The 288,358-nt window shown below is 40.0% G+C and overlaps 2 protein-coding genes and 2 long non-coding RNA genes across 12 annotated transcripts in view; 1 reads left to right on the top strand and 3 right to left on the bottom strand.

The window, feature by feature from the left end:
• Positions 1 to 89,053: 89,053 nt before the first annotated feature.
• Positions 89,054 to 112,723, bottom strand: LOC118921496 (uncharacterized). 2 transcript variants are annotated; one of them, XR_008996575.1, is made up of 4 exons: positions 112,458 to 112,723; positions 106,604 to 109,451; positions 96,648 to 96,711; positions 89,054 to 95,467 (listed from the first exon to the last, which is right to left on the bottom strand). It is a non-coding gene; the product is annotated as an uncharacterized LOC118921496 (long non-coding RNA). The 2 variants fall into 2 exon arrangements; XR_008996574.1 differs by lacking the exon at positions 106,604 to 109,451.
• Positions 112,724 to 133,196: 20,473 nt separating this feature from the next.
• On the top strand, positions 133,197 to 277,642 carry ABCA1 (ATP binding cassette subfamily A member 1). Of its 5 annotated transcripts, none has more exons than XM_057498894.1 (50): positions 133,198 to 133,217; positions 153,506 to 153,668; positions 164,445 to 164,538; positions 168,259 to 168,400; positions 169,054 to 169,172; positions 196,702 to 196,823; positions 199,056 to 199,232; positions 210,059 to 210,151; positions 217,344 to 217,584; positions 219,274 to 219,413; positions 219,726 to 219,842; positions 223,697 to 223,894; positions 224,600 to 224,805; positions 225,398 to 225,574; positions 227,122 to 227,344; positions 228,331 to 228,552; positions 229,590 to 229,794; positions 230,762 to 230,875; positions 232,735 to 232,906; positions 233,910 to 234,041; positions 234,923 to 235,065; positions 235,286 to 235,423; positions 236,285 to 236,505; positions 237,714 to 237,786; positions 238,728 to 238,930; positions 240,043 to 240,091; positions 240,303 to 240,416; positions 241,472 to 241,620; positions 243,270 to 243,394; positions 244,619 to 244,717; positions 247,170 to 247,359; positions 248,357 to 248,451; positions 249,637 to 249,669; positions 250,721 to 250,826; positions 251,664 to 251,738; positions 252,254 to 252,423; positions 252,936 to 253,113; positions 255,075 to 255,190; positions 255,284 to 255,428; positions 256,894 to 257,017; positions 258,102 to 258,231; positions 258,487 to 258,607; positions 259,407 to 259,469; positions 268,107 to 268,213; positions 270,301 to 270,442; positions 270,836 to 270,970; positions 271,976 to 272,079; positions 272,677 to 272,769; positions 273,421 to 273,664; positions 274,278 to 277,642. In XM_057498894.1, the coding sequence occupies exons 2-50, from the start codon at positions 153,603 to 153,605 to the stop codon at positions 274,416 to 274,418; spliced, it is 6,786 nt and encodes a 2,261-aa protein (XP_057354877.1). In that variant the 5' UTR covers positions 133,198 to 133,217; positions 153,506 to 153,602; the 3' UTR covers positions 274,419 to 277,642. The 5 variants fall into 5 exon arrangements, with proteins under 5 accessions (XP_057354879.1, XP_057354877.1, XP_057354876.1 ...); XM_057498893.1 differs by having other exon boundaries at positions 240,303 to 240,431; XM_036903282.2 differs by lacking the exon at positions 133,198 to 133,217 and adding an exon at positions 133,228 to 133,421 and having other exon boundaries at positions 240,303 to 240,431.
• LOC130683021 (uncharacterized) lies at positions 201,071 to 209,182 on the bottom strand. The gene is made up of 2 exons (XR_008996573.1): positions 209,094 to 209,182; positions 201,071 to 208,257 (listed from the first exon to the last, which is right to left on the bottom strand). It is a non-coding gene; the product is annotated as an uncharacterized LOC130683021 (long non-coding RNA).
• A 3,156-nt stretch (positions 277,643 to 280,798) lies between the features above and the next one.
• The window catches only part of LOC118921493 (protein NipSnap homolog 3A-like), an 11,174-nt gene continuing 3,614 nt past the window's right edge, over positions 280,799 to 288,358 (bottom strand). For 2 of the 4 annotated variants that reach the window (XM_036903276.2, XM_036903277.2), the window contains 5 exons: positions 288,338 to 288,358; positions 286,464 to 286,622; positions 284,802 to 284,951; positions 281,661 to 281,747; positions 280,799 to 281,569 (listed from right to left, as the gene is read on the bottom strand). The exon at positions 288,338 to 288,358 is cut by the window's right edge and continues 190 nt beyond it. In XM_036903276.2, coding sequence (XP_036759171.1) covers positions 281,493 to 281,569; positions 281,661 to 281,747; positions 284,802 to 284,951; positions 286,464 to 286,622; positions 288,338 to 288,358 — 494 coding nt within the window. In that variant the 3' untranslated portion in view covers positions 280,799 to 281,492. The remainder of the gene's footprint in view (positions 281,570 to 281,660; positions 281,748 to 284,801; positions 284,952 to 286,463; positions 286,623 to 288,337) is intronic. The other 2 variants (XM_057498898.1, XM_036903278.2) reach the window with 1 other exon arrangement.

Raw genomic sequence — 288,358 nt, 5'->3', positions numbered from 1 at the left:
TTACCTACTGAAGAACATCTTGGATGTTTTGAGGTTTTGGCAGTTTTGAATGTAGCTGCTATAAACATCCATGTGCAGATTTTTGTGTGGACCTATATTTTCAACTCCTTTGGGTAAATAGCCAAGGAGCATAATTGCTGGATCATATGGTAAGAGTAGGTTTAGTTTTGTAAGAAATTGCCAAACTGTCTTCTAAAGTGGCTGTACTATTTTTCATTCCTGCTGGCAATGAGTAAGAGTTCCTGTTGCTCCACAACCTCACTAGAATTTGGTGTTAGTGTTCCAGATTCTGGCCATTGCAATAGGTGTGCAGGGGTGTCACATTGTTTTAATTCGCATTTCCCTGAAGACATTTGATATGGAGCATTTTTTCATATGCATATTTGCCATCTGTATGTCTTCTTTGATGAGGTGTATGTTAAGGTCTTTGTCCCACTTTTAAGTCAGGTTAGTTGTTTTCTTAGTGTTGAATTTTAAGAGTTCTTTGCATATTTTGCATAAATCTGTTAGACGTGTCTTATGAAAATATTTTCTCCCATTCCATAGCTTGTCTTCTTATCATCTTGATGTTGCCTTTTTCGGAGCAGAAGGTTTTAACTTTAATGATATCCAGCTTATCAATTATTTCTTTCATGGATTGTACTTTTAGTGTTGTATCTAAAAAGTTGTCCCATGCTTGAGGTAATTAAATTTTCTCCTAGGTAATTCTCCTAGATAATTAAATGTTATCTCCTAGGATTTTTATAGTTTTGTGTTGTTTTACATTTAGATCTGTGATCCATTTCAAGTTAATTTTTGTGAAGGGTATAAGGTAAAGTCTGTGTCTAGATTTATCTTTTGCCTGTGAAAGTCTAGTTGTTCCAGCAGTATTTGCTGAAAAGCCTATCTCTTCTCCATTGTATTGCATTTGCTTCTCTGTTAAAGATCAGTTAACTGTTATTTATGGGGTTCTATTCTGTGTCTGTTCTGTTCCATTGATTTATTTGTCCATTTCCTTGCCAATACCACATTGTCTTAGTGACTGTAGTGTTATATTATGCCTTGAGGTTGTATATTGTCTGTCCTCCAACTTAGTACTTCAGTATTGTGTTGGCTATTCTGGATCTTTTGCTTTTCCATACAAATGTTGGAATCAGTTTGTCACCATCCATAAAATTACTTGCTAATATTTCGATTGGAATTGAATTGAATTTGTAGATCAGACTGTGAAGAACTGACGTTGTGACAATGTTGAGTCTGTGTTGTTCATATTTGATTTTGTTCTTCAAAGTTTTGCAGTTTTTCTCATGTAGATCTTGTATGTATTTTGTTAGATTTATACCTAAGTATTGAAAATTTTAGGGTACTAATGAACTGGTATTGTGTTTTTTATTTCAAATTCCACTTGTTCATTGCCAGTATATAGGAACATGATTGACTTATATATATTAACTTTGAATCCTATAACCTTGCTATAATCATTTATTAGTTTCAGGACTTTTTTGTTGATTCAGGTTTTCTACATAGACAATCATGTCATATGCAAACAAGGACAGTTTTGTCCTCCACTTCAATCTGTGTACTTTTTATTTCATTTTCTTATCTTATTGCACTGGCTAGAACTGCTAATATGTGTTGAAGTGGAGAGAGACATCCTTGCCTTGTACCTGACCTTAAAGAGAAAGCTTCAGGTTTCTTACCATTAAATATGATGTTAGCTGTGGGTTTTCTGTATCAAATCAGAGAAGTTCTTCAATTACTAGTTTACTGAAAATTTTTATCATGAATGGATGCTGCATTTTGTCAAATACTTTTTCTGCATCTACTGATAAGATCTTGTGATTTTTCCTTTTTAGCCTGTTGATATGATGGATTACATTAACTGATTTTCAAATGTTAAAGCAGCCTTGCCTGCCTAGGATAAATACTTGTTGGTCATGGTATATAATTCTTTTTATACCTTGTTGTATTCAATTTGCTAATATTTTGTTGAGGATTTTACATCTATGCTCATGAGAGATTTTGGTTTGTAGTTTTCTTTGTCTGGTTTTGATATTAGAGTAATGTGGCCTAGAATGAGTAAGGAAGTATTCCTTCTCTTACCATTCTCTGAAAAAGATGTAGAATATCAGAATAATTTCATCCTAAAATGTTTGATAGAATTAATTAGTGAACTCAAATAGGCCTGGTGATTTTTTAAATTAAAGTATCATTGATATACACTCTTATGACAGTTTCACATGAAAAAATTCAGGTTACTACATTCACCCATATTATCAAGTCCTCCCCCGACTCCATTTCAGTCACTGTCCATCAGTGTAGTAAGATGCCACAGAGTCCCTATTTGTCTTCTCTGAGCTACACTGTCTTCCCCATGACCCCCCACACACCATGTGCACCAATCATGAAACCCTCAATCCCCTTCCTCCTCACTCCCCACCTACCCTTCCCACATGCTCTCCCCCACCCCTCCACTTTGGAAACCACTAGTCCCTTCTTGGAGTCTGTGAGTCTGCTGCTATTTTGTTCCTTCAGTTTTGCTTCATTGTTATACTCCACAAATGAGGGAAATCATTTGGTATTTGTCTTTCTCTGCTTGACTTATTTCACTGAGCATAATACCCTCTAGGTATATCCATGTTGTTGCAAATGGGAGGATTTATTTGTTTCTTTCTCATGGCTGAATAATATTCCATTGTGTATATGTACCACATCTTCTTATCCATTCATCTACTGATGGACGCTTAGGTTGCTTCCATTTTTTGGCTATTGTAAATAGTGCTGTGATAAACATAGGGGTGCATATGTCTTTTTGAATCTGAGAAGTTGTTTTCTTTGGGCAAATTCCTAGGAGTGGATTTCCTGGGTCAAATGGTATTTCTATTTTTAGTTTTTTGAGGAACCTCCAAACTGCTTTCTGCAATGGTTGAACTAGTTTATATTTCCAGCAGCAGTGTAGGAGGGTTCCCCTTTCTCTAAATCCTCGCCAGCATTTGTTGTTCCTAGTCTTTTCTATGTTGGCCATCCTAACTGGTGTGAGGTGATATCTCATTATGTTTTTTTAATTTGAATTTCCCTGATAATTAGCGATGGGGAGCATCTTTTCATGTGCCTGTTGGCCATCTGAATTTCTTCTTTGGAGAAGTGTCTGTTCATATCCTCCACCCATTTTTTAATAGGATTATTTGCTTTCTGGGTGTTGAGGCATGTGAGTTCTTTATATATTTTGGATGTTAACCCCTTGTCAGATATGTCATTTACAAGTATTTTCTCCCATACTGTAAAATGCCTTTTTGTTCTGCTGATGGTGTCCTTTGCTCTAAAGAAGATTTTTAGCATGATGTAGTCCCATTTGTTCATTTTTGTTTTGTTTATCTTGTTTGAGGATATGCATTCAGGAAAAAGTTGCATGTTTATATTCAAGAGATTTTTGACTATATTTTTCTTCTAAGAGTTTTATGGTTTCATGACTTACATTCAGGTCTTTGATCCATTTTGAGTTTACTTTTGTGTATGGGGTTAGATAATAATCCAGTTTCATTCTCTTGCATGTAGCTGTCCAGTTTTGCTAACACCAATTGTTTAAGAGGCTGTCTTTACCCTGCTGTATATCCATGGCTCCTTTATCCTATATTAATTGACCATATATGCTTAGGTTTATATCTGGGCTCTCTATTCTGTTCCATTGGTCTATGGGTCTGTTTTTGTGCCAGTACCAAATTGTCTTGATTATGTGGCTTTGTAGTACAGCTTGACGTTGGGGAGCATAATACCCCTGCTTTTTTCTTCCTTCTTAGGATTACTTTGGCTATTTGGGGTATTTTGTGGTTCCATATGAATTTTAGAACTATTTTCTCTAGTTTATTGAAGAATGCTGTTCGTATTTTGATAGGGATTGCATTGAATCTGTAGATTGCTTTAGGCAGGATGGCCATTTTCACAATATAAATTCTTCCTATCCATGAGCGCAAGATGTTTCCATTTTTTGGTGTCTAAGACTTTAATTTCTCTCATGCGTGTCTTGTAGTTTTCAGAGTATAGGTGTTCCACTTCCTTGGTTAGGTTTATTCCTAGGTATTTTATTATTTTTGATGCAATTGTGAATGGAATTTTTTTCCTCATTTCTTACTGCTAGTTCATTGTTAGTGTATAGGAATGCAACAGATTTCTGCATATTAATTTTGCATCCTGCAACTTTGCTAAATTCAGATGTTAGATCTAGTAGTTTTGGAGTGGATTCTTTAGGGTTTTTAAAATGTATAATATCATGTCATCTGCAAACAGGGACAGTTTAACTTCTTCCTTCCCAATCTGGATGCTTTTTATTTCTTTGTGTTGTCTGATAGCTGTGGCTAGAACCTCCAGAACTATGTTGAATAAAAGTGGGGAGAGTGAGCATCTTTGTCTTGTTCCCTATCTTAAAGGAAAAGCATTCAGCTTTTTGCTGTTAAGTATAATGTTGGCTGTGGGTTTGTCATATATGGCTTTTATTATGTTGAGGTACTTGCTCTCTATACCCATTTTGTTGAGAGTTTTTATCATGAATGGTTGTTGAATTTAGTTGACTGCTTTTTCAGCATCTATGGAGATGATCATGTGGTTTTTGTCCTTCTTTTTGTTAAATGTGGTGGATGATGTTGATGGATTTTCAAATGTTGTAACATCCTTGCATCACTGAAATAAATCCTACTTGATCATTATGGTTGATGTTTTTGATGTATTTTTGAATTCAGTTTGCAAACATTTTGTTGAGTATTTTTGCATGTGTGTTCGTCATGGATATTGGTCTGTAATTTTCTCATTTTGTGTGGTATCTTTTTCTGGTTTTGGTATTAGAGTGATGCTGGCCTCGTAGAATGAGTTTGGGAGTATTCCCTCCTGTTATACTTTTTGGAAAACTTTAAGGAGGATGGGTATCAGGTCTTCACTAAATGTTTGTTAGAATTCAGTAGTGAAGCCATCTGGTCCAGAGATTTTGTTCTTAGGTAGTTTTTTGATTACCAGTTCTATTTCCTTGCTGGTAATTGGTTTATTCAGATTTTCTGTTTCTTCCTGAGTTAACCTTGGAAGGTTGTATTTTTCTTGCAAGTTGTTCATTTCTTCTAGGTTATCCAGTGTTAGCATATTATTTTTCATAGTGTTTCTCATAATTTTTTGTATTTCTATGCTATCCATAGTAATTTTTCCTTTCTCATTTCTGATTCTGTTTCTGTGTCTCGACTCTCTTTTTTTCTTGATAAGTCTGGCTAGGGGATTATCTATTTTGTTTATTTTCTCAAGATACCAGTTCCTGCTTTCATTTATTCTTTCTATTGTATTATTCTTCTCAATTTTATTTCTTCCTTTTCTAATTTTTATTATGTCCCTCCTTCTACTGACTTTGGACCTCATTTGTTCTTCTTTTTCTAGTTTCCTTAATTGCAAGTTTAGACTGTTCATTTTGGATTGTTCTTTCTTGAGGTGGGCCTGTATTGCAATATAATTTCTTCTTAGGACAGCTTTTGCTGTGTCCCACAGATTTTGCAGTGTTGAATTATTGTTGTCGTTTATCTCCATATATTGCTCGATCTCTGTTTTTATTTGATCATTGATCCTTTGATTATTTAGGAGCATGTATTTGTGGGTTTTTCATTTTCTTTGTGTAATTTATTTCTAGTTTCATACCTTTGTGGTCCAAGAAGCTGGTTGGAACAATTTCAGTCTTTTTGAATTTACTGAGGCTCTTTTTGTGGCCTAGTGTATGGTCTATTCTTGACAGTGTTCCATGTACACTTGAGAAGAATATGTATTCTGCTGCTTTTGGATGTAGATTTCTGTAGATGTCTGTTAGGTCCATGTGTTCTAATACATTGTTCTGTGTCTTTGTCTCCTTACTTATTTTCTTTCTGGTTGTTCAGTCCTTTGGAGTGAGTAGTCTGTTGAAGTCCCCTAGAATGAATGCATTGCATTCTATTTCCCCCTTTAATTCTGTTAGTGTTCGTTTCACATATGTAGGTGATCCTTTGTTGGGTGCATAGATATTTGTAATAGTTATATCTTCATGTTGGACCTACCCCTTTATCATTATGTAATGTCCTTCTTGGTCTCTTGTTACTTTATTTGTTTTGAAGTATATTTTGTGTTATACAAGTACTGCAACTCCTGCTTTTTTCTCCCTATTAGTTGCATGAAGTATGTTTTCCATCTGTTTACTTTTAGTCTGTGTATGTTTTTGGCTTTGAAGTTAGTCTCCTGTAGGCACCATATAGATGGGTCTTGCTTTATTTATCCATTGAGTGACTCTATGTCTGTTGATTGGTGCATTCAGACCATTTACATTTAGGGTGATTATAGATAGTATGTTTCCTATTGCCATTGCAGGCTTTAGATTTGTGGTTACTAAAGGTTCAAGGTTAACTTCCTTACTATCTAACAGCCTAACTTAACTTACTTAATGTGCTATTACAAACAGAATCTATAGGTTCTTTTTTTCTCCTGCTTCATTCTTTATATATTAGGTATCATATTCTGTACTCTTTGTCTATCCCTTGATTGACTTTGGGGGTAGTTAATTTTATTTTGCGTCTTATTAGTAATTATTCTACTTTCCTTGCTATGGTTTTATTTCCCCTGGTGACAGCTATTTAGTCTTAGGAATACTTCTATCTATAGCAGTCCCTGCAAATGCACTGTAGAGGTGGTTTGTGGGAGGTAAACTCTCTCACCTTTAGCTTATCTAAACATTGTTTGATCCCTCCTTCAAATTTAAGTGATAATCATGTCAGGTAGAGTATTCCTAGTTTGAGGCCCTTCTGCTTAATTCTATTAAATATGTCATGCCACTCCCTTCTGGCCTGTAAGGTTTCTGCTGAGAAGTCTGATGGTAGGCTGATGGGTTTTCCTTTGTATGGCATCTTTTTTCTCTCTCTAGCTGCTTTTAAAACTCTGTCCTTAACCATGATCTTTGTTTAAATATTATATGTCTTTGTGTTATCTTCCTTGGGTCCCTTGTGTTGGTAGATCTGTGTACCTCCATGGCTTGAGAGACTATCTCCTTCCCCAGATTGGGGAAGTTTTCAGTGGTTACTTCCTCAAAGACACTTTCTATCCATTTTTATCTCTCTTCTTCTGGTACTCCTATAGTGAAAATATTGTTCCATTAGGACTGGGCACATGGTTCTCTCAATATTCTTTCATTCTTAGAGATCCTTTTTTCTGTCTGTGTCTCAGCTTCTTTGTATTCCTCTTCTCTAATTTCTATTCCATTTACTGTCTCTTTTACTACATCTAATCCATTTTTAAATCCTTCCATTGCATGTTTCATTTCATATATGGAATTTCTTAATGATTGAATCTCTGTTGTAAATTCATCCTTGATTTCTTTAATATTTTTCTTTACCTCCAGTAGCATATTTATTATTTTTATTTTAAACTGTCTTTCAGGAATATTGGTGAGTTCTGTTTCATTTGGCCCTTTTTCTGGTGTTTGTGAGATTTTTGTTTGAACCGGGTTCCTTTGACATTTAATATTTGTATGTGGCGCCCTCTAGTGCCGAGAAGCTGTAGTCACTGGAGCTGCTCAGCCCCTGGAGTAATGTCAGAGGTCTCAAGGGAGCAGCGCTGGAGCTTGTGGGCAGGAAAGAGCTGTTTTGTGCTTCCCGGCTACAGTGCCTGTCTCCACTGTCAGAACCAGTGGGCCGAGCTCACAGGTTTAAGTATCTGTGGTTTGTGTCTGTAGCTACCATAGGCAGGGCCTCCCTTTGGCTGCCCTGATGGCAGGGCAGGGACTGCCAGTTTGCAAGCCAGTGCCAGCAGTCCAGGAGGAAGGCACCGCAGGCTGCATGTCATAATGGGGGGCTTTGAAGCTGAGTAGCCAGCCAGGGGGATGGAGCGCCTGCATCTCCTGAAAGTTCCCAACCTACTGGGCAGAGCGTGCCCAGACCACCTTGTCCACCTATCCCTTCTCCTGTGCAGCAAGGTCCATGCAATCCATGCCCCTTCAGTAGCCCTGTCACTGCTAGGAAGCCTCTCAGACCACCTTCCTTTCCTTTGTCCCAGAGCAGCTAGATGTTGATTCCTGTTCTCCATAAACAGCTGGAATCTCATTCTCTCCACATATTCCACCTGTCTTAGCTTTTCAACCCCACTAATCTCCAGAGTACCATGCAATATAAGTTTGTGCTCCCAAAGGAGATCTCCAAGGCTGGGTGTTCAGCAGTACTAGGCTTCCACCCCCTCCCTGCTCCGTTTCTCTTCCTCTCACAGGTGAGATGGGTTAGGGGAAGGGCTTGGGTCCTGTTGGATCAAGGCTTTGGTGCATTACCCTGTTTTTGTGATCTGCTCTGTTCTCCAGTTGTAAGCAGTCTGGTGCAGCCTTCTTTCCTGTTGCTCTTTCAGCATTATATGCATTAATTATATTTTCATCTTATATGTGCTTTGGGAGGAGTTCTCTGTCTCACCTGTCATGCCGCCATCTTGAATCTCCTCTTTAGGTTTTTTTATGTACAATATAATGTCATCTGCAAACAGTGACAGTTTAACTTCTTCCTTACCAATCTAGATGCCTTTTATTTTTTTGTGTTGTCTGATTTCCATGACTAGGCCCTCCAGGACTATGTTGAATAGAAGTGGGGAGAGTGGGCATCCTTGTCTTGTTCCCAATCTTAAAGGAAAAGCTTTCAGCTTATCACTCTTAAGTATACTGTTGGCTGTGGGTTTGTCATGTATGGCCTTTACTATGTTGAGGTACTTGCCCTCTATAACCATATTATTGAGAGTTTTTCTCATGAATGGATGTTGAATTTTGTCGAGTGCTTTTTCTTCATCTATGGAGATGATCATGTGGTTTTTGTCCTTTTTGTTGATGTGGTGGATGATGTTGGTGGATTTTCAAATGTTGTACTGTCCTTGCATCCCTGGAATAAATCCTATCTGATCATGATGGATGATCTTTTTGATGTATTTTTGAATTCTGTTTGCAAATGTTTTGTTGAGTATTTTTGCATCTATGTTCATCAGGATATTGGTCTGTAATTTCCTTTTTTTGTGTGGTATCTTTTTCTGGTTTTGGTATTAGAGTGATGCTGGCCTCCTTGAATGAGTTTGGAAGTGTTCCCTCCTCATCTACATTTTGGAAAATTTTAAGGAGGGATGGATACTAGGTCTTCACTAAATGTCTGATAAAATTCAGCTGTGAAGCCATCTGTTCTAGGAGTTTTTGTTTTAAGTTAGTTTTTGATTACCAGTTCAATTTCATTGCTGGTAATTGGTCCATTCAGATTTTCTGTTTCTTCCTGTGTCAGCCTTGGAAGGTTGTATTTTTCCAGCAAGTTGTCCATTTCTTCTAGGTTATCCAGTTTGTTAGCATATAGTTTTTTGTAGTATTCTCTATAATTGTTTTCATTTCTGTGGTGTCCATAGTGATTTTTCCTTTCTCATTTCTGATTCTCTTTATTGTGTAGACTCCATTTTTTTCTTGATAAGTCATGGTAGGGGCTTATCTATTTGGTTTATTTTCTAAAATCTGATGAGCTGGGTGGGGGGAAGGACTTGGGTCCCTCTGGATCACAGTTTTGGTACGTTACCCTTTTTCTTGAGGTCTTCTGGTTTCCCATGTGAAGACAGTCTTCTGCAGCCCTCTTTCCTGTTGTTCTTTCAGGATTTGATGTATTTGTTATAATTTCATATTATATGTGATTTTGGGAGGAGTTTTATGTGTCACCTCTCACGCCACGATCTTTAATCCCCCTATTTTTTGTTTTTCAAGGTTATTAATAACACATTTAATTTCTTATTAAACATAGTCTATTCTGATAGTCTATTTCTTCTTGTTTGAGTTTTAGCAGATAATATCTTTTAAATAATTGGTACATTACATCTGGGTTATCAAATTTGTGGGCATAGAGTTGTTCATAGTACTCCTTTATTACCTATCCTTTTAAAGTGTATAAGTTTGGTAGTGATGCCACCTTTTTAATTTCTGATATTAGTAAATTATGTACTTTCTTTTTTTTTTAAGTTCACCATACTAGAGGCTTATTGATTTTCTTGATCCTTTCAAAGAACCAGCTTTGTTGTTGTTGTTGTTATCACTAATCTACAATTACATGAAGAACATTATGTTTACTAGGGTCCCCCCTTCACTACGTCCCCCCCGATAACCCCATTAGAATCACTGTCCATCAGCATAGTATGATGTAGTAGAATCACTACTTGTCCTCTCTGTGTTGCACAGCCCTCCCCATTCCTCTCCCCAACATTATACATGCTAATCATAATACCCCCTTTCTTCTTCCCCACCCTTATCCCTCCCTTCCCTCCCTTCTCTCCCATTCTCCCCAGTCCCTTTCCCTTTGGTAACTGTTAGTCCATTCGGGGTTCTGTGATTCTGCTGCTGTTTTGTTCCTTCAGTTTTTCTTTGTTCTTATACTCCACATATGAGTGAAATCATTTAGTATTTGTCTTTCTCTGCCTGGCTTATTTCACTGAGCATAATACCCTCTACCTCCGTCCATGTTGTTGCAAATGGTAGGATTTGTTTTCTTCTTATGGCTGAATAATATGCCATTGTGTATATGTACCACATCTTCTTTATCCATTCATCTACTGATAGACACTTAGGTTGCTTCCATTTCTTGGCTATTGTAAATAGTGCTGTGATAAGCATAGGGGTGCATCTGTCTTTTTCAAACTGGGGTGCTGCATTCTTAGGGTAAATTCCTAGAAGTGGAATTCCTGAATCAAATGGTATGTCTATTTTGAGCATTTTGAGGAACCTCCATACTGCAACCCACAATGGTTGAACTAATTTACATTCCCACCAGCAGTGTAGGAGGGTTCACCTTTCTCCACAGCCTCACCAACAGTTGTTGTTGTTTGTCTTTTGGATGGTAGCCATCCTTACTGGTGTGAGGTGGTATCTCATTGTGGTTTTAATTTGCATTTCTCTGATAACTAGTGATGTGGAGCATCTTTTCATGTGTCTGTTGGCCATCTGAATTTCTTCTTTGGAGAACTGTCTGCTCATCTCCTCTGCCCATTTTTAAATTGGATATTTGTTTTTTATTTGTTGAGGTGCATGAGCTCTTTATATATTTTGGATGTCAAGCCTTTATCAGATCTGTCATTTATTAATATATTCTCCCATACTGTAGGATGCCTTTTTGTTCTATTGATGGTGTCCTTTGCTGTAGAGAAGCCTTTTCAGCTTGATGTAGTCCTTCTTGTTCAGTTTTGCTTTTGTTTCCCTTGCCAGGGGAGATATGTTCATGAAGAAGTCACTCATGTTTATGTCCATGAGATTTTTGCCTATGTTTTTTTCTAAGAGTTTTATGGTTTCATGACTTACATTCAGGTCTTTGATCCATTTAGAATTTACTTTTGTGAATGGGGTTAGACAGTAATGCAGTCTCATTCTCTTACATGTAGCTGTCCAGTTCTGCCAGCACCATCTGTTGAAGAGACTGTCATTTCACCATTGTATGTCCATGGCTCCTTTATCTTATATTAATTGACCATATATGTTTGGCTTAATGTCTGGAGTCTCTATTCTTGTTCTTGTGCCAGTAGCAAATTGTCTTGATTACTGTGGCTTTGTAGTAGAGCTTGAAGTTGGGGAGCGAGATTCCCCCCCCCCCCACTTCATTCTTCCTTCTCAGGATTGCTTTGGCTATTCAGGGTCTTTGGTGGTTCCATATGAATTTTTGAACTATTTGTTCCAGTTCATTGAAGAATGCTGTTGGTAAATTGATAGGGATCACATCAAATCTGTATATTGCTTTGGGCAGGATGGCCATTTTGATGATATTAATTCTTCCTAGCCAAGAGTATGGGATGAGTTTCCACTTGTTAGTGTCCTCTTTAATTTCTCTTAAGAGTGTCTTTTAGGTTTCAGGGTATAGGTCTTTCACTTCTTTTGTTAGGTTAATTCCTAGGTATTTTATTCTTTTTGATGCAATTGTGATTGGAATTGTTTTCCTGATTTTTCTTTCTATTGGTTCACTGTTAGTGTATAGGAAAGCCACAGATTTCTGTGTGTTAATTTTGTATCCTGCAACTTTGCTGTATTCCGATATCAGTTCTAGTAGTTTTGGAGTGGAGTCTTTAGGGTTTGTTATGTACAATATCATGTCATCTGCAAAAAGTGACAGTTTAACTTGCTCTTTTCCAATCTGGATTACTTGTATTTCTTTGTTTTGTCTAATTGCCGTGGCTAGGACCTCCTGTACTATGTTAAATAACAGTGGGGACAGTGGGTATCCCTGTCTTGTTCCCCATCTCAGATGAAAAGCTTTCAGCTTCTCACTGTTCAGTATGATGTTAGCTGTGGGTTTATTATATATGGCCTTTATTATGTTGAGATACTTGCCCTCTATACCCATTTTCCTGAGAGTTTTTATCATGAATGGATGTTGAATTTAGTTGACTGCTTTTTCAGCATCTATGCAGATGATCATGTGGTTTTTGTCCTTCTTTTTGTTGATGTAGTGGATGTTGTTGATGGATTTTCAAATGTTGTACCATCCTTGCATCCCTGGGATAAATCCCCGGGATTGGTGTATGACTTGGTTGTGGTGTGTGATCCTTTTGATATATTTTTGAATTTGGTTTGCTAATATTTTGTTGAGTAGTTTTGCATCTACGTTCATCAGGGATATTGGTCTATAATATTCTTTTTTGGTGGGGTCTTTGCCTGGTTTTTGTATTATGGTGATGTTGGCTTCATAGAATGAGTTTAGGAGTATTCCATCCTCTTCTATTTTTTGGAAATCTTTAAGGAGGATGGGTATTATGTCTTCTCTGTATGTCTCATAAAATTCTGGCCCAGGTATTTTGTTCTTGGGTAGTTTTTTGATTACTGCTTCAATTTCTTTGCTCATAATGGTTTTGCTTAAATTTTGTGTTTTTTCCTTGGTCATTCTTGGAAGGTTGTATTTTTCTAGGAAGTTGTCCATTTTTTCTAGGTTTTCCAGCTTGTTAGCATATAGGTTTTCATAGTAGTCTTTAATAATTCTTTGTAATTTTGTGGAGTCTGTCGTGATTTTTCCTTTCTTGTTTTTGATTCTGTTGATGTGTGTTGATTCTCTTTTTCTCTTAATAAGTCTGGTTAGAGGCTTATCCATTTTGTTTATTTTCTCAAAGAACCAGCTCTTGGTTTCATTGATTTTTTTCTATTGTTTTATTCTTCTCAATTTTGTTTATTTCTTCTCTGATCTTTATTATGTCCCTCCTTCTGCTGACTTTAGGCCCATTTGTTCTTCTTTTTCCAATTTCGATAATTGTGTCATTAAACTATTCATTTGTGATTGTTCTTCCTTCTTTAAGTGTGCCTGGATTGCTATATACTTTCCTCTTAAGTCTGCTTTTGCTGCATCCCACAGAAGTAGGGGCTTTGTGTTGTTGTTGTCATTTGTTTCCATATATTCCTTGATCTCTATTTTAATTTGTTCATTGATACATTGATTATTTATGAGCATGTTGTTAAGCCTCCATGTGTTTGTGAGCCTTTTTGCTCTCTTTGTACAATTCATTTCCAGTTTTATACCTTTGTGGTCTGAAAAGTTGGTTGGTAGGATTTCAATCTTTTTGAATTTACTGAGGCTCTTTTTGTGGCCTAGTATGTGGTCTATTCTGGAGAATGTTCCATGTGCACTTGAGAAGAATGTATATCCTGTTGCTTTTGGATGTAGAGTTCTATAGATGTCTATTAGGTCCATCTGTTCTACTGTGTTGTTCAGTGCCTCTGTGTCCTTACTTATTTTCTGTCCGGTGGATCTATCCTTTGGAGTGAGTGGAGTGTTGAAGTCCCCTAAAATGAATGCATTGCATTCTGTTTCCTCCTTTAGTTCTTTTAGTATTTGTTTCACATATGCTGGTGCTCCTGTGTTGGGTGCATATATATTTATAATGGTTATATCCTCTTGTTGGACTGAGCCCTTTATCATTATGTAATGTCCTTCTTTATCTCTTGTTACTTTCTTTGTTTTGAAGTCTTTTTTGTCTGATACTGGTTCTGCAACACTTGCTTTTTTCTCCCTGTTGTTTCCATGAAATATGTTTTTCCATCCCTTGACTTTTAGTATGTGCATGTCTTTGGGTTTGAGGTGAGTTTCTTGTAAGCAGCATATAGATGGGTCATACTTTTTTATCCATTCTATTTCTCTGTGTCTTTTGATTGGTGCATTCAGTCCATTTACATTTAGGGTGATTATTGAAAGATATGTACTTATTGCCATTGCAGGCTTTAGATTCTTGGTTACCAAAGGTCCAAGGTTAGCTTCTTTACTATCTTACTGTCTAACTTAACTCACTTATTGAGCTGTTATAAATGCTGTCTGGTGATTCTTTATTTCCCTCCCTTCTTATTCCTCCTCCTCCATTCTTTATATGTTTCTTGTTTTATTCTGTGCTCTTTTGTGTTTCCTTTAACTGCTTTTGTGTGTAGTTGATTTTATTTTTTGCCTTTAGTTAGTATTTGGTTGGTCTACTTTCTTTGCTCTGATTTTATTTTCTCTATGATATCTATTTAGTCTTAGGAGTGCTCCCATCTAGAGCAGTCCCTCTAAAATACCCTGTAGAGGTGGTTTGTGGGAGGCAAATTCCCTCAACCTTTGCTTGTCTGGAAATTGTTTAATCCTTCCTTCATATTTAAGTGATAATCGTGCTGGATACAGTATTCTTGGTTCAAGGCCCTTCTGTTTCATTCCATTAAATATATCATGCCATTATCTTCTGGCCTGTAAGGTTTCTGTTGAGAAGTCTGAATATAGACTGATGGGTTTTCCTTTGTAGGTGACCTTTTCCCTCTCTCTAGCTGCCTTTAAAACTCTGTCCTTGTCCTTGATCTTTGCCATTTTAATAATTAAGTGGCTTGGTTTTGTCTTCCTTGGGTCCCTTCTGTTGGGAGTTCTTTGTACTTCTGTGGTCTGATCGATGATCTCTGACCACAGTTTTGGGAAGTTTTCAGCCATTATTTCTTCAAAGACACTTTCTATCCCTTTTTCTCACTCTTCTTCTTGTGGTATCCCTATAATGTGGATATTGTTCCTCTTGGATTGGTCACATAATTCTCTTAATATTGTTTCATTCCTTGAGATCCTTTTATCTCTCTCTGTGTCAGCTTCTATGCGTTCCTTTTCTCTGGTTTCTTTTCCATCAATGGCCTCTTGCATTTTATCCATTCTGCTTATAAATCCTTCCAGAGATTGTTTCATTTCTGTAATCTCCCTCCGGACGTCATCCCTTAGCTCTTGCATATTTCTCTGCAGCTCCTTCAGCATTGTTATGACCTTTATTTTGAAATCTTCTTAAGGAAGATTGGTTAGGTCTATCTCCTTCTCAGGGATTGACTCTGTGATTTTGGTCTATATCAAATTATTTTGCCTTTTCATGGTGATAGAGGTAGTTGTGTGGGGCTGACGCTGTGTTTCGACTGGGAGAACGTTCTTTCTTGCTGGTTTGTGGCCTTCCTCTCCTGGGAGAACAGCGACTTCTAGCAGCTTGTGCTGCGCATCTGTGCCTAGATGGCGCCTCTGATTCTTGCCTGGCTGCTGTGGAGTTAAGCTCCTCAGTTTCTGTGGAGTTAAGTTCCTCAGTTGCTATGGGCATGGTTGGCCTCAATCTGCTGCTCCAATATGGCAGAGCCACGTCGGAGGGGAGACAGGCAGGAGGCTGTTTATCACCGTGAGGGGCCTCCGAGCTGCGCTGCTGCCCAGGGGGTTAGGGCTCCCGTTGTTCCCTGGGATTCCCAGTTGCTGGGCTAAGTGTCCTGGGGCATTTCCATCCAGCCATGGGGTCCCTGTCCCTTTAAGACTTTCAAAAAGCACTCGCCTTTCTTTGTCCCAGGGGTGTCGGCCGCGGGGACCCACTCGCAGGTTTTACTGTCCTGTTTCCCTAGTTTCCAGCACCCCACGCATGCACTGTGTGTCTGCGCTCCAGTGTGGATGGCTAGGGCTAGGTATTTAGCAATTCTGGGTTCCCTCTCCCTCCCCGCTCTGACTCCTCTCCTCCTGCTGGGAGCTGGGGTGAGGGGCCTTGGGTCCCGCCGGGCTGTGGCTTGTATCTTACCCCCTTGGCGAGGCACTGGGTTCTAACTGGTGTGGATGTAGTCTGGCTATTGTCCTGTGTCTTCTGGTCTCTCTTTTAGGAATAGTTGTATTTGTTGTATTTTCAAAAATATATATGGTTTTGGGAGGAGATTTCCACTGCCCTACTCATGCTGCCATCTTGGCTCTGCCTTCAGAACCAGCTGTTTATGGCACTGATTTTCTCTGTTGATTTCCTATTTTTGGTTTCATGGATTTCTGTCCTTTTTATTATTATTTCTTCTGTTTGCTTTGGATTTAATTTGCTTTTATTTTTTAAGTTTCTAAGGTGGAAGCTTATAATTATTTATTTTAGGACCTTCTTATTTTGTTATATATGTACTCAATGCTATAAATTTCTCTGTAAGCACTGCTTTCACTGCATCTCAAATTTTGATGAATTGTGTTTTCATTTTATTTCATTGAAAATATTTAAAATTTCTCTTGAGATTTATTATTTGATCCATGTATGGCTTAAAAGTGTCATTTAATTTCCATTGATTTTTGTGATTTTTCCTTTTACTAATTTCTAGTTTAATTCCATTGTGATCTGAGAGCAAACCTTGTATGATTTCTATCTTTAAAATTTATTAAGATGTGTTTTACATATATGTCTTTTCTTGCTGAATGTTCCATATGAGCTTGAGGAAGAATGTGTATTCCACTGTTTTGGATGAAGTAGTCTATAGGTATCAGTTATATCCAGTCCATTGATGGTGTTGTTGAACTCAACTATGTTCTTACTTACTTTCTTCCTGCTAGTTATTTCTTGTTCTGGGTTGTTAGTCTCCAACTGTGATAGTAAATTCATCTATTTCTATTTGCAATTCTATTAGTTTTTGCCTCACATAATTTGATGTGAACAAACTGAATCACCTAGAAGTAAAATATAAGACAACTCTAGCAACAAGTCCAGGAGGGGAGAACGGAAATATATTCTTTTAAATGAAATAAAATAATACCACTTGAAGGTAGACTGATAAATTACAGATATATACTAGAGACCTTAAAATAACCAATAAAATAATAGAACAAAGTTGTTACTAATAAGCCAACAAAAGAGATACAAGGGAATCATAAACAAAAAAATCAGTGAATCCAAATGAAGGCAGAAAAGGGGAAAAGTGAACAAATAACCAAAGAGAATAATTGAAAACAAAGCAGAATGGTAAATTTTAACCAGATCCTACCATTAATCACATTAAATGTAAATGGTCTAATCAATGAATTGAAAGACTGAAATGGTCAGATTTGACTTTAAAGATCAAATCCCAACTATACGTTATATAAAAGAAACCCACTTTAGATATGGAGACAGAAATATATTAAAAGTAAAAGCATGGAAAAAGATATGCCATTTAACATATCAATGAAAGCTGGAATTGCTAAATTAATATCAAACAAAGTAGATTCTAGAGCAAAGAATGTTATAGGAGTAGAGGGTCCCTTAGTAATAAAGGAGCCACTTCATTAAGAGGATATAGGAATCCTAAAAGTGTATGCACCTAACAACAAAGCTGCTCTGGGTACCCCTGAGAAACCTCAATCTTAGGAGATGTCCTAAAAGAATCTTACCCTGAGACCCCTGGTCTCCCAGAAGATCTCTAATTAAGAAAAGCAGGGAGCATAGTTGTTCCTGACCTATAACTGATATAATTTCAACTCCTCTGTACCATTCTGTTTTTTTTTACTTCCAGTATAGTATTCAATTACAATTAAATACTTTATTATAAAATAGGCTTTGTGTTAGATGATTCTGACCAACTGTAAGCTAATGTGTGTTTTGAGCATGTTTAAAGTGGGCTAGGCTAAGCTATGATATTCAGCAGGTTGTGTATTAAATGCATTTGTGACTTATGATATTTTAACTTATGATAGGTTTATTGGGATGTTAACCCATCATAAGTCAAGGAAGATCTGTATCAGGATCCCATTAGGGTCATGTTATCTGCATTCCTCTCAGGCTCCTTCTGTCTAAGTGATAAACTTCTGTTCTTCAGAAAAAAACCTGACAAGGTCTTGCTAATAGATATCAGCTTTCCAAAGACACTAGCTTGGTGTTAATTAAAATACTTCAGTTTTACCCCACTGCCTTTAGGGTAAAGATAAAATTTCTAAATTTGGTTTACAAGGCCTTTCACTAACTTCCATTAATAGGGAAATGTGAGGAAATTAATAAATATTTATTGAATAAGTATGTGAAAGCATCTAAATAGAGAAGAGAAATAGAGACTAGTCTTTGCTTATCTAGTTCATCTCTTATCTTGTCTGTCTCTGCTTCACATGCTATCTTCCAGCCATACTCAACCCTTCTGATTTCTTAAAGTCTCTGTATTTCCTTGACTTTGTTCTCACACATGCCACTTTCTCTTTTTGGAACATTTTTTCTTGCTTTCTTACACACATGCACGCACACACAAACACACTCTTGCTTAAATAACTTCTACTTAATCTTCAGGACTCAGTTTAAAGGCACTTCCTCTAAGAAGCTTTTTCTACCTCTTTAGAGTGGTGATCCTCCTATGAGCTTCTGTAATTCCTTGAATTTCCTATTTATAACAATTATCATTTTGTATTGCAGTTATTTAATTGTCTTCTTCACTGTTAGATTGACGCACAGGGGCTCACTCTCATGCACATTCTCTCTCTACATATATATTTTTGTATGTGTGTATGTGTATCTTTCTTTATTTAGTTAATAAATTAATGAAGTGTCTAAACACAGAATAGAAACAAAGGCTGTCCCACTCCTTTGGACAGGATGTCCCAGCTGGGCAGAGAGAAAGAAGGAGGAACTGAACTCTAATCTGAGACCTGACTTGGGAGTCACTGGAGAGAGGTATTCTGTGTGTATATTAGGTGGTTCCTTTCCAATGTCTCAGCCACTTTATGGAATATGAAGAGAGGGGCTGTCACACTAGGAAGGGCTACCTGTCTTTAAGGGAACTAATACCATGTCCCTTTAATGTCTGGTTGTCTAAGAATTGGCTGGAAATGTTGGGCTTCCTGTCTCCTTACTCTGCAAAAATCCTTGAGGGTCTAAAAGTAGAACAGCATCTGTGAGGGTGATGGGACACTGAATAAACTCTAGCAATTTTATAGTGGCATGGATCAGGAAAGTCAATGACCATTGAAGTGGATTTATGAAGAATAAGTGTTTTCTAGTAAAGTAATGGGCAAAGGAAATTTCTAGAAATGAAATTATTTGTGTTCATTACTTTTCCTTTTTAATTAGAAGACATTCCATTGTAAATAATTTCCAAAAGACTAAGAAGGGAATTTTTTAGAAAAAGAGATTAAGAAGGTAATAGTGGCTTGGAATATCAAGTTTGCTGTACCAGATATAATTCTTATACCATTTTTAGAGAAAGTGGGACTACCCTGACCCTGGCATTTTTCTTTGGCCATCCTAGTCTCCTGTCCTTGCCCTGTCCTTCTTCAAGGCCACAGAAATTCCAGTAGTGGCATGCTTTCCCTTGATCTTATTCTTGAAGTTCCCAGAGGCCAGTCTATCTCCCTGGCCATTGTTCAAGAATTATAACCGTATTTTAAGCAAAAGTATGTATTCCTGAAAATTTATACATAAATAAGAATATTTTTGAAAAGCAATCAGAAAAAAGCTATTTTTCTGCAAAGTAAAAATTAGTTGTAAAGAATTATGCCCCGATTTATCTGTCTTACAATTATAGCTTTTCATGTGTCTGGCTTTTTTAATGCTAAAAATGTAATTCCAAAATTTCCCCCTTAACACAGGATAGATTCCCACTCAAAAAGATCTCCAACAGTCCCATAACTCAACATACTTTCTTGAACATCCGTACCATAGCCCTGTGAGATAAAAAGTGAACTAAGGCTCAGAGGGATAAAGTGACAAGCCTATGATTTTGAAGTGCCATAACAGAGGTTTCTGTGATTCTTTTAACTGTAGAGGCGTTTAAATGAATTTATTTCTTGTTTGACATGGGGGACCTGCTGTCTGTGGGTACATAAAAGTTAGTAGCAGGTCTTGGCTGTCACATTTCTTCCTGTATTTTCTGGAAGAAATTATTTTGTTCACATGGTTAAAGAAAGTGTGATGTAGTGGCAAGTGCATTTAACTTGAATCCAGAACTCTGAAGTCCAGTGTGAGCCTTTACTGTGATTTTGGGTAAGTCACTTAAAAATTATAAGAAATGGAAGGAGAAATGTCGTAAAATGTACACTAGTTACATGCCCAGCAGTGAATTATCCATTATCTCATTTAATTATTTTCTATGAGACAGGTCTTCTCATTCTTACTTGACTTTAATTATAAGAAGTAATTAATGGTCATGGGCAAAAGTTTTTTTGAAACAGTACAGAAGTGACAATTTGACCTTTCTACCCCAAGCCTATTATAGCCACAATGATTAGTTTTTTGGATACCCTTCCAGAAATGTTCTGTGCTTAAAGTATTTTGGAGGAGCGTATCAGGGAGAGAGGAATGATAGAAGCTTTAAAATTGCTAAAGAGGGGGTAGACAAACTTGTATAAGGAACCAGAGGCCTTTTGGCAGTGAAAGATTCAGAATCCTTCTTATCTAAGAGCCAAAACTATTGAACACTGTTGAGTTGCATCTGATTATCTGATTGGCAAGAAATGACATGGAGACTCCTAGGGTAAAGTTCCCATCAGGAGAGAAAAAGATGGACTGTTGGACTGAGGGTGGTAAGTAATGATAGTTTCAGGTCTGTGTGCTAGGTATCTTCTGTTTGTCCTTTTCCACCCTGATCTCAGTCTCAGGATGCTAACCTGTATAGATGAATAAAATACATCAATGGATTTACTTGCTGTCTAGCTTCTGCTTCATTTTGTTCAGCGAAAAGCTCCAGCAGGAAATAAGAGGAAAGGGATGGGAAGAAGATCTTCATATTTATTCCTCTGGCTCAATCTCTGAAGTGTTATCTAGGTCTGGGTTCATCTCTAGACTGAGGACACAGTTCCTCTCAAGGTGGCCTTCTTTCCATGACTCTGCCCCAGTTCCATTAACTGCTCCTTCCTTTCAACCCTATGGGTATAGGAATAGTAACATGCCACTGGGGTTACTAGTCTTGGGTTTGTCTACTATTCCTTGTGGGTCCTCTATACCCACCCCTTGTAAATAGTCCTTTATTAAGACCCCAGATTTTTCTAATTTGAAAGCACCATATATTTCCTGTTGTGACTCTGTTTGATAAAGTCATTTTGGCAATGGATTCCAGAACCTGTTCCAACCCAGCCATCCTGGTGGCAGGCATATGTCCTGGGGAAGTGGCTGGAGGAATGATATGAAGGATTTATAACATTGGAAGCAATTTTGTTATTGGGTAACCTTATCCAAGTATAATGCAGAGATGAGTTATTCTCCCTTGCCTTTTGAGGAATAGTGTCTTCTAGGCAGGAATTTCTATCAGTGATCCTAGAAGCAACTGGGAGCAGAAGCTTGGCCCCAGCTGTGTGGCTTCATATGTGGCAGGCAACAATAGTATGTGCAGTCCTGTATTGCTACATATCAAATTCCCTCAAAACAGAGTAGCTTAAATCAATAGCTATTTTATTACCTCTCATTGTTCTAGGCTCAGTAGGAAAGTTTTCTCTTGGGGGCTGTCATGCAGTAGCAGTCATATGGTGGTTGGAGTTAGGGTACTTGAGGGCTTGAGTATGTTGCCTGTCTGGTAAACTGTTGAGATTGGATAGGAGCAAATCTGGAGCTGTCTACCAGGAGTGTGATTTTCTTCCACAGGGTATATTCATATGGGTAGATTAGATTTCTGCACAGTGGGGCTGCCAGAATAGTATAATTCTACATGAGGCTGGCTTCTACTAGAATGTGTTTTCCAAGGGAGCCAGATGGAAACTGTGTGTCTTGTAACTTAGCCTTGGAAGACTTGCAGCATCACTTTGGCCACATCTGGTGGTAAAAAGTTAGTTCCAGACCTGCCCGGATTTAGGGGAAGAGAATAAATCTACCCAACAGTGGATCACTGAAGGACTGTCTTTGGGAACTAACTACCATTAGCTGCAGGGGTGGTTATTCTGGCACCAGCGGTGGCAGCAGCAAGGGTTGGAGGCATCTCTTTGGGATGCTGAGATTTCTGTAGCCTTGAGAACAAACAGAACTGGCTGTTCATTTCATTCACATATCTGCAGGCTGGCGTCCCTGTGGAAAATCAGGAAAGGAAGTGAACTGGGAGTCTTGCAAAATGTGGGCTTAAATATTCTTCTTTAGGGCATATGACATTAGGGAGATATAAAAACCCCAGTTTCTTACAAATGAAGAAACTGAAGCTCAGAGAGATTAAATAAGTGGTGGTATTAAAATTCAGATCTTGGTCCTGCTGCTGCCCAAAACTCTTAGCACTAAGCCAGTTATATAGAACTCAGAATGTCTACAGGGGCCAGATAGGTTTGATAAATGCATCAGGCTTGAATAAGACAACTGGCAAGAAGCCCCTTATATTGTAACCAATCTGAATACCTGCCTAAAGAAACTGCCTTTTACCATACTTTGAAACAAAACTGTACTGACTCATCAGGCAAGACTCAGCCCACGGGCAGCAGTAAAAGTGGTATAAATAGTCCCCTATGGACAGTTGAGATGTGTGCCTTTTTTCCCTATTGATGGAGCTAGAATTTGCAGACTGTTGTTTTTTTTTTGTCACCTTCCTATGGAATGACACATAAAGATGTAAGTACTCTGCTTAAAGCTCTTCCCTGCCCAAGGGCTATCAATTTACTACTTCAGTACTAAATTCTAGTACTCTTTCCCAAATATATTCATTTAATCTTCACACAGCCTTGAAAGGCAAGTATTACTATCTCCATTTCACTGATAAAGAACTGATTGCAGAGAGGTTGCACAACTTAAGAAGGATCACTTGGTGTTAAAGTCAGAATTCAAAGGCAGGTCTGTGTGATCCAACATCCCTGATTTTCCTTTTACTCCAATGCTGTCTTCATAGTTTAACCTTTCTTCTTTATTTGCAAAATAAGGGTAATAGTACCTACTTTGCCTACCTAAAAGGGTGCTTGTGAAAATTAAGTAAAAACGTATTAAAATGTGTGTCAGTGTTATCATTTGTAAAGTGCTAAATGTAAGCATGTTCTTGTGTTATTTTAATTTACTTAGTAAAAATGTATTGAGAATTTACTATTTCCTCGTGCTGGAATACTGCACAAAACAGATGAAAAATCCTGCATGCATGGAGCTTATATTTTGTTGAAGCACCCAGACAATAAACTAATTAAATAAATAAATGATATGTAACATTTTATGAAGTTCATAAATGCTAAAGTGAAAATTAAAGCAAGAAGGGAGATAAGGAGGGGTATGAAGTATAGGTAAACTCAAATAAGTTGGTCAGGGAAGGACTCTCTCCCAGGAGTCTTCACACCCTCTTGGCCAGGAAGTGGCAAAGTGCAGCCCACTGGTCAAATTTGCCTTTGTATAGCCTATCTTCATAAGACACACAAAGTAAGAAATTTTTTTTTAATTTTTAAAAGATTTTTAAAATAACAAAGAAGAGTAAGTAACACAGACCATATGGAGCCTGAAAAGCTTAAAATATTTACTACCTGGACCTTTACAGTAAAAGTTTACAGACTTGGTCCACTTTTTATCCATTGCTGTGGCAACTAGCTTTGCACTGTTGCATCCTGACAGCATCTGGCCTCAGCTGAACTGAGCATTCTTTCTTTCTGCCTCCCATCCCTCCCCATTCCCCATGGAAATCTGCCTGGCACTCAGAGTTGTGCATCCTTAACACCCAATGGAGCAACTCTTGACAATGGGGAATGGGAGCTAATGGATAAATCCCATACCTCCCCCATTTCTCTTTCTGGCAATGCCTCTCTTCTGTGTCACATTCTGTATGCCTCCTCAGAAAATCCTTATGAGGTAGGGCAGAGACATGGGACAGGTATCATGATTAATATTTCCTGCCTCTGATTAAAAATGCTGAGATACAAATAGTACAGTAAGAACAGGAGGAACTCCATCTTAAGGCTAAGATTCCATTAAAAAATAAACGCAATTAGGAGTTAAAATTCCTAACATATTTTATCGTAATCAGCCAATAACCTACCCTATATTAAGGTGGGGTAAGCAGTCCTAAATGACATGTCCCCCCTGCTTGAGAGTAATCACTATCTTAGGAACAGGATCAAGAAATTCTAGAAGACAGATTGTAGATGATGACACAATGTCTCTCACAGGAGATAGGCATCATGAGACCACATGTCAAACCTACTACCCCCACCCTGCCCTTTGCCCATTATTGAAAGCTTTAAAAGAATCCTAAGCCCTTAAGTGTTTTTCCTTTCTTAGGTTGCCTGTACTCGCCTTTCTTTGAGTTTACTTTTTGCCTTAAACAAAGACTTCTCGCAGCTCAACTTACTGCATTTTGTCTTTGTGCTCTTCCAGTTGTAAGCATCTTTATTACTTTGTTATTTTGTTCTATTTTCCAGACTTCAGCACAAGTTTTTACTCTGTCTCTGTTCTCCAGGTAAGTAGGGAGAGGCTACTGAGATCCCTGATTTGGGCTTATAAATTCTTGTTGCCTAGGTAACCTGGACAGGACTGCAGCTGTATGATCATGCTCTTTGGTTGCTGTCCTGAAAATATCCTTTCTTTGCCTTTGGGAAGTTCTCAGAACATAATCTTACTCCATCCAGTGCTCTGTGGCTCCCCAAAATCCTGGGGTGTTAGAGGCTTAGTTCTCACACAGTGCAGATTCAAGCAGACACTGGATGCCCGGTGACCCTGACTTTAGGAGTTGGCAAGGGATCTGCCCTATGCCGAGCAGTTTAGTGAACTTCCCTTTCATCCCTCTGCTCTTCTGTGCTCTCTGCTGCCTGCACGACAGCTGCCATTCCCTGCTACTCTAGCTTTAATGAATTCCTTCCTTACCTATACTTGTTTGACCTATTACAGAATTCTTTATCCTTCAGAGTCAAGAACCCTCCCCCATCCAGGTTTCACCTAGCATGCCGGGAGAAACCACCCCAGACACAGCTACCTGACAACTCTGTGGCATAAAGCTCTGGTTACTCGAAGTGGTGACCAGCTTGATAACATTTGGCTTATCCTTTCTCTGTCTTTCCCTTTAGTTCATTGCTTTTGTTCCCTGACAGCTCTTGTCTCAGGCTATGCCTTTGAGGGGAGATTCAGACTGAGACAATTGGTTATCAAAGTGGCCTTAGAAAGCTGGCTCTCAAGCCATGCCTCTGGAACTGGACTTTGGTTTATCATCTGTGTGAAATGAGGAACCACTGAAACATTTTGAGCAGAGGAATAACCTGACCTAACCAATATTTTTAAAGGCTCACTCTAGCTATTGTATTGAAAATAGACTATAAAGAAAATGTTGGCCCTGAAAATGATAGTGGCAGTAAAGGTGCTGAGGAATGGTTGCATTTTGAATATAAATTGAGTCAATTAGATTTGCTGATGGATTAGATATGAATTATTAGAGAAAGAGAGGTATCAGAATAAATATATGTTTGGCCTGAGAAACTGGAAAGTTTGAGTTGCTACTAACTGGGAGAGGAAATACTATGGGAGGAACAGGTTTAGAGAATCAATGTGAAGAGTCATTATTTTTTTCATTTATTCATTTTTCAATTTGTCAAATATTAAACAAGTAGTTACTCTATACCAGGTATTGTGCTTGGCTCTGGGAATTAAATGGTGAATAAGAAAAAATACAGCTCAGTTCTCCTGCGCACTCAAAGTCTAGTAAATTGCATATTTGTGATTCAGTATTGTGATAAATACTATGGTGATTAGAGGAAGGGCCCTAAGATCCGAATGTAGGAAGAGGAGGAGGATAGACAGAGGAGGGAAAGGAGGAAGAAGAGAAAGAAAATATTTCCAGTTATTAAGAATCTATGCACCTAGCTCTGTATGAGCTGCTTTTTCCCATTTAGTTTCATGTAGTCCTCTCTATATACCTCTGCGATGCAGGTGCTGGAGGGAGTAATGGTGCAGTTTAATGGGTTAAGGTGGATTGCCTCAAATTCCTTAAGAAGCATGTCTTCATTCTGTAATATGAAGAAAATATTTAGGTTTGTGTCAAAAACCTAGTGCAAATCCCTGTGATATAGGCAAGGTGAGGTCTTTGAAGTCTTTTTTCTTTTTCCTAAATTTAAACCCAAGTCTTAGGATATTACCACTCTGTGACCAGCTACTTCACTGGAAAACAATGGAATGGATGCAGAGTGGCTATGCCTTCTTCCTTAGGGTAGAAAGGCCCTGTTTCTCTGGTCAGTCTTACCCTAAGAAAGAAGGAACAGGAGAGGAGAGCCATCAGTCTACATGAGCTTTGAAGCTATGTTAGTCACTGTCTACAATTCAGATTAGTGTTTGGTTTTCTTGGGGTGGGGTTAGTAAGTGGGCAAAAGAGTGGGAAATCTGTTCATCTCCAGATTGTAGAATTACCTCCCTTTTATGGATAAGAACTTTAGTAACTGGTCTAAGCTCAGCTAAGTAGCCGAGCTACTGTGGCAGGTTGGAGGCTGCTTTTAAAGGTCTAGAGGGCACAAGAATTCTCAGGGGACCTGAGAAAGTCAGGACAAATGAAATTTATGGGCCACGTGGCTGAACATTCCATGAAAATATTGGGCTTGTCAGATTTCAGCTCTTTCTGAGAAGAGCTTAGGTCAAGAAAACAAACTGAGATTGGCTAATTGTTACCCAGAATTTGACCCTGCTGAAATGTCTCTGTGGGTAAAATTGCAATATTTCCAGAATCTCTTGCCTGGCTTTAGGGTATCTCCCTGTCAATAGGTGTTTCCAAACGGGTAGAGAGAAGTAGTCCATCTCCATATCAATAGGTAATTACAGGGGTGAGGTGGGCATATCTGGAATGGAGAGGTTGGTGGGCCCCTTCTCCTGCAGCTGGGTCGCAAGAGACATGGGAGAGAGAGCAGAAGTGAACTACTGCTTGTAAATATTAAATGGGTTTCTCCTACTTTATTTCTCCCTTTCACTGATTTTGGTTTCAAAGGTATTTTGCCCTGGGATTTCCCCCAGAGTTATAGTCTCCCATGTGATTCTCCCTGGGTTTCAACCTGCCATGATTTATTAAAAATATAATTTTTAAAATATGAAAATAACTTAGTTTTTCTGATTATAAAAACAGTGCATTCTTTTTTTTTTTTTTTAGATAATTATTTTTTATTGAAGGGTAGTTGACACACAGTATTACATTACATTAGTTTCAAGCATACAACACAGTGATAAAACATTTATATACATAATTCTAGGTTCCAGCTATCACCCTACCAAGCTGTTACAATATCTTGACTATATTCCTTATGCTATACATTACATCCCGGTTACTTATTTATTTTACCATTGGAAGTCTGTCCTTTTTTTTTTTTTTTTTTTTTTTGTGAGGGCATCTCTCATATTTATTGATCAAATGGTTGTTAACGACAATAAAATTCTGTACAGGGGAGTCAATGCTCAATGCACAATCATTAATCCACCCCAAGCCTAATTTTTGTCAGTCTCCAATCTTCTGAAGCATAACAAACAAGTTCTTACATGGAGAACAAATTCTTACATAATGAATAAGTTACACAGAGAACAGTCCAAGGGCAGTCATCACAGAAACTGTTGGTTTTGCTCATGCATTATGAACTATAAACAGTCAGTTCAAATATGAATACTCATTTGGTTTTTATACTTGATTTATATGTGGATACCACATTTCTCTCTTTATTATTATTATTTTTAATGAAATGCTGAAGTGGTAGGTAGATACAAGATAAAGGTAGAAAACATAGTTTAGTGTTGTAAGAGAGCAAATGTAGATGATCAGGTGTGTGCCTGTAGACTATGTGTTAATCCAAGCTAGACAAGGGCAATGAAACATCCACGGATGCAGAAGATTTCTCTCAGAACGGGGGGGGTGGGTGAGGTTCTAAGCCTCACCTCTGTTGATCCCCAATTTCTCACCTGATGACCCCCCTGCGACTGTGCCTGTCTTAGGTTGTTCCTCCCTTGAGGAATCTTACCCGTCTCTGGCTAACCAGTCATCTTCCGGGGCCATACAGGGAAATGTAAAGTTGGTAAGTGAGAGAGAAGCCTTATTGAAAAAAAAAAACAGTGCATTCTTATTATAACAAGTCATAAAGTATAAAATTATATAGAGAAGAATTTCAAAATTATGTCTGAATAGGACAATTCAGAGATATCACAATGAATTTGTTGGTACACATCCTTCCAGATTTCTAAATGATATCTATGTTTGCAAATGTGACATGATGTCCTTTTCCCTCCCTTTCTAGTAAGTTCCAAGTTTTGGGTAATTGAGGAAGGTCTTGGGCAGTGGAACTCCAGGAAGAGAATGAATCAGATGCACCATGAAAGCCTGTTTTCCTTTGTTTCCTTCAACTGTAAGGCCTGGGGTAGCTTATTGGGGTTTCCTGGGAGTCTAGATGAAAGCTGTAAGTGTTCTGATAAGTTGGAAAACAAAGGAATAAGGAAGAAGAAATACTAACTCTCAAATCTCTAGTCCTGTAGACTCAGTTTGGTTTAAAAAATAGAACTTGGCATCCACACCAAAGTTCTGATCATTCTTCTGGCCTTCATGTGTGCTCTCAATGCACTAAAGCAGGAGTCAGCAAATATTTTCTGTAAAGAACCAGATAGTAAATATTTTAGGCTCTTTGGATAATACTGTCTCTCTACTGAACTCTGCCATTGTGGCTCAAAAGCAGCAATAGATAATATGTAAATGATGGGCATGACTCTTTTCTGATAAAATTTTATTTACAAGAACAGATGGGTGGCTAGATTTGGTTATGAGGCCATAGCTTGCCAACATGTACACTAGCTAAAGGTAGAATGTTTGGGAAGAAACTATAGGATCTTCTCCCCATTTCCCAAGAACACTAGGCTTACACACAGACAGACACACACAGTCTCTCTCTCTCTCCCTCATACATTTGAAATGATACTATAGATTCAGTTTTTTAAATTGTGGTAAAATATATGTAACAAAAGTTATCATTTTAACCATTTTAAGTGTACAGTTCAGTGATACTAAGTACATTAAAAATTGTTATGCAACCATCAACACTATCCATCTCTAGAACCTTTTTCATACTGCAAAACTGAAACTGTGGATGCGGTAAATAAAAATAACTCCTTCTCACCCCCAGTCCTTGGCAACTGCCATTCTACTTTCTGCTTTTATGGTTTTGACTATCCTCTGTGGGATTATACATTATTTGTCCTTTTGTGACTAGCTTGTTTCACTTAGCATAATGTCTTCAAGATTCTTTCATGTTGTAGCATGTGTCACACTATAAACTAAAATTTATAATTTTTAAATTTTATAGTATTTCCTGCATATTTCTCCATGTCTTTCAAAACCTTTGGCAAATACCATCTTTAAGACTGCATAATATTCCACTGAATTACACAGACTGAAGGGGGTTTCATTAAAGACCACAGCTTTCTCTATTTGTGAGGGGAGCTAGCTGCTTCGCTAAACATAGCTGACTGGATTAGGGACTAGTGCACTGGCAAAGGCTATCCAACTATGTATAGACTGCCCAATAGAGATGCTCCCTATAGAATGGCACCAAAATGAGCCAATAAAATCCACTTAGGAAAGTATAATTGCAGGGCAAACAAAATGAGAACAGGTCACACTGTGACTTGTGGTGACAGGGAGGCTCCTAGTTAACTCCATCACAGTAAATAATTTGAACTTGTCTTCTTTTTACCCTGATGAACTTGGCAAGCAGAACTAATAAATCCATCAGTGGATGATTCATATTTATAAACATTCCCATTTGCTGGACATTTAGGTTATTCCCAATGTTTTCCTTTTATAAAAAATGCTTTAATAAGCATCTTTGTATATAATCCTTTTCTGCATATCTAATCACTTTCTTAGGATAGCTGAATGATTGTATCTTCAACAGTAAATTTATTGTGACTGTGGATTGTTTGGCTGTTTGGCCCCCCAAAATTGACTATTCAAGATGACTTCACTACTGAAAACTTTGATTGACTAGTTTTAAAGAGAACTGGAGAGACCCCAGGGCAGGGGTCAAGCTTGGAGGTGGAGGCCAGAAAATCAGGCAGGGCAATAGGGCAATACTGACTAGGAAGAAGGGCCCTGGGTATAAGTCCAGGCTGACGAACTAAGCCAGTTCATTGTGGATGTCATTGAGAGTGAGGGAGAAGTGGGCATGGAGTCCTCTAGCTTAATGTATCCTCAGTCTGTTGGATCTTCAGGAACCTCAAAGGAAGAAAGCAATCACACAGTAGTGCCACATATACTCTGATACTGGCTGTAGTAGAATTATTCAGCCATATTCAGTTCTGTCCACTTGCTGGGCATATAGAAGGATGTATTTTCTCATCCTTTGCAGGTAGTCAGGATCATGTGGTTAGTTTTAGCTAATGTACTGCAAACAGAAGTGTCATTGAGTCATTTCCAGGAAAAGATGGTAAGAAATTCAGGGTTGACCCTTTAGCCTTCTTTCCAATGTCTTAGTATCCATGAAGACTATGTGTTGTAATGGTGACATTAAAAGACAGAACTTCTTTCAGCCTGAGTCCTTGAATGACTACATAGAGCACTGCTTTCCACTAATCTATGTTGGAGAGATATTGTGAGGAAAAATAAATTTTCTTATTTTAAGTTGCTGAGTTTTTAGCACTGTGTTGATTATTCTATCTTGACTAATACACTGTCCCTGTGAAGTGTCAGGTAGCAGAACTGGAACTTAACTCTAAGTCTCCCTAACCTCAAAGCCTGTATTATTATTCCTAAGTCATGTAGTCTCTGGCTGGTGGGATTTTGGGAGGCCAGTGGTTTTTGAGGTTAGGGCACCAGATCTTGGATCTGGGAGTATGACTAAATCCTAAATTCACAGGATTGATGGGGAGAACATAGGCAACAGATAATGCCTCTTGCTTCTAGAAGTGGGAACTGATTTGGGAGACTGACCCTACAGGTAGAGACATCAGTAGATTCAGTGTCAGGTGGTTGTATAAGGCAAATAGAAGAAAAATGAGATGGATGTGAGAGTTGGTGATAGTCCTGTTACCACTGAAAGTAAAGTCCTGTCATCTTCAGGATGACAATACAGATCTCATTTAAATTTTTTTCAAATTTCCCTACTGGCTTATATTGATAGTATGTGGCAGGCAAGGCATCAGAAAGTCACAGGGAACTTAGTGTCAAAGAGTTCTTCATCTGGTGCAGAATAGTGATAGTTCATTGAGAAGTAGCATTCTGCTGCATTGAGGCAACTTGTTTGTATGTCTTGCAGTTTCAGCATCAGATCAGCCCTCCCAGGCCTAGATTTCAAGTGGGCCTCAGGTGATAGATCCTATACTCTCCAGTCTTTGGGACATTTCTCAACTCTGTTTGGATTCATCAGGCCCAATTCATTGACAGCGTTTAGTCTCTGTCGGGCTACTAGAGACTAGAAGAGGGAAGAATATCATTGAGGAGATCCACATACCTTCTATTCTGTATTGGAGCTTGGGATCAAAACTGGAACTCCGAGAATCACTATTAAATATCAAGGTTCCCAACGGGAAGGAAGAAACAGAAAAAGTCACTTTCTTGAAAGCTCCATTTTGGGCATGCTACCTACCTTAAGATGTTGTAGCAAAGATTAAGTGACACACATTTAGCATAGTGCCTTGGCAGGCCAGGGGAGCTAAATAAACATTCTTTTTCCTCCTGTTTCATTTCCAAACTAGCTTATTCTTTGTTCAGATCTTTTGAGGAAATTGGATTAAACAAGCCTGTCTCATTTCTGAGCAATGCCCCATTGAGAGGTCAACAAGTACAGAATCACCAAGCTGCTGACTGACATGAGTTCCTAGGACATACAACTCAGTAAAGCACTATTAGCTTGTCTGTAGGGCTTTCTCTCAGTCTCTGAACTGGGTTCTTTTGGTTGCAGCGCATAGAGACTCAGGCTAGTCCAAGAAACTTCTGTATGGCAAAGGGGAGAAATCTCATGGAAATCCAAGAATAGCAGGCAAAATAGGGCCAGAGTGCAGGGCACTGAAGCTGGAGGGTGGATCAGCACCTTTAAGGATCTCAGTAGCAGACTTTAAAGATACTCTTATTTATTTTTTTGGCATCATTAATGTACAATTATATGAGCAACATTATGGTTACTAGATTCCCCTCATTATCAAGTACCCACCACATACCCCATTACAGACAGTGTCCATCAGCATAGTAAGATGCTATAGAATCACTACTTGTCTTCTCTGTGTTATACTGCCTTCCCTGTGTTCCCCCCAACCACTATATTGTATGTGCTAATCATAATGAAATGAAAACTTTTAACAATTGGCCCTCATGAGCAGATACATGGAAGCCTTAGAATTTTATTGCTCCTGGGTTTTTCTCAGTGCATGCCTATTCCTTGACAAGGGCCAGCTCATGCTATGAGTACTTGGGTATCAATTTTAAAGACAACTCCATTGCTTCCTTATCATCTCACTGCTCACATCTCTCCATGGCTGCCATTTTGTGCCTCTGCCACATATCTTCTTTACCTTCTGTGGTTAGTGGGGTTTTATAAAGTCTCAGAAAAGTGTCCTTCTCCAGGTCAGAGCCACCTGCATCTGGCACATGCTTTTATTCTTTAGTGGAAGTCAAGGTCTCACATCCCCATATTCTCCACCCCACAGTATTCATACTTTATTGTGTGCCACCTTGGTCCTCTAGGCTGTAAGATTTCAGCTGTTCAGTGAGCGTTTGTGGAGTGTATATGGTGGGTTAACTTCCCTCCTGTTTGTGTTACTGTGTGCCAGGCCCTATGCTCTGACACCCATTCTCTTATCTGGTCCTTCGAGTAACACACTAGATGGGTCTTAGTATTTCAATATTATAGATGAGGAAGCTGTGGCCTAGAGAGGGGAAGTAACTTGCCCACCGTCCAGAAGTCATGTCTTCAGTGAAACATTGCCTTTGAGATACAAGAGCAGGCAAACATCTGTTGTTTCTTGCTGGCTGCTGCTGGCTGTGGGCTGGTTTCACTTAATTTAGGAAGGACTCAGAGCTCTTTTCTGGTAAGTTGTAGCACAGAATCTCAGCAGAAGGACATTTGGGCAGAAGGGCATAGCTGAAGATGGGGTCAGGTCTGCTTCCTGGAAATGTCCATGACTTCTTATTCCTTTGCATGCATGTGTTCCTGCTGGAGTCTGGCTCCTAGCTGCTGAAGGGGGAAAGCCATCAAGAGGCAAGCCAGCCCTTCCCAGTGCAGGCACTGATAGCAGCTGTGTGCAGAGCAGCCCAGGTGCCTTCCAGCTGAGAAACAGACGTTTTGGCAGCTTTCTTGAAGGGAAGTCAGTGTTAGCTACAGAACATTGTTGAGGACTGGGTAGGAGGAGGTGAAATTTGTAGGATCATGGAGATCCATTTCCCAGAAGACCTGGATCCAAGTCAAAGTGCTCCTACTTATTAGCTTTGTAACTCTGGGCAAGTGATTAAACCTCTGAGCAGTTTCCTCCTCTATAGAATGGGGAAGAGGGTGAATTATGATAGCCACTGCCATTTACTGGGGCCCCCTATGTGTTAGGTAGTACACTCAACATGGAGTCAACATTATCCGCAAGGTAATCCCTGTAAAAGCCTGAGCCCAGTGCCATAAACATGGCCAATGTGCAACAAATGCCAACTGCTATTATTTTATTAACCCTGTAACAATCCTATGATTAGTAATAGCAGAAATAATAATAGTTGCTAACAATTACTGAGCACTTTCAATGTAGTCAAGTGTTTGCTTTAACTTATTTAATTTATTAACTGAATTAACTTTTTTACTTTTCTCATTAGGTTGGTCCTATTTTTAATCCCATTTGACAAATGAGAAAATTTAAGTACAATTAAGTTAAATACATTGCCAAGGACACATAACTGGAAAGTGACCTGGCACTTTTAATTTCTTCATTTTAGATGATAACTGAGGTACAGAGATGCAGATTGGCATGCCCAGGGTCAGAGTCAACAGAACCCTCCTCTGGGTTTTTAGTCAGGTGAAATGACATAACGTAAGGCCAACATAATGGAATGAAAACTGTTTTGTGAATTGTTGTTCCGTTTGCTTCAGGTAGGTGTAAGAAAGCTTTGCATATTCTGTTTTTTCTAGTCTAGACACATCAGCTGGCTTAAAACTGGGTGCCTTCAGGAAGTCCCGCTTGAACCTCACTTGTTATCTAGGTGGCTTCTTACAGCCAGTTTGGTGTGTAGACCCTAGACTTACCATCCCATTTGGACATCCCAGGAGCCAGCCACTGCTTTTCTAGCTTTGGAGCTACCAGCTGGAGGCCTCCCAGAGGGAGCTGACTGGCAGCTGGCCACCATCATGTGCAGCTGGGTTACTAGCGGTCACCCTGTGGGTTTCCTCTGGCCACACTGATCATCTCCAGTGCTTGAGCCCTCACTGGCACCCAGGATGGCAGGCAGCTAGGTGGGGTAGTGGTGGGGGGTTGAGGCCCCTAGTGGAGTGGAGATAGCTTACTGCCGCCTGGGCAGAAAGGTTGAGAGAGGACCTTTCTGTCTGTCCCACTGTGAGTGTCTTTCACCAAACCAGGGAACAAGAAGACTTGTTCCTTAATCCTCTCTGCATGGAAATCCCCAAGGTTAGCAGGGGAGCTTCTGCCAGGATATTAGGTATAGGTAAGGCTACTCCCTGCAATGGAGTCTTCACTTCCTTCTGCTGGAGGTTTGAGTTGTTCTGTTATGAAAGGGCACAGAAATCCCTGCAGAGTATCAGGATGGAGATTTGGGATTCATGCTGTCATCCCTTGAATTGTACCATGGTGTGGGGACAAGTTTCACTGTTGAAGCATTTGAAGGGGGTCCCACCAGAGTGTTCCCTTGCTCCCCCAATTTTGTCCTCAACCTTTATTTGTCCTCCTCTCACAACCCCCTTTTTAAGACCAAGGTGTATCTCCTCCTTCCAAACACTATTTCTCCCCACCTGACAGTCCCAATTTTGTGCCTAGTGTCTTGCAGAGTCTGCACTGCAGGCTGCAGCTGGATGTGAAGAGAGGTTTTTCTCTGTCCAGGCTCCTGCAAATTCCAAAGGGAGTAGCATGGGTGGATGACAGGCTAGGCTTCCTAGGGGTGTATGGAGGAACATGAGACCCGGACTTCAGTTTGATTTCTCTGTGTCAGTAATGACTAAGCCCACTTTCCTCCTGATTAATCTTCAGGCAAATTATTTTCTATACAATAATTATTTTCTTATGAAGATCAGAAATTTCATGTCCAGCATAGCATGAAATTCTTCCAGTTAAAGTGAACTTGACCCTACATATTATGCATTATTAACCTTGACATTATTGTACTAATGGTATATTCTCTTCCTCCTGGGCCTATTTTCACTACAAAGGGATTCTTGAGTTGAATAAGATGGATTGAAACTTCCACAAAAATCATCTTTATGACCCCTAGATCTTCCCTGAGAGGAGATGGTGGTGTGTGGAGTTCACATAGCCACAAATAGTAGTTCACTTCATTCCCCTTACAGGATTTTACACTTTATAGAATCTCTTCCACATGCATTATGTGAAGTCCTTAAAACACATGTCTGAAGTATTTTCCATCCTCACCAAATTGTAGATAGAAAATTGAAATCTCAGAGAGAGTAACTGAATTGCCTGGGGTCACACAGCCATTTAGTAGCTCATATTTCCTCACAGGGCCTTTTGTGCCCTCTTCCTCCTGCTCAGGTGCTCCAGCCTACCTCTTTGTGGGGAGACCACAAGTCACCAGCTGCCAGTCAGCAGTGAGGAGAGGGAGCGCTGAAAAGATGCCCAGCTGCAGCTGGCACAGAGCTCAGGGGGTGGCATTTTCTCCTGCAGCTGACAGGGATAGGGGAGGAGCAAATGTCCTGCAGCCTGGGAGCCCATCAAGTCACCATAGGCAGCAGGGTGTGTGTGTGTGTGGGTGGACTGGAGGGAACTGATCCCTCAACTGATACCTGAATCGTATTAGCAGTGCAAGCAAATCTTGCTGTGGAAGTGAGAAGCTGCGGAAGTGAGAAGATGCACTTTTATGTCTTAATAACTTAGCTGCTGGGCAGTGGCCAGGTGGCAGGGGAAGCTGGGCACTCTTCTTCCAGACGCCTGTGGCTCCCTCCCTCACATCATTCAGGCCTCTGCTCATATGTACCCTCCATAGAAAGGCCTTCCCTGACCAGCATAACTACCAAAGTAGCCCAATCGCTCTTCTTTAGTTCCTCATTGTAACAAAATCTTTGAAATTCTCTCTGTGAATTCAGTACATATGTTAAGTTCAATGAATTTAGAGAAAGTCTCAGTCATGAATGCTAGCCCTTTATCCACTCACTCACTCAACAAATACTTATTGAGGGCCTACTATGTACCAGGCACTATTCTAAGCACTTGGGATACATCTTTGAACAAAACAGGCAAAAATCACTGATCTTATGAGTCCTGAGCATTAAGGCAAACACAGTCCTAATTCTAATTGTCCTAACCCTGCAAAACCCAGGAGAAGTTTTTTCTCTCAGAAGCACATTACAGGGCTTCTTAGGTACGTGCTTCCTATAATGGTCACATCTCCAGCTGCTGATGCAGTGAGGTACTAAAAATATCAGTCAACATAATAGCTTTTCTAAAATGTTAAGGTTATGGATTATATGTTTGCATAAAAAGATTAGTTTGAAAGAAGTCAAATTTCAAAAGCCTCTATCTTAAAACTGGAATATTCTGAAAGGTTATATTTTATTTATCTATGGATCTATCAATTACCTATCTCTAATGGGCCGTTTAATTCAAGTAACATCAAACCTAGCAAATTAAATGCATTTATTACAATTAATCTGCTCCCCTCCAAAAAAAAAAAAAAACTAAAACAAACATAGAATACTCTATTAATAGAAGTCAGGTCAAATCGAAGTTGCTCCTTATTTGGTTATGTACTCCAACCATCACCCATTCATCCAGGTAGTGAGTGCTAAAATCAGACCTGTGCTATAAGATGCTTATGATCTGGAGAAGGAACATCCATGGAATCAAGCCAGAAGCACATTGCAAGATGAATGTTATAAAAGACTTACATATGCAAAATGCTACAGTTACATAAAGAGTTCCTGGTCATTAGTGAAAAGGAGGATTTCATGGGTAGAGATGAGTCAGAACACCAGTCAAAGGAAACAAAAAGAAAGCCATGTGAACAAGAAACATCATAATGAATTCTGGAAAGTTCCTGTGACTAGGGTATGTGTTCTCTACACTAGGTTTATGTAGGGATGTGGCAGGAGATGTGGTTGGAAAGATGAGCAGGTTCAGGTAGTGAGGGATTTTCCACTATCCTATGAGAAATGGGAACCATTAAACTCTTTAAGTAGGGGAGTGACATGGTCAGACTTGTGTTTCACAAACATCATTCTTGGAGCAATGTGAGGAACCAGACTAGAAGTAGGGAAACCAATTAGGGGATTGTTTTCAGCAATCCAGGTGTGAACTGATAAGGCCTAAAGCAAGGCAGTGGGGCTGGAGAGAGGGATCAAACAAACGAGAATTCAAGAGTAAAACTGGTAGATCAGGTGGCAGTGAGATTTCTTGCTCAGGTACCGGAGTAAATAGTGGAGCTCCCAAATTGCATCTCTCTTCCCCCTACTTCCTGACAACATCAGGGTGATGCTTAAACTTATTCTTTAAAAATCTGTTCATCCTTAAATTAAGAACTGTGTTTGGAGAATTCTCCACCTTTTAGGGCCATGCCAACTCAAGGGAAATTTGCCTTCCCAGCCTTCTTTGCAGCCAAGATCCAGACACAGGAATCCAACTCTACTAATCAGAGATACCAGAATTTTGGGGGAGCCAAATAACACAAAGAAGGGGTGACATAAGATCCAGCTTGGTGAGGGTAGTGATAGGTGGATGTGGTTCCTGGTGGGGTTTGGAGGCAGAGGTGTTAGAGATGACCTCCACACCCTGCCTGTGTTGATGAGATGAGCTGGGTATCTCTGCCCAGTGTGTAGCAGTTACGGCTCCCTGGGGCAGCTCTGTTGTGTGATTTGAGGGTTATCCCTTAGCCTTTCCAGACATTCTATGAGTTTCCTAATAACTGTTAATGAACCTCTTTTCTGCTTAAACTAGGTCAGATGGTTTTGTTTACAGTTAAAATCCCTGAGTGATACACCACTTTTTCCTGGTAGTTTGGCTGCAAGAAACAGAAATCTCCTCCTTCCATTTAAAATAGGTTACTAGTTACCGCAAAGTAAAGGTTACGTAATGGCAGCACAATCATTATTACAAATACATAGTAAGCCTTTACTTTGTGCCAGGCACTCACCTAAGTGCTTTAGATAGATACTTCATTTGTTTCTTTTTTTTTGATTTGCAAAAGGCTGGCTTTTTTTTTTTTTAACATAATTATTTTTTATTGAAGGGTAGTTGACGCACAGTATTACATTACATTAGTTTCGAGTGTACAACACAGTGATAAAACATTTATATACATAATTCTAGGTTCCAGCTATCACCCTACCAAGCTGTTACAATATCTTGACTATATTCCTTATGCTATACATTACATCCCGGTTACTTATTTATTTTACCATTGGAAGTCTGTCCTTTTTTTTTTTTTTTTTTTGTCAGGGCATCTCTCATATTTATTGATCAAATGATTGTTAATGACAATAAAATTCTGTATAGGGGAGTCAATGCTCAATGCATAATCATTAATCCACCCCAAGCCTAATTTTCGTCAGTCTCCAATCTTCTGAGGCATAACAAACCAGTTCTTACATGGAGAACAAATTCTTACATAATGAATAAGTTACATAGAGAACAGTACAAGGGCAGTCATCACAGAAACTTTCGGTTTTGCTCATGCATTATGAACTCTAAACAGTCAGTTCAAATATGAATACTCATTTGGTTTTTATACTTGATTTATATGTGGATACCACATTTCTCTCTTTATTATTATTATTTTTAATAAAATGCTGGAGTGGTAGGTAGATACAAGATAAAGGTAGAAAACATAGTTTAGTGTTGTAAGAGAGCAAATGTAGATGATCAGGTGTGTGCCTGTAGACTATGTGTTAATCCAAGCTAGACAAGGGCAATAAAACATCCACGTATGCAGAAGATTTCTCTCATAACGGGGGGGTGAGGTTCTAAGCCTCACCTCTGTTGATCCCCAATTTCTCACCTGATGACCTCCCTGAGACTGTGCCTGTCTTAGGTTGTTCCTCCCTTGAGGAATCTTACCCGTCTCTGGCTAACCAGTCATCTTCCGGGGCCATACAGGGAAATGTAAAGTTGGTAAGTGAGAGAGAAGCCTTATTGTTTGAAATGGTTAGCTTTTTATTTCTTTGCATATTTATGCCCTGTGGCTTCTATGCCCAGCATTTGTCTTGAGGTATCTTTACCACTTGGAAGAATTATGATACTCGGTAAATTTGATATGAGGCACGAATTCTATTTAAGGGTTGTAATTAGGAAGGAAGAAGAAAAGCTATAGAAGTAGCAGGCGGAAGAAAACATGGGAAGATTGATTATTCCTTTGACATATCTTCTTGTAGAGTAACTTCAGCATGTATAGGTTTTAAGCTACTACTTAAATTGTGCACACACATTAACATAATAGGAGTATAGTTACATAACCAAAGCATATCTTTAATTACCAGCCATCTCCAGTGAAACCAAGAAAACCAGTTAGGCACCTTAGGCATTTGTGAAAACTTATCTACGATATGGTGGATATTGTCCAACTGAACTTGAACAGTCTGAGAGAAATCAGACAAATTAAAACAACCCATTCCTGGGGAATGTTCACATCCCTTATGTTCTTTTAACAGTAAATAGTCTGTAGTTGTAAGATTTTGGAGCACTACAATTTGCACTTCTCCTAATTCTTGGTTGAGTTCCAACAGTATAGATCCAGTCAAAGTTGTTGTTTTACTGTATGCACAGGCCAGCTTAGATATCTCCTTCATTCCCATGGCAAGTCCAGGAGCTGGTGGGATGAGTGCATCTACAGCTGTAGCAGTGCGTGGATCTTTGTTGGGGTTTTTTGATGATCATTTTCTGTCATGAGTCTTCCCGAGAGTGCTGATGTTGGAAGTTCTCTTTCATATCGTATCTTAGTTCATTTTCGGGGTAGCCCAATTAGGCTTTGATCTTCTGTATAAATGCAAACAGACCCTTTGCCTACACTTTCATATGCGCTTTATACCCTTGTGTAGAACTCATTGGAGGTTACCACACAGGAACTGCCCTTTTTTTTGTTTTGTTTTGTTTTGTTTTTGGTATCACTAATCTATACTTACATGATGAATATTATGTTTACTAGGCTCTCCCCTATACCAGGTCTCCCCTATAAACCCCTTTACAGTCACTGTCCATCAGCATAGCAAAATGTTGTAGAATCACTACTTGCCTTCTCTGTGTTGTACAGCCCTCCCTTTTCTCCGACCCCCCCATGCATGTTAATCTTAATACCCCCCTACTTCTCCCCCCCCTTATCCCTCCCTACCCACCCATCCTCCCCAGTCCCTTTCCCTTTGGTACCTGTTAGTCCATTCTTGAGTTCTGTGATTCTGCTGCTGTTTTGTTCCTTCAGTTTTTCCTTTGTTCTTATATTCCACAGATAAATGAAATTATTTGGTATTTCTCTTTCTCCACTTGGCTTGTTTCACTGAGCATAATACCCTCCAGCTCCATCCATGTTGCTGCAAATGATTGGATTTGCCCTTTTCTTATGGCTGAGTAGTATTCCATTGTGTATATGTACCACATCTTCTTTATCCATTCATCTATCGATGGACATTTAGGTTGCTTCCAATTCTTGGCTATTGTAAATAGTGCTGCGATAAACATAGGGGTGCACTGATCTTTCTCATACTTCATTGCTGCATTCTTAGGGTAAATTCCTAGGAGTGCAATTCCGGGGTCAAATGATAAGTCTGTTTTGAGCATTTTGATGTACCTCCATACTGCTTTCCACAATGGTTGAACTAACTTACATTCCCACCAGCAGTGTAGGAGGGTTCCCCTTTCTCCACAGCCTCGCCAACATTTGTTGTTGTTTGTCTTTTGGATGGCAGCCATCCTTACTGGTGTGAGGTGATACCTCATTGTGGTTTTAATTTGCATTTCTCTGATAATTAGCGATGTGGAGCATCTTTTCATGTGTCTGTTGGCCATCTGTATTTCTTTTTTGGAGAACTGTCTGTTCAGTTCCTCTGCCCATTTTTTAATTGGGTTATTTGTGTTTTGTTTGTTGAGGCGTGTGAGCTCTTTATATATTCTGGACGTCAAGCCTTTATCGGATGTGTCATTTTCAAATATATTCTCCCATACTGTAGGGATCCTTTTTGTTCTATTGATGGTGTGTTTTGCTGTACAGAAGCTTTTCAGCTTAATATAGTCCCACTACTCATTTTTGCTGTTGTTTTCCTTGCCCGGGGAGATATGTTCAAGAAGAGGTCACTCATGTTTATGTCTAAGAGGTTTTTGCCTATGTTTTCTTCCAAGAGTTTAATGGTTTCGTGACTTACATTTAAGTCTTTGATCCATTTTGAGTTTACTTTTGTATATGGGGTTAGACAATGGTCCAGTTTCATTCTCCTACATGTAGCTGTCCAGTTTTGCCAGCACCACCTGTTGAACAGACTGTCATTTCGCCATTGTATGTCCATGGCTCCTTTATCAAATATTAATTGACCATATATGTCTGGGTTAGTGTCTGGATTCTCTAGTCTGTTCCATTGGTCTGTGGCTCTGCTCTTGTGCCAGTACCAAATTGTCTTGATTACTATGGTAGTAGTATGATAGTAGAGCTTGACGTTGGGGAGTGAGATCCCCCCTACTTTATTCTTCTTTCTCAGGATTGCTTTGGCTATTCGGGGTCTTTGGTGTTTCCATATGAATTTTTGAATTATTTGTTCCAGTTCATTGAAGAATGTTGCTGGTAGTTTCATAGGGATTGCATCAAATCTGTATATTGCTTTGGGCAGGATGGCCATTTTGACTATATTAATTCTTCCTAGCCACAAGCATGGGATGAGTTTCCATCTGTTAGTGTCCCCTTTAATTTCTCTTAAGAGTGACTTGTAATTTTCAGAGTATAAGTCTTTCACTTCTTTGGTTAGGTTTATTCCTAGGTATTTTATTTTTTTTGATGCAATTGTGAATGGAGTTGTTTTCCTGATTTCTCTTTCTGTTGGTTCATTGTTAGTATATAGGAAAGCCACAGATTTCTGTGTGTTGATTTTGTATCCTGCAACTTTGCTGTATTCCGATATCAGTTCTAGTAGTTTTGGGGTGGAGTCTTTAGGGTTTTTTATGTACAGTATCATGTCATCTGCAAATAGTGACAGTTTAACTTCTTCTTTACCAATCTGGATTCCTTGTATTTCTTTGTTTTGTCTGATTGCCGTGGCTAAGACCTCCAGTACTATGTTAAATAACAGTGGAGAGAGTGGGCATCCCTGTCTAGTTCCCGATCTCAGAGGAAATGCTTTCAGCTTCTCGCTGTTCAATATAATGTTGGCTGTGGGTTTATCATAGATGGCCTTTATTATGTTGAGGTACTTGCCCTCTATTCCCATTTTGCTGAGAGTTTTTATCATGAATGGATGTTGAACTTTGTCAAATGCTTTTTCAGCAGCTATGGAGATGATCATGTGGTTTTTGTCTTTCTTTTTGTTGATGTGGTGGATGATGTTGATGGACTTTCGAATGTTGTACCATCCTTGCATCCCTTGGATGAATCCCACTTGGTCATGGTGTATGATCCTTTTGATGTATTTTTGAATTCGGTTTGCTAATATTTTGTTGAGTATTTTTGCATCTACGTTCATCAGGGATATTGGTCTGTAGTTTTCTTTTTTGGTGGGGTCTTTGCCTGGTTTTGGTATTAGGGTGATGTTAGCTTCATAGAATGAGTTTGGGAGTATCCCCTCTTCCTCTATTTTTTGGAAAACTTTAAGGAGAATGGGTATTATGTCTTCCCTGTATGTCTGGTAAAATTCCGAGGTAAATCCATCTGGCCTGGGGGTTTTGTTCTTTGGTAGTTTTTTGATTACCGCTTCAATTTCGTTGCTGGTAATTGGTCTGTTTAGATTTTCTGTTTCTTCCTGGGTCAATCTTGGAAGGTTGTATTTTTCCAGGAAGTTGTCCATTTCTCCTAGGTTTCCCAGCTTGTTAGCATATAGGTTTTCATAGTATTCTCTAATAATTCTTTGTATTTCCCTGGGGTCCGTCGTGATTTTTCCTTTCTCGTTTCTGATACTGTTGATTTGTGTTGACTCTCTTTTCTTCTTAATAAGTCTGGCTAGAGGCTTATCTATTTTGTTTATTTTCTCAAAGGACCAGCTCTTGGTTTCATTGATTTTTGCTATTGTTTTATTCTTCTCAATTTTATTTATTTCTTCTCTGATCTTTATTATGTCCCTCCTTCTGCTGACCTTAGGCCTCATCTGTTCTTCTTTTTCCAATTTCGATAATTGTGACATTAGACCATTCATTTGGGATTGCTCTTCCTTTTTTAAATATGCTTGGATTGCTATATACTTTCCTCTTAAGACTGCTTTTGCTGTGTCCCACAGAAGTTGGGGCTTAGTGTTGTTGTTGTCATTTGTTTCCATATATTGCTGGATCTCCATTTTGATTTGGTCATTGATCCATTGATTATTTAGGAGCGTGTTGTTAAGCCTCCATGTGTTTGTGAGCCTCTTTGCTTTCTTTGTACAGTTTATTTCTAGTTTTATGCCTTTGTGGTCTGAAAAGTTGGTTGGTAGGATTTCAATCTTTTGGAATTTTCTGAGGCTCTTTTTGTGGCCTAGTATGTGGTCTATTCTGGAGAATGTTCCATGTGCACTTGAGAAGAATGTATATCCCGCTGCTTTTGGATGTAGAGTTCTATAGATGTCTATTAGGTCCATCTGCTCTACTGTGTTGTTCAGTGCTTCCGTGTCCTTACTTATTTTCTGCCCAGTGGATCTATCCTTTGGGGTGAGTGGTGTGTTGAAGTCTCCTAGAATGAATGCATTGCAGTCTATATCCCCCTTTAGTTCTGTTAGTATTTGTTTCACATATGCTGGTGCTCCTGTGTTGGGTGCATATATATTTAGAATGGTTATATCCTCTTGTTTGGCTGAGACCTTTATCATTATGTAGTGTCCTTCTTTATCTCTTGTTACTTTCTTTGTTTTGAAGTCTATTTTGTCTGATATTAGTACTCCAAGCCCTGCTTTCTTCTCACTGTTGTTTGCTTGAAATATGTTTTTCCATCCCTTGGCTTTTAGTCTGTACATGTCTTTGGGTTTGAGGTGAGTTTCTTGTAAGCAGCATATAGATGGGTCTTGCTTTTTTATCCATTCTGTTACTCTGTGTCTTTTGATTGGTGCATTCAACCCATTAACATTTAGGGTGACTATTGAAAGATATGTACTTATTGCCATTGCAGGCTTTAAATTCGTGGTTACCAAAGGTTCAAGGTTAGCCTCTTCAGTATCTTACTGCCTAACTTAGCTCGCTTATTGAGCTGTTATATACACTGTCTGGAGATTCTTTTCTTCTCTCCCTTCTTGTTCCTCCTCCTCGATTCTTCATTTGTTGGGTGTTTTGTGCTGTGCTCTTTCTAGGAGTGCTCTCATCTAGAGCAGTCCCTGTAAGATGTTCTGTAGAGGTGGTTTGTGGAAAGGAAATTCCCTCAGCTTTTGTTTGTCTGCGAATTGTTTAATCCCACCGTCATATTTGAATGATAGTCATGCTGGATACAGTATCCTTGGTTCAAGGCCCTTCTGTTTCATTGTATTAAATATATCATGCCATTCTCTTCTGGCCTGTAAGGTTTCTGTTGAGAAATCTGATGTTAGACTGATGGGTTTCCCTTTATAGGTGACCTTTTTCTCTCTAGCTGCCTTTAACACTCTTTCCTTGTCCTTGATCTTTGCTATTTTAATTATTATGTGTCTTGGTGTTGTCCTTCTTGGATCCTTTCTGTTGGGGGTTCTGTGTATTTCCGTGGTCTGTTCGATTATTTCCTCCCCCAGTTTGGGGAAGTTTTCAGCACTTATTTCTTCTAAGATACTTTCCATCTCTTTTCCTCTCTCTTCTTCTTCTGGGACCCCTATAATATGGATATTGTTCCTTTTGGATTGGTCACACAGTTCTCTTAATATTGTTTCATTCCTGGAGATCCTTTTGTCTCTCTCTATGTCAGCTTCTATGCATTCCTGTTCTCTGATTTCAATTCCATCAATGGCCTCTTGCATTCTATCCATTCTGCTTATAAACCCTTCCAGAGTTTGTTTCATTTCTGCGATCTCCTTTCTGGCATCTGTGATCTCCCTCTGGACTTCATCCCATTTCTCTTGCGTATTTCTCTGCATCTCTGTCAGCATGTTTATGATTCTCATTTTGAATTCTTTTTCAGGAAGACTGGTTAGGTCTGTCTCCTTCTCTGGTGTTGTCTCTGTGATCTTTGTCTGCCTGTAGCTTTGCCTTTTCATGGTGATAGGAATAGTTTGCAGAGCTGGGACGAGTGGCGGCTGGAAGGACTTCCTTTCTTGTTGGTTTGTGGCCCTCCTCTCCTGGGAGAACAGCGACCTCTAGTGGCTTGTGCTGCGCAGCTGGTCGCAGACAGGGTTTATGCTTCCTGCCTGTCTGCTATGGAGTTAATCTCCGCTGTTGCTGTGGGCGTGGCCTGGCTCGGGCAGCTACTACAAAGTGGTGGAGTCGCGTTGGAGCAGGAGCGGCTGGGAGGCTATTTATCTCCATAAGGGGCCTCCCTGCTCCCTGCAGCCCAGGGGTTAGGGTGCCCAGAGATCCCGGATTCCCTACCTCTGGATTAAGTGTCCCGCCCTGCCCCTTTAAGACTTCCAAAAAGCACCCGCCAAATCAAAACAACGACCACCAAAAAAAAAAAGAAAAAAATTTTTAAGTTAAAAAAAAAAATTTTTTTTAATTAAAAAAAAAAGGTGGTCGCTCGTTTTTCTTTATTCTCCGGTGCCAGCCTCAGGCCTCTGCTCACCGGTCTTGCTGCCCTGTTTCCCTAGTATTGGGGTCCCTATCCCTTTAAGACTTCAAAAAAGCGCTCGCCAAAACAAAACAACAGCAAAAAAGCAAAAAAAAAAATGGTCGCGCGCTTTTCTTATGTCCTCCAGTGCCCGGCCTCCAGTGCCCGCTCACTGTTCTTGCTGCCCTGTTTTCCTAGTATCGAGGGCCCTGCACTCTGGCCCGGGTGACTGGGGCTGGGTGTTAGGCAGCCCTGGGCTCCGTCTCCCTCCCGCTCTGCCTATTCTTCTCTGGCCGGGAGTTTGGGGGACGGGCGCTCGGCTCCCGCGGGGCCGGGGCTTGTATCTTACCCCCTTCGCGAGTTGCTGGGTTCTCTCAGGTGCAGATGTGGTCTGGATATTGTCCTGTGTCCTCTGGTCTTTATTCTAGGAAGGGTTGTCTTTGTTATATTTTCATAGATATATGTTGTTTTGGGAGGAGATTTCTGCTGCTCTACTCACGCCGCCATCTTCCGCCCCTCTGCTTCTCGTACAAATTATCCGAATTTACCAACGAGGAAACAGAAGCTGAAATATCCCAAGATCACACAGCTAGTAAGGATCTGAGTAGTTGTGTGAACCCTGATAGCCTGACTCCAAATCTGATACTCTTAATAACCACCCTCAGCTGTCTTGGTATTAGAGAAGCTCCTTGTTTGTACAGCCTTATAGTTCATCAAATCCAAATTGAATCCCATACCTGATTTCCTCTATTGTACCCTCAACAAATGGAGAAGTCTCCCTAGGGAGAGTTGGGGGAAAACATCTGAACTGAAATTGTAAAGATTAAATGGATCAAGAAGACATCCTTGAAATCACTCCATTATCAGGTGGCAGGTACCAGGAACCAGGTACCAGTCTGTACTGATTAGGTTGTGGTTGGCTATAAACGACAGAAACTCCAATCAGCAGTGACTTAAATCTTACAGATACTTGTATGTCATGTATTAAGAAGACAGGAGGTAAGCAGTTCCAAGACTGGTTTAGTAGCTCCACATTGTCACAGGCCCAGTCTTTTGCATCTTTCTTTTCTGCATCCACAGAGAATTGGATTTTCGGCCTCAGGCTGACAAAATGGCTGCCCTAGATAGCTGCAGGCATTGTGTCCTCTCAAGGCTGCTTTCAAATTGTGAGGTTGGCTCTGACAGCAAAAAATGGCTTCCTTTCAATGAAGGCACTCAATTTTTTTTATTGAAGTATTTTTGATATATAATCTTACATTGGTTTCAAATATACAACACAGTGGTTCAACAGTTACCCGTATTATTAAACCCTTACCCCCACTAACTAATGCAGTTACAGCTGTCAACATGGGAAGATGTTACAGAATCATTGGGTATATAAGCATGCTGTACTACTATCCCAGTGACCAAGTTATAGGCACTCACTTTTAAATGCCTCACCAGCCCTGTGTTATGGGTCTTCCCCTAAACCATCCACTGACAAGGAGTGAGATTTCCATGCTTGGCTTAGATGATTCATCACCTGGAGAAGGATGAGTCCTACCTCTCCTGAATACTTTTCTGTCTGCCTACTACCTGAACAGAATCTGGGTTCTGCATCAAGGGAAGGGGCGTGTACAAGCGGTTGCTGGGTAGGCAACAGACAGGGTCTGCCATAGTGGAGTGTGCACAGGACATCAGGCTTCTGGTCTGGGCTGATTTGTTTACTTCCTCAAGAAATAATTTTTAAATTAGTGTTGAGTGCCCTGTGGTCTTTGGATCTGCTCGTTGCTTGCTGTGTGGTTTTTGTAAGTCATTTGACCTCTCTGTGTTTCAGTTTATTTCTAAAATGAAATGGCCAAAGTAGATGAATTTGAGGTCTTTCTTCATATTACACTCATTTCTCTCTTCTTTCTTTTATAAGACTTTACATTCAGAGGTATAATTTGCTGTTAAAGACATTTAGGGGATAGGTAGTTTTCCCAGTAGACAATTTATTTCCTCTTACCAACTTTTCAAGGTGGGACTTCTACACTCATGGTATGAGTGGTGATATATGAAGCCACAGAATAAGCACAGTATGTCTTCCAGGATTTTACCCAAAAATGAGAGGTAAAGCATTTGAAAATTTTGTTTTCTGTTATGTAATTATGGGCATATTATCGACTATGGTGCAAAATTCTCAAACTTGGACAATGGCCACGTCTCTTCTGAGCATATGTGTTTATTTTTCTCTGTAGCTGGAGATCTTTAGATAGAAAACTTTGTAGTAGTGACTAATTAATAATTTGTGAGTTTGAAAAGTGACTTAGATTATTTGCAATCAGTTGGGTCTGGTATCTAGATTAAATTTCTCAGCCTTAGCACAGTGACATTTTGGGCCAGGTAATCCCTTGTTGGGGGGCTGTCTGTACATTGTGAGTCACTTAGCAGCATTTATGGCCTCTCTCCATTAGATGCCAGGAACAGTCTCTTAGGTGTGGCCACCAAAAATGTCTCCAAATGTTGCAAAATATCCTTGGTGGGAGGGCAGGTGGGAGCAGGGCAGAATCACTCCAGTTGAGAATCAGTGATGTAGATGGATTAATATTTGAATTTTTATCCTGTTCTTTATTTTCGATTAATGGTTTTGTGACCTTGGACAAGGTATATAATACTTGTAAACTTCAGTTTCCTTACCTGCCAAATAGGGTTAGATCATAAGATTATTGTCTGTGTTAAGTGAGGTCATAGGTGTTGAGTCTAGCACAATGCCTAGTCTATAATAGGCATTCCATAAATTGTAGTTCTCTTCTCTTCAGTTTTCTGGGGCTATAGAACTTCCCAATTGGAAGAGATCTTAGAAGTCATCTTACCAGAATTCTTTATTTTATAAATTAAGAGACAAAAGTTCATAGAGAAAAATCTGTCTTCTTAACCCTAAAGCTATCTTTTTACTCAAGTAATGCAAAAGAGACAATTGAAAAAGAGTGGAATTATACAGAAGTGGGTGGGTTCAAAGGCTCTCTCCTGTCAAGGTTGATTTGCAAGATCCTTAACCCTGTAGATTTCCTCATGATGTATTATCTCTGAGAGAATTCCTGAAAGCACTAAATCCCTTGTGTGACTCAGACTGAGTTCAAATGTTTGGCTTTAGGGACTATCATTTCTCTCTTTAGAAAGCACTTGTCCTGTGCACTTTGAATGTTGGGGAATGTTAAACATTGAAAAAAAATGTATGGACTATGAGAGTTAATGCTCTGAGCCAGCCAAATTAAAAAAAATTTACAGTCACCAAGAACATATAACAGCTGTTCAAGAGACAGAACAAAAGAAAGAACCAGAAAGATTTATGGGTAGCTTCAATTTTTCTGTTTCTTCTCTGTCAAGGATAAGATTACTCTGACTAAAAAGACTGCGAAAAACTGATACAAGGGACTAAAGCCCCTTAGAGGAGAGAAATGAAGTAAGAGCTGTCCTAAAAGAGTCCATGTCTCCTGCACTAAACAAATCACTGTACAAGCTATTGGGAGATATGCTGGTCTGACCATAGAACCACTATTGATAATCTGAAGGATTTACAGAAAATAGGATAATAGTGGATGAAGGATGGGCAAATTTCCCAATATTTAGGAAATACAATTAATATTCCCCCTCTTCCACCAACTATGAATTCATGAGTTTGGCACTAATCCTATGCAAAATTCCATAAAAGATTATTCTACTAATGACTTATGAGTGCTTACAAATTAAGCAGCAATCCCTCTAAGCCAGTAGCGTTTCAGTAAAACAAGTCATGCCAGGATAATCTAATTTCCTTTTTTGATTAAGGCTGTTAGAATGGCTGAGCAGGGATGTGGAGTGAACACAGAATATCCAGATGACAGCAAGTCATGTTTCTTGTGACATTGGTGAAGGCAAGATGTGGAAAGATATGGTGGCTGCATAAATATATTCTGTGGATACCAATTAATGTGGGTAGTGATAAGGAAGCAGATCCCCAGGGGCTGCTGCTGCAGGACATTGGCCCTGGACCTGGGCCTGTCTACACTTTATTAGCATATTAACCAGGTCAAACAGTGAATGTGCCATACCCTTGGCTCTTTGGGGGTATCTGCCTGGTCCATAGTCCTTAATGAGGGGATAGATATAGGTAGCCATGATTTGTGCCAAGTGACACCAAGTTCCATGGTATACCCTATTGGACACATTGCCTTAGGGATGTATGTTCCATGGAATTGAAGGTCCTTGTAGACCTGACTACCTCTTTAGTTTCATTTTTGCTGCCCCATTTCCCATGTGCCCAGTGTTAAGCCATACCAATTGATAAGTAGCCTGCATATACTATGTTGTTTTACACCCCCTTTATTTTGTACATTTTCCTATATCTTACTTGAGTGTTCTTCTTTCTTTGCTGCCTACTTCATCTGCCTAACAAGCTCCTACTCATATTCAAGACTCAGCTATATCTTTCTGTCCTCTGTAAAGCCTTTCTTTTCCTTCCTACCTTTTCTGGCACCTTTCCTAATATATTCTTTCCCATCTGAATTTTAGTACTTGTATCAACCACTGTTTTAGTAATAATGACACTGTATTAAAACCTCCTTATTTGTCTCTCTCTCCTGCCCTCTGCTCTCCACCCCCACCAACTTTTCCCCATAAGACACTTTTACCTCATTGAAGACAGGGACTGGATCCTACCCAGGGCCTGGTATATAACAGAGGCACTCAGTAAAGGAATTAATGAATAAAAAATGAATGAATGAATACATGGCTTATATAAAACCCATTATTCTGGCTCTTTGTTATTGAGTCAGCCTGCTGAGAATCACAATTATAATTCTGTGAAGCCTAGCTCCTTAGATCCAGCTTTCCAAAAGATTTTTAAAAAACACACATTGAACAGAATCTCTTTCCTCCTAGTCACCTGCTGCCTCAATAAGGGCTTATGAATGCACTGAAGCAGCAACAGAATCCTTTATGATAGTACACACAAACCACACTGCCACGGGCTTAGGGCCTCCCAGGGCTGTTACGGCCTGGATTCACTGGAAAGCACACACCAATGTCCAATTTTTCAAGGCTACCCTCCTGTGGCACCCAAGAGGGCACATCCATGCCACCTAGAAGGCAGGAGGCATTTTTAGAACTGTTGTTTTTGCTTTTGAAAATGGAGTTGAGCCTTACTCATCTTACCTCTTTTCTTCTAATTAACTCAAAAACTAAGTACCACCTTACTGAAATGTAACCGGATCAGGCAAGCATGAAGAAGAATAATTCAGCTTTTTTGGTATCTTAGGAAGAGTCTAATTATTATGGGATGATTTGGGCCTTGAAAAGGATGCCCTGTGGTATAATGAAAGAATTAAAATTCAAATAGGGGCACCGAATGCAAGTCGGCAGTCATTCATTTCTGTGTCAATTATTCAGTTTGTAAATAGCTAGACCAGGCAGCGTTTGTTGCAGGTTGGCTGAATTGCCTGACTGGAGAATTGCCTGGTGTGCTACCAATGTCCCCGAGTCCATTCTGGTCCCCATGTGTTAGGAATTGGCATTTTAGCATCCTCCAAAATGCAAGAGATGATTCTCTATTGGTGATCCTTCACACTCAGAGCTAGGACTGGCCTCATATGCAAATTCTTGCCAAGCCATGGGAACAAAAACCTGGGGTTCTGGAGCAGACAAACCAGGATATCAGTTTTCAATGAGATCATAAAGTCTGAAGGAAACTCAGTCCTGATTAATCACCCTTAAAGGGGCATCTGAATTTATTAAGTGCCAATGTCCAATTTTTATAAAGTGTATTTATAAAGACTTTTCTGTTCTGATCACAAAGCAAGTGGAAAACAGACGCTTATAACCCTTATTATATCACACTCTGGCCTGTTTGTGAAACTTTCATCTGAAGCTCTCATAGTACTTAATGGCTAGGGCTTGTCAATAATAATAATATCATATGTTTAGGCAGAACTTTTCACTGTGTCCTCACAATGCCCTGGCTAGGAAGCTTTAGAGCTGTTGTATCCTGCTTTGTAGTTGAGAAACGAGGACTAGAGCACTGGCTATTAGATAAATAGAGACTTAACCTGTTTGTGGCTATTTCTTCATATAGGAGAAGTGTCATGGGCAAAGGTCCCTACGCATATCAGGACAGAGCTTGCCTTTTATCTGCTATGGCCCAAGCTCTTCACTTTTAGAAACAAGAGGATATTGGATCACACCCATTGCTGTTCTCTATTTGTCACTTGAGATTTAGGGGCCTGAAAGACATATACAGGCTCTAGAAAAGGCAAGGCTGGGGTCAGGGAAAGAAGAAAATTTCTTGAGTACCTTCTTTTAGGACCCTCAGAATAACAGAAGAGAATATGAAGGAATCAGGGCTTTCTGGGGCCCACTTTCAGGAAGAGCAGGGCAAAGACAAAGTTAGATCCCTGACTCACACTCTGATGGCTAATTTTATGTGTCAACTGGGCAGGGCCACAGTACCCAGATATTTGGTCAACCACCAGTCTAAATGTGTCTGTGAAGGTGCTTTTTGATGACATTAACATTTAAATCAATAGACTTGGAGTAAAGCAGATTACCCTCCATACTATGGGTGGATCTCATATAATTCATTGATGGCCTTAAGAGAAAAAGACTGAAGTCCCCTGAGGAAGAGGAAATTTGGCCAGCATATAGCCTTGGGACTGAAGCTGCAACATCAATTCTTCCTTGGATCTCTGGGTGCCAGCCTGCTCTGCAGATTTTGGACTGGCTAGCCTCTACAACCACATGAGCCAAATCCTTAAAGTAAATCAATCACTTTCTCTCTCTGTATATAAATATATTTACATGTGTTTATACTATATATACATAAACATATATAAGCATATATTTGTAATATATACATATATATGTTTATATACACATAAATATATAAAAATATCTGTACATATATATTTATGCACACATGTGTATATATATATATTTATTTATTTATTTATCCTACTGGTTCTATTTTTCTGGAGAACCCTGACTAACAAACATAACATATGCTAGAATAAATTCAGATGGATTAAATATTTAAATGTAAACAAATAAAAAATAAAAGCATTAGAAGGAAATATGGAAATATTGGTAAATATTTTGGCAGAGTAGGAGGGAATGAAGGCCTTTTTAAAGAATGAACACCAAACACCATAGGCAGAGACCAAGAAGGGAAGATGGATAGATTTTATTAGGAAAAGTCTATTATAACTGCCCAAAAGTACCATAAGCATATAAAAAGGCAAATTACAAAGTGGGGAAAATTCACAACACATCTTTCAGACTAGGAGTTAGTATATTGAGTACACAAAGAACTGTTAACAATGGAATAAAATAAGCTGACTGTCCTGAGAGAAAAATGAGTAAGAACAAGCAGGTCACAAAGAAGAACAAGTGACTAATAAACATGTGGAAATGTACTCAATATCAAAGAAATGTAAACACAACTAAAATGTAATATTCTTCTATCAGGTGAACAAAACCTTAAAAAGGATGTTCATATGATATTATAGGAATGATGCAGCTCAAGGGGACAGGTATAAATTATGTACACCTTGTCTTACCCTTCCTGAGACTTCCATACCTAAGATTAACATCAGACAGATGTGCAGACATTGATGAAGTATGCTAACCCCTACCATATTTGTAACAGCATACAATTGAAGACAACCTAAGTGTCCAAAATATGGTGTTAGTTAAATAAGTTATGGTAAATCCATATAGTTAAAATGGACTTGTGTTTTCAGGTGAAAGGCTTCTATAAACTGACACCCCATGTGAAGAAAGCCAGCTTGCCCTACAGTCGTACTGACCATTTAACAAGACTTTTATACGTGCAAACACAGCTTCTATTAGCTTTTTAGTTCCCCATCATTAGCCATGTAATGGATAGTCAAGTGTCACCAAATATTTAAGGAAAACGTCCAACATTAAAAAGAGAGACCAAACCAAGTAGAGGGGAAGAAAGACAACACACGGAGAATTACCTACAAATTTAGAATTAAAATTTTCCAAGAGAGGAGAAGATATTGTATCCCTTAAACAAGAGCAGAATGCTATGTTTTTAAAAAAGAGGTACAATCTGAGAACAAAACAGAACACACAGAAATAAAAATAAAATGGTAGCTGAAAGTTTGGAGACTTCGCATGATTACCCACACATTCAGTGATACTCTAGAAGAACTGAGTCTTCAGGGACTATTATAGCAAAAAGATATACAGCAGGGTCAGCAAGAGAGACACATCAGGCAGAGTCTGAAGGAGTCTAGTGCAGGCTTCCGAAGTTTTCCCTCTGGGTAGTGTGGGGTTGTCACACAGAACATCTTTGACCTTCAATAGTGAAATTTAGGAACTTATGCAGATAAGCCCCTCTTAAAACTCAAGAGTCCAGGGTGTTTATTACTAGTCACTCAAGCACTCTTTGCCTGAGCAACCAGCACAATTACCAAAGTTCTAGACTCTCAGAAGGAAAGCAGGTGTTCATCCTAAATCACATTGTTTGCACAATCTAAGCAGGCCGGTAGAACAGAATTCAGTACCCTAGGCATGCAAAACAACCTTGTCACTTAATAGTGTGGGGTACATACCCAGAGGCCAAGTTCCCAGGAGCCTCCTCAAAACCTCCTAGACATAGAACAGAAAGCTTGCTATGTTAACTCTTTCCTGCAGACTGAAATTGAAAATTCAGTAGAAAATATGAAAGACAAAATTTGAAAAGTTCTTTTGAGAATAGGATGGAAAAGAAGAAAAAGAAGTGGAAAAACAGAAAAATGATAAAATTGGGTAACTGGTCCAGGAAGTCTGACATCTAGGATAAGCAGACCAAAAAAAATGGATGGAAGGAAAGTATGAAAGATGTAAAGTAGAAAAAATGTCCACAGTTGAAAAATGAGAGTTTTCAGTATGATAGAGTCCATTAACAACAAAACCTGGTAGAGGTCCATGAAGAAGAGATTGTGAGTGAATACTAACTACCTACCTTTGTGTCTGGCAACTCCAGCTATTATTCCAAGCCAGCGTTACTCCTCACTGGCCCTTTAACAATTCATTAACATTTTAGCTTATTATCTTTTATACCTGCTTATATGGCAATAACCATTACTTTTTTCCATTTTCTGCCAAAAGAAAATAGCTTATGTATCCTATTTCTCTTTGGAGTAGTTTGTTTGGAATTCATTACTCAGTTGTTTTATGACTCAAGTATTTGATATATCCCAGAATGTTATATATTAAGATTTTCTGGCTTTTTAAAGTGGGTAGGAAATCCTTTTTTTGCAGCTTTCTTCATCAGAGGAGAAAGTGGAAATTGCATATAGATTTAGAATCAATCCCTACTGCTATGCTTGGTGGTGTTTCCAAGTCCTGAGGCTTTTCTGGGAAAAAGAAAAATTAGGAAAATCAGTTCATAGGTTATCAATATCTGCTTTGGTAAATCCCCTTTGGTAACTGCAACTTCCCCCTTTTGTTAAATTACTAAGGGAAAAGCTTTTCTATTTGCTTTTTACCTTCCAAAAATTCAGTGTTCTCTTTAATCCTTATTCTTTCCCATTGTCTTTATTCTTGTGTGTTTAAAAAAAAAAGCTTTTAATTTATTTAATATCAATTTGTTTGGGTTTGGGAAGGGAGTGAAGATAAATACACACTTTCATTCTGTTATATTAGACTGTTGAATGCAACTTTATGTAGAGACTGGGCCATGAGGGAATTTAGCTTTATGCAGATTATATAGGAATTGTTAATTTTTTTAAATAAAAAATGATTTTCAAACATTGGTATCTTAATTTTTAATAACAGTGATGCATCTCCCTACCAACTTCTATACCTGAGTATACTGGGACACTACTATTGTGAATTACTGGGATAGTCAAACAGCTCAGGAATTTTTGCTGAACTTTCTATGTGACTCTCTTTTAAACTTGAATTATTGAGGAAGTTTTCTCAGCTCTTCATTTGGCTCATAATCTATTTTCTGACTAACCACTGATTTGTAAGTTGTTCATGGTGAGTGATTGGCCTCTTTTTGTTAAACACCATTTGGGACTAGTGATACTCAACTGACAAAGTCTTGAAGGCCAAAGGCCTCAGGGTTCTTTTGTCCCAAAAGGAGTGTGTCTGTTAGGGTGTTACGTGCACATATTTTTTTCTCTTAGGGAATTACAATTTCTCTCCCTTACCTTGGAATTCAAGTGGTTTTTAAAGCTTATTATTAAAAAGAAGTTATTCAATTATTTTTTATTTAAGACATCTTTTAGCAGTATGGGGATCAAGCCAGTCTTAACAAGTCAGTCATATTTTATAATTTTATTCACTAAGATTTACTAAGATGCAGTGGATTTCTATGAGTGTTACAAAGTAGAATATGAAGTAGTTTTTATAGGTATAAAATACACATAATGTAAATTAAAATGAATTATTTTTTAATATGAAAATATTTCCTTCTTCTCTCTGGGCCTCTATTTCCTTAATTATAAAATGAAGTTCTGGGACTAAATAGTTTCTGAGGTTCCATTTTTTTTCTTAGCAGCTTTGACACATAATTCGCATATTATATAATTCACCCCCTTAAAGGGTGCAATCCAATGGCTTTTGATATATTGCATTGTTAATTTTTTTAGTTGTGGTCAAACATATTATATAAAATTTGTCATCTTAACCATATTTAACCATTTAAGTATACAGTTCAGTGGCATTAATTGCATTCACAATTGTATCACAACTATTTCTAAAACTTTTTTGTTATCCCCAACAGAAATTCTATAACCATTAAGCAATCTATTTAGCTTTAACATACTAGCATTACTCTATTCTTAGGTAAAACTCTTCAAAGACCCTCAAACTCAAACTGGAAAAAGACTAATTTTAATTCTCATTCCCAGTGTTATTAGGTCCGTTATGTGCTACTACACATTTACACTCTCTAAGTGTTGTTCTGAGCCCCATTATGGACAGATTCATGACTCTAAAGAAAGAGCAAAAGGGAAGAATGAAATGTGGGGTTTTAGGTGGATCTTATAATTATGAGTCCCAAGAGAGTCTTAATACTCCCATCAGCAGCTTTCAGTAAACTTTCAAATTAAACCAGATGGTTTTCAAAAAACATCCACTGCCAATTGGTGAATTGTGGAGCTTTGGGTGCTGTATACAGGCATTCTTTTCAGGAAGTGACTGGAAAGCTGTTACCTCTCCCACTGCTGGGAGTCAATTCTCATATCTCTGAATGTTCCTTCAGGGTTTGTGAATTGTTCACAGCATAGGAACCCGGCTGATGTTTAGGAACTTCCTGGTCCTGAGGCTCTCAGCTATCCTTACATATTAGAATACCTTCTTTGAACTGTTGCTGGATTAATATCTCCATGAAATCAGAGAGAAATAAAACTAGAAAGGTTGCATTTGTTTTCATATTATATTGAGCACATAAATTAAACTTGCAGTCTTTGAGTTGCTATTTCTTTCCTTCCTTGTGTTTTCTAAAGTCCTCTGGGGCCACTGCTCTATTGTTATCTAGAACTTTCACAGGTGGGTAGAAGCTTAGAGAAGTGAGTTTCAGCTGCCCTAAAATAACATTAGGTGCCTTCTCAATAAATTTTCTACCACTGGGTGTTCAAGCAAAAGCTGGATCATTATGTATCAGAGATGGTGGAGGATTGTTCATGGACACCAGAGAGGATCGAGAAGGATGATTAATAGGTTTCCTTCAGTTTCTGAAATTCTGTGACATTGTGGGCAGCCTTGCACCATGGACTTAATCATACAGACCTGGATTCGAATTCTCACTCCTTAACTAGCTATGTAGCTTTAAACAAAGTATTTAACCTATTCTATTATTCAGGAGATGTTTAGATGCCCTTTCTTTAAGATTCTTAAAAGATTTTTTTTTCTTTCTTCTAATCAAGAGACTCTTTTAAGATGAATTTTTTTTCATTAAAAAAATTTTTTTATTTTGGTATCATTAATCTACAATTACATGAGCAACATTATGGTTACTAGACTCCCCCCATCATCAAGTCCCCACCACATACCCCATTACAGTCACTGTCCATCAGACTAGTAAGATGCTGTAGAATCACTACTTGTCTTCTCTGTGTTGTACAACCCTCCCCGTGCTCCCCCCACCCCCACATTATGTGTGCTAATTGTAATGTCCCTTTTTCCCCCTTGTCCCTCCCTTCCCACTCATCCTCTTTAGTTCCTTTCCCTTTGGTAACTGTTAGTCCATTCTTGGGTTCTGTGAGTCTGTTGCTGTTTTGTTCCTTCAGTTTTTTCTTTGTTCTTATACTCCACAGATGAGTGAAATCATTTGATACTTGTCTTTCTCTGCCTGGCTTATTTCACTGAGCTTTCAAGATGATTTTTATGGGATGATAGTTGCTTAGAAACACTGGAATGCTAAAAGGCAGTCTGTCTTAGTGGGCAAAAGTACTGAATTGGATGCTTAGCCTTTGATTTGAGTTTTAAGATATTAACCTTATCCTGTCTTGATATGCAACCTTGGGCCACTCTGTGGCTAGGCTTGTCCAACAAAATTAGAGATAACCCCCTATGCCTTCTCTGTATAGGGATGGTGTTTTGCCAATGGGTTTCAGCCCCAGGCAAGTTCACTATGGATTCAATGTGACCAAAGAAATGACAGTAGAATGTTCTTGGGATGAAAGGGTTATACTCAACTTTATTTCCACAGTGGCAGGTCAATCATTAAAATCCCATTCACTCAGAGCAAGTCTGTATGCAGCAAGCCAGTCTCTGCCTCTGGGCCTGTCTGCCTGCACAGTTGACCCGCACAGCCATCCTCTGGGCCTCTGTCCTCGGTGCTGCCACCACTCCAGCATCTGCTCTGCTCTCCTGCAGCCATGTTACTGTATTGCCCATGGCACTGGGCGGAGCCCTTTATATAGAGTCAGTAATGATGCATTGCCCACACCTGTGTAGTGAGCCAGCCAACCAGGGCCAGGTGAGAATCCTGGCCACAGGAACCTTCATTTTATCCACAGATGATTTGAGGTGCACTGGAATAAATTTATTAAAGCAATTTGATTTTTGCTGGAATAAAATGGGCTCTGCTAAATGTAAGGTCATATTATTTTTATGAGCTGGAGAATTACATGGGAAACTATAATTGGCAAGGTCAAATATGTCTTACTTTTTATATCAATGTTGAGATGTCTGAGAATGCTTGAAGTGAGAGGCTAATTTTTGATTTACCAGGGAAATCTGTTACCCTTTTATTGTTGTTGCCATTAAACATCAGTTTTCCTGCCTTTGTATAAGAATTTTTAGAGTATCTGTTTTCCTTTTCTGGACAAGTTATGATTTCTAGTCCTGTGAAACTGGATTTCATAATTCTTTTTCTTTTTTTTTAGATAATTATTTTTTATTGAAGGGTAGTTGACACACAGTATTACATTACATTAGTTTCAAGTGTACAACACAGTAATTCAACATTTATATACATGATAATTCTAGGTACCAGCTATCACCATACCAAGTTGTTACAATATTTTTACTATATTCCTTATGCTATACATTACATCCTGGTTACTTATTTATTTTACCATTGGAAGTCTGTCCTTTTTTTTTTTTTTTAAATTAAATTTAATTTAATTAAATTTTTTGTGTGTGTGAGGGCATCTCTCATATTTATTGATCAAATGGTTGTTAACAACAATAAAATTCTGTATAGGGGAGTCAATGCTCAATGCACAATCATTAATCCACCCCAAGCCTAATTTTCGTCAGTCTCCAATCTTCTGAGGCATAACAAACCAGTTCTTACATGGAGAACAAATTCTTACATAATGAATAAGTTACATAGTGAACAGTACAAGGGCAGTCATCACAGAAACTTTCGGTTTTGCTCATGCATTATGAACTATAAACAGTCAGTTCAAATATGAATACTCATTTGGTTTTTATACTTGATTTATATGTGGATACCACATTTCTCTCTTTATTATTATTACTTTAATAAAATGCTGGAGTGGTAGGTAGATACAAGATAAAGGTAGAAAACATAGTTTAGTGTTGTAAGAGAGCAAATGTAGATGATCAGGTGTGTGCCTGTAGACTATGTGTTAATCCAAGCTAGACAAGGGCAATAAAACATCCACGTATGCAGAAGATTTCTCTCATAACGGGGGGGTGAGGTTCTAAGCCTCACCTCTGTTGATCCCCAATTTCTCACCTGATGACCCCCCTGTGACTGTGCCTGTCTTAGGTTGTTCCTCCCTTGAGGAATCTTACCCGTCTCTGGCTAACCAGTCATCTTCCGGGGCCATACAGGGAAATGTAAAGTTGGTAAGTGAGAGAGAAGCCTTATTGTTTGAAATGGTTAGCTTTTTATTTCTTTGCATATTTATGCCCTGTAGCTTCTATGCCCAGCATTTGTCTTGAGGTATCTTTACCACTTGGAAGAATTATGATACTCGGTAAATTTGATATGAGGCACGAATTCTATTTAAGGGTTGTAATTAGGAAGGAAGAAGAAAAGCTATAGAAGTAGCAGGCGGAAGAAAACATGGGAAGATTGATTATTCCTTTGACATATCTTCTTGTAGAGTAACTTCAGCATGTATAGGTTTTAAGCTACTAATTAAATTGCACACATACATTAACATAACAGGAGTATAGTTACATAACCAAAGCATATCTTTAATTACCAGCCATCTCCAGTGAAACCAAGAAAACCAGTTAGGCACCTTAGGCATTTGTGAAAACTTATCTACGATATGGTGGATATTGTCCAACTGAACTTGAACAGTCTGAGAGAAATCAGACAAATTAAAACAACCCATTCCTGGGGAATGTTCACATCCCTTATGTTCTTTTAACAGTAAATAGTCTGTAGTTGTAAGATTTTGGAGCGCTACAATTTGCACTTCTCCTAATTCTTGGTTGAGTTCCAACAGTATAGATCCAGTCAAATTTGTTGTTTTACTGTATGCACAGGCCAGCTTAGATATCTCCTTCATTCCCATGGCAAGTCCAGGAGCTGGTGGGATGAGTGCATCTACAGCTGTAGCAGTGCGTGGATCTTTGTTGGGGTTTTTTGATGATCATCTTCTGGCATGAGTCTTCCCGAGAGTGCTGATGTTGGAAGTTCTCTTTCATATCGTATCTTAGTTCATTTTCGGGGTAGCCCAATTAGGCTTTGATCTTCTGTATAAACGCAAACAGACCCTTTGCCTACACTTTTATATGCCCTTTATACACTTGTGTAGAACTCATTGGAGGTTACCACACAGGAACTGCCCTTTTTTGTGTTTTGTTTTGTTTTGTTTTTGGTATCACTAATCTATACTTACATGACGAATATTATGTTTACTAGGCTCTCCCCTATACCAGGTCTCCCCTATAAACCCCTTTACAGTCACTGTCCATCAGCAGAGCAAAATGTTGTAGAATCACTACTTGCCTTCTCTGTGTTGTACAGCCCTCCCTTTTCTCCGACCCCCCCATGCATGCTAATCTTAATACCCCCCTACTTCTCCCCCCACTTATCCCTCCCTACACACCCATCCTCCCCAGTCCCTTTCCCTTTGGTACCTGTTAGTCCATTCTTGAGTTCTGTGATTCTGCTGCTGTTTTGTTCCTTCAGTTTTTCCTTTGTTCTTATATTCCACAGATAAGTGAAATCATTTGGTATTTCTCTTTCTCCACTTGGCTTGTTTCACTGAGCATAATACCCTCCAGCTCCATCCATGTTGCTGCAAATGATTGGATTTGCCCTTTTCTTATGGCTGAGTAGTATTCCATTGTGTATATGTACCACATCTTCTTTATCCATTCATCTATTGATGGACATTTAGGTTGCTTCCAATTCTTGGCTGTTGTGAATAGTGCTGCGATAAACATAGGGGTGCATCTGTCTTTCTCAAACTTGATTGCTGTGTTCTTAGGGTAAATTCCTAGGAGTGCAATTCCTGGGTCAAATAGTAAGTCTGTTTTGAGCATTTTGATGTACCTCCATACTGCTTTCCACAATGGTTGAACTAACTTACATTCCCACCAGCAGTGTAGGAGGGTTCCCCTTTCTCCACAGCCTCGCCAACATTTGTTGTTGTTTGTCTTTTGGATGGCAGCCACCCTTACTGGTGTGAGGTGATACCTCATTGTAGTTTTAATTTGCATTTCTCTGATAATTAGCGATGTGGAGCATCTTTTCACGTGTCTGTTGGCCATCTGTATTTCTTTTTTGGAGAACTGTCTGTTCAGTTCCTCTGCCCATTTTTTAATTGGGTTATTTGTTTTTTGTTTGTTGAGGCATGTGGGCTCTTTATATATTCTGGACGTCTAGCGTTTATCGGATGTGTCATTTTCAAATATATTCTCCCATACTGTAAGGATCCTTTTTGTTCTATTGATGGTGTCTTTTGCTGTACAGAAGCTTTTCAGCTTAATTACTCATTTTTGCTGTTGTTTTCCTTGCCCGGGGAGATATGTTCAAGAAGAGGTCACTCATGTTTATGTCTAAGAGGATTTTGCCTATGGTTTCTTCCAAGAGTTTAATGGTTTCATGGCTTACATTCAGGTCTTTGATCCATTTTGAGTTTACTTTTGTATATGGGGTTAGACAATGGTCCAGTTTCATTCTCCTACATGTAGCTGTCCAGTTTTCCAGCACCACCTGTTGAAGAGACTGTCATTTCGCCATTGTATGTCCATGGCTCCTTTATCAAATATTAATTGACTGTATATGTCTGGGTTAATGTCTGGTTTCTCTAGTCTGTTCCATTGGTCTGTGGCTCTGCTCTTGTGCCAGTACCAAATTGTCTTGATTACTATGGCTTTATAGTAGAGCTTGACGTTGGGGAGTGAGATCCCCCCTAATTTATTGTTCTTTCTCAGGATTGCTTTGGCTATTCGGGGTCTTTGGTGTTTCCATATGAATTTTTGAATTATTTGTTCCAGTTCATTGAAGAATGTTGCTGGTAGTTTCATAGGGATTGCATCAAATCTGTATATTGCTTTGGGCAGGATGGCCATTTTGACGATATTAATTCTTCCTAGCCACGAGCATGGGATGAGTTTCCATCTGTTAGTGCCCCCTTTAATTTCTCTTAAGAGTGACTTGTCGTTTTCAGAGTGTAAGTCTTCCACTTCTTTGGTTAGGTTTATTCCTAGGCATTTTATTTTTTTTGATGCAATTGTGAATGGAGTTGTTTTCCTGATTTCTCTTTCTGTTGGTTCATTGTTAGTATATAGGAAAGCCACAGATTTCTGTGTGTTGATTTTGTATCCTGCAACTTTGCTGTATTCTGATATCAGTTCTAGTAGTTTTGGGGTGGAGTCTTTAGGGTTTTTTATGTACAGTATCATGTCATCTGCAAATAGTGACAGTTTAACTTCTTCTTTACCAATCTGGATTCCTTGTATTTCTTTGTTTTGTCTGATTGCCGTGGCTAGGACCTCCAGTACTATGTTAAATAACAGTGGAGAGAGTGGGCATCCCTGTCTAGTTCCCGATCTCAGAGGAAATGCTTTCAGCTTCTCGCTGTTCAATATAATGTTGGCTGTGGGTTTATCATAGATGGCCTTTATTATGTTGAGGTACTTGCCCTCTATTCCCATTTTGCTGAGAGTTTTTATCATGAATGGATGTTGAACTTTGTCAAATGCTTTTTCAGCATCTATGGAGATGATCATGTGGTTTTTGTCTTTCTTTTTGTTGATGTGGTGGATGATGTTGATGGACTTTCGAATGTTGTACCATCCTTGCATCCCTGGGATGAATCCCACTTGGGCATGGTGTATGATCCTTTTGATGTATTTTTGAATTCGGTTTGCTAATATTTTGTTGAGTATTTTTGCATCTACATTCATCAGGGATATTGGTCTGTAGTTTTCTTTTTTGGTGGGGTCTTTGCCTGGTTTTGGTATTAGGGTGATTTTAGCTTCATAGAATGAGTTTGCGAGTATCGCCTCCTCCTCTATTTTTTGGAAAACTTTAAGGAGAATGGGTATTATGTCTTCCGTGTATTATGTCTTCCCTGTATGTCTGATAAAATTCCGAGGTAAATCCATCTGGCCCGGGGGTTTTGTTCTTTGGTAGTTTTTTGATTACCACTTCAATTTCGTTGCTGGTAATTGGTCTGTTTAGATTTTCTGTTTCTTCCTGGGTCAATCTTGGAAGGTTGTATTTTTCTAGGAAGTTGTCCATTTCTCCTAGGTTTCCCAGCTTGTTAGCATATAGGTTTTCATAGTATTCTCTAATAAGTCTTTGTATTTCTGTGGGGTCCGTCGTGATTTTTCCTTTCTCGTTTCTGATACTGTTGATTTGTGTTGACTCTCTTTTCTTCTTAATAAGTCTGGCTAGAGGCTTATCTATTTTGTTTATTTTCTCAAAGGACCAGCTCTTGGTTTCATTGATTTTTGCTATTGTTTTATTCTTCTCAATTTTATTTATTTCTTCTCTGATCTTTATTATGTCCCTCCTTCTGCTGACCTTAGGCCTCATCTGTTCTTCTTTTTCCAATTTCGATAATTGTGACATTAGACCATTCATTTGGGATTGCTCTTCCTTTTTTAAATATGCTTGGATTGCTATATACTTTCCTCTTAAGACTGCTTTTGCTGTGTCCCACAGAAGTTGGGGCTTAGTGTTGTTGTTGTCATTTGTTTCCATATATTGCTGGATCTCCATTTTGATTTGGTCATTGATCCATTGATTATTTAGGAGCATGTTGTTAAGCCTCCATGTGTTTGTGCGCCTCTTTGCTTGCTTTGTACAATTTATTTCTAGTTTTATGCCTTTGTGGTCTGAAAAGTTGGTTGGTAGGATTTCAATCTTTTGGAATTTCCTGAGGCTCTTTTTGTGGCCTAGTATGTGGTCTATTCTGGAGAATGTTCCATGTGCACTTGAGAAGAATGTATATCCTGTTGCTTTTGGATGTAGAGTTCTATAGATGTGTATTAGGTCCATCTGCTCTACTGTGTTGTTCAGTGCTTCCATGTCCTTACTTATTTTCTGCCCAGTGGATCTATCCTTTGGGGTGAGTGGTGTGTTGAAGTCTCCTAGAATGAATGCATTGCAGTCTATATCCCCCTTTAGTTCTGTTAGTATTTGTTTCACATATGCTGGTGCTCCTGTGTTGGGTGCATATATATTTAGAATGGTTATATCCTCTTGTTGGACTGAGCCCTTTATCATTATGTAGTGTCCTTCTTTATCTCTTGTTACTTTCTTTGTTTTGAAGTCTATTTTGTCTGATATTAGTACTGCAACCCCTGCTTTCTTCTCACTGTTGTTTGCTTGAAATATGTTTTTCCATCCCTTGACTTTTAGTCTGTACATGTCTTTGGGTTTGAGGTGAGTTTCTTGTAAGCAGCATATAGATGGGTCTTGCTTTTTTATCCATTCTGTTACTCTGTTTCTTTTGATTGGTGCATTCAACCCATTAACATTTAGGGTGACTATTGAAAGATATGTACTTATTGCCATTGCAGGCTTTAAATTCGTGGTTACCAAAGGTTCAAGGTTAGCCTCTTTAGTATCTTACTGCCTAACTTAGCTCGCTTATTGAGCTGTTATATACACTGTCTGGAGATTCTTTTCTTCTCTCCCTTCTTGTTCCTCCTCCTCGATTCTTCATATGTTGGGTGTTTTGTGCTGTGCTCTTCCTAGGAGTGCTCCCATCTAGAGCAGTCCCTGTAAGATGTTCTGTAGAGGTGGTTTGTGGAAAGCAAATTCCCTCAGCTTTTGTTTGTCTGTGAATTGTTTAATCCCACCGTCATATTTGAATAATAGTCATGCTGGATACAGTATCCTTGGTTCAAGGCCCTTCTGTTTCATTGTATTAAATATATCATGCCATTCTCTTCTGGCCTGTAGGGTTTCTGTTGAGAAATCTGATGTTAGCCTGATGGGTTTCCCTTTATAGGTGACCTTTTTCTCTCTAGCTGCCTTTAACACTCTTTCCTTGTCCTTGATCTTTGCCATTTTAAATATTATGTGTCTTGGTGTTGTCCTTCTTGGATCCTTTCTGTTGGGGGTTCTGTGTATTTCCGTGGTCTGTTCGATTATTTCCTCCCCCAGTTTGGGGAAGTTTTCAGCACTTATTTCTTCTAAGATACTTTCCATCTCTTTTCCTCTCTCTTCTTCTTCTGGGACCCCTATAATATGGATATTGTTCCTTTTGGATTGGTCACACAGTTCTCTTAATATTGTTTCATTCCTGGAGATCCTTTTGTCTCTCTCTATGTCAGCTTCTATGCATTCCTGTTCTCTGATTTCAATTCCATCAATGGCCTCTTGCATTCTATCCATTCTGCTTATAAACCCTTCCAGAGTTTGTTTCATTTCTGCGATCTCCTTTCTGGCATCTGTGATCTCCCTCTGGACTTCATCCCATTTCTCTTGCGTATTTCTCTGCATCTCTGTCAGCATGTTTATGATTCTCATTTTGAATTCTTTTTCAGGAAGACTGGTTAGGTCTGTCTCCTTCTCTGGTGTTGTCTCTGTGATCTTTGTCTGCCTGTAGCTTTGCCTTTTCATGGTGATAGGAATAGTTTGCAGAGCTGGGACGAGTGATGGCTGGAAGGACTTCCTTTCTTTTTGGTTTGTAGCCCTCCTCTCCTGGGAGAACAGCGACCTCTAGTGGCTTGTGCTGCGCAGCTGCGCGCAGACAGGGTTTCTGCTTCCTGCCCGGCTGCTATGGAGTTTATCTCCGCTGTTGCTGTGGGCGTGGCCTACCTCGGGCAGCTGCTCCAAAATGGTGGAGTCGCGTTGGAGCAGGAGCTGCTGGGAGACTATTTATCTCCGTAAGGGGCCTCCCTGCTCCCTGCAGCCCAGGGATTAGGGTGCCCAGAGATCCCCAGATTCCCTACCTCTGGATTAAGTGTCCCGCCCTGCCCCCTTAAGACTTCCAAATAGCACCCACCCAAACAAAACAATGACCACCAAAAAAAGAAAAAAATTTTTAAATTTAAAAAAAAAAAAATTTTTTTTAATTAAAAAAAAAAAGGTAGTCGCTGGCTTTTCTTTATTCTCCGGTGCCAGCCTCACGCCTCTGCTCACTGGTCTTGCTACCCTGTTTCCCTAGTATTGGCGGCCCTATCCCTTTAAGACTTCCAAAAAGCGCTCGCCAAAACAAAACAGCAAAAAAGCAAAAAAAAAGTGGTCGCGCGCTTTTCTTATGTCCTCCGACACCCGGCCTCCAGTGCCCGCTCACCGTTCTTGCTGCCCTGTTTTCCTAGTATCCAGGGCCCTGCAGTCTGGCCCGGATGGCTGGGGCTGGGTGTTCGGCAGTCCTGGGCTCCGTCTCTCTCCCGCTCTGCCTATTCTTCTCCCTCTGGGAGTTGGGGGGAGGGGCGCTCGGCTCCCGCGGGGCCGGGGCTTGTATCTTACCCCCTTCACGAGGCGCTGGGTTCTCTCAGGTGCGGATGTGGTCTGGATATTGTCCTGTGTCCTCTGGTCTTTATTCTAGGAAGGGTCGTCTTTGTTATATTTTCATAGATATATGTTGTTTTGGGAGGAGATTTCTGCTGCTCTACTCACGCCGCCATCTTCCGCCCCTCCTTCATAATTCTTTTTCTTATGGTACCCCTTGTGTGTTTCTTAAGTGGAAAATTGTGGGAATGCTAAGGATGGAGAGGATTGATGGAGAGGATGAATGCAAGCTTCTATCATATCTTGACTTTGTAATGACTGGATTATGATTAAGAAGAGGGACTTTTAGAAACCTTGCTGAATCAACTAGTCTGTTTCCCCTGAATTACACATGGGAAATTTGAGCTTGTCATCATCCAAGGAGAACTGAGCTGGTACCCAGATGAGGGGAGGAGGAAGAGCACAGGTAGGTAGTAAAAAAAGAGGAGAGCTTGGAAAGTCTGTAAAGAGAGGCTCAAATTTCCATCCACATGCAGGAGATCTGACCTTTCTACCCCATTCCTTGAGCATCTCTGTCTTGCCAATGGATTTCAGCCCCGGGCAAGTTCGCTATGGATTCAGTGGGACCAAAGGAATCGACAGCAAAACGTTCTTGGGGTGAAAGGGTTTATTACCCAGCTTGTTCTCTGGTGGTAGGTTGAGCACTAGCGTCTCTGCCTGCACCCAGAGCACTGGGCCAAGCTCTCAATATAGCACAACAATAGCTTATTGCCCACAGGTGTGGAAGTTGCAGCCCAGCAACAGGCCAGTTACATCATCAGGTGGTTTAAGTTCAGTGAGGATCCTGGCCATAGGAACCCCAACTTCCCTATACTCCACCCTTCCAGGATTCTCTCCTTACAATCTACACACTTTCAATCTTCCTCAATGATCCCTGTGCGAGAAAGCTGGAGCACTGTAACCAGATTCCACAATAGCAACAGAGGATAACAACTTAGAGATAATAAAAATTAAGATACAGCAAGATTTTGATACAAAAATTATAATAATCCTCAAGCCAGAGGAAGTTCCCAATCCACAAAGACTTTAGGGGCGATAAGACACATGTTTTAATGCCACCAACATAGGCAAATCTTGTACATCAGGTAGGATGCATGCAAGAGAGTGGTCCTGTGATAGGACTGTGGCAGGAAGGGGGTCCCTTCCAGGTCTAGTATACCATACTTTTACTCCTTTCCCTGTGGGTGTTACTGAAGGGTCTATATATAGTGCTACTGGAGGTGCATGCACTGGCCATAATGATAAAACAAAACTCCCTGGTAAGATGCTCCTACCTTCTAGCCATTCAGGACATACTACTGTGACCTTTGGTGGCTACTCTGCTGTTATTCCAGGAATACACAGGAGGCCAGCTTCCAGGCCTTGTCCCCAAGGTGCCAGGAGAGCTAGCCATCGTTTGTCCATGTGTTGAAAGGTCCAAGGCCACGTCCACTCAATGGAGTCTCTGGGGTTCAGTGCAATTGGTGCTGGCAGCAAGATGTTATTCTGGTGGCCAAACCTCAGCTTCAGTGATTCTTCCTTGGTTTGTACTTGCAGTTGTATGGGGGAAGCAGGCATATATGTTAACATGTCTACAGGGCTCAAAGCTCCCTTTTGGGGTCTCTCATTCAAATGCCATAGTACGGTCCATAAGTGGACTGACCATCCCTGCAGACTATTGGTATCTGACTTTAGTCTGGATTTTAACAAGCCATTGTGCCTCTCTATCATGTCTGCTGCAATAGGATTGTATGGCACATGAAACTTCCACTTGATTCCCAGCTGTCATACCCATTCTTGCAGTGTATGTCCAGTAAAATGGGTGCCCTGATCACTCTCAATCACCTGTGGTCGGCCATAGTTAGCAAAGAGACGCTCCAGGCCTCTTGCAACAATGCCACTTCCCTCCTCAAGGAATCTACTGAAGTCTGCAGCTTGTGTTCTTGTGCCGCCATTCCTTGGGTCTCCTCTGTAGACCTTTCTAAGACTGTGAGAAGCAGCCAACCCACAGTCCCCGCTGCCTCACGAGCACTCTGCTTCTCAAAGGATCTGTTTACTATATCAAAAGTCACCACTACTATATCAAAAGTCACTTCTACTTGCCTCCAGTCCTGGGGTGGGGCCCAGTTCTCTAGGAGGCAAGCCACCTCAGACCACATACCCACTGGGGGACGATCCACTGTCTCCCCATTCACAGGGGCAGCCCGCTGAAGTACCCCTCCCATAAGGGCAGCCTGTCTTTTCCCTTGGTCAGCAGTGAATCCTGCTGACTTTTGCCAATTGTCTTGCCAATGGGTTTCAGCCCCGGGCAAGTTCGCTATGGATTCAGTGTGACCAAAGGAATGACAGCAAAATGTTCTTGGGGTGAAAGGGTTTATTACCCAGAGAGTTCTCCGGTGGTAAGTCGAGCACTAGCGTCTCTGCCTGTGCCCAGAGCACTGGGCTGAGCTCTCTATATAGTGCAACAATAGCCTATTGCCCACACGTGTGGAAGTGGCAGCCCAGCAACAGGCCAATTACATCATCAGGTGGTTTAAGTTCAGTGAGGATCCTGGCCATAGGAACCCCAACTTCCCCACAATCGCCTTATTGTATAATTCCCAGTCCATACGTCTCTCTAGAACCCCAGCCCCAGATACCCAACTGCCACTGGGTTGTCTCACAGTTACCATACTTACGATGTCCCAAACTGGGCTTAAGTCCTTTCTCTACTCTAAGCTGTTCTTCTCTTACATTTTACTCTTAATTCGATCAACTATCTGAATATATGAACTAAAAAATTTTCAGCTCTGCTCAACAATTGCTTCTCTTTCACCCTGCACCATTCATTCAGTGGGCATTTACTTACCATTTACTATGTACCACTGTTAGATACTGTGCCATAACAGGAGAGACAAAGATGATTGAGATATGGTCCTAAACATAGCAGCTCAGTTCAGCAAAAGAAGCAAATAGACAACCATAAAACAGTCAGGTAGAAATCCTTTTTGTTCCATCTCTTAAATGATTCTTGAATCCATTTTTCCCTCTCCATTCCCATTGTCAGTAGTTAAGTTCAGACCTTTAATTTGGCCTGAATTACTGGCATAGGTCTTTCTGCGTCTATTCTGGAAATATCCTGCTTCCAGAATAACTGTTTTAAAGACACAATCTGCTTCAACACTCACGCCTTTACAGTTTTACCTCCCAGCATTCTACATATCACTCTTCACTACCTCACACCCAATTTCCGTCACTAGAGCTTTTGTGCCCTTGAGAATACAATTTCTTTCATAGAATTGCTTTCTCTATGTAGTGAATTCTTATTTATCCTCAAAGAGGCAGTGTAATGTCCCTTCCTCCATGAAGCTTTTCTCAAATACTCAGGCAGGATTTAATGCTACCAGAGAACTCTTCATACCTCCATTTATATCGTCTATCATGCCACATTTTTGGGGGCTTGTTTGTTTCTTTTTTATTGTTCCCTCATTGGCCTGTAACTTCATTAAAGGAATGTATCTTACTTCTATTTCAACCCACAGTAGTCAAATTAGTGACTGGAATAGAATAAGTGCTCAGAAATGTTAAGATGAATGGCTCTTCATTTAATGAAGCTTGGGTGTGAACCAACCATGAATTTACACTAAGATTTAGAATGAGGAAATGCTGACTTTTCAGGCACTGGACTCTGGAGTTGGCTTATGACAGTGATAGGGCCACCATTACTTTGAGCTTCTATCTGCTCTTCCACAATTGGAACCCATAGTAGAGTCCATTTTTCATGAAGGAAAGGAAATTGCATACCAGACAATAAGGCTGGTGCCTCATATATGCCATTTAATATAATCCCACAAGCCCTTTGCGGGAGACATTCTTATTCTCATTCTACAGGAAACAAGCTCATGGAGTTAAGGTACTGTCCTAAGATCTTATAGCAATTAAGAGTTGAACTGGATTTTGAACCCAAGCTTGGTTGACACTGAAGCTGTGTTCTTTGCACCACTCCATACTACTGCAAGTTACAAGTCATGGTTTGAGTACCTGGTTATTGTTACTGCATTGGGGGTAATAAGATTATCATATAATGTTACTGGTGAGAATTGGTTACTTATTTGGTGAATTACTATCCTGTAGAGTTATCAACATGGAAGATTTAAGATTTTTGAATTTGGGTCTCTAAAGTACATAGTCATTTGAGCTCATGCTCCAGATTGCAAACATGAATTTTGGATTATAAAGTATTAGGGTGGCAGAGTAATACCTCATGTGCCACATTTATAGACCCCAGTTGGGTTCTTCCACCATAGATAGAGCATCAGTGATTTTTTTCATGAGGTTAAGTAATGTGGGTAAACCATCATAATTAATTAAGAAATGATGGTTAACAATGAGGATTGTTAATAGCAAATGAAGTATTAAACTCTTAGGATGTTAGAATTAGCAGAACCTTATGGATTATCTAGTCTAACCCTTTCATTTTACAAAATGAGACTGAGAGGCAGGGATCTACTCAAGGTCAAGTAGTTACTTAATGCTCAAGCCAGGATGAGAGAAACCAGGCCTTGATTCTTAGAATAATGCTCATTTTACCCAAGCTCGCTTTGGAAATCTAAAGGTAGTTCACAGGTATTCTGGCCATATCAGTTCAAAATTGTGCTTTCTGTTTTCTTAAATTAAATTCACTTGTTTATTGTCAAGGCCCTCATTTCTTTATGCCTTGGTGATTTCATCTATAACTGTAAAAAACTAATAGTTGTTATATCCTAATCTATGTAAGGACACAATTCCATTGTTGAATGCACCAGACTTATTTACCGACCCTCCTGTTGACATTTAAATTGTATTCAACTTTTAACATTGTAAACAATGCATATGGTGAACTTTAAAAGATTAGAAATTTAAAGCTTTTAGCTTACAATTGATTAATCAATCGGACATTCATCAAGCAACCTTTTTGTGTCTGATGTAGTGTTTTTTTTTTTACAACACCACCCATTAGAAGAACAAGCTCTGTCTCAGTCACAAGATGAAAATGGGATTTCTCTATTAACTGCCCAGCCCATAATAAGCTTCATCATGAGTGCTATAATTTCAGGAGAGCCTGCTCTGTGACGCTGGCATGCCACATATTTTACAAGCATTTATCCATAGATAGGTTAACTAGGATTCTCATTGTACAGATGAAGAGACTGAATCATGAGAGGTTAAGTAAACTATGCAAGAACACATAATGAATAAAGGGTAGAATTGGGTTCATTCATTCAGCAAATTTTGTTTTATTTGTTTTTTTATACCCATGGAGGAACTACTAAATGCCAGATTTTTATTCTAGAGTCACAATACTCTAGAATAATACAATGGTAGTAAACCAGATACGGGGCTTATACTCTGGATGTCAGGCAGTAAACAAGTAAAACAAAGGTAAAAATGCACAATAACAAATCGTGACAAGTGCTATGAAGGAAACCATTGTGTACCATGATAGAGAATGTTGGGGACAGGGACAGAAGGAGAGTGGCTTAGATTGGGTAGTCAGAAAGGCCTTTCAAAGGAGCTGACATTTAGCTGAAATCATGAAAAGAAAAGGCAAAAGAGTTCTTCCAGCAGAGGCCACAGCAGGTTTAAAGATTCTATTGTGGGAAAAAGCTTATTAGACTCAAGGAAGCAGGACTCCAGAGTAGCTGCAGGGAACCTGGTGAGGTCAGGAATCAGGGTGGCCCCTGGTGAGGGTGGAAAGAAGACAACTCTGATCCTATGGGATTTCCGAGACCATGGACAGGACTATGTATTATATTTGCCATAGAATGGGAGTGTCATTAAAGGTTTAAGCAGGGGGTGAAATGGTCGTATTTATATTTTTAAATAATCATTTTGTCTTTTCTGTGAAGAAAAGGTAAGAAAGAGGAAAGAGTGGAAGTGTTAAGACAAGTAAGGAGGACATGACAATAATCCAAGTGAGAGATGGTCAACCATGGCTCTGGCTAAGGTGGTTGTGTAGAGGAGGGAGAGGTAAAGATCTGCCTGTTTCTTGGTGGTATAAATGACAGGACTGTGTGACCCAAGGTTTGTCCTTTCCATTGAAACTGTACCTCACTGGCTGGGAATGGGGAGATCTTATGGAAGATTCTTATTTCTGGAATCTTCTAAAATTCTTTATGCATTTTGCAAATGCACAGCTCAGTGAATGTGACTTCTGCTGTTTGTGGTTTACAGTGGCTTACAGTGTTGTAAGGGATGACTTTCTGTGAGACAAAAACTGATAATGGTCTGTTAATTTTAAGTTATAAAGAACTGGGTGACAAAAGGAGTGGAGAAGGAAACCCTAAATGCTTTCAATGAATTATTGGATTTATAGAGTCTAAAGTGACATTTCTTTTGTTCTTTTCTATTTGAAAAATGTTTCTTTTATTATTTTTCCCTTTTCTCAAAAACAATGGATATTTATTACCAGAAAATAAAAAGAAGAGCACAAATGCATAATTCCACTCACCCAGAGATATTCACTATAATGCTTTAGTGTACATGAAGTTCACTTTTAAACAATCAGTTTGTTTTATTTTACTATCATTACAAATCAGTCATGCTAATAATAGTTTAGAGAGTATAGAAAATTAGAAATAAGAAAGTAGCTCATCATACAAGGGCAGCTGTTGGTCACAGTATGTTTTCAAGTCCTTTCTAGTGCATATTTTATATAATTGATATACCACCTATTAATTTTTCCACTTAGTGGAAATTTTTCTGTTAGTACAAGTTCTTTGTAATTATTCCAGTTAATCACTACATAAAACTTCAATCTATATTTCCTACAGTGTGTCTTGTATTTACCTAGGAATTTAGCCAATTTCATTTTTTTCATTATTATATATAAATCCTTAATGAAAATCTTTTCTCTAAAGCTCTTTCTTTATGGATTATTCCCATTTCTTTTAGAGTTAATTCCCAGAAGGGGACTTACTGGGTCAGAGGGAAGGCATAATGTTAAGAAATTTAATATTGTATTTGCAAGTGTCCCCATGGAATATGTTGGGCATCCTGAGATTTGGATTATGTTATGAGTGGCTGCCTTGTTGGCAATTGCCCTGAACAGGTGGGTAGGTAGTGTCACAGGAGATGACACACAGGTTTAATATTCTTATTTAGCATCATATTCTCAGTTGCAATAAGGGAGAGGGAGGAATGTCTTCCTAATTAGGTGTAGCCTAATCACCTAGGGGACATTTTGCAATTTAAATTCTCTTTCCTCTCCTCAGCATCCTTGCATCCCTACCACTGCAGCCTGGGGCATGCTTTCTCTCTCTCTAAAAAAAAAAATCTCACCATCTTCTCCCTTTCAAATCACTGATACAATAACCATTTTACAGATAGAAGTGTGTTATTTCTTTCAGATGTGTTGGGCAAGGGAAATTTTTGAGAAGCAGTCAATGGTTTAGGTGGTGGCAAATAGTGTTTAGGGCTCAGGGTCTGAAGCAAAATAGGAGATTGCATCTGTCAATTTAGAGAAAGACTGCTTGGTGTATCCCTGTGGCTGCCCTTAGTGGTCCACAGCTTTGTTCTAGGCCCCACTTTAGACACCTGGGAGACTAGCTGCCAGACTTAAAGTGTGGGGCGCTTAAGTCTGCCATGGAACCACAGTGATCTTTTCATTCAACTCTGAGACCAGTTTTCAGGCCCAGGGCTGCTCCCTTTTAATTCCCATACCCCCAGCCTGGTGGACTCAGCCTGGCTGCTTTTTCCTTATCAAAGATACTGATCCTCATCTACCTCCTCTTCCTCACCCAGCCTGACTATTGGTGACAAACTTCTTAGTTTTCCCCCTTCTGCATTGTTTGGGTGAGGCTTAGCTCATCCCAGCCCCAAGTCTGCCAATCAGACTATTGCATTTCTTTGACCACAGTGATTGGTTCAGATGATCCAAACTGAAGCTTTTTTCTTGGAGCTATCAGGAAAGACAGAAGAGTCGTCCTTTGAGGTGCAGTCTGTATGGATGATGTAAGTGGCAGCTGCCAGAAGCTGTTGGGAAGCTTTATGCTGTAGGAGACAATGAGGCCAAAGGCAAAGACAAGTGGAGCTGAGAAGTGGAAGGAGTGATGGGAGCACAAGGATATTGTCTGAGCTCCTGTTTTTAGTTGTAGAAGCTGCAGGCTTCTTTTTAATCTTCCCGAATTTTATATATTTTGGGTCAAATGCAATTCTCCCAAGAAGGACCCATGGCCAAATAAATATCAGCATTGTTTTACTTACTTGAAAAAAATTTTTTTTAGTTGAGTTATAATTAACATTATGTAGTTTCAGGTGTACAACATAATTCAGTATTTACATATATCTTTTGAAATAATCAAATAATCAAGTCTAGTTAGCATCCATAATAGTTACAAAATTTTTTCTTGTCATGAGGACTTTTAAGATGTACTCTTCAGTAACTTATAGGTATATAATACAGTATTATTAACTATAGTCACTGTGTTATGCTATACATCCCCATTACTTATTTATTTTATAACTGAAAGTTTGTATCTTTTGACACCCCTTCACCCATTTTGCTCCCCCTCCCTCCACCCCTTTGCCTCTGGCAACCAGCAGTCTGTTCACAATATCTATAAACTTGTTTTTATTTTTTGGATTCCACGTGTAAGTGAGATCATACAATATTTCTTTTTCTGTCTGGCCTATTTCACTTAACATACTAAGTATATATATTATATATATACATGTTATATATATAACATTTATATCACATTTTCTTTGTTCATTCATCCATTGATGGACACTTAGGTTGTTTCTGTAATCTCTAAATAGCTTTATGGTTTAAATATCCTGAAATTTTCATTCTGGTTAGTTGGTGCTGTCTATGAAGAAACCCCTGTCAAGGACAAGGTGTTTTTTGTTTTTTGTTTACTCATCCATTGATGGACACTTAGGTTGTTTCCATATCCTGAATGTTGTAAATAATGCTGCAGTGAAAATGAGGGTGTATATATCTTTTCAAGTTAGTGTTTTCATTTTAATCTAATAAATACCCAGAAGTGGAATAACTGGATCACATGGTAGGTCTATTTGTAATTTTTGAGGAACCTCCATACTGGTTTCCCATAGTGGCTGCACCAATTTACATTCTCACCAGCAGTGCACAAGGTTCCCTTTTCTCTTCTTCCTTAACAACACTTGTTATTTCTTATCTTTTTGATATTTGCCATTCTAACAGGTGTGAAGTGATATCTCATTGTGGTTTTGATTTGCATTTCCCTGTTGATTAGTGATATTGAGCATCTTTTGATGTACCTGTTGTGCCATCTGCATGTCTACATTATTTTACTTCTTGATCAGTAGAGAATGTTATTCACACTTATAACTCCTTGCAGGCATGGACATAGGAAAATTGTAAGGGATCAACAAATATTTGGACATTAAGTTTTAAATAAATGAATGAAAAAGTTAGTAGCAATAGTATCCTTAACCAATTCAGTTTCAGAGCCACTTTTTAAAATATGATATCATTAACCAAGAATGGGCAGGGAAGGTTGATCCATGACATTTAATAAGATTGCCCAGCTGTTAAGAGTTCTAGACAGGGCCAGGTTCAGGGAAATTGAAATACAAAGTTCCATCTAGTGCTCAAATGGTTCATAGTTGCTGCTACTGTGTATCAAAGCAGTATCTCCAGGTACCTGGCATTGCCCTCATTGGTAGGACTGAACCTTAGGGCATTCCTATTTATACCACCAGCACACAGTTTCTGTCCCCCCTTAGGTTGTCCCCCCAGTTGTTCTTGACAGGGGTTTCTTCTAAGTGGCACCAACCAACCAGAATGAAAATCCCAGGACATTTAAACCATAAAGCACTTCAGAGATTACAGCTGGGAAAAGGATATGGACATTTAACTTTCTATTTATACTGATGAGGGTACTAAGGCCCAGAAAGGTGAATTAATTTGCCGAAGGTCACACAGTTTGGGCAAGAACTGGGTGTGAACCTCCATTCCATGGTTAACTGTGTGAGGCTTCTTCCATCCTACTAGTGATTCTGAGACCGAGATGCAAGCTTGTACATTCTTAAGGAGCAGCTGTACTACAGACTCATTTAGATGTATGGATAGGAGACAGACTTTCTCACAAAGATCATCATTTAATGTCAGTATGTAGCAAGGTTTGGAACCACTGCAATATCCTGTGTTTTGCTCTTGAACTTTCCAGACCCTTTGTGACAACAACCTAAAGTGTGAGGCTGAATTCTAGTCTGAGTAGTGCCCTGATCTGGGAACAGGTGGGTTTTTCCATGCTTTATACTTAGACAGAGAGACACATGGAAACATTTTATTACTTATAAGCAATCTCTTATCCAGTATCTCAAGTGCCCTCCCAGCAATATTGTATTATACCTGTACTTCCCCAAAGAAACAAACACTCAGAGAGGGAAAATCACTTGTTTGAGGTTATCCTGGCAATAGATAGTGTCTGGAACCCAGCCCTTTCACTCCAAATCATTTGTTGTTCCACACTTTTATTTTTTTAAGGTTTATCCTTTAAAAAAGGAAGTAAATCATGCACAGTAAAAATTCAAAAGGTACAATGAGTGAAAAATAAAGTCCCCTCATACCCTTCCCCAGTCTGCTATCTGCTCAGTAATCTCCTCAGAGATACCACTGTTACCTGTTACTGGTGTGTGCTTTCAGAAATTTTCTGTGCATTTTGAAATGCATACATACGTATTTCCCCATTCCTACCCCTTTAAATGATAGCTTGATTTTTTTTTAAGCAATATATTTTGGGAGATTTTTCCACCTTGATATAAACAGAGCTGCCTCATTCCTATTAAATGTTCCATAGAATCCATTGTCTAGATGTCATATATTTTCAGCCAGTTTCAGTTTGACCGACATATATGTTGTTTATAAGCTTTTGATATTACAAACAATGTTGCAATAAATATCCTTATACATATATCATTTAAACATGTGGGAGTATGTCTGTAAGGTACATTACTAGAAATAAACTTGCCAGTAAAAGCATACATACATTTAAAATTTTGATAGATCTTGTCAGATTACCCTATACAGAGGTTGACTGTTTTGTACTGCCTGTAGCAATGTATGAAGGTGCACAATTTTCCACATTTTTGACTACATGATTTAATCTTTTAATCTTTGCCCATCTGATGGGTGAAAAAATAGTAATTCATTGGAATTTTAATTTGCACAAAGGAGCTTTTAAACTTAAAAACCTTTAGGGGATTGAGCTATAGGGCGAAAATGCAAAGTTTAAGACACGAGCTATCTCTTACTCTCATTTTTGGGAAGCAGTCAATATAGACCTTTTCCTTAAGCTTTAGAATGATCTCTGAAATTTGGATTCTTGCAACCCTAACAGGTTCCCTGGTGTTAATTCTAAAGGGAATTGTAATTATTGTTATGTATCTGATCCTCTATAGCTGCTTTCACATATGTAATCTCATTCATATGAAGTACTCCTAACAGCTTTATGTGGTAGATGTGTATGACCCTCAGGTTTCAGATGAAGAAACGGTCCAAATACTTACCCAAGGTCACAAAGCTTAGTAAGAGACAGAGCATTTACAACCTGTACAACTTGCCTTAGAGCCTATACCTTTCTCCATTATACCATGCTAATTCTAGACTAAGACATAATACACGTAACCCTATTAAAACCTCTGAAGTATGTGCAGCTAATTCTATCTATAGTCACATTTAAAGAAGAAACAAAATTCTTCTAAAATTTATTAAAAATAAATTTTATACTTTATTCAAGTCTGTTATGGAATATTGTAGGGGATCCAATTTCCAATCCTTAACTGCACTTCTGAAAAATTTCCTCCTATCCCCAATTCTCTTTTACCCTGAATCTGCTCTTGAGTCTCTCATATGCTGACTCCTAGTATACGTCCCTTATCCCTGGCTCCATTTTCTCCTCCTCCTCCTCCTAGTTGTGATTAAAAAAAAAAAATACTCACACATAATATGAGATCTACCCTTTTATGAAATTTTAAATGTATAGTGCATTATTCTTAACTATAAGCATAATGTTGCACAATAGATCTGTAGAACTTTTTCATAATTTATAACTCAAACTTCATACACATTAAACCATAACTCCCCATTTCCCCCTTCCCTTTCCCATGGCAATCACTATTCTACTCTTTTCTATGAGTATGACTACTTCAGATAATTCATAAATGGACTCACGCAAAGTTTGTCCTTCTGTGACTGGTTTATTTAACTTAGTTTAATGTCCTTGAGGCCTATATTCTTCTATGTCCCCTCTTCCCACTATACCCAAGGTCTTACGTAATTCAATTTGTTATATTAAGTTCTTTCTCTCCTTCTTAGTTGAATATCTGTACCTATTGTACATATTCTGCATCTAAAACCACAGGAACAAGCCTAGCCAAGAGGGAGGGAGAAACTAAATGGAAAAGAACACAGACTCTTTTATCCAAAGAGAAAATTATAAACACTTATGCCTTTATTGAATAGCTTTTTGTTAGAGCCACTAACAAAAAGTCTTAGAAGAGAATTAGAATTTTAACTTGGAAGAGATGAGATGTAAGAGTCAAGTTGAAATAGAGGAGGTACAATTGGAATATGTTGGGTCCTAGAACTGCAATATCCAATATTGTAGCTGTTAGCCACATGGAGCTGTTGAGCATTTGAAATGCAGCTAGTTCAAATTGACATGTGCTGTAACTATAAAATATACATTGGATTTTGAATGAAGATTTAGAATGAAAATATTTCATTAATAATTTTTAATACTGATTACATTGAATTGGTAATATTTTGAATATATTAGGTTAAATAAAATATATTATTAAAATTAATTTTAACTCTTTACTTTTTAAAATATGAGACAGGAAAAATTAAAATTGTGGTGGTTCACATAATATTACTATTGGGCAGAGATGTTCTAGAAGGCTTAGTAATCAAAAGGCAAGATGAGGGTAAGGTGCTAGGGTTACAAAACGGATGAGGGAATAGATGGAGGAAGGACAAATTGAGGCAAGCAAGAGGGCCCTGAGGTGACACTTCTCCAATTTCTCCATTGTCTTAAGGCTTTCCTGACTGTGTTACATGTGCAATATGCATGTAAACACACATGTGCATATTTTATTATAATTAATTCCATATTTTGGCTTTTTTGGGTGATTTCACTTTCTTTTTTCCTTTGGCTTCTTTATGATTTGATGGAGGGGATACCTTCTTGCTAATAATATAAAAGGACTTGATCAAAGGACTTAATGTTTCAGAGCTTCAGTTTCCTTAAATGAAAATGGGAATAAAAATCTTGTTATATATTTAATTAGGTTTTTGTGAGGGTCAAATGTAAATTGGAAAGTGTTTGACAATAAAAAGTGGTTTTTCTGCATTGTTGTTTGATAGAGCCAAGAGTCCTCATCCAGTCCATCAAATCTGAGAATATTATATGCATCAAGGGAGGCTTGAAGAGGATCTTAATACTTGGAAAGAGTAGTTTAGGAAATGACACTGTTCTCCTTACTCTCAACTATGTATTTCTGATAAATTGGAGATGGTGAGGGGTAGAGAGGTGGACTAACTAAAGATGAGATACAGGGTGCATGATGGGCTGCTGAGGGGCAGCCTACTGCATGGGGGCATGAAGGATGGTTCTGAGTACATCATGTGGTAGACAGAATAATGGTCTTCCAAAGATGTCCACTTACAATCCTTAGCACCTACAAATATGTTACCTTACATGGCAAAAGAGACTTTGCAGATATGACTAAGTTAAGGATATTGATATGGGAAGACTATTGGGTGTGGGGGAGGGAGGCCAGTGTAATCACAAGAATCCTTATAAGAGGGGGACATGAAGGTCTAAGTCAAGTAGGAGACGTGACCATGGCAGCAGAGGTTGGAGTGATGTGCTTTGAAAATGGAGGAAGGAGCCATGAGCCAAGGAATAAGGGCAGCCTCCAGGAGAAAGAAAAAGCAAAGAAATATTCTTCCCTAGAGCCTCTGAAAGGGAACACAACCCTGTGGACACCTTGATTTTAGCTCCTAAGACCCATTTCAATCTCTGACTTTGAAAGCTGTAAGATACTGAGTTTGTGTTGTTTTAAGCCATTTAGTTTGTGGTTGGTTTTACAGCAACAATAGGAGAGGAATGCACTGAACAACCCATTCTGAACTGTGATTACAGCTTGTTGAGGAAAAGAATTGTGAGAATAAAATGGAAAAATTCCTTCAGTAAGCTGTATAATACTTTAGAAGTCACCTATGGGACAACCTATAACTGAGCTTATCACAGGAGCTGTCACATTTCACAAAATCATTGTTAGAGTGTATTGCCAGGGACTGGCACTGAGGAAACGGGGGAGATGATGGTGATGGGAATAGGCTCAATGCCCCATCTTGTTTCTGGGAACATAGAACAGATGCAGATTAAGATAGCAGGAGGACATCTCAGAGGAGGGCCTCTGCATGTTCATTCTCAGCTGAAGATTCCTGACTCAGGTGCTATATATACTAACAAATGCTTAGAATGGCACTGTGGATACTCACTCCCCACTCTGGGAATTTCCAGAAACACTTGAGAGGTAGGGAGCTTTCTAATACATTGGCAATCCTACTTGATTAGAAATGGCTTTGGAGCTGGTGAATATCATGTATGAATGGTAATGTGATCACATTTGAACTCATAGGTTGATGTACTTGAACTATTTGCTTTATACTACTACAGTGGATGGGCTTTTTATGTAGACTTATAACACTGGCACCTGAGGAGGATCAAATTTAGGACCACAGAATCTGCAATTCTGAAATCTTCAAGGTCCTGAAAATTAAAAAAAAAATTTAATTTGGCAGTGAGGTTAGACATGAAGTGATGTGAAACTATTTACTGTCTTTATTTCTCTTTCTTTTTGTGAATATGTGTACACTTGACTGCTAAAATAGTGATGTGTTTGATTATGGGGTGCTGTTCCAGACCTCAGCAGGTAGGGTATTATGTAAAATATAGTATATACCTGGTATTTCCTTTCTAAAATCTTAATCTAAATCGAAAATCATTTAATCCCAAGATAAGGGATTTATGGAGCTGCAAAGGGAACCAGCCATACTGGGCATGTTGGATTGAATAGTGTCCCCAGAATCCATGTCTACCTGAAACCTCAGAATGTGACTTCATTTGAAAATAAGGTCTTTGCAGATGTAATTAGTTAAATTAAAATGAGGTCATACTGGATTTGGGTTGGCCCTAAATCCAATGAATTGGTGTCCTTATAAATGAAGACACACAGAGAGGAAGGCCATGTGAAATGAAGTCAGAGATTGGCGTGATGCAGCTATAAGCCAAGGAATGTCAAGGAATTGTCAGCAACTATCAGATACTAGGAAGTAAGCATGGGGCAATTTCTCCCTCAGAGCCTCCAGAAGAAACAAACCCTGAAGACATCTTGATTTTGGACTTCTGAGCTCTTGAACTGTGAAAGAATAAATATATAAATAAGTATAGTGTTTTAACCCACCTAATTTGTGGTAATTTGAAATAGTAATCCTAGGAAATTAATACACTGGATCAGACCAATTTAGTTGTAGGACTAACTGTTGGAGTATCTTCGAATCTTAAAAGTTTGATTAATTCATTCAACAGCATATCTCTTTCACTATAGGAACAGCAGTATAACTATAGTTTACATAGTGATATTACATTGTCTTTTTAACATTGTCGATAGGATATTGATTGTAGCACTGCTCCTAATAGAAAACATTGAAAATTAATGATCTACTTATAAGGAATGGCAAAATCAATGATAATATATTCATACTATAGAATAGTAACCACCTTAAAAAATTCATACTTTTGAAAAAACCTTTAATGACATGAGAAATTGCTCATATCGGGTTGAAAATAGTATACAAGAGTTGTCAGAACCCATCACATTGTACATGCAAGATTTCTGCATTAAACTGTTTATGTCACACTGAATATATCTCAAAAAAACAAAAAAAATGATAAACAAATATCAAACTCTAGTCAATACATTTGCTTTTTGTAGTGGTATGAGTTAACAATCTGAAACTAACTTTTTGTGTATTTGGGGCTTAAGCAACTGAGTAGGTATAATGAAGATATTGGAGGCTAGTTTTTTCAGTGTTAAAGAAGGGAGTTACAAATGTGAATAGGTGGAAGTTGAGAGTAGTCTCTGAAGTGTTGTAGTGGAACTGGAGGTATTAGTTTGAATTCATGTTTTTAAATGTATGTATTTAACATATGTATAGATATAGAAAAATTATAACTAGATATATAAATAATTACATATAGATATTTTCTAGCTTTGTCTGCTGAGTGAGCCTAGAAGAAATGACTAAGTTGTAACAATAAGCACACCTAGAATCCAAAAATTGGTTTCTAAGTACCAGTTTCCAATAAAAGGAACTAAGAATCCTTGGAGAATTAGCTGATTCCAGGACTGGTTCAGACAAGCACAAGATGAATTTGAATTATCTTGTACAAAAAAGTAAGCAATTTCTTAAGGAACATTTCAAAAGGACATGGAAGCCAACTTGAAGAGCTCCCACTGGCCAAATATGGGACAACTTGTACAACAAAATAAATAATGCTAGTAATGGATTATAACCCAGTAAATAAAATTAAAATCTATGATAAATGAGTAAACACGTGAAAAATGAGAAAGGAGGAGTATTCTTTTAGTGGGATGCCAACTAACAAATATGGGATGAGGACATAGAAAGTCATTAATGAATGCTAAAATGAGTGAGTGAAGGTTTAGTGAGGAATGGAATATTTATATCATCTCAAAGTATTTCCTCATAAAACACTTAACTAATTTTAAAAGGAAAAATAGTCACAAAACAAAATGATCAAAGTTAGCAAACCAATATCATTCGTCTCCTGGTGAGATTCACTGAGAAGGATACAGTATTATTTAGTGGTATTCCTGCCAAAAGGGCAAAACCTGAATCTGATTAGACAAATCCAAATCAAAGGACATTGTACAAACTAAGTGGCTATACTCTTCAAAAATGTCAAAGTCAAGAAACACACAAAAAAGTTGAAAAACGTTTCAAATTAAAGTAGATTAAAAGTTGTGACAATTAAATGCAGCTAAGATTTGATCTTAGGCCAAGTAAAAACAATCTATAAAGGACATTTATGGGACAGCTGATGAAATTTGAATATAGATTGTGGACTATGAATTGTATCAATGTTAAATTTCCTGTTCTTGATAGTTGTATGATGGCTATATAAGAGAATCCATGTCTCCATTCTTAGATATCTCTGACTTAATAGCGAATGGTTCATACCAGATAATATGCATAATATAAATACACATATATGGATAGAATGATAAAATAGATAAGGCAAAATGCTTTTGTGAATCTGGAAAAGAGCGTACGAGGGTTCTTTGTACTATTGCAACTTTTCTGTAGAAACATTTGAAATTATATTAAAATAAAAGGTTATAAAAATAGGGAACAAAGTCCTGTACAGTATGATCATGTTTGAAAGAGTAAAACGTTAAAAATGTATCTATTTACCTTATTTATATACATAGGAAAAAACTGAGAAGAAATACAACAAAGTATTACCAGTGGTCATGTCTCCCATTTACGTTAGGTATTATTATAAAATTTCTTTTTTCAAAATGTTCTGTCTTTTGACCACACTCAGAATAAAGCCCCATGACTTTAAATGCCCACTGACCTCTTCAAAGAGAGGTCTTTACGTCTAAATAGTCACCCTCCTCTTCCCCATCACTTCCTGTCCCCTTTTTCCGTGTTAGTAGTGTTAGCTCTTTTAATGGCAAAATGTTGGAAACAAACATCCAGTCTCAAGAAGGGATTACATATAGAATGATACACCAAATTCTGAACTATTAGGTAGTCTACACTCTGGAAAATCTGTACTGTGTGTTATTTCTCAAAAAGAGCTTGGCTGTCCTACTTCCTGGTTGTGATCAAGCCATTAGAACAAATTCCTTTCTTCTAGCTTTCTTGCCTTTGCTTTTGGGAAATTGGAGATAGGCGATAGAACCTAGAATTCAATTACCATTGCTTCTTTGCTTACTAGCTGTACAACTTTAAACAATTTTAAAGTTGTTGAAACTCTAAGCTGTAGTTTTTCCATCCATAAAGTGGAGAAAATACTAAATGCCTTGAGAGGTTACTGTGAGAATTGAGGAGAGTGATGCGTGTAAGGCCTCAAGCAAAGCACATGCTTTGCTGAATAGGTCAAATGTTGATTCTCTTACAAACTCGTATTTTCCTCTTTTTTTGTGATGCCACACGGTCCCCAGGCAGAACTAGCTGCTTAATCCTCTGTGCTCCAGTGGCTTTTTTCCTGTTTTTCCAAAAACAGCGTTTGCCAGGGTGGGTTGAGATTTTTCTAAGTTTCTCTTTCCTGGCTAGGCTCATAGTTTTTCCATGAGCACAAATCGTCACTTTTATATCTGAATCCCCAGTGCCTGGCACAGAGTCTGGGGAACAACAGAGCTCAACAAGTACTTACAGAAAGTGGGGAATCCCAGTTCCAATGACAATTTGCTTATGAAATCTTCTGATCCTTTAATTAGAAATAATTTTTCTCTCTGGTGGGAACTGAGTGCTCTCTGATCGTGTTCCGCCTTGAGTATTTATTTGTGAACTTTTTTTTTTTAATTTACTCTCCCACCCCCTCATGCAGTGCCCCAGTCACAGGATGGCTGGAACTGCATCTTACTCATCTCTGAAACCCCAGCAGTGTCTGACCCATGCATTCTATCATTTGTTTAAGATACAATTCTTTTTGAGCAAGAAACAAGAGATATGACTCATACATTTAATGTCCAATACAGTTTTTGCCTCTTTTGTGTAGGCTTGCTCAGCAAACCACTTCCCCCATTGCACAATGAGTTGGAGGGTAGGGCTGCTCCCAGTGTTAAAATCAGTCAGGGTTACTAGAAGGCATTCATCTACCTCTGAATAAAAAAACATTAATTCAAAATTTGGTTCCAAATCCAGGCCTGTCTTACTGAGAATGTCAGGATAAGAGTCTGAATCATTGTACATATGCAAAATATGATGTAGAGTCTGAGCAGGACAAGGATTATTAGAACTGATGTGAAGATGAAGTCAGAATGCAATGACAGGATTATAGTTCCTGTCACAGAGTTTTAAAAAAAGTTGTCTGACTTTAGCAGCAATCACATTGCACTACTACATATGGCATTTACGATTAATTGCATTGGTTGGCATTACATTATACTGAACTTACATTATGGATGGAGGGCAGCTGAACAGAGATTTTTTGCTGGGTCCAGTAGCACCTTGGTGTTTTCATCCATTGAACAAATGTTTACTGAGATTCTATTACATGCCAGCTCTATGCTAGAAATGGCTGATAGGTAAATAAGACAGACCCTGCCCTCTCTTTTCTCTTTTTTGCTATTAAATAATCAAGTTGACTGTATTTATCCTGATCAGAAAACTTGTAGAATTACTATGGGGAATGAAGAGAATGTTTATAAAGGAGTTCAGATGTTTTGATAGGAACTATGTAAGAACTCTATGTGATTATTCTTCAGTACAATATTAATGTGTTAAAAATCAACCATGAAATTGCATTTCAAAGACCCTTTTGCTTTTGACTTTGAGATTTCTTAGTAGTCAAATCCACTGACTCTTAATTTGATCATTGTTTTTAAAATTAAACTTGTTTGGACCGTTTAACAAAGAAATAGTATTTTGATTACTGTTGGAGTATAAATGCTCCACTCTAAGTAGTATTTCATAGAGTTATTTTTCTTTAATGTCCATGTTTCCTCAACCTCACAGACATTTGAACTAGAAAGGAACTTGAGTATCATTTAATCCAAATGCTGGTCATTTCCATTCTTTTCATAACATTTGAAATGCTTCTTTTCTGAAGACCTGAAGTTCTAGAAAATTTTGGCATACCAAACTGTACTTAATTATGAATTACTAATATTGAATTTTCTGATTTTCATAAGAACATTACTGCCAATTAGAGTTTCCAATTAGTGTGAGATAATTAGATTTAGCAGTAGGCAGGGAGGCTCTGGATTCTGGAATCAAATTACCTGGGTTTGAATCTTCCCTGAACCACTAACTATGCATCACTGAGCAAGTTCCTTAATTCTCTGTCTCAATTTCCTCATCTGTAAATGAATGATAACAATAGTACATAACTCACAGAACTGTGAGGATTCCTGCATTATCACAGCCCAAACAAAGAAAAGGGGCCTCTTCATTATCCTGTGAAACCTTAAGGGTTTCTATATAAATTAGGTTTCTGAATAAAATATTAGAAATATTTTAGCTTGTGAATGCTCACTACTGCCTTTCAAGACTTCACTGAGGTTCTAGAATCCCATGATGGAAGTGCTGTTTGAGAATAAACTTTCTTTTAAAGATGAGGAAATTGAAATCAGAGAAATGAGTTGCCTGAGGATTCCTATCTAGTCAGAGCCAGGACCAGCACTAGAGCCTGGACCTTCCAGACTGTAGGACTGTGCATTTATCAGGCTAATTAGAAGCCTGTTCATAAAAGTCACAGATGCACCACCCAGATCATGTGATATGAAACAGGCATAGGATGGGGACAGTAGAAGCATATAGGATGGGAACATTAGAAGCACTTACTATCATGGGTTCTATGCACACTGAAAGCAACGAAATATTGAAATTTCATTTCCTTTGGAATAACAGAAGGTCCTTGACAGCTGAAAGGAATTCTCCAGAATTTGGAGATTCCAAATTGTTAAATGTAACTGTAGCATATAACTTCCTCCAGAAAAATGCATTAAAGAATGAATGAGAAATTAAAGTAATCCCATAAGACCCTTGATAAAATCTAATAAAATATTAAAGTAACTGTTAAGGCTTTTAAAATAAATTCTACCTCAGAAATAAACTTGACACTGTATTATGACATCATTATAAAACAAAGCAAATCATAAGCTTTCCTGAATGTGCAAAAATTCAGGGATGATGGTGGGTGCCAATGACCACTGCCTTCCTGGTAATGCACTGATGGATGGAGCAGTAGTCAGAAGTTGCCACACTACAGGATACAGTCAGCAAGGCCCTGCTTAGAGTTCCTACACTGAGTGCAGACTAGACTTACTGGGTGCTAAGTGACCTTCTTAACCAGTTCTGACAGTTCTCCAGTCCTGTCTCTACCAATTACCAATTACTACCTGTCATGAACCTCTGTGAGGCTCCTGAGGAGTGGAAAATTGAGAATGACAAGCCTAAGAATGCCAAGAGTCTATCATGCTCAGTGCTGGTGAGGGCTCATTCAATAATCATATATTACTGCTGGGAGGACTCTAAGTGGTTACATACTTTGAGGAGGACAATTTACTATTTCATTATTATAAGTTTAAAAAATTTCCATTTCCTTTGATGAGTAAATCCACATCTAGATATCTATTTTAAGGGAACAAGTAGAGACACTTGAACAAAGAGGTATTCACAGCATTATACAATAGCAAAATGTAGGAAATAATCTCAATGGCCATCAATAGAGAACTGATAAAAAATTACTTTATGTTTATACACTGCAAAACTAAACAGCCTCTACCAATGATAAGGATAAAATTTGATATGGGAAAATATTTAGGATATAATACTGAGTCAAAAAATCAGATTACAAACCTATATATATGCATGTTATGGTCCCATTTATAAGAAAAAAAATTATGTCTTCAAATACAAGGAAGACAGAAAGGAAATACACCAAAATATATAGAATGGTATATATTAGAGGTGAGATTATAAGTGATTTTTATTTTTGTGTGTATTTCATGGTTTCTAAACTAAGTATGTAGTACATTTTAAATCAACTGGTTTTATTCAATAGTAATGCATGTGTTTATAAAACTAAATGTGGAATGAAAAGAAATCCAGGTCTAGTTCCTCTACATAGAAACACTATTAATAGTTTTTTTTGCATCATTCTAGAGATTCTATAGTGTAGGAATTGTGTGTATGGTATTTGGGCGTGTATTCACATTCATTTCTTCACAAATAGAAGAAAACTAAAAACACTGCTTTATACTTCACTTTTTCATTTAGCAGTACTTCTGCAGATCATTCCATATTAATAAATATACAGCTACCTCATTCTTTTTTAATTAATGGCTACATAGTATTCCCTAGTGTGGATGGACATAATTGTTTAGTCAGTCCTCTGTTGATGAACATTTAATCTGTTTCCTATCTTTTGCTGTTACAAACAATGCTACTATAAACAGCCTTGTCTATGTCTTTAAGCAGAGGTGTGGGTTTATCTGTACAGTGAATTCTTTGATATAGAATCATTGAGTCAAAGGCTTACACAACAGAAAAAAATACATATTAGAATTTTGAACATTTATTTAATGATCATAGAACATGATCCAGAAACACAGTTTAAAAAAAAACCCCTAAATATCTTAATTTTTAATGATTATTTTGCTTCATTTATTATCATGATGTGTCTGCACATTATAAAATAAACAGCATTTATTGTTGTTTATTGAAGGGGCAATGTCTATCTTACCCATTTTAAGTATCTTTAGTGTAGGGAAAATGGAAGTTCCATGGCCAGGATTTTCACCTGACCCTGGTCTGCTTTCCCACTGTGCATGTGCAATGAGTACAAGTGCATGCTTGCACACATGTGGGCAATGAGTTGTTATTGACTCTATATAAAGAGCTCTGCCCAGTGCTCTGGGGCTGTGAGGTGGTGGAGAGGCCCGGAGGCAATAGACAAGCTTGCTGTACGCAGACTTGCCCTGAGGCGGATGGGATTCTAGTGCTTGACCTGCCACCACAAGAATAAAACTGGGGATAAATCCTTTTACCCTCAATGTTCTGCTGTCATTTTTCAGTCTCTCCAAATCCAGAGTGAACTTACCCAGGGTTGAAACCCTCAGGCGAGACATTTAATATCTGAAACAGTGTCTGATGCTGTGGATTAAATGAAAGTTCCTGTGACCAGGATTCTCACCTGGCCCTGGTTGGCTGGCTAATTACACACATGTGGGGAATATGTTGCTATTGACTCTATAAATAAAGAGCTCTGCCCAGTGCTCTGGGTGACATGGTGGCACGGCTGTGGGAGAGCAGAGCAGAGGCTGGAGGCCCAGGGGATGGAGGCCCATAGGCAGAGACCAGCTTGCTGCATGCAGACTCGCTCTGAGTGGACGAGATTTTAGTGATTGACCTGCCACTGTGGAAATAAAGTTGGGTATAACCCGTTCAACCTAAGAATGTTCTACTGTCATTTCTTTGGTCACACTGAATCCTTAGTGAAGTTGCCTGGGACTGAAACCCATTGGCAAGACAGATGCATACTATGTAATTCAATAAATATTGATGGGATGGATGAATGAGAGAAACTTAAATGGAGTTTTCATTACTGGCCACTCATAAAAACAGCACATTATTGTCTTAAGTGTCCTAGAAACAACCTGAGATAGGGATTTGGGTATGAGTGATTTTTTTGTGGGAGTGCTCACCAAAGAAACTTGTAAGGAAATGAGGAAACAGAATGGGAAGGGCAAGCAGTCGGTAAAGATGTTACTTCAGGTAAAGTGTAGCCTCGGCCTGACCCAAGGGGAACTGTGGAGCGTAAGTCACACTGCAGAGTTGGTCCCATCCTGAGGTGAGGTGGAGATATTTTAGTCCCTTATCAATCAGTTTTTGGCTGCAGTCTGAGGGTGAGGGAAACATAACCTCCTGAGAGAGTGAACTCCCCATTCTGCAGAGGGCAATTTCTGTGAGCCATTAACATGAACACTCACAGAAGCTGGGTGATAGACGGGTACCAACAGGGTACCAGTCATGTCTACTATACCATCTCAGCCATTTCCTAGTTCATTCATGTAAAAAAAAGTTCATTCATAAATATACTTGTTATTCTTCCTAGCTACTGACTCTAAAAGTCCTTATTATCTAATATACATTTATATGCAGAAAGGCATGCAAATTCATTGTTTCTCCAACTAATAAAAGCACAGTATTTTAATAAAATATGCTTGCTCCCTTAAAAAAGTATTCAACACACAGCAAAATTTATAAAATAAATAGAGCACAAAAAAGTTAAATTTAGTAACTTTTGTCGAAGAACTAGATGATGAATTCATTGTTCTCAAGTACATATTTTCCTGAATTTGGCTTTATTATTGGATTGTAATTGGCATTTGTGCCTGAATTTTGACAAGCGTCAGTGTTTTACAGGTCGTCTTTTGCTGAGGTTTCTAAAATATTGGCTTCAAAATTCTTCCTGCTTTGGGGGCAGGTGGCATAACTCTAAATACATACTAGAGGTGGTTGATAATTAAAAAGGAACCCAAGGATCAACTAATCCAAATCTCTAAATTTACAGGGGCAGAACCAGAGGCTCAGAGAGGGAAATGACTTAGCTAAGGCTCCAAGGTAGAAACAGGATTAGGACCCAGTCACCTGGCTCCTCTTCTGTGCTCTCAGAATTACTAACTGCTGGTTCCCCCAAGGTTCATGAAATGATTTAGGAAGGTTTAGTATGAATTTAAGCTTCTTGTTTCTTTTTTACAGTTTTTCCCAGACAACACTGGGAGAAAAAAAAAACTTTGGGAATTAAAATGTTCTGTGTAGCCATTACAGTGTATTCAAGTGTGAAGGACAAAGAGCAGAATGGGTTAGACTTGGATGCTGTGTGGGAAATTCCTTGACACTTGAGCATTTTTGGATTATTCGGGAAATGTCTCAGAGACTTGGCTTTCCTCTCTATTATTTCTTTAGAATTGCCATGAGGCTAGGGAAAGAAACAAGGCTCACGCTAATTATTTACAACTTTCCAGAGTGACCAGAGTTTGTCCTCTGTAGGTAGATTTTAAGATCACAGCCCTTTGCATCTTCACCCCAAGGAGGCTGGACTCTGACATCTCATTCTCCATCTTCATTCATCCTATTCATTCATTCCTCTATTAAGTCACTTACTATTTAACCATGTGTAAGGCATGGAGTTTTTCTTTTCTATACTTTTATTGAAATATTTCTGAGATAAATAGGGAAGAAAGTGAGAAACCTAGGGACAGTTTTCCCAGCCAGCTCCAAGTACCTGCCCCACTGGGGTGTTAGATCCAAATGCCTAGAGCAGTGAATGATGTTGAGTTCCACCCATGCCTTTTATTGGGTGTATTATGCGGGGAAATCACTTACCCCCTTATAGGCCTCAGTTGCAAAATGGGTATCACACCACTTACTGCCTTGGGCTGTAGAGAATAATATGGATAGATTCAAGTTAAAGTATCTAGCAAAGAGACCAGTGTGGCTGAAGTTTTTAGCACACAAGACTCTCAACAGGATGATGGTGTAATCCTTAAGCAGCTTTCTTCCTTTCAACACCACCAGGCAGGCAATCACAGAAGTATCTTGACAGCATCGGGCAGCACATGATCTCACCCGGTCACCTCAGGGAGGCTGCAAGGCAGGGTTATGTTAGGGCAAATTCAGTCCAATTGCCGTCTTTGTCTTAATCAGCCTGAGCAGTAACACAGTCTTGGGGCACAAGGCAGTGACATTCCAATTCCCTGACTGGACATTCAAGGGGAGGGATTCGTGGAAAGAGATGAGGGTGGGAGGGGGTTGATTGGCTGCTCTGAAGCTTTTTCTGCTTTGCTTGCATTTCCCTTTTGGTAGTTGCCTGTTTCCAAGGCCTCTTTAGGAGAAGAGCAGAGCTGCTTTTGTTTTGTGATTCTGAGGAACATCGGGGGCACCCACGGGTGGGAGAACTGTGATTTGATCCTATGCCCCTCACAGGAAACCCTGTGGCTTCCACGAGCATGGAGGTGGGCAAACTCCCAGATGTCTAAGACTTAGCCTGGAATTTTCAGGAGAAGCGGGCATTTCTGCCCTCTGAAGCTCCCATCCTGTTTCCTAGCTGTGTGCACAGCAGAGTAGGTGCTAAGTGTGTTTGCTGAATGAGTGCAAGAGCCTTCATCTGGGAAAAGCCACAAGAAAGTAGTCACTTCATCCATTGCCAGACACAACTGCAGCTTCCCTCTGGGGTAGCCTGGGATTGAAAATGTGTTCATTCAGTTATAAACTCACCCATCGAAAACCCACTGAAGCAAACCATGAGCAGTGGACTCTGTTCCTGCCTTCAAAGAGATAGCTAAACATCCAAATATCTCCCAGAATGGGTGCTCACTTTTTATTCTGTAATGAAACCTGCAATCAAAGGAAACTTCCAGTGATGAGAACTCCCTTGTTTTCCTCGTGGCCTGAGACCCTCATCCAGTAGTGCTTGAAACTCTCATGTTCTTCATAGGTCTGCTTGATAGGGGGTGGGAATCTGATCTTGATCTTTGAGCTTTTTATTCCTCCATAATGTACAGAATCTCAACTTTGCTAATTTCTGTGTGATCTCAGAACAATTTCTTGAGTCTGTTTCTCCCCGCACCTACAAAATAGTACATATCTGTACGTTTCAGGTAAGGATCCAATGAATAATGTAAAGGGTGTCATGTAAAGTGTGCTACACCTGTCAGTTATTAGCACTAGGGCAAAACTAACCAAACAAAAGCAACCTCGAATCAGGGAAATTTGCGGAAATTGCCTTTTATTGATTGGCTGTCCTTGGGCAAGTTACATGAATTTATCGCGCCTGTTTCCTCTTAAAAGCATTGCGGCAATTATAATAATGCAGCGACAGGTCCAGCACCTTGTCAGGCACACAAATGAGGTTCAGTAAGTTTCCCTCCCCTGCACCACCCCAGGACCTCATTTCCTCTGGGAGGGTTGAGTGCCAAGATTTGTCCGTCTGCTTGATATTCCCAACCCCCACCCCATCGCCTCCTGTTCCGTTCCCAGCCACACCCACAGTTCGATGAAGTGCAGGCTAGGAGAAACTTGGGAAAGAAGGAACTATTGGGCCCGCCGCGCCCGTCTGGCTGTGCTCGGGCGTCTAGGCCCTCGCCCGGGGTAGCGCCTGCTAGTTACCTTTCACCTAGTTTGCCCGGCTCGCCGCTCGGGGTAACTCTAGGGCAGACGCGGGGCTCTGTGCGCCTGCGCGAAGCTCGCTTCCATCCCCAACCCCCACTCTCAGGCTGTAGTGGAGCGTCCAGAGCGTTTGTTTTTTGGTGGATTCCGTTCTCTTCTGAATTGACGGGTGTGGGTTTTGCGGATGTGCCCAGTTCTGGGTCTGGCGGGGCCCCGTGGCCTCCTGAGCCATCACACCCCACGTATATTCCTGCCTTGGTCCTCTCTTATCATTTCCTCGTACCCATCTGTTGTCCCACTCCCCTTTCTCCCCCAGCTGGCCCCTATCTAGTTCTGCCATCTCCCCACATTTCTTCCCCCAAAAGGCTGTTAAGAAAGGAATCCCGGGCTCCCCAACGGAGCACACGCCCGCGGAAAAGCCACGTGGGCGCAAAGTTAATGTTCCCATTTCTGCTGGGGAGGGGTGCTAACTACCAGGTTTGAAGTATACAAGCCGCACGTTCTGTTTTTTACTCTTCTCTAAAGGCTGCGTAGAAGATAGCCGAGGCTGCAGCGCGCCTCGGGGTTACTGCCGGGCACCGGGCGGGGCCTGCGCCGCCGCGGAGCTCGGGGAGGGAAAGCCTTCCACGCCCTCAGAAACCACAATCGTTGAAACGCTTTTAATCGTCTGGCGAAATTTTGAGTTCCAACCACACAACCCCCAGCGATGGTTTTCAGTGGTCCTACTTATCTCATCTGTCCCAGGGGTCCTCCCTTTCCTGACAACATTCCACCAGTTTAGGGGCGGGGAACACGGTCTAGGATGAGGACTAAAACCAGATGTGTACAAAATAACACTTCTTCCTGTGGCCTGTGCCCCTCTCTTTCTTACCTTTTGTTCCTCCAGTCTACTAATAACCCCAAATGAGTGAAGGCAGCCCTCGGTTTGTACAGGCTTTGCCACCGACTGGAGAGATTTGGGGTAAGTCCTTTTCCCGCTCCAGGATCAGTCTCTTCTCCTGTAAGATGCAGGGGTTAGTCCAGATGACACTCCAGGCTTTTCAGCATTAAAGTTTGGTGACGAATCCTAAGATTTTTCAATTCCGTAAAATCATGTCTCCTCCATTTCTGACAGGGCCAGCAGGGAATGCTGTTAAAAGGAAATTACCATCAAGGTTACAAGATTGTTCCTTGATTGGGCATTTTGAGGTTTTCTAGGTTTCTTTGAAAGAATTTGTAGCTGTCTCAAGATACAACATTTAAGGTTAAGTAAGTAGGACATTCCCTAATGTACTGATAGACTGGAGGGTGCCGACCCCAAATTATATTTCTTTGACTCTGCCATTGCTCCCAGCCCAGTATATAATGCAGTCATTTGGTACAGATTCATTCTTAATGATAAAAGAAAATTTGTGACTAGAGAGTATAGGGCTCCTTTGCTTTCATTTTAATATGAATATATTTTTTAAAACTTAGGAGCATATAAATACATCACAAGAAAAAAATGTGAAGGCTGAACATAGAGAAACCACTTGAAACAGTGTGAATCTGGTAAATCTTAAATGAGTATATATGTTTTAACAGAGATTAGTAAAAAGTCCTGTACTTAATTTAAAAAGAATCTTTTTTTTTATTTTATGAGGGGAATGGAAATAAGGTACCAATAAATATGGAGCTTCTTTACATTTCTACCTTACATAATCCTTATGATAATACTGTGAGTTAAGTGAGTAGAAAATTATGGTTTTCATTTTGCACAGGAAGAAAGTGCAGCTCAGAGAGGTTGAACATCTGGAGACACAGCTAGCATGTGATAAAACTAAATCCAGGGATTCTACGGCCAGGCTTTCTGCCTTAGGTGAGTATCTTCCAATAACAGGTTTGTGTGCATGTGTTTGTGTGTGCGTGTGCAAGCTTATAGGGTGTGGGGGAGATGGAGAAGTGGAGAGATCTGGAGATGGGAGACAGGACAGGCATTTATAGTACTTATTGTTATAGCTAATATTTATTGAACTTTACAATGTTCCAGATACTGGGTTAGCACCCTGTATACATTAATTCCCTATTATAATGTAAATCTTCCCTTTCCTCAAAGATTGCTACTTATGTGAATACCTTGATAAGTTTTGTGTAGATATTAATTTGACCTGAACATTTGTGGAACAATATGTGCAGAACAACAAAACAGTCCTCAAACAGAGTAATTCTGAAGAAGCTGGTGTTTAGCAACTGAGCTAATCAAGAAATGTACTCTTGGGAATTCAAAGAACTCTTGGGGACATTATTGGGTTTTTTCATAATCCATGGAAAGGGAGATCCAAACCACTTACTCTCTGCATCTGAAGGGTCAGAATAACTCCATCTGACATCTGAATCTCAGATGTAATAAAGAACCTAGTGTAGAACAAATACTTTTAAAGGGAAGAAATTTAAAAAATTCAGTTTATCTAATTCTTACATAGTTTTCTGTGCACTAGGAACTGTTCTAAGCAGTTTAAATATATAGCAAGTTTAATCTTCATTACCACTTCCTATGTACTAATAATACTCTTATTTAAAGATGCATACACTGAATCACAGAGAAGGTAAACAATATGCCCAAGGTTCCAGTTAGCAAGTGCTGCAGCCTGATTCAAATACAGGCAAATCTGTAGACTAGCTAGGAATACTGTGGTCTATCTGTTACTGGCATTACTTTGTACTGTCAAACTGAGGCAAGGCTATTCCCTATCCTGTGTGTAATCACAATTCTGGCTCATTGACCACTGATGATAGAACAGCTTCTCCTAGACCAGGATTATCAGAGGAGGAGGAAATGGAGAAGTAGCTTCAAGTCTGGAGGCTTTCTGCCCATGGATGAAGCAGCACATCTGGTGTGATTAAGGAAGACTCCCTCTCCCCTGCCTGTTTGTTCCCCATGTTGGAAATTCTCTCAGGGAGAGAGTAATTTTCAAAAAGTCATTTTCCTAACTGTTGGCTGAGATGTCCTGAAGGAGACAGAAATAAGAGAGACTTTTGAAGAATGGGATACTTAGGACAGCTGGAGGGAAGCCCAGGAGTATTAGGGGACATATGAGAGGGTATTGTAGGAGATGCAAGCTGCAGAGGAAAGCAAGGTGCCAAGGACACAGGGTCCTTGGAAGCCCAGGGAAGCTGTAGCTTAGTTGATGGTAGGACTGTATCTCTCTGTCCCACTCCTAGCATCCACCTTTATTCCAGGTGCCCCAGGTGACCCCAAGTGATCCCAAGTAGGTTCTTAAGTCCCTTGAGAGAAGTCAAGAGCCATGAAATTGCCCTGGAGGGAAAAATATGATTAAATCCTGGGGTATGCTTAGCAGAGGTGGGTCTCCAAAGAAGCCTTTTGTGGTAACTGTGGCTGTAGACTGACATTTATTGGAAGAGACAAAAAAAATGTAGTATGGTAAAACAGACCTTGGTGTGGATTCTGTTGTTCATTACCTTCTCTAAACCTCAGTTTTCCCAAGTATAAAATGAGAATAGTGATACTTACCTCACAGGATTATTTATATGATAAAATGAGATAATGCAAGTGAGCATGCTTTGAAACTAAATATACTACAGAAATGTTATTTGTATTGCTAAGCAGTGATGCCATAATCATGACATTGTTCATAACCAGTCAACTCAATTTCCATCTATATTTTGGTAATATAGATCTCACCTCACACAAAAGAGAAATCAGTAGCCCCAGATTAAAACAGAAAAGAAGAACATTTCAGTTTGTTATTAGTTTTTATCAGCTGGTTCACTGTCATATATTCCATAATTTGTTACACTGAATCTTTCCACTGTGCTACAAGCCAAAAGAGAGAAGAGGTGAGCCAGCTGGCCACTGGGGGAAGTGCTCTCTCATCTTTTAAATATCTTCTTCGGCCATCTAAGTGTTTACCTGTGATTGTATGCTTTTTTCATTTGCTCCCCCTTTTCTTCCTCTGGCAAGTCTTTCTGTCCTTCAGTCAAATTACAAGTAATCTCCCAGATATAGACAACCTTCTCTCGAGTCCTCCACCCATCCCATCAACTCTCCTTTAAGTATTGATGCATTTTCTCTCACACATTTTGCCCCCCACTGACCCTGGCCACCAGTTCCCAAATAAGGATATTAAATAGCCATTCCTGCTCTGTAACAAGAAATCAATGTACTAAAGGAGAATATAGATTTTTCAGGGTGGAACAAACAGGTTCTAGGAAGCAGAACATCTGTCATCTTCATATGCTGTGCCAAAGCTTCTCATAAATGAGACATTAAGAGTTTGTTGGCATTTTCCCTTGACTTCTTTCACTTCATGAACATTTAAGGTAAAGAGCTATGACTATTTTGTATCCATTTGCTAGATTCAGAGTTACCAAATACATTTGTGAGATATACAGGAATTTAAAAAATACACAACTTGGAAGCATCACTCATGAATGCAGCATCATTAGAAGGCAAAATTAATTATGATCAGTGTGTAAAGTCTGTGGGCCTGAGGAAGAAGGATTATCCTTTTTAAAGTTGATACAAGTAAAGTGTGTAAACTGATAAACAATCAAAGTAGTTAATGTAGGTTATTTTATTCTTTAGTGAGCACCTGAGTGTACTACTACCTTAATTTCCACCTTACTCCACTCTTTCATCCATAACCAGATTCAATAATAGCTATAATTACTGAACACTTATCTTCTTCCGAGCATTGGGTTTATCATCTTATATACCTTATCTCACTTAAACCTCATATATATTACCCAATAAAGTATTTCAATCTTGAAAATGAGGAAGTGGAAGTAAGGGGAGGATGTTAAGAATTTGCCCAACATTACTATGTTAATAGGTAGCAGAGCTGGCAAGTAGACACAGCTTGTCTGGCTCCAAAGTCCATGCTTTGTAGCATTATTTAGAATTCCTTCCCTTATTGCTGACATAATATCTTCAAATTTCCCCTCCATATCTGGTTACTGTACTCCTCACTCCAATAAGCTACTTTTATAATATTACTGTACTCTAAAACAAAATAAATAATAATAATAATAATAGTAATATCAGTTACATTAGTGGGTCTACTCTATGTATGTCACAGGGCTAGACTCTCAAACAATTAAATTCAGGTCTCATGAACCCCATACTCCATCAAAAAGCTATTAGAATGACTAGATTCAGCAAAGTTGCAGGATACAAAGTTAATACACAGAAATCTGTTGCCTTCCTATATACTAACAATAAACTAGCAGAAAGAGAAATTGGGAAAACAATTCCATTTATAATTGCATCAAAAAGAATAAAATACCTAGAATAAACCTAACCAAGGAGGTGAAAGACAACACAAATAAGTGGAAATCTATCCTATGTTCATGGATAGGAAGAATTAATATTTTGAAAGTGGCCATCCTGCTCAAAGCAATTTACAGATTCAATGCAATCCCTATCAAAATACCAGTGGCATTTTTCAATGAATGAGGGCAAATAATCCTAAAATTCATATGGAACCACAAAAGACCCCAAATAGCCAAAGTAATCCAGAGAAAGAACAACAAACCTGGAAATATGCTCCCAACTTCAAGCTATACTACAAAGCTACAGTAATCAATACAGTATGGTACTGGCACAAGAAAAATCCATTGATCAATGGAACAGAATAGAGAGCCCAGATGTAAACCCACACATATATGGTCAATTAATATATGACAAAGGAGCCATGAGTGGGAAAATATAGCCTCTTCAATAACTAGTGTTGGGAAAACTGGACCACTACATGTAAGAGAATGAAACTGGATTATTGTCTAACTCTATACACAAAAGTAAACTCAGAATGGATTGAAGTTCTGAATGTAAGTCATGAAACCATGAAACTCTTAGAATAAAACAGGCAAAAATCTCTTGAACATAATCATGAGCAATTCTTTCCAGGACACATTTACTCAGGCAAGAGAAAAAAATAAAAAATGAACAAGTGGGACTATATGAAATTAAAAAGCTTCTGTACAGCAAAAGATGCCAGCAGAACAAAAAAGTCAGCCTACAATATGGGAGAATATATTTGTAAATGATTCATCCAATAAGAGGTTAACATCCAAAATATAATAAGAACTCATATGCCTCAACAACCAAAAAACAAATAACCCAATTAAAAAATGGGCAGAGGATCTGAACAGACATTTTTCCAAAGAAGAAGTACTGATGGCCAATAGGCACATGAAAAGATGCTCCCCATCACTAATCATTAGAGAAATGGAAATAAAAACCATAATGAGATATCACCTCTCACCAGTCAGAAGTCCACTATCCAAAAGACAAGAAATAACAAGTGTTGGCAAGTAGGTGGAGAAGTAACCCTCCTACACTGTTGATGGAAATGTAAATTGGCGCAGCCACTGTGGAAAGCAGTATGGAGGTTCCTCAAAGAACTAAAAACAGAAATACCATATGATTCAGTAATTCCACTTCTAGAAATTTACCCAAAGAAAATGGAATCCCTGATTCAGAAAGATATATGCACCACTATGTTTATTATAACATTATTTACAATAGCCAAGTGATGGAAGTGACCAAAGTGTCCATCAGTAGATGTATGGATAAAGAAGATGTGGTACATATACACAATGGATTATTACTCAGCCTTAAAAAAATTCTGCCATTTGCAACAACATAGATGGATCTGTAGGGTAGTATGCTCAGTGATACAATCCAGGCAGAGAAAGACAAATACCATATGATTTCACTTATTTGTGGAATATAAAAAACAAAATGAACAAAATCACAGTAGATGCATAGACACTAAGAAGTGCCTGGTGGTTACCATGGGGAAGGGACTGGGGTAGGTAGAGCGGAGTGTGAGGAGGATAAAGGGGCACAAAAATTCTCAGTCATAATATAAGTTGGTCACGGGGATGGTAGTACACATGGAGAATATAGTCAATAATTCTGTAACATCTTCCTATGTTGACAGATAGTAACTGCACTAATGGGGATGAGGACTTAATATGGTAACTGTTGAATCACTGTGTTGTATACTTGTAACAAATATGACTGTATATTAATGATGCTTTAGTAAAAAAATTTTTTTAAAAGAGGAAGGAATATACCCCTTTTCCCCCCTTCTTCCTTCCTGCCTTCCTATTCATTGCAGTGTAGTCCTGGTGGCCAAAGCTCAACAGATATCTTAGGCCAAGAGGCAGGCTGGCATGCCTAGCACTGCACATCAACAGCACATATGAAACCTAAGTTCCTGACACCATGCAGAGCTGCACCTGCACTGTCCTGACTACCACCAGTCTTATTCCATATGAATGGAAATGCAAGGCTTGCTTGTGTTAGCCACTGATATTTGGGTTCTCTATTCTCACAGTTTAATCTTCATAGGATTAGTGTTCACCACTAAACTCCCCTTTTTGCCTGTGTCAAGCAGCAGTAGCTCATGTTCTCCATCTTAGCCTCTGAGATATAGGATAGTTTCAGCCAGAGGTCTACTCGATTTCCATTTTCCACTAAACCCATTTCCTCCAAAACCCTATGTCAGTGCTCCTCTAGGAATCACCTCGTGGCCTTGTTTGAAATGCAGTTTGCTGAGAGTTTCTAGTAGCAGGCCTGGGAGGAGGCCCAGGTGTCTGCATTTTAGGATGTATCTTCAGTGATTGTGATATAAATGGTTTGTGGACCAAATACTGAGAAACACTGCTCAAGTTTTGTTGCGTCTTATTTTGCTAATTTATAACATTATGAAACCAATCTTACAGAAAAATAAAATGAGTAATATAACAAATCTTAGTATCTATATTGTAGCTTTCTCAAATTTTACTTATTTTAACTGCTGTAAAGTATTCCACACTATATGAATAAATCAAAGTTTACCTGTTCTTCTGTTGATGGACATCTATGTTTTTTCCAAGTTTTGGCCATTAACAAAAAATTCTGAAACAAACATTCTTGAATATAGGTTCTTGTGCATACTTGGGGAAATTTAAAATATACTCTATATAAAAGTTTACTACCTTTATCACAATTATACAGGTCTTCATAAATTATACCACCTTCATCACAACTATTACACACATGGTTCTACCTTGAAATATTACAACAGCCCTGAGAAGCTGTATGAAGGGATGATAACCTTTGCAAAGCCTTTCTAGCAGCAGCTCTTCTTCCTCCAATTGTTCTTGTCACAAATTTGCATGTTCTTTCTCTGTACCATATATTCATGGGTCTCTATAGTGCACATTGATAACATCTGGTTATGGTGGATATTGCTAGTTCCCAACTGATATCCCCTTTTCCTTTTTTTATTATAACCAAAACATCAGTTTTGTTAGGGATATGCCCAGTTTTAAAAAACAATCACACTACTCTCTATCTCCCATGTAGCTAGGCAGGGACATGGGAGGGTTAGGGGTAGGGCACTCTGGCCAGTGAGACTACATGGAAATCTGCTGGGGAGTCTGTTGGGCAGTTACTGAAAAGTCCTATTTTATTGAAACTTGTGCTGTCCCCTTGCTCCTCCTTTTCCTCTTGTATGAAACAGGGTGAGGCTGGAGGTAGAGCCCCACCTTGAACCATGAGACTGAGGCCATGTGTGGAATCTGGTGAAGTAAAAAGACAGGAGGAACCTGAGTATTTGATGGCACTGGGGAGCCTGCATACAACCCCAAGTGCCCACCTCCAAGGCTTCTGGTTACACAGGAGAAAGAAACCTGTGTTTGATAAAGTGTTTGTAATCTCGTTTGTGTTCTGTGCAGACAGATACAGTCCCTAACTGATACTAAGATTTCACTTCACTTATTGGTGTTTGCTCTTTCTTTCAGTCCTTTATGGACTGATCTCTCTTTTTAGAGAGATTAGAACAGATTCTTGGGGTGGTCTGCATATAAATGGTGATAGGAGAATGGGAATGGTGATAGGGAACTTGAGGCCATGCCAAATCCATTTGAATAATCCAAATTGAATTATTCAGATTCAGTGCCATAGGGACTAATTTTTACCTTAATCTGTTAGAAAATGGCTTTGGCCAAGAATGTAAATTAGTAATCATATGTGAAATACTGATTTAAACACTGCCTTCATAAGCTTAGACTTCTGTGTACTTAAGTTTTTAATAGTAACATAAACCTAACATTTAAAGAAAGACTGTATATAATATTCACTTATTTCCTCCAAAATTAGTGGTCATTTCTAGGGTTGGAAATTAAAATGATATGGAAAGAGGTGTTGATAGTTCTGCTGAAATGTATCCAAACTGTACCATTTTGAATATAATGCATTAGTGTTCACTGACATTTCATTTGGCTCCTATAAGCAAGCACCTTCCTGATAAATGCACACTTTATGCTTGGCTTCAGTAATGCTGAGCTACCTCACAGGAGGGCTTTGCAGAAATACTAATGAGCATGAATCTCATGCACTTTGCAAATATAAAAGTGCTATCAAAATACATAGAACATTAATATGACATCATCTAGGCTGAAACATGCCATCAGTGCAACTCTAAAGGAGGCATCAAAATATTACACAGTAGTCATCTAGCTATGCTCAATGGACACCTGGACACCAAAGCTAAAAATCTGGATTGTGTTTTGGAAGCACCTTGAGATGATAGATAATTTAGTTTTTAATTTTTAATTGCTATTTTTTAGTGATGTTTGGTATAACTTTACCTCTGACTTAAACAATAATTCACTTGAGAGTGTCAGGTTCATATTTATAGTGCAGTCATTCATACAGAATGAGTTACACTAATAAATGAATCAATAGTTTAATAGTAATAGGTTATAGATGAGCTACTACTAATGAAAATTCAAAAAACATTTAAAATTCATCTTAAAAAACAAAGTACAGCCTGAACTCCCTCCAAATAAGGCATTCTTTGCTTTCCCAGCAACACAGTTCATTCATTAATTCAACAAATATTTAGATGACTACTATAGGACAGGCATGGGAGAGGTTTTTTGGGGATTAAAGAGCAACATATAAGAAACAACATATATGGCAACATACACAACCATATATATATCTAAAGACATCCTGTATACTCTTGGTTGCTATTAAAGAGAACCAAAACAGAAGGGCCTCAGAGAAATAGAAGAGGCAGTCTAGAATAAGGAGAAGATGGAAATAATGCCATAGTCTATTCTAATAAGGGTTTTGAGATGGAAGGTGAGAATTTGGGGATTGCTCCCTGTAACAGTGGGCAAATCACTGCAGGGCCTTAGGAAGAGAAGTGAGGCCAGGGAGGGATACAACTGTAATGCCCAATGGGATGGAGGATTTAAGATAATGAATCAGAGATGAACTTCCACCATGTATGGTTTGAGAACATGTTTTCTCAGTGACCACCTGCTCTGATCAAGAGGACTTTAAACTGACTATGGAGGGGAAGGAGAAAGATGCCTACATAAACCTGTTAAACAAGTTACCATGGAGTAGTTATAGCACTGAGAGAAGAAGAAGGTTTGGGAGTTGCCCAGTGAGTCACATGAGAAAATAATTGAGAAGAGAATTGGAAATGATACTTAGAGCTTCAGATATCCATATGCTAGTGGGCTATGCATAGGTAATATACAATGTGCCTTGAAATGATAACAGAGGACAGTAAATACAGTCTCTTAAGGTACATTGAGCTGTGGTAGTACAGGAATCAAGCTGCTGGATGCCAATCCCTATTGCATCAGATAAAAGGACTTCTACAATACTGAATGTAAATCACCTAGCATGGTGCCTAGCACAGGGTAGTTATTATTTGGAGTAGAAAAAATAGCAATAAAGCCCTTGTAAAATCTTGATTTTTTCTTCACCCCTACTCCCATCTCAGTAAATGCACCATAATTTATCCAGTTTTGCAAGCCTAGAAACATAGCATTCTCCTACCTTTTCAAAGCAAACACCAAATCTTACTGCTTTCACCTCATAAATGGTAGTGGTGCCCATCCACTTCTCTGTTATACAACCATCACCTCTGGGTCTATTCCAGTAGTTTCCTAGCAAGTGTCCCCAATTCTGCTCTTACTTCACTTCCATCCATTCCCCATCATGCAGTCAGGGCCTTTTAAAACAAAATCCATTCATGTCTCCTCCTATGTAAAATCCATCCCATTTCCCATCACAGGGTAAAGACAAAGATAATACTTTAACACAGCTTACAGCACCCATGTGTACTGACCTACCTGCCTCTAGCCTCATCTCTCTCTCTTTGTCCACCAACTTTCAGCTCCTAAAGTATGTCAGGTTCTTCCTTGCCTTAAGACCTTTGAAAACATTATCTAAAATGCTTTCCTCTGTCACTTTGCCTAGTTCATTCCTGATGATCCTTCAGATCTCAGTTTACCTGCTGGTTTCCTCTGGGAAATCCTGACCTCCCACACTAAGGCAGTTCTCTTAGTACACATACCTGTAGTATGTTCTGCTTTTCCTCATCACAGCTTGTAAATAGGCTTTTTGTAAGATTATTTATTTAATGGCTCTCTCTCCCACTGAACTATAAACATAAGGGCAGGGACTGTGTCTGTTTTTCTATATAGCCTTGAGACTTAGCAAAATGCCAAACAAATGGTGAAATTACACACTATATGCTTGATAGATAAATAAAACATCTATCATCTATATCTGATTTAAAGACTAGATTAAAAAAAACATTATGGTACAGTGTACTGATGGTGGGAGAGGTTGTTGGAGGGGTCAGGGAGGATATGAGAACTCTGTACCTTCAATTAAGTTTGCTGTGAACCTAAACTGCTCTAAAAAAATGAAGTCTAGTAAAATTTTTTAAAACCTATTGTAGAATATTTCAAACATATTCAAAATTAGAATAGTATAATGGATTCCCATGGGCCTGCCATAATAGATTTTTAGTATCATTTGAGTGTTTGGCATGACTAGTGAAATCATTTTTAAAATTGACTTCATATTTCACTACTGACATAAGAATAAAAAGATTTATACTTAATATAACCTGTATAAATGATAAATGATAATTCCTTTTTTAAAGGGCATAATATAAGCCTTCACATTTTGTACTTTTCAGTCCCTAAAGGATACTAGTTTACTTTCAGAGCTATCTGGTTTCACTGGAACAGGAGGGGTACATAGTATTGGCCACTTCAGTATGTTGTTTGGGCGTCAGAGTGCAGTGGTCCCCTTGAGCATCTGAAATCAACATGAAAACCCTAATTCATTTCAATAATCACTCACCCTTACACTTCAGCACTTTTAGACAAAAGCAAAAACAATTAGCCACTGTGAGCTATACAAGAAAAAAGTCTTGAAAACAGAATGACTAAGATGTTTCCCCAAAGAAATACTTACTGTTCCTTGAACGTGTAGGAATTCCCATCCTGCTTCCCATTTCCCAGGCTCATCCATTTGCTGTATGTCGGTCCAGATGATGCCTCTGGCTTGATGTAGGAAAATCTACTTACCCTTTATATCTCAATTCAAGTGACCCCTCCCCCAGGAAGCCATTGCTGACCTTCTTACTCGCACCCCAATATAGATGGCTTTCTCTATTTCAGGGTTAATCCTTTGCTAACTTTTGACCCTGTACTTAATATACTTTTACTATCTGTCTTATCTGTTGTTTGTAAGCCATGTGTGACTGAAACCATTGAACTGTTTAAAGAAGCATTATAATGTAGAAATTAAGCAACATATAAGCTTCAGAGTTATGAGACCTGGGTTCAAATAATGATCCTAGGACTTACTGGCTGTGAGGCCCTAGGCAACTTCCTGAATCTGAGTCCCAGTTTTGTCACATTTTAAGTGAAGATACTGCTACCCAAATCATAGAGTTGTCATGAGTGTTATGGGAAATTATGGACATAAAGCACTCAGAAGAATGAGTGCCTAGCACATCATTAGTGCTCAATAAAGATATGTTAAAAGAAAGAAAGGAAAATAGAGGAAGGCAGAGGAGGGAATGCTCTATAGAAAGTGAACATATGAAAAATCACCACAACTGTTAACAGATTCTAATTTTGAGGATTGCTCTTCTCTATTTACCTATGGCCAAATTAGAGAGACTTTCACATTTGAAGTACATATATTGCAGTCTGTCTTTTTTGGAGAAGAACATGCTTTCCAGTTCTTTTTACACTGTTTCCCTGAGGGGGAATGCACGACCTGCTTTTCCATTTTTCTTTATTAGCTGATAGGATTTTCACTTTCAACTGTTCTTTGTATCTTTGGGCTCACTCATTCTTGATGGATTTCATATCCTTTATTAATCTGAAAGTTGTATTTACTGGGCATTTATTAGTACAGAGCATTACAGCTAACACAAATATGAAATAACATGGTATTTTCAATTTTGCTTCCTATTTGGCAAGATTAATCATGTAGAAGGCAAAGGGGTAGGGTCGGAGACTCAGTATATGTATCTCATTTACTTGGGCATCTCGTTGCTGGAACAGGGGATCTGAGTGACAGGCACTCTTATCTTTCTCAGAAAACTCCACTTTAAGCACCTGCTGTATGCCTGGCACTGCAGTAGACATTGCAGGGACACTGAGGGAAGTAAGGTTCACCTCTTGCCCTTAAGGAGCTGACCACTGAGTAGGGGGATTAGACACTGAGAAAATTATAAACTGAAGAAAATGCCACAGGAGAAATCCAAGAAAAAGTGCTCAAGGTTTCAAAAAAGGAAAAGGATGTATCAGGTTGGGGATATTACAAAAGGCTTTATTTATTCATTCAATAAAAAATATATATTGGGTGCCTATTATATGCAAGGCATTAAACTAGCTAATAAGAATAAGAGATAAATGAGTCAATATTCCTAGCCGCAAAGACTTAACAATAAAGTAGGAGGAACAGATATGTAAACTGTTATCATTCACCTATTCATTCATTTATTCAACATTTATTGAGTGCCTGTTAAGTTCAGAGTTCAATAATTAAATAAACATGGCCCTTGAGGTAAAAGAACCCATAGTATAGTTCAGGAGATAGGGGTATGAAGAAAAAATTTCAATCAGTATGTTAGGTGCCATGATAGGTATGTTAAAAAATTATGAAGTCACAAGGTGGAGGGTGAAAGGACAGTTAATTCTGGGGTCAGGGAAGGTTTCTGAGTGAAACAAAATGGAAGGGGTATTAGAGGATGAAAGACTGCCAGGTGGTTGTTGAGAGGTGGGAGGAAGAGTGTTTGAGGCAGGTTGTACTACACATCTAGAATAAGAAGCAGGAGTATAGAGATGTGTTGCAGATGTGAAGACAGATAGTGGGGGGCTTTTAAACCTTGAAGCTGAAAGAATGGAATGTGAGGGTGCAGTGACTTCTCAGAGGACCCAGTGAATAACGAAGCCCAGGAGGGCAAGGAGGGAATGTCAGGGGAAGGATCACCATGGGCAGGTGTCCTGTAGTCTGAAATGATGTGTAGGAACTTGTTAGGAAACCAAAAAAAGCATTCAGTTAGGAGAAAAGATGTTCCCTTTTCTTGGATTATGACAGGTGTAAATAATGGAGGAAAGGAATTCCAGAAAGAGAAGCAGCTTGAGCCAAAGGCAGAAAGCTCACACACGTATATAATTGAAGAGTAGTGAAAATCTATGGAAGCAGCTTTTCTTGTGTTTCTAAGCTCAGTTCCCTCTAGGTATCTAGCCCGACTCTGACCCTCATACAAATTAACGAAACAGGGATGTCCTCGATCTACTTCTTTCTCTTTACCAAGGGTGGGTCTTGAGTATTCAATGTATTTTTGAAGTTAGGAGACAAAACCTGTTTTTAAGGCCTCCAGATCAACAGTGACTGCTACATTGCTTAAGGGCCCTGTGACAAAAAGGACCCTGAGGCTTCAATGCCAAAGTGACCCCTGAGCCCAGCTCCTTCTTCCAGACTGACTCATACCAAGGTCTTCTGTCCTTCGCTGGGGGTTGGGGAGGCCAAAAAAGAATATGCCTGTTCTCTACTTTAGAGTTTGAAACCAACTGAGTAATAACACCAGGAGGCAGACCACTGATTAAAATATCAGCTTTATTTACTCATAAAGCTGACCTGAACAGTGTGGCTTGACCTGTGGCCAAATGAGTTTCCTGAAATGCCCCTATGATTTGCTTATTCTTCAAAGCTGCAAGCTTCTCACAATGCAGGGCAAAGCCTGCTTGTCCAGGCTCACCACAAGGCAGACCAGAATGCAAGTGTCCTGTGGAGAAGCTAGCTGTAAAAGGATAGACAGAGAAAAGGCAGGGGCAGGTTCACCAGTCAGGTAAGTTATCCCTTCTCTTGGGGTGGGGAGAAACTCAGAGTTCCTCCATACTTTTCCTTTTTGGGGGAGTGACGTGGAAATTCCCTTATTGTTATAGAATGTGAAAAGCAGAGAATAACTATTAATCTCCCTTGTACCACACACACTCGTTTCACCTTCCTTACCCTTGTAGGATTTTTATTTTCTATCACCTGACTAAATACTTAGTCATTTACTTCTAAGTGGTAAATCCATCTCAGGTCTGCAAATTCCTTAAGGTTGGAGAGCATTATTTTTTTTTGTTTTTAAATCTCTTCCATCTCAGACTAGGAAGAATGAAGGGTAGGAAGGATAGAGGAAGAGTGGGAGGGAAGAATAGACCTATGGTTGGTAGTGATTCCAGTGACTGGCTCCTCAGCTTTGCTCTGCCTCCAGTCTGCCCCCTCAGCTGGAGTCAGTGTCTTTCACTACAGGATTTGGGACCAAACCTGAGGGTTGTGGCTCCTTTCCTCATTGCAAGTCACCCTGTTTCTAGAAGGGGTCTCCTGCTACCCTGAGATACAGTCTGTGCCAAATAATTGTCTTGCTTGAATTCTGTTTACTCCTGTTGACCCTCCTGGAGATTGAATAATCTACCAGAATCTTCACTCTTAGGACAGAATCCTTGTTTTGGCCTCTTATGTTGTCTATCTGGGCTGATGCCTCAGCTTCCTCTTCTCTTTTTCCAGGCTTCCCCTCCTGGAGGAGCCCTTCCCTGACCATTTATGCTATTCTCAGCAGATTTTTGAGCTTCTGCCTTCTTCTGGTTTGGTCTGATGCTACTAGATCCCTGGTTCTGACATCAAGAGGCTGATTTCTTTGAACAAGCACATTAGCACTACCACACATCCTAAGCATGGCTGTCATTTGAAAAAGAGTCACCTGGAAATGTTGCATTACCTGATGAGTCCAGGGATGCTATTGTTCAGGAACTTTTCTGAAGTTCCTCAGTTGTAATTTCATGGAGTAACAGAGCAAGAAAGGACCCTAGACTTCCCCTCACCCCCACCCCTGGTTCTGCCTTCCATTTTGTCTGTGGAAACACTGAGACTTTGGAACTTAGGACACCACAGAGAACATGCATCAAATTACAGGAGAGGCTGAAACCTGCCCTCTGCTTCCCTACTACTGTCCTTCAGAAACTCTTCAGTGACTCTCCTTCAGAGCCAGCTTAAAAGCTACATAAGAAGTGATCTCATAACTCTAGAGCAGTGGTGGTTATCTTTTCTGAATCATGGAGTCCTTGGGGAATCTGATAAAAGCTGAAGATATGCTCCCTCAGGAATACACATACACTCAAAACTTCCACACACTCCAGGGTGAGAATCATAGCCCTATGTAAACAAATACCTTCTTTCAAATTTCAACAGGAACTATAATGCTGTATGACTGCCTTCCCCACCCTCTAGACCTGCATCCAAAATGACTTCTGGCTTTTCCCAAATATCAAATCTCTGAAGGAACGAGATGTTCCAGGGCTGAGGAGGCAAAAAAGAATGTGCTGTAAGCTCAAAGGCATTTCCAAAAAGAGCATTCCAAAGATGTTTGAAGAAAGCCAGGATTCCTGGAAAGTGCAGCTTCTCCATATGACCACCTGGAGGAGGGTAGCATCTGTTCCAGTCCTGGTCTGCTCTTGAACAATCACTCCCTTTACCTCTCAGGCAAAGCTCATATGGAGGCCTTGGTGTGAGAACTTCCTGCTAATTCAGGGAGGGAGAATTCCAAAGCTTAGCACATAACTCTTGCCCCATGAAGGCTTTAGGGACCTCTCCAGGAAGTTATGTGCTGCTTCTATTCTGCCCCAAGGCTTGTATAAACCTACATCTTATTTTTATCTGTACCTCTTCCAGTAGAATATGAGTACAGACCTGAAGAGTGGACACTGGATTCATGCATTTCATCATTTGACATTTACTAAGAGGCCATCGTGTGTTAGCACTGCAGATACAGGAGTGAACAAAATAATGCTTCAGACTTTAAAGAAAGGCAGTCGAGCAAGAAATCACATGACAAAGTGTGCTCAGGGAAATACAGGATGCTTTACAGTCCAACCTCACCCTTTGGGGAAAGGCACCTTTTAAAAAGCTAAGATGTGATGTATATCTATCTATGGCCCAGCACAAAGTATGTGCCCAATCTTAAACATTTCCCTAGGCAAAATCCTCTGTGGTTGTTGGATGGCTCACTCACTGAGGACAATTACTCACTAACTTAAGAGTGGCTGTGGTGAACCAGGGCCTGACTATTCAGAAAGCCAGCTGCATCAGGCCTAGCTGCTTTTCTCCTTTAACTCTTTCAGAGACATCTGTGAAGTAGTAGAAAAAAGTAGATTTAGAACTCCTGCAGACTGTGGTCATGGGGCTTTGTCACTGACTACATTCACGAACTCTTTCACTGCCCTTTACTGTCGCCACCTCCCAAAGCACAGGAAGCTATGAAAGCCCTTCGTGAATCTCAGGTCATTATCTATCTATCTGTCTATCTATATCTATCATTTATGTATCTGTGTATCTATGAATCTATCATCTATCTATCTATCCATAAATGTAACGCATGGCCTAGCTGGTCCCAGTTTTGCGGGAGAGGAGGGCGCAGTAATCATAAATTTAAGAGAACTGACGAGGGCATCGCTTTGTAGGGCCTGTACATCAAGCCTTTTGCTGCCTCACATGACATGGATTTGGCAGGGAGGGGGCAGTCTGAATTCCTAAAAGGCCTTGACTGAGAAGCTCTAGCTGATTTCACAACAGCAGGGAAAGACTTGCCACGGAAAGACAGGGGAGGGAGAAGGAGGGGTGCGGACTGCAATTCTGCAAATCAGTAAGGGGTAAGAGGTGGGAGAGTCCCGAAGGGCAGATGAGCCAGGGCGAGAAGAATCCCTGATTATCGGCAGCTCCCTCCAACTTGCCGCTAACAAACTCCACCCCAAAACCCTATTACCTCAAACTTGAGTGGCGCACTACGCGCTTACCCCCAGCGCGTCCTGAGACGTGCGGATGCAGCAGGGGCCGCCCAGCCACCCGCTCAAGCGCGCTGCTCGCGCCGTTGCCAAACTCTAGAAGCTTCTGAGCGGCGTCCCGTCCTCTCCCTACTGTAACTCCGTATGCTCGGGGCTCAGTCCACAGCAACTTCAGAGTCCGTAGACGGCTGGGGGAATTGTGGGGGCGGGAAGAAACCAGTCTAGAAGCAGTAGGGTCTAGAACTACAACCCCTAGCAGATCCCGCGCCCGCCCCGCCTTCTGTGGTTGGGAGGGCTGAGGGGGCCCCCCGCGGCTTAAAGCGGCGAGATTCCCAGGCGGCTGCGACTGCTAGGCTCGGAGCCGCTGCTTTCTGTTCAGTTGGGCGGGGTGGGGGCACGGTAGTGTCCTTCCGTTTTTGCCTGTTGGTACGTAAACTAGCAAACAGCACAAGACAAATAGCCAAGCGCGTTTAGAGGCTTCTCTCGAATTCAGCAGCTCTTCTGCTTCACAGATTATGAACTGTGATTTAGCGAATGAGAACCTGAAAAATAGCTTGTGTGTTAAATTTCTGTAAGATGAATTCTTGTCCCTACCGTGTAAGAGTAACTTTATTTTCTTTTACAATATTTCAGGTAGCAGTCAGTGGCTGATGTTTAGTCTTACTTATTTTCTCTAAAGACTCAACACAATGAATAAGAGGAAAGTCTGTTTTAAAAAATCATGCAGTAAATTATACTGAAAAAGTGAAAGCTTATTTGCTGATTTAGTCAATTTTCTATTTTAATTTTCTGAGTTTTAAGTTTTGTAATGAGGTGTCTTTAAAATGTAACACACTTGAAATCCTGTTTTAAGGTGCAGATTTTAAAATTTATTTATAATCATAACCTAATCTTTTAATAGGATGTAGGAGGGGTGAACATGCTATTTTTAGCTTCTTGCTGTAGGGAGGCAAAAAATGACAGTTCTTTGATAACATGAAGAATAGCTGTCAGAATAGTGCTATTGGGGGCCTAGGTCCTCATGACTACCATGGGTTTCTTGAATGGAATAGTTACTGTGTTAAGACTGATTAAAAATTTTATTCGCTTAAGGCATTAAAAGTTCGCTACTCTATTCCTACCTCAAGTCCTAACCCTGATTTCTTAGAGCCACTAACAAACCACTTCCACATGCTAACAAAGAACTCCTTTTGTTTTTGCAAACAAGTACATTTTAAAGGCCTCAAAAGGAATCAATTCAGAACTTAAATGCCAAATAGTTTTAGAGTTAGTTTTTTTTCTTTGTTTTTGGGCATCTTCAACTTCAGCTTGCTGAGCTTTATGACTGTACATGCGTTCAGTCTGTTTAGTGTGACATTTGTGGATTTCATGAAATTGGCCAACTTTGCCAAAAATTAACAAGATGTATAATTTTTAAAACTTTTTCTTTGTATGGGGGAGCCCAGCAATAGGCATATTGAAAAATGGAAATAATAGTTGATGTAGAGTGATGTTTGAGATGACTAGAGCAGCTATTGTGCTCTAAACAAACCCTCTATACATTCTGAAACATTAAACAGGGGAGAAAGCAATACTTGTGATATTTGGTAATATTTAAATTTTCCCCAAATGTTCAAGTGTTCTCTTTATAGTCACAAACAGAACAAGTTTTCTATCAACTCTTCTATTAAACATTCAGTTTATCAAGTCTTAGCAGAATAAGACAAGAAAGTATAAGATATAAAATGTTAGTGTTTACAAGAAAATTTCAAGAGAACTTACAAATGATTAACACTTTAAAGAGAAGGCAGCTGGAAATAAATGCAGTATGTAGTGATCAAATTTACTCCTATCAGTACCAACAAAGGACAAACATCAATCTGATAAAAGATACCACTTACAGGTGCAACAAAAAACATCAGGAACCTAGAATAAATCTAAAAAAAAGATATGCAGGATTTTAATGGAGGGAATATAAAAGTTTTTAAAAAACATTAAGAAAGCATTTAAGAACTGGATGGGTACATTATGTTCATGGATGAAAGGACTCTATTTTTGTAAGGCTATCAATTCTCCTCAAATCATTTAATGCAACCTGAGTCAAATTCTCAGTTTTTAGTGTATGTACGTATACATACATAAAATAAATATTTAGCATATATGGAGATCATATGTGTGACTTGAAAAGGTTATTCTAAAATTTATGTGGAACATCAATGGTTCATGAATAACATATTTTTTAAAGAATAAGGTGGGGCTCCTACTAGGTATCAAGAGTTTGCCTTACTAGATGTTAAGACATCTTATAAAACTCTAGTAACGACATGTGATATTGTTGCTGGAATAGGCAAGCAGAGAACAGAACAGGACCTGTGCATATGGAGGACTTCTTTGATAGATCACTGGGAGAAGGTGGACTGTTCAATAAATGGTGTTTGGAATAATTGGTTAACCACATTAAAAAAAAAAGATCTCAATCTCTCAACATACAAAAAAATAGAATAAATAAATTCTAGGTAAATTAGAGACTTAAATTTAAAGAGCAAAACTTTAAAACTTTTAGATGTTTTCTATATAACTTTATAAACTTGGTAGAGAAAAGGATTTTTTAAACAAGCCACAAAAAGTTCAAGCCATGAATGAAAAGATAGGTAAATCTGAGTGCATTAGAAACAAGCAAGCAAGCAAACAAAGCTTCTGTGCACTAGAAAACACAAGTGAAAAGGCAAGGCACACACGGGGAAGGCATTTACAACTCAGACAAAAAATTAGTACTCAGGACATGTAATGACTACAAATCAATAAAACAGACAAATGATACAATATAATAATGAGCAAAGATATGACTTGGCAGTATCCAGGAAAGGAAAACTGAATGGTTAATAGATAGTGAAGATGCTAAACCTCCTGGAAATCAGGGAAATACTAATTAAAACAACAAGACATCATATCACATTTATCCAATTGGAAAAATTAGTAACACCAATAGTATGCAGTGCTGATTAAGATGTTAAACAACAGAAACCTCACCTAGTGCTGATGTTAGTGTAGCTTGGTTTAATTTAGCAATCTCATTAAAGTCAAGATTACAAAGCAAGTCCACTATGAGCATATATTCTAGAGAAACTCTTCTATGTATGCGTAAAGTGATACATTGGAAAATATTCATAGGAGCAATGATGATGATGATGATATCTAAAAATAGAAAACAGTGAAAATGTCCCTCAAGAGAAGAGTGGATAAATGAGTCAGTTCATTCAATAGAATACTATAAAGCAGTGAAAATGAGTGTATTAATTAGAACTGCTTCATCAACATGTATAAATCTCATAAGCATAATTTCTGCTAGAAGAATAAGTTACATGATGTGTACAATGCCAGTATGATACCATTTACATAAGGTTTGGAACATACAAAATAATACTAGTTATTGATTATGGACACTGTAGAAAGAAAGTATATAGCGAGTATGAAAAATATAGAAAATGGTATATCTGGCTATTCATCCATAGAAAACCACATGTTTAAAACCAACTGAGAAGGTAAAAAGCCAATTGCCACATATAGAGAAAGTATAAAACATATATAGAAGTTAACACCAAATTTAAGGGGAAGGAAGGAAATAAAATTGGAGGAAACTTCAAGTGTGTCTGTAACATTTTCCTTCTTCATTTCTTGAAAGTGTCTGTTAAAAGGAAAAGATGGCCATGGACATACAATGGGGAAATGACAGCCTCTTTAACAGCTGCTGTTGGCAAAACTGGACAGCTACATGTAAGAGAATGAAACTGGATCACTGTCTAACCCCATACACAAAAGTAAATTCGAAATGGATCAAAGACCTGAATGTAAGTCATGAAACCATAAAGCTCTTAGAAAAATACATAGGCAAAAATCTCTTGGACATAAACATGAGTGACTGCTTCATGAACATATCTCTCCAGGCAAGGGAAACAAAAACAAAAATGAACAAGTGGGACTATATCAAGCTGAAAAGCTTCTTTACAGCAAAGGATACCATCAATAGAACAAAAAGACATCCTACAGTATGGGAGAATATATTCATAAATGACAGATCCGATAAAGGGTTGACATCTGAAATATATAAAGAGCTCATGCACCTCAACAAACAAAAAGCAAATAATCCAATTAAAAAATGGGCAGAGGAGCTGAACAGTTTTCCAAAGAGATTCCGATGGCCAGCAGACACATGAAAAGATGCTCCACATCGCTAGTCATCAGAGAAATGCAAATTAAAACCACAATGAGATATCACCTCACACCAGTAAGGATCGCTACCATCCAAAAGACAAACAACAACAAATGTTGGTGAGGTTGCAGAGAAAGGGGAACCCTTCTACACTGCTGGTGGGAATGCAAATTAGTTCAACCATTGTGAAAAGCAGTATGGAGGTTCCTCAAAAAGCTCAAAATAGAAATACCATTTGACCCAGGAATTCCACTCCTAGGAATCTACCCTAAGAAGGCAGGAGCCCAGTTTGAAAAAGACAGATACACCCCTATGTTTATCACAGCACTATTTACAATAGCCAAGAAATGGAAGGAACCTAAGTGTCCATCAGTAGATGAATGGATAAAGAAGATATGGTACATATACACAATGGAATATTATTCAGCCATAAGAAGAAAACAAATCCTACCATTTGCAACAACATGGATGAAGCTAGAGGGGATTATGCTCAGTGAAATAAGCCAGGTGGAGAAAGACAAGTACCAAATGATTTCACTCACGTGTAAAGTATAAGAACAAAGAAAAAACTGAAGGAACAAAACAGCAGCAGAATCACAGAACCCAAGAATGGACTAACAGTTACCAAAGGCAAAGGGACTGGGAAGAATGGGTGGGAAGGGAGGGATAAGGGGTGGGGGAAGGAAGTGGGCATTACGATTAGCATGTATAATGTGTGTGGGGGGGGCATGGGGAGGGCTGTGCAACACAGAGAGGACAAGTAGTGATTCTACAGCATCTAACTATGCTGATGGACAGTGACTGTAATGGGGGTTGTGGGGTGGACTTGGTGAAGGGGGGATCCTAGTAAACATAATGTTCCTCATGTAATTGTAGATTAATGATGCCAAAAAAAAAAAATATATATATATATATATATATATATATATATACACTAAAGATTGTCATGATAGGAGAACTTCTACAGACCCTCTGTTTGAGACACCTACTCTATCACAAGAGCTTTTACAGGGTATATAGGCAGAGCCAAAAGCTGCAGAGAATAACTCAGTATGGACATACTTCTCTATGTTGCTGAATCTAATCACAAACAACCATATATTGCTTTCTCAAGAGCCTGATTATTAAAACTCATTAAGTGCATCTAAGAACATAACTATGAATTTTGTATATAATTAAATGATGAATAAAGTCATTAAAACTTCAGTAAAATTTATTAAAATATTTTGGCTTGTTGAGGTGCAAACAGCAGAGGAGGACGAGGAAGGGAGAATATTTGACTGGGAAGAGCTGTGGGCTGCGCTCGTGGTTACCTTCTGTGTGTCCAGTATGTAGCACAGGCGTCTCAAAGACATTGAAACATGCCAAAGAAAGGTGACATTTTTTCCCCTACATGTTCTGTGCCCTAGGGTAATATTAGAGATATTTCTAGTAAGAAGAAAAAATAACTTTTGGTCGTAGTGCTAGAAAGGGGAATGGAGCCAAAAGAAATGGAATGTAGGTCACGTGAATCCCAGTCTATGGTCTTCCACCTACATGCATAGCAACTTAAAATTTTACTTTATTAATTTTTGTATATAGCAGAATTCACCCTTTTTAGTGTACAGTGCTACAAGTTTTAAAAAATTGCATAGTTATGCAACCATCACCAAATTAAGACGCAAAACAGTCCTATTGTCCCCAAAAGTATCCTGTGCTGCCCTTTTGTAGTCAGCCCTCCCCCCCAACCTTTAACTCCTGGAAACCAGTAATCTAGCTTCTCTTCCTTTAGTCTTGCATTTTCCAGATTATTTACATGAGTTATACAGGTAATACAGCAATATTTTAATTAGGAGATTTAAAACAAAAACAAGCAAGTAAACAAAAACAACAAAAACAGAGCCCATTCCCTAAATATTCAGTTAAATAAAATTTACTGTGCCAAGACTTCTCACATCTTCCTGATGCTTCTCAAAATATTTTTCCTGATTGAAGCAACTTCTGTTTCTCTTTCTCTTGGTCCTCACTCTCAGTTGCTTAAGAATTTTGGGGGTAGCTTTGCAATTGTTTCCTGTTTGGCCATGATAGTGAATTTGTACAGAGGAGACTTGCTTTGTAATATTCTGTGTGGGAGAGTGGCAATATTGTGTTTTTCTAGAAATTTTATAAGTAAATTCTGATCTAAAGAGGAGAACTCCTTCCATGGAGTTCAATTAGGATTTTCCTGAAAGAACAAATGAGAAGGATGTGGGAAGCAGAGCTACACACATAAAAATTTGAAAAGCTCTGAGGGCTCTCATTTTTGAAGGTCAATTTCCTACATAAAGGAACATAAAATTCCTGAAACATACAATTGCAAGGCACGCAAAGGAAAACCAACCCTTGTGGGTTTGTTTGGGTGCAAACACGAACTCTGTGAGGCAAGCAGACCAGTTCTAGGTACAGTATGGGTTGGTGGCCATATTCTCCACCACCCTTTCTACTCTTGCTTTTCATGATCCACACACATTACCTATACAAACGAAAAGCACAAGAATTGGATTTTACTTTGAATTTCCCTTAGGTATTACTGTTTTTTTAGAAATGGACTTGGGGATGTGGGCTTGTTTTGTTCCATTCCATTAAATATGGAATGGATAATACTTCCTAGTTGGGGTAAGGATGGGGCAAAATAGAGGCAGCTTGCTGCCTTCTTCTTCAGTGGCAGTGTTTATAGAGCATCCATACTGGATTAGGATAGTTGCTGTTTGGCTGTTATCTTAGTATAGCTACCTTCTTTCTATTACGTCACTTTGTTTTCCCCACCAACTGTTAAATCATTTGTGTAAAACCACTGTGTATTCCTGCTGGTTTGGGCTCTGCCTTTGTGCTTCTCACTAGTATTAGACATAGAAGAAGTGCAGGGCACCAGGGGGAAACACTATATGAACACAATGATGACAATAGTAGTGTGGTGACCCATGGGGCAACATATACATAAGATCCCTGTGTTTTCTCAACTGTCAGTTTGTGATAAAATCCAAACCCGGGAAAGATATTAATTATATTTTTATTTGTGAATGCCTTATATTCAAAGTCTTACACAAATCTGTTATATTTTATTAATAAAAACAAAACAGAATTCAGCTCTGCATGTAATAAATCTAACTTTTAATATAGGAAAAAGTAAATTTGTGAAACTGGTAGGTTTGATCCCTGGCATCAGATGGTGAAACAGATGGTTTGTAAGAACATAGCAAAGAAAACAGCATGAGTTTACTAAGAGCAAGTGACGCTAAACCTTGTTTCTGTTTATGATAGGGTTAATACTGATGGAAAAGAGAAATTCCTTAAAATCAGTGTATCTTGATTTTAATAAGGTTAAAGTGTTTTCATGAGGACAAAATAGAGAAAACTGACTTGATTGGTAACATGGCAGATTTGTTGCTAGTTAAATAAGTGGCAAATAGGCCAACCTGAAGGGTGATATATAGTGACATGTCATTGGACTCTTTAATTGTTCCCATTTTATTAGTAACTTGAAAGAAACTTGTACACACTTTACACAGCATTTTGAGAGACACAGAATAAATAAATATCAAATTCATTATTTTTAAGAAGAAAAAAAGCAAACTAAAACAACACCCTAAACTAATAAATGATTTTTAATGAAGACAAATGTAAATTGTTAAGCCTATGTCCTGAAAAATGCACTAGTATGGAGGACAATTGACCTCTTATTAGTTCATTAGAAGAAGACATGGATATTTTAGTCAATTTCAAATGTTATGTCAGTCAGCTCTATGAAATGGTTGTTGAATAATAGAGGAATGGTATCTATATCAGATAGAAATGCCTGTCACACTGTACTTTATAGTGGTCACACCCAAAAATAGGACTGTTTCTAGAACCATGTGTCTGATTTTAGGAAAGACACCAACTGGAGGAGATCCAGGGTATCTAACCGAGCTGATAAGGGTCTGAAGATCTTGTCACAGGAAGAATAGGAAGAAAGCAAAAACATGCAGTGACTGTCCACTCTGAGCATAAGAGAGAAGGAGAAAAGGCTGGAAGAAAAAGGAGGAAGAAATAAGAACAGGTCAGCTTTCTAGGGATTTCAATAATAAGTCAATGTGTAGGAAGTAGCCCCAGAATGCAAGTTGTCTAGAACAGGGAAAGAATCAAGGAGGGCATTCAACAGTTGTTGCTATCTTACCCTGAGTAAGGGTAAGGGGTGTGTGTATGCCTGTGTGCATGTGCATGTGTGTGTGCTTGCATGTGTATTCACACATGTATGTATGTGTATGCAGATGTCCAGGCTAGTAGGTTGTTAGGAGGTGATCAGAGTGTATGCCTTAGTCAGTTTGAGCCACTATAATGTAACACCACAGACTGGGTGGCTTATAAACAGCAGAAGTGTATTTCTCACAGTTCTGGAGGCTGGAGGTTTGTGAGCAGGGTGCCAGTATGGTTGGGTTCTGGGGAGGGCCCTCTTCTGAGTTGCAGACTACTGTCTTCTTTTTGTGTCCTCACATGGTGGAGAGAAGATGAGAGAACTCTGGAGCCTCTTTCATAAGGCACCAGCCCCCTTCATGAGGCTCCACCCTCGTGACCTAATGACTTCCCAAAGGCCCCACCTGCTAATACATCACACTGGGGTTAGGATTTCAACATAAGAATTTTGGGGTGACACAGATCATTCCATAACAGTGTACACGTCTGCTCCCCCTACACCCACAGTGGTTTCCCCCAGGAGAATCTTATTTGTCTTCAGACACATCTGTTCCTCATTCCATGTTTACTCTTTTCATTTACTTAGTGCCAGGCCTTGTGGTAGGAATTGGAGATACAAGGTTGAATAAATCCAGTTTCTACACAAAATGAGCTCACAGTCTGGAGGAGGAAAATGGACATTGTGCCCGCCAGTCACCCACTGAGAACCTGAAAAGTGAAGGTAGGAGTTTAGAGCCCCTCAGTTATCAGTGAAGTGACTGTAATCTGCATTGGTTTTCAGAGGTGGAGGGGATGTGGGACATCTGCTTAGGGTGCAGTTTTCAAACAGTGTATGGTGGAATGCTAGGGCTTTTGCACAGCTTTCTCAGGGGTTGCTGTGTGTGAGGGGGTGATTGAATCAGAAAATGTCTGGGTTCTTCCCTACTCACACTACAAGCAGAGCTGCTTCATTTCTTCCTGTTTCATTTGTTCATTATCCATACATGAATTAACTTAATGAACGGTACTATGGCTGCTGCTAAGTGTTTAACCACACTCTGAGCCCACGCAGGAGGATACAGTATATTGTGATTTGCTTAAAGTAATTAAATAAATGTTCTTACTGTGTACTTATATGTGCTTACAAAGACTATGAAATCTGTTCGTGCAGTGATTCATTGAAATACCAAATAAGCAAAGATCCTATGTGCTTCTAAAATTGTCCTAAGACTTTCCCTCATTTTAACTTTTTCATAAGACTTCAGACCCCCTGAAGGCAAGAACTTTGCCCTACTCTTTTTTGTTTCTCAGGTGGGTAACACTGCCTGACACATATGGACATTCCAAATGTTTGCTGAATATATGAAGAAGGAATTAAAATAATGTATTAATTGGATACAGAGAAGATCTTCTGACCAACAATTATGGAAAACAAGATTGTGAAATCTTATTCAATTCTCAATAACCTAATAAGCTGAATATCTATCTATCTATCTATCTATCTATCTATCTATCTATCTATCTATCTATCTATCATCTATCTATAAAATACTGCATTAGTGGTTAACTATAGCAATCAAATTACATATAGATTGGTGTTGGAGAAGAGCTGAACATTTGGCTCTTAAGCAATGTCATCTCTTCTATCTGAGGATACCCAGTCTCCTGTCCCTTCTTAGTGATGAATCCTGGCATCTAAGTCATAAATAATGACAGAATTCTGCCAAAGATATTTCTCAGAAGGCTGTGCAACTTCTTTTTCTGTGATGCACTGACTCACTAAACAGCTACCCTTGTGAATTCCAGTTAGCAACATTTCTTGTTCTTTCTGGTCAGACTTTCAGGCAAATGTAAAATCTTGAGAATTCCTCTTTTTGAGTGTGGGCTGGCAGCACTCAGACACTCTCAGATGCATTCAGTAACCAACTGATCCATGACTGTCTGGCTTGGACTTGGCCAGACTGAAACCTGGAAGTCATCACTCTCTTCAGGGAAGGTGTTTGTGGGGTGTGAGATAGGCACATAACTAGATAGTGCATGGGGAGGGTGCTTTTTTCAGTTTTACCTGAAGTGTTAACCCATAAAGCTGCTACCAGTACACATACACACATGCATGTACTCACTCATACACACACACACTCTGACATATTTACAGGAAGAGTCTTTAGTAAAGAATGGAAATCAAGATTTTATGTATGGACCAAGAAGGGGACAGGTGATGTTCTTGGAAGGGAGCTGACAGGCAATAGCTATAAATTATCCCAAGAAAGCAAATAAAGGCCCCAAATAGCTATGAGAATGGTTAAGGATCCTGCTTTTGATGAGCAATTCATAACTCTTAATTTTTTATAGTCTTCTAGGGTTCCCTATTTTTATATAGAGTAAATGGAGTATTTTGTAAATTGTTCCTTAGACTCATGTCTGTACATTCAGAGACCAGAACTTTACAGGAGGATGTAATTTTTCTCATTCTGGACCAACTGAGTTCTATAGCTAAAGACACTGAGACAAACATTTAGTCAGGTATAGACTGGGCATATATTGTTTCCTCTCTACTGAACATGAAGTGGTACAGGAGGCAGAAAACCATTACCAGCTATGGAACTTAAGTTAATAGTACCTGTTTTCCTAAAAACAAACTCCAAATCTCGAAGATGGTCTCCATCTTTTCAGTGAGGCTCATTCTTCTTCTGAACTTGCTTTTCAAAAGCTGGAATCATACTTTTTTCTTTCATGCACATTCAGTATACAGAGAAAACTTATTATATGCTAGGTTTTGCAGGTACATTAGTTAACTAGGCATTGTCCTTATCTTCAGGAGTGTGCTGGGAAAATGGACAAATGTTCCTAGAAAGTATTTCTTCCTAAAAAGCCACTCAATGCTGAAAACAAAACTAATAATTATTTTTCTCACAAATTTCTAATTTTGGCATGGCTCAGAGTACCAGCTTATCTTTGTTCTATTTCTTCTGGGGAAGCTCAAAGGCTGGGAGCTGGAATCACCTGAGGACTTGCTCACTAACCTGTCTAGAGGTTGATGCTGACAATAAGGCTGACCTATTAGCTGGGGCTGTGGCCACAACACATAAATGTGGCTTGTCTCTTCTTCACTGCTTGTGGTTGACTGGCTTCCAAGAATGAGTATCCCCCCAAAACCAGCAAAAACTGCATGGCCTTTTCTGACCTTGCTTCAGAAGGCAAACAGTATCACTTTCGATGCATTCGATTTTCCAGGCAGTCACAAAAGCCCACTCATGTTCAAACAGAGGGGAATTAGACACCACCCCTTCACTGGACAAGTTTCAATATGCAGACATTTTTTAAAACTACCACAAGAAAACAATTACCATGCAATGGGAAGAGTGCTAAGTGGAAAGGGTAAGCATTGGGGCCTGGCTAGAACCTGGCCTGGGTAACACCCAACTCAATGCTGGGGGGCAGGAAAGGCTTCCAAAAGAATTTGTATATAATCTAATTCCTGAGGAGTGAGGTGGGATTAGTCAGGAAAATGGCACCAACATCGTGGAAAGAAAGGTACATGTAGAGAAAAGTAAGAAAGAACCAAACAGGTACAGAAGTATAAGTAATTTGGTAGAGCCAGATGTAGAGTAGCTCCCCAGTAGCTCATAGTTAATACCGTACTTAGTAATATACTCTTTACTTATGTTTCTCCTTTCCTTTTCTCACTTTCCCTACTTTCTCACTGGTACATCTTGGGATGGCCTTTTAAATATGGCTCCTATGCCTGTTTCCTTTTCAGCTTGTACTCCTTAGGGAAGTTAAACTAAGGCAGGTGTTCCTTAGAAATTATGTTTCTTCTCCCAGTCCCACCCACAAGTGATTTATTGAAGCTTCTGATTAGTTTCTAATATGATTCCAATAACTGTAAAGGCTTATCTTCTCTGAGGCAGTGCTGGGACTTAGATGCTTCTGGTGCTCAGGGTTAGACAACTACTTCCTTCCAAAGGCCTCTTTGTACAAGTTCAAATACATGCATGTGGGCGCTTTTTGTCTCTTTGGGTGACTGAGGAAGGAGGTGTTGGACGTTGCTGCTTCTGTTGTTGGTGGTGGAGAGACATTTGGGAAGGCAAGGACTGTCTGGATGATCGCCTTAGACTTTGCCTCACTTTGGCCTCATTTCTCAGGGCCTGGTTGTGAGCCCTTGTGAGAACGGTGTCAGGGAAAGTAACAGAGCCTGTGTTCCTGAAAGACTAAGAAGGCTTGGGGCACTTGCAGTTAGTTGTGCTTTAGGACCAAGATAATCAAAGGTAGCACACAATGAGTTGCCACCTTGGCCCTCACCCTGGGGCCCCCAGACCACAGTGCTTCCTGACTCAGAGACAGAAGTGTGCAGAGCATGGTGGAACATCAGGGAAGACCCAAGAAATGATAGCTGGACTAACAGAGAGTCTACAGCCCACCAGCTCCTCATGGGAGACAGGACCCTGGGTAGGGAAGCCTTTGGGAGAGGATAAATTCCTGAATGAACAGGAAGGGGCACAGAGCTGACAAAGTTTAGGAGATTTTGTTCATGTGACCTATTTTGTACCCACAGGCAGGTGAAAACTGGGCTATTCAGCTGTGTGATACTTGCTATAAGGTTCCTAGTATCCACTTGATTTAATCAACATGTTGAGCAAAAGTCCTAGGATTCAATTATCCTGGGCTCTAGCTCTGTCACTAACAATAACCTTGGGCAAGTCACTTGACTTCTCTGTGCCTCAGTTTCCTTCATCTTGTAATGACCTCATTGGGCAAGATGAAAGCTGAAGTTCTTTTTAATATTAAGATAACCAGAGTTCTTTCTCTAGAAAATGTTACCGGACACGTGGAGGCCTAGAGATGTCCCATTGTGTGGCTCCTGCCTTGGAGTTCAGAAGTGGCCCATGGGCCTAGGATCTTCTTTCTCTTACAATGCTCTTGAGTAGAATGCCGGGTTACAGTCAGAAACTGTAACTGAAGAGGTATGTCAGCCACAGCTTTTGTGGGAAAATCCACTGGGGCTGTATCTTAAATGTTGAAGAGACGACTCTTAAATTGATGCTTTATTGTCCTTGAGCCGCCAATCTTTGTTGAGTGCATTGTAGATCATAAATGTGAGCATGAAACAGTTTGCCAAACTGGCAACTAACTGCACCCATTTGTGGTTAGTTTGGAATGAACCTGAAAGTACCTCTTGGAGCGTTCTGCTTAGTCCCAGCTGGACTCTGATTTTTTCCCATGCTTTATAGCTTTCACCTTTTTAATATCTTTACTCTCCACAGAGTTGGCGGATTGTTGTTTCAGAAAGTTAAATGGAATGCCTTCAGTGGAGGTGTGATATCATGGTGTCTCTGCTTTTGAGAGTGGAAAGTCCATCTCCACAGTGCCATAATCGGGGAGTCTTATTACTAATTAAAGAAAATATAAACCAAAACATTAAGTTGGATCAGACATAATTTAAAAACCGATGAGAATGTTGATAAAAGGAAGGGAAAGTAGACATACTGATACTAATATACAGCTATTAGAAGCCTAAATTAAAAAATACTGGCAATACTAAGTGATGACAAGGATGTGGAGCAGTTGGAACTCTCACTAATTACTGGTGAGAATGGAACAGACACCTGGAAAAGAATTTGGAAGTTTCTTGTAAAATTAAACATATATCTGCCATTTAACCTAGCAATCTCACTCCTGGGTATTTATGCTAGAGAAATGAAGACTTACATTCATAACTGCCAAAAACCTGGGCGTGTGTGTGTGTGTGTGTGTAGAGAATATCCTTCAATGGATGAATGAATGAAAAAAGGAAAATGAGCATGTATTACTTATATATTTTAAAAAATTATTTTGATTTTTACAAAACCCATTCAGAGTTTGAGGGTTTGAGTTTTAGACTATGATAAAATTTCCCCAAGCATAACTCCAGGGGAAAATTCCGGGGCAAAATACCTTTGAAACTGAAATTAGTCAAAGGGAGAAATAAAGTTTAAGAAACCCATTTATTTCTTAGAAGCAGTCGTCCCGCTGTCTCTCTCTTGACCGGACTGCAGAAGAGAGAGCTCCACCCAACTTCTCCAGTCCAGATAAACCCTCTCTGTCCTCAGTAATTCCCTATTGATGTGGAGATGGCTACCTCTCTCCACCCCTTTGAAACACCTATTGATATGCAGATCTTCACCCCTTTGAAACACCTATTGATATGCAGATGAACTAAAGCCAGGCGAAAGATTCTGGAAATACTGCAATTTTACCCACACCAAGTCAAAACAGATACATTCAAATATCGTATACTCCACAAAAGTATCCTGAGCAAATATACTATAAAAAAGAGCACTTAGCTGCATATTTTTAGGACTGCTGATACCAGCAATATTATTTCTACTGTTTAACTTTTCACCTCCCCAGTATATGTGGGTTACTAACACTCTTCTTCATTTTTGAGGAGTTGTCTTTGTTACTTAAAATGTAATTCTGAAGGAACATAACCTCAAGGTGTTTGTATGGTTAAAGATCAAGTAATGCACCTTGTTTAGTATAAAGGGTGATTCTGTGCATATGGTGATTGGGAGGATAAAATGGAAAGGTTATCTGTTACTAAATTTAGAAATTATGTTCTGATAGATTGATGGTTGATTTAAATATAACTTCTTGTCAAGCTTCTGTTTTTAGAATCAAATTACTATGACTCTACAGTTTCCTTGAAATCGCACAGTCTCATATTTCTGTTTGCCTTCACATGGTTTTCAGGAAAGGAAGAGTGTGTGAAACTGCAAATTTAGTTTTCATTATATTATATTTTATATGACACACTGGGCATTTCATAAAAACATGAGGTGACAAATTATCTGCAGAAGTAATTGTCATTATCTCATTGAATCTTAGGTCATTCAAAACTCTCCCCCACACACTGAAGATCCATCTGGGAATGCTTTTGTCTCTCTAGCTGCCCACATGTTTTTCTGATCCATCTCTTCTCCTATTTATTGACCACCCCCAGTGGAGTGCTGACTTTTTTATTTTGCTTCTTTTGTCTATCCCGAGTTTAATTCAAATAAACAAAGTGGCTTGGATCTATCTCAGGCTCTTGTGGGTGTGGATGTGTTCTTTGGTCTCATATTTAGTTGCCAAGAATGTTGTTTCTGACCTTTGGCTCTTTCCTGCTGATTTCACTAGGCCTTTGATACTAGTAAAGGGTGAGATGTGTGAGGAAGTGGTGTTGCTTTTGTTAGAGGCAGTAATGCCTTTTATTGCTTTGTAACTCAAGTTGTGTTCAGCTACAATCATTAAAGTGTGCCTTAAAAAAATCAAATCTAAACTAGTAAAGTCAAAACTCAAAGTTACCATCTTCAAGGAAAGATGCCATCCTTATCAAAGCAGAGATGAGCATTCAGCTATACAGCAAAAAGACTCTCAGCTAGGTTTAATTTCATCAAGATTGAGGCAGTTCACAGGCAGTGAAACTTTCCTTTTTCCTTTTTTTTCCTTTCTTTTCTCTCTCCCTTTTGCCTCTTGCTTCTAGAATAATAGCCCAACAATCAGTTATTTAATCCAATACATTTCCTTCAATATGTACTCTTACACAGAAGGAAAGGGGTGGAGGTGAGAAGGATTTCCAAGCAATGGGAAACTACATGAGCAGAAACACAGGAAGTCTGTGAAATGGGGGGTGGGTAGAGGTAAGATAGGGATGGTAGGATTGAGAAGGAAGCAAAGTGTACAGTTAGGCTTCAAAGGCCTTCAGATGTTTGCAAAGGTCTTTGTAGGTTTTGTTAAGGAATTTTTGAGGGTATTTTTTCTTTGTAAGCAATGAGAACCATAGGAAGTTTTGAGGCAGGTAGGGGTGGAGGGGAAGATACTGTTTAGATAGTCTTTGGGTTTTATGTTGGTTTACTTAGCTTTATTCCCCCCAAGTAAAACTCATTCTGTTGTGGAAGGGAAGATAAATAGGAAGGGGAAGAAACTAAAGTCAGAAATAGCAGTTTGGAGGGTTATTGCAATACAGAAACCCAAACCTTTGGCTTGGACTCAGGCATGGAGACAGATTTAAGAGATATTTAGGAGGTTCAGGTGACCTGACTTTGGTGCTTTCTAGAATGAAAAGAGAAAGAAAGGGACAGAGAGATGGAAAGTTCAGTATGACTATGATTTCCTATACTCAGTGTGTGGATGATGGTGCCATTAAATGAAATAAAAAATAAAATGCAGGCAGGAGAGAGATTTAAAAAGGAGGGAGAATTAAAGAGAATATTTAAAAAAATTGGTTTTGGGTTTATTTGCAGAATGCCCTGTTCAGTGTTGTACTGGTAAATGTTAACTGGCTTTCCAAAAATGAAAAGAAAGGAAAACCCTGATTGTTTTACATTTCCACTGGTGTAAATGTTTGCACCACCGTCTGATTTTAAGCTGGTCCTGTGGAAGACATGTATTGCAGAGTTGGGTAGAGATACACACAGTCAGCTCTGAGTGGGAGTGAGCCAATTCTAGCACACCACTGGCCCTGCTGGATACTCCTCAGTGCATTAGGGTGGAAAGTCGGGAGCTCAGCATAGAGGTAAGAGCTGGTGATACAGGATTTAGGTGAAGCCAGGGGAGTGGAGCCTTTAGAAATAAAAAGAGGAAACCACTATAGGAGACCTATATATAAGAAAAGAGCAATTAAGAGCAGTTAAAGAGGCAGGAGAGTCAGAAGAGAAACATTCATGAAATAGAAGCGAAGAACTAGTTTCAGGAAGAAAGTTGTAGTCAATAGTGTCAAATACCAGCAATCAGGTGGCCTAAGGACTTAAAAGAGGTCATCAGCCTTACCAATTAAGCAGTCTTTCTGTGCTTGAAATATTTTTCTATTTTTCTACATTAAAAATATTTGATAATGATAAGAAAGAAAGTACATTTTCCCCCCTCTCTCTTTTTAAGTAGGTCATTAATGAGTTTAGACAGAACAAATTCAGAGTGGTAGGGACAAGAGTTTGCCTAAAATGGATGGGAGAGTGAATGAAAGGGAGGGAATAGAGATGAAATCTTATCAGCAGTTTGGATTTTAAGGGAAGGAGGGCTTGTAGGAGGCAGGTTGGAAGGATGGCTTTTAAAAAGAATTGTAACTCACTGATCAACAAGTAACTCAGGAGAACATATCTGTCTATGATCCAGGCTAACTTGCTGATCCCAGTGACAGGCAGAACAAACATCTTAAATCCATAAGCGGTAATGGTTTTGAATCTTGCTTACATGTCAATAGGAGTCACATTAATACAGAAGGGGATTACACTGGTCCATTTTAATTGAATATGGAGGTATTGAGAACCTATGTGATAACATGGTTTATTCTACATATAATGGTGCTTCCTTGTACCTTTTTCATTGGAACATGGATTACTTGATGCTTTTTTCTGTGTCTAACCATGTATTGGAATTAAACTGACTCAAATATGAACTATAAGTCCATCCTTATATGACAAAAGGATTATTTTTGTTTTAATTTTGAGGCCCCTCTCATTATCCAGGAATTCTATTAAAAAAATCTAGCTAACAGGTCTTCTTAACTGACAAACACAGAAAAGTTATTTTTAGAATACTTTTTTTGTTTGTCACTGACCTAAGCAAGGCCTTTTAGGTAATTCCTAACTTGAAAGTGAATTACAAAATTGAGCTTTTCTGTAGCTCCATGACCTCTAGCAGGGTCTCAAAGGCCACAGCTGCCTGAAGGGCAATTCTGTAATTAGAAGATGCCAGCGTCATCTCAGAATAGAACCTCAAGCCGCCCAGGCTAGATTTCTAGAATCAGCTTCCCCAGAGCAACAGCAACAAAGAAGGGTCTTCTTATTTATTTGGAAAGGGTCACTTAGTTGGGTACTTGGAGTTTTTGTGTTAATGTTTGCGGGACTCAAAAGACTTGGAGAGAAGCTCACTGAAGCATACTCTGAAACAGATCGACATATGACATTCAAGGAAGAGAATATCCATTTACAAACTTCCTCAAGGGACACATTCTCTTAGGCCCTAACTTTTGGAATTCAGTATTTCTGTAATATGAACCTGTCATATTTGCAAAGCATAGGCTTGGTGTCAGCAGACTTACTCCCTTGTGTCACCAGGCCAAATCACTTTGCCTCTTTGGGGGCTTGGGCTCTTTGGTAAAACCAACGAGACTGATAACCATGTTTCAAACATTTCATTGTGTTCATGTATTCATTGTAGGGGGGTGAGCAGATTCTCTACACCATAGGTTGTTCTTAGTTAAAAATGATTAAGTTTGGCATTGGGACCATAGACTTATATATTTAGAATCAATGGCTGTCCTATCTAGGGCTTTCATTTTCTGCTTAGGCTCATTTCCTTTTTCCATCATCCTTGTTGTCTTACTTGTACAGGATTTACTGCCACTTATTCCCCAGTAGAACAACCTAAGGGGTTACCTTAATAGGGCTGCTCTTTGGAATCATAGCCTTCAAAATTACAAAAAAATTGATTGGTAGTGCAATTTTAAGCACAGTGTTGGATGGTTTTGGGGTGAGGTGGGGAAATGGAGAGTCAGGAAGACCTCATCACTCCCAAATATCACACTTAGAATGGCAACACCTCCTCTAGGAGCTATCCTTTATATCTAGAAGGTCAGAGATTACTTTTAACTTTTTGCTAGTCCTGGAATTTTAAAAGTTTAGCATGGGAAAAATTTTATAGGCCACGGCTGGTACCTGAAAATGACATTAAGAGTCATCTAACACTCTCTTTGTTTATAATGCCATTCTTCCAAAGTGCTCAGATGAACAAAATTCACCTTCAGAAACCCCTGTGAGGAAGGGAGATCATACAGATTCTCTTCATTTTACAGATGAAAAAATGGAGGCATAAAGTTTCAGATCATGTGGTTTGGTCAAGTTTGACCCCAGAACCCAGTCTCTTGGCCAGGGCTGTTGTTTGACCCAGATAAGAGTGACTTCTGTCCCTGGCCCTGAGCTGCAGAAAGCTGGCTCCGGCCCTCCTCAGGCTTCAGCACTTCCTACAGGTGAGTTTACAGGGCCAAGGAGCCATACCACCAGAGTTATGAGTACATGGAGCCCGAGAATTCCTTGTCCTCAGGCCCCTAAGTGCTCTTCCAGGGCCTGTATGGAACTCCTCACCAGATTTGTCCTGGTGTTGTCAGAACCACTGGTATACACCTGGGCTCAAGTTGTGGTCTTTACTGTAGGGTGGAGGGGGCTTGGTCCCTGAGGGTCTGCATGCACATGGTGGAAGTTTTTCTGGAATATGATGGAGCTGGGGGTAAAAGAGAAGGGGCTTGGGGGCCAGCTCTCCTTTTCCACCACATTCTTGACAAAACTCAGGTAAAATAAACTGTGAGCTCAGAGTCTGAATGTGAATCTGCCCTTCTGGGTTGCCTCACAGGTATCTTTATCAAGGTAGTAGACATTTATTTTAAAATTTGTTGACTTGATATACGACTTAATATTTAGACTTAAGCATGTGGGCCTCTGTTTGTACTGTCACCTCTGTTCCCCAAATGTTATGTGGGCCATCCTGCTCCTGACTGTCAAAGCCAAAGTCAGAGGAAGAAGTTGGGAACTAGAATGGTTATATAATTTTACACAACTGCTCCTTTTTAGCTCACTTTGCAAATCTGTAGAAGCCAAATACGAGCTTTCTGTATATATCACTGGTACATTGATATAATGAAAATAAAAAGGAAGCTGGTTCACATTGTTCCATCATTTTCAGCCACCTTCCCTGCCTCAGTTTGCAAAGAGAAGGAACAAGAGCTTTTCATTTGCCCTCCCAGGACCTGGGAGACCCAGGATGGGAATCCCAAAGGCAGTAAGTGGCCTACTGAATACCTAAGTCAGGGTTTGTGGAGGAAACAAAACACCCAATTATCCAGAGGACTGTCCACCTTACCCCACATCCTAGGCATTTGAAAGGAAAGAAGACCTAAACGGTTGGCGTCCTGAGGGGTTTCAGCCTCGAATTTTTCTCTCCCTCATTCTTTCTGGGTGACTAAACAAAGGAAAAAAAAATTGCTGAAAACACGAGTTCAGAGGAAGCGATTCTCACTAGTGCTGTTAGCTGCCCGGAACGTGGACGAGTCTCCCGCGCAGCCCCCCGCGTTTCCCGGCCGCTCTAGGCTGGCAGGACAGGGTGGGACAGAGGGCGCCGATCCAGGGCCCGAAGATACCCGCAACACCCCCACCCCCCTCCCTCCCTCCCGCAAGGCTGCCTGGAGCTGCCGGACGTCGCCCGTTTAAGGGGCGGGGCGCGGCTCCACGTGCTTTCTGCTGAGTGACTGAACTACATAAACAGAGGCCGGGAAGGGGGGCGGGGAAGGAGGGAGAGAGCAGGCTTTGACCGATAGTAACCCCTGCGCTCAGCCGAATCTATAAAAGGAACTAGTCCCGGCAAAAACCCGGTAATTCTGAGGGGGAGAGAGAGTGGTACAGGGACCTACACCTCTCTCCGGGCGCAGGTGGGCAGAGCAGGGAGGGGGGCGCCTCAGGACCAGCGCCCTTATAGCCAATTTCTGGGGGCGGTTAGCTCCTTTTTTCCCCCCCTTTTTCCGAAGGGTTCTTCAAGGGGTGCGGGAAAGAGACGCAAACACAAAAGTGGAAAACAGGTAGGTTCTCCAGTGACCTGGGGGTTGTTCTTTTGTTTCGCGGCCGAGGAGGCTTTGGGAAGCGCTCGATTTCCGGGGTTTTTATCCCACCCCCCACAGCCTCACCTCTGGCAATTCTAAGTGTGGGGAGGACGTCCTAAGACTAGCTTTGGCGAACAGAAGGCGCAGCGCTGCTGCTGTCGCTGCTCGCCCGGCGGTGGACCGCGGGGAGCATCCCTGGGCGCAGAGACTCGTTCGCAGTTCCTCGGGGGCAGTGGGATCAGGGGCTCCTGGTTGTGCCGGGGACGATGCTGCCGCATTGGGGAAAGTGGCGGTTCTGCACCGAGAGCTTCCCTTTGTTCGGAATTGCCTGAGCCGGCTGGAAACCTTTCTGTCTGCTGGTCGGTGGGCGCCCACCAGGACAAATGCCAGCACTGTGTTCCCACTCCGTTCGTAAGAAGCTGGTCTGAGTTGGATTCAGACCTGGGGATCGACTCCGTGCGCCCCCAGTCTGGAGCAAGGCGTTCTTGATTCTAAAGAACTGGACCTGGGAGGTGTCCCAAGTGAGGGCCGTAGCGCTATTGTTAACCTGAGGCCTGGGGGCTTTGTTTGATCTGGGGGATCCTGCCTGCGGTCTCTGCGCTCACCCGAAGCGGTATCCTTGGTGCAGCTTGGGGACGAGTTTTTTCTTTCAGAAACAGAAGACTTAGGACAGAGAGTCTGCGGAAACCTGGAACTGAGGTGCCCATTCCCCAGTTCCCCCATCTTTCTGCCCTTTGCTGCCTGTTTCTGGCGGACAGCTTCAGGCCAGGCACGGATGGGGAAGCTGGGGCGAGACGTGCTGGGGAATGACCGGGAGTAACCCCGGCGGGCGGCGCAGAACTCCGAGCTCAGCAGCTGGGCAGGGCTCCGCGGTGGGGGCAGGGCGGGCTGTGCGTGGGCCGCCGGTGACCCTGCGGGACTGGCCCGCAGCGCCTCCTGGCCGGGTGGCCTGGGAATCGGCCCGTGGCCGGAGTGGGCCTGGGTTTTACAAGGCGTTGTCGCTTTCGGGTACCGACCAAGATCCGGTGAAGACGGGTGGTTGCAGACTGGGAGGAAGATCGCGGGAAAGCCTGGCTGGTTTTTTTTTTTTTTTTCAGAATGATTTCCGACTAACAGACCGTTGCTAAATGGGAAGGTTCTTGGAGCATGGGCCAGTGCCAGGGTTGTGTGTAGATGTAGGTACCTGTCTTTCAGCACTAACACAAAGAAGAAAATGAACGAGATTTTAAAAGTGGTGGGGAGGTGGGGATGCGGGTAAGGAGAGAGAGGGAGAGAAAAAACAACCATCTGGCCCTGGAGGTAGTTGACCCTTCTTTTGCAGCATTGATGTCGTCAACTTTTAAGTGACACCTTACAAGTGGGTGGTATATGCATTCACATAATAGAGGACAAATTCGATTTTTAGAAAATTTTCCTTGGTGATGAAAATCAGCAAGTTACTTTCTAAGGTCAGATCCCTCTCACTCCCCAAAGAACACCTCATAAAATTTTATGAGTTCAAAATCAAGAGTTTTACTGGTTCTTTTAACAGTAGTTTGGGACCCAGACCTAAGTTTTGACCTTCTTTCCAGACAAAATTTAAATCCCAACTAAAAAAGTATTAATTTCTAATTTTCTCTTTCATTTCAGCCCATTTTTCTCATACCAACCACAGACATAATGGAGGCTTTCTGTTATTCATGTCATTCTCCCGAGATTCTTCTCCCAAATCAAAGAAACTGTGAAAGCATGGAGTAGAACCTCTTCAGATAGTATAGTAATTTTCAAGAATGTTTCCATTGCTAGGCCGGCCTCTTCCCAAAGTACTCCTATCAAGCATTGAAATACTTCACAATAGGGAGATTTTGGAAAATACTGGATTCACAGAGCAAATTGGTATCTACTTGAGTAAAAGCACTACACTCAGAGAGACCTGAGGAGCAGTAGGATCATAGTCCATGTAAGGGACAAGAACTGCTACTGTGGTCAGAGTAATGCATGAGCCCCTTTGCAAGGACAGGACTGTGTTCCTCAATGACATATCTGATTGTAAAGGGGACACCAGTAATATGTGTGTCTCCCTTTCAGATAAGTATTTGAAATCTCGACCTTTGTAGGTATTTTGATTTACATCTAGGTAGAGGCCAATAATGGACCCTGGATGCATTTTGACTTAGAGTATATTTACAGTTCATATGAGAATGGTTAGTCTAGGACTGGAAAAGGGCGATTAGGGCCTGGTTTTGCCTAATCTCTGTTCTGGTAAGTCTCAATGCTTATGTTACTAAAAATGAATGAAACCTAATGAAACTGAGGGACATGGCTTGTTGTTATCTACTGTATTTACCTTACATGGAGAGAAGTTGGAGTATTTTTTGATTAAATTTTTTCTTTGAGGGAATCTTCATTCCCATAAACCAAGTTGCTTATGCTATGTTTATAATGACTGCAAACTGTTAATGCTTCACTACTTCAATTTTTACCTCCTAAAATAATTAAATGGATGTTGCCTTAGACTTTAATTATGAACGTTTTGGATGTCTAGAAAATACCAATAGATATGATTTGGCATTTCTAAAATGCTTTCAAATTCAAATACATTTTTACTTACTATCTGGATAGTAAAATACTTCAAGCATAATGCTCCTTCTGGTCAGTTACTCTAGCATCAAATTTTAAAAGATCTTTCTGAAAGTTTGTTTTATTTGGGAGAGGTCCTACACTAAAACCCTCTTCATATCTGCATGTGGAAATAATTATAAATGCCATGTTACTGCAATATTTATTTGGTAGACTATTAAATATCATTATGTACCAAGTACTATTCCAGATGCTTCTCAAATAACTAATCTTTACAACAAACTCATTTATTATGCCTGTTTTTCAGGTTAAAAAACTTAGAGATTAACTTGCCCCTGGCCACAGACCTTGCAAGTGGCAGAGCTAAGATTTGAACTCAACCATTAAGCCCTAGAGTTCTTTAACTCCCAGTGAAGTGGTACAATTTCAGTACTATGATCAGAGGACTTTCCAAGGATGCTCACTGTGTTCTGGTACATTCATCTGCTATAGTCCTTTGATCAGAGTGTCTACAGCCTGTATCATATTTCCCTTGTTTCTGTGAGTGGGCCACCTGAGTTCTCTTCAGCTTGTTGGGACATTGATTGCATAGGGATGCAACACCATGGAAAAGAACAGACAATGAAATTTACTCAACTCTAATTCTTTATTTGGTTTAAAATGAAAGATTTACTGTTGTTTCTGTCAAATATCTGTGAGAAATCTGTGATCTCAAAATGTTTTTCTGTGCAATACATGGAAAATGGAATGACAGAGTATTTGACTGTAAAAGTATAAGGAACAAAAGCAGATGGGAAGAGAACTATTAGTTTAGCTGGCAACCTAACTTTGGTGATTTTTGTTTTATTGGTTATAATACAATATGATTTCTGCTTGTTCTATCCCTAATTACATTGCGAATCTTTTGAAATAAGCTATTTCTCCATTACTTCCATTACTGTCTAGAAATCATGCTTAGTCTTTTCTTAAGGCATCTTTCTTTGAAAGTAAATACAGTTTCAAAGTCTGTTTATAAAAGTGAAATACAAGGGGAAACTTTTTCTTATTAACTTGGTGTGGCAAATTAGAAAAAACTCATAGAAAACATTTCTACTTGGTAAAAAGTTATGTTGTTGATTTACTGTATTCTGAATGTTGTTTTAAGCATCTTACATGTAATAATTCAGTACATTCTCCTAAGAACCACGTGAGGTGGGTACTATTATTATCTTCATCTTTACAGATGGAGAAACTGAGGTATTACCTAGTCTGATTATGGAGTTTGTAAGTAATGGAGCTGAGGCTGCATCCCAGGCAGTTTGGTTTCTATGGATTTACCATTGTCAGGGTAAGGACTTGTCAAATGACAAATGAAATACTAGCAAAAGGCAAAGAATGATTCTCCCTTTTCATTTGAATTTTCATCTGAAAATATTTCCTTGGATAGGTAACCAGCATTGATGTTGTTAGAGAGGTACATTTTAGAAATACTTGAAGCCAGAGAATGAAAATTTCACATGTAAAATCACTTTCAAATAGAGCTTTTAGTTATTCTACATTCTGCTGAGGTGAGATGATAAACCATATTAAGCAAAGAGCATTTTACTCTATCAGCAAATGGAAGTGTATCAGACTTTGTTCCTAGAACAAAATAATGGTTAAAATCCTTTTTATTTCTATTTTGAAAACTTTTAAGACCTGATTTAAATGTCATTCTTCTCATGAACTCTCCCAGATTCACTCCTCCTTGCCAACACTGCCTTAATTATTTCCCCCCCTTTTTTTGCTCCCATAGGAATGGATTATGGCACTATTTATGTATGTAACTGTGATTTTTGTTTTGGTTAACATTTATTAGTCTTCCTTTTGAGTGTGTGCTTCTCCAGATGGATGGATGTCTTCAGTACATTCTCCCTAGTCCTTAATTCAACCCCCTTGGTGTGGAAGGGATTCAGTAAGTGGGGACTTGAACAAGTCATAAACAAAGAGAATGGGAAACTAGTGTTTCTTACCTATATTCAAATAGATGATTTAAAATGACGGGATAACCGCAGGAAAAAGCATTCGAAATAGATTTATATGAGAAATTAATAACTATATTTCAGGTTAGGTTTATGAAAGACAGAGATTTTAGTATGTACTTGTTATTTAATAAGGCCAGTTTATTTTTTGTAGCACAAAAAATCCTGGTGCCAGTCAGTTTCATTTCCCTTTCTGAGGCAGCTGTGATTTGAGAAAACAGTATATATAGCTTGTGACATTTCACATTGAATACTTTGAACATTATTTTTTTTAAATAAGAGAATGAGATAATTCACTAAATAATTCAGAACTTAAGTACTTTCTAAAAACAAAATAATCTTTTATGCATGGGATTTATTCTTTTATTCATTCTTTTAGTGTGTATTGTGCATTTGTTTAAAACTGTGCAACATTTTCTATGCCAAACTCAACTTCCAAGAAGCATTTGAAAGTCAAAGTATTTTATCTGGCTAGTCTTGAAGTCAAAATGTTTTATGATAACTGGTGTTTGGTATGGGAAATTTCCTAGGAAGAATATATAGACATATATATATAGCACCAATCCATGGTTATCACTTATTGGGAGAGGATGATTTTTTTACTATCTTGAGAATATGATTGTGTTTTTTTACATACAGCAGTAGTATACACTGCAGTAGTACAACTCCTTTCGGGTTCCTGGACCTGATTCGTGTGTGTGTGTGTGTGTGTGTGTGTGTGTGTGTGTGTGTGTGTTTCTCTCCCACATACAAAACACCAACCAATTCCCAAACACCAGCAGGGTCAGGAGGGTGTCCGAGAGTGTGTGCATGTGTGTGTGCGTGTGTGTGTGTGTGTGTTTCTCTCCCATATACAAAACACCAAACAATTCTCAAACACCAGCAGGGTCAGGAGGGTATCCAAGAACTCAAGTCAACTCTGATACCATCTGCCAGGAGACAACACCAGATTCCCCAGGTTAAGGGCTCCATCCTATAAGACTGCCCTTTGTAAGCACCAGGCAGTTATCTGTGCTTCTCACCAGTCAGCTACAGATTGGAGGTTCCACTGACCTCCCCATTATCAATTAATTTACTAGAGTGGCTCACAGAACTCAGGGAAAACACATTTACCAGTTAAGTAAAGGATTCCATAAAGGACACAGTTAACAGCCAGATGAAGAGATACAGGGCAAGGTCCCAAATAAGGGAGCTTCTGTCCTTACGGAGCTTGGGGCCCGGCTCAGTGGCACGTGGAAGCATTCTCTGTTAGAGAAGCAGGATTCAAGACAGTAGTGTGCTCTTTTGTGAGGGCTTCATTGCATAGTCTTGATTGACTAAATTACAGGTCATTGACTGGTTTAATCTCCAGCCTCTGCCCTTGTATGGGGGTACAAAAGTCTCTAAGCAACATGATAAGACAACCCATTTCAAGGCCCTGCAGTGTTTTCAGGAGCTGTGGATGAAGACCAGATATATCTGGGAAATAAATATATTTGGTCTTCTGAATGACCAAATATGTATTTCTTATGATTCATTATATTGAAATGATGAAAATTATAGATTCTCTCTTCAGAAAAAATATGCAAAGGCATGTACATTCCAGATTTTACATATGATAAAATATATATTTCACATATAATTCCAGAAACCCTACTAAGGAGTTTTATGACCTTGGGCAAGTCGCTTTTGAGATTAAGGTTCCTGTTTTATAAAATGAAAGAAGCTGAAGTGTATGACTTTTAAAGAGCCCTTCAAGCTTTTATGTCTACTAAGTCTATATGTAGGGGAAAAGATGATCCTTTAATTGGAGCTGCCCAGAGGTTATGTCCTGAGAACATCAGATTAGTGTAACAGATCATGTGGATTTTGAGGTAGAGAGGAAACACCTAAGGAATGCATATGAGTATTCCTGATGAGAGTGATGGAAGAAAGGAAGATGATGGGTAGAGAGGAAGACAGACCAGAGAAAGTTCTTGAAATTTCCAGAAATTAAAATTCTCACCATTAAGTGGACAAAGACTTGTGTCACAGAACCAAAAGGGGATTTGCATCTGAAATACAAAAGAAGGAAGAGTTGGTTCATCTCAGTAAATTTCAGTAGAGCAAACATGATTCAGTGAGACACAGTGAGTCATTGTTCTCATCTTCAACACATGATGTGGAGGATCTCTGAAGTAAAATATTCACTTGGACTCTCCATCTTGGACATCTCCATTTTGTGTCTAGGTTTTGCTTTTTGTTACAGTTCTGTTAATCCAATTTGTGATGAAAAGAAAAGCTAACCAACCCCCAAGACTTAACTCATCTTCCAAGAAAGGAGTACCAATGCCTATCCTAGGATGAGAATTGGACTAGCCATAAAGGATATTTCTAAATACCTCGGAAAACTCTCATTGGGGGTAGGTGGGCAAAAAACAAAACTTTTTAAAGCACTGCCCTGAATTTGTTTCCAAGATCATAATAGATTAGAACTAGAAGGAAGAGGTGAGAAAAAAAGGAGAAAGAGGTTTCTGTATTGGGGTGGGGTATGGGAGGAGGAGAGGAGCTGCTAAGAAGTTGTTGGGGTTTTGTAGCTTTATTTACATTTGCTTTGCAAAATTCCTGTAGGATGCCTGGTTGAGAATAATTGTTTTTGCCAAGAGTCAAACTAAGCTTGTTTTCTTGCAGAAGCAAGTCCCTATGGGCATGGCCCCTTGAAATCGATGGGTCTGGTATTTAGATGATCCAAGTTTGACATAGAGGCAACATAGACGGAAACAGGACTTCTTGGAAAGGAGGTGAAGACACAGACTTGCACAGACTAATGAGTTTAGATTTACCTTTAGACCTTTCTCCACTCCCAGAGGCCTGTTCCTTGGGAAGGAGGTGGCAGTTATCTTAGCTGAGGGGAGGTGTGATGTGGAAGAGGGAGGAAAGAGGAAGATACATATTATATGTAAATTAAATACATTAATTTATTTTGTATAAAAATACCATTAAACTGAAATTCATTTGTTCAGCATATATTCTTCAAAAACCATGCAAAGGACTAGGTGCCGAACAAATGTCAAAGACTTAAGAATCTGCCACTATAGTGATATTTAGCTTGACATTCAAGGCTCTTTAAAACAAGACTGACCTATTTTGACAGCTTTGTCATAGATTATAAGGTGCATACTCAAAGGAACTACATCTGCCTTTCTTACCAGTGATTAGCGCATAGCATGGCTCAATAACTATTTGTTAACTGAATCTAATCTCCCTCTGCAGTTTTTGCTCGCTTCTCTGGATTCTACTTTAACTATCCTTTTCCTATTTTTTGGCTCCTCATCATTACGGAGTCTCACATCTATCCTCTATGGTTGTTTTTATTTGTTCTGTACCCTCTACTCATCTTCCTCACCGACTGAAATTTTACCCATTGACCATGGATAGAGTATGGTGTGGGCTAAGCTTTGCCCCTACGTAACCTCATGTAATCTTTATTGTAACACTGAAATAGGAAGTATAAGCCATGTAAGTTGTTTAAATTGACTCAAATTCTCATGGTTATCAATGTATTTAAAAAAGTATATTGGTTCTCTAAATTGAAAACCAGTATCAGTTTTCTCACATAGAAGGTGATTTAAAAAATAATTAAAATGATTTTTTAATTAAAACAGTCTACAAGAGAGACTTGCTTTCCAAAGGCATTAGAGGATTGAGACTTGGTCTCACTTTGTTAAAAAGGGAAATTAGAATGTGTTAAAGAGGTCTTGAAGAGAAGAGCAAACAAAAACTTTCTGCTTGATGTAATAAAATTTTAATAAAGGCTAAAGAAGTGCTGAAAAGAACGGATTTTCTCATTATGTGATTTACTGTTTAATACTATGCCTGCCCATCTCCTAAAGGCCTCTAAGCGGAAATTAAGTACTGCTTAAATTCATCTTGTATAACTCTTCTGTATTTGGGAATTATTGAGGTTGCCCCATTTTTCAGATGGTGCACTTGATACAGAGTGGTTAAGTAACTGGTTCACACATTTCACTGATGTCAGAGCTGGGGATTCAAACTCAAGTCTGATACCCAAGGTCCAGGCAGTTTTCTTAGACTCAGAAGGTCTGCTTCAGCCTCTTCATAAAGATTTGTTCTCTGTTCTGTGGCTTAAAGTGGTAGAATGGCTTGCCTAAATTCACTGTTATTAACTGGAAATTAAAATTGTGACCTCTTATCTCTTTAATCCAGGCTTCTCACTACTATACCAGACTTGAGGGTAATATTTACAATGTCCTTTTAGAGAAAAAAGAAAGTGTGTCTGTAGAAGTCTATCCTTTTCAGCTTAAAATGGACAGGGAATCCATGAATATCAGACTGACCTGATTTATTTATTCTGTCTGTTGGTTCAATTTGAATCTTAAGTTTTTTTTCCACTGGATTTTTTTTTTCTCTTAAAAATAAAAATTACTCTTTGGTTGTAAGTTAGAATTGGAAGGAAATCTCTGTAAAGAGTCTTGAATATTGAGTCTTTCTTAGGGACTCTTTGGCTAAGATTAATTGTGATTCTTCGAGACAGGACTTTTTTTTTTACATTAATGATTGTGTTAATTGCAGTAAGAACTTTGAATTCAAGAAAAAGAAAGACTTTGGTCAAGTAATATGTATTCAGTTGTCCTGCTGCAGGATTTGCAAATTGAGTGGAATTAATGCCCTTTTCCAGCTTCCAACTCTAGTCACATTTCACAGGATCATAGCGTGGCTTTCTCCTCTGCTGAGCAAATGGAGGGGCTGACTGACACTTGGTTCAAATGGCCTCCATTAAAGGGAGTGGACATGCCTCTGGAGGCTGCAGGGACTAGCAAGACACTCTTTTGTTTGGTGGAGCTCCGTTTGGGGACTGTGGTATCAATACTGAGCACATTACATTAGATTAGATTGTGTGAGTGTTTAAATGTCACTATAAAACCACAGTTGAAGAAAGGAGGCTAGCAGGAGTTTGACCAAATTGTTTAGTTTCATCTTTCCCTGGGCACGTTTTAAATCTGACACATAAAATGTTTGATTTGTGACATTCTTAATGACAGTAGCACTTTCTAGAAGAACTACTAAAAATAATTATAATATTGGAGTAATACAGACCTATTTCCTCTGGGAGGATCCTCCTAGACCTCAAATAATAGAGTTCACATTGCTGGTATTTTTTTAAAAAAGGCTAACATCCTTCAGTTTTTGTTTTTCACAATTACAAGTGTGTGGATTTAAACTTGTGATCTTATTCCTCTTCTCAATTTAGCGAGGCAGCCAGCAAAATGGTTTGTTTGGTTATTGTAGAGGAGTTCAGTTATAAAGTTGGGAGGGCAGAGCTTAGACCCTGTGCCTCTGTGTCTGACCTGGAACCTTGAATAAATTCTCACTTACCTGATTATCTGGGCCTTGCCAGGCCACAAAAACAGAGGTGTATTGGACACCTGACATATGCCTGCATTGCCTCAAGAGTTGCTGGTGAAAGAAGATGTCCAGACTGGGTAGTTGCCTTTGGTTACATACTCTGTGAGTTAGAACTGGACAAGTGCCTGGGATTAGGTAACTAGTTTTGGCAAAAGTAAAGGAATACAGTCTTGAGGGGGAAAAATTGTATCCAGGTGCTGATATGCTTCATGGAGAGAGTTTTTGACTTGAGCCTGTGAGGTTAGAGTTCAAGGCTGCTTACCAGTGTTGACAATTTTGTATTTGGGATCGAGCCCCTAGAGGAGGCATTCTTGTTAGCTGGCATGTTTACAGGTGTTCTAGAGCCTCAGTCTGGCAAATTACAGATTCTCCTTTGCTCTCATGAAGTCAATGAAAATGAATGTCCTACCCAACAAATTAGAGCAGCTTTGAGGAAAACCAAATTAAAAGCATTCCTACTTGAACTTGTATTTCTTTGAACAGAGCTGGAAATTCTGTCATGGTTTTGCACTATGCAAACCTTTACTTTCAATGAAGTTTCTGATTTGTTACTGTAGTGAACCTGCTTTAACTATTTTTTCTCTTCCCTGAGGTCTGACTTCAGAGGCCTTCATTCTACAAATGCTTATGGAGTACTAAGTCATCTTGGGCACTGGGTTCAGTGTGGCAGAGAATAAGAAGGTGTTGAGACAGAGTAGCTTGCTGTACAAGGCTTACAATTTAGTAGGGACACCCTGAAAATTTGGTTAACTGGAGAAGCTTGTTGGGAGAGCTGATAAGAGGGAGGAATTGGGTCCACATTGCATTCAGGTAATTGACATAGAGAACTGGAGGACGTAGGGTGGAGAGAGAAACAGAACCAGGTGCTGAAGACTTGGAGGAAAGCGATAGTATGCCTGTAAGGAAAATAAGAGCTGGCTGCCAGGAGCATGGAGAGAATAGTGAGTGGTGAGGGCCCCCAAAAAGGGGATTTTATGGTAAAACAATGGCAGAAGTGGCACCAGTATACTAGACTAACCCTTTCATATCTACCACTGAGTTGGGCACTAGAAAGATGTTCTGCAAAGGTCTTTGGGGGAAATAGCATCTTCTGTGGATGAAGAAGAGAGAAGAGAGATTCCTTTAATAAACTGCCCACTCTGTGCCCCACCCTTGATGAATACTTTACCCTGTGAAGTCAGCATCACTAATCTTTATAATAGCTACCATTTACTGGATATTTCTTTGTTCCAGGAACTGGCTTAATGTTTTGTATACATTAGTAGCTCTATTTTATGGACAGGATAGAGGGGCTCAGAGTCCCTAGGGTTGCAGAGCTGGGAAGTACCAGCATGAGGATTCAGACCTAGCTTTCTCTGACTCTAAAACCTCCTTTCTTTCTACTGGGCCAGTTAACTCAATGAGAGTTAAGAATGTTTGAGGGAGTTTGCTGCATAGTGGCATAGGCCCAGAGGGAGAGGAAGGCATGAAGGGATCTGGGTTTGTCTGTCCCCGAGTCCTCTGAGCACTTTTATAAAAATAAACCCTGTAGCTGGGAGGAGGATGACCATCTAAAGATGTTGACCCTTCCAAGATGTAAGTCAAACAAACAGTTTTTTGCTGATACGGTCCCTAAGCCTTTTATCCTAAAATTCTTTTGGAAAACCCTCTTACAACAACAGGGAACATTATCCAATCTAGTCTTTCTGCTTATCAAGGGGGCCGAATAAAGGATTGCTCATGGAGACTTGCTTGGTTGTGTTTCTATAGCTCAGGATGTCGATGACTTTAACAGTTCCTTCCCTGTGTGTCTCTCTTATTTTGGCATTATGATTGTGTTTGAAAATTTTGATTTCTTTTCCTATGACATATGTTGACAGGTTGAATTTTTTTTTTAGGGGAAAGGTTCTTTTTTCCTGTGCGCTACATACCCCCAACCAAGGAAAAAGCAAATAGTTGTATTGTTTGCTAAAGTCTTCTTTTGAAGGTTACTCTGTTTGCTTAGTGGATATCAGCAGGGGAAGAAGGGCTGTCTCAAACATTTTGTTAGAATTTCTCCATAATCCTACAGCGATGAAATAACTTCAGTATAGGACAGATTTGCTTTCTGAAACCTTGGCTCTTGACAGTTTTAGAAGTCATGAGACTTTTTTAGCCGGTAACAGCTAGAATGTCGAGAGTGATAAATAGGATCTTCGGTTGTCCAAATACCAGTGACATGATGGGGGTAGATTTAAACCTTTTGAGTCTCCTTTAAAATAGAATTGTTGACAGCATGAAGAATTATGCTTCTCAAAGGCTAGTTACAGATTTGTACAGTATTCATAGATCTCCTTTCATTATTTATGTATTTATTTCATATCATTCATTTTGAAAATTAGCTATTAGCAAATACTTTTTTCCAAGAAACTGAACCTGTATTCCAGAGTGAAAGAAGAATGTGGATTTATCTCTAAACTTAATTGTTTCTAATAAACAAGTAATATGATGCATTTGGTACTTCTAAAAATAGTTCTCAAGTAACTTATAGATTATTAGACTTGATAAAATTCACTGGATCTGTATTTTTAAAATGGGTAATGTGATAGCTGAGCCTCTTCTAGAATGATAGCAATCTTTTAGAATGATAGATGGCTTCCTTTTATCCTTGACTTTTACTTTAGAGGATTTCTTATACCCTTTTTTCTTCTCAAATTTGAGTATTAAAATGTTATGGTTTAAGAATGAACAAAATAGGAGTAAACTCACAGGCACTGAAAAGTGAATGGTGGTTAACCCTGGGGGAGGAGCTGGGGTGGGTGGTGGGAAGGGTGAGAGGGATAAAGGAGCACAAAAATTCTCAATCGTAACAGAAGTTGGTCATGGGGATAGTAATACAACATGGAGAATGTAGTCAGTGATTCTGTAACATCTTCCTATGTTGACAGATAGTAACTGCACTATTTAGGGTAAGGATTTAAAATACTGATACCTGTTGAGCCACTGTGTTGTACATTTGAAAGCAATATAACATTGTATGTCAGTGATACTTCAATAAAAAATAAATTTAAAGAAAGTTGTGGTTTACGTAGAAACACAGTTTAAAGGGTGGCTGAGTGACAGCCCATGGCCTTTCTGGAGACTTTCAAGGGCCTAATAGCAACTAAGGGCATTTTCCCTGAATTTGTGGGTCTTCAGGATGGTTAGGGAGTGTGAGGGGGTGGAATTTAAAGTTTAGCAAGGATGGCCTTAAAAGTGGATAACTCAGTGGCGTCTGGAGGCCGGAATAGTTAAGACATAAGTTGTCAAATTAACTTCAGGCTTAGTAAAGTTTCCCTAGCTTAACTTGGGAGACATCATGGAATTACTCGAAATCCCTTCCTTCTACCACAGTAGCCACGTCCTGCCTTCAATCATGGGTGCAGTGAGCCTTTCCAGCCTGGTTTTTTGACTTCTCAGTAATCCTATTAGCCTCTTCCCTGAATTTGGCTACTGATTCAGACATATGCTTAGAGAGGCAATTAAAGAATAGACCTTTTCCAAAGCAGTCTTGCTCTCTTGGGCTTATCGGTTTCATATCCTAATTTTCAGGACTCTCCACATCTCTCTGGAGATGAGATGCATAAACATCTGTGATTTTTGCTTTTGCATCGACACATCATGAATAGGCAATCATTTGAGCTTTAGCGCCAACACATTTTCAATTCATATGTGATATAGTTAAATCCTGCCTTAAATGTACCTCCTGTTTTGTAGGTTATATCAGTACACTGTAGGTTATATCAATACACTGGCTAGCACACACACACACACACACACACACACACACACACACAAATTTAATCAAAATTTAGAGAAATAGTGTCGTAAAACCACTGTTTTTGAAGGATGGAAATTAGTTGCTGACTGTACAATTTGGGCATAGGAACTATTCAGATAGAATTTGTAAGGAAAATATGTTTGGAAGAACAAATAAAATGTAGGAGAAATATTGTAGTGGGAAAGGACATACAACAATTGTTGAAAAAGCTGTTTTTTGATAAACCTGGGAGTCAGCTCTTACTGAGGGGTAAATCTGGGCAAGTTACTTGCTTTTGGGGAGCCTCATCTTCTGTACAAGATTGGGGCAGGGATGGGTGGAAGTAGGTTTCCAAAACCCGCTCAACTCTTATTATCTGTTGGTAACAATAATCAGCAGGCTTAGGACTTTGTGAAAGGTTGTCCTCTTCTGCCTGGAGGGGCCAGCTCCTGTGCCTCAGTGAGCAGTGTCAGTTGTGTGGTTCCTACTAGGAGACTCCTCTTCTGGAGCATGCGCTGGCCAAGGAGTTGACCTCACCCTTAGATGGAAGCTCAGCTCTAAAGCTATGAGGCATGGCCTCACATGCTCAGTGTTCTTGCAGGAGGTTAAAAGACCAACTGACCTTTTGTTACTGCGCAAACTAAGAATTTTTGGTAGCATTGCAAACATTTTTTTTCCCCCGTATTACATTTCCATAGACAGATTTAATGCTTCAGAAGGGTAGAAAGCAGTCACGGGAAGTAGTTCCTGTTTTTCTTTTGACTTCAGCAAGTAGGAAAAAACCCTTTTATCTTGTTTTTTTAACATAACTTCCTTCTTCCTTACTCCTCCTTTCTTCTTTATATTTCTCCTTTCTCTTTAAAACTTACAGGTGACGTTTAAAAAGGCCAAAGGTTTGGGTGAGGAAGGGGAGTGTCTGTTCCAGTGTCTGGAACAGTGCATGGCACATAATGGCCACTCAATAAGTATTTGTTTTGGCTAATGGGAGCCTTGCAGAGTTAAGGCTGCCACTGTTTGTTGAATGAATAGTGTGGTAGGAACTAAATGGGGTCATCTATTTACCTTTTCACATCAAGCTTCCTGTGAACTGTATTTTTTCCTTTTATCAGCGTCAAGGAGTCTGTCCAGCATTTCAGGTTTGGTTTAGGGAAAAGTTAAAGGAATTCATAATCACAAGTGTCACTTGGTGACCCTTTTACAAGTAGCATATGGCTCACTCTCTCATTTCACTGTCCTGAAAGTGCTTCTTCAGAAAGGAGTTACCTACCCTGCCGTTACTTTCTGTTTCCTTATTCTGCTTCATTTTTCTTCATTATTCCTATCACCCACTGCCTTAAGCCCATGGTTATTTGTCTATTTTTCACCTCCTTGCTAGAATAGAAATTCCATGAGAGCAGGAACTTTGCCTCTTTTGTTCACAGCTGTGTCTGTTCCAGTGTCTGGAACAGTGCATGGCACATAATGGCCACTCAATAAGTATTTGTTGTGGCTAATGGGAGCCTTGCAGAGTTAAGGCTGCCACTGTTTGTTGAATGAATAGGCGGTGCATATTTTGTCCACTGTTCAACTTCCTAGGGAATCCACAACAACCAAGCTTCACACTGTGTTTCTTAGGTCTTCCAGGGATTGACTTGATTTATGGAATGTGTTAATTATTATAATAGATGGCAACTTTTTTGAGGGACAGTCAGGTTATTGATACATAATTTACATACAGTTAAATTTACCTTTTTTTTAAGTGTACATTTTGATGAGTTTCAATAAGTGCATATAGTTATATCATCATTACCACAATTTGATTTGTAATATTTCCATCACTCAGTGCTTTTGCAGTCTCTCCTCCCCCACACCCATATCCACTGGCAACTGCTAATCTAATTTCTGTCCCCATAGTTTCTTGTTTCCCAAAAGAAGGGAAATGGAGTCTTATAATATGTAGTCTTTATGTCTGGTTTATTTCTGTTAGCATAAGGCTTTGCAACCATGCTGTTGCATATAGCAGTAGTTTTTTTCTTTTTTATTGCTAAGGAGTGTTTTCCACTTTTTTTTTATTCATTAGTTGATGGACATGTAGGTTGTTTACAGTTTGGGCTATTCTGAATAAGATTTCTATAAATATTTACACATAGGTCTTTGTGTGAGCATATTCTCTCATTTCTTTTGGGTAAATACCTAAGATGGGATGGCTGGGATGTGTTATAAGTCTGTGTGTAACTTTACAAGAAATTGCGAAACTGTTTTACAAAGTGGCTTTTCCATTCTACATTCCTACAAGCACTGTGTAAGAGTTTTAGTTGCCCCACATACTTGCTAACACTTTTACATTAAAAAAATTTTAGTAGTTCTAGTAGAGTGTAGTGGCATCTCATTGTGGTTTTAATTTGCATTTCTCTGCAACTAGGTGATGTTGGGCATCTCTGCTTATTTGAGAAGGTCATGTTTCAGCAGTCTGTTGTATTCTCTAGATATTAGTATCTTAGAGTATCAGTGGCTTTTGAAGGGAAAATTTCTTACAAAAATTGCTCAGAGCCTTGAGCACTCACTTCCATTCAGTCTAAACTGTATAAAAGAAGGATCAGAGTGTGGAAACTATGTTAAATTTTGGCACAGGGTGATCTATCTGGTAACCAATGGTGAGACACAGAGAGAGTGCACCTAGGACTTGAGCATGAAGAGTGGCAGAAAGCAGATTTCATGGCTCTGCTGGCCTTGGGAGGGCCTGCTTGGTTCTTAGCTAAACTGGGTGTTTGTAGGAAGCAGGCTTAGATTCAATTACGTTTTCCCGGATGCCCCTGGAGTCACCTGGGAAGCTCAACAGTCTTTTGTGGCCATTATGAGTGTGTGTGGAAGCCTGTTAAACATAGAGCTCTTTCTCTGGGGACAGTTTACCTAAATGAGTTAATCAAGCTTGAGAAATCAGTTACCACAGGCCCAGGAATGCCAGCACCCTTATATTTTGAAATCCTATTTCTCACATCCATCTCTTAATTAATTAAGCAAACATTCCCTGAGTGCTTACTACATGCCAGGTGCCCTTTTGCATACTAGAGAAGTTTTAGTGATGAAGAAAACAGGAATGGTCCCTGGAGACTTGGAAGGTGGGAGAAATGCTGCAAGGGAAAGCAGATGCTGCCCTGGGAGCACCTAGGAGGGTGTCAATCAGGACAGGATCCTGAGCATGTGACAGCTAAATGGAGACTTCAGGTTGGGGAAGAGCCGGCCAGGCTGACAGTGCTGTGAACAAGTACTTCCAGCCAGGGAGCATACCAGGCAGGTCCTGTAAGCAGGCCAGGACCATGGTTTAGGAGGTGGGGAAGGGTGAGAGAAGGGGCTGGAGTCTTCAGGGAGCCAACTAACTCATGGCGAGCCCTGGACTTTATCTTCAGGATGGTGGGGAGCTGACAAAAGGCTTTAATATGGGGAAGTGGCATATTTAGGTATTCGGTTTAGTCGAATAATTTTGGTTGCTTTCGGGTAAATGGATAGGAGTGGGGCAAAACTGGAGGAAGGGAGACCAGTGAAGTTGTCGTGGTAGTCACCCTGGACTGGGGTAAGAGTGGCTTATTGACGTGCAGTGATTGTGAAGTAGGACCCTTTCCAGCTAGTAACTGGAAATGTGCATTAGAGCAGAAGCTACTAGCTTTGAAACATTGAGAAATCTAGTACATAGTCCTGCCTTCTTTTTGGTTTTGGTTTGTTTGTTCGCTTCCTTGAAAAACTGATGTAGAAATGTCCCTTTGGCTACAGTTACCTGAGCAGAGGATTTTGGGCATTGCTCCCAGCAGTGGTCACTGAAGGTGTTAAGTGGGGGAGGGTCTGACATGGGAGGAGGGAATTATGAAGGAAGCCATGGCCATGGCAAGGTGGGTGGGGGAATTGGGGCAAGAAGACTGCCTCTTTGTACCAAGCAAAGCCAGAGCAGAACAACCTTATATTGCTGCTCTTTGCCACTTGCTAACTTTCTGTGCATGTCTCCTGGAGGGCCCCTGGGAGCAGAACCCATGTCTGGAGACCAAGAAACTCTACTTTAGGAAAATACTCTCCATAAAAACTACTGGCTTTCTTGTTTGATGAACATTCTACTGAGGTGTCTTTTCCTCTGAGATTCTCCACTAAGGTTTAGGGGATGCTATGCTATGGTTTGGCCCTGGTTGGGGGTCTCTGATGCCAGGCTATTCAGATTTCACCATTCCTACTTTGCCCCTCCTACTTTTCTAGAAACCCATCTTCTGACCTACCTTCCCACAACCCCTAGATTTGCTAAAAAAGTGAAATAGAAAAGAATGTTTGGACAGGATATAACTATTTCTCTGTTAGAAGGTACTGATAGTACAGAGAATGGTAAGTGGGGAGAAGGGAACACATTTATTTGACACTTATAATGTGCCATATACTGTGTCAGGAACTTTATATTAACTCATTTAATCCTTCAATCATCATGCAAGGTAGGTTTTGTCATCCCTGTTTTATAATGAGGAAATTGATACTTAGAGGGCATAAAGGCTTGGCCAAGGGCACATAGAAGCTGGGGCTAATTCTTATCTGGATTCTTTCTACTTAGGTTAATTTTCCTTTTAAAATTACAAACTTGTGTTTCAGCGTCCTCATTTTAGCTTGGGGACCTGAAAAAATTCATGTAGATTCTAAATTAACTCAAGTGATTCCCGGAGAACAGCTTTTGTATGAGAAAAACCTAGCTAATTATTTATTTCAGTGTTTCTGGAATGCAAGCCCTGTCCTAGGTCACTTACAAAGCAATTTGGGATTATAAGTACGTGTCTCACAATTGCATTCTTAGTGCTTAGAGGCCAGTTGACATCTTTAAACAACAAATTGCAAACTGTCACAGTGCTGGCTTACCACTTCTCCATTTTGGGGTGGAAACTTTTGGGAGTCTGTGTCCTTCTAGAGGTTTGCTGAGCAAATGATAAAGAAAGAAATAGGTCCTAAAGCTTGAATGTTTTAGAGGAATTTGTGATTTGGGGATTGTCAATGAATATATTGAAGTACATAATAGTAGGGTCATTCCTTCTCAGACACTGCAAACTCCCTCTACTTTCTTGTCTTCTCCAGAAGTTTTTAATCCAAGTTTTTGTCAGATGGGCATCAAAAGGGTAAAATCCTCCTAGAGGTTGCCTTTTGCACTGAGATCTGATTTGGATTCTTAGTCCAGTATTTTAGCATTTTTAGTCCAGTATCCACAAACGGTCACTATATTCTTAGCCTTTTTTGCTGTTTGTGCCTCAAGCCTATGTCACATCCCCACTAGAGGCCACAGTGATTAACTGAGCCATTTTAGAAATAAAGCTGGTTCCCAGTTTCTGTTAAGAGTTCATGACAACAGAGTGTGCCCAGGGCCTAGCTTTTTGACCTGTGTATCCCTCACTTCTTTCACATTTCATTGTCTGCCCCTTTCCCAATTTTAATTTTAGTGTGGCTCTTGGGATTATTCCAGCATTAAACAAATACAGTTGTTGAGTGGGCAGCTGGGACACACAAGATGTTGTATCCCCTGGGTTTTTTATGAAAAGCTGCCCTTCCCCCAGCATGGTAAAACAGTCCTCCACAGAGGCACCTAACTAGGAGTAGTGGCACCCTGCATGCAGGTGGAGCAAGACCAGAAGCGTGCATATGTCTGGACTGTGGGAGCTTGTCAGTTTAACAGGCAATGCTCTTGGCCTGTCTCAGCTGACTTGTTTCTCCATGGGGTATTTTCTTTCCACAGACACACAGCACTAGGATTGTCTTCATTGCTTGGGAGCCAGGTGTCACTGGGTTTCTTTGGTGTTTACTCACAGTCATCTGAGACATGCTGTGGCTTTCCCGACTGGGAAACTGCTTTATTGATGGTGCCATTTATCATTTGAAGGACTCAACTTTGTGGCTCAGATGAAAATGTAGTCTGCAGCAGATTTAAGAAATAACATAAATTACTCCAGATTGAAGGCAAAATGTATAAATGCTGCTGACATTTTATGTGAGGGAGGCATTTTCTTAGAGGCAGGTGTCTGGGTTCCCAATATGCCATTTCCAGCTTCAGTGTTTTGGCCACCTTTGATTGCTCACTTAAGTCTGTGTTCCTAAGTACATTTTTCATTCCCAAATGATCACACTATTGGAGCTAAAATGATTAGGATTATAATGACTAGCTCCCAGGTTATTGCTAGAAAACCTCCGGAATCTCTTGTTTCCTGGAGAACCCCAAGGCCAGAAGCTGGGGCCTCATGACCTGCAGGGGAGCAGTCATGACACAGATCTGAGTGTTGAGGTCTCAGGTGAGGGGGCTGGAGCAACAGCCCTCACTGGCATATGGCTTTGCAGCAATAACTCACAGAACTCTCCCCTCCTGCTTTATCTTTCAGTTAATGACCAGCCACAGCGTCCCTGCTGTGAGCTCCAGCCTCTGCCTCTCGGGCTCCGAGCCACACTCGGGCTGCTGTGGGTGCCAGCTGGAGTAACATGGCTTATTGGCCTCAGCTGAGGTTGCTGTTATGGAAGAACATTACTTTCAGAAGAAGACAAACAGTAAGCTTGGGTTTTTCCGGGGGATTCTCCCATGCTTTTCTTCATGGTTTTGAGTTATAGATTGGAGGAGGAAGGACAAGGAGTCATCTTGGTTTTCTGAAAGTGATTGAATGAATCTGGCCCTGGTGGACTCCAACTGTGTGGTCCTGATACAGCCCTATGGTTCACTGTGGAGAGCAGATTTGCAACCAGGCAGAAATGTTGGCTTTGGTTTGCGTTAGTGCATGGCCATCAGTTCTGACCTGGAATCTGGCACAGAATTGCCCCCAACTATCTCCCTCTTTCATCTTAACTGCAGCCCTGGGGGCCACCTTGGTTCTTTCTGCAATAGCACCTAACCAGCCCCAGTATTTCTGGGAGGTGGGCATGAAGTAAGATCATGGCCTAGCTGTTAGAGATCAGAGTCTAGAGCTTTCAGTGTGGACTGTGTCCTTTTATCTGTGACTGCAAGCCAAGAGGAATATAAAACTTGTTTTATTTCTGTGAAGGGTTCTAAGTCAGTAATTTCCCAGATGGGACAACAATTCTCTAAGTAATGCTGAGAAGATCTTTTTTTTTTTTTTTTGGTTTTGTTAGGATTTTCCCTTTCTTTTTTTTTTTGAGAGGGCATATTATATTTATTGATCAAATGGTTGTTAACAACAATAAAATTCTGTATAGGGGAGTCAATGCACAATCATTAATCAACCCCAAGCCTAATTCTCAACAGTCTCCAATCTTCTAAAGTATAACGAACAAGTTCTTACATGGTGAACAAAGAGAAGATCATCTTTAATGCACAGGTAAATGGTATTGTTCCACAGAGGAAGGTGAAGGCTATAAGGCATGGTGAAATCCCTGAAGTTCAGATGTCAGCTCTGCTTTTCTATCTCTGAACACTCATATAAATCCCATCTAGTCTTTTGGGTTTAGCTTCACCTCTCTGCATTTAGCTTCTAAATCCCTGTTTCCTCCCCTGCCTTTTTCCCTGAATTCTAAACCGGCATTCTCACTTGGCTTTCTTGATGAAGCTTGACATGGCTGTAATCAAAATGATCATCTTTCTTAGACTCAAAGAGCTATAAGGGACCTTGGAGAGAATTCAATTCAGTGTTTTTCAAACTAAAATAATGCATGGACCTTCTTTGAAAGAAAAAAATGTCAAGGTCCCCTAGTGTTCATTAACTTTCTTTTTTATTATAATGCTACTTTAATATGTAAATATGTGAAACTAGATATAAACCCCTTATACTAAAATTTAGGCTATTATACAACCATGTGACCCATACATACTTACAAATTAAATGCAAACAACATGACAAAACCACTACAATTGAAATTAACACTGTTAATAAAATACGACAGCTGACATTGTTTAGCTGAAATAAAATTATAAGTAGTAATACAAATAAGGTAGTGAATGCTGTGGTACCGATCCTTTTGAGTTTGGACAGTCTATATTATTATGTGTTAATGGTTCAAATCGCCAACCATTTTCCCAGTAACCTTCATTTGATGTCATTTGGCTTTCATTTGGTCTGATCCCATCTCATTCATAAATTACATCTGTATCTGTTCCTTTATCTTTAGCTTGCTACAGTTATATTGGTGACAGCATAATCACAGCCACAAATATAAACTTAGGCTTTGAAGTCTTGTGCCAGAACTTGGTTGTAAAGTAGGCATTCAGAAAACCCAGATATGTTTATTCGAATTTGTTTAGATGACCACTAAATGAAAAATCACAATGCTTAAAATCCTCACAGAGAACTCATATATAATTCCTCATGAATATATGTGTCTATATCTATCTATCTATCTATCTATCTATCTATCTATCTATCTATCTATCTATCTATCTATCATCTATCATCTATCTATCTATCTATCTATCTATCTATCTATCTATCTATCTATCTATCTATCTATCTATCTATCTATCTAATCTATCTATCCTAGTTTGAGAAACACTGATATTTTAGCTCCTCACATTATAAGTGGTACGTGAATCTCTATGTTATTAGTGAGAGAGTAGGAACTAGATTCTATAACTTGGTAACACTAGTACTAAAATATAACATAATATTATATAATATAATAAAAACAAACACTTAGAATGTGCGAGGCACTAAAGTGGGTTATTAACTGGATCAATCCTTTTAAGACCCCATGAAATACTATTATTTCCTTATAGTTGTGAAAGTTATAGATAGTTTATGAGTTATTTGTCTGAGTGTCACATCGCTAGTCAGGAGAATGTGTAGATTCAAATGTAGATAATCTAACTCTAGAGCTTGTACTCTAAACCACTATGTCAGATGTTTTTTAGTAGTATCATGATTTTTTCTGTCCTCAGTCTCAAAATCTTGAAGTTTCTGACCTCTTCCTTGCCTTTGCCCCTGTTTCCATAGCTGTTCCCAGGTCCTGGTGTTTCCAAGTCCAGCAGTTCATCTCCTGTCCGCATTTCTTAACTTCTGTGTGGTCCAGGTCCTCTGCCTCTTCTCATCCTGGTAGTAGTGGTCCGCATGATGGGAAACTGTTTCTGTCATGGTGTGTTTATTAGCCAGTGAGTAGTAGACAGAATTTTATCATCTTAGCACTGAAAGGGGGTATCAAGGGTAGTCCAGTATAAATGTCTCAATTTACAGATGAGAACACTGGGGCACAAAGCAGGGAAGAGATTTCCTCAGTATCAACCAAGAAATCAGGGGCACGGGTGCTGGAACAAACTGTGGAGTTGGACCATCCAGCCTGGGCCAGTTACCACTGGTTTTGAGCTCCTTGCTTCTTGCTTAAAATTGCTTATGGGTTTAAGGAATTAAGATTAGAGAGATAGGCAGGTTTAGTCAAAGGCAATTCTTAGCTTTGTGGCAGAGTTCTTGTTGGAGGAGGAAGTAGAGACAGCGTCTTGACACACAAGGGCTTTTCTAGATGATACATCACTGCCTGATAGCTTGTCCTCCTTACTTCCCCTCCTGATTTCTAAAGGAAATGTATTTTGCTGAACTAGAAGGAAAAGTGGTTTATTTCAGGTTACAGATGCTTAGCTTGTCAGAGCCGGAAAGATCTGGCTTGCCTCTTCTGTTGTTGATGAAACTGGGGTTTGGGGGAGGGGGCAGAGATCCCGAATGGGCCAGTGGTGGAAGTAGCACCAGAACCAATTTCCTCGGGGCCCTGTAGTCACACACCCTTTTTTAGCAGGATTTGCTTTATTTGTACTAAAGGTTTAATGCCCATGGATCTTAGTGCTTACTTATAGCTACTCCCCGATGCACCTGGCTTAGATGTGGAGATTGTATTGTTTAGACAATGGAACCTTGTTGTTAAGGGTTTTAGTGTCACTTTGTTAGTTCATATAGTCAGAACCAACTGAGCCCATTAGGCAGGGGAAGAAGTTAGCAGGTCCATGATGGTTCTTCTCATAACATATGGAAAATCATTGTTTCCTTTCTGAGATTCTGTAGTGTACATACTTGGCTCCAGAGCCTGGCATCTGGGATATGCTTAATAAATATTTGATGAACGAGGGGTAAATGCATTAAATGGGCCATTAGTTTGCAGGTCTCAAGGAGGCTTCCCTGCTATAGGGGCCCTGTGTGCTGCTTCCAGGAAGAATAGAAAGACTGTATAAAAGCGGTAGCTGAACAGCACACCCCGGTTGAAAGGCAGCCATTTCCCTTTCACTCTGTGTCCTTGTTTGCTAGTGAATCATGGGGACCTCTCTCTTGTGTCCCCATTGTACAGACTCATGGGGACCATCAGCTGGGGTAGCTTTCTGCTCTTCCTGTTGAGCAAAGAATACATTGAAATTTAGTTGTGAAAGCTGGGTGCAAAGCTCAGTTTGGGTCCAAAGTAACAGTTAACTTGTGTGGGTGGCAGGCATTCAGCATAAACAGAGCTTGGAACAGAAGTGCGAGGGGCTTTAGAGTTCTCAGGATCTTCAGCTGGTTTTAGGCTGAGCCAGAGGCCAAGGTCCCCAGGGAACAGACGGGACAAAATGTGGCCATGGGGCCTCTCTTTTTTGCTTTTGCTACTGATTTTCTCAATTAGATCTGACTTGCCATGTGGGTGGGCAAACAGATAATTCTAACTTTTGCTTAAGTTAGAGCATCAATACTTGGATATTGTTTAATGACATTATTTGATCAAACAAATAAAAATTAAAGTTCCTATTTAAGAGACATTAGAGAATTTTATAGGGTAGATGGAAACTCTCCACATCTCCTCCCTGCTTCCAATTTCGCTTGACACATTTCTTCTTTGTTCTTAGTCCTGCCTGGCAGTCATGGTTCAAATCCAGATAATAATTCTAATTCTGATTACAGGTTGGCCACAATGTGCCTCAATGGCTTAGGGGAAACTCATTTTTCCTGAGTTTGTTTCCCCTTCTATGGAATGAAGAAAGAAAAAATAGCCACTTATTGTTTCATTAGGATAAACATTGAGCATCCACTACATGTGGGATGGTGTACATTGTCCTGGGTGTACACTGGCTGGATGTACAGTGGTGAAACAGAATGATCCCTGCCCTCATAGAGCTTATAGTTCAGTGAGGGAAGCAGATATAAAACACATTATCACATAAGTGAAATATGTTTTATATTACATTGTGCATATTATATTCATTACAACTGTGATGATTGTAATGAATTAAAAAAACAAATAAACTGAAGCACTGTGTTAGATGCTACCAGTCTGTGGATAGGGACTTAACTTAGACTGGAACATAGGACATTTAATCTGAGAGTCCTGAAGTTCAAGCAGTATTCAGCCAGGGGAAGATCAGTAGCTCAGCATCAGGGGCAGTGTATTCCAGGCTGAGAGACAGAGGATGAAACAGCCATGGGGCTGAATGCAGTTCCTGAATCAAGGAACAAAAGAGCCAGTGGCATTGGTGGAGTGAATGAAGACTGGCTGAGGATGAGTTGGGAATCGGCAAGGCCGGATCTTGCAGGGCCTTGGAGCTGGGGAAAGGCATTGAATTTTATGTGCAGCAGGAGTCACTGTGTTAGATGGGTCATCTATGATAGTCACGTTGTGTGGTCCTTGGTACTGAGGGCACTTGAATGGAGACAGCCCAAGGAGACAGTTGTAATCATTACATACATATATGCCATTTTATGCTGTGTTTTCTCTCATTGAATATTCTTTGGAGTATATGTTCTTTATTTCCAAAAAGCTTCCTACTTGTTAATAATGATTCTTGATGTGTAGGCTGCATTTTGTAGTTTTGAAAGTACTTTTATATCCCTTACCTTCTTGATTTTCACAGCAATTCTGAGAGGTATGCATTACAATTTCTGTTTCACAGGTGAAGAAGGTACTGCAAGTTAGTAAAAGGAGGGGCTGGATCTTTTCATCCCAAATCTACCATGGAATGATGCCATTGACTTTCCTTGTAGTTTTTATTTTATAGATTCATACCCGATTGCCAACATTTAGATATTTCCAGTGTTTGCTGTTATAAATAAACTAGTATAAAATTTTATACATGTAGCCTTTTCTTCCTTTTGTATTAGTTCCTTAGGCCAAAATCTCAGGATTAGGATCACTGGGGTCAAAGGGAAATGGCCCATGAGCTGTATGGTCAAATGTCCTTCCAAAGGATCAAACCTACTTAAAAAGCCACTGTCAGTGTAGAGGCTTTACAGTTCTCAGAGGGTGGGCCTGGTTTTAAAAACTGTTTTACCCTGTAACATTTCTCTGATTATATCTTTAAGATTTCACTCTAATTTGCTCACACCTAATTGAGTGTATGGCATTAGGGATGGACCTAAACTCATTCATATAATGTCACCCAAGAAGCTTTTATCAAAAAGTGATTCCTTTTCTGGTTATGTTTGAGACATTTATTAGAATCTTATCTGGGTAGGGGGCTGTTTTGGGGTTATTTATTTGGTCATTTGATAAGTATTTTTTATTTTGATGCCAATATAGCTCCGAATGCGCTATTACTTTGATGAACATTCTGGAATCTTGGAGGAGCCCATTGTCTCACACTTTCTTTTTTGCTTCTCAGAATATTCTTTGATATTTTCATCTATTTATTTTCCCTTATTGAATCTTACTACCTTATTAAGTTCTAAAAAGTATCTTGTCACTATTTGAATGCCTTATGGACACTTGGTAATATCTGGAGACATTTTTTGGTTGTCATAATCCTGGGCAGGGGTCGTTAATGCTGCTGGTAACTAGTGGGTACAGGCCAGGAATATAGATGGTAAACCTCCTATAATTCATAGGAGAATCCCTCACAACAATTATCTGGCCCCAAATGTCAATATTGAGACACCCTGCTTTAGAGAAACCGTGCTCTGGAAATGCTTGCTTATGCTTTCCCCATGTTAAAAGGAATATAAGCTGAGGAATAGTGAGATGGAAAGTGCAGAGTGATGCTTTGGTAGTTCCTAAAGCATTTTTCTTACATATCAGAATTATTATTTTAAACCCAACATCAAGGAAAAGCTTCTGAGTTTCTGACTTTGGTGAGTAGCATCAAAGGAGGTGAGTGGGTAGGTGTCAAAGTAAAGTTTAGAAGAGTTTTCTATTGGAGTTTATAGCAGTGAAGCATCAGTCTTACTTCCTAGCCATGTATTTATGTATGTATAATACATAAATTATGTATTATACTATACATGTATAATAGGCCCTATGTAGGGCCTATTTGAAGGAAAAGTGCTAAACTTAGAGATGGGAGAGAAATCTGAATTTGATGAGTGGAACCAGAATAGCATTCCTGGCAGAAATCAAATTAGGTTTCTATTGGGAGGCTATTAGGAAAAAAAAGAGAGGAATATCCCCCTAAGTTTGGAAGGCTAATTCTGTGTTCAATAACAGAAATAATTTTAGGGGTACAGAATAAAAAAGCACAGATGAAATTTTTTCTCTCATGAGTTCTCTGGGTGGTGTGAACTTCATTTTTCATGCATGTTAATATCTCAGCTCAGTAAGGGCTTTGAACGATTAACAATTTCAATACTCTGGTAATAGGGCAGGGGTGTAAGAAGGTTGTGATGCATTGTAGCTAAGAGCAGCGACCCTTGAGTCAGACTGGCTTTGAATTCTGGCTCTGCCATTTACCATGCTTGTATCACTGGGCAATTGATTAATAACTCTTTGAGCCTCAGTTTCCTCATCTATAGAATAGGTATTATAGCAGTACTAACAGGGTTATTTGAAGATTAAATGAGTTAATATATGTAAAGCACTTAAAACACTGATACACAGTCACAGTAAGACCTATTTTAGTGTTAGCTATTATTATTATTGCCAGTCTTTTTCTTACCTCTTCCCCAATCTGTTTATACCCATTGGCTTCAGTTGCTGAAAATGATTTGTAAGATTTTCTTTGTGCCCTTTGCTATCAGTGACTTGGGGAAGATCTATTAATTTTTTTCAGTCAACCAGTGTATTTTGAGCATCTGCATTCCTGCAGGGTCCTAGATGTAGCGGCTGCAGAAATGACCAGGAACATAGGGCTTGATTTGTTCTATCAGATCAGTGCTCATGGAGGCTAGTGAGTGCTAGAGTCCTTAAAGTGGCCATCTTAAAAGGTTATGTGTCCTAACCATGGCTCTGTGAGTGGCAGCATGATGGGTCCAAAGTACATAAGGTTCAGTAGATCTGGTTCATATACTGGTACATTCTACAGGTTATGGTTCATAAGCTGTCCAAACCTTAGTTTCTTCACTTTTGAAGTGGTAATAATACAACCTGCTTCAGAATTATTGTATAAATTAAATATTAGAGATGAGATATATAAATACCCCTGACACACAGTAGGTGCTCACTATTGGCTGTAACTATTATAAATCTTATATAGCTATAGGCTGTGAGTTTGTTTTACCTGTGTGGAACCTGTTGTTTTTTTTTTTTTTTGACCATGCCACCTAGTGGGGTTATTTCCCATCTGGGCCATGTGCTATGTTACAGAATTGCACGTGGCTTCCAGAGTTGGGCAGGAGCTGCTCATCTCAGCTCACCGCTGGGATCTCAGTGACTTACCCTTCCTTGAGCCCTGTCACATTTAAAATGGAGACAGTAATGGTCCCTACATGACAGGCTTGTTTAGGGGATTAGATGAAATAATCCATATAGAATGTGCCTATTACATATTAGACTCTAAATAAATAAATGGTAGCTAATCTTTATCTTAAAAGTAGCTTCAGAGCTTCAAGGTTGATATTTATCTTACTCATACTCTTCATTTGAATTTTTTTTTCTGAGTTCAGAATTCTTTTCTGAATTCTTCAGTTATGCCATTTTAAAAGTTTTTTTCCTGTCAGTTATTTGTAAGTCATTTTATTTAGTTGTAAGTTAGAATGTATACAATTTTGTGTTCTGCTTTTTTCACTTAATGTTATATGTAACACTGTGTTTCATAAATGTTGTAGTGACTGCATAATCTATTGTCCAGTAGATGTACCATAATTTATTCATTTCCCTGTTGCTGTGCAACTAACTTATTCCCAATGTTTTATGGTTACAGTGTTTCAGTGAATGGATAACTTCACGTATGTAGCTTTTTGATACTTTAAATTTAGTTCTGTAGGATGAATTCTTAGGAATATTACTTGGTCAAAGGCATAAGCATATCTTTTGAATACATATGGCCAAATTGATTTTTTAAAGGGCTCAACTGATTTGTGTTTTCCATCTTCATTATTTTGTAAATTTCAGTTCATTCTCTTACTCAACAAACGTTTTTTTAAGCCCTTATCATATGGCAGCCCTAGTGAGAAGAAACTGCAACTAGGGGAAAAGTACCTATACAAGTAGGGCCCCTTCTGTGCCCAGTGCTGATAAAGGCACAGAATACCTAGGGGATTCCAAAGAGGGACTTCCGACTCAGTTGGTAGAAGAGGCTGAATGTCATCTGAAAACTTGGAGATTTCAGTTTGTTGCCTCTTTGGGATCATTTACAGAAATATTTAGCTCCATCTTTGGTCTTGGAGATCCCATTGACAGCGTGCTTTCTTCCAAAGAGGGGCCTGTTTGTCTTTCTTTTTCCTGTTGTGCTCTTGATGGAGACCTATTCTTCATAGTTCTATGGTAACAGTGTTTTTTTTGTCCCATTAAAAAAGTAATACATGCTTGTCGTGGAAAATTTAGGAAGCACAGGGAAGTATTTAAAGAAAAAAATCACGCATGTTTTTATCCCAGTATATCCACTGTTACAATGTTTGTATTTCTTTTCAAAAAGAAGATTTTGATTTCCATATCAAACGTCTTTGTAAAAGTGGATTATTTACTATATCAGAAATCGAACAACAAACAAGAATTTAAAAGCCAAAAACAGTCTGAAGCACCAGCAATAGCAGAAAGGTTTAATTAATTATGATCAATTCACAATGTGGAATATCAAATGGCCATCAAAATCCATATTTTAAGATAATCTTTCATGTCATGGAAAACACTTCCAGTATGATGGTTAATGAAAAACACAGAAACAGAAATTATATATGCTGTATAATCTCAGTTTTATAGAGAAAAAAATATTTATGCATACAAAAAAAGACAAATATTAAGAGAACCATTGTTAACTCAATTTACTGGCCTATCTCTGGGAAGTAGGATTAAGGGTGTTATATTTACCTTTTTTCTATTTTTCTGTATTTTTTATTAATTCCAAAATTTCCACAATAGCAATATATGGACTTGAGACCCAAGAAGAAAATTCTATTTAAAGAAAAGGGGGGGCATTTCATGCCATTGTTCTCTTGGCTTTTTGGCTCTGAAGCCACAGTTGTAATTACTCTCAACCACATGGCCTCATGGCTCTTCTAGATTCTTGGTGTTCATCTTAATTAGAATGTTTGAGTACAAAAATTAAAAGAATGAAAAGGGTAGAGACTTTGGGTAGTGTAACTTGTCTGAACACCATGATTCAGTTATGTCTAATGATTTGCATCCTGTCCCTGTGCTTATTTATCCCACGGTAACTCACTGAAGCAGGATTTTCCTTTAGAGAAACCTCATTGCTTTAACCAGTGGACCATGCTTACTTGTAAGATTAATGATCTTCTAACCCATTGGAGAAGATGGTGACCAGACCCTGATGCAGGAAAGAACTGTGTGTGCACTCTTTCGAGCTCTTCCCAGTCCTGGGTACACACAGGTTGATCTGGAACTGTGTGTGGATTCCTATTGTCCTTTGGAGCTGTCTTCTCACCCTCAGCCCCTTGGAGGGAAACTTTGTGTTCATATAAAGGAGCAGCCAGTCTTTTTTTCGCAGCAGGATGTCCTGGGCCTCTCTTTTCAACAGATGGATGTACCTGGCACAGGCTCAGGCTGGGAATGCAGAGATGACTAGCATATGATGCTTGCCTTTAGGGTGCTAATTTGCAGTGAGGAAGCTAGTGATAGAAACAGATGGTTTCAGGGGCTCCAGAAAAATGCTCTGAAAGGTGTAGGCTTAGGTTTCTGTGGGAGCACAGAAGGGGGTCTAACTCAGCCTGAGATTTTGTCAATTATATACTTGGTTAAGTCTTGAAGAATAAGTAGTAGTGAGCCAGATGAAACAGGATGGGAAGCATCTTCCCTTTCTTAAGGAAAATACAGAGGTATGGAATAGTATGTTATAAGGTGAGAACTGCAAACAATTTAGTGGTTAAAACTTAGAGAGTGGATGATACCAAAATAAAAAAACCCCCCCAAAAAAATTAGGGAGTGGTGGGAGAGGCTGGACAAATTGATCAATTGTTTAATTTTTCTGTGGATTTCCCAGATCCTAGTTGCATTAGACAGCCATGTTATTTTTTTTTAAATTCACAGTGCTCTGTCTTATTTCCTCCTCAGTTTCAGCTGTTGCTGGAGGTGGCCTGGCCATTATTTATCTTCCTGATCTTGATCTCAGTTCGGCTGAACTACCCACCCTATGAACAACATGAATGTGAGTATCTGAGCATCCTGCCTGAGACTTAACCACTGACAAACCAAATCCAGGCAGTGGACATGGGCTAAATTTGACCTTTCCCAAGACGCTGTCTTTAGGAAACACTGCAAATAGTTTGGAACAGAAATGCTTTCAATATTTTGATAAGGCATGAACTCAGGAAATTATTTTCAGTCCTAGTGAATGGTGATAATAGTAATTATAATAATAGCCAACATCTGTTTCATACATTTTATATCATGAAAGTAAAATAACCTTACTGATAGTTCATAAAGTGGTGGAAAAAAAGCCCACAGGCAGTGCCTTAATCACTATCAGCTGGTCCCTGCCAGTCTTTTTCACATGCATTATTTCCTTATTACACAGTTGCAAATCATGGAGCATATGATTTTAAGCAGCATTTCTATGGAACTCAGATTGACTAATAATATTTTGAGTCTTATAAAAACTTTGTATAGTAGACTTTATTATTGTTATCATTTGCTTTAATTTCTTGATAAGTAAATTGGGGCACAGAGAGTGCAGGAACTTGCTCAGGTCCCACATCTCATAAGTGACAGAGATGAAATAAAGCTTAGGTCATCTGACTTCCACTTGTGTTTTGATGATGGCCTAATAGTGAATGTTAAAAATACAGTAGTGGCTAAGAACATAAGCCCCAGGTGTCAGGTTACCTGGGTTTGAATCCTGTCTTCAACACTAACTAGCTATATCACCTTGGGCAGGTGACTTATCTTTGACATTTACTAGATATATCATTTTGGGCAGGTGACTTTGATACCTGAGTTTCTGCATCACTGTCAAAGGGGAATAGTAATCCCTACTCTGTAGGGTTGTTGTGAGTGTTATTGCACAATCAGTCTTTCCTGGCTGGCTTGCTGGATGGATTGACACTGCAGAAATATTCTAGTTGAAAGGATCAACATTTGTGTGGGAGGTTTAGCCAGGACCTCTGTTCCATTGCCCCAGTGACTTTTCCTACCATAACCAGCTCCACTCACACCCCACAGCCCCACAGGCTTGCAGAATGCTGTTCCTTAGGGAAGAGATGGGACTAGAGTCACCTTTTAATTGTGTCCTTGTCTGGTCCCGTCTCTCTGTCTGCACATAGCAGGTATTTATTTACCTGCTAGTTTACTAGTACACATTATATATATTCAGGTTCTAAAAAGCCCCATAAAACCTCAAGAACATTCTGACAGACATGATATTATGATTTTACAAAAAGAAAAATAGTATAAAGTAAAAATATACTTAGTCTGTGGGCCTATGAGGTAATTCTGCTTTCTTTTTTCAGAGCCCCAAAGATTGACAGACAAGTGCACATTTTATTTTATTTAAGCAGTATCCTAAGCTCCACTGAAGTACACATTTTAGGGAAAACTCAGCTTTTTCATCTTCTAGGCTATTCTCTCTCTGGAACGATCACAAGAAGGCAAGGTGGTATAGTGGAAATAGCACAGACCTTAGCATGAGACAGTTTGGGGTTTGGATTGTGGCTCTGCCACTTCCGAACATGTGATCTTGGGCAAGTTGTTGAATTTTAACCCAGATCCCTCCGAATCTAGAACACAGACTCTCAGAAATGTTGTGAAATTCCTAACCTATAGAGGCAGATAAGACTTGCTCTGCGTTTGTACACTTCCTACAATTTACCTCTTGTTCTTACCACTTTCTAGGGACACAGCTTAGAAGGGCAGAGAGCTAAGGTAAAGCTTGCAGAGGTTTCTTTTCTCTGAATGAATGATTGGTGTATAATTTTCTCCCACTTTGCTGTATAATCTTTCTCAATTTGGCCCAGAGCCATCAAGGTCCTAATCACCTCTCTGGGTCCTGGGAGCCCATTACTTCATTTGATTATCATCCTGTTTACTCAGTGCCAAATCCTCCTCCTGCTGTTGTTTGAAAATCATGTGGGACACAACATACAGGAAGAGTTTTTGCTTTACCCACCGAGGGATAGCCTGCTGTCTGTACCAATACCACCCTATCTTTGGTGCCAGTGTCTCTACTGGGCAGTTAAAGGAGAGAATCCCCTGCTCCTTCAAGTATTTAGGTGGGTTACATAAATCTCCCCTGAATGAGGAGTAGCTCACTTAGGCAAGGGACCTTGTTTGGTTTTCCTTGAACTGTTAACAGGGAGATAAGGAGGTTAATTGAGTAAATGGTCAACAGGCCAGAGTCCCTGCAGAGGGTGGCCACAGTGGTCAGATCTTGTTACATCCTTGCTCTGGATGTTGCCTGTGGTTGGAATAAGGATATAAGAAAAAGACAGAAGGAGCCCAGTATTGAAATGTAAAATGTAGCAAATCCTGGCTATGGGTTAACTTCTGGGGAGACTCTGTTAGCACATTTGCATGAAAAGAGTAAGATGTATTAAACAGGGTTGATGCTTTGGATGATGGTGGTGGCCATGAGATAGAATGTTTCCAGCTGGATAATAGCAGAGTAAGGACTACTGTAGACTCACCAACAAAGTGACTTGATAATCTTCACAGGCCCATTCATTGAGCCAGGTACTCTGCTACATTATTTGCCTGTGAAGTGGAGTGTATTTTTATCACCATTTTACAGATGAAGAAACTGAGGGTTAGGGTTCAGGGTTAGGGTTCGGTGACCTGGCCAGAGTTGCTGCTTAGCAAGTTGGAAGGACTGGATATGAATCCCATTTGGCCTGACCCGAAATCCTATGAAGCTACATGGCTGTTCACCACCTACCACTACGGGTCTTAATATGGTTAAGTCTTCTGTGATCACAGATAACCCTGAGAATATGATGAAAGCTGCAGCCATGGCCTTTTCTGTCCAGAGGAATACACACATGCTTGGTTCTTAGGTAAAGAGCCCCTGATTCCAGGGCACATTTATTTTGCTTCTCATAAGCTGAGTGTCACACACAAGGCTGTGCCTCTGATGCCTAAAACCAGCCCAAATACACCAAGTCATCTGTTTGTAGGAAGCTCCTCCATAAGGAAGGGGAAGGGTAGTGAGGAGATGACCAGTTAAATGGGCTCATTGTTTTGATAAGAGACAGAGCAGCAACAATGAGCAACTGTAGCTTCACAGATGACAGCCGGCCCCAAGTCAGCACATTTATGCGGTGCCTTTAAGGAGCTTGTGGGCTGTCAGAGGAGGGGAAACTCACATACTTGGCCAACAGAGGACAGTACCAGAGGGGCTTCAGGAGAGCTAGGGTATTATGGGGCCATGGGTATAAGGGAAGGAGCGTGGACTGGGCTCTCAGACATGCGGGTCCTGCCCACTGACTCCTTGAGTGTTCTACATCAGCCACTCTATCTTGCCGTAGTTTCCTCCTTAGCGTAAAGGACTTGGATTGGGTCATCCCAAGGCCCCTTTATGTCTCTGAAAGGTGAGGCAGGTGGTGGGAGGTGCACTAGCAATGACGGAGGACTTGCCGTGCACCAGGTGCTTTCTGTCTGTGGTCTGATCTACCCCTTTTACCACTTTCCCAAGGGTGCTGTCATGAATCACACTCTACGGAGATGCCACATAGGTTAAGAATTGCTCTCTAATGCCAAGTTTCCAGGTCAGCGTTGGATTACTCCAGAGATGGCAGGTCCTGGGATGCAGGGAAGGGGACAGACAGATTGAGATGGGGAAATGAATCAAAAGCAATAAAGGTTCCTATCAAGTCTCAAAATTGATTCGAAGAATTAATGTTTCTTCTTGTGTTTTTCTTCTCCTGGATCTCAACAGGCCATTTCCCAAACAAAGCCATGCCCTCTGCAGGAACACTTCCTTGGATTCAGGGGATTATCTGTAATGCCAATAACCCCTGTTTCCGTTATCCAACTCCTGGTGAGGCTCCTGGGGTTATTGGAAACTTTAACAAATCCATGTAAGTATCAGATCATGTTTTCTTTCCCAGACTGTTAATATTTTTCTTCCCTTCTCAACTGCTGGAGAATTTTGAATGGTTGGATTTGAGTGAAGTTGTTTTTGTAAGGGTCTGTGTGATAAAGTCCACAGAATGAGGGCAGGGAGAATTGTCACTGGGATTGAAGACTCTGGGACCTTACTTTGGTACATTTTAGGAGTAATGCTGTGTAGCTACAAGTCATGTAGATGGGGACTGTTCCCCCAAAACTGGCTGTTAAGTCAGGAGACATAGCACATCAGCTCTATCTGTTAATTAGCCAACATTTTCAGCAAGCATTTACTGTGTATCTGAAACTGTGGGTCCAAGATCTGGGCAAAGAGGGTACAAAGATGTGTATGTATGTATGGAGGGCCTTCCTGGAGAGGAGGCATATGGGCTGGGCATTGAATGGTGGCAAGACACATGGGGAAGAGTATTTGGGGCAGGGATGATGGGTAGGTAGTTGGGAGCACTAGGTAGCAGTGAAACTGCGTGTGGGAGCAGTAGGAGTGGGCCAGGGGTAGCCCATGAAGGATGTGGCAGCCAGGCTGGGGCTTGTGTTCCTGGAAAATGCTTTGTTCAAGCTGGAAAGGCAGCTGGCCTAACTGGGGCTTTTCTTGCACTTCCTGCAGTGTGTCTCGCCTGTTCTCAGATGCTCAGCGGCTTCTTTTATATAGCCAGAAAGACACCAGCATGAAGGACATACACAAAGTTCTGAGAACCCTGCGGCAGATTGAAAGTTCCAGCTCAAGTAAGCAAAAGCCTTCTGTGTATTGGTTCATAATTGGAAATTGACCTGCACCCGGGAGAGACAGCAGCCCAGGCAGCTGAGAGCTTGTTTCTTTTAGTTTTTCCTGTAGGGTTGTTCTCCTCAGTGGCTGGGCTTTGAGGCCTCTCTACAGGAGGCATTTGAGCAGAAACTAGGAAGACAGTGAGTACACTGGCTTCCTCTGGGGAGACATGAGAAAAATCCCCAGAGAGCAATGTCACAGCCCAAAGTTAGGACAATTAGGGGTGCAGTTGCTGCCAATTTCATTTTTTTGCATTTGGCCATGTGGGTTATAGTGAATGGGCAAATTCTTATACAAGGGATACTTCTGTGCATGCAAGAGCTTTTAAAGTTGCAACTTGATGTGGATAAGTGAAAGTTAACCATTTATTTTTAAAAGGAAAATGCAATGCATCTTCCCCCTAGTCATTTGATTTAGTCTGATAGGCATTTGAACTCTGACCTTAAAAAGTGAAATCTTTATCTCTGTTGTGGTAAGTCCCAGGCAGTTTATTGCATGCCATTGAGGAAGTGTCTGTGGACCAGGCAGTCTGATGACTGAGACATTGGCTGCAGAAGTCATGGGGCAGCCTCCCAAGTAGTGGCCTACCAAGAGGGCAGTGGGCAATGGGAGCAGTCCCTGGGTGTCAAGCAATGATGGTGGGCATGGTCTGTAGAGAACTTGAAAGCAATAATGGTCTTCTTATCATCACCATGCACTCGTGGTTCTACACAATATCAGTGATAAGTAACTCTTGATCACAGGCCAACCGCTGCCACAGCTCCAGGAAAATACTTTTTATTCAGTTTGGTGTTTGGGGAGGCTTTTGCTGAAAGGCCTCTCAGTTTGTGATCCACTTGACAAAAGAAGAAATGGTATAAAGTGCTGGGGTTTAAACCAGACTTGGATTGGAGCTTTTTCTGGGGAAGACAGTACTTTGCTTTCCCTGGGCAGAGAAAGAGGCAGTGGGCAATGTGGGGCCTGATGACAAAGGGGGCAACACTGTGTGTGGGGGCACAGGAGGTGTCACTTCTCATCAGAAAGCACCGTGTGACTGCTTAGGCTCCTGGCTCAATTTTGAGGAGCTCTCAGCCAGACCACTCCCAGTGTGTGTCCAGGTCATCTGGATGCTGTTTCCTTGCCCCGTAGGCACCTGGTCATGCACACGTTTCTGTCCATCGCAGGACACAGAGATGCAGCAACCACCAATCAAAGCATCCATCCTTCCTGATCTACTGGAGGCCCCTGCCCGTTAGAACAGAGGCAGAGCCAGGGTTATTCTACAGAGGTAAAGAATAATAGGATATATTACTTTGTAGGTTTCTGACTTTGTGGAAAGTCATTTAGTCCCTTTTGGGCCACTCTTCTCATCTGTAAAATAGGAGCAATAGGAGAATCTATCCCATAGGATTGTTTTGAGGAATAAATGGGATAAAACATTTAATTGCTTAAAAAAACAGCATTTTGCACATAGGAAGCAGTTAGTGAATATGAACTAGGATTATTTTGGAGTGGTGACATCTTGGCCAAACCATTTAACCTCTCTGAGCCTTAAATTCCTCAGCTATTAAATAATAGGTAACTTGCAGTGTAAAACGTAAAACCTAACAGTTTCTGGCACACAGTAGATGTTCAATAAACTTGAGCCAATGTTATTTTCGTGTGTCAGTGAATCACAGCTGGAGAAGTGGATTGGTTGATGGGGGTAAGTTGTTAAACAGTTTCGTTTCTGATCTTAGTGGGAGCTTTCTTAGACACAGAACTGATTTTCTTCTTAGAGCACCTGGAGACATGACAAGTGGGGATGAAAAGACAAACCTACTTTTCAAAAAACTTTCTCTGTACAGCTCTGAAGAGAGATCTCCTCTGACATTGATTGTATCATATCAGTGCTCATTACACTTCTCTCCATTCACCCAATGTGTTCCTTTTTCTGCCCTGCAGTTACTTCTTAAATCAATTTCACCTTTCTTTGCCTGTATTGTAGTACTAAGCCAGGTCTCAGTCTAAAGGGAAATGCATAGAAATGATGCTTCTTCCAGGTAAAATCAGTAGCTTTTTGCTGAATTTGAATAGCACTTCAGATTTCTGAGAGAATCCAAGGCTGGAGCATGTCAGTATAGAACCTGACTCAGAGACCTGTGTTTATCTGCACTGATGCCCCTACTCACAGCATGATGGGCTTAGCCCTCTTGTACTGTCCCTCTCAGGATTGGAAGGCTTTTTGGTCGGAGTCCTGCCCTCATCAAGTTCTCTACCACACACTGATTCCTGAGGTGGGGACCTACCTCTCTCAGGGTCACTCATTTCAGATACTGACAGTTCTAATGATGAGGAAGTATTCACTACCCTGCTATACCTTCTAGAGAATGAGGCTACTTCTGTTTCCCTTGAAATATTTAAAGATAGCTCTTGTGTTTTCCCCCTCATCTCCTGAAGTCTTTGATTTTTGTAGGCTAAATGTCCTTCCTTCTGGAATGTTTATTTTCCCTGACTTCTGCCTCTCTCTCTTCTGGCTGTGTTTCAGTGTGACTATGCCTTTCTTGAAGTTTCTCAGAAATTACAACAGTATTCTAGCACAGAACAGAAAGGGACTTTTGCCTCCCTTGTTCTGAGCACTGTATTTCTGTTGATGACATCTGAGATTGCATTAGGCTCTTTGGCATTCAGTCACACTGTTGCATCGTGATCATGTGCAGCCAACCAAAATTGCAGTCTTATAAATACACAGTATTGCAAGTTACTTAGTCTTTACTTCGTAATTGTGCTATCAACTTTTTGAACCTAAAGGGAAAATATCTCTTTTCTGTTTTACATGTTTAGTTTCCCTAGGTCATCTCATCCTACCAAAACCATTTTAGATTCTTACTGTGCCATGTAGTATATCTGTTGCTTCTTGTCATTTCCTGTCATGCAAGAACATGACAAATAGCTCTCTTTGTTCTCATCAGAGTTGTTGACAATAAGGCTTGAAGTTTGGATCAGTCCACTGGAGACCAGTAGCCCCTCTGGACACTAGCACCCAAGTTCTCAAAAATCCACTGATGTCATTTGTGCTAGGCCACCAGGCCCTGTTTCTGTGATCTAGTTGGAGAACTTACTTTGTTCTTCATCTTGTGTCTGTTAGATCCATTAGACTATCCAAAGATAATTTGTGCATATGGCAATCTCTCCTCAAATACCCTCTTCTAGTCCCATGATTTCCTGGGCTAGGGCATTGACTTATTTCCAGTTACTGGACAAGACTGTAGAGGCCATTTAGTTCATTCATAGGTAAATGGGTTGATCGGTTCAATCATTCAGCCAGTATTTATTGAACATCTAGTATGTGCCAGCCACTGTTCTAGCTGCTGGGAAGAAGAGGTATATAAAACAGATATGCCCTGTGTCCATATGGAACTTCTATTCTAGAAAGGAATCTGATCCATAGAGGGTGGGGGGAGTGACTTTCCCAAGTTTGCACAGCCACCAGAGGGATATTCTAGGAATGGAACACAGCTAAATGTCTGCTGCTCTGCATGCAGTTCTCTTTCTACAGTGCTGTCTGGTGCTGTTCTAAATAATCTTTCTACTGCGAAGGCCTCTAGTTTTAAGCATTAAATCTTTGAAAAATCTGATTATTCTTGAAACCACCCTAATGAGAAACTCCTGTAGGAAGTCTTGTAGAGGGGCCTTATCCCATGTGCTCATCACTAGAACTTTTTTGACATTTTATTATTTTTTCCTAAACCTCCAACCACATAAGTTGAGTGGTGCTTAAATTGCTGTTTGGGAATCAGTGTGAGGAGCATTTGTTCTTAAGTTCCTATCATGATTGCAACCCAGTGGAAATACAAATATTGCACAAGTTCTCAGAAATTTTTGAAAGAAATGACAGGTCTAGGTTCTGTCTCTGTTAGATGCAGACTGACAAGGCTGAGTGTTTCTCTGAGTAAGTTTTGTGTGGCATCTGAGATGATTTCAGCCAGTACACAGATGAGAACTCTTAATTTTTAACCCATATCAAATTGCAGTTTCATCAGTTTTGTTGCCTAAGAGGATATTAATTAGAAAAACATTTAAGAATACATTGTTTCACATGGATACGGTAAAACTAGTGAGAGTGGTTTGTAACTGCTAGAAGATTGAAAAACACTTGTATAATAAAGAGTTCAAGGTTTGTATTAAGATTCCTTTTGGGAACAGGCTCTATCCCTCATAATGTGTGAATCTTGGGCACAGTTAGATGCTTTCTGACCCTCAGTTTACCTGGGAAATGGAGATTAGCTGCCCTGAGGGTTGTTGAGCAGCAAATTAGATGACATTTGTAGATGACTGATGGTGGGGGCATAGCACATAGCTGATACAATAATCTGAGTTGGTTTACCTCCCCTTCTGTTTCTGGTTGACTGTTTGGCTTTGCCAGTTTGTTCCAATGTCTCTGGGCCTCAACTTTCCTTGCCTCAAAAGTGGAACATTGGCATGACAGCCTGAAAATATTTCATTTTGAAAACTTGGTCAGTACTTGGATGGGGAATCTCTTGGGACTAACCAGTGATATGGGCTGTCTTCTGGACTGTAGCCAATCAGTGAATATTTGTGGAATGAAGGTGAGAGAGAATACCTACCTTTTCTCCTTCACAGAGTATTTCAAGAGTCAAATGAAAGCACTTTGAAAAGTATAAAATCCCAGCACATGTAATTTTCGAGTTGATACCCTTGTGTGAACCCTAGTCAACAGGGCTCTAATTAATAATAATGACAAAAGTTCTTAAAATAGTCTTGGCTCTCTTTCTTCTACAAGGTTTACCTTCCAGAACTACTGGGAGGGCTGTCTTGAACCCAGAGGCCAGAAGTGGATTTACTGAGAAGCTAAGGAAGTTTTGCTTTCATAGCCCTCTTCCAAAGCCCTGGTAGGAATTTTAGTTACCAAAAATTGCAAGAGTATTATATTTTAAAATACTGTTTTTTCGTAAGGAGAGTTCCCCAGGTTATGTCAGCTTCAGGCCTCCCCAAACCTGCATCTGCCCTGCCAGACAGGAAGAACTGCTCCTTCCTTAGCTGCCTCCTGCGCCCACCCTCATTTTCTTCATCCCTCCAGCCCACCTCCCACTCTTTGGTGAACCTGGCATTTTAAGATGGGATGACCAGCAGACCAGCCAGGCCAAGGCCTCCCTGCTTGGCTAGTGCTGTCTGGGTGAGGGCTGGGCTGGAGAAGGAGGATGTCCCTTTGCTTTTTCTTTGTCTTTTCTGCTTATTTTCTCTTAAGCTACCGAAACACATTGCTTAGTGATACCTAACAGGTTCATTAGTCTGCTTCCTGCTGAACATTCTGCCAAGACATCCACTTTGCCCCAGAGTTTTGGTTCTTGCCCAGATCCTGGAATCTTGACTGTAGACTCTCCTTCATTTCTAGGTGGCCCTGTGGGTCCAGGTCCTTGTTGAGTGTGGTCAGGGCTTCCTAGTTGGCTTCCTAGTTGGGTCTGAGGCTTCTTGGCTTCCTGGAATGGGCCATGTTTATATCCCCTATAAAAAGCTCCCCAACTCTGCCCCCATCCCCATTTCCAGAGTTAACTAGGCTCTTGCCTGCTGCTGCAACTCATGGCTCCTCCTTCTGCCTCACCATTGCTTTTGCTGGCCCAGGGACACTCCCTAGGCAAATGGATGTTGTCTCTGTCAGCTGCAGCCTGGCCCAGCAGACAGGGCTGTGGGTCTGTGGAGTCACTGGATGCCAGATCCCCAGTCTTCTTTGTATATGGGATTCATCAACTTCCATCCTCAGCCAAGATCTTAGCTTTCCAGGTGTTAGGCCTTGTACCAAATTACAGCCACACTGATACTTTTTAACAGAAGCCCAATAGGTGCTTTGTGGGAATTCAGAAGATACTTTCCTGGATCTGCTGAATTAGACTAGGCCTGGTGGGTGGGACAGTTGAGGCATGACTTTCAAACTATTATGTAGGGCTGCCAAATTAGACATTTCTGCAGATGCCATGTGTGCCGTGGTCCATGAGAACTGTGCTCCTTGACGTTAGGTAGTGTACATCCTACATGGCCCTTAGCCATGGCCTGGAGTACTTTATCTCAGCTATCCGCATTGAGTACTAGGGTTACAACAGACCTCCCACAGCCTCTAATTCAGGGTCTTCTGAAGTACTTCCTCTCCAGGACGTAGAACCCTCTGAAGCTTACGAACACCTTGCCAGGAAAGAACAAGGAAGAACTTTAGGCATTTTGTCACTCAGCTGGAGATGTCCTTTTGGGGGGCATCCCACATTGTTGAGGTCAAAGGCTGGAAAGGGCAAGGGCTGGAGGAGAGATCCTGGGCTATACCACATGCATCCTGACATCCTGACTTAGGTCTTAAGCTTTGCCATCCCTTAAGCTAGATTTTTGTGTGTCAGTGGCATGGCTGCCTTTATCTGCATATTCATGGTACATATCTCTTCTTTTTATTTTTTGGCTTTTGTGATGTGGCTCTGTAGGAGTTTCGTGAAGTCAGTCCTGTGGGTTAGGCCAAATTTTACTTAGGGAAAAGGATCATAATTTTTTGACTGTTGGATTTACTTGTAATACTAAGAGCCAACGTATGGACTTTCGATTATGTTTTGATCTTTGAAAATCAAAAAGACATGATCTCCAGAGGGCTGGGCAGGCTTTGGTGACATGGCGACATAGTTGGCTGTGGCAGAGTTAAGGGAAGGGAATGTAAAATTTCATCTTGAAAACATCCACTGAGCAGTACAATTTCATGTTAAGACAACGGATTTGGCAGCCACACTTCTTTGGTTCAAATCCTGGCTCTGCTGCCTACCAGCTCTGTGACCAAGGATAATTCCATAACATCTCTGTTTTAGTTTCCTCAGAATGGAAATATTAGTAAAACCTCTCTCAGCAATATTGTGGAGAATAAATGAATTAATAAGGGTAAAACAATTAGTACAGTACCTGTTATATAGGAAGCTTGTACTTTAGTAACTACATTTTTTTTTTTTTTTTTTTAATAATTATTTTTTATTGAAGGGTAGTTGACACACAGTATTACATTACATGAGTTTCAAGTGTACAACACAGTGGTAGAACATTTATATACATAATTCTAGGTTCCAGCTATCACCCTACCAGGCTGTTACAATATCTTGACTATATTCCTTATGCTATACATTACATCCCAGTTACTAATTTATTTTACCATTGGAAGTCTGTCCTTTTTTTTTTTTTTTTTTTTTTTTGTGAGGGCATCTCTCATATTTATTGATCAAATGGTTGTTAACGACAATAAAATTCTGTATAGGGGAGTCAATGCTCAATGCACAATCATTATTCCACCCCAAGCCTAATTTTTGTCAGTCTCCAATCTTCTGAGGCATAGCAAACAAGTTTTTACATGTAGAACAAATTCTTACATAATGAATAAGTTACATAGTGAACAGTACAAGGGCAGTCATCACAGAAACTTTCGGTTTTGCTCATGCATTATGAACTATAAACAGTCAGTTCAAATATGAATACTCATTTGGTTTTTATACTTGATTTATATGTGGATACCACATTTCTCTCTTTATTATTATTATTTTTAATAAAATGCTGAAGTGGTAGGTAGATACAAGATAAAGGTAGAAAACATAGTTTAGTGTTGCAAGAGAGCACATGTAGATGATCAGGTGTGTGCCTGTAGACTATGTGTTAATCCAAGCTAGATCAGGGCAATAAAACATCCACGTATGCAGAAGATTTCTCTCAGAACGGGGGGGTGAGGTTCTAAGCCTCACCTCTGTTGATCCCCAATTTCTCACCTGATGGCCCCCCTGCGACTGTGCCTGTCTTAGGTTGTTCCTCCCTTGAGGAATCTTACCCGTCTCTGGCTAACCAGTCATCTTCCGGGGCCATACAGGGAAATGTGAAGTTGGTAAGTGAGAGAGAAGCCTTATTGTTTGAAAAAGTTAGCTTTTTACTTCTTTGCATATTTATGCCCTGTGGCTTCTATGCCCAGCATTTGTCTTGAGGTATCTTTACCACTTGGAAGAATTATGATACTCGGTAAATTTGATATGAGGCACGAATTCTATTTAAGGGTTGTAATTAGGAAGGAAGAAGAAAAGCTATAGAAGTAGCAGGCGGAAGAAAACATGGGAAGATTGATTATTTCTTTGATATATCTTCTTGTAGAGTAACTTCAGCATGTATAGGTTTTAAGCTACTACTTAAATTGCACACACACATTAACATAATAGGAGTATAGTTACATAACCAAAGCATATCTGTAATTACCAGCCATCTGCAGTGAAACCAAGAAAACCAGTTAGGCACCTTAGGCATTTGTGAAAACTTATCTATGATATGGTGGATATTGTCCAAATGAACTTGAACAGTCTGAGAGAAATCAGACAAATTAAAACAACCCATTCCTGGGGACTGTTCACATGCCATATGTTCTTTTAACAATAAATAGTTTGTAGTTGTAAGACTTTGGAGCGCTACAATTTGCACTTCTCCAAATTCTTGGTTGAGTTCCAACAGTATAGATCCAGTCCAATTTTGTTGTTTTACTGTATGCACAGGCCAGCTTAGATATCTCCTTCCTCATTCCCATGGCAGGTCCAGGAACTGGTGGGATGAGTGCATCTACAGCTGTAGCAGTGCGTGGATCTTTGTTGGGGTTTTTTGATGATCATCTTCTGGCATGAGTCTTCCAGAGGGTGCAGATGTTGGAAGTTCTTTTTCATATCGTATCTTAGTTCATTTTCGGGGTAGCCCAATTAGGCTTTGATCCTCTGTATAAACACAAACAGACCCTTTGCCTACACTTTTATATGCCCTTTATACCCTTGTGTAGAACTCGTTGGAGGTTACCACACAGGAACTGCCATTTTTTTTTTTTTTTTTTTTTTTTTGCTATCACTAATCTACACTTACATGACGAATATTATGTTTACTAGGCTCTCCCCTATACCAGGTCTCCCCTATAAACCCCTTTACAGTCACTGTCCATCAGCATAGCAAAATGTTGTAGAATCACTACTTGCCTTCTCTGTGTTGTACAGCCCTCCCTTTTCTCCTACCCCCCCATGCATGTTAATCTTAATACCCCCCTACTTCTCCCCCCCTTATCCCTCCCTACCCACCCATCCTCCCCAGTCCCTTTCCCTTTGGTACCTGTTAGTCCATTCTTGAGTTCTGTGATTCTGCTGCTGTTTTGTTCCTTCAGTTTTTCCTTTGTTCTTATATTCCACAGATAAGTGAAATCATTTGGTATTTCTCTTTCTCCGCTTGGCTTGTTTCACTGAGCATAATACCCTCCAGCTCCATCCATGTTGCTGCAAATGATTGGATTTGCCCTTTTCTTATAGCTGAGTAGTATTCCATTGTGTATATGTACCACATCTTCTTTATCCATTCATCTATTGATGGACATTTAGGTTGCTTCCAATTCTTGGCTATTGTAAATAGTGCTGCAATAAACATAGGGGTGCATCTGTCTTTCTCAAACTTGATTGCTGCATTCTTAGGGTAAATTCCTAGGAGTGGAATTCCTGGGTCAAATGGTAAGTCTGTTTTGAGCATTTTGATGTACCTCCATACTGCTTTCCACAATGGTTGAACTAACTTACATTCCCACCAGCAGTGTAGGAGGGTTCCCCTTTCTCCACAGCCTCGCCAACATTTGTTGTTGTTTGTCTTTTGGATGGCAGCCATCCTTACTGGTGTGAGGTGATACCTCATTGTAGTTTTAATTTGCATTTCTCTGATAATTAGCGATGTGGAGCATCTTTTCATGTGTCTGTTGGCCATCTGTATTTCTTTTTTGGAGAACTGTCTGTTCAGTTCCTCTGCCCATTTTTTAATTGGGTTATTTGTTTTTTGTTTGTTGAGGCGTGAGAGCTCCTTATATATTCTGGACGTCAAGCCTTTATCGGATGTGTCATTTTCAAATATATTCTCCCATACTGTAGGGATCCTTCTTGTTCTATTGATGGTGTCTTTTGCTGTACAGAAGCTTTTCAGCTTAATTTAGTCCCACTTACTCATTTTTGCTGTTGTTTTCCTTGCCCAGGGAGATATGTTCAAGAAGAGGTCACTCATGTTTATGTCTAAGAGGTTTTTGCCTATGTTTTCTTCCAAGAGTTTAATGGTTTCGTGACTTACATTTAAGTCTTTGATCCATTTTGAGTTTACTTTTGTATATGGGGTTAGACAATGGTCCAGTTTCATTCTCCTACATGTAGCTGTCCAGTTTTGCCAGCACCACCTGTTGAAGAGACTGTCATTTCGCCATTGTATGTCCATGGCTCCTTTATCAAATATTAATTGACCATATATGTCTGGGTTAATGTCTGGATTCTCTAGTCTGTTCCATTGGTCTGTGGCTCTGCTCTTGTGCCAGTACCAAATTGTCTTGATTACTATGGCTTTATAGTAGAGCTTGAAGTTGGGGAGTGAGATCCCCCCTACTTTATTCTTCTTTCTCAGGATTGCTTTGGCTATTCGGGGTCTTTGGTGTTTCCATATGAATTTTTGAATTATTTGTTCCAGTTCATTGAAGAATGTTGCTGGTAGTTTCATAGGGATTGCATCAAATCTGTATATTGCTTTGGGCAGGATGGCCATTTTGACGATATTAATTCTTCCTAGCCACGAGCATGGGATGAGTTTCCATCTGTTAGTGTCCCCTTTAATTTCTCTTAAGAGTGACTTGTAGTTTTCAGAGTATAAGTCTTTCACTTCTTTGGTTAGGTTTATTCCTAGGTATTTTATTTTTTTTGATGCAATTGTGAATGGAGTTGTTTTCCTGATTTCTCTCTCTGTTGGTTCATTGTTAGTATATAGGAAAGCCACAGATTTCTGTGTGTTGATTTTGTATCCTGCAACTTTGCTGTATTCCGATATCAGTTCTAGTAGTTTTGGGGTGGAGTCTTTAGGGTTTTTTATGTACAGTATCATGTCATCTGCAAATAGTGACAGTTTAACTTCTTCTTTACCAATCTGGATTCCTTGTATTTCTTTATTTTGTCTGATTGCCGTGGCTAGGACCTCCAGTACTATGTTAAATAACAGTGGAGAGAGTGGGCATCCCTGTCTAGTTCCCGATCTCAGAGGAAATGCTTTCAGCTTCTCGCTGTTCAATATAATGTTGGCTGTGGGTTTATCATAGATGGCCTTTATTATGTTGAGGTACTTGCCCTCTCTTCCCATTTTGCTGAGAGTTTTTAACATGAATGGATGTTGAACTTTGTCAAATGCTTTTTCAGCATCTATGGAGATGATCATGTGGTTTTTGTCTTTCTTTTTGTTGATGTGGTGGATGATGTTGATGGACTTTCGAATGTTGTACCATCCTTGCATCCCTGGAATGAATCCCACTTGGTCATGGTGTATGATCCTTTTGATGTATTTTTGAATTCGGTTTGCTAATATTTTGTTGAGTATTTTTGCATCTACGTTCATCAGGGATATTGGTCTGTAGTTTTCTTTTTTGGTGGGGTCTTTGCCTGGTTTTGGTATTAGGGTGATGTTAGCTTCATAGAATGAGTTTGGGAGTATCTCCTCCTCCTCTATTTTTTGGAAAACTTTAAGGAGAATGGGTATTATGTCTTCCCTGTATGTCTGATAAAATTCCGAGGTAAATCCATCTGGCCCGGGGGTTTTGTTCTTTGGTAGTTTTTTGATTACCTCTTCAATTTCGTTGCTGGTAATTGGTCTGTTTAGATTTTCTGTTTCTTCCTGGGTCAATCTTGGAAGGTTATATTTTTCTAGGAAGTTGTCCATTTCTCCTAGGTTTCCCAGCTTGTTAGCATATAGGTTTTCATAGTATTCTCCAATAATTCTTTGCATTTCCGTGGGGTCCGTCGTGATTTTTCCTTTCTCGTTTCTGATACTGTTGATTTGTGTTGACTCTCTTTTCTTCTTAATAAGTCTGGCTAGAGGCTTATCTATTTTGTTTATTTTGTTTATAAACCAGCTCTTGGTTTCATTGATTTTTGCTATTGTTTTATTCTTCTCAATTTTATTTATTTCTTCTCTGATCTTTATTATGTCCCTCCTTCTGCTGACCTTAGGCCTCATCTGTTCTTCTTTTTCCAATTTCGATAATTGTGACATTAGACCATTCATTTGGGATTGCTCTTCCTTTTTTAAATATGCTTGGATTGCTATACACTTTCCTCTTAAGACTGCTTTTGCTGTGTCCCACAGAAGTTGGGGCTTAGTGTTGTTGTTGTCATTTGTTTCCATATATTGCTGGATCTCCATTTTGATTTGGTCATTGATCCATTGATTATTTAGGAGCATGTTGTTAAGCCTCCATGTGTTTGTGCGCCTCTTTGCTTGCTTTGTACAATTTATTTCTAGTTTTATGCCTTTGTGGTCTGAAAAGTTGGTTGGTAGGATTTCAATCTTTTGGAATTTACTGAGGCTCTTTTTGTGTCCTAGTATGTGGTCTATTCTGGAGAATGTTCCATGTGCACTTGAGAAGAACGTGTATCCTGTTGCTTTTGGATGTAGAGTTCTGTAGATGTCTATTAGGTCCATCTGTTCTAGTGTGTTGTTCAGTGCCTCTGTGTCCTTACTTATTTTCTGTCTGGTGGATCTGTCCTTTGGAGTGAGTGGTGTGTTGAAGTCTCCTAGAATGAATGCATTGCATTCTATTTCCTCCTTTAGTTCTGTTAATATTTGTTTCAGGTATGTTGGTGCTCCTGTATTGGGTGCATATATATTTATAATGGTTATATCCTCTTGATGGACTGAGCCCTTTATCATTATGTAATGTCCTTCTTTGTCTTTTTTTACTTTCTTTATTTTGAAGTCTGTTTTGTCTGATACCAGAATTGCAACACCTGCTTTCTTCTCTCTGTTGTTTGCTTGAAATATCTTTTTCCATCCCTTGACTTTAAGTCTGTGCGCGTCTTTGGGTTTGAGGTGAGTCTCTTGTAAGCAGCATATGGATGGATCTTGCTTTTTTATCCATTCTATTACTCTGTGTCTTTTGATTGGTGCATTCAGTCCATTTACATTTAGGGTGATTATTGAAAGGTATGAATTTATTGCCATTGCAGGCTTTAAGTTTGTGGTTACCAAAGGTTTAGGGTTAGCTTCTTTACTGTTTTACTGTCTAACTTAACTCGCTTGTTGAGCTATTATAAACACAATCTGATGATTCTTTATTTCTCTCCCTTCTTATTCCTCCTCCTCCCTTCTTCATATGTTGGGTGTTTTGTTGTGTGCTCTTTTTAGGAGTGCTCCCATCTAGAGCAGTCCCTGTAGGATGCCCTGTAGAGGTGGTTTGTGGGAGGCAAATTCCCTCAACTTTTGCTTGTCTGGGAATTGTTTAATCCCTCCTTCATATTTAAATGATATTCGTGCTGGATACAGTAGTCTTGGTTCGAGGCCCTTCTGTTTCATTGCATTAAGTATATCATGCCATTCTCTTCTGGCCTGTAGGGTTTCTGTTGAGAAGTCTGATGATAGCCTGATGGGTTTTCCTTTGTAGGTAACCTTTTTTTTCTCTCTGGCTGCTTGTAATACTTTGTCCTTGTCTTTGATCTTTGCCATTTTAATTATTATGTGTCTTGGTGTTGCCCTCCTTGGATCCCTTGTCATGGGAGTTCTGTGTACCTCTGTGGTCTGAGAGGCCATTTCTTCCCCTAGTTTGGGGAAATTTTCAGCAATTATTTCTTCAAAGACATTTTCTATCCCCTTTTCTCTCTCTACTTCTTCTGGAATGCCTATGATTCTTAAATTATTTCTTTTATATTGATCACTCAGCTCTCTTAAAATTCTTTCATTCCTGGAGATCCTTTTATCTCTCTCTGCATCAGCTTCTCTGCGTTCCTGCTCTCTGTTTTCTAGTCCATTAATGGTCTCTTGCATCTCGTCCATTCTGTTTTGAAGTCCTTCCAGAGCTTGTTTTATTTCTGAATTCTCCTTCCTTAGTTCTTGCATATTTCTCTGCAAGTCCATCAGCATGGTTATGACTTTTGTTTTGAATTCTTTTTCAGGTAGACTGGCTAAATCTATCTCCCCAGATTCCTTCTCAGGGGAAGATGTAGCAGATGCCGAAGCTGTCTGGGTTAGTCTTGTCTGAATCATATTTTTTTGCCTTTTCATGTTGACAGGTGCTATTGACTGTCAGCTGGGAGGGCCAAAATTTTCACTTACTACTGGCCTTTCTTTACTGGGGCAACTGCGACCCCTAGTGGCTTGTGTTGGGTAATTGCGTGTAGAGTGGGTCTTTGTGTCTTGCCTGGCCGGAAGGGAGAAATTTCCCTTTCTGTGGGCGGAATTTGTCTCAGGCTGCTTCTCTGCTTTCGCAGCGCCCGGTGGGGTGATGGATGGGGGGGCTGCTTGACTGTTTGCCTCCGTGAGGGGTCTCAGAGCTGTTGCCCAGGGGGTTAGTGCACCCGGTTTTCCCTGTAATTTCCAGCTGCTGTACTGTGACCTGGGTTGTTTCCGTCAAGCTGTTAAGTCCCTGTCCCTTTAAGACTTTCAAAAAAGCCCCCGCTTTTCTTTGTCACAGGGGCATCAGCTTCAGCACCCGCTCTGAGGTCTACCCCCTGTTCTCCCAGTATCCAGGGCCCCCTGGGCATATACTGTGTCTGCGCTCTGGCCCGGATGGCTGGGGCTGGGTGTTCGGCAGTCCTGGTCTCCGTCTCCCTCCCGCTCTGCCTATTGTTCTCCCGCCGGGAGCTGGGGGGAGGGGCGCTCGCGTCCCGCAGGGCCGGGGCTTGTATCTTACCCCTTTCACCAGTCGCTGGGTTCTCGCTGGTGTAGCTGCAGTCTGGCCACTGTCCTGCGTCTTCTGGTCTCTCTTTTAGGGCTAGTTGTGTTTGTTGTATTTTCAAAAGTATATATGTTTTTGGGAGGAGATTCCCACTGTCCTACTCACGCCGCCATGTTGGCTCCGCCCCAAGGTTAGCCTCTTTAGTATCTTACTGCCTAACTTAGCTCGCTTATTGAGCTGTTATATACACTGTCTGGAGATTCTTTTCTTCTCTCCCTTCTTGTTCCTCCTCCTCGATTCTTCATATGTTGGGTGTTTTGTGCTGTGCTCTTTCTAGGAGTGCTCCCATCTAGAGCAGTCCCTGTAAGATGTTCTGTAGAGGTGGTTTGTGGGAAGCAAATTCCCTCAGCTTTTGTTTGTCTGGGAATTGTTTAATCCCACCATCATATTTGAATGATAGTCGTGCTGGATACAGTATCCTTGGTTCAAGGCCCTTCTGTTTCATTGTATTAAATATATCATGCCATTCTCTTCTGGCCTGTAGGGTTTCTGTTGAGAAATCTGACGTTAGCCTGATGGGTTTCCCTTTATAGGTGACCTTTTTCTCTCTAGCTGCCTTTAACACTCTTTCCTTGTCCTTGATCTTTGCCATTTTAATTATTATGTGTCTTGGTGTTGCCCTTCTTGGATCCTTTCTGTTGGGGGTTCTGTGTATTTCCGTGGTCTGTTTGATTACTTCCTCCCCCAGTGTGGGGAAGTTTTCAGCAATTATTTCTTCTAAGATACTTTCCATCTCTTTGCCTCTCTCTTCTTCTTCTGGGACCCCTATAATACGGATATTGCTCCTTTTAGATTGGTCACACAGTTCTCTTAATATTGTTTCATTCCTGGAGATCCTTTTGTCTCTCTCTATGTCAGCTTCTATGCGTTCCTGTTCTCTGATTTCAATTCCATCAATGGCCTCTTGCATTCTATCCATTCTGCTTATAAACCCTTCCAGAGTTTGTTTCATTTCTGCGATCTCCTTTCTGGCATCTGTGATCTCTTTCCGGACTTCATCCCATTTTTCTTGCGTATTTCTCTGCATCTCTGTCAGCATGTTTATGATTCTTATTTTGAATTCTTTGTCAGGAAGACTGGTTAGGTCTGTCTCCTTCTCTGGTGTTGTCTCTGTGATCTTTGTCTGCCTGTAGCTTTGCCTTTTCATGGTGATAGGAATAGTCTGCAGAACTGGGACGAGTGTCGGCTGGAAGGACTTCCTTTCTTGTTGGTTTGTGGCCCTCCTCTCCTGGGAGAACAGCGGCCTCTAGTGGCTTGTCCTGCGCAGCTGCGCGCAGACAGGGTTTCTGCTTCCTGCCCGGCTGCTATGGAGTTAATCTCCGCTGTTGCTGTGGGCGTGGCCTGGCTCAGGCAGCTGCTCCAAAGTGGTGGAGTCGCATTGGAGCAGGAGCTGCTGGGAGGCTATTTATCTCCATAAGGGGCCTCCCTGCTCCCTGCAGCCCAGGGGTTAGGGTGCCCAGAGATCCCGGATTCCCTACCTCTGGATTAAGTGGCCCGCCCTGCCCCTTTAAGACTTCCAAAAAGCACCCGCCAAAACAAAACAACGACCACAAAAAAAAACAAAAAAAATTTTTTTAATTAAAAAAAAAAAATTTTTTTTAATTAAAAAAAAAAAAGGTGATCGTTCGTTTTTCTTTATTCTCCGGTGCCAGCCTCAGGCCTCTGCTCACCGGTCTTTCTGCCCTGTTTCCCTAATATTGGGGTCCCTGTCCCTTTAAGACTTCCATAAAGCGCTCGCCAAAACAAAGCAGCAAAAAAGCAAAAAAAAAAAAAAAATGGTCGCGCGCTTTTCTTATGCCCTCTGTCGCCCAGCCTCCAGTGCCTGCTCACTGTTCTTGCTGCCCTGTTTTCCCAGTATCGAGGGCCCTGCACTCTGGCCCGGATGGCTGGGGCTGGGTGTTCGGCAGCCCTGGGCTCCGTCTCCCTCCCGCTCTGCCTGCTCTTCTCCTGCCGGGAGCTGGGGGGAGGGGCGCTCGGCTCCCGCGGGGCCGGGGCTTGTATCTTACCCCCTTCGCGAGGCGCTGGGTTCTCTCAGGTGTGGATGTGGTCTGGATATTGTCCTGTGTCCTCTGGTCTTTATTCTAGGAAGGGTTGTCTTTGTTATATTTTCATAGATATGTTGTTTTGGGAGGAGATTTCCGCTGCTCTACTCACGCCGCCATCTTCCGCCCCCCTAGTAACTACATTTTTACAACTATCAGATGAGTTGAGGGGGCTTGGTTCATTTTTATGCACATGTAGGGTTTGAAGTTCAGAGAGGCTAAGTAACCTGCCTAAGGAAGCACAACTGACAAGGGGCAAGAAAAGGTTTATCAGTCTTTTGTACTCTGTTTTTATTACATCCTAAAGAGAGCAGTGTAGGATAGCCAGAAACTTCCCTAAGGTCACAGGATCCTGGGCATGGATGTGCTGGGATTGGAATGGAGACAGAGGACCTCAGACAGAAATGCCAAACTTCCTCTGCTTCCCGGCTCCATGGATAACAGGCATGGGGGGAACATTCCCCAAGATCTGTCTATAAAGAACATCCTGTGACTCATAGCTACTTCTTCCTTGGCTGAGCCCCTTCATTTCATTTGGGCAACCACTGAAGTTGAAGTTGTAGCCCCAAACATTGTTTTCTGTCCTTGTGAGCCTGCCATGTGTCTTCTTGTTGGGAGATCTGATGACATATGTGTCAACATTATGTCATCAAACTGAAAATTTCTTGAAATCTTTGTATGATTGTAATTCATGTTCTGTATGCACTTCTTGAAAGTTCTGATTTAGGGCCTTAGGGTTTCATATTTTGAAACCTTTGCACCTAATACCAGAAAGTTTTCCCAGACCTGTCACAGCCAGGCTGTAGCCCAGAGCCCAGAGCCTAGGCTGTTGATTTTTATCCAGAGTAGGGGCCTGGTCCCAGCTAGGTGAATGCAGTGTTGCACTGCTGTGTTGAAATATTGTTTGAACTAAATTGAACCAAAGGTCAACTTTACCCAGACAAGAATAGAAAACATAATTACAGGACAGTGTGTACCCCACAATATCAGACTGCCTTTAAAAAGTTTGAATTGTTAACACCAAGAACAGTGTTTTTTGTCTCTTACTTTTCCAGTATTAGATTTATTTACCCTGTGGGTGGCAAAGAGCAATTTGGGAGGCTAGTTTGTTTCCACTTGAAAGCTTCCCACTTCTGGCCCTGTTATTGTTGTTGCACTGAGGCAAAAAAAGGCAATCTTAGAGTGACACTTTGTCCAACAGACTAAGTTGCACCAGGTAATGATGCTATTTTACATTTTAATATATTGTTACATTTAAGGCTTACAAAGGCTCTAGTAGGCTGGTATTATCATCCCCATTTTATTGCTGAGGAAACTGAGTCTTGAAAGGGTTATGTCTGTTGCCCAAGGTCACAGAATAAAGCTGTGAATTGAATCTGGGTCTGTGTATGCCCCAGTTCCCAACATTATTCCCCCATACCATGCTGCCATGTTGCCCTATTCCAGTACCTGGAAGCATGGGTGGCATCATCAGTTTTTGAGGCCGAAAATGATGATGAAGCACTTTTAAAGAATAAAGCCATTCACTTAATTCCCAGTCTGGTAGAGAACATTGTAGCCAAAGCTGTCTGGGTTCAGATTTACCACTTGCTAGTTCTGTGACCTTGAGTAGGAGATTTACCTTTCTGGGTCTATTTGAAAAATGGTAGTAATAGGTTTTTCAAAAGCTTGTTTTAGGAATTGTAGAAAATTATACATATAATATTTCTGATGCTTGAGAAATGGTAATCATCTTCCTCTGACTACAGATCACCACCATGTCCCTTATTAAAACATTTTATTAATTTTAAAATAAAGAAAAAACTAAGCTGTTTATACATTATATATATTAACAATTTTTCTTTAGTCCAGCCCTGGAAAGAATTCCTTCTCAGCCCCTGACTTGGATGCCCATCTTCCTTTCCTTTCCTGTGCTCCCTAGACCTCTCAACGTCACTCTGGCTAATTTTAATCCCACATCAAATGGTGTTAGGAGTGTCTGGTCTCATTTTCAGTTGGAGACCAGCTCATCAGTGAAAACTGAATGCCTCAAACTCCTTTCTTCCCAGCTCTTTTTCTGTCTGCTCTTTTTGTTTGATCTCTCCTTTATCTGGACTTTGTGTTTCTTCATACTTTTGATCTTTTACCTTCTCTCCATCCTGTGCATTTTCTGGGCATCCTTTCTCACCTTCCCACCTCTCTGGCCCTTACAGAGTCCATGCAGAGTTCACCCAGCTATCTACTCGCTTTTTCTAATGTTGGCCCTTTGTCTCTTCCTTTCTTTCTCCAGAACTCATTTGGGCCAGTGTTACCTCCTCAGTGTTACCTTTCATTCCCTTCTGGGCTTCAAAACCCAGAACCCAACTGTGCCTGTCACCCCCATTGCATCAAGAGTGCTTCTGGCTAGTCTGGCCAGGTCACCCTTCCCCTCTGGGGCCACGGTCTCCACTGGTCCTTTGGGACATAGCTACCATTCAGCTTCTTATCAGCTGACACCAGTCCTCATTCCAGGGTCTGCCAACAAGCTCTCCCACCTTGCCAACTCTTCAGTAAGACATGGGTATGCTATTGTCTTAGCAGATGTCTCTTTCCATCCCTTGATTTCAATGATGACTGATTCTGCAGTGGCAGAGAGGGCTGGAGCCCTACAACTCTGCTTACCTGACCCTCTGTCCATCTCCTCTTGGAAGGCAAAGGCACAGATCATGTCTTTATACAGCATCTCTTCTATTATAGACTCCTGACTTCTAAGAGCACCAAGAGTATTATTCCTTTGAACCATAGCACTAGTATTTTGGGTTCATTTAGAAGTTTGTTGAATTGATGCAAGTTCACATTACATGTAAAATGCTTCAAGGAATGTATAATTTCTAAAGTGGTAGTACTCCTATTAATCTCAAATGAGGACCCTGGCTTCCCTCATAATCACCTCAAAGGGTTCAGGAAGCATAACCCTAAATATTTGGCTATTCTTGGAAACCCATCACATAATTGTTATCCATAACTATATCAACATTTGTTTTGAACTTGTTTAGTTTTCAGCTTGTATTTTTTCTTGCAGTTATGTGTAAGTCAGTATTTAGTATTTTATGGACTTAACTTCATTAGTGCTTACCTAACCCATATGCTTAGTAGGGTAGATCTCCATTTATAGAAAACTGGAGGCTCAGAGAGCTTAAATGACATCTCTAAGGCCACGTAACTGGAAAACTCTGGACTGACATTTGAACCAGGTAAGCCAGACTCCAGCACCTGAGATAATTTAGGTATGTCTTGGGTATCCCTCTGCAAGCCCTCTGAGGCTGGGAACTCCAGGCCCTGATGCACAGCAGGGAGATTCTGAAGCTGTATGGACCCTTGGCTCCCAGTCTCCTCTTAACTTTCTAAGGAATCATCCCAGGGAGCAGCCAGAGTACCCTGCCTTATTGCCTTCTCCAGATCCCTGAACCTCCAAAGAAGCTCTGGTCCTGCCAGAGAGGGTCAAGCCATCTCAGTGAAGCAGGCACAAACTATTGTTTGAAGAAGAAAGTAGGGCCCTAGCACCAGGATAACAAACCAAAACAACAAACACCTAGGAAACAACTGTGTGTGTTTCTTACCCACCCTTTTATAGGAGAGAAATGGTCCATGGCTTTGTTTATATGGCCAGACAAGCTTAGGCTAAGTAGAGCTATGAGTAAGAATTTGTACCAGAGCACCCCCCACCCCCGCTCAGGAGGCCATTTTCCATTTGACTGGTTGAGGGCAGGGACCCCTCCTGGTATCCTTTTAAGAAGAATATTTGGGCCTTGGATGCTGAGGCTATCTCTTTCTCCACTTCTTCTTTTAATTTGCCTGCTCCACCCACTTCTCAAGCGGCTGAGTGCTGTGGTTCTTTTTCATGTTGAACAAAAGAGACGACAGCAATCTTGAAACCCAAGCTGGGGACCTGAGGGCACTGACCGAGAGTAACCCCCACTGGCACCGGCCAAGGGCTTCCTTCCTCCGCCTTCCGGCCCCTTTCTGTCTGTGTCCTCCTCCTCCTTTGCTGTGCTCTAGCAGAAGCCCAAGGACCACTAAGTGGCTCTGAAAGCACCCCTCCCCATCCCCCCCACCCCCACCAGTGCAGGGCCTCTCTCTGCTACACCCTCTACCTGCTGTGGAAGTGTTTCCTAAGCTTGGCCAGAGAGGCCTGGCCCAGAGGATTGGTGAGAAACTGAGGATTCTGTCCTGTTCTTCCTCAGCCCACAAAAAAGCATTTCACTTGTTTTGTTCTTTAGACTCCAAGCTCCTGATATATTTTTTCTCCCTTTCCTGTGCCCCACCTCCCTGCATCCAAAGCAAAGCTCTCGGGAAATGGTCATTTGCTCCTTCAGGCAAAACCAAGGAGGCTGAATGCACGGGATGACGTATTTTGGACCACATTGGAGAGACTGCAGCAGGAAAGCTGTCTTGACTTTTTACTGGGTAGTGACTTTCAGTCTTCTCTGCAGGCTGCAGGGACTCATGTTTAATTAGTGACTAGCCCAGCTCCCTGGTGGCTCTGTTCTGTGGCAGCATTTATTTCCTCTCAGTAACCCCTGCAGGCATGAGGCTTGTTAACTCTTGCCTCTGAAAGACGACTTTCACATTCTTGATCTTGGTTTTCACAACAGTCTGTGAATATTATTAGCCCCATTTTACATCTAAAGAAAACTGAGGCCCAGAGAGACTAAGGAAAGGGGAAAAGTGAGGTTCATGGTTACACAATTAGGAAACAGCAGAGCTGGGACTTGAATTTGGATTTTCTGATGCTAAATCCAGTGTCAATTTCCTTTTATCCCAAGTGTACTTTTCACTACTGTGGATAAGAAAACTGGATATCATCCTCTATAATTCACACATTTTACATAAGAAAATCCAGGTCATATATTACCTCGTGGGCAAAGTTAAATGGCTAAAGAAGTGACTAATTTCTTCCAAGTATTCCCTGCCTTGCTTCCAATGACTGGTCTTTCTTACTGGTCATCCCCCACCTGTGCCCATCCTTGCAGTGACCCCGTAGGTGTGATCATTCCCATTGATTCTCTGTAAAATGCCAGATTCATTTATTCTTCTATAAAGTTCTGAATAGGCAAGTCAGTTTGCTTCAACCTTTTCTTCATCTTATAGACAGTGTCAGCAGAAAGAAGTTAATAATTCTGTCCAATTCAGGAACTCAGCCAGGCAAGTATATAACACACATACACACACACACATACACACCCCCCCCACCTCAGATCATAAGTTTAACATGGACTTAGTTGGCAAAGTCACTTCTGTGCTCTTATCTAAAGACATATGCCTTAAGGTTAAAGTAGCAATGAGCTAATGAGATCAGTCTTTCCTGAAATTGATGATGGTATTAGTCATCCTTTATTGAGTACTTTTCTCAGTGCCAGGTGTTATTCTAGGACTTCTGGTACATTTTCTCATTTTACCCCAGCTCAGCCCAATGAGGTAAATGCCATCGTCATCCCCATTTTTTCTGTTACTGACACTTTCTGCTTCCTGTTTCCAGCTTCCACCCTCCTGACCGTCTTGACTTGAGCTGAAGCAGCTGAGTGGGTTAGAGCAGCTCCAGTGCTCTCTTGACCTGGTTTGTTTCACATTCATTTCACATTCATGTTCTGATCCACTCTTTCCTAACCACAGCAAGGTGAATTTACTCTTCCCCAATTGGCTCTTTCTTAGACCACCTCAGTTCATTAATGTATTCACTCATGAAGATACCTCCACCATTTGTGGAGTGTCTCCTCTGTGCCAGGCACTGCTGTGCTTTGGAGTTACAAAGTCCTGGCCCTCAAGGCACTTGTGTTCTGGTGGGAAAGTCGTGCTCAGGCAACTGCAAGTTGATCTGTGTGCTACTTGAGGGAAGCATAGGAGGCTATTAGGGCACAGAGGATGGACACCTTATCCAGCCCTATGGTGGGAAAGTGAGGGCAGGCTTCCTGGAGGAGATGACTCATGGGCCAAGTCATAAAGAAAGAGGTGGAGTTAGTTGGGCTAAGAGGAGAAAAGGGTTGTTTTTGACATCTGGCTTTCTTAGCATTCTTGGCTTCTCTACTCATTTTCCTGCCAGCAACTTAATGGAGAAAACTGAGACCAGAGATACAAAGCTGCTGCTCCACTCTGGCCTCACATCACACTCCTTCCTGTTCCTCTCCCAATCTGCTTTCCAAATCTTAGGTTTTGAGGAACCTTGTCTCTCTTTATCTGCTTGTGGACTTATTATTCATTCAAAAAAATATTGAGAACTTAATGTGTGCGTGGCACTATGACTGCAGGGTGTCCTGGTCCCTGCCTTACCCTATCCTAAAAAGCCACAGCCTCTAGATCTAGAGACTTTTGACTCTGTCCTTTTCCATAATATGGCTCCAGCCTGACTCTTCTCCCCAGAGCACTTGCATATAAGCCTTCTCTTGGTCAAACACTTGTGTAAACTGCCTTCCTCTGGCTTTCTCATCCCTCTTGCTTTATTGATTTGTCTCTTCATCTCCCTTATCAGCCTTGGAAGTTTCTTGAAGTCAGGAACTCTCTTACCTTTTCACTGTACTTCATTGTGGTACATTGGTAAAGTTGAGTGAAAACAACATATTCAGCCATGAGAAAATTATTACCACTTATTGAGCACGTACTGTGAGCCAGTTGCTCAATACTCATGCTTTACATATGAATATCTTTAATCCTCTTATCTTTGAAAAAGTGAATATTGTTATCCTTACCTCTTAGGAAGAAAACTTGGGCTCCAGAAGGCAAAATAAATTTCTCAAAGCCACACAGTTAAATACTGACGGCACAGTCCAATATCAAAGCTAGGTTTTTCTGGTCCCACACCCCTGATTTTTCTGCCACACCATTGTTTCTCAAGCTTGGCTAGAATCACTTGGGGAATTTTATAAAATTCTGATGCCGGGTGTAGCTCCAGAAGTTCTGATTATCTGTTAGGATGTGTGGCCCAAGCAATGGGTATTTTGTAAATCTCCCCATTTTAGTCTAATAGAAGCCAAGGATGATATTCATGTGATCAGACTGCAAGTTTTTTGTAGCCAGGGATCTTTGGCGCTTCCTGTTGCTTCTGCACCCAGCGACCTCACCACCCCACGCACGTGTGCTCCTGGGTTTGTGGAACATTTCATTAGCCTCTTGGTTCTTATGTCTCATTCACAGGATACACTGATAGGCGGGTGGAATTTGATCACATCCAGCTGTTCTCATCCTCAGAGCCTGTTGAAATAATGAAACAGTCTTATAAACAAGCTGAGCATACTTGCTGGTCTCCAGAGTGTTGCTCGTGACCTAGACCCATTGCAAGTGCAGCCTGGGTTGACCTTCCACACTTCCAACAGCCCTCCTCTGGAGGGACGAGGCTGTTCTGAAGTTCCGTAGCAGGATGTTGGTGTCCTGCTGTGGCATTTCACACTCAGGACGAATCTGTGGCTCAGGAGGTCAATGAGCATCAGTTCATGTATATATTCTGTTTGTCCAGGGCTTAGAGAGGTCTTTTTTTGAAACCCTTTACATCATAGGTAAGGCAGTTGAGACACAGCTGGATGGAATGACCTGGCAAATGAATGGACACAGACCCAAGTTTTCTGACCTCAAGTATGGTACTTTTTCCATTGTTCCTTAGTGGTCAGTGTCTGGCTTTTCATGTGAGGCTTCACTTGAAGCTACTAGCTTTCCCACCTTCCTCCCTGTTTAACCCTACGATAGCGGTCCTGCCACACCTTGGGTGTCACTTTGTGTCCCTGGGAATATAGTACTAGTGACTAGAGGTCCTGTTTACTCCTGGGGTGCAGTCTAGGGACTCTTCTGACATCTCTGGGCCCTTCTTGGACCGGCTCAGCTGAAAGGAGATCTGTGTTGCTGCTCAGATACTTCTGGAATCTTCCGCCCTAATCCCATCTCTTACTATTGGTTATCCAGCCCTCATTCACTGACCAGTAGTTCTTTGTCAGGCCCCGAGGCGGGCCCTGGGATTCAGAGATAAAATACTCTGTCCCAAAGGCATAGTTTATTGGAGATAATATGCAAATAAAACACCACCCCTAAAAGTATAGTTCCCAGACCCTCTGCATTATTAAAATGCAGATTCTTAAGCCCCACTCCAGATCCACTGTTCAGAATCTCTGGGAATTGGGCCCAAGAAACTGCATTTTAGCATGCTCCCTAAGTGCACCTTAGCTGCTCTTAAGGTTTGACAATTACAGAAGTGAGCACTATGGTAAAAGTATGATGTCATACATGATGGGGAGCACCAGGTAGGTGGCCATCTACAGGAGCACCTATTCTGAAGAGGGGCAAGCAACAGTTTCTTGAAGGTGTCATGAGGATTATCTAGGAGTTAGCCAAGTAAGGTGTAGTCAGAGAATAATTTCTCTAGAGATGTGAATCATGCTTAGTTTCTTCTTTCTATAATTCTGAATTATTAAAGTTTGCTTAAGCAGAGTTGCCTGGATCAGGCAGCGCTGACGCAAATCTGGTTGGGCATTTGGGCCCTTCTTCTACTTTATCTTTGCATATGACCCCATTAGCTCTGAGAATTAACTCTTGTCCTCTTTAAGCCTCGCATTCACACAGTAGCCACAATAAAATCAAACCTCTATTCTCATCAGTTCAGTGATTTGGGTTGTCAAGGCTTGCCCCCTAGAGGTTGGGTAGTGCCTGGGCCTGTAGGTTGCAGTCTGCAAAGAAGACTTCCAAGTCATGTGGTTGTGATGAGGTGGTTTTCTTTCTTTCTTTTTTTTAAAGCATTTTTTTTTTTTGGTATCATTAATCTACAATTACATGAGGAACATTATGTTTACTAGACTCCCCCCATCACCAAGTCCCCCACGACATACACCATTACAATCACTGTCCATCAGCGTAGTAAGATGCTGTAGAATCACTACTTGTCTTCTCTGTGTTGTACAGCCCTCCCCGTGCCCCCCACCACATTATACATGCTAATCATGGTGCCCTCTTTTTTTTTTTCCCCTCCCCTTATCCCTTCCTTCCCACTCATCCTTCCCAGTCACTTTCCCTTTGGTAACTGTTAGTCCATTCTTGGATTCTGTGAGTCTGCTGCTGTTTTGCTCCTTCGGTTTTTTTCTTTGTTCTTATACTCCACAGATGAGTGAAATCATTTGATACTTGTCTTTCTCCGCCTGGCTTATTTCACTGAGCATAATACCCTCTAGCTCATCCATGTTGTTGCAAATGGTAGGATTTGTTTTCTTCTTATGGCTGAATAATATTCCATTGTGTATATGTACCACATCTTCTTTATCCATTCATCTACTGATGGACACTTAGGTTGCTTCCATTTCTTGGCTATTGTAAATAGTGCTGTGATAAACATAGGGGTGCATATGTCTTTTTGAATCTGAGAAGTTGTATTCTTTGGGTATATTCCAAGGAGTGGGATTCTGGGGTCAAATGGTATTTCTATTTTTAGCTTTTTGAGGAACCTCCATACTGCTTTCCACAATGGTTGAACTAGTTTACATTCCCACCAGCAGTGCAGGAGGGTTCTCCTTTTTCCAACCTCACCAATATTTGTTGTTGTTAGTCTTTTGGATGGTGGCGATCCTTACTGGTGTGAGGTGATATCACATTGTGGTTTTAATTTGCATCTCTCTGATGACTAGCGATGTTGGCCATCTGAATTTCTGGTTTTCTTTCTTATTGAAAGAAGAAGTTGGGTTATTAAGAGGATGGGCAGAAGAAGTGGACAGGGAATGAAATAGACAGAGAAAATGATAGCAGTTTAGAGTCAGGGGGTTCTACCTGGTCAGAAACCTCTTGTTACGGAGATGAAGAGGCTGAGGTTCAGAAAGATGATAGGAAATACCCAAGTGACACTGCCAGACACAGCCTCCAACTTTGGGGATTAAAATTTTGGATTTCTGTCTAGTGTTTTTTCTGCTTCAGTACACTGGATTAGAACCTTTTCTAAATGTACCTGAAAGGCTTATTATTTAAAGGGATTCTGTATGAAACCCAGCATCAGTCCAGTCATTTAGTAGGGTTGATTTTTAAATGTGTGTTGACGTGTTTTCTTAAAGCATGGCAGGCGTGGGTTTTGGAGCTCCGTATCATTTTTTCCACATTTGGTATTAAAGTGAGACCATGTGTACAAATGCTTTGATATGTATAATGCTCTGTACCAGTGCTTCTCAAACTGTGGGTCCCAGATAAGGAGAAACTAGTATCAGAAAGTCTGGAGGTGGACCCAGCAATCTGTTTTAACAAGCCCTTCAAGTGATCTGATGCCCACTCAAGTTTGAGAACCACTGTTCTGCATCAAGAGGAAATCAGCCCCAGCGGTTTGTGGGAATTAGGCTTAAAGTATCTCTGATTTTAGATATCTGAGATGGCATTGGGGAGGCAGGAGCAGTGGTATTGGTGTCACAGTTCTCAGGGGGATGGGCAAGAACATTTAAAAAGTTTTTTTTTTCCTTCGAAAAGCAAGGAAAGGCTGTGTATGCACATGCAGCACTGTTGCTGTCTCAGTGTTTGAGTCTAGGAGCACGTGTCTTGGGAAAGCAGTCTTTTCATGTCTCTCCTGCTAAGGTGAAGCTCCCTGAATCTCGTTTCTCTCTGTGCTTAAGCCAGAAGCCTGTTCTTATCAATTGGTTTAAAGTGAAGCAATTAATATTATGATGTTTTTCTCAGTCTGCCCCATTGTACTGACTTCAATATTTTTTGGAGTTACTTACTAAATGAAAACCAAACACTATTTCTCAGCAGGCTTGAAACTTCAGGATTTCTTGGGGGACAATGAAACCTTCTCTGGATTCCTGAATCACAACCTCTCTCTGCCAAGGCCTACTGTGGACAATATCCTGGAGGCTAATGTCAGTCTCCACAAGGTAAGCTGTGACCATCAGCTTCCTTGGTAGGGCTGATAACAATTACATTGTTCAAGAATGCCTGGAAAAAAATGGAAAAGTCCTGTCTTTGTAATGGCACTGAAAGAGGTTGTTAGCTCAAATTCAGCTTCACCTATTTTACTGGCATTGCCAAAACATCCAGAGGATGGAATATGCAACCTGGTATCCTGGGCCAGCTGGTTGAAATAGAACTTATTTCCTGTCTGTCAACTGGCATTTGTTCATAACGTCTCCCTATAAGGGGGATGAATTTAAGTTAAGAGAAATCAAACATTTTCTTTACAATTCTACAGTTCTGAGAAAATAACCAGGGTTGAGGATTATTAATGTGGAGCAGCTCTGTCTATAAAATCTAAGACAGGAGATTTATTTAATGCTTCCTTTAAAGATAGATACAAAAAACATATAAGGAGAAAATATTTGTTTTTTCTTAATATATAAAACCAGGAGATAATATTAGGGTTTACATAGAATTTTAACCTTAGATTCTTAGAATATTCCTCTGTCATTATTAGATATCATAGAGCTCCTGTGCAGTGGTTAGCAGACCTGGGTTGCTTGCTTATTGATTTTTAGAGAAGTTTCTCATGTTTATTCTCTGGTAGAAAGGAGAACTGCTTCTTTACCCTGGCTCATGTCTACTTACTGGCTTGTCTTTACAGTAAGCAGAAGTAGTAGACGTGTTTATGCCTAAAAATAAGATCTTTGCTTTACTGTATCTAGAATTTTTATTTATTTATTTATTTAACTTTTTTTCTTGTTGGTGTCATTAATATACAATTACATGAGCAACATTGTAGTTACTAGATTCCCCCCATTATCAAATCCCCCCCACATACCCATTACAGTCACTGTCCATCAGCATAATAAGATGCCATAGAATCACTACTTGTTTTCTCTGTGCTATACTGCTAGAATTTTTAAAATTAGAAAAATGTGCTTACTGCTTGCCCTTATGAAACTAGGGGAATATGTCTTGTGTTTACTAATTGTGTGGTTAGGAGATGGGCCAAATGCAGCAGGCTTATGAAGATAGTTGTATTTAGCACAATTTCTGTTGCACCCCCGCCAATTTCATATCTGTCATATCCAGTCAATTTAAAATAAGGGGCATCCTAAGTAAGGAGGTAGTCCTTGCATAGAGAGAGTTTGTGTGTAGTTTTAAACACAAAGTAGGCTGGCAGCCTGGCAGCACGGATAGAGAAAGGAGTGAAACTGAAGTGGGATTTAGTATCTGGCAGTATGTGAAAACTTAATGGAAACAGTGGCAGGCCAAATGCTCCTCAGTGTTAGAAAGCTGCACAGGTATTGAGAGATCTTGGTCCATCATTCCTATTAGATTGTATATAAGCAGGTCAGGCTACACTAATTTAAACTGCTAGGGCAGGTAGTAATGGAGTAGTAAAAAGTACATCATCCATTTATTAATTCCACAAATAATTGCTGTCTCTAATGTTCCAGCACTGTGGACACAAAATGAGCAAGAAAAGGAAGGCCTTTCATCTTAATGAACTTGCTGTCTGTAGACACTAAGGACCATATATGAAGAGGCACAGTTTATTTAGGCCTGAAAAGCTAATTAACTAAACAAAATATGGCCAAGGAGAGGCTTTCTACTGGGTATGCTGTAATGAATAGATAAGAGTGACTTAGAAATGCCCTACCAATGAGATGAGAAGAGGTTTGGAGTTCTGGTACTCTCTTCTGGGTCAAGTAAAATGAAGAGTCTAAATTCTGCAATTACTTGAACATAGTTCTTTGCATCAGTTAAATATCTCTACTACAAATACATAGTATAAATGCTTTTTAAAAATTCAGCCCAACTCCAGTATAAGATACAAGTTTTCAACATAGTAAGAATGTTTTTCTCTAATAAAAGTGGTTTCAGTAGTTCAGACTCTAGATTCCTATTCACTGAATCATTTGTCCCACTTCTGAGAAGAAGAGACGAACTCAGGATTTCCTTTTATATAAGCACAAGAATGTTGGAGCTAATGAATCAGACACAACAATCAGGTTTTAATGTCTAGTCAGATTGTGGCTCAGTATATTCCAAAGTTGAGGAAAGAGACCCAATACAATGGACTGTTGCAGTGGTGTTCATTCTTCAAACCTGTATTGATGTGAAGTCCCCCAAAAGGCTTCAAGGACCCAGCTTCCCATCTTTGTAATCTAGTTTTACTTGTCTCTCTTTGCATGAAATGCTTCCAGATATTTTTACAAGGCTACCAGTTACATTTGACCAATCTGTGTAGTGCATCAAAACTAGAAGAGATGATTCAGCTTAGTGACCAAGAAGTTTTCAAGCTTTGCAGCCTGCCAAGGGAGAAATTGGATGCAGCAGAGCAAGTACTTCATTCCAACATGGACATCCTGAAGCCCATCATGGTGAGTAGGCTTGCTGTGTGGAGAAGCTTCAAGCACTAATGCCTTTGGAATGTGAAATTTTTCTTTGGACAATCTGACTTTGTTTTTGTAGAAACATAGGACTGGCTGGGAGTTTGAAATATCATTTAGCTCAATTATTATTCTAACTGTTCTTTTAAACTTTTGAGCTATCTACCAAAGGGTAAATGGGAAAGAATGAGTTGAATGTGGCTCTAAGTCCAAGCCTGAGTTTCCTTGTGCCTGTTTCAGTAAGAGATCTTTTTTTTAATGTTTTTTTAATATTTGAGATTATAAAATTCATTTGAAGAAAGAGTTCCCAGATTTTGAAAAAGCCTAAAACCTTTGATAGGAAGATGTATATCTAGTCGTTTTTAGAAGCACATCGGAAAGGAGACACTATGAACTGTCACAGTGGGAAAAACCTTAGAATTGGATGGGCGGGTAAATTAGCTTAATCTGAATAAATTGCATTCGTAGAAAAAAATTGCCAGCAAAGTCTGATTAAGCAAAGAATCAATAGTGCAGAAAATCAGTGCACGAGAGTACATGTTCATTCTAAAAGAATATGGTTGAACCTGAGCATTCTGGCCATCAGAGTGCTGTGTATATAGTTCTGTAACAGGCATATTTCTTTGGGTTTTCCGAGAGGTCCTTCAAGACACTTCTCCAGTACCATCAGTTAGCATCCAGAATTGGTGTTCTGGCTTCTTACATACCAGAGAGCACTCTGGTTTGTCAGTAGATTCTCTTAAAAGTAGGAAAAGAGCCTTTGGAAGGATATGCCTGGAAAGAGATGTTCCTCATTATAATAAAAAGAACTTGGAATCCTCTGTGACCTTGTGCAGCATGATTTCTTTATAAAGAGGTGAGTCCATGCAACGCTACTAAGAATGTTCAGTTTCTGGTGCCTGTGCCTGGATCACACCCTAGAACATAACTTTAGGAACATATCCTCGAGTTGACACCCTAAAATGAAACCTGCTTGGTTTGGTGATGATGCAGCTTCTGCAGGAGGCAAAGGCAATAGGAAAACCATGAGCTCCTGGGTGCTTCTGTTGGCAGGGTCAATGATGAGCTGGTCAGTGTGAAGGACTTGGGCCTCAGGCTTAATATCTCTTTTTGCTTTATTCTGGAAATAGTATTTTCTGTTTCAGTTTGAAAAAAAAAACAACAAAGCTGAGTTGTTTTGTTCAATGGTCTGTGATTCTTTTGGTTAGTATTTCTATACTATAATTTCAAATAAGATATATTTCTGTATGGGGATGTTTGGAGCCCCAGGTAATGTTCTAAATGTCCACTTAAGCTCGTTTGTGCAGGCATTGGCAGCCTGTTGACACTTTTTCCATAGAGTCGAAGGTTATTACAAATGGTAGACCATTTTCTTGGGCTGTTTTGGTTGTTTTGCTATACTTCTTATAGAACAGAAATGTTTACCCTTTTAGCCAGAATGATTTGAATTTTGGCAAGATGGATGTTTTTAGAAGACATATAATTTATTCTGGTGCTCATTCATTGTTTCATTTGTTTGCTCATTAAACAGTTACAGTGTGCACAACCCAGTTAAAATGAATTCAGTTCCTAGCAGTTGTAGGACTGAAGTCCCTGTTTCCTTCCTGGATGTCAGCTAGAGGCTGGTGTTTGCTTGTAGAGGCTGCAGGCAGGCATTCCTTCTCATGCTTTTCATATTTCCCCTCCCCAGCCACAGTGGGCTGAGAGTCCCTCTCATGCTTTAAATTTCTGACTTCTCCTTCTGCTACATCTCTGTCTCCAGCCAGAGAAATTCTCTGCTTTTACAGGCTAGATTGGACTCATCTAGATAATCCAGGGTAATTTCCCTGTTTTAATGTCCATAACTTTTATTACATCTGTAAAGTACATTTTCACGTGATACAGCATACTCATGTTTTAGAGATTAGGAGTGTGGACAGTTTTGGGGAACACAGTCATCCAGCCACAAATGCTTTTTAATTGGAAAGTATATTTCATTATGTCTTTGAAGTGATTTCTCAGTGCCTTGGCTTTTTTATTAGTCCCTCTTCAGCCCTGCGCACTTTCTTGCCCATATTCTGAGAGTGACTTTAAAGAATCATAAAGACCATCCATTAAGGCTTTTAATGCACAAACTAAAGAGAGCAGTTACTTTGGAGAAGCAAGTGCATCTCTGAACAAGCCATGAGACATTCATCAATAAAACCAACAAAGGTTTACTGTATATCTGCTTTGTACCAGGTAGTGTTCTAAGCCACTGAACCTTTAACCATGAACAGGGCAAGCAAAGTACACATGGAGCTCTCATTCTAGTGGTCACTGAGAACCAACTTTAAGGCTGAGATTAGGAATATAAGGAATTCTTCACAGGTTCTGGGTTTGTAGAGTGAGGGCTGTCTTTTCAAACCAGTTTTACCAATGATCTAACAACTCCTTGACAGCAATCTTTGCCCACATGGGACCTGTGAGCCATAGTGGAAAGAAGTAGTGGGGTTTGGTAGACTTGGGCTATAATCCTGACTCACCATTGATTCAGTGTGTGAAAAGTGTTTAATTCTTGAGTTAGGAAGGACAGGCATACAGATTTATTTCCGTCTCAGTAACAACTTGGATATTGCACAACCATGTGGTTATTAGATTGTCTTGACTTCTGATGGTACCTTCACCCTAAAAGGGAAAGTTGTTTCTTTGAAACAAAGAGCTCTGTTCACATACCTTCTGATGCATGAAGCATATTCTTGAAAGGGTGGGACTTGGTTCATGGGACAAAAGAAGTGAAAGGAGTGGTGCCCTGAGGTTCCCAGAAGACCAGTGATCTCACTGGTCTGTGTATATGTAGGAGGAACAGATGGGGAAGGGGTGAGTAAAGTTACCCTCAACTTGAAGGGTCTTTGTTCAACATCTTCTTGACCCTTAGACAAGGATCCTTAGATTACAGATGGGACTTAGCTTGTGGCTTTTGGGGGGATAGATACTTGAACTTGTCACAAGCAGTACTTAAAGCATATGTGTGGGTTTTTTTGCAGGAGAAAACACTTGATTTTCCTCTCTTCCTGCCTGAAATTTAGACATTTGTGGAAAGTATCAGATTTTGTTTGGCTTTATTTGATTGTACTGTCCACTTGTTTACAACATATGCTTTTGCCTGGCAAGCAGTTGCAATCTTCATCATTTGGCTGATGGTAGAGTGACATGCCTCATGCATGTTCACCTAATTATTATGGGAAAAGGGGAGCACAGAGCTGGGATAAATTGGTAAATATAGCAGTGTGTTAACTACTACATATTTACAGACATTTTTGCCTCAGTTACATTTCTTCCTGAAATTCTTTGATTTCTTAGATGAAGGTTTAATTTTTTTGGAGGGGGCGCTGTCCTGAATTATGTGGTAATAGGTGTATTTAGTGGTGTGTAGAAACAGCAAAAAATGAAAAAAAGAAACCCAGAAAATATTTTTATGCATTAAACACTTCAAATTTAAAAGCTATTATTTAAATTGTTGAATTGTTTTTAAAAGATTAGTACCTTTCTCAGATGTGAGTTTTATAGTTCTTTACTTCAAGAAGAAATAATAAATGTTCCTCAAAGGAAAACTTTATTGTCATGTAAATATTGGAAAGAGGAGAGTCTTTGTACCTGGTGTATGGCTTATTTTCAATTTGAACTAAAACATATAAATCCTAGCCCTCAGTTGGATTTTTTGAGTGTGGGCAAATTGAAGTAGACTTTTTAGTTTACTTTATGAGAGTATTTAAGGGAAGTTTGAAATGTCCCAGTGAACACATTATAGCATGCATTCACAGGAAAACAAAATTGTGCATTACACTGAAAATACTATGCAAATAAATATACCCACATCTCACATTATTTGGTGTTAGTAGTAGAGTTCCTGAAAAATTGGGGTATGGATACAATTTTTGTAAATTGAAAAGAGTTTTCAATTAAATTGTAACTTCTCAGAGGTTCTGTCTCATATTGGGCTGTGACTTCTAATGCATTAGTAATATTCTCTCCTAGTCTTCTATAGTGATCATCTATAAACAAACACTTAAATTCATTCATTCAGCAAGTATTTATTGAGACCTGATCTGTGCCATGCACTGGGCCAGAGAGGTACTCGTGAGCAAAGCACAGCTCTCTTTGAGTTTCTCTACTGGTGGGGCAGTGGGTGGGATGGACCAGGAAAGAAGCATAGCATATCCCTTGCTATGCAGATGGATAGAGCCTCTGCTGGGCACTGTGCAGGCCCTGCTGGGCCCCTCCTAACCCAGTATTTGAGGATTAGGAAAGAAGCATCCTCTGAGTTGGGAGCTAAACAATAAAGGTTAGCCAGGTCAAAAACCAGGAGAAGAAGGTTCAGGCAGAGGACATGGCATGTGCATGGGTCCACAGGGGAGAGAGAAAAGAAGGTGGTTAATACGGGGAACTGCACATGATTGAGTAATTCAGAGTGGAATAGATATACCTATGGGAAGTTTGATTGTAGAAGGAACAGTAAGATATGACACTAATGGGGTGGACAAACTTCAAGGAGCCGTGTTAGGCTATTGGGCCTCATCCTCAGAGCAAGGGGAGCCACAGCAAGATCCCGCAGGTGAGTGACTTAGCGAGATGCATGTATCTGTGATTTTGAATAACCTTTGAAACAGGACTCACACCAGCCTGTCTCTTGCCCTCCTAATGTATTTCTCCCTTGCTTTTGGCTTTTCTTCCACAAATATTTACTGGGAGCATAGTTAGTATGTGCCAGAAACTGCTGGACATTGAGTTGAACTAAAATACCAGCTCAGAAATTAAAGTCAAATTGACTTTGTTAAATTACTGCCTTTTTGAAATTTCAGTCTTTTACAATTTAGTTAAGCTAGTGAGGCTAGAAAGAATATCATTAAGTCATCTGTTGGATCCGGAAGGGATCAGGCACAATGCCACTGGCCCCAGAATATCATGCCTTCAGGAAATATTGCTATGTTGTGATTAATACATTTTACAGAAATGGGTAGGAGCTTTTGAGTAATACAATAAGCATTGTCTATTCCTTGTTAATGATATTACAGTATTTAGTTATGATCTAAAAATATTAAATAATACATGAATTCCTGTTAGCTGAACACAAAATGTACAGTCTTGAACTAAAGGTTTAATTTTACCTCTTCCCGTCCTCCACTTTACTTTATAAAAGAAAATCACTTGCCTCTGTGGTCAGGGAATTTAAAACATGGGGAGAGAAAAGACAAATGGTCTAAGTGGTCAGTTATTGAGTGGGACCTATATAAGTTTATAGCCAAGGGAATGTTTCTGGTTAGGAAAAACAATAGTAGGGATTCCAAACTGTGAATTGTTAACTGGAGTTCTTTGGAAATACTATTTGGCAAGTTTTGCCTGCGTGTGGCAAGTACAAGCAGGCAAACACAGTTAACAGTAGATACAAGTGCATGGTTCTCAGACTTCAGTTTGTGGCCTGGGCATGTTTCCTGAGGTTAATTTTATTCAAGGAAGTTAGACATTTTTCAGATCTTATATGTACTCAAGCCAGTTTATATTGTTTACCTTTCTTTCATTCTTGCCCAATCTCCTTCCTTTCCTCCTCCCTCCCTCTCTTACTTTTTACTGAATTAAAAAGAAAATTATGAAATAGTTCAAACATACAAGTTGCAGAAAATAACATGCACCAGTATCTATCATTCACTGTGCTTGCTTTAGAGTCTTCTTAAGAAATAAAACATTGTACTATAGTTAGTGCCCCCTTCTCTTTCCTCAGAGATAACCACTATCGTGGAGTTGCATTTTTTTATGCTTTATACCATATATATTTGCATCCTGGTAATAAAAATATACTGGATTGATTTGAATGTGTTCACATTTTATAAGTACATATTGGTCTGGAACTTGTCTTTTTCACTCAACATAATGTTTTTTCAGACTTATCAATGCTGATAAATGTGGCATCTGGTTCACTTTATTGCCTGGTATTCTGTTTTAATACTAAAATGTAAGAAAAAAATTCGTTCTTCCATTGTTCGGCTCATTTTTTCACATTGTGTATGGTGTCTTTTGGTATATAGTCTTTACTTTTAAAAGTTGGAGTCTTTTTTTAAAAAAATTTTGGTTGGACTTTTTATATTTTAAGGACTTCCTAACCAAGTTCAAACGTATGTTTTTTCCTGTATGTTTCAAACTTACCAATTTTACTTTTAGATCTTTAATCTTGTATAGTAGTGTGAAATGGAAAATTTATTATATAAACAACTAGTTGTCCCAGCAATAGTAATTGAATAGCCCATCCTTTCCCCATAAATTTGTAATATTAAGTTTCCTGACTTGTATCAGTCCATTCTCAGTATTTTATAATGTCCAAGCACAGAGAAGTAAAACGAAGTCTTGAGAAAAATATCCAGAAAATCTAAGCTTTGAACTCAATGTTGAATTTAAATTCTGTGTGTATGTGTGCATTTTTAACCCTGTGATGTCAACCCACATCTTTGTGTGTAACTCCAACAGGATGTATAACATCCTTTGAAAATGGAATTTTGTTTGCATTGACTTCATGTTGCCAGTATTTGTGTTAATGAATATTGAACACTTAATCTCAAACAACCATTAGTGTAAAAAGGACAGTAATGACATTGTTCTATCTATTACTTTTCTATGGATTTAACCAATGTTTCTCCTAGATACCAAAACTCAAATTATATCAGTTAAGTAAACAAACCAAAGCTCGGACTATTGACAACCAAGTTGTATAGTAAGGTACAATATTGCATCTGTGTTTGAAGATGTAAAGGTCTGATATCCACAATAAATGTAATGAGGTCCTTCTATGTATGTCTATGGTAAACTATGGGTTAAACAGTCAGGTGGTAGGCCCTGCTATGTGCATGGAGTTTTGCTGAATTGCGTAGCTTTTAAAAGAAGAATAAACTTGCCCCAAGGTTAAGATATGTAAGTCGAAAAATCTGAAGGAAAAATCATTACCCATGAAGATTTAAGTTTATTCAGATGGGGAATTCATTGATTTGTACCCTCTAAGGGAAAGATGACTGCTAACGGTGACAATGGAACTGTGTTGTGTCTGGGGTTTAAGAGTCCGGGTCTTTTGCGCTTGGTGGCTTGTGTACTGAATTGGTGTGATTGTGTACCTAGCCTCAGATGTCTTTGACCTCATCTTCTATCCCACTTGGGACCAGGGGAACTGACTGGTCTTTCTTCAGTGCTCCACAAACCAAAGCAGACAGCATGTGAGTCCAGACATGGAACGCACAACCAATCACATCCATGCAGAGAATTGTGCAAAAGACGCCTAATGTTGTCTAGGTGCTGTGTCTTAGGTAGTTCTCAAACTTCGATGTGCAAAAAAGTCCCCTGGGTATTTCGGGATCACATGCCTAGCTCCTGAATCAGTAGGTGTCAAGGGGCTGGGAGTCTGCATATTTAACAAGCACCACAGGTGGTTCTGATGCGGGAGCTGTGTATTAAAGAACTTGGTCATTCACCATCTCTGTCACGATTTGGTTGTATTCAAGTGCAATTGGTACCATTTTAATTTAATATTTCCTTTTAATAGACACTTCTTTTGCATAAGTAAGTTTAATTAGAAAGGAAACTATCACTATTCTGAAGGTATAATTACTATCAGTATAAAGAGAAGGTACACGTGAATATACATTAAGATAAAGTGTATGTACTTATACATGTCTGTATATATATAGATATATACATATACATAATCATAGGTTATGGTTTTTCCTTCAGGTTTTTCAATTTAAATGTCAACTTTGGGGCAAGTTTATGTATGCATAGTATAAATATATATATATTTATATTTCATCTGCTTAATATTATTTAATATAAGTATGAAGTTCATCTGTTTAACATTATATTTTGTTTCATAGTTTAGCAAACACTGAGTTAAAGAAAAGGGTTAGTGGGAGAAAGAAGAATTTTACCTCAAGCCTTCAGGAATTAGGTCTTAGCCCTGCAGTGAGAAGTATTTATAATTTTAGAAATAGCACATAGGAATGTGGCTGACATGCTTTGAGATGACAACTCTAGCTCTCTGCTTAGTGGAGGGCACCTCAATAGGAGAAAAAGTTCACTGAGAACTAGCCAAGAAACAGAAAGGAGTATATATGTCTTTTTAAGAACTAGAAAGCCCTGTTTGCAGAGGCGAGCTCTTTAGTGTTGGTAGTAAACTTTCATGGAAGGGAAGAGATAGACAGGGATGAAATTGTTTATAATTGTGAGGGGCATATTATGTGCCAGGCACTCTAACATTCATGAAAATGCTGTGACTTGTGCACATCATTATTGTCTGCTGTGCAGTTGAGGAAATGGCGTGGAGGAACTGGAACCATTTTCCCAAGATTCTGTAGCTATTCCAGGTTCCCACTAACCAAAGAAGAAGGAGCAAAGTGACAAGAATCACAAGAATCTTACTTCTATTCACACTTGATAAAAGAAAAAAATTATCTATGAAGTTTTAAGTTTTAAATATTTACATTAACTTAATTTGGCATTTTTTGTCACTACAATCTTGAACATGTGTCATCTTGTGGGCCTCATGGTAGGCATGGAAACACTTATCTCTCCTCGGTCTTCCAATTAAGACTTCTCATCTGTAAAGGGTTTCCTTGCTGTCAGCTCTCTGGGTTCAACTTTTAGTGTGGTAACCTTTAGTTATAATGTGAACCTGAAGAGAGAAAAATTTTTTTTTAATTCCTGTTTTTGCTCATGAGTTACTTCATGGGAAGAATGCTCATTAACATAACCTGTGGGTCATACCACAGAGACCTACCTGAGTATCGCATTTACGGGGGAAATCATAGGTCAATCAGAGGACTGGGAAAGTGGGAAAACTTGGCTCTGGTGAGTAAGCCATTTTGGAAAAGCTAATGAATCAGGCTGGACAAATTCTTTCACTGCACCTTTGGACAGATTTTGTCAGAAATGTACATTCAGGATTATGCTTGGATATTATGATGATCGATCGGGATGACACTAACTTAATCTGCTGCATTTGGAGTTTTTTCTTAGAGGGCATCTCTCATATTTATTGATCAAATGGTTGTTAACAACAATAAAATTCTGTATAGGGGACTCAATGCACAATCATTAATCAACCCCAAGCCTAATTCTCAACAGTCTCCAATCTTCTGAAGCATAATGAACAAGTTCTTACATGGTGAACAAGTTCTTACATAGTGAATAAGTTCTTACATGGTGAACAGTGCAAGGGCAGTCATATCACAGAAACTTTCGGTTTTGATCACACATCATGAACTATAAACAATCAAGTCAGATATAATTATTCATTTGATTTTTACACTTATTATTATTTTTTAATAAAATGCTGAAGTGGTAGGTAGATGTAAGATAAAGGTAGAAAACATAATTTAGTGCTGTAAGAGGGCAAATGTAGATGATCAGTTTTGTGCCTATATAGCCTAAGATTTAATCCAAGCTAGACAAGGGCAACAAAACATCCACGGATGCAGAAGATTTCTTTCAAAACGGGGGGGTGAGGTTCTAAGCCTCACCTCTGTTGATCCCCAATTTCTCACCCGATGGCCCCCCTGCGACTGTGCCTGTCTTAGGTTGTTCCTCCCTTGAGGAATCTTACCCGTCTCTGGCTAACCAGTCATCTTCCGGGGCCATACAGGGAAATGTAAAGTTGGTAAGTGAGAGAGAAGCAATATTCTTTGAAAAGGTTAGCTTTTTACTTCTTTGCAGAACCCTGTGGCTTCTATGCCCAGCATTTGTCTTGAGGTATCTTTAGCACTTGGAAGAATTATGATACTCAGTAATTTTCGATATGAGGCACGAATTCTACTAAAGGGTTGTAATTAGGAAGGAATGGAGTTCTTTTTAAAAGAAAACATCCCAGGCTTCTATTCTCAGAGGTAATGATGAGCTCCATCCACTTTCAGCCATTTTCCATGCAGTCTGCATTGTAATTTCACAACAATCTCTGACATGAGGCAAATATCAAAACAGCACAGCATTCTTGAGATTTCATAGGTATTGGATATTGTATAAAATGCCCATAGAAGTGCCAAGGAAAGCTGAGTTTTCCCTGAAGACTTTTTCTTCCCTATTTGACAAAATGATGAAACCGACCCTCTGTCTTTCACTCTTTGGAAGAGAAACTCAGAACCAAATTTGAGGCCCCTCATCTGTAGTACTTCTGGCCTCAGAGTCTATGTATCATTGTTTTTTCTTCTCTGGCTTAGACTTTCAGCCCTACCTTATCTTTTCCTTGGGCCTAATTATTTTCTTACATGTGCTGTGAGGCTAGGTGGCATAGAACAACAATTAAGTGTATAAATGAGTAAATTAAAGGTTTGACTAAAAGTAGACCTAGAAATAAGTGGTCTGTATTAAATTTCCAGTGTTAGAAATAATGCTGACTTGGGCAAATGACAAAGAATTCCTTCTTCCCATGCTTTTGGCACCTTTAAATTTATATTTTTTTCCTTTCTGTGAGCCTTTGCAAACTTGTTTCTCAAGGCCATTCCCACATTGTCTGTCCTACAGAACCACAGAAAGAGTTTGGAATTTGTGTTCAGAGTTGCTTTGGACTCTAATTCAATATGAGATAACTTTATCTTTTGCATTTCAACTAGTTCTAAATATATATTCCTACACCATTAAAAAGAATTAGTAATTCTTCTCTGAAATAACCTGCAAAAATACAGTTAGAATAATTTTACTGTCTTATTTTGGTTAGGGATGGGTTTTTTGTTGTTTTTAATCTCAAGATTATGAAGTTTTAATTGTTTATTTTTAATAAGATTTCAGTTTACATTTGAGCTTAGAAACAAAGTATTTTTTTCTCATTCCAGACAGAACTAAACTCTACATCTGCCTTCCTGAGTAAGGAACTGTCTGAAGCCACAAGAACTTTGCTGGATAGTCTGGGGTCACTGACCCAAGAGGTAAGTTGTCATTCCAGCACCAGAACACAAGCAATCTGCTAACACTTCTTTTGACCCTGAGTTCGGTTAAGAGAAGGTCCTTTTGGTTTGAGTATTATGTGAAATGTGAAATCAATTTTAGAAGCACCAGTGATCTTAAAAGTTACCTGGATTGATCTCCTTACTTTATAGGTGAGGAAATAGAGTCTAATAGATATCTCAGAGCTAATTAATTAGTGGCTAAAGGCCTGAAATCTAGTCTAGAATTTCCTCCCATTGTTATTTTTTGCCTCTAATCAATAACTTACTTGTAAAGAGGATAATTCCCTCTCATTCCCCTACATCCTGCATCTGTGTTGCTAGCAACTTCTCCATATTTCTTATTCAGTAGCAAGGCCTGGTGATCTTTTTACAAAATATTTGCTAACTAAAGGAAATAAATGGTACCCCCTTATTCAGATCTTTCACTTAGAAATATGGCCTCTGAGATTCAACTTTGGAAATGCAGTCCCACTGTGAACATTGTTGAGTTTGCCTTTCAGGTCCACATGTTGACAAATGTATCCAATAACCTTATATTCATTCATAGGAGCAGAGGGCCTGTAGTTGCCTGCAAAAACAGTTAAGCTTTCCTCTGCCTCCCGGCCAGCATCTGCTTCATCTTCCTGTTCTCCTAGCCTTGTTTCAAATTTGACTTGGAAAAGAGGAACTTTCTGGAGTCCAGTATGTAAGGAGCCGAGCCAGGGGCAGTGGTCAGAAACAACACTGGCCTTAATTTATAGGACATTGCATATGAATAATTTGTGGGAAAATCTTCTCAGACTTGTTCCAGCCTTATTTTGAGTTGCTTCTCTAACTCATTTTTTTGGTGCTTGTATTATTTTTCTCAAATATCTAAATGTATGTTTTCTGTGAGTGAAAGTATTGCATGTTTATTATGGAAAGTGCAGAACATTTGGAAGATACAGAAAACATGAAAATTAAACACTGTTGACCCTTTAGTGTATTGCTTTTGGTTCAGTTCTCTTTTTTATTTATTTTTATTTTTTTATTTTTTTAATTTATTTTTATTTTTTTTTATTGAAGGGTAGTTGACAACAGTATTGCATTACATTAGTTTCAGGTGTACAACACAGTGATTCAACATTTATATACATGATAATTCTAGGTACCAGGTATCACCATACCAAGTTGTTAGAATATTTTGACTATATTCCTTATGCTATACATTACATCCCGGTTACTTATTTATTTTACAATTGGAAGTGTGTTTATATATATATATATATATATTTTGTGAGGGCATCTCTCATATTTATTGATCAAATAGTCGTTAACCACAATAAATTTCTGTATAGGGGGGTCAGTACTCAATGCACAATCATTAATCCACCCCAAGCCTAATTTTCATCAGTCTCCAATCTTCTGATGCATAACGAACAAATTCTTACATGGAGTACAAATTCTTACATAGTGAATAAGTTACATGGTGAACAGTGCAAGGGCAGTCATCACAGAAGCTTTCGGTTTTGTTCATGCATTATGAACTATACATAGTTCAAATATGAATACTCATTTGATTTTTAAACTTGATTTATATGTGGATACCACATTTCTCCATTATTATTATTTTTAATAAAATGCTGAAGTGGTAGGTAGATACTAGATAAAGGTAGAAAACAGAGTTTAGTGTTGTAAGAGAGCAAATGTAGATGATCAGGTGTGTGCCTGTAGACTATGTGTTAATCCGAGCTAGACGAGGGCAATAAACATCCATGTATGCAGAAGATTTCTCTCAGAACATGAGGGGGGAGGTTCTAAGCCTCACCTCTGCTGCTCCCCATTTTCTCACCAGATGGCCCCCTGCGACTGTGCCTGTCTTAGGTTGTTCCTCCCTTGAGGAATCTTACCTGTCTCTGGCTAACCAGTCATCTTCCGGGGCCATATAGGGAAATGTTAAGTTGGTAAGTGAGAGAGAAGCCTTATTGTTTGAAAAGGTTAGCTTTTTACTTCTTTGCATATTTATGTCCTGTGGCTTCTATGCCCAGCATTTGTCTTGAGGTGTCTTTACCACTTGGAAGAATTATGATACTCGGTAAATTCGACATGTGGCACGAGTTCTATTTAAAGGTTGTGATTAGGTAGGAAGAAGAAAACCTATAGAAGTAGCAGGCAGAAGAAAACCTGGGAAGATTGATTATTTCTTTGACATATCTTCTTGTAGAGTAACTTCAGCATGGATAGGTTTTAAACTACTAATTAAATTGTGCACACACATTAACATAATAGGAATATAGTTACCTAACCAAAGCATACCTGTAATTACCAGCCATCTCCAGTGAAACCAAGAAAACCAGTTAGGCACCTTAGGCATTTGTGAAAACTTATCTATGATATGGTGGATATTGTCCGACTGAACTTAAACAGTCTGAGAGAATTCAGATAAACTAGAACAACCCATTCCTGGGGACTGTTCATATCCCATATGTTCTTTTAACAATAAATAGTCTGTGGTTGTAAGATTTTGGAGTGCTACAATTTGCACTTCTCCTAATTCTTGGTTGAGTTCCAACAGTATAGATCCAGTCAAATTTGTTGTTTTACTGTATGCACAGGCCAGCTTAGATATCTCCTTCTTCATTCCCATGGCAAGTCCAGGAACTGGTGGGATGAGTGCATCTACATCTGTGACAGTGTGTGGATCTTTGTTGGAGTTTTTTTTTTGCTGATCATCTTCTGTCATGAGTCTTCCCGAGAGTGCTGATGTTGGAAGTTATTTTTCATATCGTATCTTAGTTCATTTTCGGGGTAGCCAAATTAGGCTTTGATCCTCTGTATAAACACAAACAGACCCTTTGCCTACACTTTTATATGCCCTTTATATCATTGTGTAGAACTCATTAGAGGTCACCACATAGGAACTGCTTTTTTTTTTTTTTTTTTTTAATCATTAATCTACACTTACATGACGAATACTTTGTTTACTAGGCTCTCCCCTATACCAGGTCCCCCCTATATACTCCTTTACAGTCACTGTCCATCAGCGTAGCAAACTGTTATAGAATCACTACTTGTCTTCTCTGTGTTGTACAGCCCTCCCCTTTCTCCCACCCCGCTATGGATGCTAATCTTAATACCCCTTTTTTCTGCCCCCCCTTATCCCTCCCTACCCACCCATCCTCCCCAGTCCCTTTCCCTTTGGTACCTGTTAGTCCATTCTTGAGTTCTGTGATTCTGTTGCTGTTTTGTTCCTTCAGCTTTTCCTTTGTTCTTATATTCCACAGATGAGTGAAATCATTTGGTATTTCTCTTTCTCTGCTTGGCTTGTTTCACTGAGCATAATACCCTCCAGCTCCATCCATGTTGCTGCAAATGGTTGGATTTGCCCTTTTCTTATAGCTGAGTAGTATTCCATTGTGTATATGTACCACATCTTCTTTATCCATTCATCTATCGATGGACATTTAGGTTGCTTCCAATTCTTGGCTATTGTAAATAGTGCTGCGATAAACATAGGGGTACATTGGTCTTTCTCATACTTGATTGCTGCATTCTTAGGGTAAATTCCTAGGAGTGCAATTCCGGGGTCAAATGGTAAGTCTGTTTTGAGCATTTTGATGTACCTCCATACTGCTTTCCACAATGGTTGAACTAACTTACATTCCCACCAGCAGTGTAGGAGGGTTCCCCTTTCTCCACTGCCTCGCCAACATTTATTGTTGTTTGTCTTTTGGATGGCAGCCATCCTTACTGGTGTGAGGTGATACCTCATTGTAGTTTTAATTTGCATTTCTCTGATAATTAGCGATGTGGAGCATCTTTTCATGTGTCTGTTGGCCATCTGTATTTCTTTTTTGGAGAACCGTCTGTTCAGTTTCTTTTTTCTTTTAATTTTGCTTATGTGTGTCTGACTGAAGAGGCTTGGCTTTTGGGTCCCTTTCAGGGGAAGTCCTCTTCCAGCCTGCCTTTGTTACTCCAGTTCTGAACGCTGGTGACCTTACTGTAGGTGAAGAAGCTGGGTCACCCAGGGTTCTTCCAGGAAGCAGAAAGAAAACAGAAACTGCCCTGCAAGGCCATAGCCATTTCTCTCGGCTCCTGTTAGCTGACACTGACATGCCCTGTACTGCCCTTGCAGGTCCCCTCCCAGCTTTAGCGACAGCAGAGCAATGACTGGAGCATAGGAAGCTGCCTCTAACTCAGGGTCTGGTTACAGCTGTTTCCTTTTACATCACTGGCCAGCCTTTTGTCTGGGGTGAAAAATAAATAAAAGAATTGAAAGCATGTGATGCTCCCATTGCTGATGTGGCGGAAGCTCTCCAGCTGAGCAATATACATTTTTCATGGTGGCTGCTTCCTTGTGCCCTGCTCGCTACCTGGTTCAGGGCAAGCCAGGCCGCCTGCTCCTCTCAGTGGAACACCTATAAATTGCTCTGACCAAGAGTTACTCATTGGCTAACTTGTTATTTCTCTGGGACAAATGGGAGAAGATAAATAAATGTATTCGTTTATCTGTTCAGTGTTTAGAATGAAATTGGTTGTTTTGACCGAAGCACAACGCTTGAAAGAAAAAGGGAAAGGAAGCAGGGAGCTATTACTTTCTGGGGACTGCCCCTGGTTCATGAGGTTCTATCCAGTTTTCCTCCAGTCCATATGACAGATGTGAGTAGCTCTTATGGTATCTGTTTCACAGAAGACACTGAGGCTCAGAAAAGTTAGACAGCTTAATGTACAGTCACCTAGTTAGTTAACTGGCAAAACTGAGATTTGAACCCAGGAGCGTTAGACTCCAAAGCCTATGTTTTTGCCGCGATAGCCCATTTTTTGTCTGATGAACTATGGTGATAACTGTAATAGACTAAAAAAGGAAACACTTCAGAGAAAGAAAATATGGATTAATGGCCTGGAAGTTAGGTGGAAATGGGGACTTTAGGAGCTAGATGAGACAAAGCTGACATGAGCTTCACATCTGGAGGGTAGGGAAGATATGCCCAGTGAGATGGGGAAGGCTGGGCAGTTATTTGTCTAGCACCTACCAGGTGCCTGGCACTGTGAGATGGTGGGGATTCACCTGTGAGCACTCTAACTTCCCCATTCTCATGGGGCTTGTGTGGGGTGGGAGAAAGAAATGCACAGGTGAGCATGTAATGTGACAGCAGACATACTTGCAATGAAGAAAAATAAAGCAGGGTAAGAGGGATAGAGGGTGAGGAGGTGGTGTTTTAAAAGGGGTCATTAGAGAAATCCTCTCTGATAAGGTGACAATTGAACCTGAAGGAAATGACTGTATGTCTGCCACTCCAAGCAGGAAGAACTGAAGATACAAAGACCCTGGAATAGGGCATGATTAAGGAATGTGTTTCAAGGCCAGAGGGAGGCTGGTGGGCCAGAACAAAGTGAGCGGCTGAGAGGGTGGTTGGCGATGAGGTCAGAGAAGGAGGCGAGTGCTGTGCAGGCTTGGTAAGGCTGGACTTAGGCTGAGGGGAGCGGGAAGCCAGTGGAGGGTTTGGAGCAGAGGGGCATATGATATAACCTAGAGTCTGCAAACCTAGAGTCTGTTTGCATTCTGGCTATTAAACGGAGAAGAGACTGCTGGGGGTAAAGAAAGGAGGAGGCTGTTAAAGCAGATTGGGAAAGCAGTAAGTCAGCAGTTCACTCAGCCACAGATGATTACCACAAACTGCCTTTCAGGGCTGCAGGACGACTGGCTACCCTTCCTTGTGAGTAGGAGTGCATCACAGGAAGTGTGGGCCAAAAGCTGAGGTGCAGAAGAATGAGCAGCAGTTTGCCCCTAAGACAGGTGCTGGGAACAGCCAGCAGTGTGGAATAACTCACTCCTTTTGGTACCTGTATCCAAAAATGTACTGGTTTTATGTGGGAAGAAGTTTGTTCTTTTGGTTGGGGATCGGTGGGATGCTGGTGGTGAGGTGGCCTGTGGAAAGAGAAGGAGTGGCTTTTTCTCACTGTCACTTAAAAGTCTCCAGGGTTGTTTCTATGCACCAACAAAAGGAAAGGTGGTCTGGCTACCTCTTCTCTCCCTGTCATATACTTCATACAGGTTATGAAAAGATAAAAGCTGACCACCAACTGTGTTTTCGTGGGGTGTGTCAGGTGTTCCCACCCTGGAGGGAGAACTCTGTGACATCTGACCCACCCCTGGGGTCCCTGGTTGCCCTCAGGAAACAGAAGGCAAAGTCAGGACCTACAGAATCCATTACCGTGTCACTTGTAGGAACCAGCAGGCTCTGTGAGACAGAAGACTGCATGCAAGGAGCTGGAATCTGGGCCTTCTCCAGGGCGTGGGCAAGGGTTTATTAATGATTTATTGTGAAACTTGTGGAAATACAAAGTGTTCTATAAATATTTAATTGTAAGAGTAGTTGGGCCAAGAACTCCACAAGGTGCTGGAGTACATTTGTATGTGAGACACAGCCCCTGGCTGCTGGTATGTCTGACTCATCCTTGCAGGGTCCTCTCTCATATGGTTTGTGGCTTACTCCCCACCACAGTATTTGAGCTTCAAAGCCTTGATGAGAAGTTGGACCCTTAAAGAAGCAACTTTCCTAAGGCTGTAAACTAATGAGAGACATAACTGTGGTTCAAACTCAGGTCTTCCACCTTATGCTTTTTCCATTGCCTGACAGTAACTAAGACAAGGATGGCGGCTTCACACATGGTACCTTTTCTCCAAAGGGTCAGGGGGCTCCTTAGTTTCCACATTAAAGTTTGATGTGTTTTAGAAATGAGTTGGTGATTTTGAGGGTGTGAGCAGGTCCTAAGGTATGTATATGAACATAGAGCTGTTCAGAGAGAGCATTCTCTTATAAACCAGAAGACAATCCAACTGAAGTAAAGCCCATCATCACGGGCTCCTCTAATTTCCAGGCTGTGCTTCTCAGTCTTTAATGTGCATAGGAATCGCCTGGACATCTTGTGAAAATGCAGATTTGAGCTGTAGCTAGATAGATTAGAATTTGTATTTCAAACAGCCTCTCCCAAACTACTGGCACTGCTGGCGCCACCCACAGGTGGAGTCACAGGTTCTGGCTGTCCCATCACAAGACTAAGAGGAGATGTCAGACAAGGCATGGTCTGGGATATGGCTTTGTGGAAGTCAAGAAAATGAGGTGTTTCTTTCTCTTCGCTGTTCTAACCCTTGCTCTACCTACCCCTTTATCCTCTTCCCCTTTGTTTTCCTCCTGATACCCGACACCAGCTGTTCAGCATGAGGAGCTGGAGTGACATGCGGCAGGAGGTGATCTTTCTGACCAACGTGAACAGCTCTAGCTCCTCCACCCAGATATACCAGGCTGTGTCCCGCATTGTCTGTGGCCATCCCGAGGGTGGGGGCCTGAAGATCAAATCTCTCAACTGGTATGAGGACAACAACTACAAAGCCCTCTTTGGAGGCAACACCACTGAAGAAGATGCTGACACATTCTATGACAATTCTACAAGTGAGTGTCTGCAGACTGAAGCCTGGGCCCCAGCCCACCTTGTCTAGACGCGGCCTATGTCACCTCCTGCTTGCTGTTATCCTCTGTGGCAGCATTGGACGTTTATATGTCTGTTTGCCCACCAGATTGAGCTCCTTAACTGTCCCCACTTCTTTGAATGGGGCCTGATACATCTCAGGTGCCCAGTGTGTTTATCAAATGAATGAATGATTGAGAGCCAATCTCTCCAGTTGCCTGGAGTGTGTAGGAGGGTGATTCCCAGAGTAATCAAGGATCTTTTTCTTCTTCCTCTGTCCCCTTTCTGCACTCCCCAACTCGAGGTATGCTTTATGATAAAAACTTAAAATAATCGTATTAATAACAGTAATAAAAGCTAAATGTCAGGAACATTTCCTGTGTACTGGACATTCTATTTATCTCCTTTTACCCTTAAAATAGCCCTGCAAAGAAGGTCTTACAACTCCACATTTTGTAGGCTCGGAGAGGTTAAATGGTTTGGGCAGAGCCCCACCGTAACTAATCCACAAGAGCTGGATTAAGCTCAGATCTACCTGGCTCCATGCTGTTTTCCAGTAAACCGCATGGCCTGTTAATAGTGGCGTGTGTACAGTCAGACTTGGGCATTTGATCTGCTGTTTGTTTTTGGTTCTTAGTCGCAAGGTGGTGTCAAAGAACCTGTAACTCTATATTCACTCTCTACACTAGGGTACTTTTGTGGGGATGCATGTCCTGTACCTGGTGGCAGCAAGGAGCCAGTGTTACAGTTTTAGACAATGGCATCCTTTTCCTTGAAAACATTATGCAAGTAAGCCTTTCTCCATTTTCAGCTGTAGGTGTGTCTTTCAGATCTTGAGTGAGGCAGCTTTTTGTGCATTACTGTAACACAAGAACATTTTATTCTTCTCTGGAGTAAAGCACCGCAGACATTGCAGGTTGCTTTGTGAGCCAAAGGGGATAGAATGATGGGCAGTTTTAGGAAATGCCATCCCCTCTGCTCCCTTGCTTTGCAAGTCAGCCCAAGGGAGCCTGCATTTGCACAACACATACAATTGTGAACAAACTCTCTTTATAAAAAAATTGTGTTATCTGTGCAGCTTGTCGAGGATATTTGGTATCTAAAAGAACCAGAATGAAATTTTTTAAAAATTCAGGAATTTTTCTGGGTAATCAAACCCTGTCTAACTTTTGAATTTTTCATTTGGGATTTTTATTACATTTATTGCATATACTTCTGATGAAACCTATTAATTAAAAGAAAATTTAATTTTTACTGGAACGCTATAGTCTGAATTCAGCCTTCTGTTTTCAGTGAAAACGAAGTGGCAAGGTCTGGCACAGTGGTATGGACCTAGAGTTCTGCAGGCTTGTGCCTAGTAAGAACATTTTTCTTGATTGTCTCAGTTGTGAGTTATCCATCATCAGTGTTACAATCTCTGGTTATTTTTTGAGCATTTTTCTTGGAGCTCTATAGATAACATCTGTTATTCCTCCCCACATGTCTGCCAAGTAGATTTTGTTAACTTTATTTTTATAGAGGAGCAGTCTGAGGCTCAGACAAGTGACATTATTTGTTACATAGCTCTTAAGTGGTAGAGCTGGGATTTGAACCCATGACAGGCTGGTTGGCCACAAAGCCCTTGTTCCCAAAAGTATATGCCTATGCATATGAATGTTTCATCTTCTTTGTAGCTCCATACTGCAACGATTTGATGAAAAATTTGGAGTCCAGTCCTCTTTCCCGCATCATATGGAAAGCTCTCAAGCCTCTGCTTGTTGGGAAGATACTGTATACACCTGACACTCCTGCCACAAGACAGGTGATGGCTGAGGTAAGCTACCCTGGCCCAAGAGTTCCTCTCTAGAATCTACTGGGATTATGGGCAAAAAAGTAAAGGTGGCTTTAGATGGTGTATATTAAGTATACTCATGGCTCTTCTTGGATTTCCAAAGAGTAAGAACCTAGTCTGACCCAGGCCAGAGCTGACCTCTGGGTTGTAGCTACAGACAGGTACTCTCTGGAAATGGGAAGGACTGGAAAAGAGCTGCTATGATGGAGCATCTTCTCAGGGTGCATCTGAATTTCTCATGTCTCTGCATCTCCTCCTTTTTTCTGTTGCATCTGACTTCCCACCTGACTACAGGTGAATAAGACCTTCCAGGAACTGGCTGTGTTTCATGATCTGGAAGGGATGTGGGAAGAGCTCAGCCCCAAGATCTGGACCTTCATGGAGAGCAGCTCAGAAATGGACCTTGTTCGGGTGAGTGTCCCACTGTTCACTGTGTGCCTGTTTGATGCTAGAAAGGTGAGTTCTAGTCACTTTCCCAGTGACTGAGATGAGAATTATTTATTACATTTAACTGGTGTATACATACTGGACATAGGTTGAAGCCCAGGGCTGTCACCTTTGCAGAGTTACAGGAGATGGGGCGCAGATAACACTTTTCACACACATCAGCATCAATGTGTCTGATGGTCAAAAATCATTCTTCTAAGAAACTTAGTGAGGGCTGGTATTTGGAGCAAGAGTTTGGTGATTGTAGCAACTTTAGCCAACCACAGCATCTTACTTGACCTTCCTATATCTTGGTAGGTCTTGGACAGAGGTTGGGAGGAAAGGCCTGGTTTGACCTATAGACCAGTCTGAGATATTTCCTCCCAAGGCACTGTGTCAGTGAGGAAACACTGTTACCATATGGAGGGGAATTGCATTTGGTGCTTAAACCATTTGAAAGGGATAAGTAGAGGTAGGATTCAAAAGTGGAGGAGGCTATATGAGAACAGAAGGTCTCCTTTGCTTGAGACTGAGTGCCATTCAATCACATCATCCCTGCCTTGGGCTGAGTCAGAGAATCATTAGACTATTTCTTGTCTCCATGGTGAAGGAGGCCTCTTTTGTTTCTGCTGCCATTAAGAAGCAGGAATGGATTTTGCCATCTTTCTTCTTTTGACACCTCATTGATCAAATGGGCAGCTGAGTTTTAGAGAGGGTACCTACCTGGAAGGTACTCTCCTGGGCTTAAGACTGTCCCCTGATGCCCTAGGGTGGACATTCTGGGGGCCTTCCAATAACAGGAAAGTTGGAATCATCTTTATTAACACTAGTCCTATTATATATGCAGAATTCTTAAACTGGGGACTTTAATAACTAAGGGACTTTAGTGAGAAAAACATGAACAATATTTTATATGGATGTACCAAATAATTCCTGACTAACAACTCTCACCCTTCAAGTATGGGTCTTTATTGGGCTCCAATCTCTCCTCTGCAAGGGGTTCCTAGCCATGGGCAGCACCACAGACCGAGGTGTGGTCTTAGGCCTCTTCTTCCTGGTCTTCTCCTTGGAATCCACATTTCTACTTGTTAGATTTCTTTCCTTCTGAGTCACAGACGATGATGAGGGGCCCTGTTGAAGAGACTCCATGAGTTTTGGTCTGTAAACATATAGATGCTTACCCCACTCTTAAATGGGGACTTTGGCTTGGAAGCGTCAGAAGCTCATAGGCTCCCTGTTCTTTGGCCCTTCTAACCATGGCCGTGGCATTCATTAGGAATCCTGCTGGGGGAACCCAGGATGTAAGACAGGAAATGTAGGAGCTGTGGGTGGGGAGAAAGGCATGTCATGTGGTCCAGAGGGCCTTGTGTGTCAAGCCAAAGACATTTAAGCCCTGGGGGACCATTAAAAGGTTTTAAAAAAGGGTACCTGTAGGTACTTTTCTCTGATATGACAGATAGACTAAAGAGGGGAAAGGTGAAAGGCAGAGAACCAGGTGGAGGCTATCCAATTGGGTGGCCAAGAGACCAGTAGGAGGTGAAGCCTGGTGACTGCTTGATTGAGGAAGGGTGAAAGAGTGGGAGACGTTAGGGTGATTCCCGACTTCTGACCGGTAGGTGGTGGGGATGGTATACAGGAGCGGGGAGATGGGGCCTGGAGTGCGGGGCTGGTCAGGCTAGAGACACCGGCAGGGGGCTCATCGGGTGGCAGAAGCCGAAGGAGCCTCCTCCAGCTGCTTTCTTTCCTCTGTTAAAGAGTGTTTGACTCCACAGGCTTGGGCTCTTCAGTCCTCTGCATCCCCTTCAGCCTCACCTTTGGTGTGTGACACAATGCCTGAGGCTTCTGCTTCTGTTGGGGTGGCTCTTATCTGTTCTTTCTTTATGCTTTTCAGCTTTCTTGAGGTGTAATTGGCAAAATTATGTATATTCAAAGTGTACAATTTGCTGTTTTGATATATATATACACATTGTGAAGTGATCAACACAATGAAGCTAATAAACATATCCATCACTTTATATAGTTGCCTCTTAGCCAATTTGAAGTATACAGTCCAGTATTATTACCTGTAGTCACCGTGCTGTATACTAGATGGCCAGAACTTATTTATATTGCATAACTGAAACTTTTTGCCCTTTGACACCCCCGTTTTCCCCCATTCCACCCAAATAGCTCTGGGCTACCACCCTTCCATTCTGATGGCTTTTATCTTTCTGCTCTCTCTGTTTACACCCACTGCATCACTACACAGATCGGGGGCGCTTCTCTTCAGTCACAGGAGCCACTGCTACTAATCCATCCTCCTTTCTGAGCTGCTTTTTGCTGCCTCCATCTCAAGGCCCTGCTTTTCCCCCTGCTACCACTCCTAAGGGTGATCTTACATCTCCTGGTCCCCAGAATGGCTGTGTAACCAGTGATCTCCCTAGGCACATCTCTTTGGTCTTGCTGCCTGCCTTGGCCATATTACTTGGAAGCCACACTGGGCAGGGCAGGTGTCACCCCAGATGCCACATGTTTTCGCTCAGCTCTTATTTGTGTGGTTCAAGTCTCTACGTGAAGTCATTTCTGAATTGCTAACCCAAACTCCTATGAACTTTGGTGAAGTACAATTTTGTATCTGTTGACAAAAATAGTTACATATCTTACTGATGATGATATAAATTGTTATTCCCTAAGGAAAGCAATTTGGAATGAAAATTGCAAGAACCATAAAAAATGTGCTATCCTGTGTACCTCCATTCCATATACTCTCAGGGATATATCCTAGAAAAGATTTTAAGGAAATCACAGTTGGAGAGAAAACATTATTGCTATAATAATTGTTATTGTGAGAAATTAGAAATAGACTAACTGCTGAGCAATATGGGAATAGTTAATGAAGTTATAGTATATATACTTTATAAAACCATTAGGTTCCCATTAAAATAATAAACATGAAGCCACATGGAGGAAAAAACTTGATAGTGAAAATAAGACTGACTTAAAAAGTAGCTGTTTTTGGCCCCTTAGAGATTCCACTTCAGTAGAACCAACGTTTCATCTTCTGTCTTGAAGGTGTGACAGGAGTTAGAGCTTCTTCTTCTCCATGAGTTAAATTGGAAGCTGATCCATTTTTCTGGCAGCACATCTGTGCAGGCCTCTGCCCAGCCCTCTGGACCTCCTGATTGGGTACCAGATTGGTTTGTCCTGCTCTTCTGTGTTGACCCATGTGGGGAACCAACATCTAGGGAACAAGAAATAGGAGACAGTCCTCCTCTGCCTCATGATCCAGGCATTTTGCTATTAGGAAAGATCACATTTTACTTGGTTTAACAGTGGCATTATTTTCCCAAACTAAATAGCAAAAGTAGGCTTGTGTTACTAATTCAGTCTAGAGATAGTGTATGTGAGGTATCATCAGCCTGGGGCTCAAAAGAGGAAGATGATATAATGCAGTAGGAAGATGCAGTAGAATCATAGAGTGCATGTTTCATATCCTGGCTTTGCTACTCCTTAGCTGTGTAGTCTTATGTTAGGAACTTGAGCCCTCTGAACTTGTTTTCCTATCTGTAAAATGGGAACTATTAAAGATGCCTTCTCATGTAGTTGTGTGAGGTAAAGCATTTAAATAATTCAGTATAGTAATTGCACAGAGTAAGTATGATTATTGTTACAGTAGTTAATACTGTTAAGCTAGGCTGGAAACACAGACTGTCAAAGTATTATATGGAACCCTATTATCTGCCTCACTGTTTTCTGTGAAGATAAAGAAGTAATGTATGTGAAAGGGTTTTGTAAATCATATAGTGCTTATCAAGATTCAGTTGGTGTTTACTACTTGTCCTTTCTTATTGGGATGGCAGATGCTGTTGGACAGCCGCAGCAGTGACCACTTTTGGGAACAGCAATTGGATGGCTTAGGTTGGACAGCCAAAGATATTGTGGCATTTCTGGCCAAGCACCCAGAGGATGTCCGGTCTACAAATGGCTCTGTGTATACCTGGAGAGAAGCCTTCAATGAGACCAGCCAGGCAATCCAGACCATATCTCGCTTCATGGAGGTAAGAATCTGTTCTGTGGATCATTTAGAAAAGACTTTGGCTTCTTTTCTCTGAGATGATGCAGTAAGATTTGGATTGGAGGAAAGTTCAAAGTAACATATAGTATCCCTCAAACCTAACACACGGCTTGGTGTACAAAGGCACTCAATAAATGTTAGTTGAATGAGCAAATGAATAGACCTAATGCCAGTTTTATTCTTTCTGACTTAAGAGTATTTCTACCCATTGTCTTTCAGGTTTTCCTCTGTTTTATCCCAATAACTAATGGCACCAAAGCATTTGCTTAAAAAGGCATTACTTAAGAAACTTAACCTAAAATCTAATAGGACAGATTGCACATAAAAAATTTAGTCCAAAAAATTATGTGATTAATAGGGACAAATAAAAGGTGTTTGGGGTCTGTTAGTTAGGTTAGTTGCTAAGAAAGGAGAGAGAAAAATGAGGTATGATCATTGTTTTAGTCTCTTCCTTGCCACAAAAATCAATATGAGTAACTTATCTCTAAATACTTCTAGTATTTCTCTTAAACTGCAGTTAAAAAAATGATCCATTCTTGGTTGAGGATTGGAAAATCACTCTAGAGAGGAGTAGAGATTGAGGATAAAACAATCATGCAGTTAACACTTCCGTCTTAGGATAGAGTTTGCTTTGGCCACTGCTTGTTCTCCTGGCCCCCGAATTCTCACCAGGCTCTTCTTCCATCAGTGTGTCAACCTGAACAAGCTTGAACCGGTAGCAACAGAAGTTCGGCTCATCAACAAGTCCATGGAGCTGCTGGATGAGAGAAAGTTCTGGGCTGGTATAGTGTTCACTGGAATTACTCCTGGCAGTGTTGAGCTGCCCTCTCATGTCAAGTACAAGATCCGAATGGACATTGACAATGTGGAGAGGACAAATAAAATCAAGGATGGGTAAGTTGAATCCAATCACACCAGTGATCCTGGGGAAGTCAAGAGCAGCTGATATGACTAGAAGTATTTTGTTTTAACTAAAATTTGGTAGAAACTTCACCAAAAAATAACTCAAATTGGTGGCATGATTTTCATGAAACCGGCACATTCATTACTAGAGATAATTATTTCAAAGGTCATAAAAAATTATCTTTTGATTTAGCATTTCCACTCAAGGGAATTAGTCCCAAGGAATTATATCACCGGAAAAGAAAAAAAAGAAAAGCGACTTTAGGTTCCCTATGTTCTTATTATTCATTTTTACAGAAAGGAGCTAACAGCCAATATAAACAAGAATGATTAAGGACATTTGGTATGTCCTCTTGATGTAATGTTAGAGAGCCAGTGGAGGAGAAAAAAGCATGTCCACAAGTGATATGCTTATTCTTACTGTATCTATTTAAAAATATGTGTATATGTCAACTAACCAGAAAGTAAGGTAATTACAAAAATAATTTCAGTGGCTCTGTCATGGTGGGACTATGGGTGATTGGATTTTCTTTGTAATTGTATGGTTCTAAGGAATGTTTGATCACTTGTGGTTTGGTTTTAGGTACTGGGACCCAGGTCCTCGGGCTGACCCCTTTGAGGATTTGCGTTATGTCTGGGGGGGCTTCACCTACTTGCAGGATGTAGTGGAGCAGGCCATCATCAGGGTGCTGACGGGCATCGAGAAGAAAACTGGTGTCTATGTGCAACAGATGCCCTACCCCTGTTATGTCGATGACATGTAAGTAACCAGTAAATCACCATCTTTATCTGTTTAAAATGGTCCCCAGATAGAGTATATATACAGACAGACACATGCAAACACACATGTGCCAGGGGAGTGGACAAAAATGCCTTATTTATTTTACCTGTGTATCAATACTGGTCAAAAAGTTGTTTTTGAAATTCTGTAAAGATTTCAGGAAGATGCCAGATGTAGTGAGTTGACTGTTTCAGCCCCATCACAGACACACAGGTACGCATACCGGTAATTCTCCCTCCTTTTTTATCCATGTTCCAGCACCTACATTTTTTATACTATACCCTTTTGGTTACAGTTTATTCAATCTGCAAGTTTAAAAGTGTGTAATGATGAACACATGCAAACACATATACATACGCACACATCCCTGAAACACAGAAACAGCAGTCTAGACCTATAAAAACTGAATTCACATAAATTTGTCCACTTCTTGTCTATAAGTGATAAACCACATTTTGAACAATCCACATGAATATGAACAATGTGTTTTTATCTTAGACTTTTTATATAATCTTTTGGTGGTTAGGCACTAATTAGCTGCCGAGTTCTCATTGTAGAAACTGTGCCTTTGAATCTAATAATTTTTTGTAAGAGAGAATGGGCAGAGGTATTGTTATCGTAGGCATCTGAAATATGGAATGTCTTTTTTCCACATTTTGAAAGTTTTCTTACTCTCCATTGTGATTGTATGTGTGTATGAGTGTGTGTGTGTGTGTGTGTGTGGATCAGTGCAGAAGGAGCAGGGCTCCTCCTTGTATTTGCTCTCTGCTTTGCACTGAACAACTATTTCCTTGCATGGCTCTCTCTAGCTTTTCTAGGTCACCTGGATTTATCTTGTTTTTCACCTTTCACAAGGATTAGGCAGAATTTTCTAAAGGAAGACTCTTCCAAGGACCCTCTCAGCCAAGATTTATTTTAGAAATGATGTCTTAAGATAGGAACATGATGGGAGTTGGATGCATTGAGGCCTTTGCCTGTTGTCACATATTCAGTAAGTGCAAAAGTACTAAAACTAGGACTCAAACCTTGAGTTCCAGAGTCCAAATTTTGTGTCCATTTTACTTCACAGCACTGCATTTCCTATTCTAGTGTGGAATCTGAAATATTACTGGCAAGAGCTGCCTGAAGTGTGTTTCTGCACTATCTGTGATAAGAGTTACACAAGGCGAGTCAAATGACCTTGACAATGTTGAACTTCATGAGAGGAGTTGTGTTTTTTTGTTTTGTTTTAGTATTTTAAAATAGCCCAAACTTAGCTTAATGATACGTCAGGCACCTAGTTACTAAAGCAGGCCCCAAAGAAATTTTACTTGACAACACTTTGTTAGTCTAATTTCTGTCACTAACTTGCATTGTTCTAGAAGCATCTGACAGCCTGTACATTTCAGAGTCCAGAGGACCTGTCCACCTTTGGCTCAGTTGTGGTGCTTTCTCTTGCATGGAGGCTTGGGGATTTTGGGCCATGAGCCTGGCTCACACTCATCTTTAATTTTCCTTCCATTGCTTGCCCTTCCTTGGGCCTCCAGCTTCCTGCGGGTGATGAGCCGATCAATGCCTCTTTTCATGACGTTGGCCTGGATTTACTCTGTGGCTGTGATCATCAAGGGCATCGTGTATGAGAAGGAGGCGAGGCTGAAGGAGACCATGCGCATCATGGGCCTGGACAACGGCATCCTCTGGTTTAGCTGGTTCATCAGTAGCCTCATCCCCCTGCTGATGAGCGCCGGCCTGCTGGTGGTCATCCTGAAAGTAAGACTGCCTCACTGGCCCTTCCCTGGCAGGAGCTCCTAAATAGCCCAGCATGAGCTATGTAAGGAGAAGAAAAGCAAAGATGCTTGAGGAGGAAAGGGCTCATACCTGTCATTGCCTGTAATTGCCTCATTTATAGTTGGGGAAAGTGAGGCCCAGAGAGGAATAGTGACTAGCTCAGGGTCAACCCAACTATCTAGCAGCAGCTAAGCAGGACAAGAACCTAGGCTCTTGCTTCCCTGGTAAGCCCACACCTAAGTACACTTTGCTGTCTGGTCAGCAGCATTTCGTGGTAGCTTCTGAGTGCTGTTCATGTGCTTAAGTGTATTGGGTGGTGATTCTGCTTAAATTTCTAAAAACCATAATCAGAGGGATACATATTGTTGCAGGTTAGGTTTTTCTGGAAGCAAAGGCTGACAGAGATTGGTGTGTGGATATTCATTAGGGATCAACATCTGTGAAAGAGAAGGGGAGGATACAGGATTGAGCAGAGGAGGATCTCTGATGCAGGGCCAACCCCATGGGTACTCTGGAGCATATACAGCTTGTTGAACTGAGCTGACAATGAACTAAATATCTGGCCCTTTAGGTTCCCCAAAGCCTTCTTACCTGAAGAACAATATGCCAGGCCCCTCAGTCAGTCAGTGGAGGTGTGTGCCCCAGGGTCAGGTGGCTCTCTGAAGCTGTGACAAACCCAGAGGAGTTGACACCTTGAGCTGTCTGCTGACATCCAGGCAACAAGTCCCCTTGAAAGGAACTCTGGGTATTGGGGTTCTGTGTGTACCCCATACATGAGTAGGTTTATATGTTAATTTTCTTTCTCCACAGTCATTTCATGTAAGCATACAACATGGAAAAATAACTATTGTTAAACGGGGTGGGGAGTGTAAAGGGATAGGAACCGACACTTAATACTTGCTCCTATTCATTACAAATGAGTACTTGCTGATTACCAAACACTATTTAATGTGTCTCTTCCTTCCCAGTTAGGAAACCTGCTGCCCTACAGTGACCCCAGCGTGGTGTTTGTCTTTCTGTCCGTGTTTGCTGTGGTGACCATCCTACAGTGCTTTCTGATCAGCACCCTCTTCTCCAGAGCCAACCTGGCAGCAGCCTGTGGAGGCATTATCTACTTCACACTGTACCTGCCCTATGTCCTGTGCGTGGCTTGGCAAGATCATGTGGGCTTCACACTCAAGGTCTTTGCTGTGAGTAACTCTGGCCCTCCTGCAGTAGCTGAAGTCACGGCCACCCCTGGGGCTTCACCTCTCCTTTGTAGTCCAAGCTGAGAAAAGAAAGAGAGAGAATCTCATTCCAGTGGGACTTCAACCTCAGTTCTAGCTTCTTAGTCCCTTGAAGGCAGGGATTGTTGTGTTGTATGTTGTTATCTTTAGTCCTCTCAGTGAATGCTGGTTAAATTGAATTGAATGCAATTTTTCAGAGTCAGACTGCAGCATAAACTGGGTTGGGGAAGAATGGCATTGGGGAATGCCTTTGGACAATAGATTTCATCCCCACCTTGTATCACCCAGCTCTGTTGGCCATGTTAAGCTTGCCTCAAAGTCACAGCCACAGATAGAACTGAACACTCCTGAGCACAGATGGTTTCTTCTTGACTCTTATCTTCCTTGTGTCCAGAATGGGGTTGTGCTTGAGTAATGTTTTCTGAATTGGAAAAGACTGAGGAGCAGGTGTCCCATCCCTCCACAAATCTCTGACTTCAACACCCTCTTCTTTATGCAGAGGAGAGGACTTTGAGGGTGTATAAGCTCCTATGCAAGGGAATAGCCTGCTTTCCTCTGATTCACTCACAGGATGCTCCAGGTGCCTCAGTCTGGAGCCCTTAGACATCAGCAGTCCCAGACAAACTCCTCTTACCCTGAGCCATTGCTGGCTGAGCAGGGAGCTGGAGGGGGCCTTGAATATGTGTGTAGGTATAGGGTACAAGACTGCTGAGCCCTTGGGGACATCTTATCTTTTTTCTAAAAGTTTAATACTAAAAGTTTAATACTCCATATATATATTTATGAAATGTGCGCAAATAATGAGTGGTTATAAATAGAATAATTTCATATACTGCCAGGGAGCCCACTTCCTTCAAGGGACTCTGTAGGTAAATACTTCCATATCTTGTAATTGATCCATTTTACAAATTAAAATTTCTCCAGGTGGAATTTATATTTGAGATGATAGAAAAATGAGAAAGACAAGGATATAGAAGAGTGACTTTGCCTCTTTCTCACAGAGCCTGCTGTCTCCTGTGGCTTTTGGGTTTGGCTGTGAATACTTTGCCCTTTTTGAGGAGCAGGGCATTGGGGTACAGTGGGACAACCTCTTTGAAAGCCCTGTGGAGGAAGATGGCTTCAACCTCACCACCTCCGTCTCTATGATGCTGTTTGATGCCTTCGTCTATGGGGTGATGACGTGGTACATCGAGGCTGTGTTTCCAGGTACACTGAGCTTCCACAGGGCTTTAGCCATCTGCTAAGGAAATGTGATTTATAGCTGCAGAGCGTTCCTCCTTTTGTGCTGGAATTTCTTCAGGGCCTGGGATTCCTTGGAGAGCAGCTTGGGCCTTTAGACCTATGGCAAACAAATGGTCCAAGGAGAAGCAGCTAATGCTTAAAGTACAACTCTTACTACTAATGTAGCTCTCATTGCTTGCGCACTGTGTGCCAGGCACTGTGTAGTGTTTTATACACTTTGGCTCATTTAATCCTTATAAAACTACTCTGCGGGAGTTACTGTTATAACCAGTTTCTGCAAATGAGAGAACTATGACTAAGAGAAGTTAAATAACTTGTTTGTGGGACACATGGCGGTAGTGGTGCTTGGAGGTAAACCAGCTGGGTCACACTGGGTCAACTAGTCCAGGAGACTCCTGCCAGTGCTGATCCAATTCTCTAGTTTTGTATCCCCAGAATTACCTCTAGTGGAGGTCCTGTTTTCTATGTACAGCTTGTGAATAATACAATATATTGGCTCTAAGCACTTGCCTGTGATTTAATTGAATTAGTATTCATAAAAATTTATTTTGATACTTGTCTTAATAAATCTCCTTACCAGGACATGTGTTGGATACATTTTCATACAAATTGAATTCTGAGAGAGTTAAGGTTTACTTTTCTCCCAATTTTCCTCTAAGCGAGTGTGTGTGAAACGTTTATTACCCCTACCTGAATTTCCTGCATTGAATGTGCAATCTTGTATTATACAGATTCGGATTCAAATTCTGAGTTCTTCACTTAATGGCAGGGTGACCTGTAGTAGGTTTCAGGGAATGTTAGCTCCCTCTTCGCCCACCACCATCTGGTCTGTCCTGTCTTCAAAGTCTGTGTCAGGAATGGTTCTGGCTGGGATACCTTGGGAATGCTGGGATGTTGGCAAGCATGGCTCATATCTGTGCTTTGCTTTCAGGCCAGTATGGAATTCCCAGACACTGGTGTTTCCCTTGCACCAGGTCCTATTGGTTCGGGGAGGAAAGTGATGAGAAGAGTCACCCTGGTTCCAGCCAGAAGGGAATATCAGAAAGTAAGTGCTGCTGACCTGCCCTCCCTTGGCTGGAGTGCAGCTGCCCTCACTGACAAGGGGGCACTGATGGCTTTGCCCTTTAATAGAGCCTATCTACCCTAGGGGCAGAGAAATCACATGCAATGCCCTTTTCCAAATTCTCCCATGCCGTTTGTGTCCTCTGCTATTGATTCATTGAGAGGTCTACGTTTGGGCCCCTTAGGGGTATTTCCTTTGTTTTCTTGTTTTTTAGGAAAGTGGTTGTTAATCTCTGTACCTTCACCTCCCACTCCCCTCCACACATACACTTTTCATGATATCCTAACAGTTGGAAGGAAGAGGTAAAGACTATTGTGATTGAGGAGCCATAACCTCACTGCCCGCCCTGTCATAGTGATAGATGACTGAGCCTGTGTTGGCTGACACCAAGTGGCTGCCCCAGAGCTCAGGCTTTGCTTCTTAAATGTTCTCACCCTTCATTACCCAGAGCTCTGATCCTCTCCTGGCTCCCGAGTATAGGTAAAGATGCCCACAGTTCAGCAAAGGTTCTGCTTTCTGGGCTGTGTGCTCAGGTTCTTGGAGGGAAACACTATCTTTGTGTTCACTGTGGCTTCCTAGGTAGTTAATGTAAGTCCCTCTTCTGCTGATCTCTTCTGTGTCTTCCCCTGGTTGCCAGTATTATGCTCCTTATTAGCTTGCACTCTAGTCTTCTTGCAACTGGTCCTTGCCTGCTATTCCAGCTGCTTCTCCTGCTGTTCCTTCTCTCCTTGTTCAAGTTCCCCTCTCCACCTAACCTCTAGAGTTGCCTAGTATCAGTCACCTAGAACTATTCACAGTGGCTGTTCTCCAGCATCTTTGTGTCTTAACTGTGTACTCTGGCAGGAGAACCCTCTCTCTCAGCTTGCCTGCCTTCAAAATTCCTACTCAGTTTTCAAGATCTAGTTCAGTATCCCTTCCCCTGAGTAGAGCTTCTAGAGTTCCAGGTAGTCGGTCACTTCCTCCTCTGAGGCATTAAAAACAAACAAAAAAAACCCTTTTTATTTAAAATAATTACAAATTCACAGGAAGTTGCAGAAAGTTTTGTCAGGGGTTCCCTTGTGCCTTTCACCCAGTTTTCCCCAGTGGTAATACCTTACATAACTATAGTACAATATCAAAACCATAAAATTGACATTGGTACAATTCACAGACCTTCCTCAGATTTCCCAAGTTCTACATGTACTCATTCATGTCTGTGTATTTAGTTCTGTGCAGTTTTATCGCACATTCACATTTGCACATGCACATTTGTATAATCAAGATGAAGAACTGTTCATCAATACAGATTCCCTCATTCTAGCACCTAGAAGGCACAGCCACGTCCCTTTTCCTTCCCAATCCCTGCCATCTGTCAACCACTAATCTATTCTCCACTTCCACATTTTATTATTTCCAGAATGCCATATAAATGGAACCATACGATATGTAACCTTTTGAGACTGGCTTTTTTCACTCAACATAATTCCCTTGAGATCTATCCAAGGGTCTCAGGTGTGTATATTAGTAGTTCATTCCTTTTTGTTGTTGAGTAGTTCATGGGATGGCTGTACCACAGTCCTGTACCATTTTTGATGTGTTTTTTAAAACACCTTTTAGTGCCCTGTATTTTAATTGCTTGGTAAGTCTTTTTCCTCAGAAAAACTGTGAATGCTCCTTCATCACAGAATTCTCATCACCAACGCTAAACAGGCCTTAAATAAACGTTTGTAGCCTGCCTGCCTGAGAAACCAGAAGTAGCCATGGACAGAGGACAGTTCTCAAATACAAGCACAGCCCCCTGGTCTGTACCTCCCACTTGCTTTGCGGGTTCACTTTTGTTTCTGTCTTATCCTGTCACACAGTCTGCATGGAGGAGGAGCCCACACACCTGAAGCTGGGTGTGTCTATTCAGAACCTGATGAAGGTTTACCGAGATGGCATGAAGGTGGCAGTTGATGGCCTGGCTCTGAACTTCTATGAAGGCCAGATCACCTCCTTCCTGGGCCACAATGGAGCTGGGAAGACCACCACCATGTAAGAGGAGGGTATAGCTCTCTCATAATCAACCACGAGGGTCTGTAGTGCAGTTAAAACCATGCCTACAGATGGTGTGCTGGTTGCTGAGGCACATGAGGAGCTGAAGAGGGTAAAATGTTATCACAGGAGTACTTTACAAGCACTGGTTTTGCTACATATTATTTCTTCAGCCTAAAACAGGCTGGGGGTCTTTTGATGACCTTTTCCATTTATTTCTCAGAACTCTGCAGTGTTCTTAGAAACTGAGGTCATGACAGCTCTGAGAAAGGTCTCCTTTTGAGCTGATTTGGTCAAAACTGTGAAGCAAGAATGTTGAAAGAAATATATGTTGAAGAGAGATAGTAATTTCCAGTAACTCTGTCTCTTAACAGATGTGAGAAATGGCTGAATAAGCTGGCCATATGATTGCCCTCTCTGGGACCTTTAAGATCCTTATAATGGGGAGGTTCAGAAGGGAGCACAGGCCACAAAAACACCAGAGTTAGCCTCAGTAGCTTTCAGTGCGGTCCCTCAATCATTGCAGTCTTGGGGCTGATGACCATTTCCTGTTTTTCTTTTATCCTTTTTTGTTGTTAATGCAAATTCAATGTATTATGAAAATTGTAGAAAAATTTTTAAAGGTGTACAGAAATTTTACTGTCTAACACAAAAATCATTTTTATCTTTGAATAATTTGTTCTGATTTGTCCATTTTATACGGACATTTTAGGCATAGAAAAATATGTTTTCAAGTGTTATGTTCCACGGCAAATTGTAAACTTCATTTAAAAACTACTTGTACTGAAGTTGCCATTTCCAACACCTAGGCCCATTCCTAGTTATTCACTAAAGCAAAAACGTCTTTAATTTGTAAGGGTATGATGGGGTCCATGAAGAAGGAATGGGGGTGCGAGGGCTGGTGCCTCTGCTCTGTCTGCCCTGGCTCTGTAGCCTGGGCTGGGGCATGTCCAGGGCAGGGTGTTTAACACTGACTCCTATACTTTAAAATTTTTGTCCTCAGGTCAATTCTGACTGGCTTGTTTCCTCCCACCTCGGGCACTGCCTACATTCTGGGGAAAGACATTCGCTCTGAGATGAGCGCCATCCGGCAGAACCTGGGAGTCTGTCCCCAGCATAATGTGCTGTTTGACATGTGAGTACCAGCTGCACTTGAACTGCAGACTCTCTCCGGATATGTCTGCTGTGAGGTGGGGTGGAGGGGTCTTAAAGCATCTTACCTTCTCTGGGGACATCAGACCTCGCCTCCCTAGATGTGCCTCTGGTTATCCTTTAATTTTAGAAAAAGTCAGAATTGTATTGTTGGGTGGAAGATGTTAGTAGATGGGGCTGGGGAAATGATGCTCCCTATTATTGTCATTCTTGAGGGCCAATCAGCTCATCCTCAATCCTGCCACACCCCTCCGTAATGCCAGCTGCAGCTCTAACATTCAGACCTGGCAGTACCTCAGGGCCTCTGGTACAATGGCCCAGCATTTCCTGTTCAAGACATTTGCTTTCATTCAAGTTTCCCCTCAGCAAGTAGAGCCCCCAGGGAGACCTTATGGTGGAGCAGAGAAAGACCTGAGCTCTATGACCTTGGGGAAAGACTTCTCCCCTTCTGGGCCCCAATTTCTTCTTACCTAAAGTGAGCAGCTCAGGCTCATATTCTCCCTTTTCATACGATTTGAGGTCCTCTGAGGTTCAGGAGGGCTGCATCAGATAAGTGCTGACCCAGCTTCTTGGTTGATGGGTCTACAGGGAGGATTCTGAGATTTTAAAGTGGCAACCACCTGATGCATGATGGCCAGGTCTGCTGGGAATAGGTGGAAGTGACCTGTCACATTTCAGCTTTGGCTTCTTGAGCAGCTCATGTGGATATTCTGTCTTGATTCTTCATGAGTATTATTTTTCCAAAGTTGATAAAGTTAAAAAAGGTGTTTGTGGAATGTGCCCATTCTCTTCTGTTCTGGGTCAGGAGGCACTGTATTCTGGAATCTTGTGAGCCACAGATCTGACCTTTCCCTCTGTTCCCAGGCTGACTGTTGAAGAACACATCTGGTTCTATGCCCGCCTAAAAGGGCTCTCAGAGAAGCATGTAAAAGCAGAGATGGAGCAGATGGCCCTGGATGTTGGTTTGCCACCCAGCAAACTGAAAAGCAAAACAAGTCAGCTGTCTGGTAAGGCTGGAGCTCCCCCTTCCCTTTCCCCTCTTCCTCCAGCCACACAAACACACACAAGGGAGAAACAACCGCTGCCCCAGTGTCCCTGGCTGGGCGGTGGGTGGGTCAGAAACGTGTCCCTGGCTTGTCCTCAGGTGGGTGCCTGCCTCCATCGTCTCTCACTGCCTCTGCCTTTGCTGTCTGGGGCCAGTCCTGGAAACTTCTCCCTTTCTTACAGGTGGAATGAAGAGAAAGCTGTCTGTGGCCTTGGCCTTTGTTGGGGGATCCAAGGTTGTCATTCTGGATGAGCCTACAGCTGGCGTGGACCCTTACTCCCGCAGGGGAATATGGGAGCTGCTACTGAAATACCGACAAGGTAACTGATGTGTATTGATTTTGCATTATGGAGTTAGAGGGAAGGATGAAGAGGCTCTTGAGAAGTATGGGTGTTCCTGCTAGAGCAACAGAATTGCTTCTGAAGGAGCACACACACTTCTTTTCTTAAAGCTCTGCTCATCCCTGATACGGAGGTGGGAGGCCAGGTTTATAAGACACTTAAAGTTTATGCTTCATTACCTAGGGTCCTGCAAGATAAAGAGAATTGGAGATAAAGAGCAGGACCCCTGGTGCTACCTCTGACATAGAATTTACACATGTATATTATAACTATATTCCCCTGTAGACTGAGAGTCCTGAGAGCAAGGGCTGCATCTTTGTTCATCTCTGGCCCCAACATGGTGCACTAAATTTATGTTTGTTGAAAGAGTGGATGAGTAAACGAATAGAATGGGCAAGGTGCAGGAGCATTGGCGATCTGCTTAGAGACACAGAGTGTGTGATTAAGGAACCACCTTAGGGTGTGAGAAGAGTAGACTGTAGAGCCGGCTTGGGCTGGCCCTGAGAGCTTGGAAAAGTGATTTAAGTTGCCTCAGTTTCCTTACCTATAATAATAGTGGTGCTTGCTTCATAGAGGATTAAGTCAAATAGGAATGCATACAGAATACATAGCATATTGTCTGATGTGCATGTAGTAAGTTCCCAAGTAAATATTCCTGTTCTTATTTCTGTGAGGGTACAGTAGCTGTATTCACAGTTTTGCTATCTTAGAGGCCATGGCCACATGGGCATCCAAGTCTTTCTCCCATACTTACCCCAACTAATATTTCTGTAGTTCCAGCCCCTGTGATCATTGAGAACTGACAGCTCTCACCTGCCCACATGTGTTTGCACTTGGCAGGCCGCACCATTATTCTCTCCACACACCACATGGATGAAGCGGACATCCTGGGGGACAGGATTGCCATCATTTCCCATGGGAGGCTGTGCTGTGTGGGCTCCTCCCTGTTTCTGAAGAACCAGCTGGGAACAGGCTACTACCTGACTCTGGTGAAGAAGGATGTAGAATCCTCCCTCAGTTCCTGCAGAAATAGCAGTAGCACTGTGTCTTATCTGAAAAAGGTGAGTTGCAGGCTTAGTGCTGGGCTGGTGCTGGGTCTGGGGATCAGGACTGCTTGGCCGTGAATGGCTGGTCCACCTCTGCCTGACTCTGCCGCACTGGAGTCACCATCTCCATGGCTCAGGGTCCTTTTGGGATCACATCGTACTTCAGACATGGAAACCTCTGTTGAAGCTCATTTCCTTTTTCCTGTGGAAGCACAGTGAATGATGGAAAAGGTCCTTAGAGAACTTTATTACGTCAAAGAGACGAGACTTGCCAAGAGTTAAGAGCATTGTCTGAAGAATGCTCTTCTGTTCCTTGTCATTACTTTTACATCTTGTTGACCTCAACTTTTAACTGCAAAACAGCACATATTTATTGAGCACTGATTTCATGTTAGACAGTCATTCTAGCAGACTCTGGGCATAAAAGAAAATAAGGATAATAGTTAATTCTTTGTAGTATTGTTATCATTTGCAAACTTTTTTTTTAACATCTGTCACCTCAAAATGCAGAGCAGCCCTGGAAAGGAGGCATTGTAATTATTATCCCAGATGAGGGAAGTGAGGCTTGTAGAGATTTGGTAGTTTATTCAAGGTCATCCATCAGTCAAATAAAACACAGAATGGACCAGAACCCAATAAACAGGTGCATTTTCTTCTGTACCACAGCATATGCCTGAGATTTGTATGTTGAAACCAGTAGCACTTGAAACATTTATATCCCAACCTTGAGCCCCTGTTCACTTACTTACCTTTTAACTAATATCTGGTTACTCCAAGTGTGGTCTGAGGACCAGCAGCATCGGGATCACTTGGGAGCTTATTAGAAATGCAGAAACATGGGCTCAACTCAGACTTATTAAATCAGAATGTGCATTTTAACAAGTTCCTTAAGTGGTTAAACTCAATTAAGGCTGAGAAGCATTGAACTAGACAAGTATAGCCAGGTAAAACCCATGCCTGAGAAGATCGGTGAATGCCTGGATACAGCATTCGTTGGCAGGCCACAGTTCTGTTGATAGATTGCTTCCTGACCTCCTGACCACAGAAGACATAGTGTCAGACAGTGGCCTCAGAAGCTGTGGCTGCCCAGTTGCATGCTTCCCAGGAGGAGCTTTTCTAGTTCTCATACACTAGAGCCTCATGGAAACCCTCCCTGGCAAAGGTGGTGGTGGTTGTACCTTATTTGGTCCCTGACCCATTCTCACCTCCTTCTTTGCCATCAGGAGGACAGTGTTTCTCAGAGCAGTTCTGATGCTGGCCTGGGCAGCGACCATGAAAGTGACACTCTGACCATCGGTAAGGACTCTGGGGTTTCTTATTCAGGTGGTGCCTGGGCTTCCCCGAGCTGGGCAGAGTGGAGGCAGAGGAGGAGAGGTGCAGAGGCTGGTGGCGCTGACTCAAGGTTTGCTGCTGGGCTGGGGCTGGGCGGCCATGGGAGGGGAGAGGGTGCAGCTCAGTGGCAGATTGGCTTAACTTGCTGGGGATCCTGGGGTTTGGTCTGGGAGCTGGCAGGGCACTGTCCCAGAGAGCTGAGATGATTGGGGTGGGGGACCCCTTAAGGGAGTGGATCTGGCTGGACCCGAGACCAGGGTGAGGAACTGAGAGTTAAGCCAGTGGGGAAGGACCGGAGCTCAGTCCTAAGGGTCAAGAGATTGGGAGATCAGAACAGCCTGGCCCTGGGTTTCCTCAGGAGGTCAGTGCTCCCAATAGCACAGGTAGAGCAGAAGCCTTACCCTGGCCATCTCTGCCTAGGCCTCAAACTGGATTTTTCGAGGAAGACTTCTTCCATGAACTATGTGATTAGCCCTCTTTTGAGGTAAATAGAAGGTGCCTCCTTTAAAATGTTAGAGAAGGGTGAAAAATCTTTAAGGTTCCTTTACTCAAGTTCCCATCAAGAAATCCTAAAATTTAGGCAATAGACAACAGGCTTTCAACCTCAGAAAGTCATCCATCCTTTCTTCCATCCACCTACCCACCCACCCACCATGCACTGAGAGCCTACAGGCTTTGTGTGTGACTGGCTGTGGTGAAACAAAGGTGATTAAGACATAGTCCTTATCCCTAGGAACTCTCAGGTCAGAGATGAACATGTGGAATGACTTAAGTATCTGGGAAAAATGTCATATATGGGCAGCTGGCTTCTGAGGAGTAGACAAAGGGAGAAGGCAGGGGTTGGCTGGCCCTTACTGTGGGGCCTCTGATCTGGCTGAGTTATCTTTTTCCTTTGGTTCCTACAGATGTCTCTGCCATCTCTAACCTCATCAGGAAGCATGTGGCCGAGGCCCGGCTGGTAGAAGACATTGGACATGAACTGACCTATGTGTTGCCCTATGAAGCTGCCAAAGAGGGAGCCTTTGTGGAGCTCTTCCATGAGATTGATGACCGGCTGTCTGACCTGGGTATCTCTAGTTATGGCATCTCTGAGACTACCCTGGAAGAAGTAAGTTAAGTTACTGACTGCCAGAATACATCAGGGCCAACAGTCCCAGCAATCCCACGGCTAGACAGGCAGCCTGCATTTCACCTGGGCATTTCATGGAGCTAGGCATTGTGCCCTTAAGTTTTTGACATCAGGAAAAAGTTGGCTTCAGTTAACCCTTTCAAGTTGTAGTGGCAGATAGCAAGAAGGATATATTTGGATTGCTCCTTGGTGTGACTGTGTAATGGCCATGAATAGGAAGTGGCCAGCATTTATGGAAAATTTACTTGTGGCAGGTGCTGCTGAGATTGGTGTTTTGGTTTTTTTTAAATTACTGTAGCTGCATTTAATCCTCATAAGATGAGAAAGTGGACACTCAGGGATGCTAAGCTAGGATTCATAATCAGGGGTTTGGGGCTTTAAAGTCCATACTCTCTTTACTGTGTGGGAGCACTGCCTCCTTTTAGAGATGCAGCATCACAGACCTTGAGGATTGGAAGGGATATAAAAGTTGTCTGACCTGGTGGTCCCCAAGCTCAGTTGCAGCAGAATCATGTGGGGATATTACTGACAATAAAAATTCTAAGTATCAGCTACAGTCTTTGAATTATAATTTCTGGGGATAAGGCTTTGATGTCTATGCTTTTATTACATGCTTCCTAGACAGTGGTCTGTAGTTGAGAATTTGGAAATCATTGGTCTAGTTCAGATACTCTTCTGATGCTGAATTCCTGCTGTAACATTTCTAGGGAGGGGAGCCCATCATCTCCTGATCACTCTGTCTTGGATAACAGTGCTAGCCTACTCAAAGATTTGGGGCCTGAGACCTAGAAGAAGCCACTTGACTTGTTCCCTGTTGATTCATAACAAATTTCTTCTGCTGCAGTGTCCTTATGTTCTAGCTTTAATTTGAAAGTGATTGTCTGGATTGATAGCTCTTAACACTGAGGAAGTATTCTCTGTTAAGAACAGCTTTGCTTGCAGGTAACTCTGACAAAGTGTTATTAATAAATGAGGCTTTTATTTTGTCTTTAGGGGCCAAGAAGCCATTCAATAATGTAATAATCATGGCAGTGATGGTTGCTGATATAACATAGTGTTTAAAATATCCTCATTTACTCTTTATTTTTCAGATATTTCTCAAAGTTGCTGAAGAGCGTGGAGTAGATGCTGAGACCTCAGGTAGCCTTTCAAGGGTGGTAGGGGTAGGGGCTACACACTCTCTGAGAAAAACGCCTTCTGCATGCTGTCTTAGCTCACCAATATTGTGCCTTTTCTTTTGAAATTTTTTTATTGCATTCTTATTTTTAGTGTATAAGTTCGTTAGAAATGTGGAGGGTTTGTTTTGTTACAAAATAAAATGAAATGCAGTATTCCTTTTCTTTGCCTTCAGATGGCACTTTGCCAGCCAGACGAAACAGACGGGCCTTTGGGGACAAGCAGAGCTGTCTTCGCCCATTCACTGAAGATGATGCCATTGATCCGAATGATTCCGACATAGACCCAGGTCTGTTTGGGCAAGGTCTGTGTTCCATTGTCAGAAAGTGAATTTCTCTCTTATGTTCTTCTCTGGTGTTCTCTTTTGATGTCCTTGAGCGAGGATGATAGATGCCTACAGGGTCCAAAGGGAGGTAGGGAGATGAGAAAAGCTGCTTTCCCTTTTCCAGTGCTGTGCCTGTGATCAAACCTGAAAGATCCTAGCCTCATCACTTCCTTCATTTCAGTGAGGTCTTTCTCTCAGGAGACATATAAAGATGGTCCCTCAGTACTCTAAATCCATTTATTGTCTTTTCTGTGGAGTCTCAGTTCCTTGATATATTATTTAATTGTTGAAAAATATTCTTTGAATGGATGAATGATTTTGAATGGGTCGGTCAGCTTTTAGACTTAATTGCACCCATAGACTTAAATCCTGTAGATTTGACTGGGATGGAGAAGGGGAGGCAAGAAATCAAGCAAATCCTGGGAAGATGTCAAACACCTTAGTTAGGAATCATTAGTTTAAGACAAGGATTTCTATAAAATTTCTAGGAACAGAAAGCTTTCTGGCTCTCGCAGTCCTTGCTCATGTGAATGTGTGGCGCTTATGCTGTCCCTGATTTCATATGTTGTCAGTACTTAATTCATTTGGATGTGTCCCCTTTACTCACAATATAACAGTTGAAAGACAAATTGCCACCTTTGTTCTCAAATATGTCAGTCTAAATACATGGCCCATTTTATAGAATATTCTATAAAAAACTGAGGATGACTTGATTCATCTAAATGACTTGCTGTAACACACAGTGATGTGTGAACACATCTCTTCAGTTGTTTCAAGGAACCTTCCTTTCCTGTACTTAATCAGTCAGATAAGAACTGAAAGGCAGAAACTACTACTGTTGGATATTTGAAGTCCTAATTCTTACTTGGATGTAGATTTATCCTGAAAGCCCTGTGTACTTCTGAGTAACTTTCAAGCACAAACCTCCAGGATGGTTGCTGAAGATGCTGGAAAGAGGAACACAGTGATATAAAAAAATGCCTAACCTATAGGTGACCTTCAGTGTTGGCTTCTTGCAGAATCCAGAGAAACAGACCTGCTCAGTGGGATGGATGGCAAAGGTTCCTACCAAGTGAAGGGCTGGAAGCTCACACAGCAACAGTTTGTGGCCCTTTTGTGGAAGAGGCTGCTGATTGCCAGGCGGAGTCGGAAGGGATTCTTTGCTCAGGTGAGAAGAGAAGAGCTGTTCCAGGCCAGCAACTGGCTTCATGAGTGGGCTGCAGGCTCCATGACCAGTGAAGGCAGAATAGAGTCATGGTTATGGGATGGATGCTGGAGCCAGATGCTCTGTATTTCAGACCTAGTTCTTCTTCTTGCCACATTGCTTGAGGACAAGTTATTTCTCTGTGCTTTCCTCTCTTCATATTTAAAATGATAATGTACCTATGACATGGATTGTTCTGAGGATTAAAATGAGTAAGTGCTTAGAATGGGCCTTGTAGTTGTAATTACCTTTTTTTTTCTTTTTGATATCAATTTTATTGTAGAGGAATTAGCCCTGGCTGGGCAAATTAATTTTTTTTTTAATTTAAAAACCTGAGAAGTGATTTGCCCAGATGCACTTGACATATGAACTAATTGGAAAGTTGATTTTTCTCTAACTTGATGTCAAGTTGCAAAGTGATAGAAAAGATAATTAGGACAGAAAAATATTGGTAAACAGAAGATTCAAGACACTGTTGTCTGCCTGTCAGTGTTTGCATGCTAACTTACTTGGTTAGGAGGGATAAATTATTCCTCTCTCTAATCAAAAAAATATAGAGAAAGAACCTGTAGAGACTTTCCCACAGACCGTGTGGGTAATGCAGAGAGCATGAATTTGTAGCATTCAAATCTGGATTTGAATTCCAGTTCTGCTACTTATTGGCTGTGTGACTTTGGGCTTAGCTTCTCTGAGTTCTGTTACCTTGTTTGTTGATTGATGATAATGATACTGCTTAGGGTTGTGAAGATAATTAAATGGGGTCATTGTTATACAGTATTTTCCCATGGAGTAATCACTTGGTGATAAGTTTCTGCATTAAAACCCTAGAACATAGGAACCAGGGGCATCATTTGTATCTTTAAGTTTTAAAGGATGTATGCCTCAGGAATAATTGGAAGGAGCTTAGAGTTTACTTAGATAGTAGGCACAAGTCATTGTTTTCAGAGAAGGTACAGCTGTAAAGTTTGAGGATATTCAAGAAGAGTTTAGATAATTATGTTTTTTGAGTCCATCCATCAAAGGAGACAGGCTGCCAATCTCTTTTACTGGAGACATTGTTATGGGATAGTTTTATCAGAGAAATGGGTCATCTAGTCTTACTCTGCAGATTAAATGAGAGCACTGAAGCTAGAGGGGAAGTGACTCCACATGTAGTAGAGACAGAACCAGCTTTGGGTCTTCTGGCTCCTGGCCTCTGGCTTCTGGCTTGTTCTTTTAGCCTTCCTCTGAGTTGAGCTGAGCTGAGCTGGGCTCCTGGCCCTGTGTGATCCTTGGTTTTCAGAGGGAAGAGGGCAGGACCCAGTGTTCTGAGTCACCCTGCCATGTTTACTCTGTGAAGTGCTCAGCTCACTTCCTTGCCAGGTTGCCACAGCTTCTGGTACTGCCAGCTGCCAGAAAGTCCCTAGAGGAAGAGGAAGAAAGGTTCTTAGGCTCCACTGCTTCCAGCCCACCAAGAATGCCTTGGTGGAGCTCAGCTATGGGCCCTGTACTCCCCATTTGTATTCTGGCTGGTCTGGGAGACTGGGTGGACTCATTGGGGCTTGCCTCCTGGCCTTTTATTCCTAACACCTGCCCTTCTGTGATTTCCCTTCCCCATCCACCCCCGGTTCTAGATTGTCCTGCCAGCCATGTTTGTCTGCATTGCATTGGTGTTCAGCTTGATTGTGCCACCCTTCGGCAAGTACCCCAGCCTGGAACTTCAGCCCTGGATGTACAATGAACAGTACACATTTGTCAGGTAAGTGTGTGCCTTCTGGGCCCAAGGAGAGAGGAGAGCTCCAGTAGACCAAGGGTGTTTACTGCATTGAGGGCCAAGAAGAGGTGAATTCAAGAATTACACAGTGGAATGGATTTTATCAGCTCTGGCTGAAGCCTTACATGAACTAATATGGGTGCAAAGAACAGCAGGGAGCTAAACCCGGAATACCAGACCAGTCTCCTGTTGTCCCACTTAAGCTCCTTTCTGTTTATACTGCTATTGTCAGAAACTGTCATGTGAGTCTTATGTATGTCATCTGCCCTTGCAAAAATATCTGTGATTAAGCTCTAATAAATTTGGATTTTTATAGCTATGTTTTAATTTTGTAGTTTAATCACAGGGTTTCCATACACTGTCAAAGCATTGTACCACCCAGGCTCTTGTTTCTGTACAGCATAATTCATCTACATATTTAGTTGTAGATATTAGCTGGTGTTTTTTCTTTAGACCAAAGTGCCAGCTACTCTGTAACAATACAGTGCTTCAAACAAAGGGACAAAAGGAACTTCTCTGTCTCATTATACAGGAGTGTTCTTCAGTCCTGTAGTATTTATAGTCTGTTAGATGGTGGGGTGTGGTGTGGAGGATAATGTGAGTGATATAAAAGGGAAGCTTAAAAACAAACAAAAACATGAAAAAAACCTATGTGAATCAGTCTTTTTCTCTAACTCTATGTTTCCTTACTACTGAATTCAGGTTTACCTTATTCTTTCTTTCCCTAGCTGCTGACCCTGTACTGCCCAGGGCTATGGAACAAGGATTTGTTTTGTGTTTGTAACCTGTGCACATTATTGTGTTTTCTAGTTGTTCATGTAAACATTCAGCCAATAAAATCTGCCTGCCCTTTCTAGAAAATCCTGGTTGTCTGTGCCTAATGGATGATTGTGAAAGTATTTTTGAAATAACTCATCCTAATGAATTTCTTCATATTAAAATAGATATGTAAATGTATATATGCATGTTTGTGCATACCATACATTAACTTATTTGCACAAGTTCCACTTCAGAATGCTATGTTACCTTATACCAAATATGTAGTTAGAGCCTGAGCTCCTCTAGGGTAGGTTCTATGTCTTACTCATTTCTGTTTTAAAAGCTTGGCACACAGGAAGTACCTTGAGTGTTTAATGTAGAAAAGCATTTCAACCTCCCAGTCCTGGTTTTAATGAATTACTGAGCTGGCTGCCTCTCATGTTCCCACAGTAATGATGCTCCTGAGGATGTGGGCACCCAGGAACTTTTGAATGCCCTCACTAAAGACCCTGGCTTCGGGACCCGATGTATGGAAGGAAACCCAATCCCGTGAGTGTCACTTGAGCTAGGAGACCCTCCATGGCTGGCTTCTTATGCTTGTTATCTGGTTTGATCTCTACTACATGCATTTATCAGCTGTGATAAATGCACCATAGTGACTACTGTCATGTGTCCTTTGAACCATTTTTTATTTTTAAGAAGTTAGTAGAGTAACCTAATCAAACCATCTTGGAACAAACAGATAAGGAGAGTTTTTTAATATCCTGCAAAGCAAATCGCCAAAGATGTCTGTTTACTGCTTTAGAAATTAATATTTAATTTAAATAACACATTATACTTTCTGATCAATGATTTTCCCTTCTTCCTTCCAGCTCCTGTACCTAAAGGCAGAGACAGGCTGCCATTATATATAATTTGCAGTTTTGCTTATTAGCTTCTTCACTTTACAAACCTGAAATGATGATGTATTCATTTCTATAAAAATGGACATTTTCTTTTAGAGTTTCATATTTTTATCTTTTCTTCAAAGTACTCTTTAAGAAAGTAGGCAGTGTATGAATTAATTCAGTGATGTACCTACATGTCTCTCAGTGGGTGTGGCAGGACATATGTTGGCGATGTTTGTGAGGGAAGACAGTGAAGAGAGGTGTGGCTCTTCAGAGAGAGCCAAATGATGGCAGACATGAGTTCAGGCTTCGAGGCAGAATTTGTATTGAAGCTGTTACACCACAGACTCAGGAAATTATAGAGAGTATGGGAAGGTATAGGAAGATTGAAGAAGGACTAACTTGAATTCCAGGTTTTAAAGGGAAGATACCAACCCTGTAAATGACAGACTGAGTGCAGTACCTGTGCATGCAAGGTTTTAGAGTTTATTATAGCGACTGTGCACTTGCTATGTCTTATTAGTAATTGGATGCTTAGTAAATGTTAGTAGTCTTTTAACACCCAGTGGGCAGTGAATCCCAGCAGCCAATATTGGTTCCTAAAGAACAAGATGACCCAGGTGGAAAAGGACACAGAAACATCCTGTCTGGATTTCACAAGGCTTTTGATGAGGTTCCACTTATAAGTTTTATAGGTGAGCTGGAAGAATGAGATGAGATGATGATAAGGTCAAGTGGATTCATCATATGTCAGCTGAACAGTATGGACTCACAGATAGATGCTGGCCGGGGAAGGATGTGTAGGAGCCTGCTCTGGACTCAGCTTGCCGACCGAGACAAGGGGCGCGGCCCCTGACACAAGAGGCCCCACAGTGCGGAGGCAGAACACCGCTGAACATGGCTTGGGGGTGGTCTGATGGAAGGGCCCCAGTCTGGCAGCTTCTCCTGAATTCGTGTTTTAGCTTTTACAAAAAGTAGTAAAACTGAGAGAAGTTTGACTGGGACATTTACCTGTAGCATCTAACTTGGTCTCAAGGCAATCATTTTGTGAAGGTTTTAGAGTGTGAGCTCCAGGAGCACCATGCCTTTGATTTTTCTATCAAAGAGAACTACAGGGAATCCACAAAAGTGTTATTTGAAACAAGAATAACATAAAGACTCTTCCTCAGCTGGAAATTACAGAATTTTGGAATTGGAAGGGACATTAGAGATGATCAGATGAAACAAGTCATTTTGTACTTTTATTTTACTTAGTGGAGAAAATAAGCCCCTCTTGTCGATGGTCTCACAGTGATTCAAGAGCTCAAGTCAGGCATAAAGGCCTTGTCTTTTGTCACTGCTTGCAAACAACCTAGTTCTTCGTGTACCAAACAATGTCAGCCCTATCCTCTACTTCCGCAGTTCTCTTCTCATTTTGAAACATAAAGTGAATCCTGACGTTCCCCACAGGTTTTCAGCACATTGAGTGGAAAATGCAGATCCCTCCACAGGCCCGTGTCACGCGGCGCCTGCCTCCCTGTCTTGCTCGCTGCTCGTCAGCAGTCCAGCTGCAGTGCCTTCCCGCGGTTCCTGAGACAAAGCTCGGGGCCTTCGCGCCTGCTCATGACATTCTTTCACCCCAAATCGCTGCCTGGTTGTTCTCTCTCATTTTTTACGTTTTGGCTGAAGTATCACCTCTTCGGATGGATCTTTCCCACTTGTCACTCTCCCTTTGTTTTGCTTCATTGTGGGGTGTCAAAGATTATATTATTTGTGGTCCAGCTTTCCGTGGGAACATAAATTCTGTGACGGCAGGGACTTTGTCCCGGTCACCCCAGAATGTACACACAGATGCTCAGTGAATATTTGTTGAGTGAAGACATGGGTGAGTGACCCAATGCTGGTGGACTCAGCTGAATGGAGTTCTGTATGTGAGCATTTAGGCCCATTTTGCATTCCATCGTCCTCCTCTGTAAAGTGAGTTTGCATCTTACAAGTCTGTGGGGCATCAAATAACAAAATGCTGAGGGGACAGACGCTTGCTTGCAGTTGATGTTGCTTATCTGCACTCCCAAGGTAACAGGAAAGACCAGGCCCTCTCAAGTGATCCTACCCTTGCTGTCCTCCCTTTGCAGAGACATGCCCTGCTTAGTGGGGGAGGAGGAATGGACCACTGCCCCAGTTCCACATACCATCACGGACCTGTTCCAAAATGGGAACTGGACAATGGAGAACCCCTCACCTACCTGCCAGTGCAGCAGTGACAAAATCAAGAAGATGCTGCCCGTGTGTCCACTGGGGGCAGGGGGTCTGCCTCCTCCACAAGTGAGTCACTGTGTGTACAAGCAGGTGGGGGGGCATGAGGGGCTGGGAAACTTCTGCTTGGGAAGAAAGAATGGATGACTTAGCACGTGAGGGGGGCTCTTTCAGTCTTGATCATCATTCTTGTCATAGGGAAAAGCATGGAAGGGAAGGGGTTTGGACCACATTGTGCTTCTATCTGAGGGAGCTCAGCCTGTGACTCTAGTTGGAAAAGTCAGCCTAGGCTACTAACTTGTGTGAGTTAAAACCAGAGCACAATACCTTGGATCAGTGGCTGTGGGAGACACACTGTGGCCTCTCCTGCAGAGATGGTGCCACAGGAGACCATGACAGGGCCACTTCCATCCCTGGCTCTGCCACAGATGAGCTGGTGACTTTGGATAGACCACTCAGAGTGGGCCTGTTTCCTCACCCCTGAATTACGGAGGCTGGCTCATAAGATTTTGGAGGTTCTTAAAACTCTGACATTCTCTGAGACTCTGAGTGTGGGAGGCAGTTCTGAGCCGTTTTCTCTGAGAGCAGCTTGAGGAAGAGGCTTGCTTGTGATACTTCTCTGCTGCTTTATCAGCATCCAGGTTTCAGGGTGAGGACAAGAATTTTAAATGGGTGTGAGAACTTAAAGAGGTTCTAGTTATCTCTCCTTAAAATAATAGCTAGGTGAATTATCAGTATAACTCTAGCAAATTAAATAATTCACTAGGTATAGTCAATGATGCTGCTCCCTAGGCCTTTGTGAGTATGCAGAATCGTATTCTGTTGTCTGTGTTTAGATATTCACAATAACTTCCTGGGGATGATCTCGGCTTAGCATAGGTGATGGCCAGTACAGAGTGAACCAGGCCTTGGTGCTGGCTGATGGCCATGCCTTGGCCCTATGGGCAGGATCTGGTCTCACTGTGGTCCATCTTTGAGGGACATGTGTCACTGTAGTCCTAGATTTGTTTTCTGCCCCAATTATGGTCCATAAAGACACTTGTGCTTTGTTTTTCTGTGATAACAGAGAAAACAGAAAACTGTGGACATCCTTCAGAACCTGACAGGAAGAAACATTTCAGATTATCTGGTGAAGACTTATGTGCAGATCATAGCCAAAAGGTCATTACTTATTAAACTTGCCCCTTGCTTTATCAATCCTGATTAGAGAAATTAAAGGCTTAAAAATAGTAGACTGAATGGTGGGGGAAATTTTGGCTTGATATTCTCCCAAATTAGAGAAGATAAGTACTGTGGACATTCAGTTGTCAGCATCAAGTTGGGACTGCCTGGAATAATCACAGTTCTGTGAATTAGACAAATTCTGGCAATCTAATAATGCACAGCATTGTGACTGTAGTTGACAACACTATTATATGCTTCAAATTTGCTAAGAAACTATATCTTAGGTGTTCTCACCACAAAAAAGAGAGGATAATGGGACGTGATGGAGGTGTTAGCTAATGGCACCATGATAATCATAATATATAAATATATTAAATCAATGTGTTACATGCCTTAATCTTAAATAATGTTACATGCCATTTATATCCTAATAAATATAAAGAAATCTGGATTCAGATTTGGATTCTGCCACTTACTATCTGCTTTACCAAGGCAACCAGTTGTCCTTTAAAAAGACTTAGTTCATAAAAAATGTGATGATAATGTTGCTCTTACCAGTTTGTGTGAGAATTAAATGAAATGATAAATGTAATAAAGTGCCTCTTGTGGGTGGAATGCATGATACTCTGTGGCATTGTGAAGAGAGTCTGGGCCAGCTCAGAACTTGGCTGTGGAGCCCTGGAAGAGCCATGTAGCTTCCTGGGTCATCACTGCAGTGTTGGATACTTAGTTTAAGCCCTGGCACTGTTTGCTCTGGTGTCCTTTCGGCTGGTTGTGCCTCTCAGTTAGGAGTCCTCTGTGACTTTAAATGACAAGGGTATGCTTAAATGGCAATTACCATGAATTTCCAAGAAAGAGACATAGACTTTCCATGTCATTCATAGTTGAAGCATTACTTTGAATTGAAAGAAGTTTCTAGTTCCATCTCATCTTTGTACATAAGGTGGTTTTTGAATGGTTTCATCCAAAGCATGATTTTCATATAAATAAGGTTTTAAGATGGGGGAAAGCATGTTGAGTAGGGCTTCTTTCCATTGGCACAACCCTGCCAGACCTGCCTGATCATTGAATTATTTTTGTCCCTTTGTGGTGTCCTCAGGTAGATAGGTACTCCTTTTTGTATCATCAGGAATAGGATCAGTGTTTCTGTGAACTGATATTTGGTTTCTTTGGCTTTTCCAGCTTAAAGAACAAGATCTGGGTGAATGAGTTTAGGTGAGTTGATCTCTTTCTGTGCTTTCTTCTAGTTTTCTTGACTGTCGTAGTTCAGGAGGATGATTTTAATGCAGGTATCTTGAATCTGGGGAAGTTGTTGGTTTGTGGATTATTTTGCCTTTAGTGTTTCTGTTCAGCGCCCAGCTGTCAAGTTCAGAGACCTTTAAAATATTTGGTATACTGAGCTCCTTGAGGAAGTTCAGCACTTTCTTAGGTGTCTCTAGGGATTTACCAGGAAGCACTGTGCTGTGAGAGAATATCTATGCTATTTTCACTTTTCTCCCAAATCAGATTCCCAAGGGGTCCTAGAGACTCAAGTATAATTTTTCAAGCCTTTGGAATGAGACCAAGAAGGTCTTGGATGAAATGAAAGGCACCAAAGCCATATATTTTCACTGTATTTGAACTCATTTATCCTTCTGTGTTTTGAAGGAACAGGTGGGACTGGGGAAGAAAAGGGAAGAATCCTTGAAATCACTTAATACTTCATGAAAAATGAGACCTTAAATGGCTGCCTCAAAACTTAGCTCTGTCACTGTTTCCCACCTTTCCTCTTGGCCTTTTCCCCAAGGGCCAGCACCTACAGGACTCTGAGCAGAGCAGATGCAGAAGCCTAGAGTGGCCCTCTTACTGGGAAAGAGCCAAGGCCTATGGATAAGACTTCCCTAGCCTACCCTGATCAGTGTCCCCCATCACTCGTCCTGATTCCCCATCTGCTTGCCTCAAGACCCACTGCAGGTCTGAGTCAGAGTGGGAGGAGCATCTGTGAGATGGACTGTTCTCTCCACAGTGTCTCAGATGTCATACTTTATGTGTACTTAGACCCAGGTCCCTCCCACTTGGGAGGACCTCTCAATTCTAACCAGAAGAGTTAAGAGATTGTCAGAATCCATTGGAGGAGGCCAAGCTGTAATATTCTCTGACTTCAGTCCTACTTTAAGTAAGCAGTTTATCTAAATGAAGCATGCACATGCTCAGGTGGTGTCTTCTGCTGAGTGACTGGTATTGTGTACCACATTGTCTGTGTTTTAATGTCAGGCTGTTCTTTTAGGTATGGAGGATTTTCCCTGGGTGCCAGTAATTCTCAGTCACTTCCTCCAAGTCAAGAAGTTAATGATGCCATCAGGGAAATGAAGAAACTCTTGAAGGTGGCCAAGGTACAGTATGCATCCTAGGACATGTCAGAAAAATGTCCTAGAGAACAATGGCCCAGAGTTGCTGCTACATGGGAGTAGTGGGCAGGCAAATCTAATCACCTAGCCACTGATTGTTTTTAAGATTTTAAATACAAAGTCATCATTGGCATGTAGTGATCTTACACCAATCAGGACTGAACTACTCAGTGTATATTTAACATCTGAAAGTGTAGATGAAAAACAAATTCAGAAATTTAAAAGCTCTCAGAATAACAAGTCTTTGAATTTGACCAGTGGGTAAACTGGGCTTCAAACACATTTTTCTAAAACAATCACTGGTTAAACAGGAAATAAATCATTTTCTTTAAGCTGGCAATAGGCTTCAGGACCTGATAAGCACTAATTTCATTTATCTATATTTTAGGTTTTCCACTTTTAAATGAGAATTGTGAGGGGGTCAGATGACATGGACTCTAGAATGGATAGCAATGACAGTCCTTGAGTTTGTACCTCTGCTTCCAAGGCACAGACCCCATGTGTCTGACACATTTGCACACTGAGTGTAGTTTTGGGTCTTACACCAGGGAAACTCTGAAGAATCCTCATCACCCAGTGAAGCCAGACATCTCTATCTTGTGACTTTGAGTTGCAGGGTATCCCCATGATTCCTTTAAGATTTGTGGCTCCTGGAAACATCAGTGCTTTAGATTTATTGACACTTGTTTCTCAGGAGCCAGTTATTCAGTGGCTTCAAATTTCATTTCAGTTGAATGAGGCAGTGATAGTGTTGCTCTTCACAAAGTTGTCCCTGTTGCCGTTGGAACCATCCCAGCTGAGGCAGGTTTCTTTTGTTCACAGGACAGTTCTGCAGATCGATTTCTCAGCAGCTTGGGAAGGTTCATGACAGGACTGGATAAGAAAAATAACGTCAAGGTAAAGCCCTTTGTTCCAGTAGCTGCTTGATGAATAATAATCCTTATGTTCCGTGAAGTACTTTCAAGCTCATGATAAGATGATGCGGGTATTCCTGACAGAGAAAGCCGACTAGTAATTTTATCATTAAGGCCATATGGTATAGTTATCAAGGGAATTTGCTTTGCTACCAGATGTACCAAGTGAGCCCTTTGTGAACTTAATCAAGTTACTTATCCTATCTCAGCCTCAGTTTCCTAAGCTACAAGATGGGGACAGTAATCAGGCTATGTCAGAGTTGTGGTGAGGATTAAATGAGTTAGGGATATAAGGGGGTCAGCACAGTGCCTGGTCACATGGCCAGGGTTCAGTATGCCTGCCTGCTGTTACGACTTTGCCATGTTCTTTGACTGTAATGTTTTGTCTTGGTGTGTGACTGAGAGTTTCTGAAATTTATGTGTATGTTTTGTGTGTGCATCTACCACTGGGAGTAGAGTTTGGGAATATTACCTTGTACCTGGTATACTTTATTTCAGGTGTGGTTCAATAACAAGGGCTGGCATGCCATCAGCTCTTTCTTGAATGTCATCAACAATGCCATTCTCCGGGCCAACTTGCAGAAGGGAGAGAATCCTAGACAATATGGGATCACTGCTTTTAATCACCCCCTGAATCTCACCAAACAGCAGCTTTCAGAAGTGGCTCTGTAAGTGTGGCTGTCTAAATGGCTGGGCGGGTATGGAGAGGAGAGGGTGTTGGAGGAATCGTGAAGCAGGGAAAGGATATAGGAAGCTGGTTTTGGAGTAAAACCTGGGGAAACAGTTACATTATGGTGTATGTCTGGGTTGATCCAGGCTCTGGGAAGAAAACTGTCAGTTTATGAATTGCCTGGCAGGGATTAAACTGCAGAAGATAAATGATTCTGTAGTGAATAAGTAGGATTACATGTAGTGAATTCATATAAAATGAAAAAAGTTGTTAATAAAATCCTAAAATATTTTAATTTGCCATTAATACAATGTTTAATAAGAAATAAGTTTCATTTGTTTCAAAACCACTGTTTTTAAACTTGGTGAAACATGCTTTTATCAGGTTGTCTTTAATTCCTGAATTAAGCCTGTGTGTGTGTGTGTCTGGCTGTCTGTGTGTCTCTCCTCCTTGGCTGAGTCTTCAGCTGTGTCAGTGGCCCCTCAAATCCTCACTGCCTTTCTTTTCTAGGATGACCACATCAGTGGATGTCCTTGTGTCCATCTGTGTCATCTTTGCAATGTCCTTCGTCCCAGCCAGCTTTGTTGTGTTCCTGATCCAGGAGCGGGTCAGCAAAGCGAAGCACCTGCAACTCATCAGCGGAGTGAAGCCCATCATCTACTGGCTCTCCAATTTTGTCTGGGACATGGTAAGGGCACCTGACTGCTGCTGCCTTATACATGCCATCAGGGCTGTGGATCGGATGAACAACATGGCCATGGCTCTGCTAAAAGTGTTCTAACTAGACTAAAGATAAATGAAAAAGGAAAAGGTAAAAGCAGTTGTATATTCTCATGACACCAACCATGGTGTTAAATACAGAGCTGATTTCACATCAGAGAGAAAATTTGTCCACACTGACTACATTTAATACCACTACCACCTAATTTCCTAAGTGACAACTTCTCAAAGAAAACTGAGATTGAAGACTTAGTCAAAACTCCAGTTTCTCACTTGTCTGATCGTTTTCTACCTTCAGAATCAGGGTGTTCTTTGCTTAGGAAATATCTGTCATTGGAAAATCATATTTCTTTTACCAGGAGCTTATCCATCCATTGCAAATATGTTTTTGCATCAGCTCTAATATATTGCTTCTGTTTAGACTAATAGAGAAGACTTCAAAGAATTCTGAAGTTTTAATTTTTATACAGTTGAAATGTATCTCCCTATGACTTCCATTAATTATAAGCCATACAGAAATTTAATTCTCCCACTGCACAGTCCCTCAGATGTTTGAAGATAACTTCATTTAACCTATGCTTTCCCCAGATAAGATGGCACATGGGAACACACTTTGTAATCTTTAACGCAATATACAAATGTGAGTGGTGATGCAGATGGTGTCTGTGCTGATTATACTGAGCCTCTCGGACTTGCCACTATTCTGATACTATTGCCTTTCTATGGCCGTGCACTGTGTCATTAAGGTGAACAGTTAGAAGTCTAGAGGGAATTTATCTTTATCCTGTACTTCTTTTTATTTTATTGATTGATCGACTGAATGAAGTAGTTGATATATAATTATGCCATACCTCTATTACTAAGCCCCGGGGTATTTCACTTTGGAAGGAGCACTGTCTTGTTGGCAACTTGGTAGTAAACTAAAATTCCATTCCACAGGAATGATTGTTGAATGGGTTCTCTTTCATTCTATACTAATACAATTGACTGTTTTGAACCTGAACTTTATAATTAACCTTATTAAACTGCATCTTGTTTAGTATCCATTTGTTTTTGTTTTTATCCTGATCTAGTAATTACTTCATCCAGTAAATACATGCTGAATGCTCACTGTGTGTTGACTGCCTGCCATAGGAGATTCAGAAATGAAAGAGCAAGTTCCTGAATTCAGGGACTTCACTTTAACTTCCTGTATATGATCCATCCCTCCCTGCTTTAGAGCCTCTAAAATTTGCTGTAATCATGTCTTCATCTAAGTTGTTGATAAACACATTGGGTAGGATGGGAATGAAGCAGAACCCTGCTGTCTGAAGCTGCAAATTCTTCTAACAGCTGACAAACCCACTCTTGCCTCCCTGCTTATGCTTTTCTCTGCCCGCTATGAACTCTCATAATTGTCCCACGGTCAAATCTTTACTTCTGCATTTTAATGCTTGATACATCATCAGGATAGACTTTCAAATTATTCTCAGTGTGGTAAAACAGTTCTGATGTTTGTGTTAAAGCGTTTATCTCACAAAGAGATTACCCATGAGACTGAATGTGGGCAGACTGCAGTACAGCATTGATGATGGAGCAGACACAGCCCTTTTCAGGAAGAACAACGAAAGCTTAGTTGCTGCCTGTAGAATTGAAATTTATCTGGGAATCATCGTTCAGTAGGTTTACTAAGCGTGACACTTTGGCTTCACTGTTGGAAGACAGAAAGGGCATGAGTTTATAAAATCAGCCAAGGGTACAATTCTTGTCAAAATGTATTGTCCAGTATTTTTTTTTTATTGTCCAGTATTTTGATTGTTTATGTGGCTTCATTACTTCAGAGTTATTCTCTAATAATTTATCTGCCCTTTCTTGTCTGATGATGGTGAAGACTTGAGATTTATCTTTAAGGACTTAGAGGTGAACTTTGTTTCCTTGTTTTACCTTTAGTGCAACTATGTGGTCCCTGCCACACTGGTCGTTATCATCTTCATCTGCTTTCAGCAGAAGTCCTACGTGTCCTCCACCAATCTGCCTGTGCTAGCCCTTCTACTTTTGCTATATGGGTAAGGCACCTCTGGATGGGGGAAAGGCATTTGGTGCTCAGTGTCAGAGAGGCAGGGGACACCCAATGGACATTTGTCTTTGTGCCTCACCAGGTGGTCGATCACACCTCTTATGTACCCAGCCTCCTTTGTGTTCAAGATCCCCAGCACAGCTTACGTGGTCCTCACCAGTGTGAACCTCTTCATTGGGATCAATGGCAGCGTGGCCACTTTTGTGTTGGAGCTCTTCACCAACAATGTGAGTTCTGTAAAAGAGCACCTCCTGCTGGGATAAGCACCTCTGGGGAGCCAGAGGACTGGGTCGAGTCATGATCTTTTTCTGCTTGTCGGTGGTGTTGACACCACAGAGCACTCTGTCCTATCTCAGACTGTCTCTTCCTGGGTTTGCATAGCACCTCTCTCTCCTCCTTTGCCTTATATTTCTCTGATCAGACCTTTCAGTTTACTTTGACAAGTTCTTTTATACTCTTCTGTTTAAATGTTGTTTTTCCCAACATTTGGCCTGCTGCCATCTTTGCTTTCTACTTTAGATGCTATCTCTGGATAATGGCATTCAGTCCAGAGGCTTTTATCATCACCGCTCTCAGTATCTTAGGTTGTTATCTCTAAGATCTGTGCCTTTAGCCCTGACAGTTCCCTTGAACTCTAGACTCACATTTTCACTTGCCTAGTAGATGGCTCCATTTAGATAATTTACAGATACCCCAGACTTGACATGTCTAATTATTTTCCCCTTAGAACTTAGTATTTCTTTTGCCATTCCTGTTACACTGAAAGGCATTGTCATCCCCCCAATTGCCTCTGCTGGCCATAATAGGGTCATCTAAGATGCCTTGCTTTTGCTTATTTCTCACAATTAACTGGTTACCTTGTTTGTTCTTCCAGTTCCAGATCTCTTAAACAAGGGTCCCTGTGCATTCCTGTTGTCATTCCCTTTGTCCAAACACCTTAGCACACAAGGCCTTTCAGAGGTGTGCAGCCCTTCCTGGCCGGTAATCACTATATCCTTTCCCAAGACTCTGTAAGTCTCAGCTGAGTTGTCTCTTAAACCCTCCACACTCCTGCAGGCCTGGCTTAAAATGTTCTTATCACGGAGTCTGGTAGTATCTCCCTTACCCTCCAAGACTGAGTCAAATGTGAAGCTTCCCTTACCTGCCCTATGGGAGATGCTGTCTTTTCCCTGTGTTCCCAGGTTCCTCCATTCTTGCCTCCAATTATGTAGTAATTTCCTCAGAGCAGAGACTGCTTCTCACTAACGTTGCTTCTCACATGCCCTATCAAGGTACACCCAGCACATAGCTTCTTACTCAGATGCTGGTTCTTTGGCCTCTGCTAGCTTAATTTACCTGAGGAAATTCCAACAAAATCCTGAGATTGAAATATTGACCCAGACATGAGCAATTTGCTTTTAAGATGTTAAGCCAATATTTTGTTACGGATTTACTTTTGATTAAACAAACCCATGTTTCTATGAACTTTGCTCATATTTCTCCATACTCATAGCATTGTTCTAAATTTTCTAAAGAGCAAAATTTTATTGTTATATATCATCATCTATGGCTGCTACTATTTATTGGTATCTGAATTCAAAGATTCAGTTTAACCCCAGGGAATCAAATTTTTTCTTCCCTATACTTTAGACTTTGATAAATTTTTAGCCTAAACCATGAATGACATTCAGTTTTTCTCTCTCTTATTTTTAGAAGCTGAATAATATCAATGATATCCTGAAGTCTGTGTTCTTGATCTTCCCACATTTTTGCCTGGGACGGGGGCTCATTGACATGGTGAAAAACCAGGCCATGGCTGATGCCTTGGAAAGGTTTGGTGAGTGGCAGCAATGACTGGAGGATGCTTTAACTGAGGTGGCCATTTTCTTGGGTCTTGGTATTCTGCCCTTTGTTTTGGAAGGAGGCTGGAAACTGGGCATAGGCCTTCCCACCACTGATGGTTGTGACATGGGTTTTGTAATACAACCATTTGCCTATGCCTCTGAATGCACTGAGAAAGTGAGAAAGCAGTTAAGAGGCAAGGAAAACACTGGCTTTAGTATGGATCTAGTGCCTAATGCCACTGGTTGGGTTTGTTAGTCATTGGAAAAGTCAAACCACAGCTTTGAGATTAGATATAGGCCAGAGAATCAGAAGGAGATGCAAACTTTAGCTCTATTAGGAAAATCATGGGCCTTGCAGATGTGGCCATATATAACCTTTTACAGTCTATAAAAGGTAATTTACTGCAGCTCTTTCTACCTTTAGATAGAGTCTTTAAAAATATTTCTCCTGCAGCCACATTACTATTCTTACTGGCTCATATAGTTAGATGGGCCATTTTAATGGACATAGAAGAGGGACTCTCTTTTTCAACATGGAAGGACAAAGGAGATGTATAAGGAATTTAAGGAGTACTTACATAAAACCAGGTGATATGAGTCATAGGTTACATTACATGCTGTAATGTATTATATTACATCATATGATTATAATTGTAATTGCATTACAATTACATTACACTTTAAAAAGGGACATATTTTTAAAGTGCTGTCTAGTTTTTCTGAGTGAAACTTATAATTTACCAAAATACGCTAAAAATTACCTTGGATTGTTTGCCTTTTTAAAAAGGATTTTTGGCATGTCTCATTAATAAGGAAACATTAGCTATCTTAGATGAAGTTACAGATCTGATACATGTTGGCTCTGAAATTGTGAATGATACTGGGTCGCAGTATGTTTTTCCAAAACCCTACCCTAAATCAGACTTGGAGAGTTGTTACTCCCTTACTTTTTTCCTCCTTGTCATAGGTGATAACCAGTGACGTCTGTAGGAACATAGATGAATTTGAGCCTGAATGGGAGGAAGGGCTGTGGTCTTCAGTGCCTTCATTCTGACTGCATCTCTGCATGTCTTTCAGGGGAGAATCGCTTTGTCTCACCACTTTCTTGGGACTTGGTAGGACGGAACCTCTTCGCCATGGCCGTGGAAGGGCTGGTGTTCTTCCTCATCACTGTTCTGATCCAGTACAGATTCTTCATCAGGCCCAGGTGAGTCTCAGAACTCATGGAGCACCTGGTTGAGGGTCACAGAGGAGGATCACAGGGGAACCCTTTGCAGTGGTCATTGGAATGCATTGTGCTCAAAGCAGATAATCAAACTGATATTCCTAATGTGGGCATTCCCAGCCCCCAACACTGCCAATCCTGGAAACTGGAGAGTAGCTTTTATACTGCTTTAGAAACTGGATCTTTGTCTTGAAAAATAACTTGAAAGGTTGATTTTTCTAATTTGTTTCCCCTAAGAGCTGTAAACACAAAGCTTCCTCCTCTGAATGATGAGGATGAAGATGTGAGAAGGGAAAGACAGAGAATTCTTGATGGTGGAGGGCAGAACGACATCTTGGAAATTAAAGAGTTGACTAAGGTGAGGCAAGGGAGCACAAGTCAGAACAACTTCTCTTCAGTTTTTTCAGCTTTATATGTTGGAAATGAGCCTTTTGCTGATTTGCGTAATGAAAAGAGCATGCTTCCCAAAATACACATCTATATCAAACCACTGTCAGTTTAATTGCATTTAAAATATAGCATGGGGACTTCTTAATTAAATAAATTCCACCAAGAATACTTTTATAATGTGAATTCGTATTCTAGAGTATATTTGTTATCACACTTATATTTATGTGTTTGTTGTTAAAGTATACTAACACTGTATATCTAGCCAAAGCTGATGTAGGGCAAATAAATGGTTGATTTGGAGATTCATAGTTGAAAAAGCTGATACATCTCCATTGTTCCAGGAGGAGGGTTTGTTTCAGTGCTCTGTGCCAGAATCCCCAAAACTCACTTCTTGTAATATGTACAATATTTGCAATGTCTTGATTATAAAATTTTACCCTGTAGAATTTAATTTTTAAAATATTTACAATATATTTATTAAGTAAATTAAAAAAGTGTAGATATTAATGACCGATATACTTTTTTTAAAGGTTTATATTAGATTAAAAATAAAAAGAAATTAATTTTTATTATGAGCTTCAGAGTCATTCAGAAGTTGGTTGCTACACAGACAGACCAAGGCTGTTGGCACATCACATATGTCACTTAGTCTCATCAGTGAGTCCCATTTCATGGTGTGTTTGGGTTTAAATTCCCTTTTCTACAGTTGGTTGGCATACCTGTGAATTGCCGCAGTTCACGACCTTTTGCACTTTCGTTTGTTGTAGATATACAGAAGTAAGAGGAAGCCTGCTGTTGACAGGATTTGTGTTGGTATTCCTCCTGGCGAGGTAAAGGCACTTTGTTTACATTGTGTTTGTCCTTATTAATTCAGACTGTTTCTACCCAGTCAAATAATGTCTGTAAGAGGTAAAACTGCTTCTTTTTTTTTTTTTTTTGAGAGGGCATCTCTCATATTTATTGATCAAATGGTTGTTAACAACAATAAAATTCTGTATAGGGGACTCAATGCACAGTCATTAATCAACCCCAAGCCTATATCTCAACAGTCTCCAATCTTCTGAAGCATAACAAACAAGTTCTTACATGGTGAACAAGGTCTTACATAGTGAATAAGTTCTTACATGGTGAACAGTGCAAGGGCAGTCATATCACAGAAACTTTCGGTTTTGATCACGCATCATGAACTATAAACAATCAAGTCAGATATGATTATTCATTTGATTTTTATACTTGACTTATATGTGAATCCCACATTTCTCCCTTATTGTTGTTATTATTATTTTTTTAATAAAATGCTGAAGTGGTAGGTAGATGCAAGATAAAGGTAGAAAACGTAATTTAGTGCTGTAAGAGGGCAAATGTAGATGATCAGGTCTGTGCCCATAGACTAAGTATTAATCCAAGCTAGACAAGGGCAACAAAACATCCACGGATGCAGAAGATTTCTCTCAAAATGGGGGGGTGAGGTTCTAAGCCTCCCCTCTGTTGGTCCCCAGTTTCTCTCCTGATGGCCCCCCTGCAACTGTGCCTGTCTTAGGTTGTTCCTCCTTAGAGGAATCTTACCCGTCTCTGGCTGTCCAGTCATCTTCCAGGGCCATACAGGGAAATGTAAAGTTGGTAAGTGAGAGAGAAGCAATATTCTTTGAAAAGGTTAGATTTTTACTTCTTTGCAGATATATGCACTGTGGCTTCTATGCCCAGCATTTGTCTTGAGGTATCTTTACCACTTGGAAGAATTACGATGCTCAGTAATTTTAGATATGAAGCACTAATTCTACTGAAGGGTTGTAATTAGGAAGGAAGAAGAAAAGCTATAGAAGTAGCAGACGGAAGAAAACATGAGAAGATTGATTATTTCTTTGACATATCTTCTTGTAGAGTAACATAAGCATGTATAGGTTTTAAACTACTAATTAAATTGTGCACATACATTAGAATAATAGGAATACAGCTACGTAACAAAAGCAAACCTACAATTACCAGCCATACCCAGTGAAACCAAGAAAACCAATTAGGTACCCTAGGCATTTGTGAAAACTTATCAGTGATATGATGGATATTGTCTAACTGAATTTGAATAGTTTGAGAAAAATCAGACAAATTAAAACAATACATTCCTGGGAACTGTTCACATCCCATGTGTTCTTTTAACAGTAGATAGTCTGTAGTCGCACGATTTTGGAGCACTGCAACTTGCACTTCTCCTAATTCTTGGTTGAGTTCCGACAGTATAGATCCAGTCAAATTTGTTGTTTTACTGTATGCACAGGCCAGCTTAGATATCTCCTTCTTCATTCCAATGGCAAGTCCAGGAACTGGTGGGATGACTGCAGCTACAACTGCAGCAGTGCCAGGATCTTTGTTGAAGTTTTTTGATGTTCATCTTCTGGAATGACTCTTCCAGAGGATGTTGATGTTGGAAGTTCTTCTTCATATCGTATCTTAATTCGTTTTCTGGGTAGCCAAATTAGGCTTTGATCCTCTGTATAAACACAAACAAACCCTTTGCCCACACTTTGATATGACCTTTATACTATTGTGAAGAACCTATTGGAGATCACCACACAGGAACTGCCTTTTTTTTTTTTTAAGAGAAAGGAATATTATCAGAAAAATGTACTTCCATAGCTGATCATCTGACACCCTTTGAAAGATCAAAATTAAGGATATGTAAAGCATGCATTAATCGTTGATTTGCAGTTAGTTATATCCTATCAGAGAGTAATCCCCCTTTTCTTTCTCTCTCTCTTTTTTTTTTGTTATCATTAATCTACAATTATATGAAGAATATTATGTTTACTAGGCTCTCCCCTATACCAACTCCCCCCCACAAACCCCATTACAGTCACTGTCCATCAGCATAGCAAAATGTTGTAAAATCACTACTTGTCTTCTCTGTGTTGCCCAGCCCTCCCCTTTCTCCCACCCCCCACATTATGCATGCTAATCATAATACCCCCTTTCTTGCCCCACCCCCCTTATCCCTCCGTACCCACCCATCCTCCCCAGTCCCTTTCCCATTGGGAACTGTTAGTCCATTCTTGGGTTCTGTGCTTCTGCTGCTGATTTGTTCCTTCAGTTTTTCCTTTGTTCGTATACTCCACAGATGAGTGAAATCATTTGGTATTTCTCTTTCCCCGGCTTATTTCACTGAGCATAATACCCTCTATCTCCATCCATGTTGTTGCAAATGGTAGGATTTGTTTTCTTCTTATGGCTGAATAATGTTCCATTGTGTAAATGTACCACATCTTCTTTATCCATTCATCTACTGATGGACACTTAGGTTGCTTCCAATTCTTGGCTATTGTAAATAGTGCTGCGATAAACATAGGGGTGCGTCTGTCTTTTTCAAACTGGAGTGCTGCATCCTTAGGGTAAATTCCTAGAAGTGGAATTCCTGGGTCAAATGGTAAGTCTATTTTGAGCATTTTGAGGAACCTCCATACTGCTTTCCACAATGGTTGAACTAATTTACATTCCCACCAGCAGTGTAGGAGGGTTCCCCTTTCTCCACAACCTCGCCAACATTTGTTGTTGTTTGTCTTTTGGATGGTAGCCATCCTTACTGGTGTGAGGTGATACCTCATTGTGGTTTTAATTTGCATTTCTCTGATAATTAGCGATGTGGAGCATCTTTTCATATGTCTGTTGGCCATCTGAATTTCTTTTTTGGAGAATTGTTCAGTTCCTCTGCCCATTTTTTAATTGGATTATTTGTTTTTTGTTTGTTGAGGTGGGTGAGCTCTTTATTTATTTTGGATGTCAAGCCTTTATTGGATCTGTCATTTACAAATATATTCTCCCATACTGTAGGGTACCTTTTTGTTCTATTGATGATGTCTTTTGCTGTACAGAAGCTTTTCAGCTTAATATAGTCCTACTTGTTCATTTTTGCTTTTGTTTTCCTTGCCCGGGGAGATATGTTCAAGAAGAGGTCACTCATGTTTATGTCTAAGAGATTTTTGCCTATGTTTTTCTCTAAGAGTTTTACGGTTTCATGACTTACATTCAGGTCTTTGATCCATTTCGAATTTACTTTTGTGTATGGGGTTAGACAGTGGTCCAGTTTCATTCTCTTACATGTAGCTGTCCAGTTTTGCCAGCACCATCTGCTGAATAGACTGTCATTTTCCCATTGTATGTCCATGGTTCCCTTATCAAATATTAATTGACCATATATGTTTGGGTTAATGTCTGGAGTCTCTAATCTGTTCCACTGGTCTGTGGCTCTGTTCTTGTGCCAGTACCAAATTGTCTTGATTACTATGGCTTTGTAGTAGAGCTTGAAGTTGGGGAGTGAGATCCCCCCACTTTATTCTTCTTTCTCAGGATTGCTTTGGCTATTCGGGGTCTTTGGTGTTTCCATATGAATTTTTGAACTATTTGTTCCAGTTCGTTGAAGAATGTTGCTGGTAATTTGATAGGGATTGCATCAAATCTGTATATTGCTTTGGGCAGGATGGCCATTTTGACGATATTAATTCTTCCTAGCCAAGAGCATGGGATGAGTTTCCATTTGTTAGTGTCCCCTTTAATTTCTCTTAAGAGTGTCTTGTAGTTTTTAGGGCATAGGTCTTTCACTTCTTTGGTTAGGTTTATTCCTAGGTATTTTATTCTTTTTGATGCAATTGTGAATGGATTTGTTTTCCTGAATTCTCTTTCTGTTGGTTCATTGTTAGTGTATAGGAAAGCCACAGATTTCTGTATGTTAATTTTGTATCCTGCAACTTTGCAGTATTCCGATATCAGTTCTAGTAGTTTTGGAGTGGAGTCTTTAGGGTTTTTTATGTACAATAGGATGTCATCTTCAAATAGGGACAGTTTAACTTCTTCTTTACCAATCTGGATTCCTTGTATTTCTTTATTTTGTCTAATTGCCGTGGCTAGGACCTCCAGTACTATGTTAAATAACAGTGGGGAGAGTGGGCATCCCTGTCTTGTTCCTGATCTCAGAGGAAAAGCTTTCAGCTTCTCGCTGTTCAGTATGATGTTTGCTGTGGGTTTATCATATATGGCCTTTATTATGTTGAGGTACTTGCCCTCTATACCCATTTTGCTGAGAGTTTTTATCATGAATGGATGTTGAATTTTGTCAAAATGCTTTTTCAGCATCTATGGAGATGATCATGTGGTTTTTGTCCTTCTTTTTGTTGATGTGGTTGATGATGTTGATGGATTTTCGAATGTTGTACCATCCTTGCATCCCTGGGATGAATCCCACTTGGTCATGGTGAATGATCCTTTTGATATATTTTTGAATTCGTTTTGGTAATATTTTATTGAGTATTTTAGCATCTACATTCATCAGGGATATTGGTCTGTAATTTTCTTTTTTGGTGAGGTCTTTGCCTGGTTTTGGAATTAGGGTGATGTTGGCTTCATAGAATGAGTTTGGGAGTACTCCTTCCTCTTCTATTTTTTGGAAAACGTTAAGGACAATAGGTATTATGTCTTCTCTGTATGTCTGATAAAATTCCGAGGTAAATCTGTCTGGCCCGGGGGTTTTGTTCTTGGGTAGTTTTTTGATTACCGTTTCAATTTCTTTGCTTGTAATTGGTTTGTTTAACTTTTGTGTTTCTTCCTTGGTCAGTCTTGGAAGGTTGTATTTTTCTAGGAAGTTGTCCATTTCTTCTAGGTTTTCCAGCTTGTTAGCATATAGGTTTTCATAGTAGTCTTTAATAATTCTTTGTATTTCTGTGGGGTCTGTCATGATTTTTCCATTCTCATTTCTGATTCTGTTGATGTGTGTTGATTCTCTTTTTCTGTTAATAAGTTTGGCTAGAGGCTAATCTATTTTGTTTATTTTCTCAAAGAGCCAGCTCTTGGTTTCATTGATTTTTTTCTATTGTTTTATTCTTCTCAATTTTGTTTATTTCTTCTCTAATCTTTATTATGTCCCCCCTTCTGCTGACTTTAGGCCTCATTTGTTCTTCTTTTTCCAGTTTCGATAATTGTGATGTTAGACTATTCATTTGGGATTGTTCTTCCTTCTTCAAGTGTGCCTGGATCGCTACATACTTTCCTCTTAAGACTGCTTTCGCTGCGTCCCACAGAAGTTGGGGCTTTGTGTTGTTGTTGTCATTTGTTTCCATATATTCCTTGATCTCTACTTTAATTTGTTCGTTTATCCACTGATTATTTAGGAGCATGTTGTTAAGCTTCCATGTGTTTGTGAGCCTTTTTGTTTTCTTTGTAGAATTTATTTCTAGTTTTATACGTTTGTGGTCTGAAAAGTTGGTTGGTAGAATTTCAATCTTTTGGAATTTACTGAGGCTCTTTTTGTGAGCTATTATGTGGTCTATTCTGGAGAATGTTCCATGTGCACTTGAGAAGAATGTGTATCTTGTTTCTTTTGGATGTAGAGTTCTATAGATGACTATTAGGTCCATCTGTTCTAGTGTGTTTTTCAGTGCCTCCGTGTCCTTACTTATTTTCTGCCCAGTGGATCTATCCTTTGGGTTGAGTGGTGTGTTGAAGTCTCCTAAAATGAATGCATTGCATTCTATTTCCTCTGTTAGTTCTGTTAGTATTTGTTTCACATATGGTGGTGCTCCTCTGTGGGATGCATATATATTTAGAATGGTTATGTCCTCTTGTTGGACTGAGCCCTTTATCATTATGTAATGTCCTTCTTTATCTCTTGTTACTTTCTTTGTTTTGAAGTCTATTTTGTGTGATACTAGTACTGCAACCCCTGCTTTCTTCTCTGTGTTGTTTGCCTGAAATATGTTTTTCCATCCCTTGACTTTTAGTCTGTACATGTCTTTGGGTTTGAGGTGAGTTTCTTGTAAGCAGCATATAGATGGGTCTTGCTTTTTTATCCATTCTGTTACTCTGTGTCTTTTGATTGGTGCATTCAGTCCATTTACATTTAGGGTGACTATTGAAAGATATGTACTTATTGCCATTGCAGGCTTTAGATTCATGGTTACCAAAGGTTCAAGGTTAGCTTCTTTAGTATCTTACTGCCTAACTTAGCTCGCTTATTGAGCTGTTATATACACTGTCTGATGATTCTTTTCTTCTCTCCCTTCTTCCTCCTCCTCCATTCTTTATATGTTGGTTGTTTTATTCTGTGCTCTTTCATTTTTCCTTTAACTGCTTTTAGTTGGTAGTTGATTTTATTTTTTGCCTTTAGTTAGTATTTGGTTGGTCTGCTTCCTTTGCTGTGATTTTATTTTCTCTGGTGACATCTGTTTAGTCTTAGGAGTGCTCCCGTCTAGTACAGTCCTTCTAAAATACCCTGTAGAGGTGGTTTGTGGGAAGCAAATTCCCTCAACTTTTGCTTGTCTGGGAACTGTTTAATCCCTCCTTCATATTTAAATGATAATCGTGCTGGATACTGTATCCTTGGTTCAAGGCCCTTCTGTTTCATTGCATTATATATATCATGCCATTCTCTTCTGGCCTGTAAGGTTTCTGTTGAGAAGTCTGATGATAGCCTGATGGGTTTTCCTTTATTGGTGACCTTTTTCTCTCTAGCTGCCTTTAAAACTCTTTCCTTGTCCTTGATCTTTGCCATTTTAATTATTATGTGTCTTGGTGTTGTCCTCCTTGTGTCCTTTCTGTTGGGAGTTCTGTGTATTTCTGTGGTCTGTTCGATTATTTCCTCCCTCAGTTTGGGGACGTTTTCAGCAATTATTTCTTCAAAGACACTTTCTATCCCTTTTTCACTCTCTTCTTCTTCTGGTACCCCTGTAATACGGATTTTGTTCCTTTTGGATTGGTCACACAGTTCTCTTAATGTTGTTTCATTCCTGGAGATCCTTTTCTATCTCCCCGTGTCAGCTTCTATGCGTTCCTGTTCTCTGGTTTCTATTCTGTCAATGGCCTCTTGCATCTTATCCATTCTGCTTATAAATCCTTCCAGAGTTTGTTTCACTTCTGTAATCTCCTTCCTGGCATCTGTAATCTCCCTCCGGATTCGTTCCTTAGGTCTAGTATATTTCTTTGCATCTCTGTCAGCATGTTTAAGATTTTTATTTTGAATTCTTTTTCAGGAAGACTGGTTAGGTCTGTCTCCTTCTCTGGTGTTGCCTCTGTGATCTTGGTTTGCCTGTAATGTTGCCTTTTCATGATGATAGAGATAGTTTGCAGAGCTGGCACGATTGATGGCTGGAAGAACTTCCCTTCTTGTTGGTTTGTGGCCTTCCTCTCCTGGGAGAACAGCGACCTCTAGTGGCTTGTGCTGGGCAGCTGCGGGCAGACAGGGCTTCTGCTTCCTGCTGGGCTGCTATGGAGTTTAACTCCGCTGTTGCTGTGGGCGTGGCCTGGCTCGGGCAGCTGCTCCAAAGTGGTGGAGTCGCGTTGGAGGGGGATCGGCAGGAGGCTATTTATCTCTGTAAGGGGCCTCAGTGCTCCCTGCAGCCCAGGGCATTAGGGTGCCCAGAGATCCCCAGATTCCCTGCTTCTGGACTAAGTGTCCCAGGATGCTTCCGTCCGGCTGTTTGGTCCCTGTCCCTTTAAGACTTCCAAAAAGTACTCGGTTTTCTTTGTCCCGAGTGCAACGTCTGCAGGGACCCACTCACAGATCTTACTGTCCTTTTTCCCTAGTTTCCAGCACCTCACACATGCACTGTGTCTGCACTCTGGTGTGGATGGCTGGCTCTGGGTATTTAGCAGTCCTGGGCTCCCTCTCCCTCTCCGCTCCAACTCCTCTCCTCCCACTGGGAGCTGGGGTGTGGGGTGCTCGGGTCCTGCCCGGCCGGGGCTTGTATCTTACCCCCTTCGTGAGGCGCTGGGTTCTCGCAGGTGTGGATGTGGTCTGGTTGTTGTCCTGTGTCTTCTGGTCTCTCTTTTAGGAAGAGGTTTCTTTGTTGTATTTTCAAAAATATATGTGGTTTTGGGAGGAGATTTCCGCTGCTTTACTCACGCTGCCATCTTGGCTCCGCCCTCTGTGAAAATTGTTTTTTAAAGGCTTCTCTATTTATATCTATGTGGAGCAATCAGTCATTGAGAGGATGGGGACCCCATATGTCAAAAGAGTACAATTTTGGATAATCTCAGGCAATTTCAGAAAAGCATGCACATGCAAAATGTGATTTTGTGATCTGTTCAAAATGATGGTAAAATTCAAATAGATTGTTAAAAATAGATTTTCCCTTTTCCCATTCATGTTTGTGTTCTGTACCTTTAGCCAGATCAGATGGTAAGATGTGATTGGTTTGGCTTTCATTACTATTTTTCATACATTAGCTTTGGCCTCAACCTGATGATTAAATAATACTTACAAATATGCCCACACTTAAAATGGTCTTATGATAAGATATATTTTTAAATATATGAGTTCTTAAAACAAAAAAAAGAAAAAAGTACTCTTAATTGATATTTAAGAATGGTATTTTAGGTTCATGTAATATAAATACTAACCTGAGGCAACTATAAGGTTCATTTATATGATCTGTGTATTATGGGTATGTTTAGTAGTCGTTTGCTTATACAACTTACCCAATCTTTTTCAGTGCTTTGGACTTCTGGGAGTTAATGGGGCTGGGAAATCATCAACTTTCAAGATGTTAACTGGAGATACTACTGTCACCAGAGGAGATGCTTTCCTTAACAAAAATAGGTAAGAAAAGATAACCACTACTTACATTTCCTTTCATTCTCACTTTATTCTTTTTGTCAGCTTTATTCAGGTTTAATTTACATACCATACAGTTCACTCATTTTAAGAGTATATAATTCAATGACTTCAAGCCAGTTTGCAGAGTCATATAGCTATCATCACAGTCCAGTTTTAGAATATTCTCCTCATCCCAAATCTATTGTATAGACACATAAAAAATCTATTATATATACACATATAAATGTGTAATTGACTTCATATTGTATCTAGGTTTTTAATTTACTTATTATTAATGAGTGTATTATGGATATTCCCCAATAGGTTACATATTCTAAGATGTAGATTTTTACATTGCTGCATAAAATTCCCCTATGTACATGTACCTATACTTTATTTAAGAAATTCCTTATTTGGGGACCCTTAGTTTCTATTTTTCACTCTATAAATATGTCCTGTGTTCATCTTTTATTATTTCTTCAGGAAAAGTTCTATAAGGTAAAAGGGTGTGTACTTGCCAGGTTGCCCACTCTAAATTCTGTATCAGTTATTGAGGCCACATCAGGCATATGAGAATGCACAGGCCACCAAGCAGTCTGATCTTCAGGGTTACAGCTCTACTTTAGAGACCTGTTAGGCCATGTTACCTTTGAATACCCTAGATATGTAGGGCTTCTCTGGGCTTTTTATGTGGGGAGATGGAACAAGGCAGTGGTTTTTAAACTTTTCTAACTATGACTCATAGTAGCCAGTACATTTGGCCCCTCAACCCAGTAAATACACAAAAACATAGAAACATGCATATAGCTTAAAGCTTTGTAAAACAGTACAAACCTGCACTACTTGTAGCACTCTCTGATATTTCTTTTTCTACTCTATACCATGTCATTAGAAAATACTAGTTGTGACCCACTAAATTTTACAACCTGTTAATGGCTGATGACTCACAATTTGAAAACAATGGACAGGGAACTACCAACCAATAAAATTGAAAAGTGCAAGTGACTGAATGTACTTATGGATCTCCTCCTCTGCCTCTTACCAATTTTTTCAGTAGCAGTGTAAAGGAGGTTTAAGAGAACAGAAATTCTGGAATAGCAGGCCTAAGGCTGCACACCTGCTTCCCCAGGCTTGTTCCTAGTACCAGGCTCCTGGGACATAGTAACTGGCCCAAAATAAGGTTTGTCACAGTGACTGGTTTTAAGAGCTGGCTTGGGTAGTATAGCTGTCAGGGCCAGGTACAGTGTCTATGGGTACCTCAGTCATAAGTCTGGAAAAGGTAGGACATGGAAGTACTAATCAGATACACAGAGGGGAATGAATACTGCTGACAGGCCAAACTCATAGCTGTCCAAAGGCAGCTGCAATGCAGCCCTCAGACTAGATGTGACACTGAACTTCTCCCACATTGGGATTCTAACCTGAGATTGGCTTCATAGGGCCTAAAAGCTGCCCCAACCCACCAGTATATGTAAAATTGCATCTGTAGGTATATTTTTTTCTTGTCACCAAATTCTCAGAGGATCTGCAATCAAAAACACTTAAACCAGGAGGGTGCCTGGTTTGGGCATTTAGTGGAACCAAGAGGTCTGGACCATGCTGAGGTGGAGTCAATATATAGGCAGCAAAAAGCAGAGGGAGGTCATGCCAGAGTTGCTGGAGGTTCTCTGCATCTGAATGGCCATGAAGGAAACTCCAGAATAACAAGGCATTTGGTACCTATGACTGGGCCACAGAGCTGAGTATGGGGTGGGCACTCAGTGTTAAAGCCCCACGACTGTGTGACCGAGGTTGTTGGTAAGGATGGTGCTGCAGCTGGGATGGACTTGAGAATTTTGAAATGGTACCGAGCCTGCAGGTTGAGGTTTTGGGGGAGCCACATATGAGAAAAGACTGGGCAGGATAGAGGCAGAAACCGACTGCCGGAAGGACTAGCATCCTGGGGGCAGAAAAGCTGTTCTCTCAAGCTGCGGCAATTGTACTCACTGGTATTTCTGACCTGTGCAAGCATACTTCATAGGGATGTTGGACAAGATTGTTTGAGTATCTCTAAATGCTTAAAACCTGACCAGTTTTGTTTTTATTTGCAGTATCTTATCAAACATCCATGAAGTACATCAGAACATGGGCTACTGTCCTCAGTTTGATGCTATCACGGAGCTACTGACTGGAAGAGAACATGTAGAGTTCTTTGCCCTCTTGAGAGGAGTCCCAGAGAAAGAAGTTGGCAAGGTAACCTGGGTACCAGAAAGCCAGGCTGCCTCCTTTGGCATAGTGATGACATATCTTACAGCTTTGACTTTCACACGACTGTTGGCTTGAGGCTGGTTTCCGTCGTGGGTACAGCGCTGTGGAGTGCTGGCTCCCTGCACCTCCTCTCAGAGCGGGAATTGTGGTGGAGGAAGTGGGCAGGGATGGGTGGGCAGGCATGCTGGAGGGCCAAGAGGGAGTGCTGCTCCCACCCACCTAGTCCCTTCCCCCTGCTTTGGCCCCTCAGCACTTGCCAGGTCATGCTTATAGAAGCTAGTCCTACTCAGTGGAAGAGTTTTCATATGTAAATGTAAGAAAGCATGATAAAATTACCAAACCAGACAAAAGTCATGGTGCTTTTTATTGGTCTAATAGGTTGGTGAGTGGGCAATTCGGAAACTGGGCCTCATGAAGTATGGAGAAAAATATGCTGGTAACTATAGTGGTGGCAACAAGCGCAAGCTTTCAACAGCCATGGCTTTGATTGGCGGGCCTCCTGTGGTGTTTCTGGTGAGTGTGATTGTCAGTGGAAAACTGCTCTTCTGGCTTGAATTGAGAACGTGACTTTCTAAAGTCCTACATGTGTAGGGATATTGCATGACTGGCTTGGCAATGGCATGCCTCGCTTCCCTGACCAGGAACAGCGGAGCAGCCTCAGGGAACCAGAGGGAAGCAGCCTTGTTCCTTTCCTTGACACTAATTGGGGGTGGTTCTGCCATGCCCTCAGATGCCCCAGAAGAGACACTCTATGTACCTTGTTTGTCTAGCATGGAGAACACTGACAAGTATGGCTAAGGCTGTATATGTGATTTGACCTTTCTCTAGAACATTCTTTCTGACCATCTATGTGTTCATTCTCTGAGGATGGGGAGTGTGGATACAGCTTCAGGGTCCCCAAGGTAGCACCTGGGTCATAGTTCCTTACATACTGATAGATGGAAACAGATTAGACTGGACAGTGGCACTCAACCCTGTTTTTCTCTAGAAGACAAAAGCATTGTAATTATTATATGAAGAAAGCTTGGTTAAGGCTTTAGTGTTGTCCGGAAAACTTGGATCTGGAATTTGTTTCTATAAACTAGCAAGCACCATAGAAAGGCTAAACTGTTGTGAGCTACAATAAAAAAGAAGAAAAGGAATTTTACCCAAAGTTTATACTGACTTCAGTGGAGATTTCAGACAAAAGAATTTTTTGTATATATTTGGCAGTCATGAAAAAATTATTGAAACTAAATGTCTTTTTCCCTTCCCTTTCTGTTTATTTGGAGAAACTTAATTTCACAAACATTTGAATTTACTACTTCAATGACACATTTATAAGTGAACTGTTACAAACGAGTATGAAACTTTTACTTGTAAGGTCTGGTTCTTTGGTCTCTCAAGAAATAACTAGAAGGGCAAGTTAAAATTTAAGCTGTTTCAAAGGTACTTCTGCATTTAAAAACAAACTTACCTTTGGTGTTGGTTTTTTTTTTTTTTCCAGCAAATAATAGGACCATTTTATTCTAATTACAGGATGAACCAACCACAGGCATGGATCCCAAAGCCCGGCGATTCTTGTGGAATTGTGCCCTAAGTATTGTCAAGGAAGGGAGATCAGTAGTACTTACGTCTCATAGGTTGGTAGTGAAGACTGGTGTGGCTTTTGTGTTGTGTAATTTAAAAATTTTCCAAGTAGAATATATGATCATTATATAAAATTTAGAAAATACAGAAAGACAATGAGAAAGACAATTATAATTACCTGAAATTGTATCACTAGATTACTATTATTGAGCTAAATATCTTTGCAGATTTTTCCTATGAAAATCTATATGCACACGTGCACACACGTGTGTGTTTACAAGCAAAAATGCAAGCTTAGTGTATATATATATATATATATATATATATATATATATATATACTGTTCTTTTTCATTTAATATATTGTGAACATGATTCCAATTAGTAAATTTAGATGTCATCACTTCTTACAGCTATTAGTGGATGGTATTACATTAGAATATACTCAAATTTATTTAACTGTTCCTGTCTTTGTAGACATTTGGACTATTTCCAACTTTTTTCGCAATTGTAAACAGCACTGGAGTGAACAGTATTATCCCTACATCTTTGCATTGTAATAGGTTGCAGTTATGCCCTAGGAAGCTGTATATGATGTTCTGATGGTTATAGGCACCTCTCTCTAAAACTCAAACCTCCGTTTTCCCACAGTATGGAAGAATGTGAAGCTCTCTGCACAAGGATGGCAATTATGGTTAATGGGAAGTTCAGGTGTCTTGGCAGTGTCCAACATTTGAAAAATAGGTAACAAAGATAATTTCTTTGGGATAGCACCTTCTGAGAAAGCTTTTATTTATTTTTTCCTAAGTGTATAAATGGTGGCTCTAAAGAGAAATAAACTGAACCAAAAGATATAGCAGAAAGAATGAAAGTTTTGAAGTCAGAATTGCATTCAAATTCTGTCTTTACCTTTCTGAGAGTAGTCAGGAGTGCTAGGAATAGCCACTTACTAGCTTTGTCATATAGATGAAATGGAAAAATTTGCCCATGTTGGTATGGTTAGAGCATCAAACTCTAGACTTTATGCAAACTTTAGACAAATGTTAGGCTTTAAAGTCAACACAAACCAGTCCATATCTTGGCCTTACCACTTACAAGCTCTGTACCATGGGCAGGTGACTAACTCCCTGAGCTTCAGTTTCTCTATAACATCTGTCAGATTTCATAGGTTCAGGTGAGGATTAAGTGAAATAATGTGTGTCAAGGCACTCAGCATGGTACCTCACATGGAATAGGCATTTAATAAATGGTAACTAGTTCCTTTTCTGAGATACTTATTTCTGGGTCAGTCAGGGACCTTGTTTTTCATTGCACCAGTTGGGTTTCAGGGCTAAATACTCTTTTGAGACATTTCCTGAGACTCTTCCATATCTTTTTTTTTTTTTCTGTTTTCAGGTTTGGAGATGGTTATACAATAGTTGTACGAATAGCAGGGTCCAACCCTGATTTGAAGCCTGTCCAGGAATTCTTTGGACTTGCCTTTCCAGGAAGTGTCCTAAAAGAGAAGCACCGGAACATGCTGCAATACCAGCTTCCATCCTCGTTATCTTCTCTAGCCAGGATCTTCAGCATCCTTTCCCAGAACAAAAAGCGACTCCATATAGAAGACTACTCTGTTTCTCAGACAACCCTTGACCAAGTAAGATTTGAGTGTCAAAATAGATTTACTTCTCAGGGTGAGGATTCCTGTCCCCTGTCCCGTATCCCCATTATGGGCCCTAGAGCAGTTCAGGCTGAGTTTGAATTCCTGACCTACTGGCTATGCTTTTTACTAAAGTTTTCCGAATTTGTAAAAGGGAGATGATGTCTCTAGCTTATAGGGTTATTAGACTGTAACAATAATCATGAGAACTACCATTTATGGGTACCTGCCACAGGCCAGGCATTTTGCCAGGTACCTCATCCCATTTAAATTGGACAACATCAAGTACCAAACAGATCCTGGCACTTAGTATATATTCAGTAAATGTTAGTTTTCATCCCTCTTCCCATTAATCAAGCCTGTATGAATCAATGTAAAAATATGATTGAGCACTTGGTGATTTGAGAGGCAATGTAGAAGGTCAATTTTTAAATGGTTAATGGGTTTTCAAGTATTCCCCTCTCCCTTACACAGAGTTTTCTAGTTAATCTATTAACACAGTCTTGTATTCTCCTACTTGACCTCATTTCCACATGGGGAAAAAAATGCAACTGGAACTGGAATAAAGAAAAAGAGCTATTTTTATAAAGGCCTGTTTTTCTTTTGACAGGTATTTGTGAACTTTGCCAAGGACCAAAGTGATGACGACCAATTGAAGGACCTGTCATTACACAGAAACCAGACTGTAGTGGATGTTGCGGTTCTCACATCTTTTCTGCAGGATGAGAAAGTGAAAGAAAGTTATGTATGAAGAATACAGTTTGTACAAGGTGGCTGGACAAAAGGGGTAAATAGCCCTTCCTTTGCACCATGTGAAGTGCTCCAGAGGAAAGAGCTAGAAGTTTTTGTGGGAAGAATTAAACTGGATACTGTACTGATACTATTCAATGCAATGCAATTCAATGCAATGAAACAAAATTCCATTACGGGGCAGTGCCTTTATAGCCTATGTCTTGTATGGCTCTCGAGTGAAAAAGACTTGAATTTAGTTTATTACTTTATTATACTATGTGAAACTCTAGTATGGAACCCAATGGACATATGGGTTTGAAATGCTTTTTTTATTCCTTTGTATTCTCACTGGGGTTGCAACAACAATTCACCAAGTAATCATGGCCAATGATTATGAAAATCAAAAGGCATACACATTCTTATTCATTAAGCCGTGCTATGCCAGAAGACTGGTCTCCCAGTGACACATCCATTGCTGGCAATGAGTACACCAGAATTACTAGTGCCAAGTTGCTCAGAAAGCATGAAGGACCATGGTGTGTCATGCACACGTTTGTGAAAGCTGCTCTTCTCAGAGTCTATCATTAAATATCAGGTGACAAAAGGTGCCATGTGTCGGGAAAATCCTACTTTGATTCCCTTTGATGAGCTGCTCTGGAGGTGGTAACATACAAATTGTTGGTGCCTCTAGGCAAGTGAGGCTTGGTTCTACTGTTACATTGTCCCTCACTTGGAGCCATGGGTCTCCAGGGTCATCTTTCTGGTACTCTTTAAGTATACTTAGATGCTGGTTGGAAGCAAAAAATCAGCCAAATTGTTGGGGCTGCAAGCTGCTGAGGTCGTCATGAGATAAAAGAGATGGCATGTTCAAACCCAGGGAGGCCTATGTCTGTTTGTCCTGGTTATCTACTAACATGGTACATTGCATCTCAAGATCTTATTGTTTGACATAAGTGTAGTATTATTTCTGGCTTTCTGAACTAGGTAAACTTAAAAAGATGGAGCTGTAATTTGACAAAAATCTTTGTACTTTAATGTTATCTGGTTTAAGTTGTCAGTGATTTCTGAAACCTTAGAATGGCCTCTTTGTAGAACCCCGTGGCATAGAGGAGTATGGCACACTGCTTTGCTAGCTTTATTTTCTCATGTAAGTTTGCAGATGGATCAGCTGTCTAGTGCTTAGTGATTAGAAAACAATGTGATGGTCAAGATCTCATGACATTATGTTTGAGTTCTTTAAGATCTTTTAACATACTCACAATCTCAGTTTGTTAACCAAGTATTTTTTGAGTGTATGTTATAGTTGAATGAGTATATGTATGTATGGATTGGATGAAGAGAAATTAAGTCAAAGTAGATTTCCTGTGCCATTAGTAAGTCCACTAACTGATTTAAAATTTAAAATAATGTGTTTTTTTTTTTTTTTTTTGTGGTTGTGGAACCCCACTGAAATACTAGGCAGTCCACTTTTTGAAAATATCAACAATGCAAAAAAAGCCAAGAAAGTGTCAGTGTCACAAGGGTCACAAGAGTGAACGATGGATGCCGGCACAGAGAAGGCGGCTGGCTACAAAACTTGTTGAACACAATTTGTGCTTATGACATTTAGTACTGTCAAATGGTTGGCTTTGAAGATTTTAAACACCCCATTATCCCCATTATGACTATCTCAAATTTGTCACCTCTTCAATCACTAACCTATCATGAAAAAATTAAAAACAGCAAATGCCCCATATGAAGTTTATTTCAGACTTTTCTAACTCAGTCTTTTTTTTATAGTAAACACTTCACAAAAATATTATTTCACTAATGCTTAATGTTATCTGTCTTGAGACAACAAAAATATGAGAGAACTAGAGTTCAACTGATCTATCACTATCATTACAAATTTCTTTTTTTTCTAAGTTTTTAACTCTATGAAGGTGTAGTATTTCAGATCTATTTCACATCTATATTTTTTTCTTTTATCATTTACAGACTGTTACATAACTCACTGCTTGGAAAAGAAAATGTCTTTTAGAAAGTAATGCTAGTACTGTTTTCTAAAATGATAAGTAACGAAGGCATATTTCCAATATTCATTGGCATAAGATCAGTATATTTTATGCTATCTTTAATTATCTAAAATTCATAGAATAGTTTCTCCTATCAAACTTAAGTATTTTCCATTTCACTAGAATCATGTTCTAGTTCTCTAAATCCATGAGCAGCTCTTCTTGCTTTAATTACTCTGACTTCAAGGCCATATTAAAAAAAAAAAAAGGCACTGTGAACAAGTTTGAAAAAAACAACTTTTCAATATAGATTTAAAGGATCTCTTCTGAAGCTGGAAACAATCTACAGTTACACATTGATTTCATTGATACTGTTACCTTTTAGACTATTAAACTCGTTATCTTCTAAATTTTCCTGTGTAAGCCTCCTTACAGCAGAAACTTTTACCAACTCTCAGTTGAAATTTCCATACATTCCCTGTGGAAATATAACTGTGAATTTAAAAAAAAATTTCAAGAGTGTTTTAAGATTTCTGCTTTGGTTTCTTTTCGAAACCTCTAACAACTGTAAACAGGAAAAATACAAAAGAAAACAGTAAGAAGCCCTCTGTATGTAAATGTCCAACACAGTTCATTATTAAAAAACAACCAAACCTCAAACTACTGTATTTCAAGATCTATACTGAAAGCATTGTGACTATTTAATGTTGCATATCGTTCATTCCCTGCATAGTAATCACTGATTAAAGGGGAGTTGTCTGTTTTCTTGTGGTTGTATGCATCAGGTAAAATTTTTTCCAAAGAGCCCTGTGTCATAATATTGAACCACTCTGATACTGAGATATTAATTTGTACTTCTGTTACTATTTACTAGGAATAATATATACAGTAACATAGCTCTAATTCTCTTCAAAGTTGTTGCATCCCTTTTTATAGAATGTTTGTATTTCTGTAAGGATTAAGAATTCTACTCTCCCTTCTTACCCTAGGACAAAACTATGTTTTTGTGCTTTTTATCATTGGCCCATCATTCCAAGCACTTTATGCTACTCGAATGGTATCTATTTTTGCACTGGAATATCAGAGAACTGCAAAACTAGACAAAAGTTTCACAATAGATTTCTAAGTTAAATCATTTTCAGAAAAGGAAAAAAACAAAAAAAATTTGTATTGTCAGTAACTTTATATGAAATATTAAAGCATATTTCTATGTTGTAATGAGTCATGAAATAAAGCTGTGACAAGTTTTGTTGGTCTGTACAAATTGATTTTTGTGCATTTGTAGCACCACCTACTGTTAAAGCTTATAAAGCCATTATGGGAGTAAGAAATGTCCACTTGTAGAGGGGAAGCTGTGTGGCTTAAAAGTGAAAATTTTAGAAAACGTCTTGTTAATCACAAAAGAGAACTCGGGGGACTTCCTGGAAAGAAAGGGTGTTTTGCACTTTCATGATTTAGCTAAGATAGTAACTGGCACTGAGTTTAAGCAATTTTTAGATAAACTTATTCTGCCTAGTGATTTGAAAGCTGTGGAGATCTTTGAAAATATTCTGTAGCTAAGCTTATTTAATAAAAGTCTCATTACTTCATTTGTTATTGAGCACTGCAAAGGCAGTCTTAAGTGCTCTTGCTTATTCAACCAAAATGCAAGGGCACAGAAATGACGAGTGCACTGGTAAGATGCTGGGTGTGGATGACAAGGAGGAGTGTGCAGAAGTAGAAAAATGTGGAAGGAGTTATGATACTGAAATTAATGGATGCACCTTCCCTTTTCCTGTAAAATGTGCTGAGCAGTCTATACCTAAGATAGGTAGTGCTACTGTGAGACAAGTGGATGTATTTTTCATAGCTCATTAGACATCAGTTTCAGAAATGATGTCTGCTTATTTCGGTACTTGGAGAACTGTCACACAGCCCTTATTCTGCAAACGGTGGAGCTGTGGCTTTATTTATGATCTCTCCTGAATGGCTGTGATGATATGTGGTGAACAGTCCTTTCCTACAGCGTGGATCTGAACTCTGTGCGGAAGCATCTTGGCTTGCAAGGGAGCCTGGTTGACCATATGGTAAGAGCTTCACAACTTTGTCTTCCCCCCCTTAAAGTTCACATTACAGGTGACATCAGTGAAATGACAGAAAACTGTTTCTTTATGAAGAATGACAACTGAGGGAGAGAATACTGAAAAAAGGCAGTTAATTTAGGTAATAATGTAAATTACCCATGAGTCTTGACCAAAATATTCTTCTAATTAGAGAAAAGCCTACATGAACACTACAAGTTTAGAAAACTCTGGAACCTTTGGAATGCTAATGCATACATAAATATGAAAAAGTTTAAGAAAATTAACTTTCTCCCAGTGTTGTACTGTGTTGTCTGGAACTTCATTTAATCCTCAATAGCTGCCCTTTGAGGTAAGCAGTACCATTTGACATGAGTAAAACTGGCTCAGAGGATAAGGAACTTGTCTAGTTACCCGACTAGTAAGTGGTAAGGGGTTCTTTTTGGTGAAGTTCGGCATCAATTAAAATTGTCCTTGTAAAATTAAGTTCAGTACCACACAATTTAACTGAAGTTCGGCATCAATTAAAATTGTCCTTGTAAAATTAAGTTCAGTACCACACAATTTAACAAATGCTTACTGAACTCTACTGTGTGCCAGATGCTTTTCTAGGTTCTGAGGATACAGCACTGAAGAAGACAGAACTCCTGCTTTAATGGACTTAAATTTCAATGGAGAAACTAGTCATTTTCATAGTGGATCTGTGAGCAAACATGATTCAGACAGCGGTGAATGCTAAGAAGAAAATGAAACGTGGTGATGGGATAACGATGGAGGTGGGAGTCAGAGATGGCCTGTCTGAGGAGTGACATTAAAGCTCAGATCTGAATAAAATGGGTAGGAGCTAACATTTGAAGGTGGGCAGGAAGAACACTCCCAGAAGAAAACACCTGGTGCAAGAGCCCCAACATGAAAGGTGGGCAAGTTGGGGAAGTGGGAAGAGAATTCCAGTGTCTCTGGAGTGGTGGGATGGAATCAGAGATGGCCTTGCAGGACATATTAAGGTAGCTCCATGTTATTGTTGGTACAATGAGGAGCCACTGGTGGGTTTTAAACAAGGTAATGGTTTGATCTAATCTGCAGAGAGAACATTGGCTGTATGGGGAGAAAGGACAGTAGAGAGACTAAGAAAGATGGTGGTGGATTGGGAAAGGATAGTAGCAACAGATACAGGGAGGAACAGTCATTCAGGATCTGTTTTAGAAACAGAACCAACAGGACCTGTTGACAGGCTGAATGTAGGGGATGAGGGAAAGAGATCATTAAGGTGACTTTTGGTTTGTGTGTTAGGAAGGCAGTTGGTATTTCAGTCCAGAGGTCAGGGGCAGTGATGGGAAAGAAGATAAAAATGGGTGAATCAAGAGCACAAATACGGTACTTAAGCCTTGGAACTGAATGACTGAAGATGACAGAATATTTGTGAGCCCTGACCTTGCCCATGTTTAGAAGAGATGCCAGCAAAGGAAATAGGACTGACAAGTGAGGAGGAGGAAAATCTACGAGTATGGCACCATATACTGAAAGCTCCAAAATCAAGGTGTTTTCAGGGGACAGAGTGGTTAGTTGTGTCCCAACACTGCTGAGAAGATGAGCAAGATGAATCTGTTCTGACCTTCAGCAGAGTAATTTCAGTGCACTGACATGAATATGTGCACTGACATGAATATAGGCCTAACTAGACTGGATTTATGGAAGAATAAGAGGTAAAGAAGGGAAGACAGTAAATAAAATTCTACAGAGACTTTTGCTTTGAAGGGAAGCAGAAGACATGATAATAGCTGGATTACAAAACTTTCATTTGGATTATTGTCTTAATAGTATAGGCTGCATCTGAGTAACATCTCACCTGTACTTACTGATTTTTTTTGTTTTTTAGTCCTTTGACATGTCTTCTATAAGGAGCCTTACACTCTGTACTTTGTTTTCCAAATTTCCCTTAGACAGCTAATTCATAATTTACTGGTATATATTCACAATATGTTTTAGAAACATAAAATAATTTCGCTGTAAATAAAGACTATCAAGGGAGCTTGGAAGTACCAAACCTAGTTTAAGAAGGCAGAGGCACTCAACTAAAATGGAAATTCAAGGTGCTTCAAGGAAAACCCTAGCATATCTGTGGTGGTACTCAATAACCTTTCCTTCTCAGATCATTATGTTATTTTCTTGGTATTATTTATCATTAATGTTGGTAAATTATTACTGCCATGACCCTACAGCAACTACAGTAAAAGCTCTAGAGAAGATAACATAAAAACAAAATGCAAATTAAAAAAACCCAGAACAGGTATGTAGGCTTTTATTAGGTCAAGTATTTCCATAACAAAGACCTCTTTAAAACAAACTGAGGTTCCACATATCTTTATTAGTATTCCAAAATGAAAATTCATTCATTATAAATGAACACGTTTCAGCATCTAAAACAAGTCTTCTGAAGTATTTTTAACACTGAGACCTAATTACATTATTTTCCAAGTTAGAGTGACCAATAATTACTGTGAAAACTATTATTAATACAGATGACACAGGTGATACCACACTTCCCCAAGGTAATGAAATTATTTGATTTTATATTATGAATCACATTTAATATCACAAAATAAACTATTGGGAAAATTTATTTTTAATCTCATAAAAAGCAGACATGATGAAAAGACAGACATTGTATATAAATAATTTAAAAATACTGTCAGGCACAGAAATGTAAAACCATCTTTTGAACATAAGAAAATGCTATAAAGCAAAGGGTTGTTAAAATAGAGAATAAGAGATAATCTTTCTGAAAGAAAGAAAATATGAAGTAGTGGCCAATTATTTCTAAAGTATAATCAATACTGTAATGCCATGAAGAAAATGAACAGAACTATTTCCTAAGGTAGTAGTGATAAAGGACAGAGGTGGCCTTAAAAATGCAGAGATGTGGTGAATTAACTTACCATGTTCTTCAAATAAAAGTGAGAATCTCTTGGGAGAATTTAAGTGCCATGAGCAGACACATCTCATGACAGTTAATGAAATACTTTGTATTTCAGTGGAAAACTATTTCAATGGCGAAAATGAAGTAGGAATCAGAAGCATATTCTGCTGAGACACGAGGTAACTGACACTTTCCCGAACTGGAAAAAACATTTCATACGAAGGCATATAAGGTTTTTGACTAAGTCAAATTTGTTCTCATAATAATTTGTGCTTAGTGAAATAGCTTACCAGCTGCCACGACTCTGGGATCCTCATGGGACTGATGTCTCCCAGCTGCACGACTCTCTGCACTCTCATTCCACCAAAGAACGTGGACTGAAGAAATAAACCAGAAATAGAGTCTAAAAACTATGGCATTACTACAAATAAGAAACACAAAAAAATTAATCAGAAACATGAAATCTTACTGTTTAAATCAAAATAGTGACTATCAAAAAGGTTCAAGTAATAAGTATGTTGATACGATTTCAGAGGGCTCAGAGATTTGGCAGAGAAATTTATAATCAAACTGGTTTTTCAGATGAAGAAACAAAAGTCTGGAGAGAGGAAGTAAAGTAACAAAGTTAAGGACACAATCTGGACTAGACCTAGGTTTCCTGACTTCCTACTGCATTTTATTTTAAAAATAGCAAGATTATAAAAAAATTGCATTTACTACTAAAAAACTGGAAAGAAGAAAAAAAGTAGCATAATACTCTTAACCATCCAAAGAAAACCTCTGTTAATATTTAGTGTATTTCCTTTAAGAAAATATGAGTAATTCAAATTAGGGTCTATATATTTGAAAAAATCAACAATGTGTATTTTCTATGGCAGTAACAATTTTTAATGGCTATGTGAATTCCTTCTTATAGATCAAAAAACTTTTTATTACAATTCTTCATTGTTGACTATATTCAAAGTACTGCAGTACCCTACAAAATACTGAAATATTCTTGTACTTAAGTCATTAAAAATTTTTTTGTAACTACAATGTTACACATGTTAGCTGTCCAGATTTTAGAAAATACAGGTAAATAAAAAGAGAAAGCAGGAATCATTTCTAACCCTACCACCTTGAAATAAGCACTTTTTTATGTTGGTGTATCTTTTCTACATCTATGTATATGTGTATGTATTTTTATATGTTTACGTACTTATATTTATACAGCATATGTTTATGCTTATATAAAATACGTGATGTATATGTATTATAAGTATACTATATACATAGGGTCATACAACCTTCTTTCCAATATTTCCTTATTGTAAACAATACTGACATAGCTTTCCTTATTGTAAACAATCCTGACATAAGCTATATATAGATATATAAATATAACAATCCAGACAAAATAACTACTACTAATATTTATTGGCTGCTTTCTATGTACCAGGCCTGATTCTAAGTATTTTGCATATATTAACTCACATAGTCTTCACAATAATCTTAGGTTATTAATATTATCATTTTATCAATAAGTAATGTAAGGCACAGTAAGGTTATGGAATTCACTCCAAGTAACAAAGTTAGTAAGTGGTGAAGCTGAGATTCAAATCCAGGCAGTCTGGATCTGATTATTTCCTCAATATAAACTCTTAAAATTCAAATAGAGAACCAAAGAGTATCTTATATATACTTGCAGATGTATACAGTAAGTACATATATATATGTACCATCCTCCAGAAATTTGTACTGATTTACACTCAGCATTTTACCATTTTCGTCTTCTGCTAAGAATTAATTTATGACTAAAAAGTGTACACACAAATTTTCAGTTGTTTTTAATAAAAGTTATATGTGTCCATTATAAAAAGTTAAAAGACTTAATAAACATTAACTTCATCATTCAAATGACCAATGTATATTTGACATCATGTCAAATTTCCTTGTTGTATAACTGAACACAACTATGCACCCATGTATATTTACTAGAATAATGGCAAAAATAATTTAAAAATTAAGGGTTTTTAGTTATATTGCCGAATCTGGGGGGGAGGTGGAGGAGATTAAGTCAGTATGAAACACACTCAGTATATGAATACTTATTAACCTAATACCATAGCTATATAGGTGAAAAATGGTAGCTCATTATTGTCTTAACCTGCATCTTCTAATGTACTTAGTAGTTATATGTACATTTTTACCTTTGCATAAATTTATCTTTTTCTTTTTTCTTTTGTTCATGGTATTTTGGGGCATGCAGATTGAAGCCTTTTTAGAATTAAATCATCAGGTTTTTTTCTTCATTGTTTCTTTTGCTTTTTACTTAGATACATAGTTCTCATCCATATTGTTAAATAAATCTGTATTTTACTTTAGTAATTCTATGACTTTTTTCTACTGAAATTTATAATCTATTCTAATTTTAGCATATGTGTGAGGCAGACATCTAATAATTTTTCTCTTCATATATTTTTCAACTTGAAAATACCTTTTTCCTTATATTCTAACTATTTTCTTAGGATATATTACTAGTAATTATATTTTTGGGAAAAGATCAGAAGCTCAGCTTTGAATATATTGGGTTTGTTACATCCATATGTCCACTGGATGTTCAAATAAGTAAGTTGAGTAGGCAAATGGATATAATGAGTCTTTCAATTATTTTTTAGCTGTTCTTAGGCATTTGACCTTCCAGATGAACACTACATACATTTTTTAGAGTTTGCCACAAAAAACTATCTAAAATTCTGACTGCAATAAACTTAAATTTAAAAGTGAAAAGCCACAAGTTATTATTATTATTATTCATGCATATGTATTATTTCTAGCATATATCAATATATAAAGTAACATTTTGGTATTCGTATTCTTAATGTCATTCGTGTGTGGTGTGTGTGTGTGTGTGTGTGTGTGTGTGTGTGAATGATGTGTGTGTGTGTGTGTGTGTGTGTGTGTGAATGATGTAAGAATACAAAGACCAAAATGTTAATAGTATTTAATCTCTAAGTAGTGGGAAATGTTTTTCCCCCTCTTTGGGCATGTCCTAGTATTTAGCATTTGTAAAAATATGCTTTACTTTTTCATTCAGAGACAATCTCTCTATCCTAAGTAATATTATTTTAAAAAATCAAAAGTATATTTAGAGGGGGAAAAGAAAAGATGGAAGAACAGAGTTATTTAAACTTTGGAGTTTTTAAGTTTTTAAATGTTAATCATTTTGCTGTATCATGGAAAACAGCAATTCAGCATTTGCAAAAGGTGTTAACATTCTAAATAAGATGTAAAACAGATTTTTTCAACCCTTAAAAGTACAAAAAAACTAAAAAATTGGCAACAAAAATTAAAATATATGCCATAATGAAAAAGAGAGACAAATAGTTCCAAGGAACTTAGTAGATCACCAATGTACTTTGCGGTTTTCTAGAAGAAATGAACAACTGTACCTCTGTTGAGTGCTCCATATTCTGTGTGGAAAACTCCAATTAGCTTTGAGTAGCCTAGATCAACATGGGCATTAATTGCCCTTTTAAATGCGTTACCCCACAGAGGTGGCCCACCAGGTTTCATCTCAAAAATAACCAGTTCGTATACTCCTGGTGTAGGAAGAAAAATAATTATTTTACAAAAGATATTCAAGAAATGTATAAGCAGGTTAGTCTAGTTCCAGTGGAAGGCTAAACTATATATACAGATTTGGAAGATCATACATATATGCATGTTTATACAGATATATTTATGGATTCTTCGCATTATTTTCTTTGTTTTTATGTTTAGAAAGTCCTTGTCCATATTAAAGGGTCAAGTTGTAAAGCTTACCAAGGCTTCAGAGGGTGTTAACATTCTAAATAAATGAGACGGAAAACCAAGGACAAAGAAAAAGGAAGATATGTTAAACTATTATCTGAAATATTTTTAATCTACAAAATTTGTCAATAAAACTTATGAAAATTTGTAATAGGATTAGGATTTTTGAGCTGACTTGACACTTTAAGGTGAGGAATGAATAAAAAAAGAATTTTCTGATCTCCTATATTTTCATCCTTTGCAATTTTGAAGAACTACTTTTTTGTTTGTGTAATTTCCCTCAATAGGATTCCACTTCTAACAGAAACAGCAAGCAAACAACAGACCCAAAGTGATTTCTGAGTATTTGAGGGAGGGAAAAAAAAAAAAACTAAACAACTGAAGGAGATGATTTTATTGTTCCTAAATACCAGATAAACACTTGAAAAGTATTTTATCTTCTCATCAGAAGTATGGTGCAAGTAGAAAGAACAGGGTACAAGTAGATTTGATAAGTAGAAGGAGAAAAAGTACAAAGTTCCTAAAGAACTATGAACACAAAGGAAAAGAACCAAGATTTGGCACTGCCTTAGAACCACCGAGTTCCTTTACATAGTGCCAGAAGGCTGACGTGGGTAAGGATCCGAGTAAGTCTTTTCAAGTCTCTTCTAATCTAATACACGGTAAAAAATTAGGATTATGGAGGAAAGAAAATTTAAATTAGTTTATGCTTTTTAAAAATCTTACTTTTGTTTAAAACTAAGTTGAGGTAAATATTTCCTTGAGTCAGCAAAAGACAATGAAATCAGCAAAAAAGGTAACTCTTCAGTAATTATTTTCAAACTTGAAATAAGAAAAAGGAAAAGTTCAACTAGAATAATACAGCTTAACATTTAACAGTTTATTCATTCATTCCCCCAAAACAACCAGTCTTACAAGCAAAGCTATACTTAAAATGTTTTAAAGGTAACTAATTTGTGTAAAAAATTACTAAACTATAGGATTTCATATGGTATCTTTTACCTAATGGTACATTTTTTTTCTTTGCTCCAAATCTCCAACTTCTCATCCTTTACTTCCCATGTCAACTTTTTATATTTATACCACAAGCTTAAGAGCTTTTCCAAATTGGAAAATATTTAACACTTACTGTTTTAAAAAGCAAAGAGCTCATATTCAATCTTATCTCTATAATCACAATCTATTCCTATATAAAACAGGGGATTATTATTTTTTTTCCTATGCAACGTTAGTTTTTATAGCTTAAATTCTTTAGTATTTTCTACATCAAAATTCAAAGTGACTAAGAGGAAAAGACTTACCTTCTTTCAGAGGCTTCTCTAATTTGCACCATGGCACCAGATAAGTAATCTCATTCTGATGTTCATCTATGAGAGGCAAATTTGGAATGAGAAATTGTTCTTGCCATTCCTTATCTTTGGCCAAGGCTTTCCGAACTTCAGCTCGATGAGCAAAATTATCTATGGGAAGAAAATGAGTAAGAAAAATAAAAAATTTTCAACTTAAAATCACCTGTACTTTTTCTGGGTTTCATTCAATGCATCAAGTGTTCACTGGGGCCACAAGGATACTGTGTGTTCTATCACTGGATATCCCGACATAAATAGATGTGACATGTGTCCCCAAGTTTCTCATGATTTGAAAGGAGACTAGAAATGTAAACAACTGAGTGTAATGTCATGGAGTGGGCTTTATAGGCTGTACCACTTAGTAAGCCTTTGTGTGATTTAGGTAGGTTACTGAATCTTTCTGTGCCTGTTTTTTACTCTGCAGAATGGGAATAATGATAGAGGATCTATCTCCAGGGTTGTTATGAGGATTAAATGAATTCGTATATGAGAGGAGCTTAATGTTTGGAACCTAGTTCATTCTCAATTTCTCAATACTAGTTAATGATTCTTATTAGTTGAGTTGTGGCACCTAAATTACATTGCCAATTCAGAGAAAGACTACTTTTTCTTCAGTGGTGGTGGTGTTGGATGGTCAGGTCAAGGCATACCCTGAATTAAATTTAACAAATTAAATTAAGATATACTTTCTTAGGCTCTTCTTTGAACAGTTTCCAAAGAAATAATACTGATTCTCTTACTTATTGTCATTCATTCTCTTTATTCAGTACTTATTTCTCTTCTGTTTGCTACTTAAACAGCTTTTATATATATTTACTGACATATGGGTCTAATACTGTATTTACTATTATGGCCTCACTGAGACTAATGGTAAGAGTTCTCTGTGATTTATGCTGGAAATAAATCACAGAGCTTGTAGCTTAAGTGAGTTCTATCAGGACCTCACTAGTAATTTTTTTAGTAATGATCCAAATGGTGGGACAGTAAAACAAACTGTGTTGTAATGGGGTTTGTTCTACTACAAGAGGGGAAAACTGAATGGCCATGCTAAGTAATACTTTTCATATTAAAGTACTTAATGATTATTAACTTGGGATACTCATGACCAAACACTAAATGAAATTATTAAAAGTTCTTTGGATATCATTAAGTCCTGATGTGCACTTCAGAAAAATTAAGAGACTGGAATAACATTCTATGTTATAAGAATTCCTATAACCTGTGTCAATATGGGGAGAACTCTGATTGCCCTTAACTTTCCTACAGCAGCTTAATGAATGGCAATTCACTGAAACCCTGGGGTTTACAAATGAAACAAAAATGGTTCTCTAAACATAACAAACTGTTAAATCTCAGAGTTGGGTGAGACCTAGAAGTTACCATTCCATTAACTTCTGCATCCTTAAGTTCCTACATGTTTGAATTATTTCTGCTAAAATCCTGATACCCACCCATAGCTTCTCCCTTCCTTTATGATCTTAGTTCACTTGGGCTTTTGCAATCACTGCTTTAAATTTTTCATAAATCATCTTTATAATAAACCATTCTATAATTTTTCTGAGAATTAATGTCTAGTTTATAATTTATGATTTGAAAAGTGAGATGCCACATTTTCCATTTATGATAACTTAAGGATTTGGGCAAAGGATTGTTAGAGGTATACCACTGGGAGTAGTAATTAGCAAATTTGTTTTTATGTTGTTGTTATCCTTTTTAAAAGTTTAATTTGACCTGTGTCTGTTTATAGTCATACAGATATAAGAGATGTCAGGTAACATTTATAGAATGAAAATCTCTGTTGAACACTTAAGCTGGAAATATCATACCATACTTCCAAATATGAAACA

This window comes from Manis pentadactyla, chromosome 3 (assembly GCF_030020395.1).
Source record: "Manis pentadactyla isolate mManPen7 chromosome 3, mManPen7.hap1, whole genome shotgun sequence".
NCBI classification, from domain to species: Eukaryota; Metazoa; Chordata; class Mammalia; order Pholidota; family Manidae; genus Manis; species Manis pentadactyla.
This window is presented reverse-complemented; position numbering and strand designations above follow the sequence as displayed.

Bases quoted from the DNA above. Each gene is read 5' to 3' on its own strand.
- ABCA1 (XM_057498893.1), top strand. From the start codon at position 153,603: ATGGCTTATTGGCCTCAGCTGAGGTTGCTGTTATGGAAGAACATTACT. The intron at 235,424-236,284 runs GTAACTGATGTG...TGCACTTGGCAG, and splicing joins GCTACTGAAATACCGACAAG to GCCGCACCATTATTCTCTCC. The intron at 255,191-255,283 runs GTAAGGCACCTC...GTGCCTCACCAG, and splicing joins CTTCTACTTTTGCTATATGG to GTGGTCGATCACACCTCTTA.